Genomic DNA, 288,358 nt, shown 5'->3' on the forward strand with positions numbered 1-288,358 from the left:
TAGTAATCGAGCAGTACTTTTTTATGGTAGCTCTTCTTAGTCAAATGCTAAATATTATAGTTTCAAAGTCAAAAGACGGGGAAACTATGCATTTTTCGAGAATAACTTATTCAAACTAATTTAAAGTATTTAAAAATATCTATCTCCAAAAATAAAAAAAGTCTCTAGCTCAAAAATTAAGTGACTTATAATGAAAAGAGTGTCAGTCCCTATTTTTTTCAGCAAAAAAGTGACCGGAAGCAACCTCCTAATCACCACCCTAATTAAAATTAGTCAGTCATTGACCTTATTTGTTGTTCTTTATTTATGTATTATTAATTGGTTCTAGAAGTTTGACCGGCTTAGAATGATTAGTTTTAAAAAAAATGGGGTTAAAAGTGAATAACAAATTTTTGTAGTTTGGAAAAAAATGGCCTTTTGGACATACGGCAAAAATTGAGTGAGCTATTGGCAAATAAAGCTTGTAATAACATACAAAAAACACCTTTACTAACCCTTTAAAAGTCACCTCTTTTTGCGACTGAAAATATTAAAAAGATTTAATTATAATAGCCTTATATATCTTGCAAAAACCTACAAAATTCTTTTTAACAAACTTTCTAAGATAAAAAATAAAAAAGTTACAGTTAAAAAGTAAATATATTTTTTTGAAAAAAAAAAGGAGAAATCCAATTGGAAGCATAATAATGTAAGTTAGCGGTGTTTTTAGTCATTGGCCTTATTCATTCTTGTTTATTTATGTACTAATAACAGATTCAAGAAGTTTGACTGGCTTAGAATGATTACTTTTTAAAAAACTGGAGTTAAGCGAATAACGAATTTTTGTAGTTTGTTAACAATGGCCATTTTTCTTCAGAATAAAAAGATTAGCATCATAGATACAAAAAAATGTTTAAATATGAAATTGTAGGTTATTTAATTCCCAAGAACTTGGTAGGAAAAAAATTTTTCTACGGCAAAAATTTAGTGAATCATAAATAAGTATATCGAAAAACATTTTTTGCTTAGAATGAATATTTTTATCAACCTTTGCGGTCAAAACATAATAAAAAATTTCCATCCCCCGAGATGGGGTGGCAACCACCCCCATGGTAAAAGCGCCTATCAGCATCATATAGATTTTCATGCTTGGACTATCCACTACTTATTCTTAAATTTTCAAGCAAATCGATCCATTCTGTAAAAACTGCGAGGTGAAAAGCTTCGGTTCCTGGACTAAATAGGAAATAGCTATTGTCGGTAGACGTATTTCATATAGTTTTAATGTATATTTACACTTGGCTATAAAATATAATAGTACAACTACATGTACAGTACAACTACATGTATATGATATGGTATAACATATTTAACACAATATAGCTTAAAAAGTAAATGCAATATTAGTTATATATTCCCATTAACACAAACAAAATGGGATAATGTCACTGTCACTAAAATAAATGATAAACGTCAAAATTTTTAGTAAACAAGATATAAAAGTAAGAAATATACTGACATTGTTACAGTTAAAATTCTTTTAAGAATTTTTCAAAGTTAGTTATTGATATAAATCACAATAATTATTAAATAAACAAGTTTAAGTAATTTTATTTTCGGATTATATACGATTAATATAAGTGGCATGCGCAACTTGAATCTAACTTCAGCCCGTGAGTAATGACCGGTGAGTAACTTCAGCACGTGAGTAATGAAATATTACTCACGGGTACAGTAATGGGTGCTATTATCTATTAAAAAATAGCGAATAATGAGCATATTATTAAAAGGTCGTAGAAAAACTTATTTATTTAATTAAAATTACAGTAGGTTATAGATAATTTGTTTGTGTTAAATTGTTATTTATTTTTACACACATCTTTCAAAATGTGCTTTTAAACAGAGTAGATCATGTTCATTTTCCAATAAAATATTTTGATAAAAAACGTAGGCAAATAATATGAAAATATTGGAATACAAATTAGCCAGAAACGTAAAAGCAACTTTACACTATACTATAAATTCTGCTGTAGATTATTTTTTTTTTCGAGCTGTGCCATTTACAATTTAATACGATGTACAATTTTTAGACAAATTTTTTCCAAATCTTCTGTAAATCTGCTCCGGTTTCAGCTGTATAGAATTACTTCAAATCATATTGGAAGGCAAAGTATAGGGCAAAATATCAGTATGAAGACGTCCAAACTTGTGGCTGAAGAAGAGGGTTTGACCGCTCATCTTCAAAAACTTTCGTGCAGCAGTTTCCAAAGCTACAATTGCCATTGGGATTGCCAACAATAAAAAGGAGACGCCACAATAAGAAGACGACGAAAGGAGGCGGAATTGTATGATGCTAGTCTAAGAAACTGAAGATTTTAGCGTTATAGACTAAAACGTTTCAAAATTGTTTATAAAGCTGGCTTTTTCAGAATTATGAAAAATAGAGAGTCTAAGTAGTCTAAGTAGTCTAATTAGCGCTTGTTAGCTAAGTAGCTAATTTCTTAGCTAAATATCAGAATCTCTAAGAAACTTCATTACCTACTTCACCTTGCCTTAAAGCAAATATGAAGACACCGTTTTAAAATACAAATAATTTATTCTTTAAACGTCGACTTATTGTCGCCTTCAATGCAGCCTAGATGGCTCAAATGTTCTTTCTGAAAGGCCATTTCACCTAACTCTGTAGCTAGTTTCAACTGCTTTGGATTTTGAATAAGTAACCACATGTTTCAGTTTTCTTAACCTTTTTAAAAGTCAAAATTTCAACTTTTTTAGTATTATACAGTGGTGTACTTCAAGAGCAGAAGTGCATTCATGAAATTCAGAAACATCTTTACGAATTCTGACTTTGACCTAAACCTAAGACCAAGATTCACAAAATGCTATGTATGGTCGGTGCTCCTATATAGCATGGAAGGATGGACTTAAAAAAAACACAATGAGTAAGCAAGAGGCATTTGAGAGGTGGATCTATCGACGAATCCTTAAAGTTCCCTGGACCGCAAGAATAACAAATGAAGAAATCCTGAGAAGAATTCGTACAGAACGATAACTGATGTACACAATTAAACAGAGAAAAACGGCATACCTGGGACACATAATTAGAAACGAAAGATATCAGTTTCTGCAAACCTTAATTGAAGGAAAGATCGAAGGAAGAAGGGGAGTGGGCAGTAAGAAAATGTCAAACAATGGACAGGACTAAAAAACATAGGAGACCTAATACATACTGCAAGGGATAGAGAAAAATGGTCAAACGTGATCGCGAACATCCATTAGTTGATTGCATAAGAAGAAGAAGAAGAAGAAGTGGTGTACTTATTTCTAGGTCTAACCTATGATGGACGTATTAGTCCGAAAACGTTTTTGTGATGTACTTTGTGATGTACCTACTTTACGTACATCATTAAATTTAGATTCAATTATTATATCACCAGGACTTAAAAATTTCGTGGATGTTAAAAAACAACCATAAATAATTACATTTTTTTAATCTACTTTTGGACTGATCATTTCAATATGCAATATTTTTGTTGGTTTGATTCGTTTATTGTTATTAAAACCACAGGAATTTAAACATGAACTAGTTTAAACAAAAAGGTTATACTTACTATGATACAGGTAATTTTGTTTTGGAAGAAAAGGCTGTCTGGAATGCGCACCCTGATGGAACTTCCAACAACAGTTGTTGCCACTTCTTTATCGTACACTTGAGTTTTTCTAAAAATTAAATTATTCAAATAAAACACAAATTTATAAAAAGATGCATAAATTACCTTGTAAGCAAGAACCAAGACATGAGAAAAAGAACGGGTATCACTGATGTTAAGCAAGAAAGTAACGTTGTTAAAGAGGCCAAGACTCACAAAGGGTTGTGGCGCCATTAGAAGAAGCAAAGTAGGCAGTGAAGGGAGTTTACCGTTTATCAGACTATATTCAAGAGCAGTCTGGTAAAATTATATCAAGTAGTTGAACAAAGTCGTATTATTTGTTCATTGCCTTAATGGAGGTTTGGATGCTTAGTGACATTCAAAGCTTAGATGTTTCAGTATGACCGTCCATTGACGTAGTCAAGTAATACACACCAGTCTCTTAAGGTGCGATAGCTTAGTGGCAAAGATTGCTCGCTTGAGTCTCACCAGCGAAGGAAAACTGCCTCAACAGATACGTTGGAAGATCTACTAATATTTTATCACTGCACATAAATCAGCCGGGGGAGGTCTGCTCTAGCTGATAAACACAGACCCGGTTTTAGGAACCTCAGTAGACCGAATGGTTACGAGATTTTACTGTAACGAAAAATTGCAAATTAAGATATTAAAGAGGAAGGATATACCCCAAACAACCTAAAGTTAAAACAGTTGTGGCATGTTAGCCCAGTCGGGATGGCATTTGACCTTGCATTAGGAGCTGCCCCAAATTTTATCTTTCTAATCTTTAGGGAGGGTCAATATTAGTACAAATTTAAAATCTCGACTGAATTCCGCCGTTGCGTTAGCCGCCATCTTGATTTTAAACGAGAACGGTTTTTGCTCAATATCTCCGCCATTTTTAATTTTCTGACAAAAAGTGTAAAAACTGAAATTGTTGAAAATGCGATTTTCTATAGTTTCATTTATTATAATTTTTTTCGTGCGGTCGATATTTTCCGAGTTATAAGGGGAAAATAGTGACAGTTGTAGCATAATTATTGAATTATTGAATTATCTCGTTTATTATTAGTTTTACAACAAATATATAGGTACCTATACAAAAAGGAAGAGAATTAAATTTTGTACAATTTTGATGCCGTACATTTTTTTGATAAAATCAATATTTAAGGTAGTACGTATGTGGTAAAGGTGCGAGCGTAAGACCTGATTGATTTTGTAGCAATTGTTTTTGTTCAATATCTCCGCCATTTTCAACTTTTCGACAAAAAGTGTAAGAACTGAAATTGTTGCAATTACGATTTACTACAATTTTTCGAGAGAACCAGTGGCGGGTCTACAAGGGGGGAAATGGGAAAATTCCCCCCAACAGGGTCCAAAATTAAAAAAAATTGTTGAAACATCACTATATATTAGCTGACATAAAACTTAAAATATGGACAGACAAATTCAACCAATCAAACCCGCTAGTTAATAAAATTAAGTGAACTTAATGCATATAATGTCTTTTTATGTCTTTTATATACTTAGTTTGGGAGATGTTTCATTGGAAGTTTCAAGAATTGTATAAAATATAATTCTCTTTATTTTTGTTTATGTACAATTATGTCGTAAAGTTAATAATAAATGAGACAATTCAATAATTATGCTTCCCCTCCGCTTCCATTATTTTCCCCCTTAACTCGGAGAATATTGATCGTATAAAAAAATTGTGCCAAAGAAATTGAAGGAAATTGCATTTCCAACAATTTTCTTTCCCACCATTTAGGTTGAAAAGTTGAAAATGGCGGAGATATTAAGCAATAACAATTCTCATTTAAAATCAATATGGCGGCTAATTCAACCGCGGAATTCAGTCGAGATTTTAAGTTTACACTACTACTGATCTCTGCTAAAGGATAGAATTATAAAATTTGGGGCAGCTCGGAAACAAAATTCAATTCAATAATTATGCTTCCCCCACCACTTTTTACTATTTTCCCATGTAACTCGGAAAATATCAACCGCATGAAAAAAAATGTTAAAAAGAAATTGTAGGAAATTTTATTTTGAACAATTTTAGTTGAAAATGGCGTAGATATTGAACAAAAACAATTGCTATAAAATCAATCCGGTCTTAAGCTCGCGCCATTACCGCATACGTACTACCTTAAATATTAATTTTAGAAAAAAAAAAGACAGAAATCAAAATTGTGTAGAATTTAATTCTCTTCATTTTTGTATAGGTACATATTTGTTGTAAAACTATTAATAAACGAGATAATTACGAGATAATTCAATAATTCAATAATTATGTTCCAACTCTCACTTTTTCCCCTCATAACTCGGAAAATATCGACCGCACGAAAAAAATTATAATAAATGAAATTATAGAAAATCGCATTCTAAACAATTTAAGTTTCTACACTTTTTGTCAAGAAATTGAAAATGGCGGATATATTGAGCAAAAACGGTTCTCGTTTAAAATCAAGATGGCGGCTAACGCAACGGTGGAATTCAGTCGAGATTTTAAATTTATACTAATATTGACCCTCCCTAAAGATAAAAAAAAATAAAATTTGGTGCAGCTTCTAATGCAAGGTTAGGCCTGTTATTCGTCTAACCCGACTGGACTATGTTTTGAAGGTCAGAGTAGAAAACTTGCTTCTTTTAACCTTCGGATGACCAAGCGGGGGAAATTTGGACCCCAGAGTAGGTTTTTGTTTAATAAATTCAAAAGTATTTTCAATTTTTAACCCATTATTTTTTTATTTGACTTTAATATCATTCTAGATATCCTCATATTTTGAAATAAAAAAAAATCCCTATATTTTACGAATAAAAAATATATTCTGAAGTTGATGTTTAGTAAAATACCGTCTATTATGTGTAATTCCAAGTAGTTTTACGCTAATGACGTCGACTTTGCAAAGTAACAAAACACATACTCACTACACATGACACTAATACTCATGTTGTGACTGGCTGAATGACATAAAGTCCATGCCATAAAAAAAATAAAAAAATATAAAAAAAAATAAAAAAAAAATTTAATTTTTTTTGTTAATTGTCATTTTTGACATTTTTGACCTGGGGTCATTTTCCCCCCCTTAGTCATCCGTGTAACAAAAAAAGGTTGGTCATCGGAAGGTTAACGACAAACAGATAATTGAAAATAATAATTATATATTAAAAATAAATAATTCATTTACTTACGCCAGTGAAGTATCTGGACAGACTACCAAATCTCTAGCATTAGATACAGAAATCGACTGGCAGATAAGTACTACCAGAAGTGCAGAAACAACCGTCATTTTAAGAGACATGATTTCAAATAACTCTAATCTGAGGCAGATTCTACAGATCCTTAGTTGACTAGTTGGTTTATACTAAATTGAAGTTCTGATTTCCAACTATTTATTGCATTGGATTTATTACATTATTGGCAAGATAATAGTTTTAATCATGATAAAAATTTAGTTGTCATTGAAATCTAAACTATTTATCAATTGTTTTATCTAACTTCTCAGAAATATCTGGTCTACTTAACTCAGAGGTAATTAGCACTTAACCTTTAAATATTATTTTTTATGTAAAGCACATGAGCAAACACCTTTGTATGTGAAGCTAGCCCCACAGGGGCCCCCTATCAAAGTTTGTCGCGGGGCCCTTTTCCACGACTGATAAGGGATAGTGCTAAAAAAATGTTCAACAAAAGCAGCAAAAACGCGTGTATAGAATAGAATAGAAATAAATATACTTTATTGTCACTGAAAATTTTACAATTTTATGGACAAAGCGTAGGTACAAAGAGTAGAAAAAAAACAACAAAAAATACAGTTTACTGAAATTACACAAATCGTCAATATTATTACAAAATAAAAGATAATGAAATAAAACAAAACAATACAGAGTGTTTCATTAATAATTGGAAATATTTTAACTGTAGATTTCTGGGCTCAAAATATTACGGTTGAACTTAAATCACCTACTCCGAAAACGCTTCCTAAAGCTGGAACTCTTTGAAGATGGTGCCTTTTAATTAGTTTTTTTTTTGGAATACCTCTAGAACACATCTATTTAGAAAAACTAAAACTGGTACGGCTATTTATCTTCCAGAGATAAATGTATTTCATAAATTGCGAGTTTCTAGTACCGGTCATATGCATCCTCTTTGGGTAGGGCAACGGTTATTTTATCGCATAACTTTTTTGACTTAAAATTTTAAGCATTTTTGACACTGGATTATTAAATTGTATGGTATTCTAGTACTAAAAGTTACTCTTACTTTAAGTCTGTAGGATACACCGTTTTCTAAAAAAAGTCGATTTGAAATTTTTTCGTTTTTTGAATTTGATCAAAATTTAAAGAAACTTTCAAAAAAACGGTGTATTTTACCGACCTAAAGCAAGAGTAACTTTTAGTACTAGAATACTTCATAATTTAATAATCTAGTGTCAAAATTGTTTCAAAATTAAAGACATAAAAAATAATGCGATAAAATAACCGTTGACCTATACAAAACGCACGCATATGACCGGTACTAGAAATTCGCAATTGATGAGATCGATTCATCTCTGGAATAAATGTACCAGTTTTCATTTATTGTTTTCAGTTTTTTTGAAAATTTTTTTCAAATTAAAAAAACACAAAATTTCTAGAAAACGGTGTATCCTATCGACTTAAAGCAAGAGTACCTTTTATTACTAGAATGCCTCACAATTTAATAATCCAGTGTAAAAAAGGCTTAAAAGTTAAAGATAAAAAAGGAAGATAAATAGGCGTACCAGTTTTGGTTTCTCTGAATAGAAGCGTTCTGGAGGTATTTAAAAAAAACTAATTACAAGATGCCTTTTTCAAAGAGCTCTAGCTTCTGTAAGTAGCATTTTCAGACTAGGTGATTTGGGTTAAATCTTAATACACATTTTGAGCCCAGGAATCTACAATTAAATTATTTTCAATTAATAATGAAAATATTGCAAAATTTAAATAAAGTGAATACAACCTTAGGAACTAATAAGTTCAGCGTATAACACTCAAATATAGATAATAATAATAAATCTAATAAACTCTAATAATCCAAATTCAAAAAACAGATTTGAATTGAGACTCATTGTTTTAAAACAGATTCAGTTTTTTCAAGCCAAGGGTGAATAGACATTGAAAAGGAATTGAAGACGGATTGAATAACACTCAAATATAGATAATAATAAATCTAATAAATTCTAATAATCTAAATTCAAAAAACAGATTTGAATTGAGACTCATTGTTTTAAAACAGATTCAGTTTTTTCAAGCTAAGGGTGAATAGACATTGAAAAGGAGCGTAAACAAAGAAGCTCTGTTCTTTAACGGCGAGCGACCGGCAAATAGATATACCTAAATACAATTTATAGATAAAGAACAGATTACACGAAAATATACGCAAACAATACACAGTGTTTCTGTTTCAAATTATCAAAGGTAAAGCGATTACAAATATTGCAATTTCGCATTATACATTATACAATGTCTCACACACCCAACGGTAAATAGACAATAAGAAGTAGCTTGAAAACAAAAAACGTCTCTTGTTGTAGAACGGCTAGAGGCAGAAAATAGATAGCTATGGTTTTTTCAACAGTAAATGGTTTGAATTCAATTAGTGCAGTCGTAAATATTATTAAATTTATCTGACTTGGCCCATTGTTAGACCCACCCGGAGCGATAAGCCACCGAGGTAGACAGAGTTGGTCTTTTGCAATTAACACTGACTAGACGGTACTCCCATAATAAAGCCTAAAATAAATTTTACCTGAAACCGGGCCTTTATACTATTATCGGTTAATCCGGGCTGTTTATAGTGGTAACTAATTGAACTTAACCATTTACTGTTTAACATACCATACCTGTACAGTACATAAATATAAAAATATTGAATGGGTTGCATATGTGAGTCCATATTAAATATAGTAATGAAACACAGACTTACTCACAATCATTTAATTATACTTTGACGACCGGTTTCGATCTCTACAATATACAGATCATCTTCAGGTCGGCGTTACAAGTAGTTAAATGCTACAATAAGAGAAAACTTGTGTTAGACCAGTGTCTGATTGAAGAGATGTTAATAGAAAGCCAAATTTAAAAATTTTTTTATAAAATTTTTTTGAAATAAAGGTTTGCAACTGTTGACATTTCAGAATATTGGTATATACAAAGTCAAACCTATGAGTAAAAATGCTCATAGGCATGTATGTGCAAATGGGTGCATACAGTTTGAATTTGTTGAGATTAAAATTTTTTTAACCATTAAAAAACAAAATAAACATAAACTGACTTAAATATGCTTCCAAATTCAAAGTAGTCATAATAAAAGAGATAGTAGTATTGTTCTAATCTACTTACATGCCGTTACAAGGATTGCGTTGCAACTTAGTTGTTGTCATATTAGTACGTCCAAATTATGCTAATTGGTTTGTTGGGATAGTGATAGGGTAAACAGACATGTTACGTAGGTTAAAACACAGTAAGATTTCAAATTTGGAATTGATCCTGAAGGAAGATGCGTATGTGAAACGGGTGATGTTTTGTTCGAATGGAGAAAGACAATGCTCCAGGAGTTGCGTATTAATTGTAGCAAAGTATGAAATGTTATTCTAGGATCTTGTACAAATGTGATGGTCTAGGCTCGTAGATGTTATACGATGCGGGCAGAGGTCAAAGTATAGGACATGACAAATAGGAAATTGTTGTCATAAATTAATACAATTTAAGATATGTTGTTCTCAGTAAATTAACTGAGGGATGTCATAAGTATAATAATATCATAATATTATGAAGTAGTAAGTGCCATACACTATGAAACTATGGAGTGTATAGAAATAAAGGGAAACTAGTTAGTTAAATGAAAAAATTATTATCAAAACATCGGTTAAGAAACTGTAAATTGAAAAATTTCAAAAAGGTAAGAAATTGATAAAATTAAAGAATATTTTGTTTGAGCTATTGTATAATGGGATATGTACAAAGAAAAAGAAAGAAACGAAATCTTAATGGAAGGGTGTAGGCACTTACTTGAGAATAGTTTTTAACTAAATAAATAAATTAACACATAACACATAGGGTTTAAAAGCACAAAGACATAACAATTATTGGTAAAAGGTTTTTTAAGGGAGGTAGCACTACATTTCCCCAATTACTATTTAACTTAGTTTTTACTTCCTAAATTGAAGTCTAGTTTTTGTGTTTTCAAGAGGGAATATTGACAGTGTAGACAGATGTAGGTTATCTGAAATGTCAAAACACTTCTTCTCAAATGTTGTACAGTAATTGCCTATTTTAATTAAATCTCTTAGTAACATAAAGTATACAGCATTTTCAAATTTTACAAAAAAGATAGTTGTTAATTTATAGCATTAATAACAAAATCTAAACTATATGTGTAACCACTATTGTGAAAAAATGTTGTAACAATAATAAAAGTACATGATTAAAAGATAACAGATGTATTATTCTACATTAGTATTCAAGTAGAGAAGAATTAAAGTAGAGAAGAAGTGTTGAGTTTAAGTGTAAGTAGGCAGTGCATAATCTAACGTACAAGCATATCACCTGTTGCATAATTGTAGATGAGTAAGATAAATTGATTAGCCTAGTCTATTTAAATTTAGTAAATGAAAACAGATATAAAACGTGAAAGTTATAACAAAGAAAAAGAAAAAGAAAAATAAAAGAAAGTTGGTTGGTAGTATTGTTAATATTGCAGTCGTGGCAATGCCACGTCAACGAGGTCAAAGGAAGCGGAATGTTTAATGACAGGTGTGTAGAGGGAGGTAGGGGGGGGTTTTAATTTAAAAGAGAACCTAAAGTTTGTTTAAATCCTATTTGTATTTAAGTATTGGTGCCAACCAACTTCCTCATGCGCCATAAATGGTAAGTTATAAATTTAAAGTATTTAATAGATTAAAAGGTTTTGATAACTTGTACAAAATGATCATGCACTTCCATATCGGAACTTATTAAATTTATAAAGCTATAATATAAAATGTGTAGTCTTAGTGAATTACAAATAATTTAGGGTGACATTTTTATATTGAGAAACACGTGTTTAATGTTTAAGAATATTGCACTGATCAGACTCCGTATTAAATGTTCAAACGGTCAGGCAACTATGAGATATTAACAGAATGAGCTCAAATGCCACACCAGCAAATTTTCTGACATTTTAAAAAAGTTGTAGGTTACATTTTTATATCACCACGTGGAGAAGTGCAGATGGTAATTGATTGTCCAGTAATGAAGCTAAGATGGGAAAATTGGCTGTGTACTTAGCTACAAAATCATCAAATTCTACAGGAAACGAACAATGGAGAATGGATTTGAATAAAATTAAAATTAGCGGGATTTTGGAAATTAAGAGTGAGTAGTTGTTGTAACTTTTTAAAAAATTTTGTAAGAGTGTGTATAAGATTGTGAGTTGGAACTATGGAGTAGTTTGAATGAAAAGGCGGGTACGATAACTGCTGTTGGTGTATGTATATTGAAAGATAGATTTGAAATAAAATTTTTTAGATTTTGCAGGTTTGAACTTTTAATTAGATGTCGGGTTGTGTACTGTAGTAAGAGTGGGTTATTTTATAGTAAAACTGAATAAGCTGGTATAAATTCAAGCTCTAATTGGGCATTCAATGTATGTCTAGTAGGGTCCTTTAAAGATTTTAAAATCTCAAAATGTTCCAGGTTATTCAGGACGTGGCCCTTTTTGCAGATGTGAAGAATTTTGAAATCAATGTCAGGATTGAAATTATGGTTGGAGTTACGGATATGTTGGGAAAAATGAGATTGTCCAGATGTTGGGCGCTGTATGTATCTAAGATGTTCCTTCAATCTGGTGTCAAACGATCTAAAGGTTCTTCCGACGTAATATGACGAGCAGGTATGGCATTTAAGCTCATAAACTCCACAACACTCAGATCTATCACGACTGTCCTTGTTATTCAAGAAAACCAAACCTAAATTTGAATTAGTTCTAAAAGAAATATTACAGTAATCTTTAAAAATATGAGCTAATTTGTAAGAGAATTGACCTGTAAATGTTAATGATCTATATGGTTTTGGCTCCTGTTCGACTAGAATAGGCTGTGTATATACTCGATGTTCTAAAATTCTATTTGTTTTTTTGTGTAAAATTTTATTTACTAAGTCCACAGTATAACCATTATTAACTGCTATTTGTTGGATAATTTTTAATTCTTTGTTAAATGAAGTTGTAGTCAATGGGATAGAGACAAGCCTGTTGATGTAACTATAAAAAGCAGCCAGTTTATGTTGTATGGGGTGGTGTGAATCGGCAGGGATAACTGTACCTGTATGGGTTGGTTTTCTATAAATACCAAAGTCAATCGTTCCATTTCTGAGTGTCAATGTAAGATCTAAAAAGTTCAAACTCTTTGAGTCATTCTGAATCTCTAAAGTAAATTTAATAGTGTCATGTAAAGTATTGAGGAAATCTAAGAAATCGTGAAGAATGTCAATTGTGCCATTCCATATTATTAAAGTATCGTCAACATACCTAGCGTAAAATTTAATATAATCTGTAAATGGATTATTTTTCACTATTTTATTAGATTCCAAGTCATTTAGAAAAATATCAGCTAATATCGGTGAAAGAGGAGATCCCATAGCTAGTCCGTCCGGTTGCACATATGTGGTGTTGTTGAAATTAAAGAAATTCTGACTCAGACACAAATTCAAAAGCTCTGTATACTCAATAATTTGATTAGGATGGTAATTATTATTCCACAAGTCTAAAGCAACAATACTGATAACTTCTTGTGTTGGAATGTTAGTAAAGAGATTAGTTATGTCTAAGGAAATCAATAAATCTTCATTACTAAGATTAACTTCTGTAATTTTATTTGTCAAACTTAAGTTGTTAGAGACTACATAATCGAATTTATTGTTGTAAAAGGTTTTAAGGAATTTGTTTAAGTGAGAAGCTAATGCATGAGTGGGAGAATCAGTAAAGGATACCACTGGTCTGATTGGTATGTTTTCAAAGACATCAGTCTTGTGTATTTTCATGAGACCATAGAGTCTGGGAACGTTTGCTTTAGATGGTAAAAGTTTCTTTTTAGTAGTATTATCAAAAACTTCAGTGATTTTATTGATGGCTGTTCTAACTTTAGTAGTGAAAGTATTAATATTGACAGATTTTGTTAGAAATTGGTTATCTAGTATAAAATTAGTGACTTTTTGATGGTAGTCTTGGGTGTGTAAGACAACTACAGTGCTGCCTTTATCTGCTTTAGTGACTGTAAGGTTATTTTCACTAATTTTCTTATCAATTGATTTAATGGTGTCCTTATATTCATTGAGAGGGTTTCTGTGATAGCCCTTTCTGTTGTTACAAATAGCCTCCTTTTCTTTTTTCAGTAATACTTTCAAACTGCTCCTAATTTCTTCTGTGTTTTCCAGTGGTATTGATTGTAAGATACTTTCACTCTCAACTCCGAGTAGTTCTAGATTTCTAAGTTGTTGTTTTTTAGAAGATTGGGGGGGATTGAATTTGAAACCTTTTTGGAGTAGAGACAGTTCATTATTTGAAAATACTACGTTAGAGTAATTTATGAAAGGGGTATAGAATGTATGTTGCTCAGAGCCATCGAAAATGTTGTCTGGGTCAGAAGATATAGATGTATTAATACTATGAGTTTGATCAGGAAGATCACTAAGACTAGTATTGGTAGTAACGTTTAATAATCGTTCAGAAGTATACAAATCAGAATTTGTAAAATTAGAAGGTGTTACAATATAAGAGCCATTACTGTTACTATCCACCACAAGTTGGTCATTGTTAAGTTGTGAAAACACAGATTGATTTGACAAAATAATATTGTTATTTACTCTATGTGTTATAAATTTAAGTTTCTTGATCTTATCATGAAGTTTCCTATATTGTCTACTCCTATGAAAATTAATAGTCCCATGTAAATCACGCATACATTCATCAAACTCGAGCGCTGTCATTCTTCTATGTAAGCTATTGTAGATTGTCTTCAGTTGCAAGTCAATGGTGTAGATATGTTGGTATAGTTTCCGAATCTCATCCCTAATGATGGATCTACCCAGAATTTTTACTTGTTTAGCCTTCGTTGCATTGAAGTTAAGTTCTCTTAGTCTACCTCTAGCATAACTAGGCAGCAGGTTGAGACGTAAACATTCGTTGTTATAAAAGATCTTAGATTTTTGTAACATTTTCTTGATGTTCAGCTCCTTGTAACGGTGTAGCAAAGTTGCTAGTCTTGCATTATTCAAATATTGAATGGGTTGCATATGTGAGTCCATATTAAATATAGTAATGAAACACAGACTTACTCACAATCATTTAATTATACTTTGACGACCGGTTTCGATCTCTACAATATACAGATCATCTTCAGGTCGGCGTTACAAGTAGTTAAATGCTACAATAAGAGAAAACTTGTGTTAGACCAGTGTCTGATTGAAGAGATGTTAATAGAAAGCCAAATTTAAAAATTTTTTTATAAAATTTTTTTGAAATAAAGGTTTGCAACTGTTGACATTTCAGAATATTGGTATATACAAAGTCAAACCTATGAGTAAAAATGCTCATAGGCATGTATGTGCAAATGGGTGCATACAGTTTGAATTTGTTGAGATTAAAATTTTTTTAACCATTAAAAAACAAAATAAACATAAACTGACTTAAATATGCTTCCAAATTCAAAGTAGTCATAATAAAAGAGATAGTAGTATTGTTCTAATCTACTTACATGCCGTTACAAGGATTGCGTTGCAACTTAGTTGTTGTCATATTAGTACGTCCAAATTATGCTAATTGGTTTGTTGGGATAGTGATAGGGTAAACAGACATGTTACGTAGGTTAAAACACAGTAAGATTTCAAATTTGGAATTGATCCTGAAGGAAGATGCGTATGTGAAACGGGTGATGTTTTGTTCGAATGGAGAAAGACAATGCTCCAGGAGTTGCGTATTAATTGTAGCAAAGTATGAAATGTTATTCTAGGATCTTGTACAAATGTGATGGTCTAGGCTCGTAGATGTTATACGATGCGGGCAGAGGTCAAAGTATAGGACATGACAAATAGGAAATTGTTGTCATAAATTAATACAATTTAAGATATGTTGTTCTCAGTAAATTAACTGAGGGATGTCATAAGTATAATAATATCATAATATTATGAAGTAGTAAGTGCCATACACTATGAAACTATGGAGTGTATAGAAATAAAGGGAAACTAGTTAGTTAAATGAAAAAATTATTATCAAAACATCGGTTAAGAAACTGTAAATTGAAAAATTTCAAAAAGGTAAGAAATTGATAAAATTAAAGAATATTTTGTTTGAGCTATTGTATAATGGGATATGTACAAAGAAAAAGAAAGAAACGAAATCTTAATGGAAGGGTGTAGGCACTTACTTGAGAATAGTTTTTAACTAAATAAATAAATTAACACATAACACATAGGGTTTAAAAGCACAAAGACATAACAATTATTGGTAAAAGGTTTTTTAAGGGAGGTAGCACTACATTTCCCCAATTACTATTTAACTTAGTTTTTACTTCCTAAATTGAAGTCTAGTTTTTGTGTTTTCAAGAGGGAATATTGACAGTGTAGACAGATGTAGGTTATCTGAAATGTCAAAACACTTCTTCTCAAATGTTGTACAGTAATTGCCTATTTTAATTAAATCTCTTAGTAACATAAAGTATACAGCATTTTCAAATTTTACAAAAAAGATAGTTGTTAATTTATAGCATTAATAACAAAATCTAAACTATATGTGTAACCACTATTGTGAAAAAATGTTGTAACAATAATAAAAGTACATGATTAAAAGATAACAGATGTATTATTCTACATTAGTATTCAAGTAGAGAAGAATTAAAGTAGAGAAGAAGTGTTGAGTTTAAGTGTAAGTAGGCAGTGCATAATCTAACGTACAAGCATATCACCTGTTGCATAATTGTAGATGAGTAAGATAAATTGATTAGCCTAGTCTATTTAAATTTAGTAAATGAAAACAGATATAAAACGTGAAAGTTATAACAAAGAAAAAGAAAAAGAAAAATAAAAGAAAGTTGGTTGGTAGTATTGTTAATATTGCAGTCGTGGCAATGCCACGTCAACGAGGTCAAAGGAAGCGGAATGTTTAATGACAGGTGTGTAGAGGGAGGTAGGGGGGGGTTTTAATTTAAAAGAGAACCTAAAGTTTGTTTAAATCCTATTTGTATTTAAGTATTGGTGCCAACCAACTTCCTCATGCGCCATAAATGGTAAGTTATAAATTTAAAGTATTTAATAGATTAAAAGGTTTTGATAACTTGTACAAAATGATCATGCACTTCCATATCGGAACTTATTAAATTTATAAAGCTATAATATAAAATGTGTAGTCTTAGTGAATTACAAATAATTTAGGGTGACATTTTTATATTGAGAAACACGTGTTTAATGTTTAAGAATATTGCACTGATCAGACTCCGTATTAAATGTTCAAACGGTCAGGCAACTATGAGATATTAACAGAATGAGCTCAAATGCCACACCAGCAAATTTTCTGACATTTTAAAAAAGTTGTAGGTTACATTTTTATATCACCACGTGGAGAAGTGCAGATGGTAATTGATTGTCCAGTAATGAAGCTAAGATGGGAAAATTGGCTGTGTACTTAGCTACAAAATCATCAAATTCTACAGGAAACGAACAATGGAGAATGGATTTGAATAAAATTAAAATTAGCGGGATTTTGGAAATTAAGAGTGAGTAGTTGTTGTAACTTTTTAAAAAATTTTGTAAGAGTGTGTATAAGATTGTGAGTTGGAACTATGGAGTAGTTTGAATGAAAAGGCGGGTACGATAACTGCTGTTGGTGTATGTATATTGAAAGATAGATTTGAAATAAAATTTTTTAGATTTTGCAGGTTTGAACTTTTAATTAGATGTCGGGTTGTGTACTGTAGTAAGAGTGGGTTATTTTATAGTAAAACTGAATAAGCTGGTATAAATTCAAGCTCTAATTGGGCATTCAATGTATGTCTAGTAGGGTCCTTTAAAGATTTTAAAATCTCAAAATGTTCCAGGTTATTCAGGACGTGGCCCTTTTTGCAGATGTGAAGAATTTTGAAATCAATGTCAGGATTGAAATTATGGTTGGAGTTACGGATATGTTGGGAAAAATGAGATTGTCCAGATGTTGGGCGCTGTATGTATCTAAGATGTTCCTTCAATCTGGTGTCAAACGATCTAAAGGTTCTTCCGACGTAATATGACGAGCAGGTATGGCATTTAAGCTCATAAACTCCACAACACTCAGATCTATCACGACTGTCCTTGTTATTCAAGAAAACCAAACCTAAATTTGAATTAGTTCTAAAAGAAATATTACAGTAATCTTTAAAAATATGAGCTAATTTGTAAGAGAATTGACCTGTAAATGTTAATGATCTATATGGTTTTGGCTCCTGTTCGACTAGAATAGGCTGTGTATATACTCGATGTTCTAAAATTCTATTTGTTTTTTTGTGTAAAATTTTATTTACTAAGTCCACAGTATAACCATTATTAACTGCTATTTGTTGGATAATTTTTAATTCTTTGTTAAATGAAGTTGTAGTCAATGGGATAGAGACAAGCCTGTTGATGTAACTATAAAAAGCAGCCAGTTTATGTTGTATGGGGTGGCGTGAATCGGCAGGGATAACTGTACCTGTATGGGTTGGTTTTCTATAAATACCAAAGTCAATCGTTCCATTTCTGAGTGTCAATGTAAGATCTAAAAAGTTCAAACTCTTTGAGTCATTCTGAATCTCTAAAGTAAATTTAATAGTGTCATGTAAAGTATTGAGGAAATCTAAGAAATCGTGAAGAATGTCAATTGTGCCATTCCATATTATTAAAGTATCGTCAACATACCTAGCGTAAAATTTAATATAATCTGTAAATGGATTATTTTTCACTATTTTATTAGATTCCAAGTCATTTAGAAAAATATCAGCTAATATCGGTGAAAGAGGAGATCCCATAGCTAGTCCGTCCGGTTGCACATATGTGGTGTTGTTGAAATTAAAGAAATTCTGACTCAGACACAAATTCAAAAGCTCTGTATACTCAATAATTTGATTAGGATGGTAATTATTATTCCACAAGTCTAAAGCAACAATACTGATAACTTCTTGTGTTGGAATGTTAGTAAAGAGATTAGTTATGTCTAAGGAAATCAATAAATCTTCATTACTAAGATTAACTTCTGTAATTTTATTTGTCAAACTTAAGTTGTTAGAGACTACATAATCGAATTTATTGTTGTAAAAGGTTTTAAGGAATTTGTTTAAGTGAGAAGCTAATGCATGAGTGGGAGAATCAGTAAAGGATACCACTGGTCTGATTGGTATGTTTTCAAAGACATCAGTCTTGTGTATTTTCATGAGACCATAGAGTCTGGGAACGTTTGCTTTAGATGGTAAAAGTTTCTTTTTAGTAGTATTATCAAAAACTTCAGTGATTTTATTGATGGCTGTTCTAACTTTAGTAGTGAAAGTATTAATATTGACAGATTTTGTTAGAAATTGGTTATCTAGTATAAAATTAGTGACTTTTTGATGGTAGTCTTGGGTGTGTAAGACAACTACAGTGCTGCCTTTATCTGCTTTAGTGACTGTAAGGTTATTTTCACTAATTTTCTTATCAATTGATTTAATGGTGTCCTTATATTCATTGAGAGGGTTTCTGTGATAGCCCTTTCTGTTGTTACAAATAGCCTCCTTTTCTTTTTTCAGTAATACTTTCAAACTGCTCCTAATTTCTTCTGTGTTTTCCAGTGGTATTGATTGTAATGAACTGTCTCTACTCCAAAAAGGTTTCAAATTCAATCCCCCCCAATCTTCTAAAAAACAACAACTTAGAAATCTAGAACTACTCGGAGTTGAGAGTGAAAGTATCTTACAATCAATACCACTGGAAAACACAGAAGAAATTAGGAGCAGTTTGAAAGTATTACTGAAAAAAGAAAAGGAGGCTATTTGTAACAACAGAAAGGGCTATCACAGAAACCCTCTCAATGAATATAAGGACACCATTAAATCAATTGATAAGAAAATTAGTGAAAATAACCTTACAGTCACTAAAGCAGATAAAGGCAGCACTGTAGTTGTCTTACACACCCAAGACTACCATCAAAAAGTCACTAATTTTATACTAGATAACCAATTTCTAACAAAATCTGTCAATATTAATACTTTCACTACTAAAGTTAGAACAGCCATCAATAAAATCACTGAAGTTTTTGATAATACTACTAAAAAGAAACTTTTACCATCTAAAGCAAACGTTCCCAGACTCTATGGTCTCATGAAAATACACAAGACTGATGTCTTTGAAAACATACCAATCAGACCAGTGGTATCCTTTACTGATTCTCCCACTCATGCATTAGCTTCTCACTTAAACAAATTCCTTAAAACCTTTTACAACAATAAATTCGATTATGTAGTCTCTAACAACTTAAGTTTGACAAATAAAATTACAGAAGTTAATCTTAGTAATGAAGATTTATTGATTTCCTTAGACATAACTAATCTCTTTACTAACATTCCAACACAAGAAGTTATCAGTATTGTTGCTTTAGACTTGTGGAATAATAATTACCATCCTAATCAAATTATTGAGTATACAGAGCTTTTGAATTTGTGTCTGAGTCAGAATTTCTTTAATTTCAACAACACCACATATGTGCAACCGGACGGACTAGCTATGGGATCTCCTCTTTCACCGATATTAGCTGATATTTTTCTAAATGACTTGGAATCTAATAAAATAGTGAAAAATAATCCATTTACAGATTATATTAAATTTTACGCTAGGTATGTTGACGATACTTTAATAATATGGAATGGCACAATTGACATTCTTCACGATTTCTTAGATTTCCTCAATACTTTACATGACACTATTAAATTTACTTTAGAGATTCAGAATGACTCAAAGAGTTTGAACTTTTTAGATCTTACATTGACACTCAGAAATGGAACGATTGACTTTGGTATTTATAGAAAACCAACCCATACAGGTACAGTTATCCCTGCCGATTCACACCACCCCATACAACATAAACTGGCTGCTTTTTATAGTTACATCAACAGGCTTGTCTCTATCCCATTGACTACAACTTCATTTAACAAAGAATTAAAAATTATCCAACAAATAGCAGTTAATAATGGTTATACTGTGGACTTAGTAAATAAAATTTTACACAAAAAAACAAATAGAATTTTAGAACATCGAGTATATACACAGCCTATTCTAGTCGAACAGGAGCCAAAACCATATAGATCATTAACATTTACAGGTCAATTCTCTTACAAATTAGCTCATATTTTTAAAGATTACTGTAATATTTCTTTTAGAACTAATTCAAATTTAGGTTTGGTTTTCTTGAATAACAAGGACAGTCGTGATAGATCTGAGTGTTGTGGAGTTTATGAGCTTAAATGCCATACCTGCTCGTCATATTACGTCGGAAGAACCTTTAGATCGTTTGACACCAGATTGAAGGAACATCTTAGATACATACAGCGCCCAACATCTGGACAATCTCATTTTTCCCAACATATCCGTAACTCCAACCATAATTTCAATCCTGACATTGATTTCAAAATTCTTCACATCTGCAAAAAGGGCCACGTCCTGAATAACCTGGAACATTTTGAGATTTTAAAATCTTTAAAGGACCCTACTAGACATACATTGAATGCCCAATTAGAGCTTGAATTTATACCAGCTTATTCAGTTTTACTATAAAATAACCCACTCTTACTACAGTACACAACCCGACATCTAATTAAAAGTTCAAACCTGCAAAATCTAAAAAATTTTATTTCAAATCTATCTTTCAATATACATACACCAACAGCAGTTATCGTACCCGCCTTTTCATTCAAACTACTCCATAGTTCCAACTCACAATCTTATACACACTCTTACAAAATTTTTTAAAAAGTTACAACAACTACTCACTCTTAATTTCCAAAATCCCGCTAATTTTAATTTTATTCAAATCCATTCTCCATTGTTCGTTTCCTGTAGAATTTGATGATTTTGTAGCTAAGTACACAGCCAATTTTCCCATCTTAGCTTCATTACTGGACAATCAATTACCATCTGCACTTCTCCACGTGGTGATATAAAAATGTAACCTACAACTTTTTTAAAATGTCAGAAAATTTGCTGGTGTGGCATTTGAGCTCATTCTGTTAATATCTCATAGTTGCCTGACCGTTTGAACATTTAATACGGAGTCTGATCAGTGCAATATTCTTAAACATTAAACACGTGTTTCTCAATATAAAAATGTCACCCTAAATTATTTGTAATTCACTAAGACTACACATTTTATATTATAGCTTTATAAATTTAATAAGTTCCGATATGGAAGTGCATGATCATTTTGTACAAGTTATCAAAACCTTTTAATCTATTAAATACTTTAAATTTATAACTTACCATTTATGGCGCATGAGGAAGTTGGTTGGCACCAATACTTAAATACAAATAGGATTTAAACAAACTTTAGGTTCTCTTTTAAATTAAAACCCCCCCCTACCTCCCTCTACACACCTGTCATTAAACATTCCGCTTCCTTTGACCTCGTTGACGTGGCATTGCCACGACTGCAATATTAACAATACTACCAACCAACTTTCTTTTATTTTTCTTTTTCTTTTTCTTTGTTATAACTTTCACGTTTTATATCTGTTTTCATTTACTAAATTTAAATAGACTAGGCTAATCAATTTATCTTACTCATCTACAATTATGCAACAGGTGATATGCTTGTACGTTAGATTATGCACTGCCTACTTACACTTAAACTCAACACTTCTTCTCTACTTTAATTCTTCTCTACTTGAATACTAATGTAGAATAATACATCTGTTATCTTTTAATCATGTACTTTTATTATTGTTACAACATTTTTTCACAATAGTGGTTACACATATAGTTTAGATTTTGTTATTAATGCTATAAATTAACAACTATCTTTTTTGTAAAATTTGAAAATGCTGTATACTTTATGTTACTAAGAGATTTAATTAAAATAGGCAATTACTGTACAACATTTGAGAAGAAGTGTTTTGACATTTCAGATAACCTACATCTGTCTACACTGTCAATATTCCCTCTTGAAAACACAAAAACTAGACTTCAATTTAGGAAGTAAAAACTAAGTTAAATAGTAATTGGGGAAATGTAGTGCTACCTCCCTTAAAAAACCTTTTACCAATAATTGTTATGTCTTTGTGCTTTTAAACCCTATGTGTTATGTGTTAATTTATTTATTTAGTTAAAAACTATTCTCAAGTAAGTGCCTACACCCTTCCATTAAGATTTCGTTTCTTTCTTTTTCTTTGTACATATCCCATTATACAATAGCTCAAACAAAATATTCTTTAATTTTATCAATTTCTTACCTTTTTGAAATTTTTCAATTTACAGTTTCTTAACCGATGTTTTGATAATAATTTTTTCATTTAACTAACTAGTTTCCCTTTATTTCTATACACTCCATAGTTTCATAGTGTATGGCACTTACTACTTCATAATATTATGATATTATTATACTTATGACATCCCTCAGTTAATTTACTGAGAACAACATATCTTAAATTGTATTAATTTATGACAACAATTTCCTATTTGTCATGTCCTATACTTTGACCTCTGCCCGCATCGTATAACATCTACGAGCCTAGACCATCACATTTGTACAAGATCCTAGAATAACATTTCATACTTTGCTACAATTAATACGCAACTCCTGGAGCATTGTCTTTCTCCATTCGAACAAAACATCACCCGTTTCACATACGCATCTTCCTTCAGGATCAATTCCAAATTTGAAATCTTACTGTGTTTTAACCTACGTAACATGTCTGTTTACCCTATCACTATCCCAACAAACCAATTAGCATAATTTGGACGTACTAATATGACAACAACTAAGTTGCAACGCAATCCTTGTAACGGCATGTAAGTAGATTAGAACAATACTACTATCTCTTTTATTATGACTACTTTGAATTTGGAAGCATATTTAAGTCAGTTTATGTTTATTTTGTTTTTTAATGGTTAAAAAAATTTTAATCTCAACAAATTCAAACTGTATGCACCCATTTGCACATACATGCCTATGAGCATTTTTACTCATAGGTTTGACTTTGTATATACCAATATTCTGAAATGTCAACAGTTGCAAACCTTTATTTCAAAAAAATTTTATAAAAAAATTTTTAAATTTGGCTTTCTATTAACATCTCTTCAATCAGACACTGGTCTAACACAAGTTTTCTCTTATTGTAGCATTTAACTACTTGTAACGCCGACCTGAAGATGATCTGTATATTGTAGAGATCGAAACCGGTCGTCAAAGTATAATTAAATGATTGTGAGTAAGTCTGTGTTTCATTACTATATTTAATATGGACTCACATATGCAACCCATTCAATATTTGAATAATGCAAGACTAGCAACTTTGCTACACCGTTACAAGGAGCTGAACATCAAGAAAATGTTACAAAAATCTAAGATCTTTTATAACAACGAATGTTTACGTCTCAACCTGCTGCCTAGTTATGCTAGAGGTAGACTAAGAGAACTTAACTTCAATGCAACGAAGGCTAAACAAGTAAAAATTCTGGGTAGATCCATCATTAGGGATGAGATTCGGAAACTATACCAACATATCTACACCATTGACTTGCAACTGAAGACAATCTACAATAGCTTACATAGAAGAATGACAGCGCTCGAGTTTGATGAATGTATGCGTGATTTACATGGGACTATTAATTTTCATAGGAGTAGACAATATAGGAAACTTCATGATAAGATCAAGAAACTTAAATTTATAACACATAGAGTAAATAACAATATTATTTTGTCAAATCAATCTGTGTTTTCACAACTTAACAATGACCAACTTGTGGTGGATAGTAACAGTAATGGCTCTTATATTGTAACACCTTCTAATTTTACAAATTCTGATTTGTATACTTCTGAACGATTATTAAACGTTACTACCAATACTAGTCTTAGTGATCTTCCTGATCAAACTCATAGTATTAATACATCTATATCTTCTGACCCAGACAACATTTTCGATGGCTCTGAGCAACATACATTCTATACCCCTTTCATAAATTACTCTAACGTAGTATTTTCAAATAATGAACTGTCTCTACTCCAAAAAGGTTTCAAATTCAATCCCCCCCAATCTTCTAAAAAACAACAACTTAGAAATCTAGAACTACTCGGAGTTGAGAGTGAAAGTATCTTACAATCAATACCACTGGAAAACACAGAAGAAATTAGGAGCAGTTTGAAAGTATTACTGAAAAAAGAAAAGGAGGCTATTTGTAACAACAGAAAGGGCTATCACAGAAACCCTCTCAATGAATATAAGGACACCATTAAATCAATTGATAAGAAAATTAGTGAAAATAACCTTACAGTCACTAAAGCAGATAAAGGCAGCACTGTAGTTGTCTTACACACCCAAGACTACCATCAAAAAGTCACTAATTTTATACTAGATAACCAATTTCTAACAAAATCTGTCAATATTAATACTTTCACTACTAAAGTTAGAACAGCCATCAATAAAATCACTGAAGTTTTTGATAATACTACTAAAAAGAAACTTTTACCATCTAAAGCAAACGTTCCCAGACTCTATGGTCTCATGAAAATACACAAGACTGATGTCTTTGAAAACATACCAATCAGACCAGTGGTATCCTTTACTGATTCTCCCACTCATGCATTAGCTTCTCACTTAAACAAATTCCTTAAAACCTTTTACAACAATAAATTCGATTATGTAGTCTCTAACAACTTAAGTTTGACAAATAAAATTACAGAAGTTAATCTTAGTAATGAAGATTTATTGATTTCCTTAGACATAACTAATCTCTTTACTAACATTCCAACACAAGAAGTTATCAGTATTGTTGCTTTAGACTTGTGGAATAATAATTACCATCCTAATCAAATTATTGAGTATACAGAGCTTTTGAATTTGTGTCTGAGTCAGAATTTCTTTAATTTCAACAACACCACATATGTGCAACCGGACGGACTAGCTATGGGATCTCCTCTTTCACCGATATTAGCTGATATTTTTCTAAATGACTTGGAATCTAATAAAATAGTGAAAAATAATCCATTTACAGATTATATTAAATTTTACGCTAGGTATGTTGACGATACTTTAATAATATGGAATGGCACAATTGACATTCTTCACGATTTCTTAGATTTCCTCAATACTTTACATGACACTATTAAATTTACTTTAGAGATTCAGAATGACTCAAAGAGTTTGAACTTTTTAGATCTTACATTGACACTCAGAAATGGAACGATTGACTTTGGTATTTATAGAAAACCAACCCATACAGGTACAGTTATCCCTGCCGATTCACACCACCCCATACAACATAAACTGGCTGCTTTTTATAGTTACATCAACAGGCTTGTCTCTATCCCATTGACTACAACTTCATTTAACAAAGAATTAAAAATTATCCAACAAATAGCAGTTAATAATGGTTATACTGTGGACTTAGTAAATAAAATTTTACACAAAAAAACAAATAGAATTTTAGAACATCGAGTATATACACAGCCTATTCTAGTCGAACAGGAGCCAAAACCATATAGATCATTAACATTTACAGGTCAATTCTCTTACAAATTAGCTCATATTTTTAAAGATTACTGTAATATTTCTTTTAGAACTAATTCAAATTTAGGTTTGGTTTTCTTGAATAACAAGGACAGTCGTGATAGATCTGAGTGTTGTGGAGTTTATGAGCTTAAATGCCATACCTGCTCGTCATATTACGTCGGAAGAACCTTTAGATCGTTTGACACCAGATTGAAGGAACATCTTAGATACATACAGCGCCCAACATCTGGACAATCTCATTTTTCCCAACATATCCGTAACTCCAACCATAATTTCAATCCTGACATTGATTTCAAAATTCTTCACATCTGCAAAAAGGGCCACGTCCTGAATAACCTGGAACATTTTGAGATTTTAAAATCTTTAAAGGACCCTACTAGACATACATTGAATGCCCAATTAGAGCTTGAATTTATACCAGCTTATTCAGTTTTACTATAAAATAACCCACTCTTACTACAGTACACAACCCGACATCTAATTAAAAGTTCAAACCTGCAAAATCTAAAAAATTTTATTTCAAATCTATCTTTCAATATACATACACCAACAGCAGTTATCGTACCCGCCTTTTCATTCAAACTACTCCATAGTTCCAACTCACAATCTTATACACACTCTTACAAAATTTTTTAAAAAGTTACAACAACTACTCACTCTTAATTTCCAAAATCCCGCTAATTTTAATTTTATTCAAATCCATTCTCCATTGTTCGTTTCCTGTAGAATTTGATGATTTTGTAGCTAAGTACACAGCCAATTTTCCCATCTTAGCTTCATTACTGGACAATCAATTACCATCTGCACTTCTCCACGTGGTGATATAAAAATGTAACCTACAACTTTTTTAAAATGTCAGAAAATTTGCTGGTGTGGCATTTGAGCTCATTCTGTTAATATCTCATAGTTGCCTGACCGTTTGAACATTTAATACGGAGTCTGATCAGTGCAATATTCTTAAACATTAAACACGTGTTTCTCAATATAAAAATGTCACCCTAAATTATTTGTAATTCACTAAGACTACACATTTTATATTATAGCTTTATAAATTTAATAAGTTCCGATATGGAAGTGCATGATCATTTTGTACAAGTTATCAAAACCTTTTAATCTATTAAATACTTTAAATTTATAACTTACCATTTATGGCGCATGAGGAAGTTGGTTGGCACCAATACTTAAATACAAATAGGATTTAAACAAACTTTAGGTTCTCTTTTAAATTAAAACCCCCCCCTACCTCCCTCTACACACCTGTCATTAAACATTCCGCTTCCTTTGACCTCGTTGACGTGGCATTGCCACGACTGCAATATTAACAATACTACCAACCAACTTTCTTTTATTTTTCTTTTTCTTTTTCTTTGTTATAACTTTCACGTTTTATATCTGTTTTCATTTACTAAATTTAAATAGACTAGGCTAATCAATTTATCTTACTCATCTACAATTATGCAACAGGTGATATGCTTGTACGTTAGATTATGCACTGCCTACTTACACTTAAACTCAACACTTCTTCTCTACTTTAATTCTTCTCTACTTGAATACTAATGTAGAATAATACATCTGTTATCTTTTAATCATGTACTTTTATTATTGTTACAACATTTTTTCACAATAGTGGTTACACATATAGTTTAGATTTTGTTATTAATGCTATAAATTAACAACTATCTTTTTTGTAAAATTTGAAAATGCTGTATACTTTATGTTACTAAGAGATTTAATTAAAATAGGCAATTACTGTACAACATTTGAGAAGAAGTGTTTTGACATTTCAGATAACCTACATCTGTCTACACTGTCAATATTCCCTCTTGAAAACACAAAAACTAGACTTCAATTTAGGAAGTAAAAACTAAGTTAAATAGTAATTGGGGAAATGTAGTGCTACCTCCCTTAAAAAACCTTTTACCAATAATTGTTATGTCTTTGTGCTTTTAAACCCTATGTGTTATGTGTTAATTTATTTATTTAGTTAAAAACTATTCTCAAGTAAGTGCCTACACCCTTCCATTAAGATTTCGTTTCTTTCTTTTTCTTTGTACATATCCCATTATACAATAGCTCAAACAAAATATTCTTTAATTTTATCAATTTCTTACCTTTTTGAAATTTTTCAATTTACAGTTTCTTAACCGATGTTTTGATAATAATTTTTTCATTTAACTAACTAGTTTCCCTTTATTTCTATACACTCCATAGTTTCATAGTGTATGGCACTTACTACTTCATAATATTATGATATTATTATACTTATGACATCCCTCAGTTAATTTACTGAGAACAACATATCTTAAATTGTATTAATTTATGACAACAATTTCCTATTTGTCATGTCCTATACTTTGACCTCTGCCCGCATCGTATAACATCTACGAGCCTAGACCATCACATTTGTACAAGATCCTAGAATAACATTTCATACTTTGCTACAATTAATACGCAACTCCTGGAGCATTGTCTTTCTCCATTCGAACAAAACATCACCCGTTTCACATACGCATCTTCCTTCAGGATCAATTCCAAATTTGAAATCTTACTGTGTTTTAACCTACGTAACATGTCTGTTTACCCTATCACTATCCCAACAAACCAATTAGCATAATTTGGACGTACTAATATGACAACAACTAAGTTGCAACGCAATCCTTGTAACGGCATGTAAGTAGATTAGAACAATACTACTATCTCTTTTATTATGACTACTTTGAATTTGGAAGCATATTTAAGTCAGTTTATGTTTATTTTGTTTTTTAATGGTTAAAAAAATTTTAATCTCAACAAATTCAAACTGTATGCACCCATTTGCACATACATGCCTATGAGCATTTTTACTCATAGGTTTGACTTTGTATATACCAATATTCTGAAATGTCAACAGTTGCAAACCTTTATTTCAAAAAAATTTTATAAAAAAATTTTTAAATTTGGCTTTCTATTAACATCTCTTCAATCAGACACTGGTCTAACACAAGTTTTCTCTTATTGTAGCATTTAACTACTTGTAACGCCGACCTGAAGATGATCTGTATATTGTAGAGATCGAAACCGGTCGTCAAAGTATAATTAAATGATTGTGAGTAAGTCTGTGTTTCATTACTATATTTACATAAATATAGTTTATAATAAAGAATCCATTACACGAAAATGTCGATATCCCAACAATATGTGTACACTGTGTCAAAGCGTTTGAATAGTGAAATAATTGCAGAATATTTTGTTCAATTTTTTGAATGGAATTTTGTTTCGACATGCCGCGTTGGGGCCCCTGAATGTCGGGGGCCCCGTATAATTGATACGGCTGATACGGCGGTAGCTACGCCCCTGATGTGAAGGTGATTAATAGTGTAGCATGATAACAAAAACAAAAGCAATATTCAAAAACGCATTATAATTACTTTTTTGTTTTTACTCTAGTTTTTCGCTGGCTTTTCACAGGTTCTGAAAAAATTGTTATGCTTCTGCTTCCGTTTTTCTTCATCTTAGAGTGGCTCGTCCTTTAAGAACATTGACAATCATCACGAAATGTCTTACTTTCTCTCTGACTTTTCCACGTCTCCCCTTGCATAACCAATTGTATTAGCTCATTTTGATTATTCCGTAGTATGTGAGCAAAGTAGCTTTTTTATTTTCATCATAGTGTTGAGTATTTCCTTTTTTTTTTTGTTTTCCTAAAGATTTTCTGGTTTGTTACAGGTTGTGTCCATATTTTCACATTCTTCAATATCACCTCACCTCAAAGCTAGCAAGTCTTTTTTCAGTTGCATCCGTAATTGCTCGTCGACTTCAACTCCATCTAAAAGGACAGAGAATACGTAGCGTCTCAACATACCCCATTTCACGAATATACGATCCTCTTGGATTATCGCGACAACGAATATTTTACTGTGCAAAATATGAAGAACGAAAGCAAATTGCAAATTATATTGTTGTTTATTGGAGTAATTATTAGATCAAAATATTTTCGTACTTCTTATGTTGCACACTAAAATATTCGTTGTCGCGATGATCCAAAACAGTCGTATATTGGTGGAATACACCATACATACTTTACTCCTAATCCTAATGGAAGTATCTGGTCTACTTAATTCAGAAGTTATGAGCACTTAACCTTTAGATATTATTTTTTATGTAAATCACATGAGCAAACACTTTTGTATGTGGTTCTGCCTGCGTTTTTCTTTATCTTAGAGTGGCTCGTCCTTTAAGGAGGGGGTATGGTTTGAAATCAACATATCAAGCACATTTTTGTGAATTTTTTTCGAAACTATGGTAGAATTATTTTATTTTTAAATTAAATAAACACATTAAGTACAATTCAAAGAATATTTAAGAAAAAATTAAATCCAAAATATTGAAAAATAAGCCATTGGCGACAAATTTTGGCAGGCAGCTCAAAAAAAAATGGATTTTGCGGTGGACATCAGAACTCATCACTGGATTATACGAAAAAAAAATTCAAAAAGATTTTATTAGCTTATGAGTTTCACGAGGTAACAACGTCGAGTTTTTTTTTATTTTTAATGATTTTTGAATTTTTGGTATCACTCAAAAATTAAAAATACGAAATTTTTGATAAAAATTTTGTGAAAATCAACAGATTTAATATTGTTGAACAAAAAATAAGCACAAAACGAAAAATATCTTGACGTTGTTACCTCACGAAATATCTAAAGAAAATATGTGCAAAATATCAGATAGATCGGCTGAGTAGTTTTTCAGTTACAATGTCCACCGCATTTGAAAAAGCAGTTTTGAGAAAAATGCGTTTAAAGTTTTGACAACTGCATCTTCATCTTCTTATTTGTCTGCCAAATCGTAAAGTGATGAACATTGGAATATGTTTTTTAAATTGGGGAGTAATCTACAAAAGAGAAAGCGAACAGTTGTTTAACGTTTCTTACTACGCTCCGGCGTGCTGGCGCGAAGCCGCGGCAAAGCGAGTCGAAGGTAGGGATATTCAACACCCTGTATCTCTGGTAATTTTACTCGGATTATTTTGAAATTTTCAGAGAGTATTCTTGAAAGTATGCACTTTTATTTGAAATAATAAAAAAATTTAAATATTTCAAACCATACCCCCTCCTTAAGAATATTGACAATCATCACGAAATATCTTACTTTCTCTCTGACTTTTCCACGTCTCCCCTTGCATAATCAATTGTATTAGCTCATTTTGATTATTCCGTAGTATGTGAGCAAAGTAGCTTTTTTTATTTTCATCATAGTGTTGAGTATTTCCTTTTTTTTGTTTTCCTAAAGGTTTTCTGGTTTGTTACAGGTTGTGTCCATATTTTCACATTCTTCAATATCACCTCACCTCAAAGCTAGCAAGTCTTTTTTCAGTTGCATCCGTAATTGCACGTCGACTTCAACTTCATCTAAAAGGACAGAGAATACGTAGCGTCTCAACAGACCCCATTCCACGAATATACGACCCTCTTGGATTATTGCGACAACGAATATTTTACTGTGCAAAATATAAAGAACGAAAGCAAATTGCAAATTATATTGTTGTTTATTGGAGTAAATATTAGATCAAAATACTTTCGTACTTCTTATGTTGCACACTAAAATATTCGTTGTCGCGATGATCCAAAACAGTCGTATATTGGTGGAATACACCATACATACTTTATTCCTAATCCTAATGGAAGTATCTGGTCTACTTAATTCAGAGGTTATGAGCACTTAACCTTTAGATATTATTTTTTATGTAAAGCACATGGGCAAACACCTTTGTATGTGGTTCTGCCTGCGTTTTTCTTTATCTTAGAGTGGCTCGTCCTTTAAGAATATTGACAATCATCACGAAATATCTTACTTTCTCTCTGACTTTTCCACGTCTCCCCTTGCATAACCAATTGCATTAGCTCATTTTGATTATTCCTTAGTATGTGAGCAAAGTAGCTTTTTTTATTTTCATCATAGTGTTGACTATTTCTTCTTTTTCGTCCTCCTAAAAATTTTCTGGTTTGTTACAGTTTGTGTCCATATTTTCACATTCGTAAATATCAAAATACCTGAAAGCTAGCAAGTCTTTTTTCAGTTGCATCCGTAATTGTTCAGATTTCAACTCCATTTAAAAGGACAGATAATACGTAGCGTCTCAATACTATTAGGTCTGGATCCCGCATATGAAAAAAAAGTTGATTAATAGCAAGCTGAAAATTTGTTAATAGCTTAAGAATTTCTAGTCGAACAAATTTTGATATATGGGAACACTGTAACAGGGGCAGTTTTAATTGCGGAACAGGTTAAAAATTTGGAACGGTCACACAACGAAAACGGCACATTTATTTTGTCCGATAGATCAGACTTAAACTCTCCGAACAGAGATTAAACTCTCATGCAAAAATTAGACTGCTATTTATCACCTGTCATAATTCCTGTCATTTGACATATTCTACATGTTCCACTCATGAAAACACCCATTTGGTGATAAATAGCAGTCTGATTTTTGCATGAGAGTTTAATCTCTTCGGAGAGTTTAAGTCTGTTCTGTCGGACAAAATACATGCGCCATTTTCGTGGTCTGACCGTTCCAAATTTTTAACCTGTTCCACAATTAAAACTTCCCCTGTTCCAGTGTTCCCATATATCAAAGTTTGTCCGACTAGACACCCTTAAGCTATTAACAAATTTTCAGCTTGCTATTAATCAACTTTTTTTTCATACGCGGGATCCAGACCTATATATTACTAATTTATATTCCCATTTTTTTTCATTGCATATTATTGCTTTAATCTTATTGTAAGCGCTTCTGGACATCTCAATACGTCGTTATATTTTAAGATGCGGTCATATTATTCCATACCTCTCTCAGTACTCTGTAGTGCAGTGAGCCAAAATTTGCAGCCCTTGCAACCTTTGTGCTCTCTGCAAGGAATATCGTACCTGCTTCATACAGGGTGTCATGAGGAACTGTACATACTCCTGCCTCGTATAGAGGCCCCATATGGGGAATAACAAATGACCATTGAAAAGTGTCTGCTCCCATTGTTTAATAATATACAGGGCGAGTTTCGCATTTTGACAGAAATTTGTATTCGTCATAATTTTTGAACCCAAAAATTATTTTTTTTAAACAAATATTTAATTTATGTTACAACCCAATCAACTGATTTATTCAAACTAGAAAAAAATCAGGTCCGGCTTTAAAAAATTTGTTCGTTTGGGTCTTAGAAAAAATTTCACCCTGTATACGCTTTTTGAAAACTCTAATATGAATTTTACAAATTAGACAAATAGGCAATTAAAATGGCATATTTATTTTTTCCCCACGCGATTACTTAATTTTTTATTAAAAAATCAAATTTGTCAAAATCGCAATTTTACCTTAAAAAAAATTAAACAACGTTTTTCTTAAAATTAAAAGTTTCGCCATTTTTTTTCTATAACACGTCTAGATCTGAAACTCCCGTGAAACATGGACGTGATCAAATAAATAAATTTTAAATTTTTTCACTTAATTTTTGCGATTTAACTTTGCAATTCACGAATCTGCACCTTTAATTTTTAAAAATTCATAACTTTTACGAGAAGAAGACTGAAATTCTACAACAATTTTCATAGTCTTCACAATGGTAAGAGATATGTGCTGTAAAAATTTCAGAAAAAAAATATTAAAATGGAACAGAGTTGTAGCGAGTTAAACCGTGATTTCATTTTTTTTTTAATTTTTAATTTAAAATGCCGATTTTGACAAATTTGATTTTTTAATAAAAAAATTAAGTAATCGTGTAGGGAAAAAATAAATATGCCATTTTAATTGCCTATTTTTCAAAAGAGTTGCCAAAAAATTAGAGTTTTCAAAAAGCGTATACAGGGTGAAATTTTTTCTAAATTTTTTAAATCCGGGCCTGATTTTTTTCTAGTTTGAATAAATCAGTTGATTGGGTGGCAACATAATTTAAATATTTGTTCAAAAAAATTAATTCTTGCAATAAAAGTTAATTTTTTTAAATCTATGGTTCACTTTACCAAACTTTTAATTATTCATAGTAAAATTTGATTTTTTTACAAAAAATTAAGTAATCCTGTGGGGAGAAAAATAAATAAGCCATTTTAATTCCCTATTTGTCTAATTTGTACAATTCAGATTAGAGTTTTCAAAAAGCGTATACAGGGTGAAATTTTTCTAAGAACCAAACGAACTAATTTTTTAAAGCCGGACCTGATTTTTTTCTAGTTTGGTTGGGTGGTAACATAAATTAAATATTTGTTTAAAAAAATTAATTTTTGTAATAAAAGTTAATTTTTTTAATTCTATGGTTGACTTTACCAAACTTTTAATTCATAGTCAAATTTGATTTTGTTATAAAAAATTAAATAATCGTGTGGGGAAAAAATAAATACGCCATTTTGATTGCCTATATGTCTAATTTGTAAAATTATTAAAGTTTTCAAAAAGCGTATACATAGTGAAATTTTTTCTAAGACCCAAACGAACTAATTTTTTAAGGCCGGGCCTGATTTTTTTCTAGTTTGAATAAATCAGTTGATTAGGTGGTAATAATGTAACGATTGACAAAAATAAGAGACACATCGATCTGACCGTTCAAAAATTACGAATTCAAATTTCTGTCAAAATGCGAAACTCGCCCTGTATATTATTAAACAATGGAAGCAGACACTTTTTAATGGTCATTTGTTATTCCCCATAGGAGACTCTATACGAGGTAGGAGTATGTACAGTTTCTCATGACTCACCATGTATTTGAGATTATTCACTAGTATTCCGTTAATTGATACGGCTTAATTTATGTGTTTTAATGCCTTTTTATATATCTTTTTTGAGCAGGTATTAAAAATTAAAGGGAATAGCACATACCCTTGTCGTACTTCTCGGCTTATAGGTATCTCTTTAGGATTTTTTATCTCGCTTTCGAATATCAGTATAATTCTTGGTAGTGATTCTCACATTTTGATCATCTATTTCTTTGCTCTATGATCGGTACATTTGCTGTGTTGTACTTTGTAAAAGACTGTGCAAAATTGAACTAGAATGACACAGTTGACATCCCGCAGTCGTAGAAAATTCAATCTTCCTTTTTTTTAATTAATAAGTTTACCAATTTACAACGATTTTTGTAATTTATTAACTTAAGTATTATGATTAGGTATTTATTTTTCTTTACGTATATCTCTTGTTCCATTTCTACTCAGAATCTTTCCAAGTATGTTTGCATTAGTTTCTTTATCTCGCAGTTCACTCTGTTTCTAACTTCTTTATAAATTTGGTATGCCTCAGGGTGTTTGCTGTTCATGTATCTTATGTAGTCATCTCGTTTTTCATTAGCTGCTATCTTGACTTCATTTGTAAATCACTGTTTAGTGTTCTTTGACCTGTTTGTGTTGATTGTTCTTTGTCGTATTTCCTCTGAAGTATGTACGTTGATATCGTCCATTACGAATATGCGGTGTTGATTACTAATGTTGTTTAAAATTTATTATAGTTCATCAAGGACTGATTTTCTTTATTTCCTAGCTGTGCTTGGGTGCATATTATGTAGATACTTATAAAATGGATCTTATCATAGACGATATTTATTGCAACCTGCATTATTCATATATTTAACTTCTGCGATACTATTTTCAAATTTTTGTTAAGTAGTATTGCTTGAACTTGAGCATCCTTCTTAACTCCACTGTATAAAAGCATATTAAATATAACTTTGGTATCTTATGTTACATTTACTTTCTTTCTAATTTCTGGTATAGTTCAAGTATTTATTTTAAATAGTCCAGGAACCAAAGCTTTTCACCTCGCAATTTTTACAGAATGGATCAATTTGCTTGAAAATTTTAAAATAAGTAGTGAATAGTCCATGGATCAAAATCTATATGATGCCGACAGGCGCTTTTACCATGGGGATGGTTACCACCCCATCTCGTGGGTGGAAATTTTTTATTATATTTTGACTGCAAAAGTTAATAATAACATTCATTCTAAATAAAAAATTCTTCTATACATTTTTTTGATAAAATTATTAGTTTTTGATTTATTAGCTATCGAAAGTGTTGGTTTAATATCTAAAAAATCAATGGTTTTCGATGGTATACTCATTTACGATTCACTCAATTTTTGCCGTAGATCAAATTTTATTAAACCAAGTTCTTGGGAATTGAATTACCTACAATTTCATATTTAAACGGTTTTCCGTATCTCTGATGCTAATCTTTCTATTCTGAAGAAAATCGCATTTTTTACCAAACTACAAAAAATCGTTATTCGCTTTTAACTCCAGTTTTTTTAAAAACCAATCATTCTAAGCCAGTGAAACTTCTAAAATCTATTAATAATACATAAATAAAGAACAATAAACAAGGCCAATGACTAAAAACACCGCTACATAATTTATACTACTATGCTTCCAATTGGATTTTTCCTTTGTTTTTTCAAAAAAAAATATATTGATTTTTTAACCGTAACTTTTTTATTTTTTATCCTAGAAAGATCGTTAAAAATAATTTTGTAGGCTTTTAGAAGATCTATATGGCTATTAATATTAAATCCTTTTAAAATTCTCAGTCACAAAAAGAGGTGGCATTGAAAGGGTAGGTAAAGGTGGTTTTTGCATGATATTAGGTACAAGTTTTATTTGTCAATAGCTCACTGAATTTTTGCCGTAAAAGAATTTTTGCAAACAAAATTCTTGGGAATTAAATAAGCTACAATTTTATATTTAAATACTTTTTCGTATCTCTGATGCTAATCTTTCTATTCTGAAGGAAAGGGCATTTTTTACCAAACTACAAAAACTCGTTATTCGCTTTTAACTCCATTTTTTTTAAACTAATCATTCTAAGCCGATCAAACTTCTAGAACCTATTAACAATACATAAATCAAGAAAACCAAATCAGGTCAATGACAAATTTTAATTAGGGTGGTGATTACGGGGTTGTTTACGATCACTTTTTTGCTGAAAAAATATTCTATTCATTATAATAAGTCACTTAATTTTTTAAGCTAGAGATTTTTTTATATCTGGAGATACATATTTTTAAATACTCTAAATTAGTTTCAACAAGTTATCCTCGAAAAATGCATATTTTTCCCTTCCTTTGACTTTGAAACTACAATATTTAGCATTTGACGAAGAAGGGCCAACATAATAAAGTATAGCTCGATTACTATTGGTCATAAAGAAAATAAAAAAAAATGTTTTTTTTTACTTTTTCAAAAGGTTCATTTTTGTTAAGTAAAGTTGTTTTGATAAAACGAAAACTTTTTGAGTTATTAGCAGAAAACTGATTAAAAACATTGACTTTTTCGATATAAAACTAACACTTTGGATAGCGAATAAATCGAAAACTATTAATTTTATCAAAAAAATGTATAGAACGTTTTTTGCTTAAAATGAATGTTTATACCAACTCTTGTGGTTAAAATATAATAAAGATTTCTACCCCCGAGATAGGGTGGCATCCACCTCCATGGTAAAAGCGCCTTTTGGCATGATATACATTTTGATCCTTGGACAATCCACTACTTATTCTCAAAGGACATCGCACACATCTTATGGAAAATATAATGTCACTCAAATTCAATAAAATTTATACCAATAGATTCGTTTTAAATTAACGATCAAATCTTATCATTGCGCCAACTCTCTATTTTCAAAAATAAGAGCAGAAATTGATATAAATAAATCTGAAATCAAATGGGTAGGTACATAAGTTAGAGAGAGAAAAAATATTTTAAAATACCCAGATTTTCGGTACTCCATAAATCAGCGGATTAGTTTCACTAATCCGCTTAGGCCCAGCGGGGTTTAAGCTGTTATGAATAGCACTCAGAGCAATAATGATTTTAACTAACATTTGATGGACTCCAAAAATGTGATTTCGATAAACTTTAATTACAATTTGCGCCGTAATTAATCATAATTAAGAGTTGGCGCAATGATAAGAATTGATCGTTAATTTAAAACGAATCTAATCGTATAAATTTTATTGAATTTGAGTGACATTATATTTCCATAAGATGTGTGCGATGTCCTTTTCAAGCAAATCCTATTTGTTTGTCCTATATGTTTTGTCCTATTTTACGCTTCATTACTTGGACTAAAAGTGTTACAGTTCTTGAATAATTTCTTGGTCTTTGGAATCCCAAGATTTTCCTTTTGCATAGTCCATAACTGTCTGTGAGGGTGAGGATTAAAGGCAGGAGGAGGAATGGTTACTACAGGTGTTGGATTAAGTAATGATAGTGATTTAATTATAATTATAGGATTTGATAGAGCGAAAAATATAAATATATTGTTTTTTGCAAATGTGAAAAATTATACAATATGTGTACTACAGTCGGAAAAATGAAAGAATACCCATGAACAAACATATAAAACACGCTGTATTTTCCTGTCACCGTGTCACAAAGAAAATTGCCCAGCGGAAGTACTTGTAATAATAATTATTACATGTACTTGCGCTGGCCAATTTTTTGTATGACACGGTGACAGGAAAATACAGCGTGTTTTATATGTTCGTTCATGGGTATTCTTTCATTTTTCCTACTGTAGCTAACTTGGCCTTTATTGTTTTACTTATTACAACAAAAATAATTTATACAATATTGTAAGGAACAATTACATTTTTACATTGTGTATACTTGAATCCTATAACTGAGGATTTCGGTCCCACTAGGCTTGACAGAAATAAGGGCATAATTTTGGTTGAGTCCTCCTTCCTCAATGAAAGGTATATTTGGTGAATCGAGGTTATCCAATATCTACAAAAGAATGGCAATAACAGCTATTTACTTTAAAAATAGTTTCGCATACCGTTAAACATGGAGTAGTATAAAAACAAAAAGATACCAATAAATCTAAAGAAAAGGGTATTCAACAATTGTATTCTACCAGTTATGGCTTATGGAATGGCGACCGTGACACTTACAAAGTTGTCAGCCAATAGATTAAGAACAACACAGAGGGTCATCGAAAAAGCTGTGTTGGGAGTATCTCTGAGAGAACATATACGAAAAGAGGACGTGCGAGGTAATTGGAAGAATGGAACTGGGTAGGACATGTGACACGGCAAAATAACGAGAGGTAGACGAGAAACATTATACATTGGAGACCATGCGAACAAGTCGTAATAAATAAAGACCAAAAAACGATGGCTAGACGACATCAAAGCCAAAGTGGGAAGAAATTGGCACCAAATAGCACAAAACAGAGAAGAATGAAGAGCTCATGGTGAGGCCTGTGTCCAGGAGTGGAGCAAACAGGCTTAAGAAGAAGAAGAAGAAGAAGAAGAAGATTCTAAACAAGCGTTATACTTACTATGATACACGTAATTTTGTTTGGAAAGAAGAGACTGTCTGGAATGCGTACCCTGATGGAACTTCCAACAACACTTGTTGATATTTCTTTATCGTATACTTCGTTTCTTCTAAAAATTGAATTATTTAACATTAAATACATGTAAAAATTAGGATAATTATATAATAAGAGTAATTTTTTTATTTACTTACGCAAGTGAAGTATCTGGGCAGTCTACTAAATTTTTAGCATTAGATACAGAAATCGACTGGCAGATAAGTACTACCAGAAGTGCAGAAGCAATGGTCATTTTAACAGACATGATTCAAATAACTCAAAGCTAAGGCAGATACTATGGATTTTAAGTTAACTAGTGGATTAATAAAACCGAAATTTTGGACGCCAACTATTTATTGCTCTGGATTTACTACATTTCTGGCAAGATAATAGTTTTAATCTTGATAAAAATATAGTCCTCATTGTAATCTAAATTGCTTATTATTTGTTATCTAACTTCTCAGAAAGCATGCTGATGACTAATTAACTCAGAAGTTGTGAGCACTTCATCTTTGAATATTATTTTTATGTAAAACACAGGAATACACATGTTTTTGTCAATAAAATCATTTTGACCTGATCCACTTGCTACCATTGCTGCTTGAACCTCAACATTCTACGTGTTTTTGGTAGTTTTCTTGTTTTTCCTTTCAACATAATCTTACTCTTACACTCTTTTAAATAAAATAAACATTCAAAAAGATGAAAAATGGGAGAGCACCCCAAAAAATGGTATACTATTGGAGGATATTAAAGTTGGAGTAGAAGTTTTCCTCGAAAAATTTAAAGTATACTTAACTGTGTCCATTATTGTCGTCAACCAGCCAATCGCGTTCACTGCTGGACATAGGCATCCCTCAGTTGTGTTTTCTTCGCGAGTAGCTTGTAGCTTTTAGCCAGTTTCCCGTTACACTTAAGCTTCGTAACTCCTTCGATGAAATATATTTAACTCCTGACCTTTGCCTGATTTATTGGTTTCTTATAATGTTCTCGAGAGCTCACGTTCAAGATTGCACGTTCCATGGCTCGTTGTGTAACTCCGAGTTTTCTCGCTGATTTTTACGTTAGTATTAAAGGCTCTGCTCTATAAGTTTATACAGGCAAAACACTTCTTCTTCTTCTTCTTATACTTGTTGTAGATCTGTCGATCTATTAATCCCGACGTTGAAGTATTTCTTGAGAAGTAGACTACCAGCTATCTCTCCATCTTTTTGGTGGTCTCCCCGGTGGACGCTTGCCTGCTGGTTTTCCTTCTAGAGCAATTCTTGGTAGTCTGTGCTCCTCCATTCTTTTACATGACTGAACCATTCTCTTCGTCTTTGCCTGCCCCATCTGACTACATCTTGCACGCTACATTGTTTCCTGATGATGTTGTTTCGTATTATATCTCTTCTTGTCTTCCCTGCTATTGCTCTTAGGGGTGTATTCTGTAACATATCCGTTAAATTTAAGAGGCCTCTAAAATTTAACTTTTAACGGTCCTCTAAAACTTTAAGGTTAGATTGACATTCTATAAACACATATTATAGAGGACCGCTAAAATAATATTTTTTTAGAGGAATCCTTTAAAAGGTTTTGGAACAAATACGGCAACGTCACACGTTGATCGTTTTGAACTACTTCTAACCTAGAAATTGACCGAAAACTGACTGTCAGAGGCCAAAAATGTCAAGAAAGAAGAAGAAATTGACAGTTTGCTGGAAAATAATATTTATTTTATTTAATTATTTTTTAGTAAAGCTCATATTTTCCAATTAAACATTTTTATTTATAAAATTATGCATTAAAATATTGCTGAAAAATTGTATATCGTTTTTCTTCTCCCCTTATACACTAATTTTGGTCAAATGGTCTATTTTCAATCACACATCTTCCTTATTTGCATCTGGTTCTAAACCTTCTGAAACTTTACCTTTATAAACATTAGGTACGTTTTGTAATGTTCCACAATAACTTTAAATAATTTTACCTGCATTAATAGGGTTTAATTGCTTTGCACATTTTCAATCACATTTCTAGATAGGTAGGTACCTACTTCCTTTGAAATGGTAATTGTAGATACTTTCAGGTCAATTACTTCTTGTTTTTTTTTTTGTAATCTAAATTCAGCTCTACAAAAAGAAACAAAAATTTGAATTTTGTTATAAGGTGTAGGTAGGTATGATAGTGTGTCGATTGTAAAGTAAACTGAGACTTACCTTTCATTATTATTGATTACTTTTTCACCATACATTATAAAAAGCCATTTAATGCCATTTTTAAATATTTATCTCCATTATAATACAAGAATAACAAACTACTATTCATTATAAACATAACCCAACAAAGATAATCAAACCACATTTAACTGACTGCTAAAAATTTAGCGGGTACGTTTTGACATCCTCTAAAATATTTTTATTTAGCGGGAGTTTTAACGGTTTAGGTTATGATTTTAACGGATGCATGATTTACAGAATACCAAAATATTTTTAGCGGGCGCTAAAATTTTAGAGGCCTCTAAAATTTAACGGAAGTGTTACAGAATACACCCCTTAGTGTCTTTATTTCGGCTGTTCGTAGCATGTTTTTGGTTTTATTGATGTCCTCTCTTGATTCATTGCCATAGGTCATAACAGGTCTGATGCAAGTTTTATAAATTCTAACTTTGCTGTCCATTCTCATATATGGGTTATTCCAGACCACATCTCTCAAACTTCCAGACAAGACAGCGGCCTTGGTAATTTGTCCTCTTAGGTCTCTGGCTGAGTCATGATAACTTGATAACTCTACACCTAGATAATTGAACTGGTTTAGCTGTTCTATGGGTTTCCCCTCTACCACTAGCTAATTCTCTAATTGGGTCTTTCGCAATGGTAATGCATTTTGTTTTCTGCATGGATATGTTCATGTTGAGTCGTCGACATGCTTGATAGAATCGATAAAGTTGTCTTTGTAGATCATCCTCGTCCTCTGCAAGCAGGGCTGCATCATCCGCATAGCATTTTTATAATTACGTATTTTTTATGGGAAATAAGCCACAATTTTATTAAAAAATGAATTTATTAACGTTTCGAAGCCCAAATCGGGTTTCGTTGTCAAAATACAAAATACTATTGTTAATAAATTCATTTTTTAATAAAATTGTGGCTTATTTCCCATAAAAAATACGTAATCCGCATAGCACACTATACTGATTCTACTGTGGCCGAGTCTGTATCCTAGGTGTAGCGATTCCACAACTTCTATTAATGCACGCTAACGAACACTGCTGATGACGCCTGCAATGGTAGAAACAGCCTGTCCAGCGGGTGTGCATCCCTCTGAATCGAAAACAAGCAAACCATCATTTATTATTTTTCTATCTTTACTTGGATTTGAGTACTGAAAGTTCCTCTTCTGTCCTTTTTTCCTAGACGAATGAAAATGGAATGTGATCGTTTCCTTTTCGTTTTCTATATTCATCGTCTGCGGTCTTATTAATTGAAAAAGTCGCAGATTAAGGATGTACCAGAAAGAACTTTCAACACGAATAGTCTCAGATTTAAATAACTATTTACCATTTTTGGTGGATTCTGTATGTGAGATTCTTCAATTTGTTAAGAGATGTCGCTGTATCGCGTCCTAATGGGGATTTTGAATTATCTTTCAGATTCCCTTTAAATTGATGGTCCGGCTGTTTTTCGATTCAGAGGAGTGCACGCTAACGAACGCTGCTGATGACGCCTGCAATGGTAGAAACAGCCTGTCCAGCGGGTGTGCATCCCTCTGAATTGAAAAGAAGCAAAACCATAATTTATTATTTTTCTATTATTTCATCCATTAGCATATTGAATAGAAATGGGCTAAGGCTGTCTCCCTGCCTGATTCCTCCTGGTGTTGGTATGCGGGCCGTAGTGGTGTCGTTTGTTTTAATTTTTGTCGTGTTGTTATTGTTCATTTGTTTTATGACTTTTACATCTTCATTATCAAGTATTTGGTTTCTTCTCTCGACCTCTTATCCATAAATGGTAATTTTGAGTGGTATTTTATGACGTCATGAAACTTCATAGTCAAATTATCTAATCAGTTCATTTTGCGGTTGTGCCAGTATAGAACTCAGTGAGCGAAATGTTGTGTCTGTTCTACTCTTCGGATATGAAACCTGGAATGTGACAAAACCCCTTACAGACAACTTGCAGGTCTTTGTTAACAAATGTATACGAAGAATTGATCGTATTTTCTGGCCAAACATCATCAGAAACCAAGATCTACTACACCTTACCGAACAAAGGAGCGTAAAAAATTAAATAAAGTTCAGAAAGTGGGGTTGAGTTGGTCACACACTCCGAAAAAATAGTTCCAGTATTGCAAAGACTGCCCTAGAGTGGAATACTCAACGAAAGAGAAAAAAAGGAAAGTCTCTGAATGAGTTGAAGACCTTAGCGCAAAATAGAACCCGATGGCGCGTTTCTTCTGAAGCTCTTTGCTCGACTTAAGTATTCTTGATTACAGTGATGCCCGATCTACATCAACAGATAAAATCAGTTTATTTTTTAAACGTATAACAGTTTAAAAAAACATTATCTAGAAAACATCAATTTTGTGAAAGACTTATTTTCATTATTTTAAACAAATGTAAGTACGCTAAATAATTATAAAGTAATCTCTACAATCTATAGTTTTTTCTAGGATTACCTCAATACTACGTGTAAAGAAAACCAACTTCAACGAAAACAAAAAATACACTTGAGTTGAAAATGTTGACACAATAGTCCATATTATTATCTTAATGCCTAATCTCCGTTTGTGATCTTAATCCTTCATTGATTAAGTTTTGTTTTTAATGAACTATCAGAAGGTATGGTATTATATTAATCTATTATTTACTAATACTTCAACAAGATAACAAATACAAATAACAGGATGTTGCTACTGTATAAATTATAAACTATTGTATGAAAAATGGGTTTTGAGAAAAAATTACGAAATTTTCATTGATGCAATAGTGGTATCTAAATTATTTATTGCAATTTCGCAAGACTATTTTATCACCATTTATGGCGTTACAACTCTTCGTCTTTGTCGCATTTAATATTGCCTTCCATGTTTGCCGATCCTCTTCTACTAGTTCGCATTGTCTCATTTCTATTTTCGTCAGATTCTCTCTAACTGTAGATTTCTACCTTTTGCTACAACCTGAACATTGATAGTAACGATGTATCAAAATCGATGTTCTAGAAACATCGATGGATGGATATAAACAGGTTAGGAGCTTTCGAAATGTGGCTTTACTGCCATATTCTGAGGATACCATGGACGGCGAAAGTCACAAATGTAGATGTCCTTAAAAGAATCAGCCAAGAGCGCCAACTTTTCGAAACGATCAACAAAAAGAAAACGGCGTATCTGGGTCACATCGTGCGAAATGAGTTCCTCCAACTTATCGAGGGAATAGGGCCTGTGAATCTCATGGGGATTTCCCTAAAGGTTTAGAGGGAGGTAAAATATTTCAGAGTCATAATAGACTCAAAGTTTACCTGGAATCGACACCTAGAACGAACAACCAAAAGAGCGATGGCCACTTTAATGGTGACCAGACGCACACATGGCAGAACATGAGGATTTAAATCGGACATGATGTATTAGATATAAAACATGATGGTAAAGCCTACAATAACGTATGCAGTATTGGTCTGGTGGCCAAAGGTGCAGCAGAGAAATGCTATAGATAAGTTAGGCAAGATACAAAGGCTTGTCTGTCTCAGCATAACAGGTGCAATGAGAGACACACCAACTGCAGCAATGGAAACCTTACTAGACTTTCCTCCCTCACACATCATAGTGAAGAGCGAGGCAAGGATGAGGTTACATAGACTGCAGGGAAATCAAAGCAAAATTGCAGTGTGCAAATGACACTGCAGCATCAAAGATATATGCGGGGATCCGATATGGGAGATGATAACAGACCATTCTGTCCCCAAATATAAAATAGAAATACATTTCTAGGTGGAAATACACCCCAGAGAGGTATGGCAAGATCCTGGCAGATATCTGAAGTATAAGGGCCACACCTGGTATACAGACGGGTCCAAGACAGAAGATGGTTCGGGATCAGGAGTATATAGTGAGTATACGAACTATAATAATTCCATCCCACTAGGAGAACATACCTCTGTATATCAGGCGGAGGTATATGCAATCCTGCACTATGCATAGATAAACAGATTGAGGATTTACACTAATAAGAGAATCAATATCTGTTCAGAAAGCCAAGCGGCCTTGAGGGCTTTAAAGAATCCAACGATAACCTCAAGGCTTGTGTAGGAATGCCGCGAAGAACTTGAACCCAGGCGGAACATAATGAGGTAAAACTCATTTGGGTGCCTGGACATCAAGGGATCGCTGGTAATGAGAAAGCTGACGAACTTGCTAGACGAGGATCAGCAACAAGATACTTTGGTCCAGAACCGGCACTGGGAGTGCCCAAAAGCACAATCAGAGACCGATTAAGAGGCTGGATACGAAGACAGCACAAAGAATACTGGGAAGAAATTCCCACGCAAAAGCATGCGAAGAGATTTATATCTCAGACATGCGCAAAAAGATCTAAAGAACTGTTTAAAATGAAGAGGAATCAGCTCAAAATCACTACAGGTTTCTTAACTGGACACTTTCCAGTAAAAGGACACCTACACACGATAGGACTATATGACGGAGATCTCAGCTGCAGACTATGTAATAGAGAGACCGAGACAATCAGACATTTATTGTGCGATTGAGAGGCTCTGGACCGTAAGAGACAAGCAATATATGGAGACTGCAGACCAAGTCCGACAGTACATGGCACTAACCCAATGGACCTTTACATGCTAGTGAAGGGCACTACTATATTGGATTGGGTGTCATGAGAACAAATGGAAGAAAGCACAGTAAGCTGAAAAGCTGCAGTGCGACCGGGGTGCATGCACGAACGGCTTCCAAGAGGAAAAAAAACTTATCGAGGGTAAAATTGAAAACAAGAGAGGAATGAGATGCAAGAAAATGTCCTGGCTCCGAAACATAAGACAATGGGTAGGGATTAACGACATACTATCTCTGATACATATGGTCAGACACAGATTTGCATCTGAAGAAAAATAATGATTAGTGAAAATCCTTCATAGTTCAAGATTACTTTAACTTTAGGCTTGATATTTATTATTCCTTCATTTATTAGCGATAGCAGGTAGAAAGTAGAATAAGGAAAAATCGTGGTTGCTGAATCGAAAGGTGATAAGAAGATATTTCCTTTGAAATATGAACGTAGATTATTTTGATGATCTCGGTGGTGGATAACATTTCTAACATTTCCAAGTTTTAAGAAGAATGAATAAAGAAAAAAGACTAGTTGAAAGCACAATAGAAGAAAGAGAACTGTAATATCACAAAAATATAGTGCGTGGAGAAAAATAGGACATCTTGCGAATTATAGTCCAAGGTAAAATAGGGAGACAGATTGAACGTAGGAGGAAGAATAATATATAAGCTGAAAAGTTGGAATGAAAAAAGTCAGGGCAAGCATCTGCACTGATAAAGTTCATAACAGAAACAGCCGCTGTCTGAAGATTATGCCTTGCCTCTGAATCGAAATGAAACATAAACTGTCTTTTAATTCACTTCTATCTTTACTCAGATTGTAAGTACTAGGAACTTTTCTCGTACCTTTTCCTACACGACTGAAAAGGGAATGTGATTGCATATTGTAGAATCCTTTCCGTTTTCTATATTCGTCGTCTCTATGCCTTGTAAATTGCGGAAGCATGTTAATTTAGGATGTTAACAGAGAAAGGTTCTGATAATAGTCGAAGCAATAAAACATTAAACCTCCGAAAAAAAAGTACAAGACGGATCTTTTTGCATTCGATTCGTGAATGCGCCAAGAAACTTTGAGACCCTGAGCCATGATAAAATATTGAAAACTGCATACAAAAAATACATTCTTAAAGTGCATCTAAAAACAGAAAATAAAAAAAATTCAGAACTCGTCAATTATCGGCGGATATGAGTTCAATTTGGTTACTCGGGGGGTTTGTGGGGTTGCTGAAAACGAATATGATGCCAAAAGTGATCTCCGGAGTACCTGGTGCCAAGGGTACATACTGTTTACCTCGTAATTAAAATACATTAAAAAATTAGTCAAAAATCATTAATCGGGGGGTTTTTGGGGCCGTTAACGACGAATATGACATCGGAAGTGATTTTCTGAGTACCTGGTGCCCAGGGTACCTACTGTTTAGCTCTCTTGTGGAGTTCTTGGCCAAAAATTTATTAAAAATTTAGTCAAAAATAATTACTCGGGGGGTTTTGGGGTCACTTACGACGAAACTCCAGAACACGAGGTAAACAGTAGGTACCCTGGGTACCAGGTACTCCGTAGATCACTTCCGATGTCATATTCGTCGTCAGCGACCCAAAAACCCTTAAGTAATGATTTTTGGCTAATTGTTTAATGAATTTGCCGAAAACTCCATCAGAGAGCCAAACAGTAGGTACCCTGGGCACCAGGTACACCGAAAATCACTTCTGATGTCATATTTGTCGTTATCGGCCCCAAAAATTCCCGAGTAATGATTTTTGACTAATTTTTTAATGAATTTTAATGACGAGGTAAATAGTAGGTACCCTTGGCACCAGGTACTTCGGAGATCACTTTTGACGTCATATTCGTTTTCAGCGACCCCAAAAACTCCCGAGTAACAAAATTGAACTAATTTCCGCCGATAATTGACGAGTTCTGAATTTTTTTATTGTCTGTTTGAGATGCACTTTACGAATGCATTTTTTGTATGCAGTTTTTCAATATTATATCATGGCTCCGGTTCACGAAGTTTCCTGGTGCATTCACGAATCGAATGCAAAAAGAATTATTAGGATCCGTCTTGTATTTTTTTTCAGATTTCAGAAATAAAGTTTTCAGATTTAAATTAGTGTATATTATTATTTTTAATATAGTATTCTCTATTTGGGACTTTCCTATTTTCATTAATAGATTTCGCGGCAGCGTTCTTATGGTGGATTGATTTCAACCTATTTTTAAAATTCTCCTTATGATGTGGCCAAAGTAACACCTAATGCCTAATTATTTGCCATCTCTGTAATGCAAATACTACGTTAGTTAACGGCATTAGACGTTACTGTGGCCCCAGCATTAAAAAGACAATTTCGTTTCGTCTTGATTCAGAGGTGGGCAAGTATCTGTACTGATGAAATTCATAACAGAAACATTTATCATTATTGCCAAACTTTGTAACGGAGATGGCACTTAAAGAAGAAGAAAAAATCATTTTCAGTGTATTAAATAACAATTGTATTTGATTAAAATTACATTAAAATACTTAAAATAAATATGTACAAAATTAAATACGGCAGAGCCACTATATTTATTTGATTTCCTTCCTAGTTATGCCACTATTATTTATTAATAAACTGTTACATAGGTATCACAAATATTTAAAAAGGTATCGTTAACTTTAAAATCTGGTTTGTAATTTTTGAAATTGCATATACACATTACCCATTTTTTGGATTTATTTTTGCCTTTGTCCACTTTTTGTTCTCCATTTATCAAGAACATAAAGTAATATGTTACTTTAAATACCTGAGAATATTCTGTTAATTGTCCAAAATTTCTTGTATTCGTCATATTATCAATAAATCGTACAATATATCATTATCTCTTGACTTTTTTTTCTTTAAAATCAAGTAACTTTTACTATATTAGTGGTAAAAAAAACAAAAAACAGAGCATTGAGTACATTTAATAAAATATGAATGTAATCCGTTTGATATCAAAGCTCTTAGCTGACTTAGTCTAAATTAAAGTAATGCTTTATCAATTGAATATATCTAATTTCAAACACACTAATATTTAATACATTTCTTACATACTCATACTCTTTCACTTTAAGTTCAATTAAAGTTACGCAAAAAATTGAACAATTACCCATTGAAAAAATGATCAAGTCCTAACTAATTCAAGCTGAAGAAAACTTTAGGAGGATCACCTACTCTATGGGTATACCATCTTTATATACAGCTACTGCAAATTCAAAATTTGAAGAAATAGATCATATAGCAATTTCAAAATAGGTTAGTGAACACTTAAATATATTAAGACATCTAAATACTTTTAAGTGGCTCTTATTATAATTCTTAAATAAAGATCTAGCTATATTAAAATTAGCCCAATCCGCCACCAGCGAGAGAGGCAATGGCTGCCGAAGGAATGCCGAGCTGGCCAACTCTACCAACACCAGCAGATTGAGGTATGTGCTTTCCGGCAGGCTTGAACCCATCTTTGTCTGCTACATATTCAACATAGTAAAATTCTCCATTTGGACCAGGGTATGCGTAATAACCGTATACTCTTGAAGATTCATCCTCGGTCCCTTCGTTTTCTATTGTGCCGTATTGTTCGTTGTAGATGCCGTCACTCTGGGTGATGCTAAAATAATACAACATTAGTACATATATCAAAAATTCCTAAGCTACGTTCATTCTAAAGGTAAGCTCGAGAGACACGTTACCGGTGGGTGTGGTGTGTCATGTCGTAGCAGCTTGTCATTGGTTAGAAATTAATTGGTAACCAATGACAAATTGCGACGACATGATACACCCACGGATCAGTGTAACCTCAAAATTACCATGGAAACGAACGTAGTATAATAATACAATTTAATATTACAATTATTAATAAAAGTGTTCTTGGCTGTACGGATCCACTCTTAATATCAAAGAATTAAAAAGAATGTAGTATAGTACTACTATCGGTTTACAGCGTTCTCCGTCTCCGACGCCTTCCGACTCCTAACCGACATTCTTCTCTGTTTAACCATAGACCTGGAGGGATTTCTCTTTCCTCTAGTTCTTTTTCAATTTCCTCCCTCCAACTTCATCTCAGCCATCCTCTTTAGTTGCATTGGAATAACAAAGTTCTAACTGTCTACGGTGCCATTTTTAGTGATGACTGTTTAAAGCTTCTATGTTTTGTATTTATTTGGCTATAATCGCCAGTTTTATGTGTTAAAAATGTAAATTTTTTAAAAAATTAATATATTTTTATTAATAGTAAAAGGTTGCTTCAAAAGTTAATACAAAGAAGTTCTGAATTCTTCTTCTTTTTATATAGAGATAACTCTGTCTGTTTTTTCAATGTGCCTCTAGTAAGTTGTAGTTCCATCGTTTTCGTGGTCTTCCCACTGATCGTCTTCCTATTGGGGAGCAGTCTCTCGCTGTCCTGATTATCCTACTTGTTGTCATTCGGCTTATGTGGTCATTCCATTCTATTCTTCTGTTTCTTACTCAGTTATTAATGCTTTTGACCTTGCATCTCCGTCGTATATATGTACTTCTAGCTCTGTCCCATAGAGTCTTACCATCGATTTTTTAAAGGGTTTTCATCTCCGCTGTTTCGATCAATCTTTTTGTCCTCTCTGTGCCGGGTCGTATTTCTGCCGCGTATGTCATTATGGATCTAAAGACTGTTTTGTAAATTCTGCCTTTCATTTCTTTTCCGATATTTTTATTTCTCCATATTGTGTCATTCAGGCAACCTACTTCTCTGTTTGCTCTATTCACTTGATCTTCCACTTTTGTTTCGAGCCTTCCGTAGCTAGATAGTGTGATGCCTAAGTATTTAAACCCCATCACTTGTTCTATTATCTGACCTTCCAGCTCCAATTTACAACTTATTGGATCTGCTGTAGAGTTCTGTTGATCTTATTGAGTTCTGATTTGAGAAATGACTTAAACTTATTTAATTCAGTTCTATCTTCCACATATACCCTTGTTTAACAATTAGTACATAATAGAACAACTTCAAGTTATTTAATAAAGTTTTATTGCTAACTTATACACACTTCTAGTTCTTGCAGATAGGATTTTGTGTGCTTAGTTGGCTGTTTTTATGTCAGTTAGAACCTTGTTAACTTATCAACATTTAAAATTCTCTGAGGAAAAACCCTGTAACATACGTATTTCAGCCACCTGTTAATAGATGTTAAAGATATTTCTACGAATTTTGCACTCTAGGATGTACCAAAAAATAGAAGAACAGCTTGGTGATACACAGTTTGGATTCCGCAATAACCTTGGGACCAGAGAAGCACTGTTTAGTATTCAGGTTATGGTACAGAGATGCAGAGATGTCGGACATCCGGTTTATATGTGTTTCATTGACTTTGAGAAGGCCTTTGATCGGGTAAAACATACGGAAATGATTGCTATTCTTCAGAAAGTGGGTATTGATGATAAAGACCTACGCATTATCAAAAATCTCTACTGGCATCAACGTGCAAACATCAGGATTGGCTGGGACACGTCTGAAGAACTTCAAATACGAAGAGGAGTAAGGCAGGGCTGCATTTTGTCCCCACTAATATTTAACATCTATTCTGAATTTGTTTTCAATAAAGCAGTGGATAATGCTCAATGTGGTATCAAAATGAATGGCGTCAATATTAATAATTTGAGATATGCGGATGACACGGTGTTAATTGCGAGCAATTATGAAGAACTTCAACATCTGATTAATAGGATTACCACAACGTGTGATGAATATGGACTCAAGCTAAACACCGCAAAGACCAAGGTGATGGTTGTCAGTAAGACGCCAATACAACCGGAAGTAGTAACAGCTTATGGTGAACAATTAGAAAGAACTAACAGTATCACCTACCTTGGTTGTAATCTAAATGAGAACTGGGACATGAGCAAAGAAATTAGAATACGTATAGAGAAGGCCAGAGCTGCATTCTTTAAGATAAAGAAACTTTTATGTGGAAACAACATTACTTTGAATCTTAAAATTAAATTAGTGAGATGTTATGTGTTCTCTACTCTTTTGTACGGTGTCGAAGGTTGGACTTTAACAGATACTCTTCTCAAGAAATTGGAAGCCTTTGAAATTTGGGTATACCGAAGAATCCTACGAATAAGTTGGTTGGATAGAGTTCGTAACGAAGTTGTTTTGCACCGGATGGGAAAAGTCACAGAAGTCATCAGAACAGTTAAAAATCGAAAACTTGAATATTTTGGCCATGTTATGCGACACCCAGAGAAATATAATATACTCCATTTAATAATACAAGGCAAGGTAGACGGAAGAAGAGGGCCAGGTCGAAGAAGAACGTCATGGCTTAAAAACCTGAGAGAATGGTATAACAGATCCTCTGCATCCCTTTTCCGAGCTGCCGTTAACAAAATTACTATAGCCAATTTGATAGCCAACGTTCGATAATCGAGCACGGCACATGAAGAAGAAGAAGTTAATAGATGTCGGTGATAGTATCAGATTAAGGTGAAGAACATAAAATAGAACCAAGTTACGTAAAAATCCCAGTTTAGACAAAAATTGCAGATAACAGATTGCATTATTCTGATGCAACGCTTTTCCTTGTCCCTTGTGGTGTCCAGGTCAAAATCTGTTTAGGGATCCTGTTATCTGGCATTCTCTGTACATGGCAGTATCATATTAGTTGTTTCGCTCTTCTTATGAATAATTGTTTTAGTATGTGTAAAAAACTATTTTTAATGAGAAATAAGCCACAATTTTACTAAATGATTTTATTAACGTTTCGACGTCCAAATCAAAAGCCGTTGTCAAAATACAAAAAATATTAATGTTTTGTTATAAAAATATTCATTAATATTTTTTGTATTTTGACAACGGCAACCGATTTGGACGTCGATACTTTAATAAAATCATTGTTTAGTAAAATTATGGCTTATTTCCCATTAAAATATAGTTAATTACAAAAATGCCACAAGAAAATAGCTTCAGAATGACATATTTATGTAAAAAAGTAGAACATCAAATAATAAATAAACCAACCATTTTCTGAATTTGAAACCAAATGGGGAATGTATAGATGGTTAATATTTCTAAAACTATGACCTAAATGGTTTGCAAGTTAAATCTATTATGAATAAACAACCATATCTAGGGTGTATACCACTATATGTACAGGGTGTTTCATTAATAATTGTCCATATAGTAACTGGACCAACCTTAGCACAAAATACGAAGATTTAACCTAAAACACTTAAATAAAATGTGGTCCATTACTGAGTTACAGGGTGTTTTATCTAAAAATTTAAAAACTATTTTTGCTCAGCATTTTAAAACTATTCAACGTACCTTTTTCATACTTGGCAGAAAGTGCGACTACTATACAACCTACTAAATTATGATAAACAAACGTTTCTAGCTACTACCAGAGGCGTACAACAGGGGATAGTGAATGGTTGACCCTTCTCAAATTCTACGCCCCTGGAGGAATTACTATTTTCGTATTAATATACTCTTCTTTGATAACGAAAAAGTCATTAGTTTTCGAGATATTTGAAGTTAAATATGAAACGGCACAGTTATTTTGATTATTTTATATGATTCATAAGATTAAAATTTAAAAATTATTTGTACCCAGTACTTTAAAACTATTTGGCGTATCCTTATCATACTTGGCAGAAAGTGTAGGTACTGTACACCTTACTAAATTATGATAAATAAACGTTTCTAGCTACCACCAGAGGCGTACGACAGGGGATAGTGGCTGGTTGACCCTTCCCAAATTGTACGCCACTGACGAAATAGCTATTTTAGTGTAATTTTTTGATTTTCCAGTACTTTTTATGTAAATAATGTACTCTTCATTTGGAACGATAAAATGATAAGTTTTCGAGATATTTGAATTTAAAAATGGAGCGACACAATATATTAATCAAAATAACCGTGTCGTTTAATTTTTAACTTCAAAGATCTCGAAAACTAATGACTTTATCATTACGAATGAAGAGTATATTATCTTCATAGAAAGTATTGGAGAATTCAATAATTAAACTAAAATGGCAATTCCGCCAGTGGCGTAGAATTTGGAAAGGATCAACCATTCACTTTCCCCCGTCGTACGCCTCTGGTAATAGCCAGAAACGTTTGTTTAACATATTTTAGTAGTTTGTACAGTACCTATACTTCCTGCCAAGTATGAAAAGGATACGTCGAATAGTTTTAAAATGCTGAGCAAAAATAGTTTTTAAATTTTTTAATAAAACACCCTGTAACTCAGTAAGGAACCATATTTTATTTAAGTGTTTTAGGTTAAATCTTCGTATTTTGTGCTAAGGTTTGTCCAGTTACTATATGGACAATTATTATTGAAACACCCTGTATAACAAAATAGGTACTTTCCTAGAATTGGAAGAATTGGAATAAAAAATGGTGGTTTAAAATGAGCATAAATACAAACAATAAGGGATTATGTTAGGGAGGGATCCAGAAATATGAATAGATGGATAGCTTAGGCTTTACGCAAACTTGATTTAGAAAATATCCATTTTTTAGATTTACAAAATGTAAAGCATGTTATAAGGAATGGAGGCGTGGACAATGACCGCCACATTGATGAACAAAGTAGAGGCCTTCAAAATGTGGGCTTACCGATATATGTTACGTATATCCTGGACCGAGCACGTGACCAACCAGGAGGTACTACGCCGGATAATTAAATATAGAGGTAAGAATAACTATAAAGAAAAGAAAGTTGGAATACTTGGGTCACGTCATGAGGCACAATAAATATAGAGTACTACAACTGATCATCCAAGGGAAAATAGACACCAGAATGGGTCCACGGATGAGAAGACACTCGTGGATTCAAAACTTGCGGCAATGGTTCGGATTATCATCTGCCGAACTATTCAGATCTGCCGTAAATAAAGTCAGAATAGCTATGTTAATTGCAAATCTTCGGAACGCACAAGGCACATAAAGAAGAAAGGATGTTATCAATAAGGCCATCGGAAGCAATATATATATATATATATATATATATATATATATATATATATAACCGGTTCTATAGCGTTCTACGCCTTCCGGTACCCAATCGCCAAGCCTGTCGATCTAGCCAGTCATTTTCTTGAAGATTTCTTTCTGACATGGCTTTTGTAATTCCTTGTTTCCAGGAGGTCGGTGGCCTTCCTCTTTTCCGTTTTCCTGGCGGTATCCATCTCATTGTAATTTTTGGTAATCTTTCATCTCCCATTCGTTGGACGTGTCCATACCAAGTAAGTTGGTTTCGTTGTACCTCGTCCACTATTGTTTTCTGCTTACCTACTTTTTCTCTGATCTGTTCATTTCGAACATGGTCCCATCTCGATATTCTGGCAGATCTTCTAAAAAAATCCATTTCAGTAGTAAGCAGCTTATTTTCGGATTTTTTTGTCATTTGCCACACTTCGGAGCCATACGTTAAAATTGGTTTCAGAATAGCGTCGTACATCCTCATTTTTGTATTTAAATTTATGTTATGTTGCCATAAGACAGGGTTTAGGGCTCTAGTAACCTTTCTAGCCTTCGTCACTCTATCATCTATACTGGGTTCCGTTCTTCCACTATTTGTTAATTTAAACCCTAGATATATATACTCTGTATGGGTAGCGGGTAGGAACTCTTTTGGAGTCCTATGGATTCTATTGGATAGTCCTAACAGGGAAAGTGAATCAATCCCTGCCCCCCGCAGATTCCAGGAGCTTCTTGACCCGGGAAGCTAGCACCTGCTAAGGGTCCCTTGTCCAGGGTCACGGATGAAGTCCAGAACGGCATCCAAGGCGAAGAAGAATACTTTCGGTACGGCGAAGATGGCGGAGCTGGCAACCCTTGATTTTAGGGATTGTATAGGATCACAAATTGTAGCGTCTGATCCAGAGTGGGCGGCTACGAATAGCGTCTTATCCAGAATGGACGGCTGATTAAACACTCACCAACACGTCTGGCCAGCGCGGTGTTTTAAGGCTAATAACCTCCCCAAAACTATGGCGAATTCTAAAACGATAGGAGTAGGTCCCCAGGTGGGTAAGTCATACAGTGTTGGCAAGTCCCACTCCTTTATAAAAAAGGACAGCTTCACGGAATCTGGGGGAAGCAAGAAATCGCTAAAAACTACAAATTTGAATATAGCAACACTCAACGTAATGTCATTAAACAAAGATGAGAAAATCTATGAGCTAGAAGAAGAAATAAAGGACCTGAACTGGGACATAATTGGTCTCGCAGAGGTAAAAAGGAAAGGCGAAGAGCGCATAACATTGCAATCAGGTAACATCTTGTATTACAAAGGGCACGATGAGCAAAGTCTAAACGGCGTAGGATTTCTGGTTTCTAAGAAATATGCTAGTAGAATAGAACAATATGTGGGAATCTCGGAAAGAATTGCAATGATTATGATGAATATACACGAGAAAATCACCCTAAAAATTATTCAAGTGTACGCCCCAACTTCAACACATCCCGATGAAGAGATAGATGAGTTCTACGAGAAAATAATAGAAACCAACACGTGCTATCACAGCACCTATACACTAATAATAGGAGATTTCAACGCTAAGATCGGACAACGACTAGAAGAAACTGAAAGCTATATTGGTGAATTCGGCTATGGTGTTAGAAATGATAGAGGAGAAACCCTTGTGAACTTCCTACATAGCAACAAATATTTTGCAATGAACACATTTTATAAGAAAAAACCGCAAAGGAAGTGGACGTGGTTATCACAAAACGGAAAAACACGGAACGAAATTGATTACATCATGTGTAACAAGAAAGATATCGTAGAAGATGTAACAGTAATAAATTCGGTCTCTCTGGGAAGCGATCATAGAATGGTTAGAGCTAAACTAAGAATTGGGTATAGCAAACGTAGAACTAACTTTAAGAACACGACACAAATAGATACAGAAAAGCTAAAAGCCGATAAAGAAAAATATGCTAGTAAATTAAAAACCGCCCAAGCACTGAATCTAGAACAACTCAGCATAAATAAAATTAACTCAGTTATAACAAAAGAACTATTGAGTACCAGCTCTGAAATAGCGACCCGTCATAAAAATAAAAAATCCAAAATAAGTGCAGAATCGCAGAATATGCTGAAACAACGAAGAGAGCTCTTGTCACGAAACAAAAGAAATACCACAGAATACAAGGAACTTAACCGAGCCATACGAAAACAGATAAAAGACGATATTAGAAAACAGCAAGAAGACCATATAGAAGAAGTGATAGAGAAAAATCGAAGTCTGAAATATACTTCTGTACTGAATTATACCATTCAAAAAACGATCCCCCCGACTGTCCAAAGCAAAATCTGAAAAGACAAATAACAAACGTAAACTCTGAATTAATGCCCGAAATAAGCGAAGCAGAAATAGAAAATGCACTTAAAGAAATGAAAAGAAATAAAGCACCGGGTAACGATGGAATTCTGGCAGAAATGCTGAAAGACGGCGGGGAAGAAGTTATCAGATACCTAAAAATACTTTTTAATAAATGCCTATTTGAAGGAAACATACCAAAGGAATGGAATACTGCTAACACAATCTTAATACACAAAAAAGGTGACAATACAGATCTGAAAAATTATCGTCCAATATCACTACTATCACAACTTTATAAAACATTCACAAAAATAATTACAAATAGATTGACAACAAAGTTCGATGTATATCAACCAGCAGAACAAGCCGGTTTTAGAAAAGGCTTCAGTACATGCGACCATCTTCACACACTAAAGATCCTAATAGAAAAAGTTAACGAATACAATTTACCAATCTGCTTAGCATTTATAGATTACGAAAAAGCTTTTGACAGCATAGAATTATGGGCTATTGAGGAAGCACTGGTCAATAGCAGAATCGATTCTAGATATAGGATATTAATACATAATATATACAAACATGCTGAAATGGTAGTCACGATGGATAACGACATGAAAACTAGGCCAATCAAAATCAACCGAGGAGTAAGACAGGTAGACACCATATCTCCAAAACTATTTACTGCCGCACTTGAAGACATCTTTAAATCATTAAATTGGGAAACAAAGGGACTCTCGATAAATGGAAAGTATTTAAACCACCTAAGATATGCAGATGACGTGGTACTAATAGCAGACAGCTGGAAAGAACTGAAGGTGATGATCGATGAGCTTCATAGAGAATCCTTAAAAAAAGGACTAAAAATGAACTTAAGCAAAACTAAGCTAATGTCGAACAAAGATGATCAACCAACGATAACCATCCAAGGAACAAAAGTGGAACATGTAAAAGAATATATATATCTAGGTCAGAATATCAAGGTAAACAAAGAAAACCAAACTACCGAAATAAGCAGACGAGTAAGAATGGGATGGGCTGCATTCGGAAAACTCTCATATATACTAAAAGACAAAAAGATACCACAATACCTTCGAACCAAAGTGTTTGATTCTTGTATCCTTCCCGTTCTCACTTACGGAGCTCAAACCTGGACATTCACAAAAATGAACATGGACAAGATTAGAAAAACTCAAAGAGCCATGGAACGACAGATGCTTGGTATCTCACTCATAGATCGGCAAACAAACGAAGCAACCCGAAACAAAACAAAAGTAAGGGATGCCGTGGAACAAGCGGCTAAATTAAAATGGAAATGGGCTGGACACAACGAACGTCTCGAAAATGGTAGATGGAGCAAGGAAGTTGGAAACTGGCGACCGTACGAAGCGAAGAGACCAAGAGGAAGACCTCAAATGCGCTGGAGCGATGACATCAGAAGAGTCGCAGGACCAATGTGGAAACGCCTCACACAAAACAGAGATGAATGGCGAGAAATGGGAGAGGCCTTTATTCGACATTTCGAATAGAAAAAAAGGCTATAAAAAAATATATACTCTGTACAACCCCTGATGTAGTCACTTCCGTCAAGATCTAGGTCCTCCTGTTGTATTTGGTTACCGATGTGTAGATATTGTGTTTTCCTTATGTTTACCTCTAGACCCCATTTCCTGTATTCTTCCATCAATTTTCTGGTCATATATTCTCAGTCTTCCTTATCTTGGGCAACTACCACCTGGTCGTCTGCGTAATTCAAAGTGTATAATGTTATGTCTCCGATTGGTATACCCATACCACTGCATTTCTGCTTCCAAAGTCTGAGAGCACCGTCGGTATATATATTGAAAAGAATGGGAGATAAGCAGCACCCTTGTTTAAGGCCTTTTGTTACTTGGAAGCTAGATGACAGATGGTTACCTATCTTTACCCTTGACATAGAATCTTTATAGAGGCATTGTATGGCTTTGATGACAGTTGCAGATATGTGTGTATTGTCCAAAACCTCTTCCATAACCTGTGTTAGACAGAATATATTATCAATCGTAGATCGTCCGGCCCTGAAACCACACTGTTCTTCGGATTCATAGGGTTGATATTCTTCGCAAATAATGGTTTTCTGTATTCTGCCATATAAACGGCTCATTGTGCTTGTTACAGTTATTCCCCTATAATTGTTGACATCACTTTTACTTCCCTTTTTGTGTATTGAAGAGATCCAGCCCTCTTTCCAGCTTTTTGGAACTTGTTCTCCGTTAATAATTCTGTGAAGGAATTCTGTGATCATTCGGATTAATTTCTTTGAACCTGATTTTATTAGTTCTGCGGGAACATTGTCAGGGCCAGGTGCCCGACCATTTTTTAATTGTGAGATAGCTTTCTGTACCATTTCTGTTGTTATTGTTATTTCTTCACCTTCTACTATTACTGGGCTTGATTCTTCTTGTATGTATTGTGGGCGGTCTTCAGTCAGCAAGGATTTATAATGCTGTTCCCATGTATTTGTTGTTATGTTGTCAAGCCTTACATTTTCTGTTGTATCTGATCTCAATGTTTTGATAAACCTCCACGATTCTCTACTTCTCCTACCACCTATATATGTTTCCAACTCATTACATTTCTTTTCCCATGAATCATTTTTTATCTGCCATACGTCCTGTTTAAATTTTTTGAGGGCGTTTCTGTATTTTTCCTTGTCTTCTATCCGGCCAGTGTTTAACCATTTTTGGTATAGTTTTTGTTTATTTTCTTTTTGTGTTTATAGATGATCGTTCCACCAGCTATTACCTTTATGTATTCTATTTTCTTTTATACCTAGCGCCTCTTTGGCGGCTTGGTGTATACTTGAAATAATGTGTTCGTGTACGTTTTCTATGTTTTGTGTCTGTGTTCCTTCATCCAATATATTATCTAGTCGGCTTCTGTATAGCATTTTTGTACTGTGGTGCTCTAAACTTTCTAGATTATATCGAACCGCTTCAATTTTCTGTCCATTCCCTGAGTCTGAGACACCCTGTTTCTGTTGGGCCCATGAAGGCAGTATTATTTTGGAATTTTATCAAGTAATGGTCACTTCCAGTTTCTGCTCCTCTGTATGCTCTAACATCAAGGATTCTCAGTTTAGTTTTTTGGGCCACAATTAGATAATCAATAATCGATTTCAAATTGCGTGTTGTTTAAATCCACGTGAAAGTATGTATATCTTTGTGTTTGAAGAATCCGTTCATGACTTTTAGTTCATTTCGCGTACAAAGTTCTACGCTCGCCATTATTATTTAGGATTTCTTCTCCATACCTTCCAATGACATTACTTCCTATTTTTTTGCCCACTCGTGCATTCATATCTCCTAAAACTAAGAGCTCCCGACTTTTACCGATTTCTATTATGGTGTCTTCTAAGATTGCGATATATTGTTCTTTCTCTTCCACTTTAGCATCATCAGTCGGTCCGTATACCCCTACAATTGATAAACGACGCCCCTTTACGGTCAAATTCGCTGTTATTATTCTTTCGTTTATTGCTTGCCAACTTGTTATATGATTTTTATACTTCTTATGAATGAGTAGAATGAGCAAAAGATATATTTCCAGTAAATATGGTATGAAAAGAACGAAGAACTAACTAAGTGGAGAGTGAGCATGATGCAAGATTAAATACCCATGGTAAAAAACCTTACAGAAGACATTAGAAGAAGTTTAGCGAGAGCAAGGGACTGAAAAGAACCATGGGGCAAGCAGGATCGTCATGGAAAAGGTCAATGTATACCTTCCGTATGAAATCCCTATGGACAAGGAGCTCGAGGTAATACGAGAGCTTTTTCTATCCGGCAAAAACACGGAGTGTGGAGGGACGGAGAGATGAGCGGACCTCACCTTTTACCACGGATGAACTAGCCGAAGCATTGACTGCACTCAAAACGAAGAAGTTCCCGGACTGGATCAGACCTCACGGAGTATGGAGAGACGAAGAGGTGAGCAGACCGTACCTTTTACCATGGATGAATTAGTCAAAGCATTTGATTACACTCAATACGCACAGGTTCCCGGACTGGATCAAATCCCACATGATCCCACCTGAGGTCTGCGTATCTTCTGGAACACACGGATGCACTGCTGGAAGCACAGAGCTTTCCTGAGACTTGAAGGACATCGAGTACTGCTGCTCAAATCTGAGGAAATGTATTTCCCCATATGTCTCTTTATATGCATCGGTAAACTGTAAAAAGCGGTAAGGAAGCGGTAAGGAGGCTTCGAGGGCACATCGATGTTATGATGGAGACATCAGTAGGCTTATCCTCATGGCAATTTAGTGTTTGGAAAGCGAAAAGTACGGTTGATCTAATAATTATTATATAGTATGTGTACACGACATCATCCGTGCAGTGATCAAGTATAAAGAAGCCGAGAAAAGACAGCTAACTAACGGTAAAGGTAAGAAGGAAAGATGTAAGTTGAAACTTTATAAAACGTTTTGATAAGAGGCAAACAAGTGAGTCACAGTATGTGAGTCAGACTGTGAGGAAAAGGAGATAGTACCAGGCGGGGAATAATGTCGTTCTAGGTGCGATGAATTTACCGCGCACTGGAATCTGGAACAGAGTTCTTCTGAAAGAACACTTACGACGTGTTGCTCGGACGTACCGCCTTACTCTTTTGGAGCGCTGGATGACAGAAGGTCTGTTTTATCAGGTAGGTATTCGATACCTCAAGAAATATCGCCGGAACTACGAAGAATAAATCCTGCACTAAGGATTCACGCGAGAGAAATTTCACACCCTCCTCTATAAAGACGACAAAAAAGGTTGTTCTTAAATAGATAATAATAATAGTCATGTGCAATTGATTCATTATTCAAACAAAAAAGTTTTAATAAATATACATATTCATCCTTACTTATAGTTGTATGTACCAGCTCCATCATTGTCAGAATCATATCTCGTTATTACGGCACTTCTTGAGTCTTGGTATGCTTGATTATGTCCACCAGCACTGGGAGCGAATCCATTGTTGTTGTCATACTGGTTTCCATTGTCATATTGGTTTCCATTGTCATATTGGTTTCCGTTGTCATATTGTCCATCATTTGAATATTGGGCCTTAGGTCGGGCAGAGGCCACGGACCATAATGCACAAAAACAAATAAGCTAAAAATAAAAAAAAGGTAATTAGTACAAGAGATATTCAACGTTTTGAAGGACTAAGAGTGAAAATTCTAAAACAATACCTAATCTAATCATTTAAATAATTAAAAACTAAGTAGAAACTTAAAAAGTCATGACGGCAACTTTCTTCTTCTTCAAGTGCCATCTCCGCGACGGAGGACTGCAAACATCATAATTCGGATTTTAGAGACGACTGCTCTAAAAAGTTCATTTAATGTATGTACATCCGTGGTATTCTACACCAATGGTACACCAATGGTATTCTATGTGTTCTTTGCTTTTTTCCTTGAAACTATCACTTCATAATCAGTTGAAACAAGTATATTTATGTTCTCTGTCAACATGTAATATGTCCGAGATATTCCAATTTTCTCGTTTTGATTGTATTTTGATTTTCATTTCTTTGCTTTTTCTTTATGTGCCGTGCTCGATAATCGAGCGTTGGCTATCAAATTGGCTACATTAATTTTGTTGACGGCATCTCGGAAAAAGGATGCAGAGGATCTGTTAAACCAATCTCTTAGGTTTCTAAGTCAGTGGCGTAGCGTAGTGGGGGCGAGCGCCCCTGGCGCAACTTTTTAGGGGGCGGCAAAATTTAACAATAAATAATAAAAATATTATGTATATATTTGAAACATTTTATATTATCATCGCAACTACAAATTCGGACCGATTGAAAGGAGTACGGAATTATTCATTACTTATTTTGTGACGAATTTGGGGAATTCCTTTTCTTTGAACGATACTTTGTAGCGACTGGCAACAACGTCTATAATAATGACTTGTGATAATTCCTCTTTTATGCCTAACGATCAGCGAGAATGACTTCTATTACATACATCGGCAAATATTTTACTACCCTATGCGTTATTCAGTGTGTGGAATAAAGAAAACACTTAATTGTTTTAATACGAATTGCAAGAAAAAATTGTTCAACTCTGCAGTCAGGTACAGCCAGATCAGCTGAATGCAATGAGACTTGCATTGTATAATCGATTAGGTTTTTGTTCACTGCAAGAGGGTGGTTTGTTCGAACATTTAATTGGTTAGAGTTTTTTTAATGCCTTTAATTTTAATTTAATGATTAAGAATAAATGTTTCAGTTGGTTGTTTTCCTATGATTTTTTTTAAATGCTTTAATTTTAATTTAATTATTTAGAATGATTGATATGTTAGTTGGTTTCCTTATAAAAAGAATAAATATTTATTTTGTTATGTAAGTTAATTGTTTTTTTTTCGATGTAGTCATTTTACTTTCTTTGCTTTTTGGGCCTGTGGCAACCGGCGCTACATTAACTGAATAATGCACAAAAATATTTACAAACAAAGGGATTTGACATAAGATTGTGCGCTCAGAAAGTAAATGCTGTGCAGATGATATTGACAGAGAAAAGAGAGGACTGGGCAAATGGCGCTGTAGGTTATGCAAAAAATATTTGTGAACAACTTGGAATTACCATAAAACCTCGGAGCCGCATAACAATAAAGCATATTTTTGATGGCGAAACTAGAGACGCTAACTTGTCTTGTGAAAATGAGTTGAGACGAAAGCTGTTTTCTTCGTTAGATAGAGTTATTGTAGAAATTCGTGAGCATTTTCAACAGCTAGAGAATTTAATGAATAAGTTCGCTTATCTAACGCCGGCTATATTATTAGATCCAGACAACACTGAATGTAACCTAGACTACACATCTGACGAAATTGATGGGCAGGATTTGAAGCTGGAAAGAGTTCGACTGCGGACTTTCGTTGCTGCTACAGGCAACGAAAAAAAATTGGTTAATGCAGACTCACTTGAATTATTTAAATTTTTTGTTAAATCCAAGCTGGAGGATACTTTTCCCAATGTTTTAATAATCTTCCGAATATTTTTCACAGTTGATATAAGCAATGCCAGCTGTGAGAGAAGTTTTTCAAAATTGAAATTGATTAAAAATTATTTAAGATCGACAATGAGTACTCTAAGACTAACTAATTTGGCTATTTTGTCTATTGAGCAAGAGGTGTGTGGTGATTTTTGAACAGGGAACTCATTTAGATTACAACTAAAGTAGGTGATACTGTTCTCTCCAGTTGTTCACCATAAGCTGTTAACATTTCCGGTTGTATTGGCGTTTTACTGACAACCGTCACCTTCAGTGTTCCCAGATAACTTTTTTGAGGATCAGGAGGTGCCGCCACGAACGATCAGGAGATTTCAGGAGACTCGCTCGCCTCAAAAATTGGTAGAATTCTGTAGTTTCAGTCTTTACGTTTATAGATTGGCAACTAGATGTCGCCACGAAAAATCAGTAGAATCAGTTGGTGGAGTATTTTTACGTTTATAGGTAGGCATGCAACTCTATAAAATCTGTAAGGGACGGCTGTGGCAACGCTAGATGGCGGCTAAAGCATAAAAATAAAAAAAAATGAAATAGGATAAAATTCTGAAAAATTCAAACTCCATACAAAACCGTTCTTGAATCGTTACGCGCATGCGCAATGACGAATAATTCTGCGCAGTAACACATTTTTCGTTACTGCGCATCCTCGTAATCATTCAAGAACGGTTTTGTATCGAGTTGGAACAAAACCAGATGATTTCAGAATTTCATCACTTCATCAGGAGGTTTAAGGACGCCATCAGTAGATCAGTAGGCGAGGGTCGCCATCAGTAGGTCTCCTGAAATTTCAGGAGGTCTGAGAACACTGGTCACCTTTGTTTTGCGGTGTTTAGCTGGAGTCTGTATTCATCACAGGTTGTCACCACCATTTCTTTATTTACATTTCTCAAAACCTCTTTGTTTGTGATGTGTTCGGTCCAAGATATTTTCAAAAGTCAAAATAAATGTCTGTTTATGAGTTTATTGGTTAAATGTTAATGTTAATATAACCGTACAAATTTATAGCTGTAATTTGAAAGTCAAAGTAAAAGCCATAAAATTAATTATTCACAAATATGTAATCACATAATAAGTGCAATATTCTTGTAGGTACTTACATATACTTCCCTATAGCTTATATGCATATTATTAGTTAACACTGTTTTATTACAAGAAGTTAATCCGTTGGATTATTGTGTGACCTTCCTTATTTAAATGGGCAATACTCAGAATAACCTCTGACATGGATATTTTATTCATGTGAAGATTATTATATAACATTTTTTTACATATATCTGGGCGAGATCCTTGTCGGATAAATATTTTAGTGTCAAATTGTTTTAAATAGTTTTTGCGTAACTTGCGTAGGTAATTAAATTTATTTTATTGGCCTTTGATGATGGTGACTTTATTTACGATTTTTTATGTCGAATTTCCATTCTCTTAGGAACTTGGTTTCAACATAGGTTAAGGATTCTTTACACAAGAATTTTTGTAAAGCTGCGTATTTTAAAATTCTTCTTTAACCGCCATCTCCGCCACAGATGTCGGGCAATCATCATAGCTATTCGGACTTTAAAGACATCTGCTCTGAAAAGTTCATTTGAGGTAATACATCTGTACCATTCTCTCAGGTTGCGCAGCCACGATATTCTGCGTCTCCATATGCTTCTTTTTCCTTGAATCGTTCCCTGCATAATCAATTGGAGCAAGTTGTATCTCTTTCCACGTTTAGTATGTTCGAGGTATTCTAGTTTTCTTGTTTTCTTCTTCTTCTTCTTCCTACTATATAAATAGGCTCAATGCCTGTTTTAATTCGGTTTTTAGCCTCAATTGACATTGTCTGACCATCTTTTCATCCCAATGATCTTCTTCCATTTGGCGATTTGTCTCTTGCTATTCGTACTATTCTATTTTCTGTCATTCTTTCTGTGTGTTGATTCCATTCTATTTTTCATCTTTTGGTCCACATGTTTATTTCTTATATATCACATCTCGCTCGTAATTCCTCACTTCTTACTCTGTCTTTTAGAGTTTGGTTTGTTATTTTTCGTAAGTCTTTCATTTCTGCTGTTTCCAGCAGTCTTTTTCGCCGTATCTGCTCTTGTTTCCGCTGTGTACGTCATTATCAGTCTTATTGTTGATTTATTTTTTTTTTCTCTGATTCTGGCTTTGGTTTAGAATTAGAACCTTTAGCCACGTAATTGTATAACTTATCACTAAGTCAGGGGAGTAATGTGTAGTGTGTGTGTTGAGTAAGTGTCTTGTTACTTTACAAAGTCGACGTCATTGTCTTTGCAAAGAGACGCTAATTGTTTCCGAACGTCTGCGGTCCCTCCTTGTTGATTTATATACCCTGGTTTTCGTTTCCATTGTGAGGTATTTGTTTCTCCAGATTGTGTTGTTGAGACATCCCGCTGCTCTGTTTGCCATGTTCACTTGTTTTTGTACTTCTTCTTCCATTTTTCAGTAGCTTGACAGTTTTATTCCCAAGTATTCTGTTTCCATCACTTATTCTAATCTTTTGTTATTTACGACCAATTTACATCGTCTCGGTTCCGCTGATATTACTATCCATTTAGTTTCCTCCGTTGAGATCACCATGTTGTATATGAGAGCCGTGTTTTCGAATTCTATAATTAATCTGTGTAGGTCATCTTCATTTTCGGCTGTTATTATGGCGTCGTCGGCGTAGCAGATTGTCTTTATTTCCTTTTCTCGCATTCTATATCTTCTTTTTTTAACTTTCTTTATGATTTCATCCATTATATCAGATTAAATATTAATGGGCTCAGCGAATCTCCTTGTCTAATGCCAGTTTCATACTTGACAGGTTGCGGTAGTTTTCCCTTATATCTTACCATAGCTATGTTATCTTGTTTAACAGGGTGTTTCATTGGGAAAGTAACATACGTTAACTGTAGAAAGAGGACACTTAGGCGATTTCAAAAATACCATACTTAATGGATCTTACTCCATTAATAACAAAGATACTGGGTGTTTTTTCTATTTTGCCATTTTCTTATTTGGTTCATGATTTTTTAACCACACTGTATATTTATTTTATATTTGTCACGGAAATATTATTTAAGGTGTACAATCAATTAATTTATTTAAAATTGTAAAAAATCCAGGTCCGGATTAAAAAATATTGGAAAAATATTCCGACCCAAAAACAACACCCTGTACATTAAATTTTTTTAAAATAGATTTTGTATTTGAAAAGAGGATGAAAATAAGACTTAAAACTTGTTAAACACACTGTATATTTATTTTATATTTAACACAGAATATTATTTAACGTGCCCAATCAATTAATTTATTTACAATTATAAACAATCCAGGGCCGGATTAAAAAATATTGGAAAAAGGTTTCGACCCAAAAAACATCCTGTAAATTATTTTTTTTAAAGGATTTTGCACTTAAAAAGAGGACGGAAAACTAAATTTAGTGGTATACTTTGAATGTTCAGCAAAATGATTTTTCTGGTAAAATTTTGAATTTGAATTCTGAAATGATGTGAATTGAGGAGCTCGAAGTAAAAAAATTAAACTGTGACTTAATTTTAATTAATACCATTATTTATTCTAAATTGATTAAATGTTAAAATTTTAGTGTTTTTTTTAATGTGGCGACAAATAATTCCTAACAAATATTCACCTTTATTTAATGAATAAATAATAAAGAGTCCACAAAAATACATAACTTTAATCAACGAACTATCTTTTGCAAATTAAATAAAAAACAATTTTTTTTTTTTCAAAAAATAACTCATCAAAACTATAGTAATTGTTTAAAATGGCCACCACCTTGTCGAAGACAAAGTCTTGCTCTTTTTGTTACATATTTGTCTGACTGGCTTCGTAATATCGTCAGAGTTATTCTTCATTTATTGGAAGGCGTCTCGAATCCGCTCAAGAAGTTCTTCTCTACCATTTATTTCCTCGTTATAAACTTTGGATTTTTGATATCCAAAAGTTACGTTTCAGCAATCTTTTTCTGTTTTTTTTAATGTTTAAAATAGTTCGTTGATTAAAGTTATGTATTTTTTGTTTACTCTGTATAATTTATTTATTAATTAATGGTGAATATTTGTTATAAATTATTTGTCGCTGTAATAAAAAAAATACTAAAATGTTAACATTTTAACAATTTACATTAAATAATGGTATTAATTAAAATTAAGTCACATTTTATTTTTTTACTTCGAGCTCTCGAAAGTCACATAATTTCAGAATTCAAATTCAAAATTCTGACGGAAAAATGATATTGCCGAAAATTCAAAAGTATACCGCTTTTAGTTTTTCGTCCTATTTTTAAGTGCAAAATTCATTTAAAAAAAATTAATGTACAGGGTGTTTTTTGGGTCGGAACATTTTTCCAAAATTTTTTAATCCGGCCCTGAATTTTTTATAATTGTAAATAAGTTAATTGATTGGGCACCTTAAATAATATTCTGTGTTAAATATAAAATAAATATACAGTGTGTTTAACAAGTTTTAAGTCTTATTTCAATTTTTTTTCTACTTCGAGCTCTCGCAATTCGCATAATTATAGAATTCAAATTCAAAATTTTACCAGAAAAATCATTTTGCCAAAAATTCAAAGTATACCAATAAATTTAGTTTTTCACCCTCTTTTCAAATACAAAATCTATTTTAAAAAAATTTAATGTGCAGGGTGTTTTTTTTTGGGTCGGATTATTTTTCCAATATTTTTTAATCCGGACCTGGATTTTTTACAATTTTAAATAAATTAGTTGATTGTACACCTAAAATAATATTTCCGTGTCAAATTTAAAATAAATATACAGTGTGGTTAAAAAGTTATGAACCAAATAAGAAAATGGCAAAATAGATAAAACACCCAGTATCTTTGTTATTAATGAAGTAAGACCCATTAAGTATGGTATTTTTGAGACCGCCTAAGTGTCCTCTTTCTACAGTTAACGTATGTTACTTTCCCAATGAAACACCCTGTATATTCTCAATGGTTTTTATTAAATCCAGTGATATCCCCTTTTCATATAGTAACTGTATCGCGTCCTGAATTCTCACTTTGTCAAACGTTTTCTTCAAATCTATCAGGTACATATATGCTGGTTTGATGTATTCCAGGGACTTTTCTTTTATTTGTCTTATTACAAAAACTGCATCCGTGGATGATCTTCCTGTCCGAAATCCTTGTTTGGGTGGTATTTAAGATTTCCATTGCTTTATTCATCTTTTACAGAACCTCTTTGTTTATGACGTGTTCTGTCAAGTACACCCACAGCTCGAATGATTCTTGTTTTTTCATTGATGCCGTATTCAAGGTCCAAGCTTACATTCCATAAAACAAAGTCGAGAAAACGTAGCACCAAGCCAACCTAACTCTTAGCTCCAACTTTAAATTTCTTGTGCAGAGCACTTTTCTCGTTTTGTTAAAATTTGCTCTAGCTTAGGCTATTTTACAACAAGAACACAAAATTCTGTTAAAAGGACAGCCATCCTAAAGTAAAACTGGACACAATATCTTTCAGGAATGGCCAACAATCAGTGGACTAAGTACTAAGTGACACCACATATGGCAAGAAAAATTATAAAAGAAAAAAAGTGAAAGCAGCAATAATATTACTGGGGAATTAATCAACCATGTAGGAGAAGTGCTTATAATGAGGATACCTATGTAGCCTGCTGACAAAAATCTGGGAGTGAGAGGAAATGCCGAAAGTATGGAGAGAGGCAAGAGGCAATAGTATATCATTCATAAGAAAGGAGATAGAGCACTGTGCGAAAACTACAGGGGTATCTTTTAGATGTAAGATGTAACACATAAAGGTACTCACCAGAGTCATAAAAAATGGACTGGAACAACACAAACTAACAGCTTGGTGAATACCAGAGAGGATTTAAAAAGGACTGATCCACAATAGATCAAATATTCGTGTTTAAATTGATTCAGAGCAGTACGTGCGAACAATAGTTGAAGCTAAACCTCCTCTTTATGGATTTCAAAGAAGCTTACGATTTAGTAATAAAAAAGCGTCTGTGTCAGGCCCTTAGTGTACTCGTAACTCCAGAAAATATGATCAGACTAGTAGAAATGACCTTAGTGAATACCGACAATAGAGTAATGATAGGAGGAAGCCTAATAGGAAAATTTGAAGTTAAAATGGGGAGATCCGCTAACCAGAGTAGGTACTCTTTAACCTTCGGATGACCAAGCGGGGGAAATTTGGACCCCAGGGTATGTTTTTCTTTAAAAAATTCAAAATTATTTTCAATTTTTAACTCATTATTTTTTTATTTGACTTTAATATCATTCTAGATATCCTCATATTTTGAAATAAAAAAAATTCCCTATATTTTACGAATAAAAAATATATTCCGAAGTTGATGTTTAGTATAATACCGTCTATTATGTGTAATTCAAGTAGTTTTACGCTAACGACGTGGACTTTGCAAAGTTACAAGACACTTACTCAACATACACACTACAATGACACTAATACTCATGTTGTGACTGGCTGAATGACATAAAGTCCATGCCATTAAAAAAAAAACTTCATTTTTTTGTTAATTGTCATTTTTGACATTTTTGACCTGGGGTCATTTTTCCCCACCTTGGTTATCCGTGTAACAAAAAAAGGTTGGTTATCGGAAGGTTAATGTCTTGTTAGATGCAATATTGAGAAAGGGTGGAATACAAACGAAAGGGAGGTATATTGTACAAAAACAGAAACCAGATTCTGGTCTTTGCGAACGATGCAGTTTTAATAACAATAACTGAAAGGAGACCTCTGAGGATTTCCAAACCATTTCAATCGAAGGTTAAGCGATATGGACTGATTATTAATGAACAAAATAGAAAGCATGGAAATGGGACAGGTCACATGAAGACACACAACTGGAGACTACCACAAACATCGAGAGTAAAGAATATTGTTTTAAAAAAGTAGTGGCGTTTGAATCTTTTTCTTCAAATGCAAATCCACTAATGGATGTTAGCGATCACATTTTCCATTAACTCTCTGTTTCTTGCAATGCCTATCAGAGATTGTATGTCGTTAATCCCTGTCCATTGCTTTATGTTTCGGAGCCAGGACATTTTCTTGCGTCCTATTCCTCCCTTCCCTTCAATTTTACCCTGGATTATAAGTTGAGGAACTGGTATTTTTCGTTTCACATGATGTGACACAAATATGCCGTTTTTCTCTTCTTGATATTTACGAAAAGCTGGAGTTCTTGGTTGATTATTTTAAGGACATCTATATTTGTGACTTTCGCCGTTCATGGTATCTTTAGGATACGGCGATAAAGCCACATTTCGAAGCCCTCTATGCCATATAGCAGCACCGACCACACGTAGCAATTAATAAACTTTAGTCTCAGTGTAAGGTCGAATTCTGAGCAGGTCAGTATCTTCCTGAATTTTACGAAAGCTTGCTCAATGCGACATTTTACTTCCCTGTCCTATGCCCAGTCTTCAAAAAGCCACGTTCCCAGGTATTTAAATTTGCTCACTCTTTCAATGGACTTAGTATTCAGTGTTATAGTGGAGTTTTCAAATGCATCCAAGTTTCTGGAGATGATCATGAATTTGGTCTTTTGGTATTTTAATTTCTAATCCCATTCGCTTACTGTATTCTCCGATTATAGTGACAAGTTGTTGAACATCTGCTATGTTGTCACAAATTAAGCATCATCAGCATATCATATGTTGTGATCAATACTCCATTCACTTTGATTCTGCACATTTTTTGATTCACACTGCACATTTCTTGAGTTAAGTTAGCCAGCTTCCCGGCTTCAAATAAGCTGCGTTTATTCCAGGTGCCTATCTTTAATGTCTTTCTTAAGTTTGCTCGTACGTTTGTAACATTCAAGACCGCTTCCCCCGAAGATCCGATTGGGGAACCATTTATACCTCCGGATAATTTTGAGTTGAATGTATTTATGTGATTCTCGTGGGAAAAATAATGAAGGTGGTATCCCGTTGCCTTCCTTCATGCCACTTCCAGGCTTAGTTTTCAGCCGCCCACTATGAAACAGACGCCGTTTGCAACAGTCCATTCTGGGTACAGACGTTGCCTGTTTCACCATATCTGGCTACCCTCACTTAGTTCAGCCTGCAGACCAATGCAGTTGCCCAGGGTGTGGCACGTGGAGCCATAAGTGAGAGATGGGTGTCTTATGAGGACCAGTTATCAAGAACCATCTCCCGTCTATGACGCTCGATGTGGTAGTTCCGATGAAAGGTACTACCTCTATAGCACAACCCTACACGGCGTTTGAATATCTATGAGTAAATATCTACGAAAGAAAACTGTCGGAGCCCTACACAAACCACAAAGAACAAAAAATATCTCCAGAGAGGCAAAATCGAGACTATACCGAACAGTGATCTAGCCCACCGTCTTTTACGGAAGCGAAACATAGGTTAAGAACAAAAATCAAGAAAATGTGCTGAATATCTGGGAGTGTAGTATTCTAAGGAAGGTATTTGGGGGATTAATAGATGTTTGGAGGAGACGAACAAGTGCAGAGATCAGAGGGCTGTTCCGGAAACCTGAAATTAGCCAGATCTTCTGAACAGAGACTTAGATGGTAATGTAATCTTGCCAGAATTGCTGACGTAAGGTGGGCAAAGGACCTTTTTATCTTAAGCTATTTTTATATGATTATTTTTTAACGCTATCAATTTCTGATCTCTTAATTAATATATAAGTACCGAAACCTGAAACTGCCACAGGGTATTTGCTATCGGAAGAATCAGAAAAATACGGACCTGCTAAAAGCAACAAAAATTGCTTTACTTAATGCTGTATCATAAACAAAACTTCTTGATATACATGTTGCCACAAAGGATGTCGTAATTACAGTAATGGCAGTTTTTATCGAAGAAAGTGAAAGAAATAAAAAGAAAAGTGATGAGAAGATAATCTTGGTTATTATGTAGTGTACTTTTGTTAAGTACATTTTTATAAATGGAGTATACCAGTTTGTATTAAAATAAATTTTAAGAAGAAAGTTTAATGATCAAGGTTAATAAAATATTTGATTTTGCCAATTTTGTTTAGTGTTGTAAGACGCACAAAGAGTTATCGACGTCGTCTATTGTCTCTTTTTCGTGTCAATAATATCATTTTCTTGGAAAATCGTGAGACTTATTTAACCACACTATATTTTTAACAAAATATGTAAATACATTAGTAATTTGTGACCTAAGCTGGTATTAATTTAAAAGACTACAATGAAATTATTTCTATAAATAGTCCAGAAAGCCACTGCGCATCCGTTAGGAAAAATATTCTAATTCGGATTTTTTGCACAATCTTACTCAAAAAGGACCCCTTTTAACAAATTTGCATGTTGCCAATACCAAAAGTTGGTCAAAAATTTTTTAAACGTTTTTTTTTTTGTTTTTTTCCTAAAATTATTTTTTTTGCATGGAACAAAATTTTTTTAGGTTTTTGGATCATTCCAAACAGAAAAGGTCTTTAGTGACTTTTCTCTAAAGTTTATAGTTTTTGACATATAAGCGATTAAAAATTGAAAAATTGCGAAATCGGCCATTTTTAACCCTCAAAAATATGTGAAAAACTGAAAATTTGAATGTTGCCAAGGTAGGTAGATATTCTTTAAACATCGATTGATGAAATCCCGAAGAGTTTTTTGCAATACAATATTCAAAACTCCTTTGTTTCTTAATTGTTAATCAAGCGTGCGCGACACTATTTTCCACCGTTGCATGTGCGGAATGGGACGTTTCGATGCCGCCGGTTCATCGCCGGCCGTTTCGATGCCGCCGGTTCATCGCCAGTCCATTTAATCGCCGTCATATCTCGCATTTCCTAGAATTCCTAATTAATACTAAAAATAACTAATAATTGTAACTGTCGAAAATTCGGAAATATATCAGATAGCGATTAATTGACTGGCGATGAATCGGCCGGCATCGGCATCGAACTGGCGGCATCGAAACGGCGGCGATGAAACGTCCTAGACCCTTGCATGTGTATGCAGTGTGGTGCAAATGAAAGGAATAAATTCGTTATTTCGTAAACCGGCGACTTTAAGGGAAAATCCCGAAACAGGTCGATTTTTATTTTTAAGTTATGATACTGTGACATATATGGTATACTAGTGACGTCATCCATCTGGGCGTGATGACGTAATCGATGATTTTTTTAAATCAGAATAGGGGTCGTGTGCTGGCTCATTTGAAAGGTTCTTCAATTCTTTATTCAGTAATATAATCATTTACATAATTATTTTTACAGGGTGTCCAATAATTTAATTTTTTTGTCAATTTGCTAAATGATTTAATTTAATAAAAAAATTTTGGACACCCTGTAAAAATAATTATGTACATGTTTATATTACTGAATAGAGAATTGAAGAACCTTTCAAATGAGCCAGCACACGACCCGTATTCTCATTTAAAAAAATCATCGATTACGTTATCACGCCGAGATGGATGACGTCACTAGTATACTATATATGCCACAATATCATGACTTAAAAATAAAAACCGACCTGTTTTGGGATTTTTCCTTAAAGTCACCGGTTTACGAAATAACGAATTTATTCATTTATATTTAATACGGAAAATAGTGTCGCGCACGCTTGATTGGCAATTAAAAAACAAAGGGGTTTTTGATATTGTATTGCAAAAAACTCTTCGGGATATCATCAATCGATGTTTAAAGAATATTTACCTACCTTGGCAACACTCAAATTTTCAGTTTTTCATATAGTTTTTGAGGGTTAAACATGGCCGATTTCGCAATTTTTCAATTTTTAATCGCTTATATGTCAAAAACTATCAACTTTAGAGAAAAGACCTTTTCTGTTTGCAATGATCCAAGAAAACTAAAAAAAATTTGTTCCATGCAAAAAAATTAATTTTAGGAAAAAAACAAAAAAAAACGTTTAAAAAATTTTTGACCAACTTTTGGTCCTGGCAACATGCAAATTTATTAAAAGGGGTCCTTTTTGAGTAAGATTGTGCAAAAAATCCGAATTAGAATATTTTTGCTAGCGGATGCGCAGTGGCTTTCTGGACTAAAAAAAAAGTTGTGATATTGAAATTTATATTATTAGTCGTTACAAAAGGAAAAAAGTTTTTTCTATATCTAAGACCTAATGTTCCATATACATATAACTAAATGCTGATATATAAGTAAGTGTCACAAATATTATCATCCGCAAATAAATAACACACAATGGGGAGCACAACCACACATTCTCCGCATGTTTTTGGCCGCGGATTTTGGAGCACCATTGTGGGCAAACTCTGGTCACGCAATGAACGTCGACGTGGCTCTAAATGAAACGGTTCTTATAATATCGGGTTGCCCGAAACCGACACCTATCGAAGAGGTCTTTTTCTCCGATAGTTGGGATTGCTCCACCACCTATCAGGAGACAGGTCACGTCAGAGGTAGAATGAAAGAATCAGGAGACGGACCGAAGACACCCCTTGAAAAACAACCAGACTTAGCCAAGTAGACTAAGGTCTCGGAAAATCTCTCTGAAAACATCAAGATCCATCCCCAAAGCGCCAGATCCGCGACAAATACACCTATGGCAAGCGTCAGCTACCACAAAACATTTTTGCCCATCAGAGGAGATGGCTGCTGGGCTCAATCTACCGTATCCGACATGAAAAGAGCTAATCAGACTAAGAACCGGCGATTCACGTTGTGCTAGTAACCTGAAAAAATGAGGATACCAGGAGGACGATACCTGCGACTGTGGCGCGGTACAGAATAGTCAACATCTACTATCATGCAAAGAGATGATAGAGACCTACACAGAAGACGACTTAATTTTAAAAAATGACAGGGCCATGTATGTGGAAAATCACTGGAAGTACAAAATGTTGGTGTTCCGGATACGGAACATAATAAGTAATGCTGATATACAAGTTATTTAGGTATATCAAATATTTTCAGGCCACAATATCGAAAGGATCTTTAACATAACAAAAATTATGAAATATCATAACTTTACCTTCACTACCATTACCAAATTAGAGAAATTGGTATAGGTCTTGGAAGTTTTACTGGTAAGAGTATGGTGTTGGTGGATGCGCAAAAAGAAGGAGAGTTCAAATTTGTTTGCATCCTAGCGTCGTTAGCACAATGTTGAGACGACGACTGATTTCTTTGGGAAGCAGATCCCTAATTGGATCATGCAGTGGATCCACATACATTGCTCAGATTTATGTTTCACAAGTACTTGTACATAATATAAAGGTCTCTATTTCTTTAAAATCGTTCATATCAAAATAAGTTAATATATAGCGAAAAATTTGACAGTTGAAACTTAAGCTTAACAAAAACAGAAACAAACAAACTTTGACTGTCATCTTAGGTATCATATTTAAAATAGATAGAGCATAAGCCTATTATAAAATTGAACACGCAAAACAGTGGATGCAGGGGGCATAAGAGGTAAAATAAGTAAACAAGAAGAGAATATTGAAACTTAACTTACAATCTTAGCTAGTGCGTCTCTGTATTCACTAAAATTGCTTCAAAGAGTAAAAATAAAACTTGCCCTTCAGATTGATCGCATAATTGGGAGAAATTGTTAAAAGAACGGTCATTAAAATTATATTAACAATAACAATAAAATTGTAGATGTCAAGCATTGACTTTTACCTTAAACTTACGGAAATTGTTGAATAAAATTATTAAAAATAAGTAAATAAAACATCAATCAATCATTCTAATGGCTCATTAAAATTGGCGTTTTAATTTACTTCCTATCGTGTAAGAAAAAAATCTAATTACAGTATTAAAATATAACATCTTATTAAGAACTTTCTATTGATATTCGCAACCGATAGAGTGAGGTTTTTAAAAAATACTCGAACTATAGTAGATTTTTCATTAGGATTGCAAAAAGAAAACGGCGAATAAGTAAGTCTGTCCTGAAATAAACTGTCAAACTCTTGTTTAAGAAAAATTAATTAGAACGTGTAAGGCTCTCCTAGCATGAGTTGGATGAAATGTGTTCCAAGCTATTGGAATGGGGACGTATCTCTTGCATAGGGACACACAAGTCATAGCAACAACAAGAAGATTCAAGCAGCACACAACAACTACCTTAAAGGAAGCTGCAAAAGTTCTTAGATACGTCGCTGAACGGTTCCTGTTTAGAGGAAAAGCCAGAACAAAATTCACTGAATTAGAAGAATACCCAAACCGGATCCTGCGAAAGATATTAAGGTAAGATGTGTACCATAGATGAAAGCATAAAAACACAAACAGCAAATATTAGCAAACATAAAATAAAGTCTAGATAATCGTAGTTCTATCAAAAGAAGACAACATGCTCACCTTTGGCATCACAGTGTATTTATTAATGTTGATTTTATATGTTTCAGAGAGTCCTCAACAAGAATCTACAAAAAAAAAACGGCTTCGTCCACCAAAAAAATTAACAAAAGGCTAACAAAAAGGCGCAAGCTACAAGAAAATACTAGCAAAACACGAAAAACGGAAAAGAAGAGCCCACATCCTCGAGCGCAGAGACACCGAACACTTGGACGTAGCTCCTCGAGAGCAGAGACTCCAGGCCCAATCAATACAGATCGATGATAAATCAATAGAGATAGCGGGAATGGGGCGCCTAAAGCTGGCCTGCACGGTTCGGGGTAGAATTTCGTGTGGGAGTCCTTGTAACCAGGGCTTCCACATGATAAGTCCTCTGTGGATAGAGAGCCCCTATAGCGCATCAGAGTTATATCGCTGGGCAGTGGATACTCTGGAGTATTAGGGCGGGGAGAAGTGATGCCCGCTGGTGAGCGTTAATTTTCCTCGTCCCAATTAAATGAATTGTATCACTCGAATGTCATTTTCAAGGGGTGTCATTCAACTAATAATTGAATTACATTTAATCATAGTTTACTTAATCCATGAGTTAAATATTTATCCATTAACTGGCCCTAACGAAGAAAAACTTCCAAATATTAAGATACATATTTGAATTGTATAATAAACTAATCAATAAACAATAACAATAAATCACGGTGTCATTCATTTATCATAAGTTTAAGGTTAATAAATTGTCAACTTGAATGACATAACCTTTCATTTTAAATAATTATTTTATTCATAGGTAGTTAACCTTTAACATAAATAATGTTTACGACTCAAATGGCTACAAAATATAGAAAATTTTCGAAATGGAAGAGAATATTTGTTACATATTGTGAAGATGTTCATGGTCAACAACCGAGGTAAAAATAAAGTTTAAAAAAAAGTTTAAATAATTTAAAGCTTCTAAGGATAAACGAAAAACTAATCCGTATTAACCTTAGCTATGGAACATTTTTAATGCCGGATATATTTTATTTCACTCCACTTCCACAATTTCAAATTTGATATCGCCGAAATAGAGGACACAATGAGATATAATGTGGACGTTAACGAATAATGACGTACGCATCAGAAACAAGACCCATCATCATCATCATTCTCTTTGCCTTATCCCTATGCGGGGTCGGCTTCCCTAATTGCATTTCTCCACCCAATTCTGTCTTGGGTCATATCAATGTTAATCCCCTTTACCAACATGTCCTGCCTTATCGCCTCCCCCCAGGTCTTCTTTGGTCTTCCTCTCCTACTCCTTCCAGGAATCTGCACTTCAGCTATTCTTCGTATTGGGTGATTAACGTCTCGACGTTGAACATGACCAAACCATCTTAACCTATGCTCTCTCATTTTGGCATCAATTGGTGCCACACCTAGACTTCCTCTAATATACTCATTTCTAATTTTATCCTTCTTTGTCACTCCACTCATCCATCTAAGCATTCTCATTTCCGCCACATGCATTCGTTGTTCCTCTTTCTTTTTCACTGCCCAACATTCAGTTCCGTACATCATAGCCGGTCTTATGGCTGTTTTATAGAATTTTCCCTTCAGCTTCATTGGAATTTTTCTGTCACACAACACACCACTCGCTTCTTTCCACTTCATCCATCCAGCCCTAATTCTACTGCATGCATCTCCATCTATTTCTCCATTACTCTGTAATACCGATCCTAGGTACTTAAAACTATTGCTTTTCACAATCATTTCACCATCCAAAGATACCATTTTATTTGTAGTAGCTCCATCTTTAAATGAACATTCCAAATACTCTGTTTTTATCCTACTAAGTTTTAAACCTTTTTCCTCCAGAGCATGTCTCCACTGTTCCAGTTTTTGTTCTAAGTCTCTTTCACTATTTCCTACTAACACGACATCATCAGCATACATTAAGCACCATGGAATGTTACCCTGTAGTTTCGCTGTTATCTGGTCCAAAACTAATGAGAATAAATACGGACTAAGCACCGAGCCTTGGTGCAATCCTACTTTCACATGAAATTTATCAGTCTCTCCCACACCTGTCCTAACACTAGTCGTAACTCCCTCATACATATCCCTCACAATCTTTACATATTCACCAGGGACTCCTTTCGTATTGAGTGCCCACCATAGAATCTCTCGAGGAACTCTATCATATGCTTTCTCAAGATCAATGAATACCATATGAGCGCTTGTTTCTTTACTCCTGTATTTTTCCATCAACTGCCTTATAATGAAAATTGCATCTGTTGTTGATCTACCCTGCATAAAGCCAAATTGATTCTCGGATATTTCGGTCTCTTCACGTATCCGTCTGTCAATTACTCTTTCCCATATTTTCATGGTGTGGCTAAGCAGTTTTATAGCCCTGTAGTTTGTACATTGTTGTATATCTCCCTTGTTTTTGTAAACAGGTACCAGTATACTGCTTCTCCATTCGTCTGGCATTTGTCCGACTTCCATAATTCTATTAAATAGACCTGCTAGCCATCTTGTTCCTGTCTCTCCCAATGCTCTCCATACTTCCCCAGGAATATCATCTGGTCCTACCGCTTTTCCTTTCTTTATTTTTTGAAGCGCTTGAGCCACTTCCTCGTTGGTTATTTTGGTGACCATTGCTGCTACTGTCTCCGTTGACTCTACAGGCTGTCTGTCAAATTCTTCATTTAATAAGCTGTCAAAGTACTTTCTCCATCTCTTTTTGACTTCCCTTTCGTGAACTAGTATTTTATTATTTTCATCTCGGATACATCTAATCTGATTAAAATCTTTTGCTTTCTTTGCTCTCTGTTTGGCTATTTTATATATCTTCGTTTCGCCTTCCCTGGTATCAAGTTATCAAGTTGGTATCAAGTTGTCAAGTTGATCGTATAGGTGTCAGAAACAAGACCCAACACAGACAAATCACAGTGACTGCAGAAAACACCAGAAATGAGAATGCTTAGAAGAATTAAAGGAAAGACACTGCGAGATCGATTAAGGACTGACGAGAGTAGAACAAAATGTAAAAGGTTTGAATCACCCGTACCAAAAAAATGTTTATTAAGTTATTAGAATATCCCGGTTGTAGGAATACTTTTGCTTGGCTCGTAGGCTATTCCAATAAGCGGGTTCGAATTTCAAAAAATGTTCGTATTTTTTCAAACTTCTATGTGTTAAAACATTTTAAAAATCAAAAATAAACAGTTCCACAGTAACCACAGGGGTTGATTCGATAAAAAAATATTTCAAATTTTGTTCTGACAGTCACTTCCGGATTTAAAATCGTAACATTAGCAAATATTTAATTTTTAATGTAGTCCATTTCCAAGAAAACGTTATAAACCGTTTTACACAAGTAAAACATCAGAGAATCATAAAGCAATCAACCGGGGTTATATTACTTAATGATAAAAAACATCAATACACTACTTTACGCGTTATTAGCATCACAATTTACCAATCACTTTCACATCACCCTTGTACAGCAAGAACGTAAGCTTAATTACATAATGAATGGGTGGACCGCATCAAAAATAATTAATTTTTAATGCTTACCAAATCTCCATTATGATTAATCTGGCAGTCATTACATTGCTGGTGTCCTAGAAAATTAGAGACTCACCGCTTTCAATAGCATCTTCTGCACCAAAACCAAAATAATGATCGACACCTTATGGCCTATATTTGCTCTGACACCAGAAAAGCACCTGGTTAAAAAGAAATTAAAAACAGGCCTCTGAAGTACCTATATGCCAGCGAAAACTAGACTGTGTCTTAACAAAAAACCATAACAAACATAACAAATTGGAAGGATGCCCATGTCATCATGATCCCAAAACCAGGAAGAGACAACTTATTTCCGCAAAACTAGAGGCCGATTAGATTACTTCCAGACGTCATAGTCAGCTAGGTTGCAGAAAAAATCATACTAAGCAGACTCCAATCCGAAACAGACAGGCTAAGACTAATCCCAGAAGCTCAATTTAGTTTCAAGGCCAAAGACAATACCAGGAGCAGCCTTCCTGGATGTAAGCAAACTCTTTGATAGAGTGTGGCACAAAAGACTTACGTAACATAATGGGAAGACTTCGTATACAGTGGGGCCTAACGAAACTCATCTCCTCGTACTTGAGCAACCGGAGATTCCGGATTCAGATAGGAAAATAGGCTGAGAAAGCAGAAGAAACAGTCAACACGTTAACTGTTAACATGACAACCCCTACAATGCAAAACATGCCATTTCCAGACCAAAAAATATTATTAAAAACCTGCATTAACAAAATCTGGCAAGAAAATTGAGCCAACCAGACGCCAAACTAAAAATTTTAAAACTAGATGATATTTCTGCTTAACTATTGTTTCCAAATAATCCTCAACAGACTGCGGCTAGGTAATACAAAACTTAAACATGGATACATTATCTCCAAGGACCCTCATCCTATTGGCCACAACGGTCAAATATCAATAATAATTGCAGTACAACATATATAATGGTAGACTGTTCAGTATACTCAAGAGCCAAATCGACTGCAAAAATATAACACAATCTAAAAGAAGTTGTAGTAGAAGATATTAGTAAAATAATAAACGTGTTAAATTAAAAAATTGTGAACTATATAGGTATCAAACTGTAATATTTCAAAAAAATTTCGTATTTTTTAAAAATGCTGTGTACAAATAGTTATTTATGAAACAGTTCGTGAAGTATGCTTTTTGCGAACACACGCGATGTTTAGAGCACTAGCGACAGCGGAGCGAGTGCTATACATCGCGTAAGTTCGCAAAAAGTATTTCGTGCACTGTTTCATACAGTATTTATTTTATCTCCGATAAAAAAAAAACTGTAACTCTTCGTCACTGGAATTCATTTCTATTCTACAATTTTTAGAACTTTGATATTTAAAAATTATAACTTCTTTCAAACCACAAAACTGTCAAAAGTTTGTTGTAATTTATTGCTCACATGTCGTCACCATGACAATGCGATAGTTAAGGATATTTGAAAGTGTGCAAAAACAGTGCGAAAAAGTAAATCCCATTTTAAATACATTGTTACTTCACGCACACTTTAAATCCTTCAGGCACTGCTATCTATAATGACAGTTTTCACAAACTAAAAACTTATACACAATATGACATAGAGTAGATAAAACTTTTTATAAATTAAAAATAACCACCCCTCTAGTAACCCTAGGGTTTGATGCGATAAAAAAAACATTTAAAATTTTGTTTCGACAATTATTTCCGGATTTAAGATCGAAAAAGTAGCAAGTAATTAATTTTTAATGTAGTAAGTTTCCAAGAAAACCGTTTTAAAAATGTAAAAAATCAGAGAATCGAAAAGCAATAAAGCGAGGTTACATTACTCAATGATAAAAAGCATCAATACACTACTTAACGTTTTATTAGCATCACAATTCACCAATCACTTTCACATCACCCCTTGTACAACGAGAAGACGAGAACGTGAACTTAATTATATAATGAATGGGTACACCGCATCAAAAAATAATTAATTTTTAATGTTTACCAAATCTCGATTATGATTAATCTGGCAGTCATTACAGTGTTAGTGTCCTAGAAAATTAGAGACTCACCGCTTTCAATAGCATCTTCTGCACCAAAAACAAAATGATGATCGACACGCTATGAGTTGTTTATATACTTTCAAATGTATGATGGCTGTCCCCACATTTTGCTCAGAAGGTTTTACCCAGAAATTGCTGCCTTAGTTTTGGGTGTAATGGATGTTAATTAATATTCAGTCTAATTTTTCTTACTTATAATATTAAATAAGAGTCGCATATTAATATTTTGTAATCAATATTTGTTTATATAATGAAGGTTTAAATAATTTATACATGAATAATATAGTAACGCATGTAATTAATCATTCTACGCCTACAATTATGTAAGTTTTTTATATGTAGTAAATTTGATTTTTTTTTGTTTAATCAGTAAATATGGAAAATGCAGTCTCTATTTTATAAGCGAAAATCTTTCTTTTATATATTCTGTTAATCTAAAATTATTATATCCCAATGTATCATGTATTATAATGTAATAATTGATTCCAAAAACTATAATAAAAAATGACTGGATTTTGGATTTCTCAGTGCTATTAATAGTACATTCTTTCACGGTTTTTGCTCTAAATTTTAAAGAACCGCTTGGATTGACATGAAATTTGGCATACGTATAGCTTACATGTCAAAGAAAAAAAGTGATATTGTGCCGATGTGTTCTTTTGCCCTGGGGGTGACTTTCACCCCCGCTTGGGGGTGAAAAAATATATGTCCAAAATAAGTCGGGAAATGGGTAAACTGACTAATATTAAGTAACTTTTGTTTTATAGAGCTTTTTCGACAAGTCAACACTTTTCGAGTTATTTGCGAGTGAATATGTTCATTTTTCAACAAAATAACCACATTTTTAGACGGTTTTCCGCAAATAACTTAAAAAGTAAGTATTTTGTCGAAAAACACGCTCTTAGCAAAAATATAGCCTGTAAAACAGTTAAAAAATTGTGTAAGCATTAGGTCTCTGGATCTCGCAGAACCAGAGTTATAGCCAATGAAAAATAGATTCATATTCACCAAATTTCAAATAGAATATTTCAACGTGAAATATCCAAAAAGTCAAGCACTTTTTGGGGAAAACCCATTATAACTTTTTTAGATTGTTTAAAAAAAGCTATATTTTTGTTTTTATAAAAAGTTTCTAGCATTAAATTTAAGCAAGTTACGCTCAAAATAAAGTTGGTCCCTTTTGTTTTGGCAAAAAAAAAATCGGGAAGACCACCCCCTAACTAGCAACTTAAATGAAATTAATCGTTACTGCTCCACAAATTATTTTACTTATGTTGTGTTTATATGATCTGTAAGTTTCATCGATTCAAAGTGCTTATTTTTGAAAAAAATTTGTTTCCAAATAAAATTTTTAAAAATTTTAATTTTGAAAAATATGATTTTGTTCAAAATAACTTAAAAATTGTTAGAGATACCAAAAATCTCGAAAAACAAAAAAGTCAGCATTGCTTGTCTGAATATCATGTATTTCTTTGTTTTTTTGTTAGACAAAAATTGATTAAGATTTGGTGTTTCTAAATTTGCATACATTCGTGATCAATGACTCATTCAACCCCTTTTAATTACAGCCCTTTCAATAATAAGAACTTTGAACCGATGAAACTTACAGATTATATAAAAAAAAACATACACGTGTCAAGAAACTTGTGAAGTCGTAACGATTAAATTCATTTAAGATACTAATTAGGGGGTGAATTTTTCGATTTTTTTAACAAAACAAAAAGGGACTAACTTTATTTTGAGCGTAACTTGTTCAATTTTGATGCTAGAAATTTTTTTTATAAAACACAAATGAAGTTATTTTTAAACACTTTAAATAAGTTGTAATGAGTTTTTCCCGAAACGTGCTCCATTTTTGGTAATTTCACGTTAAAATATTCCATTTGGAATTTGACGAATATGAACCTATTTTTCAATAGCTATAACTCTGATTCTACTAGGTATAGAGAAATGATCTATACACCATTTTTTTTTTACAGGCTATATTTTTGGTGAGAATATTTTTTCGACAAAATACTTACTATTTGAGTTATTTGCGAAAAACCGTCTGAAAGCGTGGTTATTTTGTTGAAAAAATGAACATATTCACTGGCAAATAACTCGAAAAGTATTGACTTAGTGAAAAAACTCTGTAGAACAAAAGTTACTTAAAATTAGTCAGTTTATCCGTTTCCTGACTTACTTTGGACGAATATTTTTTCACCCCCAGAGGGGGTGAAAACCACCCCCAGGGCAAAAGGACATATCGGCACAATATCACTTTTTTCTTTGACTTGTTAGCTATGTGTATGCCAAATTTCATGTCAATCCAAGCGGTTCTTTAAAATTTAGAGGTTTTGCAATATTTTACCGTTAAAGAACGGACTATAAATTTCCCAAAAAATATTATCCCAGTATGCTAAAGTGAAATGACTATGTCATTTTATAATTCCCTGTTTCTTTATCCCTATGCGGTATCAGCTTCCCTAATTACATTTATCTATAAGTTTCTAATGCAAAGAAAACAAAATGGATTATGGTCGGGAAAATTAGTATCGAAGACTCAGTACTAAAATTAGAAAACAAAATCCTGGAAAAGGTGGAATACTTTAGATATCTGGGTAGCTGGATTGACTGCAGGGTTGAAAGTGATGAGGAAATTTCGACCAGAATAGAACTAGCACGAAAAAGCTTTATTAGCTAGCGTTCTGTATCGTCCAGTAGAAGTTTGTCATTGACCACACCTCTAAAAGTATTGAAGTGCTACGTCTGGTCCGTTTTGTTTTATGGATGTGAAACTTGGACAACAAAAGTGAAGAATCTCAACAAATTAGAAGCGCTCGAGTTGTGGTTTTACCGTCACATGCTCAGAATCCCATGGACAATTGATCAACGTCATAAAAATGAGAAAGGTTCATGACTTCGGTCATATAATGAGAGGACCTAAATATCGCTTTCTTCGGTTGGTCATTCAAGGCAAAATCGAAGGAAAACTCTGGGTTGAAGAAAACAACGGTCCTGGCTGCGAAACATAGATAATGGACAAGTCGAACGGTCGTGGAATTGTTTCATATAGCTCCCGACCGACAACATTTCGTCAGCTTGTTAATACGACGATCTTCTTCTTCAAGTGCCATCTCCGCGACGGAGGTCAGCAATCATCATAGCTATTAGGACCTTGGAGGCGGCTGCTCTGAAAAGTTCGTTTGATATACATCCGTACCATTCTCTCAGGTTGCGCAGCCACGTTATTCTGCGTCTCCCTATGCTCTTTTTTCCTTGAATCTTTCCCTGCATAATGAGTTGGAGCAAGTTGTATTTCCCTTCACGTGTAATATGTTTGAGATATTCCAATTTTCTGGTTTTAATTGCATTTAAGACTTCCATTTCTTTATTCATCTTTCTCAAAACCTTCTTGTTTGTGACGTGTTCTGCCCATGATATGTTTATAATTCTTCTATATACCCACATCTCGAATGATTCCAGTTTTTTCATTGATGCCGCATTCAAGGTCCAAGCTTCCATTCCGTAAAACAGAGTCGAGGAAACGTAGCACCTAGCCAACCTTATTCTTAGCTCTAACCTTAAATGTCTTGTGCAGAGCACTTTTCTCATTTTGTTAAAATTCGCTCTAGCCTTTTCTATTCTAATTTTTCTCCTGGAAGTAATCATTTGTGGAGTTGATCATTGTTCCAAGATATGCATATTGGTCTACTTGTTCGACGTTGGTTCCGTTTATGAGGAGATTCTTGTTATTTCCTTGAGTTTTAGATATTCTCATACATTTTGTCTTCTTGATGTTAGTTGTTAAACCATATTCTTGGCTATAATACGACGATAGCCAACGCTTGAAAACAAGCACGGTACAAAAAGAGGATAAGTTTCTATCTCAAGTCATACCAATGTCATATTGTACTTTTATACAGTCTCTCATTCTGGCATCAATTGGTGCCGCCCCTAAGCTTTCCCTAATACACTTATTCTGAATTGTATCCTTTTTGTCACTCCAACCATTCATCTAAGTATTCTGATTTCCGCCACATTCCTTTGTTGTTCTTGTTTCGTTTTAACTGCCCACATTCAGCTTCGTATATAGTAAATTTAATCGCTGATTTATAGAATATTCCCTTCAGTTTCATTGGAATTTTTCTATCAAACAACACAACACTCGGTTTCTTTTAGGTTATTTGTCCAACCAAAATTCTACCACATGCATCTCCATTCATTTCCCTATTGCTCTGTAACACTGATCCTAGCCACCTAGTATTGATTTTAACAATCATTCCACTATCCAGAATTATTATTTTATTTTTTCTAACTCCATCTTTAAATGAAGTTTTTTTCTAAAACCTTTTTCCTAAAGACTTGTATCCTGTTCCAGTTTTAATTCTAAAGCTCTGTCAGTATTTCCTCCTAACACCATATCATCAGCATGCATTGCGCACCTGGGAATGCCACCCCATAGTAAATAAAGACTAAGTACAGAGTCTTGGTGCAATCCTACTTTTCAATGAAATTTATCAATATCTCCCACACTTGTCCTAACACTACTACCTCATACATGTCTCCCAGAATATTTACATATTCAGCGGGGACACCTTTCTCATTTAGTGCCCACCACAGAAATTCTCGGAAAACTTTATCATATGCTTTCTCAAAATCAATGAATACCATGAGCGTTTGTTTCTTTATCCCTCTATTTATCTGCCTTATATTGAAAAGTGTATCTATTGTTGATTTGCCTTGCATAAAGCCAAACTGATTTTATCTTTACGTAAACCTTTTTCAACTATGAAAGATGAAGTTAGTTTTCAATCCTAATAGCAAAATTAATAATATTGAAAATATTAAAAATATTACTAAAAGATTTTTAAATTGAAAACTTATTGGTACATTTTCCTGGTGACACCTCCAAGGCTTCTACAATTTGCAAGCCAAATGGATGCTGCAGTGAAGACAAAGGGAAGGAATTCTACACTATGGAATTCACATCCCCCGTCTGCAGCTCGATAAAGTTCCAACGAAAAATGCACCTGGTTACTCGACGGAGTAATACGACTATAAAATAAAAATGTATACCATTTTTATTCAGTTGCAATGCGAAGGCAAAACAATTTTACTTTTCAATTAGAATACGGAGCGCAGTCCAGTCCTCTGAATCGCGATCAATCTTGATCAATTACTATCTGTTATATTTCCATAATATGACTGAGTAGTTTTAAAACTGTATTTTGTACATTGTTGTATAGCTCCTTGGTTTTTGTAGACAGGTACTTACTAATATACCTACTTCTCCATTCGTTTGCCATTTGTCCGAGTTTTATAATTCTATTAAATCTGTCAACTTCTTCATATCTTTTATAATTCTATCCACAATTCTTCAGCAATATCATCTGGTCCAACTGCTATACCTTTCGTAATTTTTACATTTGCTGGAACCATTTTTGTGTTTGTTATTGCGGTGACCATTGTTGCTACTTCTCTGTTGAATCAACTGGTTTTGTGTCAAAACCTTTATCAATTTCATCTCAGATGCATGATTAAAATCTCTTGTTTTCTGTACCTTATGTTGGGTTATTTGATATTTTTTTAGCCTTTCCTTGATCTTATAGATTTATGTATGCCCCTGCTGTAGTTTTTGCCACTGCTAACTTCAATCCCTTTTTGGCGACCATATAGTTTTGAAGATCTGTTTCCGACCTATTTTCTTTATACGGTATATATATTTTTTCTTATCTTTTATTTTGTCTTGAACTTGGTTTGATCACCAGTATAACTTTTTATTTTAAAACTTTTTTCTCTGGCGTATTTCTAAGTATTTAAATATGAGTATCTCTAATGATACTGGTCATTTTAGTCCTGTCGCCAGGGGGGGTACAACGGCCTCGTTAATTCAGATGGACTTACCCAAGTTTTTTTTATGTATTTTGACCCATAGAACACGAATTTTTTGGGTAACAGTCGATCCGGATGTCGATAAGATTGTTATAGACAAAGAAGTTGAGGAATCAAAAAACAGTGATTTTTCCCAAAACAAAACAATATTTTGTATTTTTTGGGTAATTTTAAGCAAAAAATGTGTTTACAAGTTTTTTCGTAGGATGCATAGTTTTTGAGATAAACGCCGTTGAACTTTCCAAAATTCGAAAATTTTGAATTTTTGAACCCGAATAACTTTTGAATAAAAAATAAAATAACAATTCTGCTTGCAGAATTGGAAAGCTCAAGTTAAATTACACCGGTTTTGATTATTTTCATTGCTGCAAATAAATTATTTTATTGTTAAACAAAGCTCTAAACACATAGTGTTTCAGCGTTTCGACGCGTGTCCGATATGAATTCTACGTAGAAACTGCCTGTTTGCAAGTGCTTGACTTGTTCTCTACGTGGTCGCGTTAAGTAGAACACGAATTTTTTGGGTAACAGTTGATTCGGATGTAGATAAGATTGTTATAGACAAAGAACTTGAGGAATTACATAACAGCGATATTTCGCAAAACCAAACAATTTTTTGTATTTTTTGAGTCATTCGAAGCAAAAAATGTTCTTACAAGTTTTTTCGTTGGATGCATAGTCTTCGAGATAAACGCGGTTGGACTTTCAAAAAATCGAAAAATTGCAATTTTTGAACCCGAATAATTTTTGACTAAAAAATAAAACAGAAATTCTCCTGGCAGAATTGAAAATTTCAAGTCAAATTATACTGGTTTTGATTATTTGCATTGCTAAGAAATAATTTTTTTATTGTTAAACGAAGCTATAAACAAATAGTGTTTTAGCGTTTTACGTGTGCCCACTATGCAAGCTACGAAGAAATTGCCTGTTTTCAGGCACTTTTAAATTGGAGATGCATTGAAAACATCAGTGAATTCAATTGTCGAGTAAGTAATTTTTATTTGTTAATAAAAAACAAAAAACAAAAATAATTACTGTTTATTTGTGCAAATATTTTTTTTCATGCAAGCACAAAAGGTGCAGCAAAGTATTTTCAACCTGCGGCAGTTACATCTTGGACCGCAAACTGAACAGTTACAACCAGCTGGTAACTTTTCAGCTGGAGGAATCTACAGTCTTGGTAATGTTAACTAAAAATTTTTCTGCATTCTTCGTGCATTTTTCTATACTAAATGGAGAACAGTCTGTAAAATAATTGATAAATTAAATATATGAAAGAATCATTTGTAACATAATTGGTAAAAAGTAAGTATATCTACATAGTACATATATATACCTCTTGCAAAATTTTGTAAATATTGGGTGGGATTTTCTTTTAAAGCTCTAGCTTCTGTGCCCACTTTACTAGTATAATCACCTCCTGTGAGGTGATGCCAACTACCAACAATGCAATGCCTGGTAATGCATGTACCTATAAACGAGTTTAAACAAGTGAAAATTGTTTACATATTAGGTTTGTTCTAGTATGTAATTTTGTATGGTTTTACACGAGATGCTTTCAGTACATCTCATATTTAAAATCAAACGTAGCGCGACCACGTAGAGAACAAGTCAAGAACTTGCAAAACTACAGGCAGTTTCTAGGTAGCATGCATAGCGGACACGCGTCGAAACGCTGAAACACTATGTGTTTAGAGCTTTGTTTAACAAAAAAATAATTTATTTGCAGCAATGAAAATAATCAAAACCGGTGTAATTTAACTTGAACTTTCCAATTCTGCAAGCAGAATTGTTATTTTATTTTTTATTCAAAAGTTATTCGGGTTCAAAAATTCAAAATTTTCGAATTTTGGAAAGTTCAACGGCGTTTATCTCAAAAACTATGCATCCTACGAAAAAACTTGTAAACACATTTTTTGCTTAAAATTACCCAAAAAATACAAAATATCGTTTTGTTTTGGGAAAAATCGCTGTTATTTGATTCCTCAACTTCTTTGTCTATAACAATCTTATCGACATCCGGATCGACTGTTACCCAAAAAATTCGTGTTCTACGGGTCAAAATACATAAAAAAAACTTGGGTAGGTCCATCTGAATTAACGAGGCCGTTGTACCCCCCCTGGCGACAGGACTATTTTCCTCCAAATTGTATTAGGACTTACTTTTATGTTCCAATAGATTTTATTTATTATTTTTGCCCTGAATAGGCCTTTTTTCATTTTTCAACGTCCACCACTTGATTTTTTGTTATTTTCTCCGATATTTATGTTTATTTTCGCTTCTTTACTTAGAGGTCCAGAACAAACAAATTATGTGGTATTTGGAATAATTTATTAAACATATCACCATATCTAATACTGTAGGTAGGTAACTCCAGCTTCATTTCTAATTCCAAAGCCTAGTCTTCCCTTTATAGTTTCATCTGCTGACTTGGATTGGCCAACATGTGTATTAAAATCGCCTCCTATTATGACTTTCTCCTCTGATGGAGTATCACTTAGTATGTCTTTTAATTGATCACACAAAGAATTTGTTCATTCTGAACCAACCCTGTTTGAAGAGCATACACCACCTAACAGTCAATACTTCTGTATTAAGTATAAACTTCACTTATATTGTTCTTGCTACTTTTACTACGTTATCTTTCATTTCAGCAATTATATCAACTCCATCTATAGTGTTACGTCTCCCTAGATAGAAAGATTCTATGAAGTTTCTTTGGCCTATTACAGTGTGACCTTTTACGACATATTGTGGTTCTCTAGCCCTAGATTACATTCTCTAGAATGACCCTATTTAAAAAATCTACTAACGTAGAGACTGAACCTTCCATGTTGCTCTTTGCTGGTGACTTTTCTTCGTCTAATGCAAAGAACCGCTCATTTGTCAGACTTTCACACTAACATAAAATGTCAGTAAAAATGTAAAATACTTCTTCTAGGTGTATTTTCCTATTGGCTGTCGATGAGCTTCACAAAAACTGGAATATAGGAACGTATATTACTTCCATGGGTTTTCCCCACACACTACACATTCCCGCAGAATTATAGGCCAATCAGCTTACTCCCACCGATCAGCAAGATAGTTGAAAGAATTATCCTCGGCAGACTGCAAGCAGAAACAAACAGATTAGAGATAATCCCAGAAGCTAAATTTGGATTTAGAGCAGAGCATTCCAGCGAACTACAAGTACTCAGACTAACTGAGTACATAGTAGCTGGATTCAACGACAAGCAGTACACTGGAGCAGCATTCCTGGACGTAAGCAAAGCTTTCGACAGAGTATGGCATAAGGGACTCATCTACAAAATGCGTGATTACGGGTACATCGGTGCAATGACGAGACTGATCTCTTCGTACTTGGGCGGCCGGAGTTTCTGAGTTCGGTTAGGACAAGTCCTGTCCGAGCTCGGGAACCCGAAGGCTGGAGTGCCAGAGGGAGCAGTCCTGTCACCACTGCTGTACACAATATACACCGCAGGCGTAACAAGTACACTAGGTACCCTGATGAGTCTTTATGTTGACGACATGGCAATAGCGGCCAAACACACAAACGTAGATGTAGCAGTGACCAACCTGCAAACAGCGTTAGAAGACATCGAGGAATGGAGTATCAAGTGGAAGATAGCCATCAACTCCGAAAAGACGCAAGACGCAAGCAGTGCTATATAAGAAAGCAAGACAACAGCCAGAAGAACAACTGACGGTGTAGATCAACCTCATCGACTGGAAAGATGAAGCCAAATATCTGGGAGTTATCATGGACAAAGGATTAATCTTACAAAAACATGTAGAAGCCACAGTCCAGTAGGCCAACATGGCAAGAGCAACATTAAGAGGACTCACAGGCAGGAAAATAAATTAAAATTAAAAACTAGGTTAAGGTTATTAAACAGCATCATATTACCGGTACTAATATACGAATCTCTCGCATGGAGACAAGTATGCAAGACACACAAATGAAGATACAAGCGGTTCACAACAACAGCCTAAGAGAAGCAGCCAAAGTCCCGAAGTACGTCGCAGAAAGATTCCTGTTCAGAGAGCTACAACAGGTGAGAGTCACAGAAATGATGACAGACAAGGCAAGGGTTAAATTCGCGGAAATAGAGCACCACCCAAGCCCCATACTGCGAGAGATGCTAGGGTATGATGACGCTTTCCACCGGTGGAAGCACAAATGTTCTAAACAGCAAATAGTGGAATAAAGTAAAGAATATAAAGTGGAATAAATAAAGTAAATAAAGAGAGACACAAAGAATAAAGTGAAAGAAAAGTGAGATAAAGAAAAATAAAGAAGTAAAAATAAAAATAGTAGATAGTTCGTAGCTCGAAACACCAAGTGCCGAAGAAAAACGTAACCCAAGCGTAGGTCCAATATCAAGATCATAACTAAAGTAAGCCTACAACAAAAATATATATAAAAAACGAGCAAGCCACCAAAAAAATAAATAAAAAAACAAAAAAACCAAAAAAAAATACTTGAGCACCAAGTCATTGGACCGAGCCTCGTAGGGCTTGGTATAATGACTTGGGGCCCAAGCAGAAATTTTTAGTTCGCGGATAAGTAAGGATAAAGGCATAGAGCGCTTCACGCTTGCCTAGTTTTGAATTCGATTAGGGCACCCCATTTGAATCTTATTACCCAGGATTCCATTGTGAAGAGAATTTGGCTACGATAGTTGTGCCCCTATCGCGCATCAGCGTGCTGTAGGGGGGAAAGGGATGGCCTGGAGCATTAGAGCGAGGTGTGGTGATCCCTGTTTTTACTCGGGTTAAAACACCTCGCCGCAATGAATTGTTACACCCGAATGTACTTTTTCGATAGGGTGGACATCTCTCACAGGTCGAGTTAAATCAAATTGCTTGTTTGCTTACGATTTTTCTCTTTAATTTAAACAGACGATAAATTTAACAATAAAATTTGGAATACCTAGGAAGTTTTACAGTAATTTGTTAAATTATATACATAGCATTTTTGATTATATCACCTCTTGAGATGAAAGTGCGTTTTTCCAAATGTATGTATCGTATTGGTAATTTTAAAAGAGCTTCCTTATGAATGCATAAAATCTTATTAGTAGATAACCTTATTGTTGTATTTGCATTTCATTTACACATTTAACTACACGACATGAAGTATAATCTTAATACAAGCGTTCATTTCATGTTTGATGGACATACAAATTTTAATTATTTAGTTTTTAGTGCATCAAGTAATATTCAGTTATTAAGAAATAAAAGGAATTATGTAATCGTTTTTTTATTTAGACCTATTATAATCAATAGGCAAAGCAATTACAGAAATTTTTCTGATACAATTTTCGTTGCAGTACTAATTACTTTAATATCATAATCATAATGATCTATAGAATCTTTGGTTTTAGACATCAGATGTCTCCACATCCACTGATGTCTAGTTTTAAAATTTGGAGAATATGATTTCTTTATTAAAATCCAACAAATGGATATACTGATTTGGGCATATTTATTCACTTTTGAATCTATTGGTAGGGGAGCCCAAGCGGGGATTTTTGCAGTTATTCGAGCGCGTCAGTAAATCACATGGAAAGATACCTGTAAATGTATCCCTACCATAATGGACTCTGAATACGGGTGAGTTCGTTAAGAATGTTCCGAAAAAAATATATATTGTTATGATCTGCTCTCTATTGCTTTGATATTAATTATTATTTATTTGATAAATTATTTAATTAACGCAAATCATACATAAAAATTATTAATTTTTGTCAAAAAAAATTAATTAAATTCTCTTAGGTTATACTTATCCTTTCTCGTGGCTTCAGTATCTCTTAGTTGATCCTTATCGGGATAAAATAGGAAAAGGAAATAAATAGAAAAATCATAAATAAACACATACAAATAACTTTATTATCAAAAGCAATGCTCTGTAAATTTATTAATTGAATCCTGTGGGCATAACTGTCCAAAAGAAACTTTTACCATATTATTAATCTAATTCAAAACAAATATTTATCGCTTTGTTCTTGATATTATTAATAAAACAAGCTAAACAAACAAATTTGGTATTCGCAAATTACTTATACTTCCTATTAAATTTTTGAAATGTTGGAATCTTAAATGCATATGCTTTTACGTAAAAAAATTTAACTTCTGATTATAAAAAAAATCTATCACATAGGTTATTGACTGACCTTGTTGATTCACACACAATGATGTCTCCTCTTGACCCAAACAGCTCCTTCTTGTTGAGTATGTTAGGCTACCAATCAAAGCCCTCTCCGTTCTCAGCAAACAATCCAGCAGGATACCAGCAACTATTTCTCCAAAACACAAGCCAGGCCTCTTTTTTGCCAGTACTCGTTCAATAAACTCCAAAATTCTCTCCTCTCTTTCTCTCAACAATAATTTCCTGAGACCCAAGTATCTTTTTTACTTGGTGTCACAAATAAGTTTTATAATGATAATTCTTGTAACTTTCTCTCTTGGACTGTACATAGTCAAAGAGGTATTTCTTCTTGATTGGATTTGTCTCTCGTACCACTTTTCGGCTACTCCCACTATCAAAACAAAACACTAGTACTTGCTGCTGAACTACTCACGAAAACTTTTGACTGCCCCTTTTGGATGCCGGTAACACAATGATTCCTCTTTCCAAAACTGTCTCAACATTCAAACAAAACTTTCCCCATTCCAAATTGCCAAACCAATCAGAAACATTTCTCTCTCCACCTCCTTCTGTTTCAATCTAAAAACCCAGTCATTCTTTCAAACAATGTTTCTACTCAAAACTAATGACTTTTCGGAAATTATCTAAATGTTCCTGTCATTAAACAAACATATTTAAAATTCCAATTCTCTTTACCTCTATCTTTCTAAAAACTAATAATTACATCTACCTGTGGATTTCCATTTTTCGTAAAAAACAATCGGTTTAAAATTATAATCCTAAATAACTTTCACTTCACTTTTTATTTACAAAAATGTTTTTAATTCTTCATGGAAACTTTCATTAAGGAGAAACCACCTTGCGTGACAGCTAACTTCTAATAAATATTTACAAATCAATATACAGGGTGTATTAAATTTATGTGCCCGCGTTATATAAAAAAATAAAACTTTTATTATATCTTTGATTGATAGATTGATACACAATAATATATATTAAAAAAAAAAGAAGTGAATATTTCGCGAAAGAAACGTCAGATCAAAAACTGAAAAATACATGTTCAATATTTTTCAAAAATCTATGATGATATTAAACACGACCCCCCACGGTGGGGATAACTTTTTGATTTTAAATAGGAACCTCGCCATATTTCGCGTAATGAACATCAGATCAAAGAACTTCAAAATACGTGTTCAATATGTTGAACACGTAAATCCCCATCCCCCAAATTTGGATTACTTGAGTAAAAATAAGTATCTTTTATTCGAGACATTTTTTCGAATGATGAATAGATGGCGCTATAATCGGAAAAAACCATTGTTGTAAATGGAAAATTAGATTAAAAAACGGAAAGTTCCCCACTTTATGAAAAACTTAACTTAACTTTTTTGGTTTTAGGACCTACTCTTCACAACCCAGTACATACAACCCAATAAATATAATTATATTATTTATGGCGACGTTCCTATTTATTATTTTTCTATCTTTACTCGGATTTGAGTACTGAAAGTTCCTCTTCTGTCCTTTTTTCCTCGACGAATGGAAGCGGAATGTGATGGTTTCCTCTTCGTTTTCTATATTCGTCGTCTGCGATCTTATTAATTGAAAAAGTCGCAGATTAAGGATGTACCAGAAAGAACTTTCAACACGAAAAGTCTCAGTTTTAAATTACTATTTACTATTTTAATTTTTATTAAATTGGTGGATTCTGCATTTGAGACTCTTCAATTTAAATATAATTATGTATTTCCACCCATTTTTCTGTTGTAGCCTTTTTCGTGACGTCACGCGTCATCCCGAACACAATGCAAAAAGTTGCAAATCAAAAGGTTTCGTTGTTTTTTGTTCCAAATGCCCTGGACCTCGATTTATGATCCTTCGCTTCGTTATCGATTACTCGCTATCGTACACTAAACAGATACGAAGCGAATACATTCGATAACGAAGCGAAGGGTCAAAAATCGAGGCCCTGGTCTAGTATGCATTTTTAATTGTAGTGATATCGATGAATGCTCAAAACCTCATCTATCAGTCTTTTGTAATGAAGAAAGTTCTACAAAGCATGGGAAATGAGGAAGTACTAATCCGCCTATAAATTTTTCACGCAAAATATGTTTCTTGGTTATAAAAGATATAACCTTCTACAATTTATTTACAACTAAAAAAAGGATAAAGGATAGAATCTTAGTGATTACAAAATTCATGGCTTAGACATATACCACAATGGTCTAGCAAACCATCAATATAGACCAGACGTAGACAAGACAAAATGAGATCATGTCATGTCTAGCGGTCTAATAGATAGGAAACATTAAGAACCAGATCGATGTTAAAATAATCGGAATGAAACGGAATTTATTTAATTGATGGATAATTGCTTTATTGACCTATCGATTGCTATATTTAATTATACCATAAAAAATAAGACACCTAAATATTTTATATTTCTAAATCTAAAAGGCAACATCCTTTTATAGAGTATTGACAAATTCCGAATATTTTGAATATCATAAGTTACCGACCTTGATCATCGTGACCGTGTCAAATAAATTAGAAATTTTTCCTTTAATAATAGTTTCGTCTTCTATAAAAAGTTTCTCAGTGGATCCGGTTAAACAAAAGAGGAACCTATTTCTCACCTATTATGAATTCAAATTATATTTCAGGTCTGGATATAGGATGTGTAGACGCGGTACACGAAGGACGTCCAAACAATATTGATATTATTTAATTTTAAATAATGATTTGCAGTATTGGTCTTGTTATTGTATTATTGTGAAATTGAAAATATTTCCTGTTTTTTGTCACGTCTTATATCGTAATAGTTCATTTATTAGAATTCTTCGTTATTTAATAAGATTTTGAAACTGTTTTGTTGTGGCATGTCTAATGAGGTAAATATTATGTTTATATGGTATTAGCCACAGTTGATCGTAATGACAATTACATTTTAGGTGTAAGGTGTTAAGGAGGTTATATGTTGTCAAAATTGAGGTTGACATACTTGGCCATGTTGTTGAAGGCCACAGCCATGCTTGGCTGAAAAGATCTGAGGGTGCATGTTTTATGCCCTATGCCCTATGGTACTTCAAATTCTGATCGTTCTACTTATGTGTTTCTGCATTATTCCTATGTGCTTTATGCGGTTATATGTTCGTATTGTGTTTGTGTACGGTATGTTGCATATGTATTGCGTACACAATATAATAATAAATATTTTTTTAATATTTTGTTAATAACTCTATGTGCAAGTGCTTTCCGGATTACACAAAGGCCTTCGATAAAATAAAATGGCAGTATCATCATCATCATCATCAATGGCGTTACAAGTCATTGTGAGTCTTTGCCGCGTTTACTATTGCGTTCCATGTTTGTCGGTCCTGTGCCACTAATTCTCATTGTCTCACTCCCATTTTCTCTTTTTCTAGGCCGTCCTACAGACCTTCTTCCATCTGGCATTTCCCAGAACACATTGTTTATGAGGCGGTTGTTGTTACTGCCTTCTTCTTCTTCAGGTGCGATCTCCGCTACGGAGGTTGGCAATCATCATAGCTATTTTAATTTTTGAGAAGGCAGTAGCTCGAAATAGTTGTTTTGAGCTGCATCCAAACCATTCTCGCAGGTTCTTTAACCATGAAATTCGTCTTCTTCCGATGCTTCTTCTGCCATCGATCTTTCCTTGCATTATGAGTCGCAAAATGCCATATTTCTCGCCCCGCATTACATGTCCGAGATACTGTAGTTTTCTTTCTTTAATTGTAAGTTCAACTTCCTTCTCTTTACCTATTCTTGTTAGTACTTCGTTGTTCGTAACTCTATTTATCCAGGAAACCCTCATTATTCTTCTATAGGTCCACATTTCAAAGGCGTTAAGTCGTCTCATTGTCTCTACATTTAACGTCCATGATTCCACTCCATAATATAGTACACTGTATACTATACGTAACATTTTGTTAGACGTACTTTAAGAGCTAATGTTAAATCTTTGCTACATAGGACCTTTTTCATTTTCATAATATTAGAACGTGCTTTTTCGATTCTGACTTTGATTTCTGCAGTGTAGTCATTATTTTCTGTTATAAGTGTTCCTAGGTAAGTGTACTTTTTTACTCTTTCGATCTGCTGGCCCTCTACTATCAAGATTTCGTTAGTATTATGGTTATTTTTACTAATTTTCATAAACTTCGTCTTTTTGATATTGAGAAAGAATCCGTACTCCCTACTACACCTTACTATTTTACTCATGAGTCTTTGCAGGTCTTGTAAACTATCGCCTATTATTACTGTATCATCTGCATATCTCATGTTGTTAACTAAGACTCCATTTATACTTATGCCGACTGTTTCATCTTCCAGAGTTTCTCGCACTGTTACTGCCGATCATATGGTTAATACTAGAAGATATTGGGGCACCTCACCACTTAATTCAGTAGATAAGATGTATATATAAAAGTAATAAGCGCGCAATAAAAACTAACACATATTCCGATAACTTGAGAATAAAAGCCGTCACCTGTCTTCATTCATTATGTCTTACATGTCCGCATCATCTCAAACTCTTGGATTCAATGGTGACAACTATTTTTATCTCAATAGCCATTATTTTCTTTAACTCGTCACTGCTTACTTTGCAGTGAAGGTATAAAAACGTCTTAAAAACCCCATTTTCATTGACAGTAGCTTATTTTTTAAACATTCTGTCATTTGCCAGACCTCGGCTTGGTCTGTTTGAGAAGCTCTCGACTATAGTCTTGTAGATCCTGATTTTTGTATCTTGTTTAATTTGTGTGTTCCACAGCAGGCAATTTAGTTATTTTGTCTTTTAGTTTCTCTCAATTTAGTTGTTTGGTCATATATCTTACATCATTCTCATTCTCGGCTAAAATGACCTGGTTGTCAGCAAAATGCAAAGTGAAAAGTGTATCGTCATCTATAGATATACCCCTACTATAACACATAATTCTCCATAGTGTCAAGAAGAAGTGGAAATCATATTCAAAAGTCTGGAGAAAGCAAAGGATATGGGCTGCAGCTAAGTAGGAGTAAAACAAAAATCACTCATCATAGACTTATGTACTATTGCAAGAGTAGGTATGTCGAAACTGGTAACAATTTGGAAAAACGCGATTAAGGGTGATAAGAGCCGTAAAGTTTTCTATAGCCACATATGCATTTGAAACGCGGACCACGAAAAAAGCAGATAAAAATAAAATAGAGGCTTTTGAAGTGTAGGTATCACCGCATGTCTAGAAGACTCTGGGTTCAACATTAATCAAATGCGTCAATACTAGAACACCTCAAAATAAAAGATATATTTCTGAAAAAAATATAACAGATATATTATTTGCAACAACTAGTCCAGGAGAGAGAAAAATGACGTGAAATTGTAAAAAAATAGATGGTGTCACCAGATTCTAATAGGGATTAGGACCAAGGATAAGGAGGATATGGAGGCGTATGGAATGGTGATCATTTTTTACGAGTACACAACACCAAGCATGCAGCAGTTTATATGAGCCAGAAGTAAATATTCATATTCTGTCACTTGGGACAGTCATAGCGAAAGAAGGGGCATCGAAACGGGACATCCGGCAGAAAACACAACAGGGCCGAAATGTGGTACAAACACTAAACTTGTTACTTTGGTCTTCTAAAATTAATTTACAAACCAAAATGACCATCTACAAGACGGTTACAGAACCCATTTTGACGTACAAATCTGAATGTTGGAAAACTGGAAGTAGTAGAAATGGACTGTCTAAGAAAAGCGTGTCGGATATCTAGACTTGATCGCATCGCAAATGAATAAATAAGAAGAATAATTGGAAGAATCTACGATACCGCAGATACAATAGAATTCAAACAGCTTTTATGGTACCGGCATGTAATGCGAATGAATGATGAACGATGGTCAAAACATGCCCTAGACTATGTTCCATTGAATAGAAGAAGGAGAGGAAGACTAGCACTGGAATGAAGAGAAGGAATAAGAGGAATAATGAGAAATAGAAATAAATGAGAAAGAATTGACCGATCGAAAAAGGTGGAGATCGAAATGCGGGATGCGGCAGAGGCTGTAGGATCCCCGTAGATATAATGATGTCAATTGGATGATTATCATCCTCAAAGAATTGCAATCTCTGACGATTGTGGCCAACTCAGAATATTTTGAAAACTCTTTTGCACTGTGTTATTCCTTTTTATCATTTATAAGTTGCTTTATGTTTTTACTGTTGTTGTGACTTTTTTCCTTTTCTTTTAACCATTGTATTAAAGAAGTCATTGATATTTACTGCTCTTCTTTAACATCATCCCGTTCTAGGTTTTCTACAGCGGAGACAATTTTATAACGTTGCAATAAAACTAACAAAATATATAAAAATAAATGTATTAAAATTCGAAATAACAATTTGCTAACATAACAATTGAGCTGTATAAAAAAGGTTTTAAAAATAAAATAAAAATGGATTATATTTTATAACAATCATTTTAGCTACTACCACCAAATCATTTTAATGGATATACCCAAAATATTAATAACCTACTAATAATATCACAAATAAGTTACATGGTCAGTTAAATAACAATTTTTTACTACAACTTTCATTGCACCTTATTATTAAAAAATTTTTCTCCACATAAAAGTAAAACTTCATCGAAATATTGATGCTAATTTCTCCCGCTTTGAGAGGTAGAGGTTTCTTAACCTCTTCCTCTAGGCTCCTCGGATCCAATCTTGGATCCGAGTACTGGCTCAGAGGTGTGGAGATGTCGACCATCCTGTGAATAGAGCTTTATAGAGTTAGAGAAAGCATTCCATAAAATTTGACATGGAAAACTGATGAAAATTCTTGGACTAGTAGGAAGTGACATCAAAGTCTATATTGTAGATTTATACAAAATCAATCTCTACTATAACCAGAAAAACTAATATTCTGAAATAAGACTCGCCAAATTTTACATCTTCTTGCGACACCCATAACAACATGGTTTCCTCCATCTTGTTATTCGAGGCAAAATATGTGGAAAGGGAGGTGCCGATCTAAGACAAACATCATAGCTTCGTAACATGTACTTGAGTGGTTTATCAGTCTTCGTCGTCAATTTTCAGAACTGCGGTGAATAAAATTTTAACAGCCAACATGATAATCAAAATTCACTAATCGATATTATAGGTATAGAAGAAGCTAATGATGGAAAAAAAGACTTAAAATTGACCTATATTACATCTTCAAAAATATACTCTAAAACAATTACAGTAAAGATTGCACTATAACCAAAATCTGAGCTAAGGAAATCATCTGAAGAAAAAACAACATAATGCTAACATAAAAGAACCATGCTCTCCTCCACATTATTTAAGCTGTATTGTAAAAAAAAGTTTCTCGTTCATTTTTAGTTGCCTCTATATTTTGCCATGCAGTCTCTCTGCTACTAAAATATTAGACACATTGTAAAGCTGTTTTATTTACGCAATAATGTGCAATGAAAATCATAGTTAAAACATGCCACTCGTATATTTTACAATAGCACCCTCTATTTATTATGCAGCGACTATCGGAGCCATAAACTTGCTACTTTTAGACACCATAGAGCTGGCCTTGCGCATTATTCTCGGTGGAGCTGGAGTAGCAAACCTCAACTGAGTCTGCGATTCAGCCGTCGAGTGAAAGTACAACTCGGGATTGGGTTTTGGAGTACTCAATATATTATCCTCGAGCGAATTGTCTATATTTGGTCGAGCAGTACTTGAAGGCAAGTAAATAATATTCGTTCCAGGAGCCGAACCTTCAGAGCCTAAATTGGGCTCAGTATATCTACAAGCCAATGTTTGTAAACACATCGAATTTACAGCACTAGCAGTTCGTAGTTGGTCTAGAATGTTATCGCCTTTAAGGTCCTGTGAACCTGGTGGAGGACTGGCGATTGGAGAGGCTTTCAAGATATCTAAAATGTTAGATTTTGACTGTACTTGTTCGTGAGCAGCATTGACAGATTTTAAACCTTCCAATAATAGCTCACCTGATATTAGTTGTTGGTTAGGAGAGTTATTTTGAATACTGGATAAGACCATATTTGGCATAATTATGACAGGGGTAATTGGAGCGTTTGGTGAAAGATCTTTTAGGATCTGCGGATTAGAAACCAACGCCATTAGAGGTGAGGATTTTAAACTGTCTAATAGAGTAGGTTGAGGTAACATAATGGGATTTGGTGTAGTACCTAAATTTTGCAAAAACATTTGAGTATTATCCACATTTGAACGCAGATTATTCACATCTGAAGGTAGAACGCTATTTAATCTGGAAGTAAACAAAGTGTCAATATTAGATGACTTGGCAAAACCATCTGGAACTGCTTTGGAATGAGCGAAATTACCAGATTTAATGCCAATTGAATTTACGTTGCTACTAGAATATTCAGGTTGTGGTGTAGAACTAGTAGGTGGCAAATAAGTAGTACTAGTTGGTGTCGAAGAAGGTAAATACTCGGTGCTTGGTCTTGCAGTCGTCTGTACAAAGTTTATAACTTGTTGGTCAGTACCACTATCAGGAATATTATTGTTGTCAGAACCATCTGAACCATCTTCGGAATGGTGGTGAATCCATGGAACAAAAGGCGGTACCTTAATGTGATCACCTTCTGGGTGGAATCCTTGATCATCTGCGGTGTATCTTACTTCGTACATAACACCGTCTGGACCGGGATAGGCGAACATTCCTGTAACTTTAAGGAATTCGTGTTTTGTTCCTGGGTAGTGCACTTCGCTACTTTCTTCCCTGGAGATTCCGTTGCTGGTTTCATATCTAAATAAAAAAATAAAACTTATATTACAAAGCAATTATTTAAGTATGTAGATTTATACTATTTTTTAAGATTTGAAATTTTTCGGATTTGGTTTTGAATAATGTAAAATTTTTAAACATTTTAAGAGTTAATCTTATACAATACAACTATTAGTCCTGTCGCCGGGGGGGGGGGTACAACGGCCTTCTTAATTCAGATGGACTTACCCAAGTTTTTTCTATGTATTTTGACCCGTAGAACACGAATTTTTTGGGTAACAGTTGATCCGGATGTCGATAAGATTGTTATAAACAAAGAAGTTGAGGAATTACATAACAGCGATTTCTCGCAAAACAAAACATTTTTTTGTATTTTTTGGGTCATTCTAACCAAAAAATGTTCCTACAAGTTTTTTCGTAGGATGCATAGTTTTCGAGATAAACGCGGTTGAACTTTCAAAAAATGGAAAAATTGCAATTTTTGAACCCGAATAACGTTTGAATAAAAAATAAAATAGCAATTCTGCTTACCGCCTTTAAAAGTTTAAGTCAAATTACATCTGTTTTGAATATTTGCATTGCTAAAAATTTATTTTTTGATTGTTAAAAAAAGCTATAAACACATACTGTTTCCCGTGCCTAATACATGCGTTTTAATGCATGCTACTTAGAAATAGCCCCGCTTGCACTTTTACCTCCCCTACGTACTCGTTCGATTTTAAATGAGAAATCATTGAAACATCACTCAAGCACTAGGTGTTTATAGCTTTGTTTTAACAATGAAATAATACATTTTTGGCAATACAAATAATTAAAACCGATATAATTTGACTTGAACTTTCAAATGCGGTAAGCAGAATTGCTATTTTATTTTTTAATCAAAAGTTTTTCGGGTTCAAAAATTCCAATTTTTCGATTTTTTGAAAGTTCAACCGCGTTTATCTCGAAAACTATGCATCCTACGAAAAAATTTGTAGGAACATTTTTTGGTTAAAATGGCCCAAAAAATACAAAAAAATGTTTTGTTTTGCGAGAAATTGCTGTTATGTGATTCCTCAACTTCTTGGTTTATAACAATCTTATCGACATCCGGATCAACTGTTACCCAAAAAATTCGTGTTCTACAGGTCAAAATGCATAAAAAAACTTGGGTAAGTCCATCTGAATACAGGAGGCCGTTGTACCCCCCCTCGCGACAGGACTATTGTGAGTCGTAGAAAAGTACGTTTAAAAATTCCTTAAAAATTTGATACTTGTGTAAAGATTAAAGTTCTGATTTGGTAGGTGAATATGGACTAGTAAAGAGCAATGAACGGGGCGATAAGTTTTACCAATTCTGTCAAGAAAAAGATAAAATAATTACAAACACCTGGTTTAAACTATACAAGAGGAGGCTTGATACATCGACGAAACCAGGAGATAAACTACTCGTCATAGAGAATCAGACATCAGATATAGTAGATTCTGATAAATAAGAGATTCAAAAAAAGTGCCAATATAATAACGATATACCTTAGAGCAGATATCAATTCACGCCACAATCCTCTAATACGAGCCCTAACAACTATACAGTGTGTCAATTTTAAAACTTACAATGGCTATATCTCACGAACAAAAGCTGATATCGAAAAATGCTTGAAACCGTTTCTAGGATAGTAAGGGGGAACTAAAATGACATGAAAGAGAACTCACCCCCATCAACCCCTAGGCCCCACCCATCACAACCAAAAAAGTTTAAATTGCAAACCCCTACTTGTGATACATCATTGAAAAGACTATAAAAAATGCTATTCAATGGTATAAATAATAATTATACAGGGTGAAGCAATAATTGTGAAACTTTGGCTTAAATGAAAAATTTAATAAGGTTTTGTTGAATTACAAATTTATTAAAAATGTCAATTAAGTAAATATTTAATGTGAATTCCGTTGTTTGGTAAACAATAATATAGCCTATTTTCAAATTCTGCACGAAATTTAGCAAATGTTGTAGTAATAGGGCGACATGCTTGAGTAATTCTTTCTCGCAATTCCCCAAGTGAAGCAAGTTGAGTTTTATAAACCACTGATTTAGGGTAACACCATAGAAAAAATTAATATACTATCCTACTATAAAAAGTACTATCCAATGGTATAAATAATAATTATACAGGGTGTTAATATCAGCTGGCTTACTATGACTTTTGTATTTGTAATGCTATCTCCCGGACTATTATTTTAAATGGTAAGTGTCCGCTCGTATTTTTTTTTGTTAATTAAAACTTAATTTGCCATTTTTGCCTTAAATCAGTTGTTTATAAAACTAAACTTGCGTCACTTGGGAAATTGCGAGAAATAATTACTCAAGCATGTCGCCCTATTACTAGAAAAACATTTGTCAAATTTCGTGCAGAATTTGAAAATAGACTGTATTATTGTTTACAAAACAACGGAACCCACTTTGAACATTTATTTAATTGACATTTTTATCAAATTTGTAGTTCAACAAAACCTCATTAAATTTTTCATTTAAGCCAAAGTTTCACAATTATTGCTTCACCCTGTATAATTATTATTTATTCCATTGGATATCATTTTTTATAGCCTTTTCAATGATGTATCACAAGTAGGGGTTTGCAATTTAAACTTTTTTGGTTGTGGTGGGTGGGGCCTAGGGGGTTGATGGGGGTGAGTTCTCTTTCATGTCATTTTAGTTCCCCCTTACTATCCTAGAAACGGTTTCAAGCATTTTTCGTTTTCAGCTTTTGTTCGTGAGATATAGCCATTGTAAGTTTTAAAATTGACACACTGTATGTTGGAACAAGCAGTTATTTGGCGAATAAAATGCCAATTTACCGAAATTTTTTTGTTTAAATTTTTTTAAAATTAAAATATGAACTTAGCAACATTTTTGTGATGTATGGAATTATTTCTACAGTTTAATTATATATTTTATGTTGATTACTGTTCAATTAATTGTTTAATAATCGAAAACTGCTGACAACTAAATATTGGAACATTTTTTAACTTTCCTCGCGTTTTAGCGTGCCTGGCGAGAACAGCGTGAAGTTTTATCAGCTTGACGGAAAGAAGGGTTGAAATCGAACATACGAGTAGCTATTTTGTTGTCAACAATCATTATAACGCGTCATTTGAGTATGAATAAATTAACAACTGTGAGTTTTATTATCAGTAAAATACAATGATGGCACGTGGAAGACCTACTGATCCAAAAGTGCGAGAAATTATTATTTATCAGTACAACAAAGGGAAAACAATGCGTGAAATTTCCAGTGAATTGACTGTAGCAACAACTACTGTGTTAAATATAATTAAGAAACATGGTGAAACTGCCAATATTGAGGTTCGCGACAGAAGCTCAGGCCGTCCAAAAGCTGTATCTCAAAGGAGTGTAAGTCATTTAATCAGAATATGTAAGTCGGAAAGAAGAAATACACTACAAGAAGTAACTGCTAGATGGAAAAGAGAAACTGAGATGAATGTTTCCAGAGAATGCTGTCGCAAATATATCCACAAAAGCGGTCTTAGTTTTAATAAGATATGTTTGATTGGTTCTTAATTGGGATATAAATTTTCTATTTTTTTATTTATTCGAATAGGCCAAAGAAAAACCATTGTTGACGGAAACTCAGAAAAGGAGCCGTTATATTTGGGCTAAATCAAAACTTTCGTGGACCAAACTTGACTGGAAAAAAGTTATCTATAGCTATGAAAGCAAATTTGATGTCTGTGTGGGAGATTACCGAAAACGTGTGATTAGGGAAAAGACAGAAGCATTCCATACAGATTGTCTCAAAAGGTCTGTAAAGTTTGCACAGGGCATTATGGTGTGGAGATGTATGTCAACCAAAGGGGTGGGAACTTTACATTTTGAAGGCATAGTAAACGCAGCCAAATATCAAGATATCATTGAACATTCGTTTTTTACCAAGTGCGGCAACGTTATATCCATCCGGAGATCTTATCTTTCAACAGGACGGAGCCTCATGCCATACGGCTAAATCTTCCAAAAAATGGATGGGAGAACATGACATTAAAGTTTTCTCACGTCCTTCTAGTAGCCCGGATCTTAATCCAATAGAGACACTTTAAGAACAACGCCTAAGAAATAACCCTCAGCGTACTTTGCCACAACTACGTACTTAATTGAAAGAAATATGGGATAGTTTCACCCGTGAATTATGTGAAGGCCTAGTTGACACAATGCCTAATTTGGCATTTTGGCAATGAGTTGAGGCTGTTATTCAAATTTTTATTTTAATTTTTTTAAAACCGCTTGTTCCAATATTTGGTTGTCAGCATTTTTCGATTATCTAACAATAATTAATTAAATAGTAATCAACATAAAATATATAATTAAATTGTAAAAATAATTCTACACACAAAAAAATGTTGTTAATTGCATATCTACAAATAAAAAAAATTAATAAAATAATTTCAATAAATTTACATTTTATTTGAAAAATAACTGCTTGTTCCAACATATAGTTGTTAGGGCTCGTAGCTGACATTAACGTCAAGCTTAAAAAAATTTAAAAGTGACAAAACACCAAAAATAAATATAACAGAGGTAATAAAAAACAAAAATACATGAAGATAATGGCGTAGAAATATGAAAAATAATAAAGATATTTCACAAATAATAGGCAAATATAATAAAAAGAATCAAAGACAAAAAATATTGTACCGTAGACGTATACCGTAGGCCCTAGATATAGGAGACTACCCTGCTATAATCCCAAAGCCGCGTTAACGGGAGACTACTATTATTATACAAATAATAGGAAAATATAATAAAAATAATCAAAGACAAAAAACAATGGATGACCAACGAGCTTGTTGATTTGATGGAGCAGAGAAGATAATGGTAGGGGAGCCCAAGCGGGGATTTTTGCAGTTACTCGAGCGCGTCAGATTATTACATGGGAAGAAACCTAGTACAATGAAAATGTACCTCTACTATATATTGGCTCTTAATGATGAGTTCGTTAAGGGGGGGGCTTTAAAAATCTGACGATTTGAGGAGATGGGTGAGTCCCAAAGTTTCACAAGAAAAAAGCGAATATTTCGCGAAATGAATGACAGATCGAAAAACTAAAAAATACGTACTTAATATTTTTCAAAAATCGATCGAATGATACCAAACACGACTTCCCACGGAGCGGGGTGGGGGTAAATTTAATATTTTAAATACAAGACCCGCGATATTTCGCGAAATGAACATCATATCGACAAACTGAAAAATACACTTATTCAATATTTTTGAAAAATCTATCGTATGGCACCAAACACGACCTCCCACGGAGGTAGGGTGAGGGGTTACTTTAAAATCTTAAATATTAGCCCCCATTTTTATAGCAGATTTGGATTCCTTACGTAAAAATAAGTAACTTTTATTCGAGATATTTTTTTCGAATTTTGGATAGATGGCGCTATAATTAAAAAACGCGATTGTCGGAAATGGAAAAATGAAATAAAAATGGCAAGTTCCAACTAAAATGGAAAACTATACTTAACTTTTTTTTATTTTAGGACCTACTCTTCACAATCCAATAGGTCCCCAAAGCGTTCGAGTGGCTGCAAAGTTAGCATACTTTGCTCCCCTACCATAATAGAGACACAACAATGAGGAACATACGAAAATACAGAAATTAATCAAAAATCATGTGGAAAAATAATAAAAAAAAACATGAGAAATTAATGACATTAATGAGAAATTAAAATTAATAACATTTAACATGAATAAAAAAATTAATAAAAAAAAACATGAGAAATAAAAGTGGATGGAGGATAAAGGCATTGAAATGGAATAGATAAATAAAGCACGACATATTCAATATGTTCAAAAAATTGACCATAAAAAGCGTTAATATAGCAATATCAAAAACGGCTACAAGAAAGTGGTTAACTCACAAATCGTTGGAATGGTGGAAGAATTCACCAGGACAAAGACAGGAGAAATAGTTCTGTACAATAAATATATTATACACGGCTCACTAAAATAATTAGTTACGCCCCTGTACTACTGATTACTTAAAATTCAAGTAGTATTTATGTAACCTTTCTGGAAACTCCAGGTTATTGTTGAGACTCGCATTTGAACCCCTCGCCGGGGCAGATCGTCAAAAGCTTCCTAACGAGAATCATCTCTAATCTATCGACGCTCCCGCTATTCGTAAAAAGGCCGCATTTTACCGGCTTTTTTTGCTATCGTTTTATACCGCTCAGATAATTCAATCTGCTCAGTATTATCGACGATGATTTATTTAGCGTATTAGTGAGTGCCTTACAAATGAACCAAATGGATTATGGAATTCAATCAGAGCTCTGATGTGACACGTCATCAAGGAATAAAACTGTAAGTACTCTACATGTATGTGAACATAACTTATTAGTCGTGATACTGTATGCATTTTGAACCATATACCTCTCGTAGCAAATATTCTTTGTGCCATTTATGCAGATAATACTTTAAATTACATATGAAAAATCGTTATCTACTCTTAACCAGCTTACCTATGGGAATATACTCTATAACCGTACAATAAGTATAGGTTACTATTGTTAAGGATACTTTACGTATTGCCTAAACATTTCTGTTCCATCGAGCCGTATCATATTAATTATTTATTAATTAAATCCTCAAGGTCCTTCGTATTTGCATATTTTGATAATCTCTATTCTGAGAATAACGGTTTTTCATTTATAGTGTCTTTCTGTTGCATTTGGAAATTTCCAAGCCACGCCGCCCCGGCACAAAAATAAAATATTCCTCTCTTTCTGCACTCAAATTCTCAGTATTTAACCCAGCACGTCTCTACAATAGCTGGTAGGTTGTTAAGCCCGGTCTACACGTGCAATTTCAGAAACTACTTGCTTTGTTCAAATAAAGGAGTCGTTTTGTTTGTATGAAAAAATATTTGCATATATTACATTATTTTATTTTCGTAAATATATTTTTCTGTTTATAGTATACAAAAAGTGTACTCATTTCTTGGCTGATAGTACGGGTGTTATAATTTTAACATTGTTTGTTCAACCTTTTGATTTAAATTAAATTTATAATTTTGAATCCGATTAAGCCTGGTTCACAGGTTACAAAAATTATTAAAAATAATTTTGTTTTCTTGCATAAATTGTAAGTTTTTGCTACATTTAGCTTCGCTTAAGCTCATTTTACACTTCTAGAAAACTATAGAAAATAAATAATTGTTTTTTCCTTCAATTTAATTAATTTAAATACTTGTTAAGGGTGTCTCACACTTGCTGAAAAATACCCATTTTGGAAAATTGCATATATTTTGAAATTTTATAGTTTTGCATTTCATATACTAATCTGCGCTCATACAGGGTGATACTATTAAGCCAATCTCACACTATTAAACGTGTAATATATAATATATTGTACATATTCTCTCATTTTCGCATCGATTTATAGGTTTAGACATTTGCAAATAATCTATCTAATCTCACATTCTCGCAACATGGCTGACCGATCAAAATATAACCGACAGAGGCTCACCGCAAAACTTGATATAACCAAGTTGGCTGATTCGGTTCCCACAACTCTTAATTCTCTAAACAAATATAAAATTCGTGAAATAATTTCACAACTCAAACATTCTTACGGACTTTTCCGCGATGCTCAAAATGTGCTGGAGACGATCCCCGAGGAACCTACCCCCTCTACTGATTCCTCTGTGGTTTTTGATAAATATTTGGATACAATTTCTCTATTGGAAGAAAGGTTAGAGGTCATTGAAAGTTCTAATGTGACTGCTACCCCCTCCCTCCAATTTGACCCTAATTCTTCTCTAACCTCACAGTCTATGGCTAGGCAACGAACAGTAAACCTCCCTCGTATTCAGTTAAAACCATTTAGTGGCTTAGTTACTGAATACAATTCATTCATTGAGACCTTTGATACAATAATAGGATCTGATACTACATTAAGTGATCTGGAAAAACTCATTTACCTCAAAAGTTTTCTAACTTCCGAGCCTTTGACGCTTCTCGAGCATATCCCACTCACAGGTGACAATTACAAAATAGCCCGGGATAACCTGACACAAAGGTACGCCAACTCTAAATCGCTTATCAAAACTCTCATCTCTCAAATTCTTGATGCGCCTCCTATTTCTGGAAACGCAAATCACTCACAATTAAGAAATTTTCATACGGTCATGTCAAATAATTTCAAGGCCCTATTGAACTTGAATAGGCCCCCTTCAGATCTCTTGCATTTACTTCTCATACATATCGCTACTCAGAAACTCGACGCACCTACCATTAGGGCTCTTGAGTTCCAATCCGGTGGTAGCCAAGCTACCCCTGATTTTGTCCATTTTCTAGGGGAAATCGAGACACGCGTTGTTCATCTTGAGAATATTCAATCTCAATCAAAACCAAAATCGACTACTACTTCCAGACACTCTTTACACCTAGCCTCAGACACTTCTACCAGTAACCTTTCGCCTCGCTTAGGTCCTAAGAAATGTTCCTATTGCAACGACTCTCACTCGATCTACTCTTGTCCTCAGTTCAAGCAGTTGAATTCTAAAGAACGTTTTAGTTTTGTCAAACAAAATAAATTTTGTATTAATTGTCTTGGGTCTCACATGCTCGATCAGTGTAAATCCAAATTCTCTTGCATAGTTTGTAAATCTCGTCATCACACGTTGCTCCATTTCGACAAAACGGGTCATAGTAACCCTTCCGCGGCTGTTGGCCAACACAACTCAAATAATCATAATAAAACCGCTATCTCAAATAACTCCCATACACAGGGTAATTCACAACAGGGGCCCTCACATGTTAGAGCTCCTGAAACGGAAGTTAATCTTCAAAATTCGACTCCACATTCAATGGCTCTATCTGCAGCCTCGCTTGATAATCATTTGGTGTTATTAAGCACACTCCAGGTCTATCTTGTCGCTCCTAGCGGCAAGAGGGTCTTCGCAAAGGCACTTTTAGACTCGGCCTCACAGGTTTCATTTATTAGTGCTGACCTCGTAAAGGAACTGTCACTCACCACTAGAGATGGAAAATTACGGATCAATGGAATTAACTCCACCTCATCCTCGTCTCAATCTATTGTAGATACAACAATTTTCGCTGTCGCTAACGACGTTCCTTTTGACATCTCGTGCTCTGTACTCCCAAAGATAACAAATCCGCTTCCTCAAATTTCTATTTCGGCGAGCAAACTAAACATACCCTCAGAGATACCATTAGGTGATCCGATGTTCCATGTAACATCCCCAATTGGTATCCTGCTCGGTGCAGACCTGTATAACGATATCATTCAACCTGAAATAATTCGTTTGGGAAAAGGTCTTCCCGTTCTTCAACGCACTCTACTCGGGTACACGATATCAGGGTCAGTTCCAGACTTTGCTCTTAAGTCGAAAAATACTAAAAAGGCTTTGGAATTTTATTCAAACTCTCTCGTTACTTGTTGTTCTCATAACACTCCTTCCGCCGTAAATGAGCCGGTAGTGTCCAACGAGGAACTATCCGATCATTTACAAAAATTCTGGGAGCTGGAAGAAGCCGCTCCTCAGAACACCGATCTCATTAATGATCACCCCGCTGAAATTAATTTTGTAAAACATGTTAATGTTCTCCCCAATGGACGATATGAGTCCACACTCAATCTCAAACTCCCTATCGAAGATATAGACATGGGAAATTCGTTTCTCTCGGCAAAAAGACGTTTTCTCAGTCTCGAGAAACGTTTTCAACTCAACCCTGATTTATTGGAAAAATATCAGGACATTATATCGGAATATCTCAATAACGGACAAATAATTCAAGTGCCGTTAAAAATGCTAAATGACTCAGGTAAACCTAATTACTTTCTCCCTCACTTTCCCGTTTTCAAATCCAACTCTACTACTTCCACTCGTATAGTTTTCGATCCAAACAATAAATCGTCTACGGGAATCTCCCTCAGTGACGTCATAGACAAAGGTTATGTCGTCCAACATGAACTTTTTGACATTCTCGCTAAGTTTCGTCAGTTTAAATTCGCACTAGTAGGCGACATCAAGGCTATGTTCCTACAAATCGCCATTTGTCCCACTGAAACATTTCTGTTAAATTTTCTCTTTAGGGACAATATTCAGCAGCCTTTACGGTGCTATCAATTTCAAAGATTACCCTTCGGGCTCCCAAGTAGCCCATTTATCGCTCAAAGAGTTATCAAGCACATCGCTGACAACAACAAACATACCCACGAACTTGCTACTAGTGTTCTGCAAGAATCTATCTATATGGATGACCTGATCAGCGGTGCTGACAGTCTTCATGAATTAAGTTGTCTTTTCGAACAATTAACTTCTTTGCTAGAAACCCATGGTTTCCTCCTCCACAAGTGGAACTGCAGTTCTTCAGAATTTCTGTCTCAACACAATTTAAATCCCGTCTCTGAAGTCAGTCTTAACTTCACGGGATCTGATAAAGTCTTAGGCATATTCTGGGATTCAGAACGCGACCACTTTTCGTTTAAAACTCCTATCTTCAAATTGGCTAATGTTGTTACTAAACGTACTATTCTCTCCTACATTGCTACTTTGTATGACCCGCTAGGATGGTTATCCCCTGTCCTTGTGAACGCTAAGCTCTTGATACAGGAAATATGGTCCCAGAAACTGGACTGGGATCAACCCATTGACTCACCCATCATTATGAAAAATTGGCAAAACCTCTTATCGACATTCAAAACTATAGAAGAGGTCAAGGTACCTCGATGCTTACTTTTACAAAAGAAAGTTGTTGATGTTCAATTAATTATTTTCACCGACGCATCGGAAAAAATATACAGCACTTGTGTGTATCTCAAAGCGACATACTCAGACTTTTCTGTATCGTCGCGGCTTATCGCTTCTAAAAACAAAATTTCTCCGCTAAAAAATAAACTCACCATCCCCAAATTGGAACTTTGTGGAATAGTGTTGGGAGTCACTCTGGCTCATAGACTTTTTCACATCTTCAAGAAAAATTTGAGTATATCTTCATCTCATCTCTTTGCTGACTCTACAATTGCCTTGTCTTGGATACTTTCTAAAAAACACATTTGGAACATTTTTGTACAAAACAGAATTCAAAAGGTCAATTCCTTGTTGGAAACTTTTCCTTGTGATTTCCATTTCGTCAGAAGTCACGAAAACATCGCTGACCCCGCTTCCAGAGGGATAAATGTCTTTGATAATCCCCAGACCACCGAAGACTGGTTATGCGGACCTAGCTTTATTAGAGACAATCCCATCGATTTTTCTCTTCATCAAATTCCTCATTTTCAGGATGATCTTCCTGAATTAAGGAAGTTAGTTGTCTCAAACATAGCAACAAATCACGAACTCAACGACACCTTTGAAAATCTATTCGCTAAATCTTCTTCTTTTCGTAAAATTCAAAGAATTGTCGCTTATCTTTTTAGATTCATCAGTAATATTAAAAAGAAAATAAATAACTCTCCACGAGATACGGATATATTGACGCCACCCGAAATGGAGATCGCTGATCACGCGATCATCAGGTATATCCAAAGTATCTACTTTAAAAAAGAGATTCTTGAATTGAAAAATGCTAAACTCGTGACCAATAAAGCCATTCGTAAACTCAACCCCTTCCTACAACATAATGATGGGCTGATTCGTGTGGGAGGACGTCTCCGACACGCCCCCATATCGTATAATCAAAAACACCCCATTCTACTTCCTTCTAAATGTCGAGTTGTAGAACTAATCTTGACTCAAGCTCATCATAAGTTATTACATTCAGGCGCGCAAACAGTACTTTCGTATGTCAAAATGAAGTACTGGCCAATTGACGGATTAAGACAGATTAAACGCTTAATTCGTAAGTGTGTAAACTGTTTCCGATTCATGACACCCAATTCTGTTCAACAGATGGCAGATATGCATCCCGATCGTGTACTCCCCACTAGACCCTTCCAAGTCGTCTCAGTGGACTATGGGGGGTTCTTCTTAATTAAGTCCTCACATTTGAGGAAGGCACCGCTTTACAAAGCATACGTAGCCTATTTCATTTGCATGAGCACTAAATGTGTTCATATCGAACTCGTCACAGGATTAAGCGCAGAAGCCTATATTCTTACTCTGAAAAGGTTTATTGCCAGAAGATCCACGCCCAGTATTATTTGGAGCGACAATGCCACAAATTTCCATGGGGCAAAAAATGAAATGCGCGAATTCTATGATTTTTTCTTAAATCAAAATAATTCGGAACAGATTAAGGAATTCTGTACTCAAAACTCCATAACTTTCAAGATGGGTGTTCCCCGCAACCCCCATCAATTCGGCCTCCATGAGGTAGGAATAAAGAGTGTGAAGTATCACCTCTATCGAATTATAGGAAATTCCCACTTCACCTTTGAAGTGTTTAACACAGTATTATGCCAAATCGAGGCTATTCTAAATTCGAGACCCATCACTAGGATGTCGTCTGACGCCAATGACTTCGCTTTCCTATCTCCAGCTCACTTCTTAGTTCAAAGAAGTTTAACCGCGCCCCCTGAACCAAGTGTTTCAGAGATACCTGAAAATAGGTTGAATCTTTTTCAGCGTATTAGTAAAATTCAACAGCAATTTTGGAAATTGTGGAAAAAAGACTATCTTTGCCTCCTGCAGCAAAGAAATAAATGGACCGACCCTACTGACCCTGTCAAGATCGGGGATTTGGTTCTGTTGAAGGAGGATGGTACTCCTCCACTCTTATGGCCAACTGCCAGGGTAATAGATGTATTGCCTGGTAAGGATGGTCTAGTTCGTACTGTCAAGATTCACACTACTCACGGTGATTTTCTTCGTGGTATTACGAAAATCGCTGTGATTCCCCTGGAAGATTAAAATCTATCCCTAGGGGGAAAACTTATCGTTTTCCTCCATTTTATCGTTGTTACCCCTTGTGTATATAAACTCTAATTTCTTCAAACATTTCTTATCGTTGTGCACATCTTTGCCAATCCCCTCTCTTCGAGGTGATATAGGCCATCTCTCTCGCCTGTCGCCCCCGGCAATATGTACAATAAATATATTATACACGGCTCACTAAAATAATTAGTTACGCCCCTGTACTACTGATTACTTAAAATTCAAGTAGTATTTATGTAACCTTTCTGGAAACTCCAGGTTATTGTTGAGACTCGCATTTGAACCCCTCGCCGGGGCAGATCGTCAAAAGCTTCCTAACGAGAATCATCTCTAATCTATCGACGCTCCCGCTATTCGTAAAAAGGCCGCATTTTACCGGCTTTTTTTGCTATCGTTTTATACCGCTCAGATAATTCAATCTGCTCAGTATTATCGACGATGATTTATTTAGCGTATTAGTGAGTGCCTTACAAATGAACCAAATGGATTATGGAATTCAATCAGAGCTCTGATGTGACACGTCATCAAGGAATAAAACTGTAAGTACTCTACATGTATGTGAACATAACTTATTAGTCGTGATACTGTATGCATTTTGAACCATATACCTCTCGTAGCAAATATTCTTTGTGCCATTTATGCAGATAATACTTTAAATTACATATGAAAAATCGTTATCTACTCTTAACCAGCTTACCTATGGGAATATACTCTATAACCGTACAATAAGTATAGGTTACTATTGTTAAGGATACTTTACGTATTGCCTAAACAAGTTCATTACTGAACATTCTCCAAAATATTCGGCAGACCCAATAAGCAAAGATAGAAAACAGCCAACTCTGGCTCGAGAAAATATTTAATCCGGCCAGCCGAGGGTCCACAGACCGGCATAGTATACATAGCTTTAACACAAAATACATTTTTTCTATAATTCTGGCCTTTCTATAGAATTTCTTGAACTTTGTGGCCCCCCAATAAATAAGTTTGCCCACCACTGCTCTAAGACAAACTTAGACCCTAGCAGGAATATATCCATAATCAATGCAGAAATTGACTATGTCATACTTTATAAATATTTAGGCTCCGAGAACGAATAGATCTAGATAAACAAATCTGCGAAAATAGAAGGCCAAGAGAATTGTCATATGGATAGCTTTCATCAAGGTTTGAAGTACAATTTGACACAAACAGATGAATGGACCATCTAGAATGGAAGAATGTTAAATAATATATGCTTCCAGTATTGACTTATCGGAGATGCAAAGTGGAAAACATTAATAACTAGGCAAACAACAGAACAGTCGAATAGAACGACCACATAAGCGAATCACACCAAATAGAGTAGTCAAAACGGCGAAAGACGGTTCCCCAATAGGAAGACGATCAGTGATAAGACCGCGAAAACGATCCTGACAACTTATTGGAGCATTTAGGAGCTATTACATAGGTATTTGGAAAAAACAGGCAGTGTCATGTTCTGAAGCTCTTTTCTTGTGGCATTTTTGCAATTAACTAGTTTTGATGGGAAATAAGCCATAATGAATAAAAAATCATTTTTGAAGTTATACTCCTTTAGGCACGATTGAGAGTGAATTTTGATTATCCCACGCGCATGCGCACACAGACAGTATGAAGTTGTTGCTAAATCTTTCAATTTATGTACAGCTGGTTCCTAAAAAAACTGATACGACTCAGTAAGATTTGATCATTTTGAGCAGTGTATGATTGGTCTGACATTATATTATATTTATTATGACAGACAAATAATAAAATAAACAAACATACAGCCATTTTTTGAGGTTGAAGTTATCTGACCAATTTTAAGATTTGGCAGTAACAGTGACAGTATGTAAATAATAAGTATTTATCCTTCAAAATATAATAAATTAAATATAATTAAACTCATATTCATTATATCACACCTCATCAAAAACTTTTTACAAGAACATAGTCAGCGATTTTGATGTGGCTTAGAGCCAGACTACATCAAGATCACCTATAAATCGTGCTGGCAATTGCCTTGCAGCGAGACCAAAAACAAAAAGAAGAAGAAGAAGAAAGTACACTGCTCAATTTTCTACAAAATACGCTTTAAGAGTCGTATCAGATTTTTTTTGGAACCAGCTGTACATATGTATCAGCGCAAATAAGATGTGAAAAGAATAATATATTAGTGTTTTTAGTAAATATATTTATTATAATTCTTGTGTTTTTGGATTTGTTTTCCTCTGGAGTAAGATAGTTAAAACATTTTTATATTTATTATACTTCAATTAATCTATTTGTCACCGTGACAATTGACCACACCATGGTTCGTTGGTAGAGCATTCAACTACAGATCGAGAAGTCCCAGATTCAAAGCTGGCAATTTTTATTCATTTTTTTTTTATTTTTGGTAGGTATTGTTTTAATAAAAAAATTTTGAAAGTGGTGAGTATTAAAATTAGTTTAATATTTAAATAAAGTACAAATAAATTGTTTGGAGTATATTTATTTCGTTGAAATCATATAATAGAAGTGTAACTTCTTACGTGCGTATAAAGTACACAAAAGTACACTCACACATTATTTTAGTAAAATTGTGGCTTATTTCCCATCAAAACTAGTCACTTAGACAATGTCATGTCTACACAAAAAGAAGAACTATTGAGTTATGGTGAAGGAACTTAAACTTATTCTTTACTCTTTGTGGAAAACGTCAGAGTGCTATTATGTGATTATCAGCAAATACTATAGACTGTAATACATTCAACGCTTGACATTTCCCATTACATTTGAGGAAGCAAAAAAATAGCGAAATCTAGCGGTCTTGCGGTGATAACCAGAGCAATCTAACCTTACATTTATAAAATTGTTTATTATTATTTTTGTATAAGTGTTTGAACTACTTTTATTTTAATTTAATTTAGCAAAATTAGCTCGTTATTCAAAAAGTAATAAACTTAATTTGAATGTTTACGTCAAATTTTACGTGGTCAAAACGTAGTTTTACCGCAAACCGACAGTGGCGCTAGTGGCAACGTGCTTCGCGTGCTTCTAGATTTCTGTGGGAGTTGGATGTATTACAGTCAATAGTATTTGTTCTGATACATGCTGTACAGATCCATAGCAGCTTAGACAAGGCGAAAACGGCGGGTTCGAAGGGAAAAATATTCCCATGAGATTTTTTTGCATAATCACATTCGTGAGACATCCCAGAATAAGGTTCAAGAAGTCGCCCAAGTGAAAAGTGGGCCAATTTTTTTTTTAACAATTTTTTTTTAATCAAATTGCAAGAATCAATATTTTTGGCCCGACCAATTTTTTCTTTAATTTTTTGGACCATTCTGGATAAAAAAGATCTCTTATAATTTTTCTCTAAAGTTGATCGTTTTCGACTTATAAGCAATTTAAAATTGAAAAAAACGAAAAATGGCGATTTTCAAGGCTTAATAACTCGGTTAAAAGTTATTATTATGAAAGTCAATATATGACTAAATCAAAGTTTGAAGTCCACCCTACAAGATCCTGAAGAAATTTTTGTTATTATTTTATTACTAAGCTGTTATTTTTAAGTAATAATAATAAGCGCCATGCACGTGTGCGGGGCTGTAAATGCTGAGTGCGAGAGAGAAGCTATTCCAGAAGTCCAATTGTGCATCTTACTCGCACTCACATTTACAGCAGCGTCAATACGATACAACCACTCATTGTTATTAATTAAAAATAACAGCTTAGTAGTAAATTAATCACACAGATTTCTTCAGGATCATGTAACGGCGACTTTAAACTTTGATTTAGTCACTTTCTGACTTTCAAAATAATAATTTGTGACCGAGTTATTAAGCCTTAAAAATGGCCATTTTCGCGTTTTTCAAATTTTAACTTGCTTATAACTCCAAAAAGATCAACTTTAGAGAAAAATTATAAGAGACCTTTTTTGTCCAGAATGGTCCAAAAGACCTAAAAAAAATTAGTCCGGGCCAAAATATTGATTTTTTGCAATTTGATTAAAAAAAAATTGTTAAAAAAAAATTGGCCCACTTTTCTCGTGGGCGACTTCTTGAACCTTATTCTGGGATGTCTCACGAATGTGATTATGCCAAAATATCTCATGGGAATATTTTTCCCAATGAACCCGCCGTTTCCGCCTTGTCTAGCTGGGATAGACACATGGCAAGAACGAATGACGATAAAAATATATCCTGAATGCATATGGAGTATCTCTGTATCTTTCAGACATACAGAGATAGAGATAAGCCTCCAATACAGTAGTCGTATAATGGATGAGGATGATATAAGAAAGTTACAACAAAGTCGGTACAATATTTGGATCCTTTAGGACAACTGAGGGAGGCCTATATTAAGTAGTAAACTCTTGGTATGTTTGACATTTACGTTAATTTTTCTTATGGCAGTGAGTATGATATTAAATTAATTTATTTCTATTCTAGAGTTCTATAATAATATCTTTGTTGGCATGCATTTTTTAATTTCTTTATATAATATGTACTATTTTCACTGTTGCACGTAGGTATATTTATAAACATTTATGTATATGTGGGTTGGCTTTTTCACACTTATTTCATATTATAAGAGAACATCAATCTGTAATTGATAATTAACCAGTTAAAAAATGATTCTGTGTCAAGTACATCTAAACGGTATATTATTATTATACATAGAAGAGAAATTCATCTTTCAATATAAACGAACATATTATGATACTAGTGATTAATCAATCATATTCCTATGATAAATTGAATCTCAATTAAAAAGAAGTCTCTGAAAATATTTTCTTGTGGCATGTCTGAGTTAAATATTATAGTTTTATCGAATTTAGCTACAATAGGGAACTTGCATAAAATTTTAAATTCGAAAAAAATGTTATAAGTCACAAGAGAACATAATTTAAAACATGTATCAAAGATAAAAAAATTGTTTTTGTGTTCCGTTTGGCCCCTAAAGACGATTCTAAATTCAAATTATTGAAGCTAGCCCAAAGCGCGTCTTGACGTCATATGGTTAATGTTTACGTTCTGCACCAACAAAGTAAACAAAGTTGTATATAATTTTAAATTAGACATTATAACGTCAGTAGAAAATACAGTTAGGTGACGTCACAAGTGTTTTTGATCGTTTGAACTATTCATAAAAAACTTTTACTTTTACAAAATGGTTTTATTTTCCATAGTAAACCTTCTTTCCTTTCCTTCAAAAACTGTATCAAACTCCAATCTCAATAAACTGGTATATATTATTACAATGACATACGATAAATGTCATTAGAATATAAATATTTTTCCCTTATTCCGCGACGATGAGCTGGCCAAATACCCAAGTATTTGGAGGCCAATAAACTAAAGAAGGAGCAGAAAAATATACCTAAATATAACCAAAAATAGAACCATATAGTAAAAATATGTGACGTCACGGGTCGTTTGAACTATTTTAATATCGCAGAAGATGTTAAATTTGTATTTCTAAGTTATTATGAGTTTTTGAAGCATGAAATTTTGGAAATTTTATTTTTAAACAAAACTGAACATTACTATGCAATAAAAAAATGTGCAAGTTCCCTATTGATTGTAATGAATATTACATTTTTAACTAATGTCTGGCGTTTAGATTTTCACTCCGGATATCGTCTTATAGTATAGGTATGTCAAGATAATCTTAGATTGTGTATTATAATATTATCACTCTTTTATGAGTAAAATATGTAAAATAGCTACATGTGCATAATCTAAAGCATTTGTTGCCCATACACGAACATTTGTAAATAATAATCCACAAGGAAAAAGTTTTCTTGTAGTTGGCTGTATATTATGTAATACAAAAAATAGTAAATCCTTTATAAAAGGTATATATTTAAAATCCCTAAAACGGGGTACATCACAATCACATAACTAGTTTTCGACTGGTTTACCAGTCATCATCAGTACTTACGTGAAGTTTACATGCTAACCACCAAGATATAGTTTAACAAAAATATGTGGGTCAAAGCCCTATATAAGTGGTCCGTTAAGGAAACGTCAGTTAAAAATGCCAATTAGAGCATGGATGTTTAAACTATTTTAAAATAATGCTCCAGGTAACATCTGAGCTGTGGTGTGACTAGATTACATGGTGAAAGTCTGGTAGCAAATAGTAGTCATTTTTAACTGGTGTTTCCTTAGCGGACCACTTATATAGGGCTGTGACCCACATATTTTTGTTAAACTATATCTTGGTGGTTAGCATGTAAAATTACGTAAGCACTGATGATGACTGGTAAACCAGTCGAAAACTAGTTGTGTGATTGTGATGTGACTTTTTAGGGATTTTAAATATAAACCTTTTATAAAGGATTTACTATTATTTGTATATAATATTATACTAAATTTACAATCAAGATGGAGTATAAATAAACAAACCAAGACACGTTAAATGCTACTAGGAGCACTCCCGAATCATAATTTACAATGTATTGTTGTGATCTGCTTCTTATTTATTTTATATTGATTATTATTTATTTAATTAATCATTTAATTGTCGCAAATCATATATCAAAATTGAATAAAAAATCTCAGAGTGCCTTTTAATATATAAAAAAAAACCAAATTATCTTACGTTATATTTTTCTTCTCTCGTGGGTTCAGTATCTCTGAATTGATCCTAATCGGGATAAAATAGGGAAAAGAAATAAAGCAAACTATTAAAATAAAAAGACACAATTGTCTTTTATTTATCAAATTAATACTCTGAAAACTATCGAATCTAAAAAACCTGTGGACACAGATGTCCGAATGAAATTTATACCACTTAAAATTATTATCTTTACAAAAAAACAATTTATCGGTTTGTTCCCGGTGACTTTGGTAAAACAAATTAATCCAAACAAATTTATGTCTTCGCAAGGTTACCTATATTTACTATTTATATTTTGAAATATTGGAACTTTAATTCATATGCTTTTTACTCAAAAATTTATTTCCCGAACATAAAAATCTCTTTCACATAAATTGACTGACCTTTTGCTTCCCTCACTCGGATGTCTTCTCGTGACCCCAAACAGCTCTCCCTCGTTGATTATGTTAAAGGCTACTCATCAAAGCCTCTCTCCGTTGTCCAGCTTCAAAACTGTCAGCATACCAGCACTAATTCTCCAACAAACCGTGTTTCTTTGACACGTTCTCGATTCAACAAAACTCCAAAAATTCTCTGCTCTCCTTCTCACAATACTACAGAATCAAAGAGGTATTTCGTCTCGATTTGATCTGTCTCTCGTTCCACTTTTCAACACTATTCTCCACTATCAACCAGCCACTGATATATGCTAACTATCTACTCCACTTAACACGTCGAAACCGCTCTTTCTCGCTGCCAACAACATAATGAATCCTTTTCCAACCTCTCTCAATCATTCAATCCGTCTTTTCCCCTTCCACATTCCAAGAATCAAAACATTGATTTTTCCATTTGACAAACAACAGTCACCCTCAAATTTGTTCCGACAATCCTAATTGCTTTCGGAGAAACTCTCCCACATATACTCGTATTGAAATGAAGATATTAAAATTCCAACTTTCTTTTCAATTATCAATTTCGAGAAATATTGATAATTACCTATACAGTAAACAATTTTTTTCCATTTTAAATCTAAATACATAGTTCTTTTCACTTTAATTATTCACAAAAGTCTTTAATGGTTCCGCGGAAAGCTCGTTAAAAGAGAAATCTGTTTACATCCTAACTAAATTCTAATAAATTTTAAAACAGCTCAATATACAGGGTGTATCAAATTTATGTGCCCGCGTTATTAAAAAAAATTTAATTTAATTTTTATTTTGCTTTTGATTGATAAAATGCAAACACAATAGTATACAGTGCTAGTGAAAAATTCGTCCCCGCTCGTATCTTTTAAACGGTTATACTTATAATAGTGAAATTTGGAGGGAAGAAATAAACGGACGTAGGCTTCTTAACTAGCCATGACAGGTGACGCAATAGTTACAGATAACTTTACAGCTCCACTGTGACTAGTGATGTGAGTTGTAAAATTACATAACTTACGTTACATAAATTACACGTAACTTACGGTAATATTACATGATACCCGTAACTTAATGTAATTTATGTAATTTTTGGAATTTACGTAATTTATGAAATTTAACGTAACTTATGATAAATTTACATAAATTACCGTAATTTATGTAATTACTGGTAAAATTACATATATTATGGCAACTTATGCGCGCGCAATTGTCGTAAGTGCGGTGCGCCGGTGCCGGCGCGCGCGAACCAGTGGGTGCTATTACGCTCGTCGCTCGTTAGTCGTTCCTTAGTCTGAGTCAGGCAGGTTATGTTTACATTTCTGTTATTGTATGTGTAATGTGTATGTATAAGTTAGTTTTCGACTGTTCTTTCTCTATTCATTCACGCAGCGTTGGTTACTTTACATTTATTTATAAGGAAGCACAGAAACTATAAGGTAAGAAATATATTATTTCTACAAACAGCAAAACACGTGCCGGTGATGTCCATAGCAACCTTAGATTGGGAAACACAGGGGCGGGCCTATCGCATATCGACTGTACGTTAAATCTAACGCGCGTCATTTTATATGTGGCTACAGTACTTAATTCTGAATTCGGTTTACCAAGTTTTATTCGATTTTTTAGATTAGTTTACTGTACAATAACTATAAGAATGATAGGAGCAACGGGGTACTTGTGCATGTAGCATGTGTAATTGAATTACACTGACATAACTTACTAAATAAAAAATTTTGATAACGTTGAGGGCAAAATAATGTAGTTGTCCGATCCAGTATTCTGCTTATTCGAATTTCATTAAATTGTTACACAGATTCAATTTTAATCTTTCTTCTATTTAAGGATGCCTAACAATTTTTTATGCCCTCGTGCCCATCAAATACTTTGAAAAATAATGTTTTTTCCCTTCTTAATGTTTAAGTCTACCTGAATATTTTTTTTAGGTCATAAAACATGGTGAAACGTAAGACAGATATCTGGCTTTATTTTGAAGTGTTACCTGCGGGTTCTTCTAATCAAAAGACCATAAATGTGAGGTGTAAATTTTGCAAGAGTGTACATGCAAAAAATGCTACAAGAATGAAATCTCATCTTCAACAATGCACTTATGTGCCGCATATGATAAAACTTAAATTCAATATTTTAACTCCAAAGTCAAAGGGGAATCACTCTAAATTTCCATTTGAAACATCCATGAAAAAGATCACATCGGCAAAATTGGATAACGATAACACTGATGCTGCTTGTACATCATCAACGGTTTCCACAGCATCAACATCTGCTTCTGATAACATTCATGTGGAAACACCTGTTTGCACAAAAATCAACAGAATACAATCATTTTGTGATCGAATGACACACGAACAAAATAACGAATTGAATATTTTGCTTGCTAGAGCTATTTACACCAGTTCAGCACCACATTCAATTACCGAGAATGAAGATTGGAAATTGTTTTTTAAAAAAATTAGACCTTCATACACCTTACCATCGAGATATATGTTATCAAATCGTCTCCTGACCGAAGAGTACGAGCGAGTTGAAGTTCAAGTTAATGATAAAATTAAGCAAGCTGACAATTTATCATTGCAATGCGATGGTTGGTCCAACTTGCGAAATGAAAGTGTAATTAATTTCATTGTTACAACACCCGAACCGTTATTTGTCAAATCAGTACTAACAAAAGCAGAGAAGCATACCGCAGAATATATAACAAAATTAATGGTTGAAGTTCTGGAGGAGTATGGACCTAAAAAATTTTTCGCTATTGTGACTGATAACGCAAAGAATATGAGGAAGGCTGTGAGACAATGTGAAGAGATGTATCCCCATCTTGTATCATACGGCTGTTTAGCGCACACATTACATTTATTGTGCAGCGATATTTTGAAATTATCTTCAATAGAGACACATTTGTCACATATTATACATATCGTTAAAACTATTAACCAGTGTCAAGTACTGAGAGCTCAATTCACAGAAATAAGAAATGAGATGAAGTGTGGAGTGTCTCTTAGCCTACCTGTAAAAACAAGATGGGGTTCACATGTAAAATGTCTTCAAGATCTGACTAAATGCAAGTCCGTCCTACAACGTCTAGCAATATCTCCAGATAAAACAATTCAAGATAGAATACGCAGCGCAAAAGCAAATTTACTTGATGAAGGATTCTGGATAAATTCTAGCGCTCTTGTTGAATTGCTTAAGCCAATTACTGAAGCAATAACACGTCTTGAAGGAGATTCTTCGTCAATTCATTTGGTTTGTGAAACTTTCGCGAAAATCGGTAGTAACATATCTACTCATTTAGAATGCGTGAAACTAACGGATTGCGAAAAAACAGAAGCGATGGATAAATTTATATCAAGGAAGGAATACGCCCTTCAACCGATCCATTTTGCCGCAGACTTACTAAACCCTCGGTCTGTTGGTGCAAATTTATCATCAGCCGAAAGGATTGAAGCGATGAAATACATTACTACTATGTCAACCACGACCACGATAGAGATTGGTGATGAAGGAGTGTCAAAGATTACTGAGGATTTAGGAAACTATTTAGCTAAAACAGACTTTTTTGGCGAAACATTTTTATGGAACATACTCGATAATGTCTCTTTGGTTACATGGTGGAAAGGATTTTGTGGACATTCATGCCTCTCCAAAGTTGCAGTCAGGATATTGACAATGCCGTGCACTTCTGCGGCAACAGAGAGAAGCTTTAGCTCCCAGAGCAGCATTCATACGAAGAGAAGAAATCGCCTAACAACTCAAAGGGCAGCAAATTTAAATTATATACAATATAATTCAAAATTGCTGAAACGTTCACGACAACATCACATACAAAGTCAATATCCTATAGAAGAGACTGTACAGAACAACGTTTCGATAGAAGGTAGAAACTTACAGAAGGAGATAGAAGTAATTGAAAACCATATTTCCGAAGAGGAAGAATTAGACGAGGTAATTTTAAATTTAGGCATTTTTTAGATATGTGATATGTGCATGTGATATATGCAGTTTGCTTCTTTTCCGATTTTCCAATGCATTCCACCGTTTTCGAATAAAAAATTATAAATCTTATGTTTTCAGACAATATCATCATGGCATTCAAATACAACAGGAAATGGAAATTCCGACGATGATTTTAATTTTGCTGACTTTGCAATGACCGATGATGAAATTGATCAAAGAATGGAAACTAGGGAACAGAGACCAGCACGCATTTTGAGACAAAGCAAAGTGAACATTTTAGAAAACGTCTTAATGAAATCGGTAAATTAGTGTAAACACATACATATTTATTGTTTATATTCCAAAATTATCAATTTCAGGGTAAAGGCACAGAACAACCCCAAAAAAAAACGGAAGTCGAGAAGGATACTTCAGATGCCGAAAACAAGGTAGTTAGATCTGTATATATTATATTATAAACCCATTATTTTTACTCTCTATGTTTACACTTTCCTATTTAATTTCAGGATGCAGTTCTGGATTTGCCGGAGATAAAAAAAATTACACAAGGCTCATTGGAAGAGCAAACAATTGAAACTTCGACGTTTTATAACAAGAAGGTCTCCAGTTGTCTGCGAAAAAGGAAGTTGTGATTTATAAAAGCCGCTTAAAACAAAACTAAAGAACCTATGTTTTCATTTCTTTATTATTTGTATGTATTTCTTATCCACTTTTCTTTATTTCATAAGTATGTAGTTACTTTGTGTTTATTATATTCAATATGAATGCAAACAATTGATTTTTTAATACAATGAACATAAATTACATAAGTTACATAAATTACATCTGGTTTGTAATTTTTGGGTAATTTTACACGTGTAACTTACAATTTCTGAAATTACACGTAATTTCACATCGCTAACTGTGACAGATAATTTTAAATGGGACCTTATGACAAGTAATACCTCCTTTGAAAGGTATTGAAAATACCCATTCAGTCATACTAATTTTGTTTGCGTTTAAGCTTATTTTGATGAATAAATAAAATAAATATAAAATTATATTATTAATTATTCCGAAATACGTATAAGCACATAGTAGAGGCTCTGTACTGTAATCAAATCTGAACCATCTTTTCTTCTCTTTTAGTTTATAATTGTAGTATTGTAGTTTCGCATTTAATTAATGAAAACTCAAACTTCCACCTATGGTTATCTACTTATCAAAAATATTGACGTTGACGTAAAAACTACAAGAGAATTGAAAAACGTCAAATTTTTTGACAAACAAACCATAGGCGTACCTTTGAATTTTTATTAATTAAATGTGAAACTACAATATTAGGTATATTTATTTAATTTATTCATCAAAATCAAAATTAACTTAAACCCAAAAAAATTAGTATGATTGAATAGGTATTTTGAATACTTTTCAAACGAGGTATCACTTGCCATAAGGTCCCATTTAAAATTATTGGTCACAGTGGCTCTGTAACATCATCTGTTACTATTACGTCACCTGTTATGACTAGTTGAGAAGCCTATGTCCGTTTATTTCCTCCCTCTAAATGTCACTATTATAGGTGCAACGGTTCAAAAGATACGAGGGGGACGGACTTTTGACTAGCACTGTATACGTATACATTTTAAATCCCAAATCATCATTTCCAAAGTTTATACATTGTAAATTATGATTCGAGTGTGCTCCTAGTAGCATTTAACGTGTCCTGATTTGTTTATTTCTACTGCATCTTGAATGTAAATTTAGTGCAGATACATAATATATGAACAACAAAATCTAAAAATTAAATTACAAGATGAAGAACTTGCTGCAAGTGTCGCAGTATCGCCAAAAGAGAAGTATCAAAAGCCACAAAGATGAATGTATACAAAGTTATATTCAGACCAATTCTAACTAATGGGTCTGAATCATGGGTCCTTAGGCTACAGCTCCACGGGCTGGAAATTGACGCTAGCAGTAGCCGCAAAACGAACTTAAGGTTCCGCAGAACGGAATAGGAATAGCCGAACTGTACCGACTACAGGACTTGTGCGTAGTCGGTTCAGTTCGGCTATTCCTATTCCGTTCCGTGGAACCTTAAGTTCGTTTTACGGCTACTGCTAGCGTGAATTTCTCGCCCGTGGAGCCTTAGCCTTAATGACAGAGAAAAAAGCAGAATACAAGCGATTGATATGAAATATTTACGTATACCCCAGGCTGTGGGTGAAAAATAGGTCGAGTTCAGGATATAATTCAGGAATTTTTGAAACCTATCAGGTATTGTAAAGGACGATGCCAGGAATAACTTCTACTAAAATGTAACCAAAAATATTGTGCGCTTTTTTTTAAATTGCGATTTTCATTTGTTAAATTTGCAATTTTTATTGATTTTTAATTTTGTAGCTTAGGATATTGATTTTAGAGAAAAACTTTTTAATAGAAAGTTGTAGTAAATTAAAAAACCTACAATTTGAGCTATGGTAAGTTTAATTTCGTTAATTGGTTATTGCAAAACAGCCTGCGAAAGGTCCAAAATGGCCGTTTTTTACAATTGCATTATTTATTGTACAAATATTTTTTTTTTATTTTTAAAGCTTTAAAAGGAAGATCTTTCAGTTCCAAACGTAAAAAAAATTGTAAAGCCAGATTAACGAATTTGTTGCTTAGATATTATAAATTGTTTATTACAAGAGGTCAAATGTCGAAGGCCATAACTTTTTGAAAAAAAATCGTAGAAAGTTAGTGAAACATCCAATCTCCTTCGAAAGATTTATATTTTCATATTCTGATGTAAATAAATGCGTAAAACATTTTTAAACCTCTAATTTTTGGGTTTGCAAATAAGGGGGCAAATTTCGTTATAAACATTTAGAGCTGAAGCGGCCCTGTACATCCTATGAGTTTTTAACTTACAGATTATTGTTGCTGAAGACAAAACGAAGATTTATAAAAAAATAAAAATTTTCTACAACCAACTGAAGCCGAGATAATTGTTTTTTTTTTTCTTAAGTCGTAGTGCCTTTATTTATAACAATTAAGAAATTATTTTACAGTCATTGACTAAAGAAAGACTTATGTTATCTTAAAATAAAAATTATTATAAAATATAATTACATTTAATTATTAAAAATTATTTTTAAAATCGGTGCTTTTGCGAGCGGCCGAAATTTGCAAATCGCCCGGCTCGCTTCAAATCCGCGCGGTCGGAAAATTTTCACGTAACTTGTATTAAATTTTGACAGAAAACAATTTAATAATATTACCGTTATAATATGCAATCTATTTACCACTGTATTTGTTTTTCTTGATAAACTTTTATATGTGAAATTTCATTTCTGAAGAAATAATATTACAAAAATGATACATATATATGAAATATATAACTTTATTTTTAATTTTTTCATTGTTATATAAATATAATAATAATAATGTTACTTCTTACTATAATATACATAAAACTTTTTCTTCTTGTAGTGACTATTCTTTTTGGATTTCACATATAAAAGTTTATAAAGAAAAACAAATACAGTGGTAAATAGCCTGTATATTATAATGGTAATATTATTAAATTGTTTTCTCTCATTTAATACGTAAAAATTTTCCGAGCGCGCGGATTTGATATGAAGCGAGCCGGGCGATTTGCAAAATTCGGCCGCTTGCAAAAGCACCGAATTAAAAAATAATTTTTAATAATTAAATATAATTGTATTTTATAATAATATTTATTTTTAGATAACATAAGTCTTTCTTTAGTCAATGACTGTAAAATAATTTCTTAATTGTTATAAATAAAGGCACTATGATTTAAGAAAAAAAAAAACAATTATCTCGGCTTCAGTTGGTTGTAGAAAATTTTAATATTTTTATAAATCTTCGTTTCGCCTTTAGCAACAATAATCTGTAAGTTAGAAACTCATAGGATATACAGGGCCACTTCAGCTCTAAATGTTTATAACGAAATTGGCCCCCTTATTTGCAAACCCAAAAATTATCTCGGCTTCAGTTGGTCGTAGAATTTTTTTATTTTTTTATAAATCTTCGTTTCATCTTCAGCAACAATAATATGTAAGTTAAAAACTCATGGGATGTACAGGGCCGCTTCAACTCTAAATGTTTATAACGAAATTTGCCCCCTTATTTTCAAATCCAAAAATTAGAGGTTTAAAAATATTTTACGCATTTATTTACATCAGAATATGAAAATATAACTCTTTCGAAGGAGATTGAAGGTTTCACCAACTTTCTACGATTTTTTTTTTTTCAAAAAGTTATAGCCTTCGACATTTTACCTCTTGGGATAAACAATTTATAATATCTAAGCAACAAATTCGGTAATCTGGCTTTACAATTTTTTTTTATGTTTGGAATTAAAAGATCTTCATTTAAAAGCTTTAAAAAATAAAAAAATATATTTGTACAATAAATAATGCAATTGTAAAAAACGGCCATTTTTTCGCAGGTTGTTTTGCAATAACCAATTAACGAAATTAAACTTACCATAGCTCAAATTGTAGGTTTTTTAAATTACTACAACTTTCTATTAAAAAGTTTTTCTCTAAAATCAATATCCTAAGCTGCAAAATTAAAAATCTTTAAAAATTGCAAATTTAACAAATGAAAATCGCAATTAAAAAAAAGCGCACAATATTTTTGGTTACATTTTAGTAGAAGTTATTCCTGGCATCGTCCTTTACAACACCTGATAGGTTTCAAAAATTCCTGAATTATATCACGTTTTTTCACCCACAGCCTGGGGTAGTAAGGTCAAGGGGATAACTAGAAGAGATACAATACGAAATGTAGATGTCAGAGCAGAATTAGAAATTCCGTCTGTGTTGGAGTTTGTAGAAAATAAACAGTTAAGTTGGTGGGGACATTTGCAGGGAATGAATGACAGCCGACCAGTCAAACAAGTGTGGGAAGCAAGAATTCAACACAAACGTGTAAGAGGCAGACCAAGGAAAACATGGCATGACGTGATTGGAGACGCACTTAGGAAGAGAGGAAAAACGTGGACGGAGGCAAAAATATTAGCTAGAGACAAAAAAAAAGTGGGGAAAATTTGTACATGAAAGTTAAGTGTAAACTCTTAGGGGTAACCCTGGGAGTAATTCTCGTACACATTAGGGTAAAACGAGTAACTGATTATATATACATAATATACATATTGAATCAATATTTCCAATTTAGTTTTAATTCTTACCCAAATCGGTATGGTCCTTTGCCTGAGTCGTCGTAATCAAACTTCAGTATACGCGCGTTTTTGGAATCGTCTAACTGTCCTCCAGAGCAGAACATAAACAACCCAAACAGCAGCTAAAATCGTAAAAATAGGAAACAAATTAAAAAATTATATAAAACATTCATTCAGTCATTAATTTTGCTAATATGAACTATATATGATTTCCTTTTTATTAGAGGAGAAGTGAAGAGAACAATATAATGACTACTATCTAAATACCTTTTTTTGTTTTAATTGTCGTCTGAGATTGTTTAATACATATTTTTCCGCAGTTTTAATTTTTTTGTCATGTTTTCCTGGCTTTTCTTTTTCGTTGCACAAATTCTCGATTTTTTTTGGGGTGATTTGGATCTTTGGGTTTTCTTTTAATTTGTTTGGTATTATTCCATGCTGCTTGTTGTATAATAATAATTAGTTTCTATGCTTGTTTATAAAGTTGTTCAATAATTTTGATTGGTACATTTAGGTCAATTCTGTCACTTATCTCCTGTTTAAAGCTAGTCCAGTCCGTCCTGTTATTTGTTGAGATAGGATTATTTTCTCTTAGTACATATTTATAATATCCTCACTGATAGTGGTATTGGGGAGTGATTAGAACTGGGTCCATCAGCTTCTCCTGGTTTCATCAAATTTGTTGCAACTTTTCTTGAAATGAAAAAGTCAATAAAGTCGGATGTTTTATTTTTATCAGCGGCCAATATAATAGTCGAGGAAATGAAGCTGAAGAAATGGCAAAACCTCGCAATTTTTTCGTCCAGCATCGATTTGTACAAAAATTTGGGATTAGGGTCATTACACCCTCTAGTTCATTTTCTATATTAAGCCGTTGTACGATTTTGGTTTTTTAAGGGTGAAAACTACCCCTAATGGTAAAAAATTAGAAAATAACATTTTAAACTTTAATATTGTCAACATTTGGTTCTTATTAGTTACATAATTTTTGTTTTATGCTTTAAGATATACTATCATAATATTTTAACCCTTAAAACCACCCTTGTTGGAGCTATATATAAAAAATTTATTTATCCTAAAAGAATAATTTCGGCTTGTATCAATTTACATACAAATTTGGGATTAGGATCATCTCACCCTGTACTTCATATTCTATATCATGCTTAAGGGCGTTGATTATTTTTAGGCGTGTAAACTACCCCTTATTGTGAAAAATTATATAAAAACATTGTAAACTTTAATATGGGTAAAATTTGGTTTTGATTGGTTAAATAATGATTGTTTTATACTTTAGGATATAATATAATAATATTTCAAACCTTTAAAACCACCCCCAATAACATTACAGCTTTTATAAGTAGATATTTTAATAGATCTATACAGAAAAAAAAAGTAGAATTAAAGAATTACAAAAACATTTATTTACACAAAAATACGAATTTGCAAATATTTACGAATACAAATACAAATAGTTTTTTAGTCATCTTCCAGTATACGAACCGGTTCTGTGGTATTATACATACATTGAAAATTATCCATAAGCGGACTATCCGAATTTTCCGAATTTTTCAAATTGGTTTTATAAACATAGCTCCATCATTTTTGTCGGTAAAAAGTTTTTCCAAAAATGACTTAGTAGGATTTTTGAAGAGTTATAAGAATGTGTAAACTAAATTCCGTAAGATCCCTTAGTTTTTAATTAGGGTGGGTTTAAAAGGCTCGAATAAAGGGGTGTTAGCTTGTAAATGGAGGTTTTAAACAACTATATCTCGCTAACTGTTCACTGTAATGAAAATCTATGCATAATGGAATTTTAGTTATTAAGAAAATCTACAATTTAGTAGGTTATCATTTTTTTCGTATCTCCAGTATTTTCGGAGATATTTTGAAGTAAAAGGTGAAATATTGGAAATTCCAAAAAATAAATTTTTTTTTAAACTTCAATTTTTCTAAAATTAGGCCTTTTAAATAGGTAAAACTTTTTGGGTGTGTTGACAATACAAATATAAAAGGAATTACAGAAAGGTGAAAATCAATTTTTAATTTGGAGGGTAGTTAGGGGGTTGTTTTCACTAATTTTTTCAAAGAGAAAAGCAAGTACCGACCATTGTTTTGATCATAAGTCGCTAAATTTTCAGGCTAGAAATTTTTTATTATTTTTTTTTTGAAAGGCCTAACTGTATACTTGAAAAAATATTATTTAAGTTTTCCTCGAAAAATGCAAAGTTTTCCGTTATTTTACTTTGAATATTTCAAATTATGCATTTGACGAAAAAAGCCAACTTTTAACATGCCGTATCTAGGTTTGTATTGGTCCGAAAGATATTACAGAAACAGAATTTGGTTTGTGTTACTAAAACATACAGTTTTGATAATCACAGTTTTTTTTTATTAAATGCATATTTTTCGAGGTATTCTCAAAAAACCCTCTAAAAAAGTCGATTTTTTCATCGAAAAACTGTTACTTTCAAACGCGAATAACTCGAAAAATATAAGTTTTACGAAGAAAATGTAAAAAATATTTTTTTCTTAGAATTACCTTTTACATCGATTTCCATGGTTAAAATGTAATAAAAAATTCCCGCCCCCGAGATAAGGTGGCAACCACCCCCAAGGTTTTAGCGTACAGCGGCATGATATAGAAAATGATCCTTGGACTATTCCCTACCTTCTGTGAAAATTTCAAATAAATTCATGCTGGACGAAAAAATTGCGAGCCAAAATGCTTCATTTCCTCGACTATGTGTTTTCAAGTGGAGTGCCGTTTTCCATTTATGTTGTCTATTGCCGCATGTAATTATTTACCCTTTATATTGATTAACCTTGAGCTCCATATAGTGTTTTTAGCATTATAGTCTGCACCGATGATACATTTTTCTCCAAGCGTGTTTTTTTATTTTGGCACTTATACTAGTGCCAAAGAACAGCCAGTTAAATATATGTAATGTTTTAAATAAATTAGCAATTAATATTATAAAAGATTTTCTTGGTACCTTTATTATTTGGTAAAGACATTTCTTGAAGAGATTGGAAGGATATTAAACTTTGTCTGAAGTCCTTGTAATCCTAAATTTATTCGTTGCTTTTGCCATTTTTTATTCCGACGTTTGTCCTTTTACGCATCTTTTTATAACTATTCAAAATATAATAAATAAATTATCAACTGTGCAATAAATCTTTACACACATTTATATAACCCTATTCATAATATTGAAAATTTGACAGTGCATCAAAATATGTTAATGATATTAAGAATTGCAAATTCAAGTACCATCTTACATTTATATTTCTGTTTTTTGACGGCTGGCTGTTATATAATTGAACGCTTATTATGATTAACAATGTTTCGACATAATTCGTTTTGGTAACATTGTTGGAGTGGATTTGCATTTTAGACATAAAAGCGGTGATTTTTACTACTATTAAATTTTTTCTATTAGGTAATAAAGACAGTTAAGAGTCGCTAAGATGTTAATGAGAAGAAGATGGTCAAGACTAGGAGACACAATTAATAGTTCGTTTAGAAAAAACAATTATTTAAATATAATGTATTGTGTTTTCTTACGAGATGATCTTAGAAACAAATATTTAAATAATTGACTGTCCAAAGAGGTATACTATATTCATTTCAATATTCATTCCCAAAGAGGAAATAGAAGAAGAATGGCAGACCATACAGATAGCCATATCGGAAGCAGCGGAAAAGTGTATAAGAAGAGTGCATATAAAGAGACGTCAAGACTCGTTCGATGAAGTAGGTATGAATGCTTTGGAAAGAAGAAACATGGCAAATCTACAAAGAGACAGAGAAAATATCCAAAATAAGATCGAAATCTATGTAGCTAAAAACAGAGAAGTTAAAAGAATTTGTAAAAGGAAGAAAAGAGAACAGCTGCAAAAGTAATTGAAAAATATAAAAGAAGCCTATAAAAACAAAGAGGAAAAACATGTATACCAAAGAAATCCAGAGAAACTAAAACGAATAGTAAAAAGTATTGCAGGAACAAAGAATGTTTACATCTAGGAGAGACAACAGCAAACTTAAACAGATGAGCTGAACATCTCGAAGGTCTACTAAATACCGACAAACAAAAAAAGCTGGAGGCAAATGATAATTGGCAAGAAGATGAAGAAAGGACATGTGGGGAACCAACATTGACTGAAGTCAAAGAAATAATAAGAGATCTAATAAATGAAAAAATGCAGGAGAAAATGGTAACCCAGCTGAGATTTTTAAGGAAGTCAGCGAAAAATTGAGAGAAAGATTATTTCTCTTGACGCTAGCAAATTAGCCAAAAAACGAAATGCCGAAACAATGGAATAATGCTCTTATTTGTCCTATCTATAGAAAAGACGAGAAAATAGAGTGCGAAAACTATAGAGGTATAGCACTATTAGAAGTGGTCTATAAAATAATTATTGCTCTGACAAAAAGTTGCTAAAATTGCTCTGACAATTCTTTGGAGGAATCCAGAGCACTGAGAATTTTTGAACAAAACCAACAAATAAAGAAATAAAAATAATGAATCGAAAACCAATAATTGCAGCAAAAATAATAACCTAAGAAATAAGAGCTAGATGGCTTGGTCACATTATACGAATGCCAGAGACCCGAAAGGTTAACAGAACACTAATGGAGGAAGTAATGGGAAAAAAAGGAAAGGATATCCAAAGAAGAAATGGTTGGATGTAACCGAGAATTTGAGGTCAGTCTCCTACAAGGGGAGACTGTTACTAGGGGTCAAGATGTAGTGATTGGATTTCTAAAAATATTCTTATCCATTCTCTTCATTGTTTATCCTTTCGTGCCAGAAGCAGTGGCAAATCTAGAAACTTGCCTTGGGAGGGGAAATTTGCCTTAGGGGGAACTTCCAATGAAAACCAACCAAATGACATAAAAAAAAGATAAGCTCAGCTTATATCAGCGTTTCCCAAACTTATTTTTCCGTGGCCCGGTTATTTTTGAGCTTATCCTTCGTGACCGACTAATTTTTTTGTATACCCTGGTATGTGTGTGCAAGAAAACATTTATTTTAGTTTTATAAAATATACACTCACCGGGACAAAATTCCGCCACCCAAAATTTTTGATTAAGTTTGGCAATTTATAATTTTATTATTTGTGCTCCGATTTTTAAGATTCTTGCAAGAGTTTGTAGGTACATATATTGATATCGTTTGGTATTTTTCCGTTAAAAACAAAAATTTGCTTGCATGGCATTATACAGGGGTGAATGGAAGCGTTGTATTTTCTCCTTACATTAAAAAATTCTTTGGAAAAATGGAAGAGCTGATTTTGTTTCATAGTCCGATCATATTATTCCGGAGGCATCACTAAAATTTTGTTTTTGAATTATCCGAATATGTATCTTTTTTCTTGTAAGAGCTGTACCATTTTTTGTAAATAAACACACTGATTGACTCATGAAATAGAAGTTGGATTGATAATATAAGAATGGCCTGCACGCAGCCCAGATCTCAATCCTATTGACCTATTGAGCATTTATGGGATGAATTAAAAAAAGGTATTCGCCGTCATCCTAGGCCTCCAGAAAATTTGGTATAGTTATGGCGCTGGTAGAGGAATATCGGGCTATTCCCCAGGCAAGGATAACACATCTTTATTCGATGCCAAACAGATTGCGAGCAGTCGTTGCTGCAAGAGGTGGACTTACCCACTTTTTGTTGTTAATTTTATTGCGTTTGATATTTTTACTTAAATAAACCTTCAAAGCAGTGTTTTGATTTACAGCTCTTACAAGAAAAGAGATATTCGGATAATTCAAAAAACAAAACCCTAGTAATACCTCCAGAATAATACAAAAGGAGTATGAAAAAAAATCAGCCCTCCAATTTTTCCACAGAATTTTTTAAAGTTAGGAGAAAATATAAGGCTTTCATTTTGATAGGTACTGGAATAATTACAAATGACATCAATACATGTACCTATAAACTGACGCAAGAATCTTGAAAATCGGAGTACAAATACATAATAAAGTTACATATTGTCAAAATTAATCAAAAATTTTGGATGGTGGAATTTTGTGCCGATGGGTGTATTTTAATAAAGAATCATTGGCTCAAACAAAAATGTAATAAAACAAAATAAAAATCAAATACTTTATTAATGAGAAGTATCCAGTTGTTTCTGTTTAACTAAAAATTTCACGTTTGGAGGAAAAGATGTTAATATTAATTTTATCCTCAGATACTTCCAAACGGTTTCTATATTTATTTTTGAGGAAAACCGGTGTTGAAAACCCCACCTCACACTTATAGGTTTTAACAGAAGGAATTAGAAACTTTATGGCCTTTTCTGCTAGAACTCGGTACTCCTGGTGGCAGGACATTTTGTCTACATCTATCAGTGGTATTTTGTCAAATATTTCAATATTTCAATATGTCAAATATGTCAATTTTGTCCTTGAATGTTCTATCACACGATTGTTTAATTACTGACTTAATATCTATATAAGGATGTTCTGTGTCGGATTCTGCTTTAAATGGATTCCTTATCCAGGCTTTATTGCTGTGGATGGGGAGATAATGTTCCTTCAGATTTGCCTCCAGTCCTAGCAGGGGTTCCTTGAAAGCCGCTGAAATCTCATCCGACAATGAATTCACGTTATACTCTTTTTGTTTTGTAGTTCTGTTAGCTTTGTAATTTCCTGCTTCTGCGCGACGTGTCCACAAATTAAGTTTTTTTGTTGCAGCTTTTTCCTTCTCCTGTACTTTAAATACAATTACATTGCTACCTTTTAATGTCATATTTAAATTATTGTTGGAGAAGTCAAAACTATCACAAAGATAGTAGTGGCATTAGACAGAGCGCGGCCTTAAAAAGCAAGATGTGAAACGGCGAAGCTAGACGACCCGGCATGTTGCTTTCGTGGCCCGGTACCGGGTCGCGACCCACCATTTGGGAAACGCTGGCTTATATAAAAGACATAAATTATAACTTAAAGTTATTAAGTGCCCTTAATTTTCCCAACTAGCGTATTTATTGGGTTGAATTTGTTTCTGTGGTTTCGGTTTCATGTCAGCTAATATATTTTTATGTTTGAACAATTTTTTCTTTATTTTGAACCTTGTTATGAGGATAAACTTTCTCATTTTCCCTCCCCGCAGATCCGCCACTGGCCGGAGAGCATCTTTAACATCGGTTTTATCGGGAACGTGTGTCGTCGTGAATATTGTTTGTAAGGCAATGTGCACTAGATATATAAATAATCATAAACAGTTCAATATTCAGTTCAGTATTGTATATTTTGCCGCAGACTGTATAATATTGTGTTTTATACCAGACACATTTTACTATAATTCATTGTCCATAGAGGTAGGTATACTAGGGGTCAAAATGTAATGATTGGATTTCTAAAAATATTCTTATTAATTCTCTTCATTGTTTATCCCGCAATAGTCTCAGCCCGTTTGATGAATACCGGAAATATATTAGAGAATTGGTTTCTGAAGGAGAACCTCTCTGTGAACCATTTTAACATTAAACTAGTAGCTTTTACTAATAAGAGGAAGCTTACTGGAGTTAGTAAGCTGAAATTCATGGTGGGGAACTAGACAGAAACAATAAGGTCAAGTATCTCGGGATAACCCTGGATCTCAAACTCAATCGAAACACTTATATCAACAGTATAACCAATAGGGCTATTACTGTTCTAGAAATGCAGAAGAAACCTAAGGTAATCTGGTGATTATACCTTTGATTAAATATTCGCACATTCGGATTATATTATATGCAATTCTCATACAAATACTACTGGGACTTACTTATTGGGAATAAAATAAATGAGAATTAATATGGGAACAAAAATAAATAATGAAATAAAGATAGCAATGAATCTACCATAACTTGTTCTCTTGATGAGATAAAATACCAGCTTCTACAGAAGATCGCGCAAGAAAATATTTTAGAAAACGTTGCGTTGGAGGACAACGAGTATCATAGCTACGCAATTCAATCTCAGAGAGTGGTTTAATTGTTCAACTAACTATCTTTCTAGAGCAGCTGTAAAAACAATACTAATGGTCATCATGATCGCCAACCTTCGAAATAAGACGGCACCTTTCTTTTATTTTCGGCTCTTTTCTTTAGAAGAAGAATCTAAAAGCTCTATTACAAAAAGTAACGAAAGACTTCATTAAAAGAATGAATGTACTAAAGCGTGAAATGAAAGGACTAACCAAAAAACTACAATAACTGAACAAACGTAAAAATAAGCTCATTATCCTCAGAGATACACTGAAGTTCTCGAGGAGAGAGAAGAAAAAATTCGACATTTATTTACAGTTGTTATACATATTTTATATAATCCACGTTATAGTTTAATACTTTATTTCACTTAAAACCCACCATACCACAAAATTAAATTAAAAACTAAACTTACAGAGACCGAATACTGAAGATGCATCTTAATTTTTTACAGACTTTCTTTGTGACGACTACCAAGTGGAACTGTTTTATATCAATTTATAAATATCGCCAAAAATATCGCCCCACTGTCACTTCCTATAAATTAGTGATGTTACATATTAATAAAAATCTAAAAATCTCTCTAATTATCATAATCCACCTATTTCCTATTTCTGTTGTAATGGTTGATTCATTGTATATATCACCAGTGTAAGAATTTACCATGAATACCGTTTTTTTCGAAATTTTTACGTAATTTGTCTGCAATTTATTTTTGTGAGAAGAATTAAAAAAGGTGTGTATTCAAAATCAGCTTAGCTCAAAATATCACTGTATTCCATACTGAAGTTCTTTGAAAGTTTTCAACCTAATAGAAAGATTAAAAATATTCCTAAAAGACATTTAACTGAAACCTTATTGGAAACTTATTGGGCCATTTTCCTGGTAACACCACCATGGCTTCTAAAAATTGCAAGCCAGGTGGATGCTGAAGCGAAGAAGACAAGAGGGAATTCAAAAACTTGCAATTCACTACCCCGTCTGTTCAGCTGGTAAATTCTAACGGAAAATGGACATATCGACGTGTTTTTGACAAAACATCGTAAGCATCAATTTTCCGAAAATGGGATTTTTATCTTAAATGGTTCCTTACGATAGTTTACAGCTAATTCAAAATTTATTTTTCTCATAATAACAATAAGTGTCTAAAATTGAATTTAATTTTTATCGTAACCACCGCATTTCAAGCTCAGTTTGTGCCTTTGGTATCGTAAACGGCAAGGTAGTACCGACAGATTATAGTAAGCGCCATAAATTTTGTCGGTTACGTTTGCATGTTTTGCCGCTTACGATAAGATTCAGTGACCAAAATAACCATTAGGAGGATCACTCAGTGTTATCTTAAATGTGTTAGAACTCAGTCAGTGCAAATTTTTTATTCCGCTAGAACAATTTAAAACGAAAATAGTGGTAGTTTTGATAAATCCTCTTATTTAATAGATGCGGTCAGTTTTTAATACTTGTTTTTATGGTTTATTGTCTTTTTAATAGAATTTTAAGTCTTGATTTACTAATTTAGTAATGACATAACCTATGTTTTTTAGTTGTTCTTGTGCAAATATCATAAATGTTATATTTGCAACAAAAAAATATATCAACTTGTAGTAAGTTCACTGAAACCAGAGGCAAATGTAGGGGAGTCAATATAGAACGAATATAGAAACATAGTTTTTAATTCCAAACAACTTTTTTTATTAATAATTTTCGATATTGATAAAGCTACTTTACTCTTGAACAAGATTCATATTTTGACATACCTCATATGAAATTAAAAAAATTTAATATCTGATAGTTTTTTTTCAACTGATAATAAAAAGTTATTAATAGGTTCCAAGTTACGCACACATACTGTATAAGAGCTCAAAAAAAGCTTGTTATTAAATGTATTCTAGGTAAGTTGTACAGAAAATGGTTTTGATGACTTTGTACAAACAGGTTCATAACCGATATTTTTGGGTTATTGTATTACTTTTTTTTTATCTTTCTTAATTTTCTTAAAAAGAAGTTGTTTATTTCATGTCTAAAGCAAAATAATTTAGGGCATTTTAAAGATTACATCTTAAGCTTTAAAAACACCTATAAAATTGTAATATCTGTTCAAACTTGAGTAAGTAATACCCTCTTAAGTTGGTAGTGATTCTGCAAAACTACGAAGTTCTCAAAAATTATATTTATTTGGGACGTCGTATGATTTGAATTAAATTTTTGAGATTTTTTTTAATAGTACATCATTTAGTACAGTGTCACAGATTAATATACGTATTAAATTTTATTTTTCTTTGTCGATTTTTATTATTAATAATATTTTTTCTGTTAAGATACTTACGTCAGTTATGAATATTCATTTATATATTGATACCTTGAAACTATCGTATGTTTATCATAAGCGACAAGCTTCAACTAAAATTTACACAGACAAGGTCTGACAAAGTATCGTAGGTTACATAATTTAATAAAATAATGTTATATTACAGTTTTTTTTCTTGAATTAATATTTTTTTTATGTACTAATTTATCACAGTTTCAAAATTTTGATTATATTAACCAAAAAGTCGGTAGAAGAAAAAGTCCTCTCCTGTAAAATGTGGGTTTTGTCGGTTACGATGTTTTGTCAAAAACCCATCGATATGTTACTCAAAGGAGTAAAATTAATATAAAATAAAATAAAAATTTATACCATTTTTATTCAGTTGCAATGCGAAGGCAACACTGTCTTATCTTTCACTTAGTACAGAGAGCGCAAACCAGCACTCTAAATCGACGATTTTCGACTCTAATTGGAGTCATCATCAGAGAAGCGTAGGTTTTCTGCTCTCTGCCTTAAGTGAAGAAACTCCGAAAATTATTACTCCAGGGAAATAAGGTTTTTGTCGGGACACTTGAGCAGCCATGTTGCAAATGGGTTTTTTGGGTACTATATACCTAATACATTATACATACAAAAATGGCCGTCACAGTTCGGACGAGAATTTTAGTTATTAACAAATAAGGGTCAAAAATGGCAGTTTTTTGGTTTAAATCGCTACAGGTAAAAATAGGATAATTAAATATCTCATTTATAGTATTCTTCTTTTAGTAGATGAGCCAATGTTTAAAACGGCAGTTTTTAAATTTTGGTCCGATCATTTGTTGCTTCGAAAATTGCAAAATAAAACTAAAATTTCGAAAATAAAAAATTTGCTATAACTTTCGTGAAAGTGACTTTACGACTTTTATATTTCACAAAAAGTTGAGTCAAAGAGTCCATATAATGCACAAAAAAATTTTAAGACGATTCGTCAATTAGTTTAAATTTTATTCAATTTGTTTATCCCAATGAGCTTTTTTCTGTAATGTTATTGTGCAGAAAATAATAATTATATAGAAATTCTGTGAAAACCACATGAAAGAACAATAGTCTTGTTTTCAAATTATTGAATAAAATCATTAAAAAGTAATTTTTGTCACTACGAAAACATTTTACTAAAGTAGAGTCATTTTTGGCTTGAAAACAATTTGAATAGATTTGTTAATATTGACTGTAGAATAAAGGACATCACACACATCCTATGGAAAATATAATGTCACTAAAATTCAATAAAATTTATACGATTAGATTCGTTTTAAATTAAAGATCAATTCTTATCATTGCACCAACTCTTAATTATGATTAATTACGGCGCAAATTGCAATTAAAGTTTATCGAAATCACATTTTTGGAGTCCATAAAATCTTAGTTACAATCATTATTGCTCTGAGTGCTATTCATAACAGCTTAAATCCCGCTGGGCCTAAGCGGATTAGTGAAACTAATCCGCTGATTTATGGAGTACCGAAAATCTGGGCATTTTAAAATATTTTTTCTCTCTCTAACTTATGTACCTACCCATTTGATTTCAGATTTATTTATATCAATTTCTGCTCTTATTTTTGAAAATAGAGAGTTGGCGCAATGATAAGATTTGATCGTTAATTTAAAACGAATCTATTGGTATAAATTTTATTGAATTTGAGTGACATTATATTTTCCATAAGATGTGTGCGATGTCCTTTACCTTGAAATTTCAAAAGCTGGTATTTTTACACAAATTTTCAAAAAAAACTTTTCGCCTATGTTCATTACGGTCAAAGTTAGCCACTTTTATTATTTAATTCACAGTTACTTCAATATACATTAAATTCTCCTGTAACAGTGTTAGTTACCATACTACTCCGAAACGGCTTGGTCGATTTTTATGAAATATTACAAGTATATCCTATGTGACTGAGAATAGGTTTTAATCTATTTTTCATACCCATAAGTTATAAGTGGGGTTGCCCCCCTGACATTTTTTTAAATTTTTTGGACAAAATTGTCTATCTTAATTTTATATGATGTAGGCTTAAAAAATACATACAACCCTTAATTTACACTTTTCCATCACCAACCCCTATTTGTTAATACCCATCTATATATTTACATCTATAAAATTCTCTTATCACAGTGGTTGTTGTCATACTCCTCCGAGACCGCTTGACTGATTTTTATGAAATTATATATGTATATTCGGTAGGTCTAACAATCGGTCGTAATCTATTTTTCATATCCCTGAGTGATAAGGGGAACTCCCCCTAACATTTTGAAATGTTAGGTGGGGATTTACGTACATAACGTACTCTACAAGACTACGAGTACATACAATTTAAAAAATTATGATCAAAATCCATCAACAAGCTCTGGAGATATTAATCGCAGCATATATTTGAAGAATCAGTTTCATTTTTTGAGTGCACGGATTTTAATATTCATTTCCACTGACCACAAATCAATTTCGATAGAACGCTAATTTTAAAGCTTTATTAACAACTCTGTTGAAGTTTAAAGTTTACTCAAACTTTTACACCTAAACTATATACCTTCAACTTCGAAATGGCGCTAGTTGGGTTGCTTAATTGTTATAAACAAAGTAGCTGTCAATTAAATAAAAAAAGAGGCTAACTTTGACTGTAATTAACCTAAGCAAAAGTGTTTTATTGAGAATTCGTATGAAAATACCAGCTTTTCAAATCCCAAAGTAGTTTTAATCTACAGTCAATATTAACAAAGTTATTCAAATTGTTTATGAACTAAAAATAACCCTACTTTAGTAAAATGTTTTCGGAATGATAAAAATGACTTTTTAATGATTTTTTTAAAATACTTTGACAACATGACTTTTATTATTTCATATGGTTTTCACAGAATTGCTATTACATTACTATTTTCTGAACAACAATATTGCGAAGAAAAAGCTCATTGGGATAAACAAATTGAATAAAATTTAAACTAATTGACGAATCGTCTTAAAATTTTTTTTGCATTATACGGACTATTTGTCTCAACTTATTGTGCAACATGAAAGTCTTAAGGTCATTTTCACAAAAGTTATAGCAATTTTTTTATTTTTGAAATTTTAGTTTTATTCTTCAATTTCTGAAGCAACAAATCATCGAACCGAAATTCAATAACTGCTATTTTAAACCTTGGCTCATCTAATAAAAGAATAACAGTATAAATAAGATATTTAATTACCCTATTTTTACCCGTAGCGATTTAAACGAAAAAACTGCCATTTTTGATACTTATTTGTTAATAACTAAATTTCTCGTCCGAACTGTGACGGGCATTTTTGTATGTATAATGTATTAGGTATATAGTACCCAAAAAACCCATTTGCAACCTGGCTGCTCAAGTGTCCTGAACATGGTATATTTTTGCCTTATTTCCCTGGAGTATATCCCCGCATTACAACTGACGTTTATGGAGTAGGTGTAAAGCGATATCTGGCAACTGAAAGTCACAGTTCTCAGCCTTATAGAGATATTAAAAATATTCCTAAAAGATATTTAATTGAAAACTTATTGGACCATTTTCCTAGTAACACCTCCATGGCCTCTAAAAATTGCAAGCCAGATGTATGCAGAAGCGAAGAGGACAAGAGGGAATTCTAAAAGTTGCAATTCACGACTCCGTGCTGGTTTGTGCTCTCTGTACTAAGTGAAAGATAAGACAGTTTTGCCTTCGCATTGCAACTGAATAAAAATGGTATACAGTTTTATTTTATTTGAAGTTTTTTGCTTTGGTGGCCTGAATGGGGACCCATAAGCAAAGAGAATCAACGTTTATACCAACGATACTCAACCTGCGGCCCGCGGGCCGCATGCGGCCCTCTTACGTTTTTTATGTGGCCCGAAAGCTAACTAAAAGGCCCTGTAACTGATCAAATTGTTTTGAACTCAAGGATCGTTGGTGGTGGCTTTAAGCATTTATTTGCGACATAACAGAAAAGCTTGGCGAACTTAACCGTCGTTTACACATTAAAAGGTAAACATAAAATTATTTTCGTAGTTGACAAATAAAGTATTTGCTTTCGTGGACAAGCTAAAGATGTACATCGAGGAAATTAATATAAAAATCTGCATAACCTTCCGACATTGGTGAAAGCTCAACAAGATTATGTAATTGATGTATTTCCAGAAAACCATGATACTTATTTCTAATTTTCTAGTTTTCTTGAGCAATGAATTTAAGGAAAGATTTAATGATTTGTGTAACATTAGGAAATGTCTTCTATTAATGGAAAATCGCTGGCACTTACAAGTAGCCGCTACTATACAGCTTGCGGCCGTTGGGATTTAATAGCGCAAAGTTATCACATGAACTAATTAATTTTTAAAATGATACAAATCTGGAGGCAATTTTTAAAGGAAAAAGAGACGCAAATCAATATGAAGAATTCTGGAAATTAGTACCGGACAACTATAAAACTCTCAAAAGTTGCGCTTACTTGTTCCTCACGTTGTTTGCTTCATCATACCTGTGCTAATCCTCATATTCAGAAATAAAATATGCAAAAAAATATTTTCCACCTACCTCTACCGAAAGTATACTTTTCCGGACCTGATTGTAGGGAGCAAAGTTGTACTTTTCCTCCCTAGGGAGGAAAAGTAAAAGTGACGTCATGGTATTTCATTCATGAAATATAACTTATTGACGCCCTGTACAATATCTATTTTCTATTACGTAAGTATCTATACATTTTAACGTTTATTTAAAAACACTTTGTATTTTGCAGAATGGTAAAAAACAGTAAATTTTTATTCTGATTTAACAATGTTTTCATTAATAATTTGACTTATATTTGACAGTTGACAGTTATATTGTACCTACCTGTTAGTTTTAGTTCTAATAAATTTTGTTGGTTAGATACATAAGTAAATTAAGTAAAAATAAAAAAATGACTTGTTATTTGAGGAAGGTGGAAAAACCATATGTATAACATGGGAGTAAAGTGCCTTTTCCTCCCTTGAATGATTACTGCCCTCCGCTACGCGTCGGGCAGTAAACTTCATTCTCGGGAGGAAAAGTATCACTTTCCTCCCTTGTTATACAAATAGCTATTACCTATCTTGACACTGATTCACACCTGGACGACGTTGTTATTTCGTAAGCGGGCGACTTTATGGAAAAATCCTGAATCAGGTCGATTTTTATTTTTAAATTATGATTTTTTACATATATATCATACTATCGTCATCCATCTGGGCGTGACGACGTAATCGATCTTTTTTTAATGAGAATAGGGATCGTGTGCTGGCTCATTTAAAATTTTCTATATACTAATATAAACATTGACATAATTAAGTATACAGTATGCACAAAAAATTTTTGTTTTTAATTAAATTAATTGACAAAAAAAGAAAAATGTATATAATTTATTTAATTTAAAACACATTTTATTGCTGTCAGAAAACAGAAGAAAATGTTTATTTGATAAATAAACACTGCTTTTCCCTCAAATCCTATGTTCAAACTGCCAAGAGGCAGGTGAGTGGAAGCTTGAACAATAAATTTAAGCGAAAAACAATTTGTGAAATAAACATTTTTTTCTGTTTTCTGACAACAATAAGCTACATTTTGAGTTAAATAAATGATATACTTTCTTCTTTTTGTGTCGATTAATTTAATTCAAATCAAAAATTTTTTGGGCATCCTGTGAATAACATTTCAAATGAGCTAGCAGACGACACCTATTCTAATTAAAAAAAAAATCATCGATTACGTCATCACGCCCAGATGGATAACGTCACTAGTATGATACATATGCCAGAAAATATTAATTTAAAACTCAAAAAAGGTGTTTCGGAATTTTTCCTTAAGAGGAAACAGTAGCGATCAACAGGTAGCGAAAACGCGTTCCAAGATTACGGCTGTAATTTTGAATATTTTTTTGAGATATTTGGCACACGTATTCGTAGTATAATAAAGAATGGCGGTACAGAGCCCAATTTGAAAAATATATTAATATGTGGAAATTACTCTGTAATTAAATACAATATTAAAAAAACGAGCCTGTACCGCCATTAAGAAGAACAAAAAATACACTTTCTTCAAATAAACTTAAATTTAGTAGTTCCAAAATGACACAAAATCTAGGCATCGGAAATACATCGGCATCGGATCATAAAAGTTTATTTGAAGAAAGTGTATTTTTTTGTTCTTCTTAATGGCGGTACAGGCTCGTTTTTTTAATATTGTATTTAATTACAAAGTAATTTCGACATATTAATATATTTTTTAAATTGGGCTCTGTACTGCCATTCTTTATTATGTTACAAATACGTGTGCCAAATATCTCGAAAAAATATTCAAAATTACAGCCGCAATCTTGGAACGCGTTTTTGCTACCTGTTGATCGCTACTGTATCACCTTAAGTCGCCGGCTTACGAAATAACGAATTTATTCCTTTCATTTGCACCATACTGTATATTATTTCACATAGACTGCGGCCCGCAAGCTGTGGCAATAGCTGCTATGTGGCCCAGGGAAAAAAAGAGTATCGCTGGTTTATACAGCTAGCGAAGAATATATTCTGCCCGTAAAGAACCCACTTATCAAATCAAAACTGATGAGGACTGCACGAATCCCATCAACAACCTAGCAAAAGAAAATAAAGGTTTTATTATAGATACTGGGCATGAATCGGGTCGTGAAAGACTGCAAGCGCAATGGAATGATCGAGCAAATTTATTGGTAAAACAAGACTCAAGAGACGCCTTTGTTGTAAGTCCAGAACCATTGTATGACATCAATAGAAATGCTTTAAGAAACGAGGCTTAGAAGTCGTTGATGAGGTATCATCAAACGAACTGGAGAGCAACTTAAGGGCAAATCCAGATTGAGAAAATAGTGTTGATGAAAAACTTTCGGACAGTTTTATAGAAATAGATGGAAAAATGCAGTCAAGGAGAATCTGAAGAAAATGTTCTCAACGGAAATGAAGTACAGCATAAGTAACACTCAGTTCGGATTTCGCAATGTAGTGACAAATAAGGAGGCTTTAGTCGGTTTAAATGTATTAATGTAACGATGTATGGAAGTCGATAAAGATGTTTATGTCTAGTTCGTAGATTATTAAAAGACGTTTGACAGAATAATGCACGACCAACTCATGACAGTCTTAAAACAAAAACAAGTAGACAAGCTAGACATAAGAATAATAAAAAAAGTTATAAAAAATATTATAACCAGATATCGCACATAAAAATAGATAAGTCACAGAAAATCGGGGAACATCAAAATTAAAAGAAAGATAAAGCAAAGTTGAATAACAGCAAAGCACTAATATAGTCACGGATGAATAAGTCTCGCGAAGACTTTCAAAAGAACCATAACTGGATAAAAAAATAAAGATACGAAAAGTACCATAACTTATTCCCTTGATGAGGAAAAATATCAGCTTCTACAGAAGATGATGCAGGCAAATAGCGTAAGCGTAGCGTTGAAAGCCAAAAAGAAATCCACGTTTTCTTATTATATGTACAGTTATACATACTTTATATAATCCACATTATAGTTTAACACTTTACTTCACTAAAAAACCACCATTACACTAAATTAAATTAAAAACTAAAACTTACAGAGACCGAATACTGAAGATGCATCTTAATTTTTTACAGACTTTCTTTGTGACGACTACCGATCAACATTGTTTTCTATCAATTTATAAATGTGACCAAAAATATCGCCCCACTGTCACTTCCTATAAATTAGAGATGTTACATATTAATAAAAATCTAAAAATCTCTCTAATTATCATAATCCACCTATTTCCTATTTCTGTTGTAATGGCGGATTCATATATCACCAGTCTAAGAATTTACCATGGATACCGTTGCCTTTTCGAAATTTTTACGTAATATGTCTGCAATTTATTTTGGTGAGAAGAATTAAAAAAGGCGTGTTTTCAGAAAATAATTGTTACTAAGTGTTTTTGGAAATTGTTAAATAATATTTAAGAAGATTATTAATTTAATGGCAGGCTTATTATCTACAAATGTTAACTAATCAATTAATAAAGTATTGCGATAAGCCTCAACGTGGTTATTTTAATTGAAGCTTTTAATTTACGATGTTTCTTAATATAGGATTGTCAGGCTTAGACATTTCTTTACCAGAAAATATAGTGGTATCTATTACTAGTACTACATATCGGTTTATAACTAGTCCATGGCGCATCTGTTTTGAGATGGACGTTGAGAGGTGACTCAAATTTTTTTGCAGAAATTGCTTGAAAATAACTCAAATAATAATATTTAAGTTATCCTCCCACTCAAAATGGTCCGGAACATTGTTTAAATAATCAAAATATTAAAATATGAAGGAAAAATTCGATTTTGTTATTGTTTTTTTGATTATAACTTTAAAACTGTTCATTTCTGAGAAAAGTTGTACTAACATAAAAGTTGCGTAATTAAATTTTCTACAATATAAAATTGGTTAAAAATTCAAAAAATAGTCATCCTTGTTGCAAAATAGCAATAATTGCGAAAAAAAAACATACAAAAACAAGCATTTTACGTTTTTCAACCATTTATGCTACACTTAGGACCTTCATATTCTATCCAGAAAAACTTAATGATATAATAAACCAACACTGTAAATTTGATTAAGATCGGTTTAATAGATTTTGCAAAATAAATTTTGCAATCCAGCTTTCCCAAAAAAAAATTAATTTTTTTAAAATATTGCAGGACTGAAAATAAAGCATAGAGCAAGTTGAATTTTATTTTGTCTATAGAACTGTACTGTACCTTTCATTTGCAATTTGCAAAATTAAAATCGATTAATTACAACGGCGTCAGGAAATTTTTTAAATAAACATTAATTTTTGGTGCTACGCGCAGGACAGCGGTGTTCGATTCACACAAGTTGATTTCCACCAAATTTTTTTCTAATTTTTATCTAATATATTATTTTCTTACTCTATATTTTGTTGTATTTTAATATTTTAATTCCACAAAAATCAAATTAATTTTATTATTGTTTGTGAACTATTGTTTAAACAATTGCATATGTTTAAAAATAATAAACTTTTATTCTCTAAGTTAAAATATATGAACAAAGAAATTTTTTGCTAAAAAAAGTGGTATTTCAAAGGATAGAGTATGTGTTTTTATTTTGCAATAAACAAGTTTATTTATTTATATCGAAATGTTATAAAAATTAAAATGTATCCGTCATTATCCAAGGTCATTGGAATGCAGAATCAGAGCAAACTATCCGCTGTCCTGCGCGTAGCACCAGTAATTAATGTTTATTTAAAAAATTTCCTGGCGGGATGGTGGTTAATCGATTTTAGTTTTGTAAATTGCAAATGAAAGGTACAGTACACTTCTATATGCAAAAAAAAAATTCAACTTGCTATCTGCTTTATTTTCAGTCCTGTAACATTTTGAATAAATGCATTTTTTTTGCGAAAGCTGAATTGCAAAATTTATTTTGCAAAATCTGTTGAACGGATCTTAAGGTGATACAGTAGCGATCAACAGGTAGCCAAAACGCGTTCCAAGATTGCGGCTGTAATTTTGAATATTTTTTCGAGATATTTGGCACACATATTCGTAATATAATAAAGAATGGGGGTACAGAGCCCAATTTGAAAAATATATTAATATGTGGAAATTACTCTGTAATTAAATACAATATTAAAAAACGAGCCTGTACCGCCATTAAGAAAAACAAAAAAATACACTTTCTTCAAATAAACTTTTTTATCGGATGCCTAGATTTTGTGACATTTTGGAACTACTAATGAAATAAAAAATTCTAGTAGTTCCAAAATGACACAAAATCTAGGCATCGGATAAAAAAGTTTATTTGAAGAAAGTGTATTTTTTTGTTCTTCTTAATGGCGGTACAGGCTCGTTTTTTAATAGTTTATTTAATTACAGAGTAATTTCCACATATTAATATATTTTTCAAATTGGGCTCTGTACTGCCATTCTTTATTATATTACGAACACGTGTGCCAAATATCTCGAAAAAATATTCAAAATTACAGCCGCAATCTTGGAACGCGTTATCGCTACCTGTTGATCGCTACTGTTTCCTCTTAATGAAATTTACATTATTGTTTTACTGAGTTTCTCTGAGTGGAATATGAAGGTCCTAAATGTAGCATAAATGGTTGAAAAACGTAAAATACGAATACTTGTTTTTGTATGGTTTTTTCGCAATTATTGCTATTTTGAAACAAGGGTGACTATTTTTTAAATCTGTAACTAATTCTATATTGTAGGAAATTTAATTACGCAACTTTTATCTCAGTACAACCTTTCTCAGAAATGAATACTTTTAAAGTTAGAATCAAAAAACCAAGAAAAAAATCTAATTTTTCCTTAATTTTTTGACATTTTGATTATTTAAACAATGTTCCGGACCTTTTTGAGAGGGAGGATAACTCAAATATTATTATTTGAGTTATTTTCAAGCAACTTCTGCAAAAAATTTTTAGTCACCTCTCAACGTCCAAATGTACTAATATTTTTACAGATGCGCCCTGGTCTAAACGTTCTCCGCCGTTTTCCGAATTCCATATTCGTCCGATTGTTCCATATAAGTCCTCTGGTACGTTTCTTTCTCTCATCTTGTCTATTCGTTCGCTCCAAATTTTCTCGATCTACATCGTTTTCTCTTTCCCTCTGGTTGCCAGTATTTCCTTTGGTTTTCGTTGTTCATTCATTTTTTGTATACGTCCGAACCAGATAAACTGTTTTGTTGATAAGTTATCTATGACTGTTCGTTGGATTCCCTTTATTTCTCTACTGCGTTCGTTGGTAAGCCTTTTTCTTTTAGATCGTCCTGCTACTCTTCACAAATTAATTTCCGTTGCACTCAGCGTTTCCCGTGTTCTTTTTTTCAGTGGCCATACCTCACAGCTGTACCAAGTGATACTTTTCACTATAGTCTCATATGTCCTCTGTTTATTTTCTTTGCTGATACACTAGTCTCATAAAATGCTGTTTATCATTGTAATGACGTTTATACCTGCCGTGTTTTTTTTCTATTATGATTTTGTCTTATGTTCGATCGGGCGAAATATTGATAACTATATATATTTCATCATCATCGTTTGACTCTACAACTCTATGTGAGTCTTGGCCGCGTTTACTATTTCCCTCCATTGTTGTCGGTCCTGAGCAGCTATTTCCCATTGCTGTACTCCCATTTTGCGTAGATCACTGGCTACTGCGTCCTTCCATCTCTTTCTTGGGCGACCAACTGACCTTTTTCCATCGGGCCTTTCCCAGAATGTGGCGTTCAGAAGTCTTTCGTCACTTGATCTTAGCACGTGACCCTCCCATCGTATTCTGTTTGCTTTAATGTAGCGTACTATGTTTTCATCTCCATATGTTGTCTGGAGTTCATCATTGTCTTATTCTCCATTCTCCTGTTGTCTCTTCTCTGCAAGGCCCATATATAGTCCGCAGTGCCTTTCTTTCAAGTACCAGTACTTTTGTCGTTTCCCGCTGATTCAGAGTTCATGTTTCGCTTCCATACGTTATTGTGGGACGAATTATTGTCTTACATACTCTTATTTTTGCTGGTCTTGAGAGTATTTTTGATTTAAGTAGGGTCCTTAATGAGTAATATGCCCTGTTTCCTGCAATGATCCTGGCCGCCACGTCCTTGTCATATTTATTTTCAGATGTTATGATCGCTCCCAGGTACTTAAATTCTTTGACGACTTCAAAATTGTATTCATTAATTGTTACGTTTTGTCTAACCCTTGGTCTTGGGTTCTTCGTCATCACCATGTACTTGGTCTTGTCCTCATTGACCTTAAGACCAACTTCATTGGCTCCGTTCTCGAATAGGGTGAAAACTTCTTTTTCATCTCTGGTGGATTGTGCAATTGTGTCCACGTCATCCGCAAAGGCTAATAGTATTTTTGATCCTTGGGCGACAAATCCGTTTGTCAGTTGTGGCTGAGCTTTCCTTACTGCAGGGTATACTGCAAGTTAAACAGCAGGGGGGCGAGAGGATCTCCTTGTCTAAGCCCGGTTTCAATGAGGAATTCCTCCGACGTGGTGCTGCCAATTCTGATTCGTGCGGAAGCGTTCTCCGTGCTCACCTTTGCTAATCGTACCAGCTTTCCAGGTACTCCCATTTCTACTCTGGTCTCCCACAATGCTTCTCTGCTAACAGAATCGTAAGCTTGTTTGAAGTCCACGAAGATTTGGTGTACATCGCGGTTGAATTCCCAGTTTTTTTTTCAACACCTGGCGTAGGACGAAGATCTGGTCTATGGTCGACCTTCCCGGTCTGAATCCGCTTTGGTAGTCGCCTATTATTTCTTCTACGTATGGAGTTAGTCTTCTAAACAGTATTATGGATATAATCTTGTATGCTGTATTAATTAACGATATTCCTCTATAGTTCCGACATATTTGTTGGTCTCACTTCTTGTGAATAGGTATTATATGGCTTTCATGCCAGTGTTTCGGTATTTCTTCTCTTTTCCAGACTACTTTTATAAGATGATATATCTCAAGATGTAGTTGTTCTCCCCTTTTTTTAGTAGTTTCGCCTGTATGCCATCTGGGCCTGGGTATGGTTTTTTAGGCACGAAATTGCAGGCTTTACTTCAGCTAGTGTGGGCCCTGGTATTTCAGGTTCGGCTAACTGGTACTGTCTTTGTTGCCCTGTCTTTGTGGGGTTTTATGTATTTAAGAGTTGCTTAAAATACTTTCTCCGTTGGCGGCTTATCTCTTCGTCGTCTGTGAGCAATTGTCCTGCATCGTCTTTTATAAATCTTGGGCTGTTGATCGTGTTGCCCGTCATTGTTTTTAGGTTCCTATAAATCTGTCTAGCCTGACCGGTTCTATGTTTCTCCTCGAGTTGCTGTATTCGTGCTTCTAGGTACTGTTCCTTTTTTCTTCTCAAAAGTTTTCTCGTGTGAGTCCTTACTCTGTTGTAGTTTTCACTGTTCTCTTCTGTAGGTCGTGTTAGTATAGTGTTTTCTTGCTCTTGTCTTTCTTATTTTGCCTATTATTTTAGCTTTAACTCCTTTCTTTACTAATGTATTTTTATCCCCTTTTACTATATATCATGTCCAAACCATTCGCAGTTGTTTTACTTATATTCTGAATATTCTATTTTCTGTTTTAATTATCTTACTAATGTTATTATCATCGTTGTTTAATTAATTAAAGTACATATTGCATTCTTCTGGGATTTGTTTCTGTCCTATATTAGAGGACATATATGTCAGCAGTGCTGCAGTTTTCATCATCTTCTTCTTCTTTCTTCTTTCTTCTTTCTTCTTTCTTCTTTCTTCTTTCTTCTTTCTTCTTTCTTCTTTCTTCTTTCTTCTTTCTTCTTTCTTCTTTCTTCTTTCTTCTTTCTTCTTTCTTCTTTCTTCTTTCTTCTTTCTTCTTTCTTCTTTCTTATTTATTCTTGGCGAAAGGCTTGATTAAGCTTCATCTACATGCATCAACGTTCAGATGGTTACTCCACCGTCGGCGATATATTTTAAGCTATTCTCACCATTATTTTCTTCGATTCTGCTTATAGGTTCATTCACTATTCACTCCTTTTTCCTGTTTAGCATCCAACCAATAATATAGACTACCCCACCTGTATTTCTTATGTTTTCACTTATTTCTCTTTCTAGAAAAGTCTTTCCAGCTATGTCACGAAGTACTTTCATTTCTGTTGTTTCCAGTAATGTTTTGGTTTGTGTTTGGTCTAGTTAGGTTTATGTCAATATGGGAATTATAGCATCTTTGTTTATTCTCAATTTAACTTCAATGCAAGTATTTTTATTACGCCGTATTGTATTCTTGAGGCAGCCAGCCAGCTATTCTTGTTGCTCAACAACGAGTTTGTTCTCTTACTTCTGCTTCAACGTCGTCATAGCCTTATAGTTATTTTAATGCCTAAGTATTTAAACTTCATCTCCCGTTTGATAATTGATCTGCTTACCTTTACCATTACAAATTAATGTAGGAGTCGTTGTAGGTCATCCTGGTTTTCTAACGCGGCCTCATCAGCATAATCATAATATTGTAATCTCCTTATCTCTATATCTCCCATCCTGTATTCTCTCATTCTGCGCATTATTTTTATTATATTATCATCCATACTAATGTTAAAGAGCAACGGGATCAGTGAGTCATCCTACCAAAGCTATTCCCAACTGGTACTGGATTGTAAGTTCCCCTTTTTTTTCAATTTGAATTTAAGGCTCATTTTTTATATTTTCTACAGCTTTGATCGGATTATGTGTAATTTGTTTATTACCATAGTTGTGTGTATATTAATTTTAGACTTTTTTGGGCGTATCATAGTATGCCCTATTTGTAAGGTTTATTCGTCTCTTTAAACTTTCTCGCTTGTTTTGTTAGTAGTAGCTACCAGCAAGCGAACGTAAGTTAAGCTGTCAACACGTTCAATGGTTGTTTACCATTAGTTTTCCTTAGTAAGCATCATGTATTTAATTTTTTGCTTCATTACATGTAATATTTCACTTAGTCTCTTTATGAGTAATAAACTTGTCATCTCTAGGTCTCCTCTTTTTGACCAGATCTCCTTACAGATATACTGGACCACACTACATCGCTCTATGTTTTTTCGGGAGCACTATATTCAGGTTTTCACACCGTACCAGTCTTCTCAATTTTACAAACCGAGCTATGCCCTCTATTTCTGTTGATCACGATCCACAGATCCTTTAAAGTATAATAACTAAGAAGAAGACGCTCACGATTTGATCTTATCGTTATTCAAAATATCACTGTTCAACACATTTCAAACATAGAATTCGTCAACAGAATAGGTGAAGAAGAAAAGAAATTGGGCAAAATGGTCAAAAAGGGAAAACTTCAATAGTTAGAGCAACTAACGCAAGGCAGCAGATATTAATGATACTACACAATAATAGAGAGAAAAAGAAAAAATATGTACCAATGCGAGGAATGGACAATGTACTAAAGTAGTGAAATGTTCCTTCAATTTTTCTATTGGTAACTGAGTTGCAAGCAAGAGGTAACAAATGATATTTTTAAATGTTAATATATTATTAACTTTCTACAATTTTTTACTATAATATAAAGAACATATGGACTCTTTTAATATCTTGATTAATTATGTATATTCATATAAGAACAAATAACATCTGCTCATTAATAAGATGAACATAATTTTTAGTCCATTGAAATGTTACATTTAGTGTGCATTTCTTAAAGGAGTCATTTTTATTTTTTTAATGTGTAGGGGGGTTCAGTAGAAGCTTAAGTTCAAGTTTTTGGGGTTGAGGCCCTTGTCCCCCGGCCGCCATCTTGGAAAAAGAGGTGCAAACGACTTTCGCGCTGTATCTCGTAAACTAGCTACCCTACAGAAAATTTAATTTCACATAAAATGAAGCAAATTAAATTTCTTTTGGAAGTTATAACTTTTTTTACGTTCATTTCACAATAAAATAACATAGCGATTTTGTAGAGGATTTTTCAATAAACAATTTTCACTATAAAGTTGTTTAATTTTACTTATTATCTAGGTTTTACAGCGCTCCAAACTTAACCAGATTCTCGAATTCTCGTAGAAAAATAATGCTTTTCTATCTACGAGCGGCATTCCGTTATGCCAACCACGAAAATCAAATTTAAGGTGAATGATCAATTTTGGTCTATTTTTATGTTTTAGAGGTCGCTGAATCCGAATAAGTTGTTTATTGTATTTATCCGAACATGTTAAAAAAATAAATTTTATACAAAAATGCCAAAAATCAATTTTGATGATTTTTCAAATTCACCTCGCTGTATCTTTGGTCGCTGTAAATATTTCCTTTTAAAATTTTTACTGTGCCTTCTTTGAAGTACGTAGATAACAATGAAATTTGTTCAAAATGTTTAAAAAGATTAAAAAAGGAGTTGTTAATTTATTAACATTTTGTCGTCATATTTCGTTAGTTTCATGTTTACTTAAAAAAGTTGAGTGACAAACATTTTAGTTTATAATTTTAACCAACAAAACAATAAAATATAGTTCATGAAGAAGTTTCTTGGAAAATTTTAAGTCAAAATATATAATAGGAAAAAAGGTATGTTACTTCATATACAAGCGGCACACCCCAAAAAACGCTTAAATTTCGAGATCCTTACCACGGTGTGGTGAATGGCTAATTTTTATCATACTTTATGATTTTGATATCAAAAATCGTTTTTTTGCTCTGCTTAAGAATTTTGCATTTTGCGGTTGCGTCATTCTTCTTCTGAAGCGGCGAATTTTTCCTCAAACAACTTCTTGGGCCTTTTCTATATATGCTTAAAGTTATAAGTTTTATAGTGGGAATAAAGGTCAAAAACAGATTAATAATAGCATAGGAATGTTAAAATCATAATAAATTGTATGAATAAAAAATATATATAGATAGAAAAGTAAGCCTAACTTTTGTTTTTATTGTATCCCTATGAGCATTCGAGAATCTGGTCAAGTTTGGAGCGCTGTAAAACCTATATAAATAAATAGAATTAAACAACTTTATAGTGGAAATGGTTCGCTGAAAAACCCTCTACAAAATTGTTAAAATGTTATTTTATTTTAAAATGAACTGAAAAAAAGTTATAAGATCCAAAAGGAAACTTGTTAAAAAAAATTTACATATTTTTGGTTATATCTTTTTTGTTGGTCACTTGACGATAAAAAGTAATAGAAACAAAATTGTGGAAAATTTAATTTGCTACATTTTATGTTTAATTAGATTTTCCGTAGGGTTGGTAGTTCACGATATATAGCGCGAAACCTCTTTGCACCCCATTTCCAAGATGGCGACCGGGGGACAAGGATGGCGACCCCAAAAACTTGAACTTAAGCTTCTACTGATCCCCCTATACATTAAAGAAATAAAATTGACTCCTCTAAGAAATGCAAGGTACGGCCTAAAAAATGTAACATTTTAATGGACTATTTTGTTTAAATATTTTTAATTTATATTATTCTTCAGATTTTTTTAATTACTAAATTAATAATTTAAGAAAGGAGTCCCTGGTGAATATGTAAAGACTATGAGGAATATGTATGAGGGAGTAACGACTAGTGTTAGGACAGATGTGGGAGAGACTGATAAATTTCATGTGAAAGTAGGATTGCACCAAGGCTCTGTGCTTAGTCCGTATTTATTCTCATTAATTTTGGACCAGATAACAGCGAAACTACAGGGTACCATTCCATGGTGCTTTGTATGCTGATGATGTTGTGTTAGTAGGAAATAATGAAAGAGACTTGGAACAAAAACTGGAACAGTGGAGACAAGCTCTGGAGAAAAAAGGTTTAAAACTTAGTAGGACAAAAACAGAGTATTCATTTAAAGATGGAGCTACTACAAATAAAATGGTATCTTTGGATGGTGAAATGATTGTGAAAAGCAATAGTTTTAAGTACCTAGGATCGGTATTACAGAGTAATCGAGAAATAGATGAAGATGCATGCAGTAGAATTAGGGCTGGATGGATGAAGTGGAAGAAGCGAGTGGTGTGTTGTAAGACAGAAAAATTCCAATGAAGCTGAAGGGAAAATTCTATAAAACAGCCATAAGGCCGGTTATGATGTACGGAACTGAATGTTGGGCAGTGAAAAAGAAAGAGGAACAACGAATGCATGTGGCGGAAATGAGAATGCTTAGATGGATGTGTGGAGTGACAAAGAAGGATAAAATTAGAAATAAGTATATTAGGGGAGTCTAGGTGTGGCACCAATTGATGCCAAAATGAGAGAGGTTAAGATGGTTTGGCCATGTTCAACGTCGAGAGGTTAATCACACAATACGAAGAATAACTGAAGTGCAGATTCCTGGAAGGAGTAGGAGAGGAAGATTAAAGACCTGGGGGGAGACGATAAGGCAGGACATGTTGGTAAAGGGGATTAATATTGATATGACCCAAGATAGAATTGTGTGGAGAAATTCAATTAGGGAAGCCGACTCCGCATAGGGATAAGGCAAAGAAAGAATGATGATGAATGACTAAATTAATAATTTAATTGTTTGATTAATTTTAAGCATATTATTATCTAGGTACTGGCATAAGATACAACTCATTTGTACACATAATTTCGGTTGTACCTACTTCCGGTCATATTGAGTGAAAACCTAGGAGATACGAAGTCCAATTCCTTCTTTTGCAATGCTACACTAGTTTCCTTGCTTATGAGAAGAAAAGATGCATATAGTTTTTAATACTGATTGTTACAGCCGCAGATGAGGTGTCAAAATGAAATAAAAGAAATAATTTTTTACGTGAATATTTTTCTTTTTTATTTTTTTTTGTCTTCTTACTTTTTTTTTGTCTTCTTACCATTGTCGTTTTCTTCATTTGACAATATGAATCTCTTGACCTTCTTACGCAATATTATGATTGGTCATTTGACTTGTATCTAAAGTTTTTGACTTTTTCCTAATATTTTTGATCGCCTGTATTTTATTAAAACCTTTCTTGTTTTCCGGCTAACTCATTTCTTATTTTATTAAAGAGATTGAATTAGAATTATGTGTTCTTATTGGTATTTTGTTGTATTTTTCCTTTTATTTTTACGTTGTCAGAAAGTGTACAATCATCATTTCTTATCCATGTCCATACACACTTAAGTTTATTTTAAAACTTTCTTAACTCTGAAGTATAGGCAACTATTATTACAGCATTGAATTGTGCTTGAATAAACTGTTGAAAGCTAACTACCTATACTAATAATTATTGCAGAATATTAATAGAATTTTAGCAAAAGAATATATGTATAAATAAGAATTGAACTATTTATTGTTTGTTTAATATGATGAATTTAATACAAATGCAAAAAATTATTGAATAATAAATAATATGTAAATCGATTATCATACTACTTTTTTCAGTTCAGACATAACATGGCAGGGTCTCTATAATTTATGGACATAAACATATAAAGAAACTTTGGTACAAAAAGAACCGAATGAAACCTTAATATTGCCCAATCCTTTTGCGGCGGCTCGTACCCCAGGCAAGAACTTTATTAAAAAAATGATAATCAGAAAGTAAAAACATTATTATTTACTATTTAGTTAGATTTATCTTTTCACGTCCATCCATAAAAAAAATTTTTCATATCTTAATTTTTTGGTTAAATTCTTTGTTCGTTTTCTTCGGCCTTTTCTGCTAAATCGAATCCATTTTGTTCCGAATCAGAATTTTAAGCTTACTATAAAAGCAAAGTAATACCTCATTTACATCCTTATCGCTTACAGACTGAATTGTTCTAATTGTTCCAACTACCATTCTTCAAATTTCGTGCAAATTGCAAACTAGATGGCAATGTATTCTGTGGCACCTTGTTTTGATTGTGCTTTTGTTATAAATGCATATGCTTTCTGATATATTTTTGCAGATTTAATAGAACCTTGTTTGAAGAAATATACCTTGTTAATCGATATGTAACCTATTTAGTTTCTTATGGTCCCCTCTTCAGCATCGGCAGGTGATTTCTATCTATATAACTCTGTAGCCTGATTTCAAAGATGGCCAACTCCATTTAGCAAAATTTTCAGTATAAGTAAAGAACTGTTTAAACTACTTCCACACAATTGGTACTCTGAATTTTTTTTTTTGGTGACTAATAATTATTTTCAGAGCATCTTGGAATAATAATATTTATGCTTTTTACTGTACTTAAGGGGATATTTAACGTTGAAATATGGAGTTGGTTATGTTTGTAATCAACATGTGGATATAGTCGTTTTTGTCACCAAAAATATTGCTGAAGGTGTCGCGGATATCTTAAGTCAGTACAGTCAAACCCGCTTATTAGAATACCTCTTAAAGAAATATCCCGGTTTAAGGAATAGAAATTTGAGGTCCCGAAACGTTTCTACTAGCGACCAATGATCGGTTATTAGAATATCCGGTTATAGAAATACTTTGGATTGGCACGAAGGCTATTCCAATAAGCGGGTTCGACTGTAGTAAAATATCAGTAACAGTGCATTAGGGCTTGCCATATACTGAAGATTTTTTTGGTGAAAATAAAAAAGTTGAAATATGTGTTAAAAATATTCATATGTAATTCATATATTCATGTAATTTATTGAGCTAATACAATAATTTGTCAATAAAATTTAAAATCCCGATCAATAAACTAACAACAAAAGTTCTTTAGAACCTGCTTGATCGGTAGAAAATATATGAATCTTAAAATAATTCTGAATTAAAAATCCACTACAACTTGGTTGACTTCCATGACTTCATCACTGTTTCACCTGAGACTTCATCACTGTTTCACGTGACAGAATGAAGCCATCTGATTGGTGCTTTGTGGAGATGGCTGTTTTTGTCACCAACATATTTCAGAGCCGGCCGATTTTGTAACCAAGGGTACTATTCAAATGCAGATTTAAAATTGTTCTGGCCATTTTTGACACCAAAACTCTTTAGATTTGGATTCCCCTTGGCCATCTTTGAAATGGAGTTGGCCATCTTTGAAACTAAGCTACAGAACTAAAAACTGGTAATTGGAAAAGAAGTTTTTGTAACTACACAGTCCGAATTTACCAATACGTATTGCCTTATGGTATGGTGCTGTTGATATACATATCTAGCACTTTTTAAGTCACAAATGGTTTCTATTTGGTCTAATCTTTTGGTAATTTCATCGGGCCATCTGGTTCACTGATTCAGAAATGATAATAGAAGTCAAACAGTCTATATTTCAGATGAAAATATAATAACGGGATATGATATATCAAAGAAAAGTCTAATTGAATAAATTTTATTTATTTTATTTATTTTAATTCTAAACTTCCAATTTATTAATATATTTTTCTTTAATAGCATCAGCGATTTTTTCAGCCATGGCCCAAATAACCGCCAATGGATGACCTCGAACTAGCTTGGGCATCGATCCTGCATCAACTACTCTCAAGTTTGAAATACCATGAACTTTCATATTTACATCCACAACTGAGTTAGATTCACTAGTGCCCATTTTAGTTGTAGTTGAAGGATGGTACAGAGTTGAAGTGAGAGAGCGGATAGCACAGTACCAATATTCTTTTTCTGATTCTTCTCTTAAATACTCGCAATCGGGAGCTTGAGCAACTACAGTTGCGTTTATAGCTTGAAGAGGTTCACTTTTGGTGAGGTTTAGGACGAACTGGATACTCTCGTAGAGAACTTGAATGTCTTCATCGTTAGGGTCTGATAGATAAGCTGGATTTATAAGTGGGAAATCAGCAGGATTATTTGATTTTAGTTTTAACCAACCCCTGGATTTTGGTTGCAAGTTTATGCAGTACACTAAGAAATCAGTCAGCGTATTAAATGTTGAGAATACAGTGGCGTAGTCGTCATTCAGGTTGTAGAAAGTAGCTAAAAATAAAAAAAAGAGGTTATTGTATAAATTTTGAGATTATTTCTGAGTAATGTATGCAGATTTGAAATATATATTGTTATATTTCTATTTGATATAAAAATTAAAATTTGATAATTATAAACAAAATTCACTTTAATATAAAATATTTTTAATTTTCTCAACCACGGGCATATAAATTTAGAACAACCTGTATACAACAAATTGTTATATTTAATTTTAAGAAGTGATTAAACGATACTCGGAACAATGCGCTTAAAATAAAACTAAAGTGAAATCGAAAATAGGTCATTATCGTTGTTCGCGGAAGGTTCAATCATTAGCCGATGCTAAAGAAGACTTAGTGAAAGTAGATAATAGATCATTAAATTTTGTAATTAGTAGAAAGTAATTTTAGAATGGGAATTAACTATTTTCTTTGAAATCCATTAAGCATATTTAGAAAGTTTAAAAATTGGTTTTGAGGAATACTGCGAATGAGAGTTGGTGGTGGAATTTTGATTTGTGAATCTGGAAGGGATATTTAGAAAGTAGGGGAATGAATGACAAATAGAGATCAGAATGTTTTGAACTGTCGAGGAGTGAAGTCGAGTCGTAGACGGTAGTGTACGGAGAGTGAGAAAGCTGGTGTAGTTCCGTGAGTGTGGAGTATCTATCGTAGAACGAGAGGTAGGCCAAGTTGAGAGTAAAAGAACCTCCTTGAGCCAAGAGTTCCCGGTAGCTGATTGCAGTTTCGAAAAAGGTAGAACACAGCATCACGACAGAAGCAGGAAACGAGAGCTATACGAGCTAGTTTCGGAGGAGAACATTACTGGAAGCCAGGACGAGGTTTTGATTGCAGCCAAGGATAGCAGGAAACGGGTCTTGTGTGAAGACATTCTCAGTGCACCAGAAAAAGGTCAGTCTCATTTGTTTGGACATGAATGTATGGGTTTTTCGTAGTAAATACCACATTTAAAATTGAAAAAACATAATCAATAATATCAGAAAAGTCATCAAACTTAAATAGAATTGTTGCTGATAAATCATAATAGTTAAATGTTAATAAAAACTTTCAATTTGGAAATCAAAAGGAAACAAGATTCCCAGGTAAATGTTATGTTTAAGAATAATAAGATATAGCAAATATTAAGCAGTGATTGCCATTTAAATAAAATAAACAATATTTTGATTACAATTGTAACCCATATGTGTTATTATTTTACTCTTTTCTTTCCTATCCCGATTAGGAACCATTAAGAAATACTTAGAAGCCACGTATGTAAGTACTTAATTTTATAAAAAGCCCTGAGATTGAAAACACATTGATATGTGATCTGGTAAATTAATTAGATTATTATTCATGCATTGATTAAATTAAATGACATATAAAAATATTATCTCATATCAATAATCAAGATCACAACAACTGTCGTCCAACGTGGAGGGCATTTGAAAAGTATTTCTAGTGGCAAATTTGAAGGATAGAAAGAGTAAAGCCGGTATTTGAAAATTTATATGCCTGTGGTAAAAAGTGAGATACTTACATTTGATAACATAAAATTTTAGATCTTTTTAGGTACAAATTTTACATAACTGATTTAATATTTTATTTTTACGATATTTACATTTGATATATTTATTGACAATTTATAATATTTGGGTGAGAAAAAGTCGTCTTGGTAACATACTAGTAAAATTTCATATTTGGCGGGGATAATACTTCTTGAAAACAAATGTCTGTGACAAGAAGCCAAAGCAAAGACAACAAAAAACAAAAAGAACATTCAAATCAAGAGAATAATTCAGACCAAGAAGACATTTTAGACACGACAATCATGGCATCAGAACAGCAAGAATTATCAGGAATAGATAAAATATTACAAATGATGCAACTCCAGTCACAAAGAATGGAACAAAAACTGGATGAAAATCAACGTGAAACGAAACAAGCCATGGAAGAAACATCAAAGAAAATGGATGAAACACAACAAAAAATGGATAAAAATCAGGAAGAAACATCAAAGAAAATGGATAAAGTGGATAAAAAAATAGATGAAACACAACAAAAAATGGATCAAAAAATGGATGAAACACAACAAAAAATGAAACAAGCAATAGAAGAGAACAACAAGAAAATGGAGGAACGCATAGGAAAGTATGAAAAGGAAGTAAAAGGATGTTTGACAATAATCAAGAACGATATGAGACAACAAGAGACAGAGATTAAAGAAATCAAAAGCAAAATAAAGGAAATAACGAATTGCCAGAAAAAAGAAATGGAAAGTTTGGAAAACAAGTTGCAAAACGCTATTCAAGCAATCAGAGAAGAAATGGAAAGAAAGATTACGGAAATCAATATTCAACAAAATGTAGGAGAAAGAAGAGAAAATGTTATACATAGCACAGATGACGTGAAGATAAGGTTTGGCGGGGATGTAAGAAGATTACACCCAGTGCCGTTCATAAATAGCCTGAAAAAGAAAATACAGCACATCGGAAATTTCGAAACAGCAAAAGAAACTATCAGAAACCATCTAAAATATGAAGCAAGCCTATGGTTCGATTGCAAAGAAGAAGAATTTGACAGTTGGCAACAATTTGAACAAAAATTTTTGAATTATTTCTGGGGAAAAGTCCAACAATTGGAAATTAACAAGGAATTGCAAAATGGGAAATACAATGATAGGATGGGTATGTCAGAAAGGACATATGCATTACAAATTTACTATAACGCAAAACATCTACAATATAATTACTCATCGGAACAATTAGTCGAACTGATTGCAAGACATTTCGAAGAAACGCTGGAAGACCATATCACATTGCAAAACTACAAAGACATAGATAGTTTATGACAATTCCTACAAATAAGAGAATCACGTTTAAGAGAAAGAAAATCAAGAAGGTCGCGAGAAGATTACAGGCTCCGAGAAACACAGGATTACAGAGATAGAAATCAAAATAGGAGGGACTATACAAGACGAGAATTTAATCCCAGAAGGGAAAACGAAAATAGAGACAACGGAAGAGGAAATTATGAACAAAGAAATAGGCAATGGAATGAGGACAGAAATCGAGAATACCAGAATAGAAACACCACACTCGCAAATCAAGAAAACAGAAATAATGGTAGACAAAATGAACAGGGATATCGAGAAAACCGAAACAGATCCGACAGACCAAGAGAAAATAGAAGAGAAGTGAATAATACCCAGACAGATGAATATGACGGAGAGAGACATTATGACGAAAATATAAACTACGATGAGCAACCGGCGTTTTTTCACGACGGCGCTCACTAAAAACCAAAAATCAAACAGGAATCTTTTGTAACCCCAAGGAGTTTATTAAATTGGCAAGAAACAACGAAAAGAAAAATGGAGTTAATTTAAAATTTGTGGATGGATTTATCAACGAGAAACCAATTAAAATTATGATAGACACTGGATCTGAAATAACATTGGTCAACAGAAAACTAATAGAAGAAGTTAACTTAACAAATTTAATTTATAAAATACCTAGGGTAAATTTAGTGGGCGCAAACAAACGGACATTGGCAACTATAAATGAAGGCATACGAGTAATGGTACGACTGGGCAAGAATATGTATGCACTACAATGTGTAATAATGCCAAACATGTCACATGACATGATAGTAGGAGTTGACGAATTGGCAGAAAAACATGTAGTGATAGATTTTAAAAATAATACGATGAATCTAACAGAAGAAAAAGAAGAAGAACAGAACAAGGAACAGGAGAAACAAAATACGGACGAATCAGGTAAAGAACAAACAGTGGAAATGAATCTGGCAACGAAGCAAGGACAAAGAAGAAAAGGGAGAAAAAGTCAGAAAAAGACAAAAGAAAATGAAACCTGTGGCTCCTCAAAAGAAGAGTTGAGCCCAGAAGAAGAAAAATTGAGAGTATCAAAAGCAAAAGAAAACTGGGATTCCTCAAAAGAAGAGATGAGCTCAGGAGAAGAAGAAATAAAGCTAACAAATGAAAGCGAAAAAGATATGATCGAAACAGTGACATTTGAAGAGGAGGCATATGAAAACGAGGATGCAGAATACACGGTAAAAGTATGTGAAAAATCTGAGGAAAAAGACAGAAGATTGATATGGGAAAAAGGGAAAGACAACATAATAGCCGACACTCTAACACAGGATGAGGACACTGAAAATAAAGAAACAATTACTCTACAGGTGGGACTAATTAGAGTAATACAAGAAGAAGGGGTATAAGACGTAGATTAAAGTAAGGAAATATACAGGGAGTTGGTTTTGCCCTCGAGAAAATTTATTTAAAAATGCAGATAAATTTTATCGAATACAAGGCGGGGATTTGTTATATTTCTATTTGATATAAAAATTAAAATTTGATAATTATAAACAAAATTCACTTTAATATAAAATATTTTTAATTTTCTCAACCACGGGCATATAAATTTAGAACAACCTGTATACAACAAATTGTTATATTTAATTTTAAGAAGTGATTAAACGATACTCGGAACAATGCGCTTAAAATAAAACTAAAGTGAAATCGAAAATAGGTCATTATCGTTGTTCGCGGAAGGTTCAATCATTAGCCGATGCTAAAGAAGACTTAGTGAAAGTAGATAATAGATCATTAAATTTTGTAATTAGTAGAAAGTAATTTTAGAATGGGAATTAACTATTTTCTTTGAAATCCATTAAGCATATTTAGAAAGTTTAAAAATTGGTTTTGAGGAATACTGCGAATGAGAGTTGGTGGTGGAATTTTGATTTGTGAATCTGGAAGGGATATTTAGAAAGTAGGGGAATGAATGACAAATAGAGATCAGAATGTTTTGAACTGTCGAGGAGTGAAGTCGAGTCGTAGACGGTAGTGTACGGAGAGTGAGAAAGCTGGTGTAGTTCCGTGAGTGTGGAGTATCTATCGTAGAACGAGAGGTAGGCCAAGTTGAGAGTAAAAGAACCTCCTTGAGCCAAGAGTTCCCGGTAGCTGATTGCAGTTTCGAAAAAGGTAGAACACAGCATCACGACAGAAGCAGGAAACGAGAGCTATACGAGCTAGTTTCGGAGGAGAACATTACTGGAAGCCAGGACGAGGTTTTGATTGCAGCCAAGGATAGCAGGAAACGGGTCTTGTGTGAAGACATTCTCAGTGCACCAGAAAAAGGTCAGTCTCATTTGTTTGGACATGAATGTATGGGTTTTTCGTAGTAAATACCACATTTAAAATTGAAAAAACATAATCAATAATATCAGAAAAGTCATCAAACTTAAATAGAATTGTTGCTGATAAATCATAATAGTTAAATGTTAATAAAAACTTTCAATTTGGAAATCAAAAGGAAACAAGATTCCCAGGTAAATGTTATGTTTAAGAATAATAAGATATAGCAAATATTAAGCAGTGATTGCCATTTAAATAAAATAAACAATATTTTGATTACAATTGTAACCCATATGTGTTATTATTTTACTCTTTTCTTTCCTATCCCGATTAGGAACCATTAAGAAATACTTAGAAGCCACGTATGTAAGTACTTAATTTTATAAAAAGCCCTGAGATTGAAAACACATTGATATGTGATCTGGTAAATTAATTAGATTATTATTCATGCATTGATTAAATTAAATGACATATAAAAATATTATCTCATATCAATAATCAAGATCACAACAATATATATATATATATATATATATATATATATATATATATATATATATACGCGAGCAACGCACCATGCGAGTCCCGATATATCCAGCAGACCACCCGAGACCCACCATAACCAAAGTGTATAATTAGATTTTTATTATAGAAAAATAAACAATATAATATGAACTTTTATGAGCCCCAGAGAGGGGTAAGAAAAATCTTTTAGTTTAATAAATCTATACGGAGCATACCGTGCGAGTCCCACTTACAAGTCAAGAGGACATGGGAGTCCCGCCAGTTATACATGGCACACTCAGCAAACAATATGAGACCCAGCGATGTTGCCACAACGCTGGGTCTCGTATTGTTTGCCGAATCTTTTAGGTACTCCCCGGTTTTTATATTTCAACTCGAATTTAACAGTTTTGTTTCAGCGGTTGCTATTTTAATTCTTGTGAATAGTAAGGGCGGACGTAAAATAGTGATTTTAGGCGCAAGGATAAATATTAGGTACCTATGGAAAATAGATCGAAAAAATTTTTGGAACGCGTTGGACGAAAATAATAAAAGTAAGTACCTCAAGTGTTTTTTAATTTATGCAAAAATCAGTTATGTGGCAAAGTAGTTAATATTACTTACACACGTCTAATTATTTAAAATTTTTACAAAATATTTATTATAAATGAATTAATAAATTAAAAATGCCATTTTATTATAAACTTCGGAGCGCTTTTATAAATTATGTTTTTTATTGGCAATCGTTGGTGGAATAAATTATTTTTTGTTCTATTCTTATTTATTTCTTAAATTTTTAGAAAAAGATTATTCAAATGCAAATAAGATGGGAAAATCTTATTTTGGGCCGCCTAGCAAAACGAAACAAAATGCGAAAAAAAAACTGAGCTTTTAGAGCCCAATGTAAAGATCTTATCGAACGTTAACCTTAAAGAAAAAATTGGTAACTACTTGCAAACTATAACAACTCACTTTTTTTTTAATGTCAAGAAAATAAAATAGATGAATCAACATTATCTGAAAGTAAAAATAACGTAGAGGTAAGTCTTGATCTCATTTAGTGTAAATTAAAGTATACACCAAGAAAATTATTTTAATTTTTAGACTCCATTTAATAAATATGATAAAGAAAAAAAACAGGACCATTTAAATCCCAAAGCAAATATTTTACTGGAACCAGATGTTAAACTTAATGATAATATTGATAACGACTCACAACCTTTAAACAAAACCTTGGATTTATATAAATTTCAAGAAAATGATTTAGAGGAAAAAGCATCAAAATCGCCTGAATACGATAAGGTAAAAATTGTTTTAAACAAAATATTTAACAAAAACTTGTTTATTTTCATACTACTTATTTGCTCTATTTTATAAAACATAATATCTTAAAAAAGTCTTATTTTGGTGTTAATTATTTATCTATTATTTAAATATTGCTTTAGCTGGAAGAAAAAACTTACACTCCATTAAAAGCTGTAAATTTTGATTGCTATCCAATTTTGACCAAAATTGACACGAATCCAAATACTAACCATAGAGACTATGAAGACAATGAATACTTTAGCGAGTCACGTGACACATCCTCATATGTACCCGAAACGGAAATAGAGTCTGAGGGAGGGGAAGAGGAAACTATTTACCCAATTTTTAAGGTAATTTTTTAATACGACATATTTTATCACTTCAAAAAAGTATTGGATAAATCCTTATTTTAAGTAAAATACAAAATGACAAGTAGATACTTATTTTAAAAGATAATGCTCAATGTAATTCTTTATTTATTTATAGACATTATAGTCGAGGAAATGAAGCTGAAAAAATGGCAAAACCTCGCAATTTTTTCGTCCAGCATCGATTTGTACAAAAATTTGGGATTAGGCTCATTACACCCTCTAGTTCATTTTCTATATTGAGCCGTTGTACGCTTTTGGTTTTTTAAGGGTGAAAACTACCCCTAATTGTAAAAAAAATAAAATAACATATTAAACTTTATATTGTCAACATTTGGTTCTTATTACTTACATAATGATTGTTTTATTCTTTAAGATATAATATAATATTTCAACCCTTAAAACCACCCTTGTTGGAGCTACATATAAAAAATTTACTTATCCTAAAAGAATAATTTCGGCTTGCATCGATTTACATAAAAATTTGCGATTAGGATCATTTCAACCTGTAGTTAATTTTCTATATCATGCTTAAGGGCGTTGATTATTTTTAGGGGTGTAAACTACCCCTTATTGTCAAAAATTATATAAAAACATTGTAAACTTTAATGTGGGTAAAATGTGGTTTTGATTGGTTAAATAATGATTGTTTTATACTTCAGGATATAATATCATAATATTTCAACCCTTAAAAACCACCCTTAATAACATTACAGTTTTTATAAGTATATATTTTAATAGATCTATACAAAAAAAAGTAGAATTAAAGAATTACAACAACATTTATTTAATACACAAAAATACGAATTTAAAAATATGTACAAATACAAATACAAATAGTTTTTTAGTTATCTTCCAGTATACGAACCGATTGTGTGGTATTATACATACATTGAAAATTATCCATAAGCGGACTATCCGAATTTTTCGAAAAATAAATTCGTTTTATAAACACAGCTCCTCCAGTTTTGGCGATAAAAAGTTTTTTCAAAAACGACTTTGTAGAATTTTTGAAGGGTTATGAGACTGTGTAAACTAAATTCCATAAGATCCCTTAGTTTTTAATTAGGGTGGCTTTAAAGGGCTCGAATAAGGGGGTGCTTGCTCGTAAATAGAGGTTTTAAACAGCTATATCTCGCTAACTGTACTGTAATGAAAATCTGTGCACAAGGTAATTTTAGTTATTAAAAAAGCTACAATTTAGTAGTTTATCATTTTTTTCGTATCTCCAGTATTTTCGGAGATATTTTAAAGTAAAAGGTAAAAAATGGGAAATTCCAAAAAATTAATTTTTCTTTAAACTCCAATTTTTCTAAAATTAGGCGTTTTAAATAGGTCAAACTTCTTGGGTGTATTGATAATCCAAATATAAAAGGAATTACGGAAAGATGAAGACCATTTTTTAATTAGGAGGGTAGGTAGGGGCTTGTTTTCACTGATTTTTTTCATAGAGAAAAGCAGGTACCGACCTTTTTTTGATCATAAGTCGCTTAATTTTTAGGTTAGAAACTTTTTATTGTTTTTTTTTTGAAAGGCCTAACTGTATGCTTGAAAAAATATTATTTAAGTTTTCCTCGAAAAATGCAAAATTTTTCCGTTACTTTAATTTGAATATTTCAACTTATGCATTTGATGAAAAAAGCTAACTTTCAACATGCCGTATCTCGGTTTGTATTGGTCTTAAAGATTTTACAGAAAAAGAATTTGGTTTGTGTTACTAAAAGATACAATTTTGATATCTACATTTTTTTTGATTAAATGCGTATTTTTCGAGGTATTCTCAAAAAACCCTCTAAAAAAGTCGATTTTTTCATCGAAAAACTGTTACCTTCAAGCGCGAATAACTCGAAAAATATTAGTTTTATAAAAAAAATGTAAAAAACATGTTTTTCTTAGAATTACTTTTTACATCGGTTTGCATGGTTAAAATGTAATAAAAAATTCCCGCCCCCGAGATGGGGTGGCAACCACCCCCAAGGTTTTAGCGTACAGCGGCATGGTATAGAAAATGATCCTTGGACTATTCTTTACCTTCTGTAAAAATTTCAAGTAAATCCATGCTGGACGAAAAAATTGCGAGCCAAAATGCTTCATTTCCTCGACTATTACTGATTTTTTGTTATTAATTTTAGACCATAAACGTAACTTGCCCTGAATCAACTTTAACAAAGGACGAACCCTCGGAAAAGCCCCATATTTCTAACGTAAGTTAAAGAATTATTAGGTTAATAATTAGCAGTCATTGGGAATCCCTTTTGTAATCTTTTAATTAATTTAAATTGTTTAAATTTAGTTTTAAAATGTACTTTTTTACAGTCTTACTTTTAATTTTTTAGATCGAAACTAATAATTCCATTGTTGCCCTTTCACATAGAAAAAAGAGTTTGGGATAAAAAGAATTTCTGTCCAATTTGTTTCGTAGAAGTGAGTCATTTTGCAAGACATTTGGAAAGAAAACATGATGACGAAAGTCGAGTAAAAAAGATTTTATCTTTTCCAAAAGGATCTAATGAAAGGAAAACCTTATGGGATTATTTACGCAAGGAAGGAAATTTTCATTTGTTTAGAGAAGAAAAAAAAGTGGTGGCTGTTCGAAGGCCCACGGAAGCCCAAGCATTAGACTTTGACGATTTTGTTGTTTGCGAAAACTGTTCTGGGGTGTACAAAAAATTTTTTTCTATAAGCATGCTAAAAATGCCAAGAAAAACACTGGTACAAAGTGTGGGCGACTAAATGCCTTAACTCAATCCCAAACATTTTCAGCGGATTCTCGCTGCCAAAACAGTTTTTTATCACAGTCAAGATTAAAGAAAGAGGTATTTTGCATTATGAAAGCAGATAAAATAAGCGCCACCTCAAAAAATGATATTTTTAATATGTTTATTCGGGGAAACCCATCTTAAAAAACATAAAAGAAAGCAAATTGTAACAGTAGCAACAAAATGAGAGAATTAGCAAGACTTTTGATTGCTCTTAGAGAGTTCACACCTGTTCAGAACCTAATTGATGCTATGAAACCAGAATTATTTGACGATTTAGTTACGGCCACAAAAGTAATTTCGGGATTTAGCAATGCCGATAAAAGCTTTAAATCTTCTTCATTAGCACTTCATATGGGTACCACTTTAAAACAAGTATGCGATATAACTAATCGAATGATTTTAAAAAAATTTCTATTCTTTACCTTTAAAAACCCTAATGAGGAAAAAAAGCATTCCAGATTTTAAAACATTAGAGACCAGTTGGGCCAATGAAATTTCTTCATTAGGCCTTAAAACAATAAAAGAACGGCAATGGGAAAACCCCAAATACTGCCGGTGACAAGTGAAGTAATTAAGTTTAATAGTTTTGTCAAAAATCAGGTTGAAGACAGTGCCAAAAAATTAAACAAACTTTTAGAAAAGAAGGGGAAACAAAATGACAAAAATAATTTACTTCCTTTATATAAAACCTTAGCAAAAGGAGTAATGGCCCTTCTTTTAATACTAAATAGAAAACGCATCGGTGAGATTCAATACCTTGAAATTTCTACTTACAAAAGATCATTTGCGGACCCCAGTGTTCAACAAGAAATTGCTGAAAGTTTAACTGTTTCAGAAAAACTATTGTGTAGAAACTTTTAGAAGAATTATTTTATTTTAATTTCTCCTTTTTTAAACGAGAAAATTGAGCTGATGATTAAAATAAGAGAAAAAATAAAATTAATTCCAAAAGATAATAAATACATTTTTGCAAATCCCAATTCGTCGAAAGGTTGGTTTCATGGAACAAGTGTAATTAAACAATTTGCAAAAAGCTGTGGGGCAAAGGATCCCAACTCTCTAACTTCTACCGAATTTCGAAAACAGACTGCAACAATTTTACAGATTATGGATATTCATAATACTGACATGGAACAATTAGCCACTTTTATGGGTCATACAAAAAAAACCATGAAGAATGGTATAGGTAAGCCAATCTTGTTAAAACGGTTTATTATTATATTAGCATAATTAATAGTTGTAATATTTTTTTAGACTTCCTCAAGATCTATACCAGACTGCAAAAATAGCCAAACCAATGATCGCTTTAAATAAAGGTGATGTTAATATTTACAAAGGAAAGAGCTTAGACGATATCAATATAGAAGAAAATGACTACTTGGAAATTGAAAACATAGAAACAGAAGTAAATGAAATAAATGAAAACGTAGGATTAGTGTACTCGCATTGGTAATTGCCTAAAAGTTTAATAATCCATTTTTTAAAATTAACAGAGCCTACTCATTCTTGGAGTCCTAAAAGTAATTGTAGCGATGTAACTGACGAAAAAATTGAACAAGCTAATAAAAATGGTAGGTAAAAGATTATTATAAACGAAGTCTTAAAAAATCATTACAATAAATATTATAAATGAAAAAAAAAGATGAGTAGCTCCTAACTCTTAAAGCAGTTTTCTACTTAAAAGTAACAAATAAATAATTATTATTAATCTGCAGAAAAAGTTTCGTCGAAGGGTAAAAGAAAGTTATCTACCGATGAAATGACGCATCCAATGCAAAATAATAAAGGTAAAGAAGTTTTAATAAGAGTATATCGAAAAAATGCATGAAAGATTTTATTTTTTTAGTTACAAAAAGAAAGCCAACTACTGAAAAAACCGAAAGCAGTTCAAATGGTAATTTCTTTAGATAACTATTACTCTGCTACTCGTAATACAATTGTTTTAATTTAATAATATATTTGTTACCTAATACGATTTAAAAAATATTTATTCGTAAAAAACTCTAATATAATAATTTTATTCGTAAAAGGACAATTACTTGCTTTTGTTAAAATTAAAAATGCTTTCCAAATTATATAACTAATTAAGGGCACATTTTTTGTATTAATTTTTATGTATTATTTTTTTATGTATTAACTCTTTTTAGCGATTGCAGGCACCGATGGACCGAAAAGGACAAACAAACGATGCTTAAATACTTTACAAGATTCATAAAAGAAAAAGAGTTCCGAAAAAAGCAGACGTACAGGAATTTAAAAAAAAAATAAAGCTGGAGAAAACTTTAAATCAATTGATGGGGTAAAAATTAAAACGTTTGTTTACAATTCTTACAGAATGTAGTTTTTGTGAAGTTTTTATTAAATAACGTGTTTCTAAACATTTGTGTTTTAATTCGATTTCGTTTGATATATATTTTTCGGTAAAAATTCATTTAATTTAGCAAATCAGATTTTTAACAAAACTATGATTAATAAAATAGTATCTTATATTATATAAAATTCTTGTGTCATAAAGTACGTTCCCAAACTCCTCTGAAACGGTTCGACCGATTTTTATCCCCCTAGATGATAAGGGTTGTCCACCCCTAAAACATTTTTTTGGTCTTGTATTTTATTATCTTTTTATAATGTGGATTAAAAAATACATACAACTTTAAATTTTTTCATCGCACAAACGTTATTTTTCCAACTTAGCGGTAAATACAAAATCCCACCGAATACAACCAATACTTAATCAATAATCTGGTGAAAAGTAGCCTGCTGACAAAATATAATCAGTCCCGCGATTCTGTTTCTCGGCTACACGATTTACGCCGTCTTTAAATATGGCGGAGGACAGTCGTTCTTTTGGAATCGCGTCCCTGGCTAAAATAACGTTCAAATGAAATTTCTTTCGTAAATTATAACAAAGCAATGTTGCCGGGTTTTGGGTCTCGCATATAATGTTTGATCAATCTGGGTCTCGGATGGACATACAGCTTACATACAGTCTACCTGTGCGCCGCCTGTGGGGCATTTCTATGAACTAAATTTCATATATTTTGCGATAGCAAACAGACTTCCGAGTCCAAAAAAAAATTTTTGTTGATCAGTTTTTTTTGATAAGTTGGACCTTCTGCAACCGATATACACGATAAAACCATGCGAGTCCCGCTGAAGGGTCTCGCATGGTCAAAACGGGTCTCAGACGGTGCGCAGCATATGGCAAAATGGGACTCACATGGCCGGTGTGTACGTCTATATATATATATATATATATATATACATCCCGCTATTAAATTGGCATCTTTTCACGTTGCAGTCATTTGGCATCACCTAGAAATGCTATCATTTTCTAGGTATAATCCGTGAATGTTCGCTTAGTACACTTCTTTAAGCTTGGCACCGTTGTCGGATTTTCAGTAATCCGATTTATTTATATATTTTATTCCTTACACTATAACGACAATTTGACCCCCGTAGGTCAAAAACATTGCTTAAACATCACTTTGGCAACAACAGGATGTTGCCAAGATATACATTTTTACGGAAAAGACAGTACCTAGTTAGATACATAATATCGATCGCTTCACGTTACAAGTCTTCCACTCGCACTCAGGTAAAAACCAGTTGTAGGCTCTTTTGTCTGAACGGGTCCCTGAATGAGTTTAATAATTCACTTTTATTGTGTATTTTGTTTCGTTTAGTTGAAATATCAGATTTTGTTTGTAACGAATTTCATAATAGATATTTAAATTATTTTTTTGTTAACAAAAACAAATTTTAAAGTTTGACATTTGAAAAATTAATTTTATATTGCCATTTTCATGACATGGTCAATGGTTAATTGCATTTATAATAATTTAATGGGTCATTGCGAAACAATATACAGTGCGTCCATAAAGTAACGCATAAATTCATTATTTCACAAACCGGACACTTTCAGGAAAAATACCGAAACAGGTCGATTTTTATTTTTAAATTACAATTTATTGGCATACATATCATACTAGTGACGTCATCCATCTGGGCGTGATGACGTAATCGTTGATTTTTTTAAATAAGAATAAAGGGCATGTAATAGCTCATTTGAAAGGGTATGTAATTCTCTATTCAATAATATAATTGTTAATATAATTATTTATACAGGGTGTCCAAAAAATGTTATTTAAATGAAATTAATTGGTATAAAAAGATGAATGTATGTAATTTGTTTAATTCTAAATATATTTTATTGGTGCCAGCAAACATAAAAATGTTTTATTTAAAACCTAAATATTGATTTTCGCTTAAGCGTAATCTTAAACTTCCAAGAGGCAGGTGGATGGCAGCTCTAACATTTAATTTTCTGACAAAAGTAAAACGAATTTTGAATTAAATAAGTTACATACATTTTTCTTTTTGTCTCAATTAATTTAATTAAAGAATTCTTTTTGGACACCCTGTATATATAATTATGTTATTGTTTGTATTAGTAAATAGAGAATTAAATACCCTTTCAAATGAGCTATCACATGACCCCTATTCTCATTTAAAAAATTCATCGATTACGTTATCAAGCCCAGATGGATGACATCACTAGTATGATATGTAATATGCCAAAAAATTGTAATTTAAAAATAAAAATCGACCTGTTTCGAAAATTTTCCTTAAAGTCGCCGGTTTACGAAATAATGAAATTATGCGTTACTTTATGGAAGCACTGTATGTTACAATGTGTAAATTTTTCAGGAAACGTAAAAATCTTTCCATTAGTAGTTAGAGATTCTGATAGTAATACTATATTTTATATAAGTATTATGGGTTATAAATGCATCTATTAGGTCTGGATCCCGCGTATGAAAAAAAAGTTGATTAATAGCAAGCTGAAAATTTGTTAATAGCTTAAGGGTGTTTAGTCGGATAAACTTTTATATATGGGAACACTGGAACAGGGGCAGTTTTAATTGTGAAACAGGTTGAAAATTTGGAACGGTCACACCACGAAAACGGCACATTTATTTTGTCCGACATAACAGACTTAAACTCTCCGAATAGAGATTAAACTCTCATGCAAAAATTAGACTGCTATTTATCACCTGTCATAATTCCTGTCATTTGACATATTCTACATGCTCTACTCATTAAAAGGCCCATTTGGTGATAAATAGCAGTCTAATTTTTGCATGAGAGTTTAATCTCTGTTCGAAGAGTTTAAGTCTGTTCTGTCGGACAAAATACATGTGCCGTTTTCGTGGTGTGACCGTTTCAAATTTTTAACCTGTTCCAAAATTAAAACTGCCCCTGTTCCAGTGTTCCCATATATCAAAGTTTATCCGACTAGACACCCTTAAGCTATTAACAAATTTTCAGCTTGCTATTAATCAACTTTTTTTTCATACGCGGGATCCAGACCTATATCTGAAAGACCAAAAAAGTTTAAATGTTGCTTATTTTTTTGATATTATGTTTTAAAGTTTGTGGACTTATGTTGTTTTCGAAATGAAACCATAATTGGTAAAGTTTTTTCTTTATTCTCAACAAGAAACAGTCATAATACGGACAACGCACACATCTTATGGAAAATATAATGTCACTCAAATTCAATAAAATTTATACGAATAGATCCGTTTTAATTTACCGATCAAATCTTATCATTGCGCCAACTCTTAATTATGATTAATTACGGCGCAAATTGCAATTAAAGTTTATCGAAATCACATTTTTGGAGTCCATAAAGTGTTAAAAGTGTTAAAGTTACAATCATTATTGCTCCGAGTGCTATTCATAAGAGCTTAAATCCCGCTGGGCCTAAGCGGATTAGTGAAACTAATCCGCTGATTTATGGAGTACCGAAAATCTGGGTAGTTTAAAATATTTTTTCTCTCTCTAACTTATGTACCTACCCATTTGATTTCAGATTTATTTGTATCAATTTCTGCTCTTATTTTTGAAAATAGAGAGTTGGCGCAATGATAAGATTTGATCGGTAAATTAAAACGGATCTATTCGTATAAATTTTATTGAATTTGAGTGACATTATATTTTCCATAAGATGTGTGCGTTGTTTTCGAAATGAAACCATAATTGGTGAAGTTTTTTCTTTATTCTCAACAAGAAACAGTCATAATACGTAGAAATTTATACTAAATTTAAAATCCAGATTCAGTAGAAATAAACAAACCAAGACACGTTAAATGCTACTAGGAGCACTCCCGAATCATAATTATTTACAATGTATTGTTATATTTCTATTTGATATGAAAATTAAATTTTGATGGTTGTAAACAGGATTCAATTTAATATAAAATATTTTCAATTTTCTCAACCACGGGCATATAAATTTAGAACACCCTGTATACAACAAATTGTTATATTTAATTTTAAGAAGTGATTAGACGGAACTCGGGACAGTGCGCTTAAAATAAACAAAGTGAATGACGCGTACCATTATCGTTCTTCTCGGAAGGTCGATCATTAGCCTATGCTAAATAAAACTCAGTGAAATAGATGATAGTTCATTATCGTTTTTCGCGGAAGGTTTCGATCATTAGCCTATGCTAAATAAGACTCATTTGAAAGAGAGAATAGGTCATTAAAATTTGTAAATAGTAGAAAGTGATTTTAGAATGGGAATTAAATATTTTCTTTTGAAATCCATTAAGCATATTTAGAAAGATTAAAAATTGGTTTTTGAGGAATACTGAGAATGAGAGTTGGTGGTGGAAGGTTGATTTGTGAATCTGGAAGGGATATTGAGAAAGTAGGTGAATGAATGACAAAGTGGGATCAGAATGTTTTGAGCTGTCGAGAAGTGAAGTCGAGTAGTAGACGGTAGTGTTCGAGGAGTGAGAAAGCCGGTAGTTCCGTGAGTGTGGAGTATCTATCGTGGAACGAGAAGTAGGCCAGGTCGAGAGTAAAAGAACCTCCTTGAGCCCAGAGTGTCCCGGTAGCTGATAGCAGTTTCGAAAAAGGTAGAACACAGCATCACGACAAAAGCAGGAACGAGAGCTATTCGAGCTAGTTTTTCAAAGGAGAACATCACTGGAAGCCAGGACGAGGTTTGATCGCAGCCAAGGATAGCAGGAAAGGGTTTTGTGTGAGGACATTTTCAGTTCACCAGGAAAAGGTCAGTCTCATTTGTTTGGACATGAATGTATGGGTTTTTCGTATTAAATTCCACATAAAAAATTGAATAACATAATCAATAATATCAGAAAAGCTTCATCAAACTTAAATAGAGTTGTCCCTAATAACTCCTAATAGTTAAATGTTAATAAAAACTTTCAATAGAAAACCAAAAGGAAATAAAATTCCCAGTTGTAAATGTTATGTTTAAGAATAATAAGAAATAGCAAATATTAAGCATTGATTGCCTTTTGAATAAAATAAAAAATATTTTGATTATAATTGTAACCCATATTTGTATTTTTTTTACTCTTTTCTTTTCTATCCCGATTAGGAACCATTAAGAAATATTCAGAAGCCACGAAAGTAAGTAATTAATTTATAATTCGCCCTGAGATTGAAAACATATTGATATGTGATCTGGTTAATTAATTAGATTAGTATTAATACATTGATTAAATTAAGTGACATATAAGAATATTATCTCATATCAATAATCAAGATCACATCAGTATATACATTGTAAATTCCAAGTCATGATTTCCAAAGTTTACACATTGTAAATTATGATTCGGGAGTGCTCCTAGTATCATTTAACGTGTCTTGGTTTGTTTATTTCTACTGCATCTTTACTGTTTCTGTTAACTAATCTAAACGTAGAGATATTTTTTGAGATTCTTTAACTCTTTCAATGCTGGGGTTTGTCACATCCCACCTGTCTGTTAGTGGCAAAAAAGTTCACCTGTCGGATGCCGGGTTAAAACATGACAAATTAGATGTGGAATGAAAGCTTATAACCCAAAGATGGTACTAAAGGTGAGAAATTTGGCCTCCGACTTCAGGATAAAGAGTTGCAACCCGAAGTATTGTTCTAAATTCGCAGAAATAGTACAAACTATGTATTACTCGACGCGCCTTAGAAAGACGAGAACAAATATTTATGCCTGTCCGGTTTTATGCCTGTCTGTCCGTCCGTCTGTCAGATATAATCACAGAGGTTGAATGAAAGATTATAACCCATAGATGGTACTAGCGATTAGAAATTTGACGCGCATTAGAAAAATGAGAACAAAGAAATACTTTTTTTAGTTTTACACCACTTCCGGTTAAAATGGTGTACCCGGAAGTGACACACATAGTCACAGAAAAATATACTTGATCAATTTACGTGTATTAAGAGGTCGAAACCGAATTTTTTTAATTCTGGTTTTGATGTCATATGCGGTTAAAAAATTGTCTGGAAGTGGAAGAAACCAGTTTAATAGTTGTCCCCTTCGAGTAGCGAAAAATAAACAATACTTTGTAAAAACATTCAACATTGGTTGATATTCCGCTGTTTTCATATTATTTATTGACCTAAGTTTTTGTAAAATGCACTAGTCTTTTTTAAAGATATCATTGGACAATTTACTCACTGTTTTTGGATTTTACAAAATCGCTTGGATTGGCATGAAATTTGACATAAGCATAGCTAACATGTCAAAGAAAAAAGTGATATTGTGCCAGTGTGTGCTTTTTTCTGGGGATGAGTACCACCCCCTTCTCGAGTGTGAAAAAATATAGGTAAAAATATGTCCGTAAGTGGATAAACTAATTAAATTCCTTGTATTTTTTGTTTTTAGATGGTTTTTCGTAAATAAATCAAAAAGTAAGTATTTGATCGAAAAAACTATTCTTAGCAAATATAAAGCTTATAAAACAGTAAAAAAAATTATGTATGTATGAAGTCTGGACACACAATAAAAACAGAGTTGGAGCTGAACAACAGTTGGTTCTTATTCGTCGAATTCCAAATCGACTAGTTCAACGTAAAATATCCAAAAAATAACGCACTTTTCGGGGAAAACTCGCCACAAATTTTTTAAAGTGTTTAAAAAAGTTTTATTTTTGTTATTTAAAAAGTATCTATTCTATCACCATCAGCATCAAAAGTAAGTTACGCTTTAAATAAAATATGTCCCTTTTTTGCTAAAAGAAATCGTGAAAATCACCACCTAATTAGCATTCCATATGAAATTAATAGTTACCGCCCTAGTTAATTTACTTATATTATACTGTTTATATGATCTATAAGATTTATTGGCAAGAAATGCTTATTAAAAAAAATTGGTTTTAAAATAAAAAAATTTTAATTTTGAAAAAAAATGCCTTGGTTTAAAATAACTTAAACATTAGTGATACTAAATATCTCAAAGAGTAAAAAATGTACATATCACATAAACAATACATAAGTAAATTAGGCGGTGATTTTTACATTTTTTTAACAAAAAAGAGACTTCATTTTGATGCTAACTAACTTTTGATGCTAGAAACGTTTATAAAAATACAAATAAAACTTTTTAGACATTTTATAACAGTTGTAAGTCATGAGTTTTTCCCGAAAAGTGCTTCGTTTTATGGTTATTTCATGTTAAAATATTCGATTTGTATTTTGACGAAGTAGAACCTGCTTTTCATTAAGGTGATACAGTAGCGATCAACAGGTAGCCAAAACGCGTTCCAAGATTGCGGCTGTAATTTTGAATATTTTTTCGAGATATTTGGCACACGTATTCGTAATATAATAAAGAATGGCGGTACAGAGCCGAATTTGAAAAATATATTAATATGTGGAAATTACTCTGTAATTAAATATAATATTAAAAAAACGAGCCTGTACCGCCATTAAGAAGAACAAAAAAATACACTTTCTTCAAATAAACTTTTTATCCGATGCCTAGATTTTGTGTCATTTTGGAACTACTAATGAAATACAAAATTTTAGTAGTTCCAAAATGACACAAAATCTAGGCATCGGATAAAAAAGTTCATTTGAAGAAAGTGTATTTTTTTGTTCTTCTTAATGGCGGTACAGGCTCGTTTTTTAAATATTGTATTTAATTACAGAGTAATTTCCACATATTCATATATTTTTCAAATTGGGCTCTGTACCGCCATTCTTTATTATATTACGAATACGTGTGCCAAATATCTCGAAAAAATATTCAAAATTACAGCCGCAATCTTGGAACGCGTTTTCGCTACCTGTTGATCGCTACTGTTTCCTCTTAACTACAACTCTACTTTTACAGGGTCTACAGACTTCATACATACACCATTGTTTTCACTTTTTTATACGCTATATTTTTGCTAAAAATATTTTTCGTTAAAATACTTTTTGAGTTTTTTTCTAAAACCGTCTAAAAACGTGACTTTTTTGTTGAAAAACGAACATAATATATTCACTTGCAAATAACTCAAACAGTATGTTAAGAAAAAATCTATAGAACAAAAACTAGCTTAGAATTACTCAGTTTATCCACTTTAGGACTTATTTTGAATGTATGTCTTTTCACATTATAAAAGTGGTTGTACTAACTCCCAAGGCAAAAGCACACGTCGGCACAATATCACTTTTTCTTTGACCTGTCAGCTATGTGCATACCCAATTTCATGTCAATCCAAGCGGTTGTTTAAAATTCGGAGGTTTTGCAATATTTACCGTGAGTGGATGGACTACAGATATATGTATATTAGATAAAAATTATAGTCTCAGCGAATCTTTGAAATATCTCCATTCCTTTGAAATGTTACATTTTTTAAGCCTTGAGGGAGTAGGCGCAAAATTATGACCAATGCTATTTAAATGCATTCAGTTTATTCGAATCCTGAGAAAACTAATAAGAATTTTGGAAAAATTTAAACGCAGAATGAAAGATTACATTATAACCGAGGGCGAAACTCTCTAAAAACTTTTATGTTTATATTGATAAGTGAAAGGGTGAAAAAAAAAGAAAATTTAGTGTGATTTTTTATTTCAAATATTTAATTCAAAAGAAATTTTTGTTTATTCTATTCTTTTTGACATGAGGCTGTATTTGATTTCTCTATGTCATTGTATGCTATTGGTTAGTTCCTATCATTTCAGCCGACGTACGTCACGATTGGATCAATAGGGCCGAACATACATAACTAAGGCCCTTTTGGCATGATGCTGTATTATTTTGAAGTCGATACAGCCTGAATATTTTTTTTTATTTTTTTACGTTCTATGTGATTAAAAAAATTAAGAATCACCGCAATTTTAGCCCACCACCCCCTTCCCCTTTCCCCACATCAAAAAATGTCAATTTTTCGATTTTATTTTTTTTTAAGTTGGTTTGCAATTAAATTATAAATTACAAAAAATTCACACGCACAGCTGAGGCTTTTACAAAACATATATTTTTATGGACCCGAAGGTCGAGTGTACATAACCTCAATGTTTTTTGTTTTTTTAATAGGTACGTATAACTTTTTTTGGCGATGGCTGCATGTCTAATTTTTTTGCGTTTTGTGAATTTTATCAAAATCTGTATTTCTGACTTTTTTCAGATTTATTCGTAAGGTGCGCCATCTTCAAAAATCCGGAAAACTGGTTTTTTCGGTAGTTTTTTGGGATTTTCTCCATTTTATATACTTCAAAATAGACTAACTCAAGGTTTTTTATAGGTTACGTATATATAATTTGAAATAACTGAGTTTTTAGGGATATTCAAAAATTGTGTAAAACACCTAAACCCCCCAAAAACTATGTTTTTTCAAATTCTTAAAAGTTTCTTAATTCTTTCGTACCCCATGAAGTTAAATTACAAAGCCATTAAAATATAACTAGAGGTGATTCATACCTACTTACCATCTCAATTGAATGCAATCATCGGCAAAGCCATCTTTTAGTGTCATTGTGTCATCCCCAAAAATCTACCTGGGTCTTAAAATGCAGGTATGCATACTTGTTCCGTTATAACTCTTATCTTTTAAAATTTTGTAGTAAAAGCATTTCTATAGCTATAGTGAGTTTATTGCCCTACCTCTTTATGTGGCTTAATGATTTGGATTGTAAACACAGATAAGAAAGGGTGTGATAGACCAGAGAAATTAGCAAATAAATGGCCTCTTTCGTGACATCCGTTGATACAGGTATCTAAGAACTGCTTATGGCATTAGGGTAAATTTAGTTACAACAGTATCCAATATAAAAATTATGCAAAAAATCAAACGTACTTTTTAACTTATAAACAATATATAAACAATTAAAGATCGCTATTTGATTGTAAATATTAAAGGTGGAGACCGGTATGCTGTATGGAAAGGTGATACAATTTTACTGAAGAGCATAGAAAATTCTTTAAAATGAGTGTTTGGAAAGTTCTTTTTGTTAATTTGTTGCTTAGTTATTGGGAAAATAGCTTCAAAAGTCGATTTTTTGAAAATAATTAATAACTTTTCTAAAAATACACTAAAAGCTTTATTTTCGCGTAAGTAAAGGAACAATATTAGAAGTATTCAGCCGTTAAAATTTCAAGAAGTTTTACCTAATAGTTATTGCAAAATTGAAATTGTTTATCCCAAAAAGCTTCTATCTACAGCGTTATTATGCATAAACTATTAGGTCAACATAAATTCTAAAGACATCAAACCAAAGAGAAAGGTTCAATTTATCAAATTAGATCAAGTCTTGAATAAAAAGTTTATAATAAATATTATAAATAATTATAAAATAATTTTGAAAAAGTAGTGTTATTTTAAGCTTATTCGCGAACTCAAGCGAGGGTGCTGCCGCTTATTTTGAACTAGAGGAATTGGGATGAAGATTTAAACAAAACATCCGTTAACCTATATATCAATGTCGATTGAATGCTTGTCTGGTGTGTTCATTTAATGAATGATTTATTTATATTAATTAATTACATCAATAAAAATATTAATTATATCAAAATGCATTATCCCAATTACATCGGCCATTTTCATGCAACTGCACTGCCACCTATAGTCGATTGAGTTCGCGAATAAACAATTAAAATAACAACCGCATTAACATGTGGGAATTAACTAATTTTGATGGGAAATAAGCCACAATTTTACTAAAAAAAATGGTTTTATTTTGACAACGACACCCGATTTGAGCGTCGAAACGTTAATAAAATCAGTTTTTTTAGTAAAATTGTGGCTTATTTCCCATCAAAACTAGTTAATTCCAAAAATGCCACAAGAAAATAGCTTCAGAACAAAAACACGTAGGAAGTTAATTTTTTTTATTCGACATGTTGGTATTCTTATAGAAACTGAAACAAAAATTTAATGCCCTACAACCCTTAAAACCCGAGTTAGCCACTTTTTTCAAAAATTCACCGGGGCTTTGTTTATAAATATTAGAAAATTTGAAAAGCAACATTTAAACGAATGAAAGAGCATGTTTATACAAAAAAAAATTAAAACGATTCTTTTAAAAACGAGCCGTCCATGATGCGCCAAAAGTGAAGAGTTTAAAAGTAAAGCGATTCTTACCCTCTTGATTTTATTATCAAAAACTTAATTCACAACTACACATTTATAAAAGGCGCAATACCTCCGGTAAGATTTAGGTACAAAATTAACAAAACCCAAAAAAATATATATAATACAATATTCCAGTTACCCGTCGTTTGTCACCATTAATCCCTTTATCCTAAAGATAAATAACAGTTTGTCGACGAAAATTCCATTCGATCAAATGTTCGTCGATGAATTGTCCATTCGATGAATTGTGCATTCGACCAACTGTTTGTCGACCAACTGTTGTCGACCAATTTTCCGTCGACGAAGTGTTCTCGACCAGCTTTCCGACACCGGATTTGGGTGTCATTGTATTCTGTTGGTTAATTCCTACCATTTTAGCCACCGTACGTCATGATTGGAAAAATAGCAGCGAATATACGTAACTAAGGCCCTTTCAATATTTTACTGTAATTGATTTTTCTGTGTCATTGTATTCTGTTGACTGATTCCTATCATTTGAGCCGCCGTACGACACGTTTGGACCAATGGGAGTGAAGATACGTAACTAATACCTAACAAGAGGTTTACTCAAACTTCTTTTTTGTACTTAGACCACTCGGTAAAAGTACAAAAAAAAGTTTGGGTAAACTTTTGCACAACTGTGTAAATACTAACGAAAAATCTAAAATATTAAAAAAAATTAGTGGAATCCGTTAATCTGTTCTCGAAAAAATTAGCTATGAAAATGAGCATAATTTTCTATATCCCTAACTTTTGACGAGCAGTTTAGCTTAAATGGGGAAAAGCGGTAAGCTTAGACCAAACACCAGTAGGAGGCATTCAATTAATTGAGGAAAAAAATTAAATGGATAACAATATTTATTTCAGTTACACAAAAGGCATTGTCCCGCTAGAATGTTTGAAATCACAATTAATAGTCCTACAAAAAAGACAGGCGTTTAAAAGTGATAAGACCATTGAACAATAAGCCTGTGAGCTACCTTTTAAACACATTCTTAAAAATAATCCATAACACAATTAAAAAAAGGTTTGTTAAGAAATTCTTTTATAGACTTCAGAGATTCAACAACTTCTCCTGATTATGTTTAAAAAACGTACGGAATGCACTAAATGAAAAAAAAAAAAAAAAGAAAAAGATTTATCATACCGTTATACTATAATATATCCTTACGTTGAATATTTGATGCTTCCCTGTGGAGTATAAAACGGACAGTTGTGTTTTTCCCGTGATCTGCCTTGTTTAGTCTTCTTTGTCGTTTTATTCGTTAAATCCTATCCTCTTAAGTCACAGCGTCAGAAAGCAGTGGGTATATGCAGTAAACGGGAGGCCTATGTCGAACAGTGAACGTTGGGGCCCTTTCGCGTTTATCATATGTAGAGAAGTCGCTTGTCAAAAACTGGACGTATGTAATCGTATTCTATTTGTTAAATACTCTCACATAATATGTCATACCATGTGCGTTAATCCATTTTATTTCTACAATTTTAAAGTGTTATTACATGCCGTCATTTTCATTTGTCTACACCATCGTATTCTGCCAGTTAAATCCCATCGTTTCAGGCGCTGTACGTCACGATTGAACCAATAGGACCGAAGATACATAACTAAGGCCCTTTTGACCTGCTGCTTGTTTGATTTTTCTGTGTCATTGTCTTTTATGATGCCTAAGGCATATTTATGACATGTCTTATTTTTAAAGAAAACAAGTAATTGGACTTCGTAAGTCCTAGGTTTTCACCCAAAGTAATCGAAAGTAGAATTGGAAGTCGATATTTGAATTCTTCGTGTAACTTTGCGTGGATTGATATACAAATTTACTAATTTTGAGTCATTTTTACTAAACTGTTTACACAGAAATAACTCTAAAGATTCAAACCTTTCAATACGCTTCGATTTATGTGTTCGTATACTATTTCTGAGTCTATTGGGACCGTGCAAGTTCGGCAAAACGACACCTGGTTTCTACGCTCTGCAACTTTATTCGCACTTTTAATTATATTGGCCAATTATATTAGTCCTGGTTACTGGATAATTGTCAAGGCCATAATCCAAAAAAATAATAAAAAGAAAAAATAAGATTCAGGTTATGTTATTAAAACGTAAACAATTGTATGTAGTAAATAAAATTAGTTATTAAAATGCAGTACTGCAAGCAAAATACAATTAATTTAATTTGCCTTCATATAATAATTGCATATAATATCAATATTGCAGAGCAACATATAATTTTTCTTCTTCAATGACAGTAGGTATGAAATGTACGTCAATTTGACAATTTCAATGGACAATATGAATTATTTAAGAAAGTTGCAATATTTCTCCGCTATTCGCGCACGATCGTTTCTCGTATCCGTTCCAAGTACTTGCACACCGCGAATAATGGCATTTCCGGTTATAACTTTTTAAGCGGAAATTACGTAAAAACCAAAATTTTACATTTGTTCTCATCTTGCTAAGCCACGTTGAATAATATATCACTTATTCTCTTTCGGCAACTTTAAAATAGTAAATACTTACGGTTGCAACTCTAAAACCGGAACTCCGACGTCAAATTTCTCATCTTTAATAATACCATCCTTAAGTTAAAAGCTTTCATTCGACACCCGATTTGTCATTCTATCTGTATTAATAACGGAGGAGTTGTATTCGCGGATGGACAGACATACGGACAGACAGCCTAGGTAAAATTTTTCATCTTTAATACCATGCTTGAACTATAAGCTATCATTTGGCACCTCATTTGCCATTATACCTGGTATAATGACGGAGGATTTATACTCGCGGTCGGAGGGATCGACGGACAGACAGCCTAGGTCAAATTTTTCACCTTTAGTATCATCCTTGGATTATAAGCTTTCATTTGACACCTCATTTGTCATTCTACCTGGTATATTGACGGAGGAGCTATATTCGCGGTCGGACGGACCGACGGTCAGACAGCGTAAGTCAAATTTCTCACCTTTAGTACCATCCTTGGATTATAAGCTTTCATTTGACACCTCTTTTGTCATTCTACCTGGTATAGTAGAGGAGTTATATTCGCGGTCGGACGGACCGACGGACAGACAGCCCAAGTCAAATTTCTCACCTTTAATACCATCCTTGGATTATAAGCTTTCATTTGACATCTCATTTGTCATTCTACCTGGTATAATGACGGAGGAGCTATATTCGCGGTCGGACGGACAAACGGACAGACAGCCTAAGTCAAATTTCTCACTTTTAGTACCATCCTTGGATTATAAGCTTTCTTTTGACACCTCATTTTTCATTCTACCTGGTATAATGACGGAGGAGTTATATTCGCGGTCGGACGGACCGACGTCTCACCTTTAGTACCATACTTCGATTATAAGCTTTCATTTGACATCTCATTTGTCATTCTACCTGGTATAATGACGGAGGAGCTATATTCGGGGTCGGACTGACCGACGCGACGGACAGACAGCCTAAGGGCCGGTTGTTCGAATGCTAATCAACAATGATCATTATCAAATAATTAATTACTGTCAATGTCAATTGTTAAAACATAATTAATTACAATTCTGAGACTATAATCAATTAATATAACAATAATTATTAACATAATTAATAATAAATCTCATAATTGTAATTAATTATGTTTTCAGCGACCCAAACAAAGTTGACATTGACAGTTTTGGTGACAGTAATTAAATATTTAATAATGATCATTGTTGATTAGCGTTCGAACAACCGGCCCTAAGTCAAATTTCTCACCTTTAGTACCATCTTTGGATTATAAGCTTTCATTTGACACCTCATTTGTCATTCTACCTGGTATATTGACGGAGGAGCTATATTCGCGGTCGGACGGACCGACGGTCAGACAGCGTAAGTCAAATTTCTCACCTTTAGTACCATCCTTGGATTATAAGCTTTCATTTGACACCTCTTTTGTCATTCTACCTGGTATAGTAGAGGAGTTATATTCGCGGTCGGACGGACCGACGGACAGACAGCCCAAGTTAAATTTCTCACCTTTAATACCATCCTTGGATTATAAGCTTTCATTTGACATCTCATTTGTCATTCTACCTGGTATAATGACGGAGGAGCTATATTCGCGGTCGGACGGACAGACGGACAGACAGCCTAAGTCAAATTTCTCACTTTTAGTACCATCCTTGGATTATAAGCTTTCTTTTGACACCTCATTTTTCATTCTACCTGGTATAATGACGGAGGAGTTATATTCGCGGTCGGACGGACCGACGTCTCACCTTTAGTACCATACTTCGATTATAAGCTTTCATTTGACATCTCATTTGTCATTCTACCTGGTATAATGACGGAGGAGCTATATTCGGGGTCGGACTGACCGACGCGACGGACAGACAGCCTAAGTCAAATTTCTCACCTTTAGTACCATCTTTGGTTATAAGCTTTCATTTGACACCTCATTTGTCATTCTACCTGGTATAATGACGGAGGAGTTATATTCGCGGTCGGACGGACCGACAGCCTAAGTCAAATGTCTCACCTTTAGTACCATCCTTGGATTATAAGCTTCTATTTGACACCTCATTTGTCATTCTACCTGGTATAATGACGGAGGAGCTATATTCGCGGTCGGTCGGACCGACGGACAGACAGCCTAAGTCAAATTTCTCACCTTTAGTACCATCCTTGGATTATAAGCTTTCATTTGACACCTCATTTGTCATTCTACCTGGTATAATGACGGAGGAGTTATATTTGCGGTCGGACAGACCGAAGGACAGAAAGTTTAAGTCAAATATCTCACCTTTAGTACCATCCTTGGATTATACGCTTTCATTTGACACCTCATTTGTCATTCTACCTGGTATAATGACGTAAGAGTTATATTCGCGGTCGGACAGACCGACGGACAGATAGTTTAGGTCAAATTTCTCACCTTTAGTACCATCCTTGGATTATAAGCTTTCACATTTTTTCAAAATTGGGTGAAAACAACTTGATGCCAGAATGATTTGTTGATGAAAATAATATATACATTCTCAAATTGCCTATTTTTCGTTGTGGATAATATTGTATTCAACAGTGATGCCAAATTTCTGATGCCAAAATGATTGATAATGAAAGTGGGATATACGTTTTCATGTATATAGCGGCAGCGACAAAACGGTAAAACACTGAACTAAATGTATATAATATTTTCACTGTGCCATCATTTTGAACTCAAACATTTTATGGAATAAACTTATATAAGTCAGTAAGGAATAAACAAAGAAAGCTGATATATTAAAGTAACATCAAGGAATCAAATCTCTAACTACAGAGTTGATTAGACTTCTGCTAACAAGTACAGGAAAAAAGTTATTAAGGTAGTGTAAAGTGGCATCGATATACAGATGCCACTTTGCAAGACGATGCCAAATTGATGGTAAATGCATAATGTATCGATGCCAAATTGATAGTAGGATTTATATATATATATATATATATATATATATATATATATATATATATATATATATTGCATTTGCGTCCCTCGTGGCTTCTGTATAGTTTTGACTCTTCGTGACTTCCGATCAATATACAGCGTGTATATTAACAATAATTATTTCATACAGTTAGCGCTCGCTTTGGCATCCGTTATACTGGCAACAATGTACTTATGGTATCAAGTAAAATATTTAACCTTGGTCGTGTTTATGTGAGAATTTAGTTGAAGAACCCAGACAAATTCTATTTATAACTTTTGCCAACTAGGTGGTTTTGCTCGGATATACGATAAGGATTTGCTGTAAATTGTTTGTTTTCGTTTTTATACTCTTAAATCAGGTTAGAAAAACTTATTTCTTGGGTGTAGTTATGGATAATGTATTTTCTAAACTTTTAAATGTTCTATTTTATTTCGATGGAAGAAGATTATGGATCTCGGAAGATTCGATGGAATAAGTTATAATGTAATATACTTAAAAATGCCACTATATACCCTTGACAAATGTTTATTTTTTTAAAGTTAATAATTGTTTGATGAGCCTTTCGATAGGTTAGGTTTATTATTAAATTGATAAATAATCGGTATTGTTTCTCTCTCTCTCTCGCGCGCGCGCTCTCTCTCTCTCTCTCTCTCTCTCGCTCTCTCTCTCTCTCTCTCTCTCTCTCTCTCTCTCTCTCTCGCTCGCTCTCTCTCTCTCTCTCTCTCTCTCTGTCTCTCTCTCTCTCTCTGTCTCTCTGTCTCTCTCTCTCTCTCTCTCTCTCTCTCTCTCTCTCTCTCTCTCTCTCTCTCTCTCTCTCTCTCTCTCTCTCCTTAGCGCATCCTTTTCTGTTTTATTCTTTCGAAATTTGCTATACAAGTATTTTCCATTGCTCTCTGTTTCTCGCTCTCTGTTTGACTTCTCTCCATCTCAACGCCAATAATTCTTTCATAATCTCTTGTTACAGTTTTTCTCCAGCTATTATCAGGTCTTCCTCTTCTTCTTCTTTCGTCTGGTTGGTATTCGAGTGCTTGTTTGGTTATATTATTTCGATCCTTCCTCAGAGTATGTATAATCCATTTTCATTTCCTTCTTTTAATCGTGACTGTTATCTTCTCTTGTTTTGTTTTTCTCCGTAGATCTATGTATTTTATTTTATCTGGCCAGTATATTTCTAGGATTTTCCTCAACTATTTATTTATAAAGGTTTGTAATTTTTTGCTAGTTGTCTCTTCCTGTCTCTAAGATTCTGCGCCATACAACAATATAGTCTTAAAACAGCTGTTAAAGATTTTAATTTTGGTTAATTCTGATATATCGCGTGTGTTCCAGATTTTCCTTAATGCATTATATGATTATACAAGGTGTCCCAAAAGTAGTGGAGCGGTCGAATATTTCGCGAACTAAACATCGGATCGAAAAACTGAAAAATACGTTTTCAATCATTTTCAAAAATCTATCCAATGACACCAAACACCAACCCCCACTGCACCCCCTGGAGGTGGGGTGGGGGGTAACTTTAAAATCTCAAATGGAAACCCCCAGTTTTTCTTGCAGATTTTGATTCGTTACGTAAAAGTAAGCAACTTTTATTCAAGACATTTTTTTCTAACTGTGGATAGATGGCGCTATAATTGGGAAAAACGATTTATCCTGATACCATAGGTAAAGTTATAGAAACGGTCTAATATCTCGAGAAATACACTTCCAAATGAGCAACCAAAAAAAGGTTTTTTAATACTTTTCGAAAACCAGTCGATAAACACCAAACGAGAACCCTCCAACCCACCCCCTGAGTTGTGGGTGGGGGGTAACTTTAAAATCTTAAATAGCAACCCCCTACTTTTATTCCGAGATTCGGAATTCGTCATGAAAAATTATGCAACATTTATTCGAAAACATTTTTTAGAATTGCTGATAGCATGGCGCTAATAAATCGTATTTTTATTAGCGCAATGTATCAGCAATTTTAAAAAATGTTTTGAATAAATGTTGCATAATTTTTCATGACGAATTCGAATTTGGAATAAAAGTGGGGGTTGCTATTTAAGATTTTAAAGTTACCCCCCACCCCACCTCCAGGGGTGGGTTGGAGGGTTATGTTTGGTGTTTATCGATAGGTTTTCGAAAAATATTAAAAACCTAATTTTTGGTTGCTCATTTGGAAGTGTATTTCTCGAGATATTAGACCGTTTCTATAATTTACCTATGGTATCAGGATAAATCGTTTTTCCCAATTATAGCGCCATCTATCCACAGTTCGAAAAAATGTCTTGAATAAAAGTTGCATACTTTTACGTAACGAATCCAAATCTGCAAGAAAAACTGGAGGTTTCCATTTGAGATTTTAAAGTTACCCCCCACCCCACTTCCAGGGGGTGTAGTGGGGGTTGGTGTTTATTGTCATTGGATAGATTTTTGAAAATGATTGAACACGTATTTTTCAGTTTTTCGATCCGATGTGTAGTTCGCGAAATATTCGACCGTTCCACTACTTTTGGGACACCCTATATAATGAGTGCATATTGTGCCTTTACTATCCTTTTTTCTACATCTGATCTACTAGCGCCTTTTTTTCCATGATTGATCCCAGATATGTAAAGTTATCTACCTCCCGTATTTGTCTTCCTTGTATTTTAATTTGAGTTTATTGGTTACTGTTTTTTTAAGTTTTTTTTTTCTTTATCTTCAGGCCCATTACCTTGGAGTAGTTTGCAAGCGTGTCGATCTATTTTTGCTTATGGCTGCTATGTTCGGTTAGGGGACAAATGTCATCTGCGAACTACAAATCCTCCAACTAGTTATGCATTTTCCATCTAATACCTGTTTTATTATCGCTTACTTTCTGCATGATCCAGTCCGTTATTATTAGAAATAATGTCGGGGATAGCACACATCCTTGTTTAACTCCGCTTTGTATAGCTATATCTACACGTGACCCGTCAAAATGAAAATAGCCCGGTCAAAACAGCCCCGTCAAAAAAGCCCCGTCAAAATAGCCTCAACACAAAATAGCCTCGACAAAATAGCCCGCACACAAAATAGCCCCGACAAAATAGCCCGCACACAAAATAGCCCCGGTCAAAACAGCCCCGGCTAAAATAGCCCCGGCTAAAACAGCCTCTTATAAACAATTACATAATTATTTATACAAGGTGTCCAAAAACTTTTTTTTAATTTAAATTATTTGACAAAAAGGAAGAATGTATTTAATTTATTTAATTTAAAATGCATTTTACTGTTGCCCGAAAACAGAAAAAAATGTTTATATCATAAATTAACATTGATTTTTGCTTAACTTTATTGTTCAAACTTCCAAGAGGCAGGAAAGACAGGACTCGAGTTCTCTGAAAAGACAATTTTTATTTAATGTGGTTAAGATAAACATCTGAATAGAGGATAATTACCATTTCCGAAAAAATGTATTTTTAAGGAATTATTTCATGATGAATTCTGAAGGGAGCTTTTTTTTCGGGGCTATTTTGTCGGGGCTATTTTGTCGGGGCTATTTTGTCGGCGGGCTATTATTCCGCGGCGATTTTGTCTGCAGGCTATTTTGTCGGAGCTATTTTGTGTGCGGGATATTATGTCGGGGCTATTTTGTCGGAGCTTTTTTGACGGGGCTATTTTGACGGGGTACCATATCTACATACTACCATTTTTCCCGCATGTTCTAGTCTGGCTCTATATTTCTTGTAAAATAGTCTGATTAAGTTGATGTATTTTATCGGTAGTCCATATAGTTTTAGAATCTTTCACATTTGTTCTCTGTTTATACTATCCAAGGCCTTTTCAAAGTCAAAGTAAACATGTTTATATTTTTTTTGCCATGCACTAGCTTGTTCCAAGATAATTATAGAGTACAAGAGATACAGCGGTACAGGTAAAAGATACAGAGGTACAGATACGGTACAAATGTGGTCGATAGTGGAGCGTTTTGCGCGAAAACCTTCTTGGTTGTTTCTTAGTCTTAGTTTCTTGTCTAGTTCTGGCTTCAGTCTATTCAATGATATTTGACATTATTTTGAATGTGGCACTTAGCAGTGTTATTGCTCGCCAATTCTAGCATTTATTTAAATCGCCCTTTTTTGGTATCTTAATGGTTACACCCTCGTTCCATTTCTGTGGGAGCTCCTAGTCGGCCCATATCTTGTTAAAGAGTTTGTGTAATATTTCTACTGATTCGTTTGCGTCCGCCTTTATTAAATCTATCGGTAGGTTGTAGCTTTCATCGGCTTTTCCATTTTTTAGTTGATTCAGTGTGTTTTGTATTTCTTCTTTCGTAATTTCAACTGTTCTAATGTTAATTTCCTGTATTACATTATCTTCGTTTATATCTTATGTTTGGAGTATATTTCCTCGCAGTGTTCTTTTCATCTTTGTATTATTTTATGTTCTGATGTAATTATATTTCCTTGTTTATCTTTGATTTGTTTATTAATGTTTAGTGTTTTCCCTGTCAAATTTCGGATGATGTACTGTATTTTCAGGTCGTTTCCTTGCGCAGCTTTTTCTGACATTTTTACCATATGATCTACATAGTATCTTGTCTTTTCTGGGTTCCTTTTTAACCGCTATATTTTTTCTTTGTATTTCCTTTCTACTGCTTTTCCTTCTTCGGTTGCTTCTTTTTGTAACATTTCTTCTTTAAGTTTCTTTCTTTCTTCTCGTAGTAAGTTATACCTATTACATTATAAATACAACAATGCCCGTCACAGTTCGGACGAGAATTTTAGTTATTAACAAATATGGGTCAAATATGACAGTTTTTTCGTTTAAATCGCTACAGGTAAAAATAAGGTAATTAAATATCTTATTTAGATTATTCATCTTTTAGTAGAAAAGCAAAGGTTTAAAATGGAAGTTTTTGAATTTTGATCCGATTATTTGTTACTTGGGAAATTGCAAAATAAAACTAAATTTCGAAAAAAAAATTTCTATACCTTTTGCAAAAATGAACTTAAGACTTTGATATTGCATGAAATGTTGAGTCAAATAGTCCATAATGCACAAAAAATTTCCAGACGATTTGTCAATTAGTTTAAATTTCATTCGATTTGTTTATCACAAAGAGATGTCCCAATGTTATTGTTCAGAAAATAATAATGATACAGCAATTCTGTGAAAACTACAGGAAAGAAGAATACTTATGTTTTCAACTTATTTAAAAAATCAATAAGAAGTCATTTTTACCATTCTGAAAACATTTTACGAAAGTAGAATCATTTTTGGCTTATAAACAATTTAAATAACCATATTAACATATTGACTAAACCTGCGTTGGGATTTGAAAAGCTCATATTTTTACACGAATTTTCAAAAAAAAAAACCTTTCGCCTAGGTTAATTACGAGCAAAGTTAGCCACGTTATTTTTAACCCGGCACCTGCCACGTGGGGTGCTACCAGCAACCCATAACACATTTTCATCAAATATTTGGCATTTCAAATTTGTTAACCGTCCTGTGCGTCATAGTAGCTTTCAATAATATTATATAGCATAGATCTGTTTGTGTTTGAAGTGGCTATTTAGTGTCATTCTGAAATTGTAGCTCTAAATTCGAATTGGGGTGTCATCATCTGGCAGTAAAATTTTTTTATGTTTTTGATAAACAGGTCAGATTTACATTTTTTTATTGTAATAACTGATCTAAATTATTAATATATTCTCTATACTCAATAAATTTTAATTTTCTTAGATATTTTACATCACTTCATTTATTATGGGTTGGTACTTGCTAATTTGCTTATAACACCTTTTTAATTTTATTTTTTAACTTTTATAATATATTAGTAGCTAATAAGTTAATAAAACATGTTTTTTTTATATTCTTGTGTAACCCAACACATTATTTTGTTTATAAACAAGTAGATCACAGAAAATTTTTAAGGGGTGCTGTGAGCACCCCACGTGGCAGTTGATGCCTTGCAAAGCCACTTGGCAGGTGCCGGGTTAAAGATATATTAACCACTATGTTCAAGTTTACTCAAACTTTTACACATAAACTATATACATACCTTGAACTTCAAAATAGCGACAGTTAGGTTTCTTAATTGTTATGAACAAACTAGCTGTGAATTAAATAAAAAAAAGTGGCTAACTTTGACCGTAATTAAACAAGGTAAATTTTTTTTTAACATTTATGTAAAAGTACACATCGAAAACAATGTGATAACTACAGGGGTATTTCCGTTACACCAACAATCAGCAAAATATACGGAAGGATCTTAAAAAACCGAATAGAAGACGAATACAAGGAAATGGAAGCAAAAGAACAAGCAGGATTTAAAGCCGGAAGATTTACAATTGATCATCACCTTTTTGCAATCGCACAAATCATGGAAAAGAAAACAGCGATTAACCAAGAGATTTATTTCGTATATTTTATTGATCTGAAAAAGGCATGCGACAGTGTGCCTCTGGTAAAGTTATGGAGGCAATGGAGAATACAAATATTAACATAGAAATGTGAAAAGGAAAACTACCCCTAATTGTAAAAAATTATAAAACAATATTTTAAACTTTAATATTGTCAACATTTGGTTTTTATTAGGAACATAATGATTGTTTTATGCTTTAAGATATACTATCATAATATTTCAACCTTTAAAACCACCCTTCTGGGAGCTATATATAAAAAATTTACTTATCCTAAACGAATAATTTCGGCTTGCATCGATTTACATAAAAATTTGGGATTAGGATCATCTTACCCTGTACTTCATATTCTATATCATGCTTAAGGGCGTTGATTGTTTTAGGGGTGTAACCTACCCCTTATTAACAAAAATTATATAAAAACATTGTAAATTTTAATATGGGTAAAATTTGGTTTTGATTGGTTAAATAATGATTGTTTTATACTTTAGGATAAAATATCATAAAATTTCAACCCTTAAAAACCACCCTTAATAACATCACAATTTTTATAAGTAGATAATTTAATAGATCTATACAGAAAAAAAAAGTAGAATTAAAGAATTACAAAAACATTTATTTACACAAAAATACGAATTTACAAATATGTACAAATACAAATAAAAATAGTTTTTTAGTCATCTTCTAGTATACGAACCGGTTCTGTGGTATTATACATACATTGAAAATGATCCATAAGTGGACTATTCCAATTTTTCAAAAAAATATTGGTTTTCTAAACATAGCTCCTTCATTTTTGGCGATAAAAAGTTTTTTCAAAAATAATTTTGTAGGATTTTTAAAGAGTTATAAGACTGTGAAAACTAAATTCTGTAAGAGCCCTTAGTTTTTAATTGGGGTGGGTTTAAAAGAATAAGGGGGTGTTTGCTCGAAAATAGAGATTTTAGATAGCTATAATATCTCGCTATCTGTTCACTGTAATGAAAATCTATGCAGAAGGGAATTTTACTTATTAAGTAATAAGCTACAATTTAGTAGTCCATAATTTTTTTCGTATCTCCAGTATTCGTAACTCCAATTTTTCTAAAATTAGGCCTTTAAATAGGTCAAACTTCTTGGGTGTATTGATAATACGAATATAAAGGGAATGACAGAAAGGTGAAGACCAATTTTTAATTAGTAGGGTAGTTAGGGGGTTGTTTTCACTGATTTTTTCATAGAGAATAGCAGGTACCGACTGTTTTGATCATAAGTCGCTTAATTTTCATGCTAGAGGAGCTTCATATTATTATTTTTTGAAAGGTCTAACAGTAGGTATACTTAAAAAAAGATTATTTAAGTTTAATTTAATTTGTGTTACTAAAAGATACATTTTTGATATCTACAGTTTTTTTTTTTGATTAAATGCATATTTTTCGAGGTATTCTCAAAAAACCCTCTAAAAAAGGCGATTTTTTCGTCGAAAAACTGTTACTTTCAAAAAAACATTTTTTAAAAAAAATTTTAAATACATTTTTTTTTGGAATTACTTTTTACATCGATTTACATGGTTAAAATGCAATAAAATATTCCCGTCCCCGAGATAGGGTGGTAACCACCCCAAGCTTTTAGCGTACAGCGGCATGATATAGAAAATGATTCTTGGACTATTCCCTACCTTCTGTGAAAATTTCATCCATGTTGGATGAAAAAATTGTGAGCCAAAATGCTTCACTACCTCGACTATAGTAAGGAGGAGAAACAATCAGTAAATGTCACGAATATAAATGCCTGGGTATAAAAATCACGAATGATGGAACACTGGACGGAGCCATTAAAGAACGAAATACTCAGGGCAGGAAAGCAATTAGGCTCCTAAACTCAGTACTCTGGGACAAGCAGATAAACAACCAAAACAAGAAATAGATCCATAACGCCGTAGTGAAAAGCATTATAACATAGAGCTGAGAAGTATGGCATATGAAGGAAAAATCAAAACGAATGTTAGATGTCACCGAAATGGACTTCTGGAGAAGAGCTGCAGGAAGATCAAGAAGAGAACATGTCACCAATGAACGGATACGAGAAATAATGAAGGTCACACATACAACAAATTACGAAATCAACGAAATACAACTACGATGGTTTGGTCACGTACAAAGAATGCATGAAGACAGAATCACAAAACAAGTGCAAAACTAGAAACCGCAAGGTAGAAGAAGAAGAGGTAGACCGAGGTAAAGTTGACAGGCAGGAATAAACAAAGCCATGGATGAAAGAGGTCTGAAAGTAGATCAATGTACGGACGGAGAGGAGTGGCGAACGGGTATCGGAAGACGGAGAACGTTATAAACCGATAATACAATAATAATGTAAAAGTACCAGCCTTTTAAATCCTAAAGTCTAGGGATGGCGGTTGTTGAACAAAAAACCGGTTTTCGGTTATACCGTTTTTTTACTTACGGTTTAACCTGGCGGTTATAACCGGTCAAAAACCCGGTTGTTCCAAAAACCGGTTTTCGTTTTTTTAATCAAAAGCAAATACTCAATAGGTTATAATGTTACATTTATATTGCACTTTAGTTTGCTCAATTTTCCTCCCGAAAAATTCCCCAACCAATTCAACCTATAAAAATTTTCCCAGGCGCTTTCAAATTACCCTAAAAATGGGCGAAAGTACCCCAATCTCTGATTCGTCGCTCGTTGTAGACGGCGTCGGCGTATATTGCGTTGTCAATAATTGGGATATTCCCAAAAGTGATGATCCTACCGATCTACCGAAATGTCCCTTGGATCTATCAAGTTTAAAAAAACATCCAAATGACTTATATTTTACTTAAAAATAAATTCGATAAACAAATTCATTATTTACTTCTCTATTGCCATCAAAAAATTTCAGTAGGTAATATTTTTTAATACGTTCGTATAATACCTACCTTTTATATACTAAGAATTATTTATTGGTTAAAAATTACATAATGGAGGTTCCTAATCGGTTTTCGGTATTCAAATTTCTTACAAACAAGAGTCTCAAGTACTCAAGTATAAACAATTTTTTAGATGATGGTTGGAATATCAATTTCAAGCAGATCACTTACTTTTTTATGTAAATATATTATCATCTAAAAATCTAAATCTAAAAATAACTATTCCCAAAATTGTTTCATAAAAGCTGATGTGACACTTTCGTCCAGTTCTCTATTAATAAATAAAAGTTGAATTATGGTTGTTTGGGTTAATTACTTCGCATATTATTTATAATACATATGATTGGGATCGAAAATAGATAGAAATTTCTTCATTTTTCTCTAAATAAATTTTTTCCACAGGTAATTTATTCGGTTTTTCACCGGTAATTACTTTAAAAAGAAAAAACCGGTTATAACCGGGACAAAAAATCAACCGGTAAAACCGGTTGTTTCGAATTAAAAAAACCGGTTTTAGGTTATAACCGGTAGGTCTTTAGCATCCCTAAGTCGATTAATTTAGTTTGCAGTCAATACTAACAAAGTTATTCAAATTGTTTATAAGCCAAAAATGACTCTATTTTACTAAAATATTTTCGGAATGATAAAAATGACTTTTTATTATTTTTTTAAAAACTTTGAAAACATAAGTATTCTGTTTTCGTGTGGTTTCCACAAAATTGCTGTATCATTATTATTTTATGAAGAAAAGCATGCTTCATCATTGCAAAGAAAAGGCTTTTTTTTATAAACAAATTGAATAAAATGTAAACTAATTGACGAATCGCCTTGAAATTTTTTGTGTATTATCTGGACTGGACATGGACTGTTTGACCCAATATTTCATGTAATATCAGTCTTAAGTTTATTTTTGAAAAAGTTATAGCAAATTTGTTATTTTCGAAATTTAAGTTTTATTTTGCAATTTCCGAAGCAACAAATAATCGTACGAAAATTCAAAAACTGCCATTTTAAACCTTTGTTCATCTACTAAAAATTAATACTCTATCTGATATAAGATATTTAATTACTTATTTTTACCTGTAACGATTTAAACGAAAAAACTGCCATTTTTGACCCTTATTTGTTAATAACTAAAATTATCGTCCGAACTGTAACGGACATTTTTGTATTTATAATGTAATAGGTATATAGTGTACAAAAAATCCATTTGAAACCTGGCCGGTCAAGTGTTCCGAACGTATATTTTTGATATATTTCCCTGGAGTACAATGTGTCTCCGGTTATCCATTTTTTTTCTCTTTTTTTCATCCCTATAATTTCGTTTGCAGTTTTTGCATAATGTCCTTGAAGTTCTTCCATATTTCTTTCACTGTTTCCTCATGTTGGGACCTGTTCGGTTTAGTTTCAGTCCTTTTGTGAATTCGATTCTTGTGTTTTCTTGTTTAAGAGCTTCGACATTGTATCTTCTTCTTGTGTTTACTTTCCGGTTTTTGTCTTTGACTAATTTGATCTTTATTTTGTCCCTTACTCGCATGTAATATTTAGTATTCGCCATAAGTGTCTCCACTTGACCTTGTAGAACGCTTTACGATAATCTATAAAGCATATGTACAGTGGAATATTGAATTCCCTAGATTTTTCTATTATCTGTCTTATATTCAACAGGTGTTCTCGAGTACCTCTACCTTTGGTAAATCCAGTTTGCTCTTGTGGAATTTCTCTTTGAAAGAATGTTTTTATTTTCTCATTGATTATTATGTAGCATTATTTTAATTTTAATGGCATGTGATATAAGAGAAATAGTTCTATAATTGTCGCATTTATGGAAGCTGCCTTTTTATGAATTGTTGTTATTGTAGATTTTGTCCAGTCTTTAGGCCATTATTTAGAATGCCATATTTGGTTACAGAGTCGATGAAGTAATTTTACGCCAGTTTCTTCTGTGGCTTTGAGTATTTCTGCTGTTATCATATCTGGACCTGGTGTTTTATTATATTTGAGCTAAATGATCGCTAGTCTTACTTCATTTTCAAGTATATCAAGTTCTTCTTCTACCTCGTCAAAGATTTGGTTAACAGGTTCTTGGCGTTGATCATCTTTATATAGGTCCCTGCAATACGATCTCCATGTCTCTGCTATATCTTCTCTGATTGTTCTCAGAGTTCCAGTGTTGTCTTCAATGGCCCAAGTTCTGGCTTTGAAGTATCTTGTTAAGTAGCGTATTTTTCTAAATAGATCTCTCGGCTGATTATTCTGATCATGTCTCTCAATTTCTTTGCATATACTTTGATAGTACAGTTTTTTATCTGCCTTGCATCTTCGCTTTACTTCTTTATTGAGGTTTCTTAAACTAGCGTTTTCCCTTTCACTATGCATACCACTTTGACAAAGATTTCTTCTATTCTCAATGATTTGAAAGGTTTCATCTGTTATCCAGTGTTTCCGTTGCACAGGATTATTTATCTTTGGATGATCAATTGGTGTTGTTACACAATGTTTAAAAGTCTCCCATATTTCTTGTGATGTTCCGTTACGAATAGAGGGCATTATTTTATGTACTTCCTGGAGAGGGTCGTCCTCCTTTCTTAGTTATATCTAATAATCTCTCTGATTATATCTATGATAAAGGTGGTGACATCATAATTGATATATTATAGTATGAAAATAGAAAAATTATATAATTAAAAATATTGTAATAAAGAATTATATCTACATATCTATAAGCGAGGTTCCTATAGCCTCTGCTGCTTCTTGCATTTCGACCGCCATCTTTTTCTGTCCATCCATTCGTCTTCTTTGATGGCTCTATCTCTCATGATGTGCTGTACATGTTCTTCCCAGGTAACTCAAGGCCTTCCCCTTCTTCTTCTTCTTTGTTGTGGTATATAATTTAAAGCTTTCTTTGGCCATCTATGTTCATTCATTCGTTTGACGTGACCATACCAGACTAGTTGTGTCGTTTCAATTCTATCTACTTTGGAATATACAGTTTTTGTCCTCCTTCTAATATCTTCATTCCTGATGCGATCTTTTTTGGATATACCACACGCTCTCCTTAGATAATCCATTTCTACTACCTACTTCTATTCTCTGTCTATCTTTTTTCGTGATCTGCCAAACTTCTGCCCCATAAGTCATAATAGGCTCTACCAAGGTACGATAAATTGTCGTTTTTTATCTTATCTTTTTAGACCATAGCTGAGAGCTTAGAATGTTTACGGCTATCTTGCCCTGCTGTGTTCTGTTTTCGATGTCTCTTTTGCCTTCTTTAGATATTATAGATCCGAGATATTTATATTCTTTAAATGTGTTTGTGGTTCTAATTTCTAAATCTGGATCTTCTAATCAAGAATTAAGAATTAAATTCTAACACTTCTATAATATGTTACAATTGAGCAATTAGACCACCAGTTTCGGCAAACTGGTTATGATAAATTCATCAATTTTACTGAACATACTTTTTAATTTTTTTTATTTTTGTAATAAAAAAATACATTGTTAATTATACAAAGAGAACATCATTAATCTGTCACAACAATAATTGTTTTAACATACTACAATAATCATTTATAAAAATATCCGAAGTCTAAATACCAACATTTGAGGTGGCAACAGTGTAGTAGAAGCCATGAGGACATAAACTGAAATATACGGATTCCGCGACAACCTTAAACTGAATAAATATATATTTGGAAGTCACCAAAACCGTTAAAGTGATTTTAGATATACAGCAAGCGAACGTGGCGCGCCTGACGGCAACTGCTCCAAGTAATGTGTATATTATTATACAGATAACGTGTCTGAGGACATCCGGCCAATATTTTGTTCAGGCATTGTAGGAAGTGGTACCTTTCACCTGCGATAAATTTTAGAGAAAATCCTCGTGGCAACCGTATATCGGAGTCCACGAAGACCTGGACGCCACGAGAGACTACAGTTTAACATGGGGGGACGTCATGAGAGGCTAAAAATAAATATATATATATATATATATATATATATATATATATATATATATATATATATATATATATAGTTTTATTGATGTTCTTGAACCATACTAAGTATATATAACAAAATTGTTTTTCTTGGGCTTAGGTTCAAAGATTAGGTTTTAAATTTGGAACTAGATTTTATTTTCCATTTATACACAATCAACGTTTCGGTGGATATCTCTCACCTTTGTCAAGATTGATTCTAAAATTACAAATGAAAGACAATACATTATTTTAGAAAAATATTAAAAACTTACCAAACACGTAAAACGACACACTAACGACGATGAACAGACACAAATTAAAAATTGAGTGTTGATATCTCATTGCTTACTGTCCAAACATATTTTATAGTTAATTACAGGAGCGTATCTTTTATGTTGTGAAGGGATACAAAGTGGAAATATGTTATTTTAAGAATTTTTTATTGATGGTGTGATTTATTATTAATTAAATTAGATTAAAATAAATTCTATTTAGGTTATCCGTGTCTTTCCTATCGTTGATTGAATTTTTGTTTCTTTTTATTTCTATTGATTCGTAAATCTCCCTCTTCTTTTTGTTCTTCTCAGTTTTTAAAATTTTTGTGTTTTCGAAGTCAAATGTATGCTTCTTCCCATTCTCGTGTTTTGTCAGTGCAGTGGTGTTGTTTTTGTCGTATTTGTGGGAACGAATTCTGGATTGAAGCAGTTGACTTGTTTGCCCAATGTAGACACCATCACAGTTTGTACAAGGTATCTCATAAACAACATGTGATTTTTTGAGTTTGGGAGTTTTGGTTTTAAGTTTGGTGAAATATTTATTTAAAAGGTTGTTTCCTTTATGAGCCACTGTTATGTTATGTTGGGCTAGAAGATGCATCAGTTGTTCGGATAAACCTTTTATATATGGAAGAGTTGTATATGTAATCTTGGTTCTACTACTTTTGTTGTTGTTGGTGTTGTTATAAAATTTGTTTATTCTTGATTTAAATACCGATTCGATTAGATGTTCGGGATATGCATTACTGAGGAGGGCATTTTTTGCTTTTTTTATTGCAGTTGGTCTATATTCTGGATCTGTTAGCTTTATGGATCGATCAGCAAGACCTATAATTACCGACTTCTTCTGGGAGAATGGATGGTGAGATTTATAGTTGAGATATCGTGAAGACCATGTTTCTTTTGTGAACCACATAGTTTTAATTGTGTTATTAATACGATGTAAAGTGACATCCAGAAAATTTATTTTATTGTGCTGTTCAATCTCTATAGTAAATTTTAGCTTTGGGTGGTAGTTGTTAAAATTTTCTAAAATTTCGTTCACTTTATTTGTTGGGACAGCACATACACAGTCATCAATGTAGCGGTAGAAGAATGGTACATTAAAATCTAAGTGACTTATGACAGATTCCTCTAAATCTTCCAGAACCAGCTGGGCAATGACACTGGAAATACTCGCACCCATTGCACAATACTTTTTAACATACTTTTTATACAAAAACGAAATATACCAACAAATAGATGGATGTGCAATGGGTGCGAGTATTTCCAGTGTCATTGCCCAGCTGGTTCTGGAAGATTTAGAGGAATCTGTCATAAGTCACTTAGATTTTAATGTACCATTCTTCTACCGCTACATTGATGACTGTGTATGTGCTGTCCCAACAAATAAAGTGAACGAAATTTTAGAAAATTTTAACAACTACCACCCAAAGCTAAAATTTACTATAGAGATTGAACAGCACAATAAAATAAATTTTCTGGATGTCACTTTACATCGTATTAATAACACAATTAAAACTATGTGGTTCACAAAAGAAACATGGTCTTCACGATATCTCAACTATAAATCTCACCATCCATTCTCCCAGAAGAAGTCGGTAATTATAGGTCTTGCTGATCGATCCATAAAGCTAACAGATCCAGAATATAGACCAACTGCAATAAAAAAAGCAAAAAATGCCCTCCTCAGTAATGCATATCCCGAACATCTAATCGAATCGGTATTTAAATCAAGAATAAACAAATTTTATAACAACACCAACAACAACAAAAGTAGTAGAACCAAGATTACATATACAACTCTTCCATATATAAAAGGTTTATCCGAACAACTGATGCATCTTCTAGCCCAACATAACATAACAGTGGCTCATAAAGGAAACAACCTTTTAAATAAATATTTCACCAAACTTAAAACCAAAACTCCCAAACTCAAAAAATCACATGTTGTTTATGAGATACCTTGTACAAACTGTGATGGTGTCTACATTGGGCAAACAAGTCAACTGCTTCAATCCAGAATTCGTTCCCACAAATACGACAAAAACAACACCACTGCACTGACAAAACACGAGAATGGGAAGAAGCATACATTTGACTTCGAAAACACAAAAATTTTAAAAACTGAGAAGAACAAAAAGAAGAGGGAGATTTACGAATCAATAGAAATAAAAAGAAACAAAAATTCAATCAACGATAGGAAAGACACGGATAACCTAAATAGAATTTATTTTAATCTAATTTAATTAATAATAAATCACACCATCAATAAAAAATTCTTAAAATAACATATTTCCACTTTGTATCCCTTCACAACATAAAAGATACGCTCCTGTAATTAACTATAAAATATGTTTGGACAGTAAGCAATGAGATATCAACACTCAATTTTTAATTTGTGTCTGTTCATCGTCGTTAGTGTGTCGTTTTACGTGTTTGGTAAGTTTTTAATATTTTTCTAAAATAATGTATTGTCTTTCATTTGTAATTTTAGAATCAATCTTGACAAAGGTGAGAGATATCCACCGAAACGTTGATTGTGTATAAATGGAAAATAAAATCTAGTTCCAAATTTAAAACCTAATCTTTGAACCTAAGCCCAAGAAAAACAATTTTGTTATATATATATATATATATATATATATATATATATATATATATATATATATATATAATAACGTGAAGAAACCGAAATATCTGATAATCAATTTGGCTTTATGCAGGGCAGATCAACAACAGATGCAATTTTTATTTTAAGGCAACTGGTAAAAAAATACAGGAATAAAGAGACCAACGCTAATATGGTATTCATTGATCTTTAGAAAGCATATGATAGAGTTCCTCGAGAGATTCTGTGGTGGGCACTCAATAAGAAAGGAGTCCCTGGCGAATATGTAAAGATTGTGAGAGATATGTATGAGGGAGTAACGACTAGTGTTAAGACAGGTGTGGCAGAGACTGATAAATTTCAGGTGAAAGTAGGATTGCACCAAGGCTCGTTGCTTATTTCTTATTTATTCTCATTAGTTTTGGACCAGATAACAGCGAAACTACAGCGAAATAGTGAAAGAGACTTATAACAAAACTGGAACAATGAAGACAAGCTCTGGAGGAAAAAGGTTTATAACTTAGTAGGACAAAAACAGACTATTTGGAATGTTCATTTAAAGTTGGAGTTACTACAAATAAAATGGTATCTTTGGATGGTGAAATGATTGTAAAAAGCAATAATATTAAGTACCTAGGTTCGGTATTACAGAGTAATGGAGAAATAGATGGAGATGCGTGCAGTAGAATTAGGGCTGGATGGATGAAGTGGAAAGAAGCGAGTGGTGTGTTATGTGGCAGAACAGTTCCAATGAAGCTGAAGGGAAAATCCTATAAAACAGCCATAAGAGCGGCTATGATGTACCTAACTGAATGTTGGGCAGTAAAAAAGAAAGAGGAACAACGAATGCATATGGCGGAAATGGGAATGATTAGATGGATGAGTGGAGTGAAAAAGAAGGATAAAATTAGAAATGAGTATATTAGGGGAAGTCTAGGTGTGGCACCAATTGATGCCAAAATGAGAGCGCGTAGGTGAAGATGGTTTGGTCATATTCAACGTCGAGACGTTAATCACCCAATACGAAGAATAGCTGAAGTGCAGATTCCTGGAGGGAGTTGGAGAGGAAAACCAAGGGGAGACGATAAGGCAGGACATGTTGGTAAAGGGGATTAACATTGATATGATCCAAGATAGAATTGTGTGGAGAAATGGAATTAGGGAAGCCGACCCCGCATAGGGATAAGGCAAAGAGAATGATTATGAATGTATGCAGATTTGCATATATGATTTTCCAGATCATTTTATTATAAAAATATTCGTGACTTTAGTTTTTCAAGTTTACATATCGTACTCTGATTCTTTAAGGTGATATTATGGTGCACACAGATACATCATTAAAAGGAAATACATATTGAGTAATTAGGAAATGAGGACAAGACACAATTTCAAGATATATTATCGATTGTTTAGTAATCCATATAGGTACTAGATATAGGTACTACCTTATGAAGCAGCTGGTAGCGATGCTCTATGTCAGACATAACCGCCTTGTCGAATTACTTGAGAAGAAAAACCTATGACATGAGAGACATGAGGAGCATTAGCACCATCTATTATAATTAGATCGTTGTGGTAAAAAAGAGACAGGGCAGCAGTCAACAAAGTCAGAATAGCCATGTTAGTGTCCAACATCCGTAACGGATAGGTACCCTAAGAAGAAGAAGATAAAAGAGAACAACGTCGTTTCAAATGAAATAGATTGAGAGGGGTGTCAGGAAGGGCTGTGTCCTGTCTCCTACTTTGTTCAATTTGTATTCAGAGAAAATAATCCAAGAAGCACTAGACGAACTAACTAAGGGGAATAAAAGTAAATGGTCGACGAATCAATAATATACGATTTTCCGACTACTATTTTATTAGCGGAATCTCTTGAAGATTTTTAACAAATGCATGGCTAACAGAGCGGTAGAAGTCAGCAAAGAGAACAAACTGCCCCTAAACACAAAAAGGACACAATTTATGGTAACAGCAAAAGCCCAACAACGCCAAGAAACCATAAAAATACATGAAGAACAAATTCATCATCATCATCAGGGCTTTTCATTCCGGGTGGAATGTTTGCCGCCCTTACTTCCCTTCCGCCCTTTCCACTTGTATGTTGTCAAAGTTTGTTGTATCACTTGGTTTTCATTGCAATTTTCTTCCATTCATTTCGATATGTGCATAGTTCTCTCCAGTTTCTCACTTCCAGAATTTTGATATCTCTCATGACCTGGTCCTCCCATCTCTCTCTGGGTCTTCCCCTTGGTTTTTCAGTTTCTGTTTTCCATCTGGTGATCTTCTTAATCAGTAGGTCGTTTTTCCTTCTCTCTATGTGTCTCAGTCATCTCAGCCTATGTGCTCTAATAAATCTTACTATATCTTATCCCTTCATTATTTCTCTTAGTTCATGGTTCATTCTTCTTCTTAATTCTCCGTTGTCCATTCTTATCGAGCCCATAATCCATCTGAGGATTTTCCTTTCGAATATTCTCAATTTTTCTTTATCTTTTTCCGTGAGGTACATTGTCTCAGCTGCGTACGTAACTACTGGTCTGATTGCAACTCTGTATAATTTCAGTTTTGTATTTCTTGATAAGTTTTTGTTCTTCAGAAGCCTTTGATATCTCCAGTATGTTTTGTTGCCTGCTAGTATTCGTTCCGTTTCTTCTTCACTTCTCTTGTTTTGGCCATTCACTATTAGTCCCAAATATTTAAATTGTTGGACTCTTTCAAAAGTGTAGTGTTCTATTTTGATTACTCTCGTGCCGTTATCTTCTCTTCTAAAGCAGAGTAGATATTTTGTTTTTCCTTCGTTAATTTCTAGATCTCTTTTACGGGCTTCTTTTGCCAGGATTGTTATTGCTTCTTTTAATCTTTCCTTGTCTCTTCCCATAAGAACTAAATCATCTGCATATGCAACTATTTGTGTTGAGGAGTGGGCTATAGTTCTTTTAATTTTGCTGACCTTGACTGTTCCTTTTACTGCTTGCTACGTTGAATAATGTGGTTGACAGGGAATCGCCTTGTCGCACTCCTGTTTCTATTTCAGTTGAAATTGTGCTACCTTCTTCTGCTGTTACTTTAGCTCGAGATCCATCCATGGTCATTTTTGTTAATCTGATTGAAGAACAAATTAAAAAGTTAAAAAATCTGGGTACGTACCTACAATAATTAATGAAAATACTGAATATACAGAAGAGATTAGGACAGGCAAGAAATTATTTCAAGAATCTGAAAAAAGTGTTCTGTAGCAGGGATATTACATTTTTTTAAGATAAGACTTCTGAGATGCTAGGCTTTCTCCGTATTATTTTATTGGTTGTAGGCTTGGACATTAAAGAAAGATATTTCGGACAGATTAGAAGCCTTCGAGTTATGGGCCTATGCCTACAGAAGGATATTAAGAAGAAGTTAGGTCGATAGAGTCACGAATGTCGAGGTGTTGAGAAGAATGGGAAAAAGAAAGAGGCGTCTTAACATCTGGGAGATGTCATGTCATGAGTGGCGAGCATTATAACTTGTTGCAATTGATAATACGGAGTAGAAGGAGTTGTGGAAAAAGACACATCTCCAGGTTAAACAATTTTAGAACTTGGTCTAATTACATTTCTGCTGATCTCTTTAGAGCAGCGGTATCGAAAGTGGGAATTGCCATGATAGTTGCCGATTTTCTTAGAGGAGATGGCACATGAAGAAGAAGCGATGCTCTGACTCACACAGATCATAATTTATCATAATAAAAAATAGCTCATTAGAAGTATAAAAATGTGTCAAAACTCAGAAAACAAACAATTCTTAGGGAACAAAAAGTCGGACCAAAATATATCGTAGTAAATTGCTCCCATGTATATTATTACCTATGTTTTGTAGTTTAAATCCACGGAAATAATAACCGATGAGTATTTAATATTCTTATCTCTGATTTTAATTTTTTTGTGTTGACTGGTTTTAGAATAAAGTCAACTTTCCTGAAAATAATACATTAATATTGTGCTTTCTAAAATTTTGTACCAACATCATTGGAAATAAAGCAAGTCTCAGCAACATTTTTTGTTAAAAACCGAACATTAAAATGGCTGTTTATATTAGAAATAACGAACTTGTAAAGAGAGTTGCCTAATGTTAGGCTTTCAAACGCCTTTACCGCCATCTACGTAGGAGTATTACAATTTACAATCGTCGCAGTATTGCTTGTTCATTCAACGGTACTAGTATGGACCTACTTTGCAGATTCCTATTTCAAGTACATAAAAGTACAAGAACGGTAAATTAATTACAAGACTGATGAAAACAATGCCTACCTATGTGGTACCGTTAATTAATAAATATACAGAGGTATACCTATTTATCAATCAACGGTGGTACCGGTACCGTTGTGGTACGTTTTAGCTGTTTATCATTTTAATAAAGTTGAGAGAATGACTTAGGAATCTTCGGTTGACAAAAAATTATTTGATCTCTGATTGGCAGATAAATACAGGTCACCATTTAATGGGATCTTAAGAGTTAAGAGAGTAGGTACAGGTACAGTGTAATACCTACACCTACCACATACGACAACATAACAAATAATATTTATAAATGAAATATTAGAAGAAAATAAAAATTATTGTCGTTATCTTGTATAACACAAAATTTATTAATATAAATTAGACCTCAATATCTGACGATATCTTTAGCAAAAGTAATACAGTAATTTTAGTAAAAATACAGGGGTGCGTATATTGAGGAACTAAGCTAAATTGTACTTTTGACAAAAATAAAAGAAAAGGTATTCCAAAGAGAAGAATTTTGTGCTTCTATGTGTATAATAACACTATTACCCTATACGGAGCAGAAATATGGCCAAGTAAAAACAATACGAAATAAAACAAGAAGAATTAAATTTTATGAGAAGATGTCTTAAAATCACCAAAAAAAAGGTGGAATAAGAACAAAGGAATTATGAAACAGAATGAAAGTAGAATGCTCAATTACAAAAACAAAGAGAGCAAGAGCACAGGGGACCTAAAAGAATATTTGACCCATCTGGAAGAAGACGGAGAGAAAGATCTGCTTAGAGATGGAAAACGTACATAGGAAAATGCTATGACTATGATAGAGATCTCAAAGAAGCTAATTAGGAGAACATAGTGCTGTAGGGGATGAAATCAGCGAACTGATAATGGGAAAAAGCCGAAGAAGAATAAAGTTGTTTTAAACGAACCCTATGATAAATATGATAGTATCATAGCCCACGTTCATTGTCTTGTAGATGTATTCCTGAATGAAACGGGTACATATAATAATATTAATATAGAAAATTGTTTCATAATAGGTATGCTTACCTGGCGGTACACTAGTTGGATTGTTAATAGTTAGGATTTCAGCATTGGGTGGTTCAACTCCTGGGTTTTTGGTATTAATGAAAGCAATATTATCAGCTGAAAAAACAGTGGTGTAATATCCTAAACCTTTTGTCCATCCCTCCAAATTAGACTTGACAGTACCAGGATCAGCAGTGAGATTTGTCCTGATATACAATCCAACGTAGACTGGATGATCTACTAATTCAACACCAACAGGCAAGTCCTTAACCACTTTTATTCCCAATTCTTCCAATTCATTTTTAGGTCCTACTCCACTAAGCATAAGAAGTTGGGGACTGTTGATTGGTCCAGCTGAGAGGATTACTTCCTTACTAGCGGTAGCCCTGTATTTTTTTCCATCTTTAACAAATTGTACTCCTGTAGCTTTTAAGTCAGAAAAATTGATATTGGTAACAAATGCATTCAGCACATCTTCTAAGTTGGTCTATGTATCTAGAATTGGTGTGAGGAAGGCATTTCCTGCTGTAACTTTTGTGTTAAAAGCAACAGTCCATTGGAATTTGGAGATACCTATTTGATTTTTTCCGTTATAATCCAGGCTCTTTAGACCTGACAATTGACTTGCCTCCAAGTATGCATCATAGTCTAAGGGATTGGGATATGTGTAGTTGACTCGAAGTAATCCGTCAGTTCCATGATAATCTTTTTCGTAGTCTTTTATTTCGATTTTTTCAGTCTTCTTATAATATGGAAGAAGGTCCTCGTAACCCCATCCATCTAAACCTAATGATTCCCATTCATCAAGATCGGCTCTGTTTCCCCTTGCATATACACTGTCTCCTATGATTGAAGTTCCTCCTAAGCCTTTTCCTGTAGGATAAACGCATTGTTTGTTTACCATTCCTAAAAAATACTAACTTTTATTACTTCAATTCAGTTAATAAGATAAGAGAAATTGATAAAATTTGGATCTAGGTAATTTTTATTTAATAAATTAATAAAATTACAGTATATTTGGTACAAGAAAAGAATGTAAAAGATCTTCATCAAAGACACTGAAAAATATCATAAATGATAATGTACCGAAACCATTTACATATAAACAATGAATTTGAGAATTTGAGAAAATATCGCTAGTAACTAGTAGGTATGGAGGTAAAAAATACAAATTTTTAATGAAAAAATCCTTTATGCAAAGTATATTTGTTATGGCGAGCACGCCACTGTGTGTTTTTTTATTTCAATATCTAGACTACATCGGAGATGATAAACACCCACGCTGATAATTTCGAGGTGTCAGTGATAGGTTCCAGGACTATTAAAGGCTTTAAGACATAGTTTGTATTTATTAATTTAGTATCGTTTTGTACCCTAAGCTGTTAACATCTCAATAAACATGTGTATTTCCTTCAGAGTTTCGTTACTTAATTCTCCAACAAACACACATCATTTTATACAGATTAAAAGTTATTTATATAAAAAACCCTTAAAGGGCTACTTCTATCACAGGGCGTTTTCGCTCTAAGTAGAGCATCATCAGTGTTGTTATAGGTATCACTTGCTGAGCCAGCGAAAATACAAAGGTGAAACCCCTTTGATTATTAACAAAATATGTTGCAATGACATAATTGTTAAAAACTCCAATTTATGGAAAATATCCATAAGGATATGACCTTTGGCATTATATGATCCCCAGAAGCCACGTGTTGCTTAATTCACGATGTCTTCACATAACGAACGGTGAGGGGCAGCTGAAGTGACTGTGAAGCGTTGCTAATTGATGAAATTAATAGAGGAATTACAAACATTATCTACAACTACACATAAACACATATAACTTTTTATAACTTTAATACACTCACCTAAACAACTGTTACTTTGTGGTACTGTTTTGTAGCCCCAATTAAATTCAGAATTTCTTGTAAACAGATTCATAAAAGGAATATCAGTAAAATCGTTGCCGTTCGAACCAGCTTCTAGTACCAGTACCTTCCAGTCTGAAACTTCGCTTAATCTTCTGGCCAGGAGTGATCCTGCAGTGCCTCCACCGACGATAACGAAGTCATAGGATCCATGCTCTATAAATCAAGAAAAAATTAATTATCTTACTTAAGACAATATTTTAAAGGTAAAGGCAGTTTTTGTTTTTATTTGATTCAGAGTTGGACCACCATCTCCATATAGACTATTTCAGCATCCCATGCATCTTCAGTGAAGCTATGTAGTCACAACTCTGAAAGAAACAATAATTTAGTTTAAATATCTAGGCAGATACTATCTAGTAACGAAAATCTCGAAAAGAAGTATAGGATCAAGTGAATAGAGCAAAGAGAATCACAAGGTTCCTGAATTAAACAATAGGGAAAAATAAAAATATGTGAAAAAAATTAAAGGTAGAATTTACAATAGAGCAATCGCACCAATAATGCTATATGCGGCAGAAACACGACACGGTAAAGAGAGAACAAAGATAATGCTAGAAACAGAAGAGATGAAAACCCTTTGAAAAATCGATGGTAAGAGACTATGGCACAAAACTAAAATTACTATTCTTCTTCATGTACCATGTCCTTTCAGAACGTTGGTTACCATCATAGTTATCTTAATTTTATTCACTGCCACCCTAAATAGCATGCTTGTATCAACACCATACCAATCTCGCAAGTTCTGCAACCATGAGGTTCTTCTTCGTCGTGGACTGCGTTTGCCTGCTATTTTTCCTTGCATGATATTCTGTAGCAACCTATATTTGGGACCTCTCATTACATGTCCGAAATACTCCAGCTTTCTCTGCTTGATGCTTTTTATGATCTCAGTAGTCTTGCTGAGACGTTCTAATATTGTGGAGTTTTGAATCTTCTCCACCCAGGAAACGTTTAAAATTCTTCTATAACACCACATTTCGAAAGCCTCAAGGCGATTTAGATCGATTTTATTCACAGTCCAGGACTCGAAACCATAAAGTAAGACCGAGAACACGTAGCAGCAAATAAAACTTCGAACAATTAAAACACAATTAAAACTTCCCCTGCAGTACCGGCGCTAGGGTATAAGGCGCCCGCCTGCAAAACCAGCATAGGCGCCCTTTAGTCTCTTTTAAACTAATATTTTGTATCGCACCAGCAGAAAAAAGCTCATTTTGGCGCCCCCCAATCAGGAGCGCCCGCCTGCAGTGCATCCCTTGCAGGCCCGTTATCGCCGGCCCTGTTCCCCTGTTCCAGTGGTCCTGTACATTAATGTTTTTCCCACTAGAAACCGTTAAGCGATATAACAAATTTTCAGCATGCTATTAATAAACTTTTTTTTGTTACGCGGGACCAAAGCCTATAACTAATCTCGAATTTTTGTGGCAGATGATTAAAATGAAATTATTCCGATTATTTCATTCATAGGAGATTCTGACCAATAGAAAGCTACAGAAATCTAAATTAGACTGATAATTTTTGATAATTTCCCGTCGTCAAGTATATTACGCCAGATGCCCTTCGTTGCTATGAAAAAATACATTCAGTGACATTAATGACAATTAATGTTTTAAAAATTATAAAAGGGATGACTTTCAACCGTAAAATATTTATAACAACTGTGTGTTTAAGGTACTAGTACACTTTAGAAGACCAAAAATAAGCGTTTTTTCAAGATTTTTTTCTCAGAACCTTTGTTAAAAATGAACATAAAACTTTTTACATATTAATATTTAACTCTTAGAGGATACAAAAAATATATCTTTTTGAAGATATTCTTCTTTAGCGGCGAATCGATTGAGGGTAAAATTTGATTGATCCGCGAGCATGCGCACACCGACAGTATGGTATTAATCGTTATACGGGCTCTGATTGGGTGTTGAGATTTTGAAATGATCTGTCAATAATTGTTCAATATGGAGGTTATCGGTAAACAAAAATATTGTATAATATTAGTTTTTATTGATGTGTGGACAGAAATAAAATCAAATTTATAATTATAGTGACTTTTTAAATAGTTTTGAAAAGCCGCAGGTACGTAATTCTAAATGTTTCAGTTGGAAATACCTAATAGTTTCAATACCTATCTATTTGGAAAATGTAAACAAAATAATGTAGTTACCTATTAGTAGGCAATGCTTTAATTTACATAATCTGATTACAAACAAACTTTCTACAAATCTTCATCTCATATATCGTTTTCTTACTCTATATTTTGTTGTATTTTATTTCGACAAAAATCAAACTAACAATTTTGTTAAATTCATATAAATTTATGGTGTAAACGTTTAGTTTGTGTATATTCCCACATAACGTATACGCGAATGTGGTGCAGTTTGAAATACCGTCAACTTTCGTACGGCGCGGTAGACGTGAAGTGAGTTCAAGCCCCAAGCAAGTTATTATTTTTTATTTTTTTTTTATAGATTTTATGATTGTAAGTATATTATTATATAATTTTTGAAGATATTCTTCTTTTTTGAAAGTGGTAGATAAGAAAGTTAGTTTGATTTTTAAATAAAATAAGTACAAATAACCTTTTAAATATATTTACTTCGTTTAAATTACCTATTATATAATAGAAGAATATCTTCTTACGTGCGTACAAAGTACACACACATTCTTTTTTTATTTATGGACGTACACTATTATTGTAGAGGGTGCCAAAGTTGAGGCCTCTAAAAAAAAGTAGTTCCGATAGCGGACAGTTAATCTCAGGATTGGCATCTCTGAAACAAAAAAATCGTACGGCATTTGAAAAGGGAAGGTTTCTTACGTGATAATTTACCACCGTTAGTGAAAAATTCCGCAAAAAAAAGATTTTACGGAAATTTGAAAAAAAAATTGTGAAAAATCGCCCATTTTTCTTCAGTTTTTCATTGTTAAAAAATATGTATTTTTTATTGTTTGGTCAAATTGTTTTAAATTGTCACGTAAGAAATCTTCCTTTTTCAAATGCAGTACGATTTTTTTGTTTCATATATCCCAATCCTGAGATTAACTGTTCGCCATCATTTTTCGAGGCCTCGACTTTTGCGCCCTCTACAATATTAGTGTACGTGCATAAATGAAAAATGGTGTATTTTTTGTACTCTCTAATATAAGATTTAGATATCAATATGTAAAAGGTTTTATGTCAATTTTTAATAAAGGTTCTGAGAAAAAAATTCTTGAAAAAAATGATTATTTTTTGTCTTCTAAAGTGTACTAGTATCTTAATTGTACTAATTTGAACTTACATAAATAAATAACAATAAAATTTTGGTTTTGAACAGTTTTATTCATGAAATAATCGCAACAAATTGCACTCGATCTCTAAAATTAATATAGAATTTTTGCCCTCGTGACACTTTGACATAATTTCACTCGCCTTTAAATTAAAACTGTCAAAGTGTCACTCGGGAAAAATTCAGTAATTTTAGAGCTCTTGTGCAATTACTACTGATTATTTCATTCATAGAGGTTCTGACGAATAGGTTCTAAAAATTACATCGATATTTTTTGATAATTTCCCGTCGTCAAGTATTTTACGTCAGATGCCCTTCGTTGCTACGAAAAATACATTCAGTGACATTAATGACAATTAATGTTTTACAACTTGTCACAGAGAACAACAAGAAACAGGTTTAATAAATAATCAGGCAAAGATATCAATATAAAATTAGTTAAAATGATATAAAAAGATAGTTTTATTCATAAAATAATCTAACCGAATTACTCTCGAGCACTTAAATTATCAATTTGGTTTGCCCTCATGACACTTTGACTTAATTTTACTCCCCTTCGGGTCGTTAAGTTAAAACTGTCAAAGTGTCACTCAAATATTAGTTAAAATTAGTGATGGGAAAAACCTACCGGTTTAAACCTAAAACCGGTTTTTAACTTCACAATAACCGGTTTTACCGGTTGTTTTTTGTCCCGGTTATAACTGGTTTTTTCTTTTTAAAGTAAAAACCGGTTATTAGGTTTTTACGGTGATTAGGATTAGGTTAGATATTATTTCGGATCCCAATCATAATTATTATTCTCAAGTAATTATTCCAAACAAAACCATAATTCAAACGAGTTAAAATGTACCTATTCTACAAATATACAAACGTGTTAAAAGTAATACATGTTCTTTCGATAGTACTAATTTTGATCATATTGATAACGAGTCGAATGGAGTATCGCAAACTAAAGTGTATTGTAAATGTAACTTTGTAACCTATTGGATTAAAAAAACCGAAAACCGGTTTTTCCAAAAACCGGTTTTTTTGGCCGGTTATAACCGCCAGGTTAAACCGTAAGCAAAAAAAACCGGTATAACCGAAAACCGGTGTTTTGTCAAAAACCGCCATCCCTAGTTAAAATGATTTTAAAAGATAATTTTATTCATGAAATAATCTTACTGAATTACACTCGAGCTTGAATTATCGATTTGTTTACTCGTGACACTTTGACATAATTTAAGAATAAATTTAAACTGTCAAAGTGTCACTCGGGATACAAATCGATAATTTTAGAACTCTCGTGTAATTACCACTGATGACATACTCTTACTTACATTATTTTTATTTTTTTAAATAATTTAAAAATGCTTACCATAAATAGTCTCATCGGTAACACTTACAGAATCAGAATTGTCGGTGGGCAGTGTATAGTAATTTGTATAATTAATGTAATCATTCACATAATCAACCAATGTATCAATATCATCTCGATATAATAATGCCCCATTCGAGGCATTAACGAGCAGGACAAAAGATAGAAATTTTAGAAACATTTTATTTTATCAAAACCACATTTTATTTTATCTGGCCACACACTTAATATTTTTTGGGCTTATATAGTCAAATAAAATCGATTAAAAAATTTTATCAATCACCCTCTCAATCAGTCAATACGTTGATCGACCCCACTTGAAGTCAATAAGTTAAATCAAAAACTCATATTTCTTTTTGTGTTTTATGTTTATTAGGCAATCTGTTATAACATTATAATAATAGGCACATTTTATCTGTGAAAAAATTACATGAAGAGATTGTGACCAGCGCCACACATCTCTATAGAGATAATCAGCCGTGTGATGGATTACCGAAGTTATATTTAACGTAAAGTTATCCTGTAGTTAAGTTATAATCCTCGAATTGGTGTGATGTATCATATTTAACTTAACTACTTGCGTTATTTCTTGACAGTTATGAGATAACTTTGTAGTTATGTAAGGATATGTAAGGTTAGGTTCATCTTTTGACTTGTTTTTAGACAGAAATCAAGTGAATTTAGAAGCTTATAATTTAATAATTAAGAATAGAAGGGTAATACAATTTTAAAAATTATACAAAAATTAAATCGAGAGATATAATTAAATTTTTTTTTAAGTACCTACTGAGCTTTCTATCCAGAGTTGCCAGGTGATATTTTATAAATTCCCCACTTAGAAACTGAAATTCCCTCAAATTTAAGCTCAAATAGGCAAATTTAAATTTTTGCCGCATTTTAGTAAATTAGTAGTCAAATGAAGAGAACAGTAGACCAAAATTATACTAATTATCAACGAGGGCCCTGGAAATAATTAATAGTTCCTATCGTCTTCAATTATATGGGAATATAATATATAGGAAGTAATATTATCAACTTCACCGAAAAAATTAATGCTCGTAAACTAAAATTGGACCACCTCGATAAAATATTACAAACAAAAATTAAGGATATTTAGCATATTTCACCTTCACTTATAACAAACAAACCGGCAGACGCTCTGTCAAGTGTTTCAATAAACCATATCTATCGAAAAAAAAAGGAATTTGCCGAACTTCAAAATGTTAAAGCTAACTTGGTTTTAAATATTTTTTTATATTTTAACGAGCAAGTCTTTAATTACATTAATACATTAATAATTATAACAAGACATTAATAATAAAAATATTTTATATCTTTAGAATGAGAATAAAACAAATTATTTTGAAACTATAAACGATAGTTCTCCTAAGTAGTCCTATTGGTGACACAGATTTTAAAAAATAGTTCAAGTTAAACAACATCAGTGCTTCGATTATATGGGCGTGTAATATATAGTTCTATGTACATTCGCAAATTTAGTTTACCATGACCCCTTAAAATCCCCCATAATTTTCCGCCCCAAAAAAATCCCACTACAATTTCTGCTTAGAAAAATTTCCTTAGACGCTTTCAAATTACCCCAAAATTGTGGGAAAATACGCCAATCTGGCAACCCTGTTTATATCTACCGTTTGAAACACCACCGAACCCGAACAGCTATTTGCTGTTCGATCATCGACGGTGGCCGACGATGGGTATTTACTTTTACGGTCATATATCCATCCTGTAGCATGTTCCAAAAAATCTCTCGCGCTCAATCCAACTTGTACTATTTCCAGTGGTGTCGCCATATGGGGGGTGAGGGGGGTTTCTCCCCCCCCCCAATAAAGATTCAGTTGGAAAATTTATTAAGAAAATTATAAATCCCGACTCCGACTGGAAAAGAAATAAAATTTAAAAAAATAAAGTTAAAAAATAAAGTTTGGGTTGAATTTCTTTCATTTCTTTGAATTCGTTTTCTATGTGGCAATGCCGCGCCGCCGCGCCGCCGCAACCGGCAACGCGTCAATTAAATAACTTGCTACGCCTACGCGTGCCGCGTGCCCTGGTTGACTGATTCACAATTTGTTACACGTTAGGGGAATCGCCGAAAATATATTTTGTACTCTGTTTGGTGTAAGCTGTAAGCCGGGTTCAGGTTTTTTTTGGTGTTAAGTGAATAAGTGCGAGTGACCGAATGGGTTATAAAAACACATTTTAATTATTAGTGTTAATTTACTGCTACACTGGTAAATTATATTAAATATTATTAATTACAATTTGTTTGAAGCAGTTGCGTGGAGCTGCAATTCATTATTCGAGTATTAATTAATTTGACTGAGTGTAAATGCAGTTTGGAAATTTTGGACTTTTATCTTTGGTAAGTAAAAAATTAAATTGGCTTTGCTTTGTTGTTGAGTTTAAAATTATGTAAGAATTATCTAAAATATTAATTTTAAATTTTTAAAAATGTGTTAAGAACAACAATGTCTGATGAACGGCTTGATAATTTAATGCTATTAAAGTGTGAATCTGACATGGCGTTAAAATTAGATTTAGGTTACACAATTGATAGGTGGGCAACTCTAAAGAAAAGGCGAATAATTTTAAAATAACATTTTAGGGCTTAAATAAAATGGAAGAATACGTAATATCGTCCTTTTTTGTAAATAGTCTTTCAGGTAACAGGATTAGGACAAAAAATCTCCAGAGTTTTTCTTTTTTATTTTTTTTTTAAACTGCCGACGTTTCGACTTTATTTAAAATTTGTAGTCTTTTTCTTTGTCCTAATCCTGTTAATCTAAACAACTACTTATGTAAATATATTACGTATGAAATAAGGTAATGTTATAAAAACGCTGTGTATTTATTTTATGTTTTGATTATAGTAAAGTTATTACTTACATAAAATATGTTTATTATTATAATAACTAATTATTCTGAATTTTGGAAAAAGGTGTACCTATGTAAATAAAATAAAGTATGAGAGTTGGGAATATTTTTCATTCTCCCCCCCCCCCCCCAAAAAAAAGCTCTCGCGACACCACTGATTATTTCTACATAAGGTTCTCTTTGTTACGTCAAACTTTGTTTCTCAAATGTTATTTGAAAAAATAACTATTTCATAACTGTGAAGAATGCATCACGCCGAATTTTACCTAAATAGTTATATACCTAAGAGTCATCTTAACTAACTCAAACGTTACAGATAACTTCGGTCATCCATCCATCACACGGCTAAATATTACATTACTGTATGTACTGTTATGCTCTGTATTTCTTTCTTGTTATGAGATTGGTCAGCAAATTCTTCTTTTGATTAATTACATAATTATTTTATTAATTATTTATGTAAAACAAAACCAAAATTAAATTAAATTTTCAGTAGTAATTGCAAAAGAGCTCTAAAATTCTATATTAATTTTAGAGATCGAGTGCAATTTGTTGCGATTATTTCATGAATAAAACTGTTCAACACCAACATTTTATTGTAATTTATTTATGTAAGTACAAATTAGTACAATTAAACACTCAGTTGTTATAAATATTAATTTGACGGTTGAAAGTCATCACTTTTATAATTTTTAAAACATTAATAATTGTCATTAATGTCACTGAATGTATTTTTTCGTAGCAACGAAGGGCATCTGACGTAATATACTTGACGACGGGAAATTATCAAAAATTATCGGTTTAATTTAGATTTATGTAGCTTTCTATGGTCAGAATCTCCTATGAATGAAATAATCAGTAGTCATTGCACAAGAGCTCTAAAATTATTGAATTTCTCCCGAGTGACACTTTGACAGTTTTAATTTCATAAATTATGTCAAAGTGTCACGAGGGCAAAAATTCTATATTAATTTTAGAGATCGAGTGCAATTTGTTGCGATTATTTCATGAATAAAACTGTTCAATATCAAAATTATATTGTAATTTATTTATGTAAGTACAAATTAGTACAATTAAACACACAGTTGTTATAAATATTAATTTGACGGTTGAAAGTCATCACTTTTATAATTTTTAAAACATTAATTGTCATTAATGTCACTGAATGTATTTTTTCGTAGCAACGAAGGGCATCTGACGTAATATACTTGACGACGGGAAATTATCAAAAATTATCGATTTAATTTAGATTTATGTAGCTTACTATTGGTCAGAATCTCCTATGAATGAAATAATCTAACAAATTTTATTCTCAGGGTAATTTTAATTTTAATGCATTACCTTCGGTTTGTGGCTTTTAGTATCTCTAGGTGCTTACTTCATCCAAGGAAAAAACAGGGAAATTAAACACATTCGATGTCATATAAATGTTATAAATATTTTTTTTATCAAATATACCATAAAAATTAGATTTAAAAATTATACTAAAATTCAATTCTGTTGCAACTATTTCTCTTCGAAGAAAGTAAACTTTAATTCTGATATCTCCTTGGTTTAACAAAAATTTTATATAAATAATTCGTTAGACTATTCTTGCAAAAAATACTAAAATTTACTTTTCTCCTTTTGAATTGATTACTTATTTCTTCTTTAAATTTTGGACTGACTGAATTATGCTATAGAACTGTTCAATACAAAAATATAAACAAATATGGTGTGGATTTATATTTAAAAATATAAACAAACTCTCTCCGTTTCACAAAAATTCTGACTAACCTTCTTGTTTCTTTTTACTTCTTCTCCTGGTTGGCGTAATCCTCGATTCTTCCACACGTGCTCCTAGGATATAGCGAAAGGTTCTTCTCGTCCAAACTGCTTCACAAACAAACAAACAAACAAACGGGACTCGCTCGAAATCTATATTCAGTTTTCTCTCTGCTCGATATCTTGTGCAAATTGATACCCACCGGCTACTCGTTCTAGACAGAAAACAGGAATCTCCTCAAACACAAGGAAAATTAACTTCTCCACTCGGTCAACGATTTCGTTTCACTACGATTCCGCTCGCAAATGCCAATTTCACCACTTTACACCGACTTCTCACTTTTTAAAAACTGGACTGTACTCTCCAGATATTCATTTCACAGTGACCATTTTTTCTCTCCTCGAACTCAGATTCAACACTCTCATCCTCACCATCTATCCTACTCCGCCAATCACAAACATCCTCTATACTCACTACATCCATATTTTCATTTCTTAAAAACCAATTTATTTTGAAACAAAAATCCTTATATTCTAACCTCAATAAATTTGTTTACTGTCTCTTCTTCCACGAATCATTTAAAAATGTTCTATTGTCGATTCCAAATCGAAATAAAATGTACTTTCTAATCTTCCCGCACCATTGTCTAAGTTCGTTCAGAGAACCATTAACAAACCACCTTAACGATTTCACTTTCCGCGAAAACACTGTTTACTAACTAAATTATAATATTTACAATTTTTGGTCATATACAGGGCGATGGAAATCTATGATCTCGTGGTCTCTAATATAAATTAATTTTCTAAATTTTTCCCATAAAAAAATTATACAAAAGTACATATATTAACTTAGCTACTGTAACAATATTAATGTCTGTACGGTAAATCTAACTGTGTCTGTCTCTTTAACCGTTTTGTTTCCTGACTGTTGTCTAACAAATTAATTGCAAGCACATTCGCGTGGCTCTCAAGACGTACGATTTATTTTGCACTTAAAAGATGAAGTGTGCGATCCTAATAGCATTATTAATAATATTTAAAAAATATTAAAATATTACTAAAAGATTTTTAAATCGAAAACTGTTTTTCCATTTCCTTGGTAACACCTCCAAGGCTTCTAAAATTTGCAAGCCAAATTGATGCTGAAGCGAAGAAGACAAGAGGGAATTCAAAAAACTTACAATTCACGACCCCGTCTGTTCAGCTGGAAAATTCCAACAGAAAATGGACCTAGTTACTCGAAGGAGTAAAGACCAATATAAAAATAAAATAAAAATTTTATTTTTAATTCAGTTGCAATGCGAAGGCAAAACAATCTTACTTTTCAATTAGAATACGGAGCGCAGTCCAGTCCTCTGAATCGCGATTTTCGGCTCTTATTGGAGCCTCATGGGAGAGACCGTAGGCTTGTTCTCCATACTCCAACTGATCCGTACTTAGAGCTTTTCCCATTGCAACTGAAGTGAAAACATTAGGTGACTAGCGTCATCTGGCAATTAAAAGATGAAGTTTTCGATCCTAATAGCATTATTAATGATTAAAATATTACTAAAAGATTTTTGAATCGAAAACTTTTGGTTTATTTCCTTGGTAACACCTCCAAGGCTTCTAAAATTTGCAAGCCAAATGGATGCTGAAGCGAAGAAAAAAAGAGGGAATTCAAAAAACTTACAATTCACGACCCCTTCTGTTCAGCTGGTAAATTCCAACAGAAAATGGACCTAGTTACTCGAAGGAGTAAAGACCAATATAAAAATCTTTTATTTGCCAGATAACGCTAGTTACCTAATGCTTTCAATTCAGTTGCAATGGGTGGGAAAAGCTCTCAGTACGGATCAGTTGGAGTATGGAGAACAAGCCTACGTTATCTCCGATGAGGCTCCAATAAGAGCCGAAAATCGCGATTTAGAGGACTGGACTGCGCTCCGTATTCTAATTAAAAAGTAAGATTGTTTTGCCTTCGCATTGCAACTGAATTAAAAATAAAATTTTTATTTTATTTTTATATTGGTCTTTATTCCTTCGGGTAAGTAGGTCCATTTTCTGTTGGAATTTACCAGCTGAACAGACGGGGTCGTGAATTGTAAGTTTTTTGAATTCCCTCTTGTCTTCTTCGCTTCAGCATCCATTTGGCTTGCAAATTTTAGAAGCCTTAGAGGTGTTACCAAGGAAATGGACCAAAAGTTTTCGATTTAAAAAGCTTTTAATAATATTTCAATATTTTTTAAATATTATTAATAATGCTATTAGGATCGAAAATTCATCTTTTAATTGCCAGGTGACGCTAGTCACCTAATATTTTCACTTCAGTTGCAATGGGTGGGAAAAGCCCTCGGTGCTGATCGGTTGGAGTATGGAGAACAGTGTCTACGTTCTCTCCGATGAGGCTCCAATAAGAGCCGAAAATCGCGATTCAGAGGACTGGACTGCGCTCCGTATTCTAATTGAAAAGTAAGACTGTTTTGCCTTCGCATTGCAACTGAATTAAAAATAAAATTTTTATTTTATTTTTATATTTTGCACTTAACTCCACTAGGTATCAGTAGGTTCCCTGTATTAAGGCCCGTATTCATAGTCGAGACTCAAGTCAGAGTCGATGCTCAACGTCGACCTTGAAAAAATTTGTATACAAATTTGTATAAGAATTTGTTCAAGGTCGGATGTGAGCATCGACGCTGACTTGAGTCTCGACTATGAATTCGGGCCTAAGTAACAATAAATCAGAACAATCAATTAGGTTTTTCGATAAGTTACTGTATTTATCAGTTTTGTGACTTACCCATGCAGGGTGATGGCAGTTCATATTCCCTAAAATTAATTGAGGATGTTGAACTTGGTCAATAATATTATTTAACCATATATATAATACATACATACATACAAACATATCCACAAACATTTCTCCTTTTTAAATAAAAATTGAGTCAAATTTCTGAGCTCGGTAACTTTTGAACGGTATAACCGATTTTCAAAATTAGACATCCGCTGGAAAGGTAATGATCAGTACTATCAGAAGCCGTAAAGGTCGGACATAAATTTTTGAAATTTTTGGGAGTTTTGGGGACGAGAACGAAAAACAGACCCTAAATGGGAAGGGCCGTAAAATCCACACCCTTGGACCAAAATGGAGAGTTGACATATGGATGGGTGAGTCTTTTCCTAAACTTTAAGATGGGATTTGGTCCAACTTTCAATTCAGTCAGTTAGAAACTCAAAAATTTCGTGTATACAGTGTATATAGTGTCGCTTGTAGGGGTATTGTTGTTGAGGTTGTGCGCCACTGACGAGAACTGCCGTTCTCTGGTAATTATGTCTAGATATATGGTTTAAATTTATTGTGTTGGTGTAGTGTAAAAGAGACTTTAGATTTATTTTTGAAATGGGATTTCCAAATTATGTGAAGCAGTAGATTTTAAGAAAAGTTCAAGTAAATAATATGTTGCATTGAAAGATGACTTATCTACCTACCTTTTTCAAGGATTGATTTATATTATCACAAAACAGGTCATTAAGGGGTATTAGTAAAAAATATAATTTGTCTCAGACGACTTGTACACAAGTTTGGGAAAGTAGAAAGTAGTTGAATTTGGGGAATTTGGAAAGTTTAGGATTTTGTTTGAATGTGAAAGAAAGAATGATTTAATTGTTAAATCAAAAGTTATGGAAGGGATGAGGAGAAGGAAATGATTTTGAAGGAAAGAAAGAGGGGTAATTGCTGTCTGACTTCAAGTAAAAAAGATCAAATCGAAGGAGGGTACCGACAAGTTGTTTTTAATAAAAGCGGGCAAAAGAAAATTGTATTGTGGTGATAAGTAGTGCAAATAAAAGTGTTGAAAATAATTGTGAGTTGCAGTGTGAAAAATTTGCAGTATTTGTAAGTAGAAATCATTTACTATTCTTGGAGCGAAGCATAGATAGCTAAAGAGAATTTTGGCCCAACAGGAGCAATAAATATTGATTAGGAGTTTGTGTAGAGTTTGATTTTTATAAGCAGAACCAGAGAAGGAGTTTGTTTGATAGGAAACTGTCTACAGTTTTTGTTTTTATAAGCAGAACCAGTGGAGGAGTTTGTTTGATAGGGAAATAATTAAAGCACATTCGTTTCAAAAGGTACAGAGAAAAGTTGTGGAAAATAGACATTGAAGAACAAAATTTATTTTAAATTTTTTTTGTTAATTGTATATTCCACAGATTGCTTTAGGGAAACATTTATTTATAAGGTATTTATTTCATGTATGAAAATCTACATGGTATTTGGTGATTATATTTTGATTTTATTGTGCCAATTGATTTTTTTTATTTATTTCCTTTAATTACTCTTTTTTTAAACACTATTAAAAGGAAAGGTATTTTTTAAACTCAATTAAGAACCCTGAGATAAGAAACACATATATTTATTAATCTGGCGTCTGAAATAAAATTTATTAAATAATCTTTTTGTTTGAATTCGCGAACTGGGTCATAATTAATTTGTTTATTGTTTTATCTAATTTAAAAATTACAATATCATATTAATATGTATCTATATATTATACAAGCAAGTATCTATATATTATACAAAACAAAGATGATAGTGATTAAATATATAACTTGAAAGCATCATTTTTGAGGTTCTTGTTTCATACAGGACTAAATTTTTAGAAAAATAAAAATCAATGTCCAAAATAGTATTTAAACTAAAACAAGATACACGTAGTTTTAAAAGTTATGCATCACCTAAATTTATGCTCATTTTCGTAGTTGATTTTTTCGTGATTAACGGATTCCGCTTATTTTATTTTATTATTTTAGATTTTTTATTGGCATTTGCATTTTGCATAGTTGGCAAAAGTTTATTCAAACTTGTTTTTTGAACTTATACCGGGTGGAAGAAAAGAAACGTTTTTCTTATAATAAGTTTGAGACATCCTGTAGGGAGGACGAGGTATAAGGGCGGATATACATTAAAATTTTATTACAGTCTTATTATAAAATATGTTTTGTTGAACATTTTGTTTTGTGAATGTCTCTGATTGCGTTAGAAATAAAGAAAATAGATAATGTTATTCTTTAACATGACGTGTTTTAATTAAAACAAAACTAAATTAACAATAAAAATAACAGTTAACTAAAGGTTAACAACAGAAAGGTATATATTAACGTTAACAGTTCTGTCAATTCTGGTGATACCTTAAGAGTTATTTTGCAAAACGCAACATAAGAGACATATAGATAGGATATATGGAATGGAAGCTTGGACACTGAAAAAGATCGATACAAGGAAAATAGAAGCATTCGAGATGTGGATGTACCGCAGGACACTGAGAATATCGTGGACAGAGAGAGTGACAAACATGGAAGTGTTGCGAAGGATGCAGAAAGAAAAAGAACTTGCGCTTACTATTAAAAAGCGCAAACTGCAATACTTGGGACATATAATGAGGGGACAAAAGTACCAGCTACTACAATTAATTATTCAGGGAAAAATAATAGGTAAAAGATCCATTGGCAGAAGAAAACATTCATGGTTGAAGAATTTAAGAGATTGGTACAAGTGCAGCAGCTGCCAATTATTTAGATCTACGGTATCGTATCAAAAATACGCATAGCCTTGATGATAGCCAAACTTCGGAACGAGGACGGCACCTGAAGAAGAAAAAGAAGAAGATAGAGTGTCTTAAACTTTCGTTTCAGTTAAAACATATTAAAAAATCGTCTGTTTTCTTTGTTTCTAAAAATATCAAAGACATTATAAAAACAAAATGTTTACAAAACATAAGACTACAATACGATTTCGATGTATACTCATGTCCGCCTTACAGGGTGTGTTAAACTTAACATAAGAAAAACATTTATTTTCTTCCACCCGGTATAAGTACAAAAAAGAAGTTTGAGTAAACCTTTGTCAAACTATGTAACTACACAAGAAAAATCTAAACTAATAAAAAAACAGCAGAATTCAATATACATTAAAGAATAATTGTTGATGGTTGGATATATACGCCAGGGAAATAAGGCAAAAATAAACCATGTTCGGGACACTTGAGCAGCCAGGTTGCAAATTAGGGATGGCGGTTTTTTACAAAACACCGGTTTTTTTACTTACGGTTTAACCTGGTGGTTATAACCGATCAAAAAAACCGGTTATTCCAAAAACCGGTGTTCGGTTTTTTTAATCAATAATCAATAACCATTAGGTTACAGTGTTACGTTTACATTGCATTTTAGTTTAAGATACTTCAATTGAATCGGTATCAATATTATCTATATCAATACTATTAAAAGAATATATCATATATAAAACGTTCAGTATGACTTTTAGCAGGGCATATCTGGATTCATTTCTCATAATGTGTCTGAACTATTGTAGCTTTCGAGATTTGATTGTGGTCTCGGTTATTCTTCATTTTTCTTAGGACCTCCTCATTTACGACTCGTCAGTTCACGAGATCTTAAGTATTTTGCGATCAAGCAACATCTCAAATGTTCAATGTTTTGCACATGTCTTCGTTCAAGATCAACGATTCAACACCGTAAAAAGGACAGAAAAGACGTAACATCGTCTCATTCTTTTATATCGAGAGCGAGGTTGTGGCTCTTGAAGAAGACCCTCATCCGTTTGAAGGTGGATCTACCTTTTCCTTATTTCTTATATCCTGGTTGTTTGTCCATTCTTCATTCGTTATGGTACCGTCATAGTAAGTTATAGTTTATCACGCTTACTACTGAGGTTTGATTGATGTAGATTTGACCTTCTGTTTTCTTTTTCTTTCTGATTATCATGAGCTTTGTGCTCTATATTTACAATATTCCACAATTTTGGCACACTGATAAAAAGACAGTCGATCTACACTATCGATCTAATCCGCGTTTATCTTCCAGCCAATACTAGGTTTGAAGAATAATATATGTACTAGCTGTCTAGCTTATAGATGCTTTTATATCAGCTTATAGAGGTTTGTGTGTAAATATATGAGGGTGGATTAATACATGGACCCCATAATATATAAAAAAACTTCCTCATTTTTTCTCTAAACGGATTATTTTTTCCAGAGGTGACTTATTCGGTTTTTTACCGGTTATTACGTTAAAAATAAAAACCGGTTATAACCGGGACAAGAAAACAACAGAAAAAACCGAATATTCCGGAGTAAAAAAACGGTTTTAGGTTATAGCCGGTAGGGTTTTCCCATCCCTATTGCAAATGGGTTTTTTGGGTACCACATACCTAATAAATTATAAATACAAAAATTTCCTTCATAGTTCGGACGAGAATTTTAGTTATTAACAAATAAGTGTCAAAAATGGCACTTTTTTCGTTTAAATTGTCACAGGTAAAAATAGGGTAATTAAATATCTTATTTATAGTATCCACCTTTCAGTAGATGAGCAAAGGTTTAAAATGGCAGTTTTTGAATTTTAGTCCGATTATTTGTTGCTTAGGAAATTTCAAAATAAAACTAAAATTTCGAAAATAAAAAAATTGCTATAACTTGTGCGAAAATTACTTTAAGACTTTAATATTGCATGAAATGTTGAGTCAAACAGTCTATTTAATGCACAAAACAATTTAAGAAGATTCGTCAATTAGTTTAAATATTATTCAACTTGTTTAACTTAAAGAGCTTTTTTTACAATGTTATTGTTCAGAAAATAATAATGATATAGAAATTTTGTGGAAACTACGTGAAAGAAGAATAGTTATATTTTCAAAGTATTTAAAAAAAAATTATTAAAACGTAATTTTTATCATTCCGAAAACATTTTTCTAAAATATGGTCATTTTTGGCTTATATACAATTTGAATAACTTGGTTAATATTGACTCTAGAATAAAACTACTTTGGAATTTGAAAAACTGGTATTTTTACAATAAAAAAAAACCTTTTCGCCTAGGTTAATCACGGTCAAAGCTAGCCACTTTTGTATTTAATTCTCAGCTACTTTGTTTATAACAATTAAGCAACCTAACTAGCGCCGTTTTAAAGTTCAAGGTATATAGTTCATGTGTAAAAGTTTGAGTAAACTGTGAACTTCGAAATGTCCTAACGAAATCGATTCGTGGTCGGTGGAGAGGAATTATTAAAATCCATGCACTCAAAAAATGAAATTGATTCTTCAAACATATATGCTGCATTTAATATCTCCGGAGCTTGTTGATGGATTTTAATTATAATTTTTTAAATTTTTATGGACACGTAGTCTTGTAGAGTACATTATGTACACGTATACCCACCTAATATTACAAAATGTTAGCGGGAACTCTCCTTTTCACTCAGGGATATGAAAAATAGATTACGACCGATTCTAAGACCTGCCGAATATACATACAGTGGAACCTCGATTATCCGTTTCTCCATTAACCGTCACCTCTGTTAACCGTCAGGGTGCATACAGAAGTTGTATTAACTACATTAGCAATAATTTTAATGCAAAAAATAAAAAATAAGGTAATTTGATTTGTGATGAGGACTCAAACGGCTATCCATTGCGGACAGATGAAGAAATCGTTGAAATGGCAACAAAGGTGGACCAAACAACTTCAGAAGCTGACACAGACTTGGAATTTGACTGTAGCTATATTGATGAACCTATTGTAACAGTAACTGACAAAGATTTGCGTAAATAATCTAGAGAAGCTGCATCGCATATGCAATAATTCATCGAATGGTATTCTCAACAAGAAGAAGCCAATAAAGTAGATTGTATGATCTTATGCCCATTAACAAATTCAGCCGTCGCAAAATGTAAAGCAACAGTAAAACAAACAGAGATTTCAGAATATTTTAAATTGATTCGATTGTACGAACACAAATCCCTCTTATATTGTCAAACAAACCATACAAATGAAATTTGACAGTTGTACTATGAATTTTTAATTTTTTTTAATGTTCTGTTAACCGTCTTTTCGATTATCCGTCATACCCTTGGTCCGGTGCCCTGACGGATAATCGAGGTTCTACTGTATATAATTTCATAAAAATCGGTCAAGCGGTCTCGGAGGAGTATGGCAACTATCATTGTGACAGGAGAATTTTATAGATGCAAATATATAGATGGCGATTAAAAAATAGGGGTTGGTTATAGAAGAGTGCAAATTAAGGGTTGTATGTATTTTTAATTCTACAGCATATAAAATTAAGGTAGACAATGTTGTCCAAAAAAATAAAAAAAAAGTCAAGGGTGCAACCTCCCTTATAATGTATGGATATGAAAAATAGATTAGAATCTATTCTCAGCAATCTAGGATATACATGTAAAATTTCATAAAAATCGGTCAAGCCATTTCGGAGGAGTATGATGGTAACTAACACTGTTACAGGAGAATTTTATGTATATAGAAGTAACTGTGAATTAAAAAATAGAAGTGGCTAACTTTGACCGCAATTAACCTAGGCAAAAAGTTTTTTTTAAATGCGCGTAAAGATACCAGCTTTTGAAATCCCAAAGTAGATTTACTCTACAGTCAATATTAACAAAGCTATTAAATTTGTTTTAAGGCAAAAATAACTCTGTTATTATCTTTAGTAAAATGTTTTCGGAATGATAAAAATTACTTTTTATATATTTTTTAAATGCTTTGAAAATATAAGTGTTCTGCTTTCATATGGTTTCCACAGAATTGCTGTATCATTATTATTTTCTGAACAATAATATTGCAAAAAAGATCTTTTGGATAAACAAATTGAATAAAATTTCAACTAATTGACGAATCGTCTTGAAATTTTTTGTGCATGATATGTACTAGTTGTCTCAACTTTTCATGCAATATCATGAGTTCATTTTCACATAAGTTATAGCAAATTTTTTATTTTCGAAATTTTAGTCATGCTTTGCAATTAGCAAAGCAACAAATGATTGGACCAAAATTCAAAAACTGCCATTTTGAACCTTTGCTCATCTACTAACAGTTGAATACTCTAAATAAGATATTTAGTTACCCTATTTTTACCTGTAGCAATTTAAAGGAAAAAACTGCCATTTTTGACGCTTATTTGTTAATAACTAAAATTGCCGTCCGGACTGTGACGGGAATTTTTGTATTTATAATGCATTAGGTATAAAGTACCCAAAAAACCCATTTGTAACGTGGCTGCTCAAGTGTCCCGACAAAAACCTTATTTCTCTGGACTATTACAGGATGTGCAATCTAAAATAATAAAAGAAACTTAGCAGAATCCGTTAGTCTGTTCACGAAAATATTAATTATGAAAATGAGCATAATTTTAGGTGATGCATAACTTTTGGAACTACCTATGTGTATATTTTATGCTTCATTAAATTTTGTGTATGTTTATTAGTAAAATTCAATATAATACATTAAACAATTGTTGATGGTTGCATACATGTACACTGTACACTCAGTCGTTAAGAGGCGATCAACAGGTAGCCAAAACGCGTTCCAAGATTACGGCTGTAATTTTAAATATTTTTTCGAGATATTTGGCACACGTATTCATAATATAATAAAGAATGGCGGTACAGAGCCCAATTTGAAAAATATATTAATATGTGGAAATTACTCTGTAATTAAATACAATATTAAAAAAACGAGCCTGTACCGCCATTAAGAAGAACAAAAAATACACTTTCTTCAAATAAACTTTTTTATCCGATGCCTAGATTTTGTGTCATTTTGGAACTAGTACAATTTTTTATTTCATTAGTAGTTCTAAAATGACACAAAATCTAGGCATCGGATAAAAAAGTTTATTTAAAGAAAGTGTATTTTTTTGTTCTGCTTAATGGCGGTACAGGCTCGTTTTTTTAATATTGTATTTAATTACAGAGTAATTTCCACATATTAATATATTTTTCAAATTGGGCTCTGTACCGCCCTTCTTTATTATATTACGAATATGTGTGCCAAATATCTCGAAAAAATATTCAAAATTACAGCCGCAATCTTGGAACGCGTTTTGGCTACCTGTTGATCGCTACTGTATCACCTTAAGTCTGAATTTTCTGGTAATTTTCATTGATACCCTATTTTCTGTTCACTTACAGAGACTTCAATAAATTCATTATATACATCAACACATCACAGTTAGATTGTCTTCTAAATTATGAAACCATTTAAATTCCCATCAAGTCTTCCACATGTCATAGGCTACCGTCACAATATTTTTCCGATGAAACGTCGTATTCTATGAAATCATTTCATCTAAAATTGGTAGAGGAAATCATTTCAACTAAAATTGGTGGAGGAGGTAGTCAAAACCAATGGGCGCTGTAAATTATCGCGCCGCAAAAAATCGCCCGTGTGGCCAAAGCGTTAGGTGCATCTCAGCGCTGAATTTAATGAAATGAAAGTGAAATGTCAACGAGGTTATCTTCATTTCATATTTAATATTACCCTCTACATTTCATGTATGTATCATTTTTGTCTTTTGCAATCCTTTTCTTATTGATAGCTTCCTTCCTTGCATTCGACATTAAGCCATTCTCATTTACGTCTTTTTGTTTTCCTTAGAATTACATTCTTTCTGTCATTTTAATAATTCTCGTCTACATTTTTCTTCTTTTAGCTGTTGTATATTTAAAGTGGCTTTTTTTAAAATAATTACTATCTGCATCTGATCCTCTGTAAGATCTTGAATCTATTATACCATAATTTTATATTTTTTTTTGAATAAGCACGCGGTCTGTTCGACTAGTTTATTTACCATTTGGAGTTAGCCAGGATCCCTTATGGATCTCTTGATGTGCAAACTTTGTGCTTATATTAAGATATAAGATTCTAATATTGAGAAAAAATAACTTAAAAGTTATAATAAGCATTTTAAATTTTGTAAAACAAGCTTCATTTAGAGCTGGAGCCGGATTTTTCTCCTGATCGGGAATATGGACAAACTATAGGGAGATATGTTGGATTGGGGCATGACTTTCCCGCACGTGCGGACAGCCGAGTGAGTGACGAAGGTAGTTAGTTATAAGGGGTGAAAGTCGCGGTTTTTTTGTTGTGACACTCATGATTGAGATAGTGCACCAAAATTTGGGAATAAGTAGGTCATGACCTAACTAAGCAAAATCTCCAGAGGAGTACAGCTCTGTAGGGACAAAGGGGTGACAGACAGAGGTGAATATGCTAAAATTTTGGGTAGTGCTCGATATCGAGAATATGTCCGTAACTTGCACAGTTGGTTCATTTAGACATGTAGAATCAAAATCCAAAGGGGCGGACAAGTGTGGTAATTTTTCTTAAAAATTGGGTAAATTAAAATTTCGGGGGTGGCTCTCGTCATAGAGAATGTGTCCACAACTTACACGGTCTATTCAGTTCAATGTGTAGATTAATCGTAATCCAAAAGGGCGGACAGCTATGTAGATGAATTAATGTTTCTTAAAAATGGGGTAAATTAAAATTCGGGGGTGACGCTCCGCAACTTAAGCCGTTTGCTAGTCTTAGAGTGCAGAATCAAAATTCGTCAGAAATTATCTCAAAACTAATAATTTTTAAAGAGAGAATATTACATCAAAAATTGAAAGATGGTGATGGTACTTTTCGATAGTTATATTAAAATAAAGGGTGTTCTATTTAAAATTACTGAAAAAAATACTATACTTGCGTTTTCAATCATCCTGTATTCCATATAAATAAAGATAGCAGTACCTATCAACCATTTTTGAAAATTTTGACCATCCAGAAAAACATGTGGCAGCAATAGATCATTGTTATTGTGCTCCTTTTTAATTATTATGCAGTGAGTTGAAGTTGTTAAGAGTTTCATAGAAAGTTGATTATAACTTTGTCATTACCATATGTAAAATAATAAAACTTTATATTATTGTGGTGGAAAAGTGAAGAAGATTTCGAATATGCAATAAAATTTAGAGTGTTCCATTAAAATCAACATAATAGACCAGGGTAATAAGACAAAAAATATACCCTGTTCGTGACACTTCAGCAGCCAGGGTACTGAAGCGTTTTTTCCACTGGTAATACCTACAGAAACAAATTGTAACTATTTCCTGCGTAGGATCTGGCGGCCATTTTTATTTATCAACAATTAACTGTAAAAAATGGCATTTTCCCCTTTTTTCAAATCAACGAAAAACAGTGAAACTTATGATTTTTTAGTACAAATATCTTCGAGATTATGGAAACAGCTTTAAAATGACGCATTATAAAGTTTGATATGTTCCTTTTCATGAACATTTTTCAGTGCGTCACAAATTATAGAAAAAAAAGGTAAGTCCGTGATAATACACATTTATGACATTTATTCTAACGTGACATTTTAGTTAAATCTGACAGTTGTCAAATTTTATTTTCAATTTGGAATAAAACCAAATGAATTGTGTCTATTGCATTTATAAAATGGTATTTTCTTTCATTTGTATATTCTTATAAATTGTACAGATTATATTGATAATATTATTATTTTATTTAATAAATAATTCTTTTTTGATTATGGCGCCATCTATCGACAACTAGAATAATCACCGAACTAGAATAATTACCAAAGTATTCAAAGACGTGCCTTTTTTTCTGTCACATATAATTTAATGCGTTAGAGAGAAATCGAAAAACTGTGACGCACTGAAAGATGATCATGAGAAAAAGAATATACTCATTTGTTGTTAATATAATTGCGAAAAAAGGTCGGAATTGCAAAAAAAAATTTCGCAGTAACTGTTGTAAAAATTAGTGTACAGCTTTGAAATTTTTGTCAAATGAGGGTTCATTGGTGCTTAATATGTGATAAAAATTTTAAAGCGATTCATTCAATTGTTTAAATTTTATTCAAATTGTTTATTCCAGAGAGCATTTTTTGCAATAACATAAGTCAGAAAAAAATGACGTTAGAACCATTCCACAGGTGTCAAATGAAAGAGCATGGGCTACATTCTTAACATGGTTTAAAAAAGTGAATAAAAATGAATTTACTAGTAATAAATAATTATGCAAAAGTATCGTCAATTTTTCTTTATAAAATGTTTGAATAACTTTTTTCAAAAAAATTAACTTTTTTACCCTGTTTTACACAGTGTACAACCACCAAGTAATGTTATTTATATCATAATTGATAAAAAATTGCAATAAATATATACAATTTCTTATATAACAAAATAAAAAGTTTATAAGGAAAGATTTACGATACTTTTGCATAATTATTTATTACTAATAAATGCATTTTTATTCACTTCTTTTTTTTAAACCAGGTTGAAAATATAGCTCATGCTCTTTCATTTGACACCTGTGGAATGGTTCTAACGTCATTTTTTTCTGACTTATGTTATTGCAAAAAAATGCTTTCGGGGATAAACAATTTGAAGAAAATTTAAACAGTTGAATGAATCGCTTTGAAATTTGTATCACATATTAAGCACCAAAGAACCCTTAATTGACAAAAATTTCAAAGGTGTACACTAATTTTTACAACAGTTATTGCGAAAATAATATTTTTTGCAATTCACACTTTTTTCGCAATTATATTAACAATAAATGAGTACATCAAACTTTGTAATACGTCATTTTAAAGCTTTTCCATATAGTCCTGTCGCCAGGGGGGGTACAACGGCCTCCTTAACTCATATGGACTTACCCAAGTTTTTTTATATATTTTGACCCGTAGAATACGAATTTTTTGGGTAACAGGTTGATCCGGATGTCGATAAGATTGTTATAGACAAAGAACTTGAGGAATTACATAACAGCGATTTCTCGCAAAACAAAACATCTTTTTGTATTTTTTGGGTCATTTTAAGCAAAAAATATTCCTACAAGTTTTTCCGTAGAATGCATAGTTTTCGAGATAACCGCGGTTGAACTTTCAAAAAATCGAAAAATTGCAATTTTTGAACCCGAATAACTTTTGATTAAAAAATAAAGTAGCAATTCTACCTACCGCATTTGAAAGTTTAAGTCAAATTATATCGGTTTTGATTATTTGCATTGCTAAAAATTAATTTTTTTATTGTTAAACTAATCTATAAACACATAGTGTTTCCCGTGCCTAATACATGCGTTTTAACGCATGCTACGTAGAAATTGCCTCGCTGCACTTGTAGCTACTCTACCTACTCGTTCGATTTTAAATGAGAAATCATTGAAAACATCACTCACATACTAGGTGTTTATAGCTTTGTTTAACAATACAATAATAAATTTTTAGCAATGCAAATAATCAAAACCGATATAATTTGACCTAAACTTTCAAATGCGGTAAGCAGAATTGCTACTTTATTTTTTAATCAAAAGTTATTCGGGTTCAAAAATTACAATTTTTCGATTTTTTGAAAGTTCAACCGCGGTTATCTCGAAAACTATGCATTCTACGAAAAAACTTGTAGGAATATTTTTTGCTTAAAATGACCCAAAAAATACAAAAAGATGTTTTGTTTTGCGAGAAATCGCTGTTATGTAATTCCTCAAGTTCTTTGTCTATAACAATCTTATCGACATCCGGATCAACTGTTACCCAAAAAATTTGTATTCTGCGGGTCAAAATATATAAAAAAAACTTGGGTAAGTCCATCTGAATTAAGGAGGCCGTTGTACCCCCCCTGGCGACAGGACTAATAATCTCGAAGGTATTTGTACTAAAAAAATCATAAGTTTCCTGTTTTTCATTGATTTGAAAAAAAAAAGTGAAAAATGTCATTTTTTGACACTAAATTGTTTATAAATAAAAATGACCGCCAGATCCTACGCAGGAAATAGTTACAATTTGTTCTTATAGGTATTACCTGTCGAAAAAACGTTTCAGTACCCTGGCTGTTCAAGTGTCATGAAAAAAAACTTATTACCCTGGACTATAAGTTTGGTCAGCAACTACGTTTTGAACAACCTGTAACATTCTAACTATGTAATTTTGTCACATGAACCTCAAATTTATCTACAATTTTTGCTTATTAACTTTTGCTTTCTGTTATTATAACGGATCACACTAATCACCCTTTATGTACACCAAGTCCTTGTTTGAATTTCCTGCTTTCAGAACCTACTTCTGTGTATTTAGAGACTCTTCAATAAATTCGCTAAAGTGTCGTATCATTTCCATCAACACACCCACAGTTAGATTGTCTTCTAAATTATGAAGCCATTTAAATTCCCATCACATGTCATTAGCTACCGTCACAATATTTTTTCGATGGACGTCCCTTGCGGCTGCATTTGCGAACGTCGTATGAACTTTTAGGTGCATCTCAGCGCCGAATTGAATGAAATGAAGATGTGCATCTGAAAGGGGGAGTGAAATGTCAAGCGAGGTAATCTCAGTTACGGATTTAGACAAAAGGTATATATAAAAGAAGTACTTATACACCACTGGTTAGTTTTGCCGTTTTGTATTTTCAGTGATTCTGGATATTTTCGAAAAAAACGTAAAAATGAAATTGGTGAGTGGAATGCGAATTTATATTTTGCAATATTTTCTGGAAAAATGAAATAAAAACAACGAAATTTTGGTGCACAATCCTCAGAAGATATTTTTATTTTTAAACAATTTAATTTTTAAACTGTTATCAAAAAACTTAAATATTTATTTTTACAACGTTTTTCGACTTGAAATAAGAATAAAAATGCCACTAAATACTTAAGAGGATGGGTACGTATTTTCGGCTGCAATGCTATTCAAATGGGGATTAATTTTTTTCGAATCCTGAGAAAACTAATAAATAATTTTGAAAAATTTAAACGCATAATGAAAGATTACGTTATTAGTGAGGGCCGAAAGTCCCTGAGAACTTCTATAATGTTTATTTTAATAAGTTACAGAAGTGAAAAACTAAGAGAAAATTTAGTATGATTTTTAATTTCAAATATCTCATTCAAAATAAACTTTTTATTTATTTTAAGGGACGTTTGGCCCTCGGTAATAATTTAGTCTTTCAAACTGCGTTCAAATTTTTTAAAAGTATTTATTAGTTTTTTCAGGAATCGAAAAAAATGGACACCATGTCCGTAGTAATATTTTCCAAATCTATCTTTGTCTTACAACGCACTCAGTCGAATAGAATATTGTCAGCATATTGTCGGTCAGACCGTGACAATCAGTGATAATTTTAAATATTTGACGTGGCATCGGGAATATTTTGAGTTGTTGAATAAATAATATTGATATATTATGGTGTATTTGATAAATAATTGATTTAAGACGTGAACTTAATAAAAAGTTATTTATTGTGATTATTTGTGGAAGATCCAAGCAAAGAATACATCGGGATAATATTATATTCTGTGCTCCAAGTATTTTGTTGTTACAGATGTTCAAAATTGTAAGCGTTTCATAGTAACAATATATTATTAAAAATCACTTTAACACTTTTCCTCTTTTCTCGATTGAGTATTAGTTTTTGTTGTACATATAGATTATTACCATCACTGAATAGATAGTTAGTGACAACATTATCATATTTATTAACTGAATTAATAATTTGCAATTATACAATAAATAACAGTTATCCAAGAACATTCAAAAGCCATCTCTTTAAGTTAATGATGACATTTTCAAGTAGAATGACATTCTACATATCCATACCAGTGTGAATTTTACTACACGTAATTTGCCGTGTAAAGACAGAAAAAGTAGGGATAGCCGTAAAATATTTGCGAATTATGTACCCATGGCCGTAAAATAGGAAATTTCTGATACAGTGGTAGGTATGTGTCCTACTTTTTAATCGGGTAATTATTGTACTAGCTACCTAATTTTAGTACAACCTTGATACTATTTTGAAAGTTGGATTTTACAGTCTTAAAAATGCGATTAAAATTTCAGAGTGATTTGTCAATTTGTGTTTCTCAAACATTTTTTTGTCATAATAGAGACTGGAAAAAAATAAACTTACAATGATTCTACGGGTAGCACAAGCATTAAAGAAGGAAAGAGATTTATTATATCACAAGAATTTTAAAAAAATTAACAAAAAAGCACGTTTCTCATTTCAAAACTAAATTGCAATTTTTGCTATAAATAATTTCAATAACTTGTTTGCTATTGTCTGGAAAATAATTATTTTTTCATATACGAATATTTTCACAAATTAAGTTGTCCTACGGCAATAATTATTGGATCGAAGTTGGTCAATTTGTTTTAATTCAGAGATTACTTGTCTATAATAATCAAAAAATATAATTAGCGGCATTTGAAATATAAACTAACTTTTTAATGTAAAACGTTTAAAAATATTGCCTTTGAACAAAGTTATATACAAAGATTCAAAAGGTGGAGCTCCAATAGAGCTTTTCATCGATTGTCATTTATTTCGAGCTTCTGTCATATGTTGTATAATCTGTGTATAATATTAATATACGCGGATTATACGACATATGACAGAAGCTCGAAACAAATGACTGTGAATGAAAAGCACTATTCGTTCAGCTTGGATTACTGGAGGACGTATATTAAAATATGTGCTATAAACGACGCCTCCGGTTCTTGATAATGGATTTTGAGGCATTTTTTATAATTAATTTATAATGTTTTCGAAAATTTCGGATGTGCCTTTTGTCAATAAATATACCGTTATATTAACCATGTTAGTTGTTTACGACGACTAACAATTAACGATATTATTAAAAAAAAATTTATTTGAAGATATGTGAATATTACTTACACTTAAATTTACAATAAAATGTAAATAAAAAGTAGAATTAAAATTGTTTATATTCAAATTTCAATACGATATTTTTAACTACAAATTTTTATCAAAATACATGTTACCATAATATAAGAGAAAAAAAAGGAATTTTCTCAATTTCACACTTTCTGTAAATATGTAAACAAGTTATTATATAGAGCGTTCAGCTCTGTAACTGAGCCCCTTTGAGGTTCAGTAGTAAGAGAGCCTATGTTTGGATTCAGGGGTCGTGAGTTCAAATCACAGCTGGGTATCAAATTTTTCATTTATTAAAAATTAATAAACGAAAATAGTTTCTTTCCTTGTGAGATCGGTAGTCATAGTACTTGGGACACAGTACTGTGGGACCGATACTTTTTTGGTCTGCATAGAATGCCGTAAGTTAGTCTATCTACCTATTTTAATTCGAGGGTTTCATTAACTTTAACCTTTAGTTAAAGGATATCTTTCACGTTATATGGCGAATCTGACGAAAAACTTGTTATTTCGTCCAAATAGTTGGAGTTTGTTTTTAATTGATATACACTCACCGGCACAAAATTCCGCCACCCAAAATTTTTGATTAAGTTTGATAATTTATAACTGATTTGTACTCCGATTGTCAAGATTCTTGCAGCAGTTTGTAGGTACTTGTATTGATATCGTTTGTAGACCAGGGCGCATCGCTAAAAATATTAATACATTTGGACGTTGAGAGGTGACTCAAATTTTTTTGCAGAAATTGCTTGAAAATAAGCCAAATAATAATATTTGAGTTATCCTCCCTCTCAAAAAGATCCGGAACATTGTTTAAATAATCAAAATGTCAAAAAATTAAGGAAAAATTCGATTTTTTTCTTTGTTTTTTCATTATAACTTTAAAAGTATTCATTTCCGAGAAAAGTTGTACTGACATAAAAGTTGCGTATATAAATTTCCTACAATATAGAATTCGTTAAAATTTAAAAAAATAGCCACCCTTGTTACAAAATAGCAATGATTGCTAAAAAACCATACAAAAACAAGTATTCGCATTTTACGTTTTTAAACCATTTATGCTACACTTAGGACCTTCATATTTCACCCAGAAAAACATTATGATACAGTAAAATAATACGGTAAATTTCATTAAGATCGATTCAATAGATTTTGCAAAATAAATTTCGCAATCCAGGTTTCGCAAAAAAAATTCATTTTTTCAAAATGTTACAGGACTAAAAATAAAGCAGATAGCAAGTTGAATTTTTTTTTGCTTATAGAAATCTACTGTACCTTTCATTTGCAATTTTGCAGAATTAAAATAAATTAACACCACGGCGTCAGAAATTTTTTTAAATAAACATTAATTATTGGTGCTACGCGCAGGACAGCGGATAGTTTGCTCTGATTGGTCATTCCAATGACCTTTGATAATGATTGATACAGTTTAATTTTTATTGCATTTCGATGTAAATAAATAAATTTGTTTATTACAAAATAAGAACACATACTCTATCCTTTGAAATAACACTTTTATTAGCAAAAACTTTCTTTGTTCATATATTTTAACTTAGAGAATAAAAGTTTATTATTTTTAAATATATGCAATTGTTTAAACAATATTTCACAAACAATAAAAAAATTAATTTGATCTTTGTGGAATTAAAATATTAAAATACAGCAAAATAGGGAGTAAGAAAATAATATATTAGATAAAGATTAAAAAAATTTTGGTGGAAATCAACTTGTGTGAATCGAACACCGCTGTCCAGCGCCTAGCACCAAAAATTAATGTTTATTTAAAAAATTCCCTGACGCCGTGGTAATTAATCGATTTAAATTTTGCAAATTGCAAATGAAAGGTATAGTACACTTTTATAAGCAAAAAAAATTTCAACTTGCTATCTGCTTTATTTTCGGTCCTGTAACATTTTGAAAAAATGAATATTTTTTGCGAAAGCTGGATTGCGAAATTTATTTTGCAAAATCTATTAAACCGATCTTAATGAAATTTACAGTATTGTTTTGCTGTATCATAAAGTTTTTCTGGGTGAAATATGAAGGTCCTAAGTGTAGCATAAATGGTTGAAACACGTAAAATGCCAATACTTGATTTTGTATATTTTTTTCGCAATTATTGCTATTTTGCAACTAGGGTGACTATTTTTTTTAATTCTTAACCAATTCTATATTGTAGAAAATTTAATTACGCAACTTGTATGTTAGTACAACTTTTCTCGGAAATGAATACTTTTAAAGTTATAATCAAAAAACGAAGAATAAAATCGAATTTTTCCTTAATTTTTTGCCATTTTGATTATTTAAACAATGTTCCGGACCTTTTTGAGAGGGAGGATAACTCAAATACATATTATTATTTGATTTATTTTCAAGCAATTTCTGCAAAAAAAATTGAGTCACCTCTCAACGTCCATCTCAAAACAGATGCGCCCTGGACTATTGGTATTATTCCGGTAATACAAAAAGTTTGCTTGCATTGCATTATACGGGGGTGAATGGAAGTGTTGTATTTCCTCCTAACTTTAAAACATTCTGTGGAAAAATCGAAGGGCTGGTTTTGTTTCATAGTCCTGTCATATTATCCCGGAGGCATCACTAAAGTTTTTTTTTTTGAATTATCCAAATATCTCTTTTCTTGTAAGAGCTGTACAATTTCTTGTAAATAAAAACACTGATTGACTCATAACATAATTGGATTGATAAGATTAGAATGGCCCGCATGGAGCCAGATATCAATTCTAGTTATGTGTATTATGAGTATTTATGCACATTTTTAAAGAGGCTCTAAAAGATATTGATGAAGGCATCTCAATAAATGGAGTCAAGCTCAGTAACCTGCGATATGCAGATGATACAATAGTTTTTTCCAATACCATAGAAGGGCTGCAAAACTTAATGAATAAAATAACTGAAACCAGTAGAATATATGGATTATATATAAACACCAGCAAAACCAAGCTAATGATAATCAGCAAGCAAAACATAACTGGAGTAAATCTGTAAGTGAACCAAATGAGAATTGAACGTGTCTCACAATACAACTATTTGGGCACTATAATCAATGAGTCGTGGAACAATACTCAAGAGATTAAATGTCGCATCGGCAAGGCAAAGAGTGCATTCTCGACTATGAGCTCTGTGTTCAAGAGCCATAACATCACTCTAAAAACAAAAATAAGGCTCCTTAAATGTTACGTGTACTCAGTGCTTTTATACGGAGTAGAAACGTGGACCTTGAAGGCGGAAACTTTATCGAAACTTCAAGCTTGTGAGCTATGGTTGTACAGAAGGATCCTGAGGATACCATGGAGAGACAAAGTCACCAATGAAGAAGTACTACGGAGGATGAACACAACCGCAGATTTAGTCAACATCGTGAAGGGCCGTAAGCTGCAGTACTTAGGGCATATAATGAGAAATCAAGGCAGATACGAGGTACTCCAGTGCATTTTACAAGGTAAAATTGAAGGAAAAAGGGCCCCAGGACGAAGAAGAATATCCTGGCTTGCTAACCGGAGAACATGGTATAGAGAGACCTCAACACAACTATTCCGTATAGCAACTAACAAAGTCAGCATAGCCAGAATGATCGCCAACGTTCGGAACGGACAGGCACCCTAAGAAGAAGAAGATGGGATGAATTAAAAAAAACTATTCGCCGTCATCCTAAGCCTCCAGGAAATTTGGTACAGTTATGGCCCTGGTAGAGGAATATCGGGCTATTCCTCAAGCAAGGATAACACATCTTTAATCGATGCTAAACAGATTGCGAGCAGTCGTTGCTGGAAGAGGTGGACATACCCGCTATTTAATTTTTTGGATTTGCTGTTAATTTTGTTTTGTTTTGTTAATTTTAGTGAGATTTAATATTTTTAATTAAAAAAACCTTCAAAACAGTGTTTTTATTCACAGCTCTTACAAAAAAGGAGATATTTGGATAATTAAAAAAACAAAATCTTAGTGATACTTCCAGGATAATACACAAGGAGTATGCACCAAAATCAGCCCTCAAAATTTTTCCACAGAATTTTTTAAATTTAAGAGAAAATACAACCCTTCCATTAACGCCCGTATAATGCCATCTAAGCAAAAATTTTTTGTTACCGGAATAATAAAAAACGACATCAATACATGTACCTACAAACTGATGCAAAATATTGAAAATCGGAGTACAAATAATAAAGTTATAGATTGTCAAATTTAATCAAAAATTTTGGGTGGCGGAATTTTGTGCCGGTGGGTGTATGTATGATTTGAATGATTGCAAATGTTGCTGCTTTATCTTTGTTTGCTGCCAGCGAAACTCCATTTGAGTTTGGCAATTGTTGTTGTGATATCCTTGACTTTGTTTTTGATATGATCAAGTGCATCACGTGATACCTCATTTAAAAGCTTTTGAAATACTGATTACAAAAAAGTTTCTTTTGAGTGATAAATTTGAAATTAAAAATCAGATTAAATTTTCTCTTGTTTTGGCTTCTGTGACTTATTCAAATAAACATTATAGTAATTCTCACGGACTTTCTAACCTTGAAAATACTGTAATAATTCATTCAGCGTTTATGCTTTTAAAAGAATTCGACCAAAGGATTAAAGTACTATACGTTTTTGTAATCAGTATTTCAGAAGCTTTTAAATTAGGTGTCATATGATGTACTTTCCCATTTAAAACAATAAAAGTTATGCCTATCACTTGAAGAGGGATAGCGCAAAGTTCGAAACGTTGATGCTACGATATACTATGATTATTTTAAAAATCGACCTGTTCGAGCGTTTTGCTTATGTACTAAAAACAAATAATTTAATAAGGGAGGCCACTTATTCCAGCGCACTGTATATAAATATTATTGCTATATCTTCAATCTATACTATAATTATTAATCGCTTGTTCTATGGCCCATATCTCCATACTGTCAAATGGCTTTCTGTAGTTTACGAAGGCAAGAAATATGGGTAGTTCGTATTGATTTGCCTTTTCTATCAATGTTCTCATTATTAATAGATAGTCTCTTGACTATATCCTTTGTAGAGATCTACAAGTTCTACTGGTTAGTAATTTTTTTTGTAACTAAACCGTTGGTTGTTAATAATTCTCATTTTGTGCAACGATATAAGTCTACATTTGATTAGATTTGATCTAAAGTATTATAAAAAAAATTTGAAAAAAATATTTTTAAGAAACGCTTTTCTTTATTTACTAAAATGTGGCACTGTGTCACTGTGTGTCACTGTGAGTGACTAAAATTAAACATATTATAAAAAAAATCAATCTAGCACATTCGTCAAAGAAAAGCGTGGCGCTTCTTCATCGAATAAACGGTTTTCGCACCATGCTTTTCTTCAACGAATGTGTTAGATTTCTAAAAATGTTTTAATTTTTTGCATTTTAGTTGATTTTTTTATAACATGTTTAATTTTAGGCACTCGTAAATAAAGAAAAGCGTTTTTTAAAAATATTTTTCATATTTTTTTATTTTTTACCTTTTAGTCTTACACTTTTCAAACAATAAAATATATCGTCATGTTTATTAAAATATATTATATAAAACATATGATCTACAAATATGAAAAGTAGTCGGAATCGGCAAAAAATTTGAAACTTTATTATTTATTTATGAAGCATAACATAAACAATTATCGTAAAAAGTGAAATTATGTATAGTTCATATAATTAGCTACAATCTGTAAAAGTTTCAAGTTTCTTCATTGTAAAAAACAAGAGAATTTAAACATTTTCCGTTAAAATCGTTTTTTTACTTAAACAATTAATAAACAAAAAAATTTTTATTGGCTATTCCTGTACTGTTCCCGCGAATGCATATGTCTGCAAATTTTTAGTCATTTGCATTGAAGAAAAGGCAGTTAAATTAACGTCCTATAATTTGACCCAAACGAATGAACTAAAGAAAAGCGTTTAATTAATTAATAAGTACGAGAAAACGGATCCTAATGTTAATTTTAGCACAAAACGTCTCTACCGGTGGTTTTTCTAAGACTACGATAAAAACACGAATTTTTTTAATTCGAGTTTTGGTTAAAATTTTGTTTCGTATCGTATTGAAATTTGACACGAATAAACGCCGATTTATATACATATAAACAAATATATGAGGGTTCAAAATTTGAAACTTTATTGGTTATTTATGGAGCATAACGTAAATAATTAAACGTAAAAAGTGAAATTATGTATAGTTCATATCATTAGCTACAATCCATATAGTTCATATCATTAGCTACAATTCGGTATAAGTTTCTACATTGTAAAAAACAAGAGAATTTAAGCATTTTCCATTAAAATCGTTTTTTTTTTATTTAAACAATTAATAAACATAAAAATGATCTACAAATATGAAAAGCAGTCGGAATCGGCAAAAAATTTGAAACTTTATTATTTATTTATGAAGCATAACATAAACAATTATCGTAAAAAGTGAAATTATGTATAGTTCATATAATTAGCTACAATCTGTAAAAGTTTAAAGTTTCTTCATTGTAAAAAACAAGAGAATTTAAACATTTTCCGTTAAAATCGTTTTTTTACTTAAACAATTAATAAACAAAAAAAAATTTATTGGCTCTTCCTGTATTGTTCCCGCGAATGCATATGTCTGCAAATTTTTAGTCATTTGCATTGAAGAAAAGGCAGTTAAATTAACGTCCTATAATTTGACCCAAACGAATGAACTAAAGAAAAGCGTTTAATTAATTAATAAGTACGAGAAAACGGATCCTAATGTTAATTTTAGCACAAAACGTCTCTACCGGTGGTTTTTCTAAGACTACGATAAAAACACGAATTTTTTTAATTCGAGTTTTGGTTAAAATTTTGTTTCGTATCGTATTGAAATTTGACAAGAATAAACGCCGATTTATATACATATAAACAAATATATGAGGGTTCAAAATTTGAAACTTTATTGGTTATTTATGGAGCATAACGTAAATAATCAAACGTAAAAAGTGGAATTATGTATAGTTCATATCATTAGCTACAATCCATATAGTTCATGTCATTAGCTACAATTCGGTATAAGTTTCTACATTGTAAAAAACAAGAGAATTTAAGCATTTTCCATTAAAATCGTTTTTTTTTATTTAAACAATTAATAAACATAAAAAAATGTTTTATTGACTATTCGTGTATTGTTCCCGCGAATGCATATGTCTTCAAATTTTCATTCATTTGCATTGAAGAAAAGTCAGTCAAATTAACGGCTAAAGATTTGATGCAAACTATTGAAGTAAAGAAAAGCGTTTAAAAATAAAGAATTAGAAACGGAAGTAATAACTTCCAGTTTTGTGATAATTCATAAGAAGGTTTAACTTGCAAAAGACGATAGATAGGCTTTTTTCCAAGGATTTGTGATTATTGTGGAAAAATATCTCCATAAACATGTCTTAGTGAACTTCCAGAAATAAAAATTCACTTCAGGTTAAAATTTGTGTTGACTTCCGTTTATATTTAGTCTTTTCCTTAAAAACTCAAGACTCGTCTTTTTCTTTAAGGTCAAATTCCTAACTTGCAATAAACTATCAAATTTAGAATAAATCCTTTGTAAAAGGTATAAAATTTATTAAAATCCCTAAAGGGCTACGTCAGAACAAAACGTTTTCGATTTTATTACAAAATCGTCATCAGTGTAAGACAGTCTGGATGCTAGCTGAGCCACCAAAGAAATATAGGGGTAATAACCCTTCAAATATAAAATGTATGCTTTACAGATGCATATTTACTTAAAATGCCTTGTGATGGGCAAAAGGCAACAGGAATAATGCCCTAAGGTAAGGTATTTAAATTCCCAACATGTGGGATGCAAAAAAATTTGAGTTTACATTTCGATGACTTTATGGCAACTGAACGAAAGTTGAGTGATATTTCTCTGTTGAGTGATGATGATTTTGTAATAAAATCGAAAACGTTTTGTTCTGATGTAGCCCTTTAGGGATTTTAATAAATTTTATACCTTTTACAAAGGATTTATTCCAATTTTTGTGATTGATGGTATACAGCCAACTACAGGAAAACTTTTCTTTCCTTGTGGATTTTTTAATCAAATTTAATTTCGATCTTCAACTGTTATTTACTTGCAAAATAAAAATTCCCACAGAAAAGGATTTTCGCAATGATAAAAATTTTTGCTTCTTCTTACCACACCTTTAGTTGGCATATATTTCTTCTCAAACCGTATCTTTTACATGCCAGTCATGCAGATAATTGAAATGCGTAGGTAATGTCTTTACTATCGATTAAAATTTTACATAACAAAGAGTATTTATCGAACATCATACTTTTGATTACTTTTATCGATGTCATTATGTTGTAGTATCATACAATCTTTATAACAAATAAACCTCTTAGCCGAGTCGGGATAGCATTTGACCTTGCATTGGGAGCTGCCCAAAATTTTATTTTTCTAATCTTTAGGATGGGTCAATAGTAGTGTAAATTTAAAATATCGACTGAATTCTACCGTTGCGTTGGCCGCCATCTTGATTTTAAACGAGAACAGTTTTTGCTCAATATCTCCGCCATTTTCACCTTCTTGACAAAAAGTGTTAAGGACTGAAATTGTTGCAATTACGACATACTACAATTTTTCGAGATAACCAGTGGCGGGTCTACGAGGGGGGAATGGGGAAACTCCCTCCAACAGTGTAAAAAATGTTGAAATATAAAAATATATTAGCTGACATGAAACTTAAAATATTGACAGACAAATTCAACCAATAAAACCCGCTAGTTAATAAAATTAAGTGAACTTAATGCATATAAGTTGTTATTTTTGTTTTTTATATACTTAGTTTGGTTGGTGTTTCATTGGAATTTTCAAAAATTGTATAAAATACAGGTCACACAAAGGTGTACAGGGTTACAGGGTGTAACAAAAATACAGGTCATAAATTAAATCACATATTGTGGGAACAAAAATAGTTCGAATGAACCTAACTTACCTTAGTACTAATATGCACATTAAAAAAGTTACAGCCCTTTGAAGTTACAAAATAAAAATCGATTTTTTCAAATATATCGAAAACTATTAGAGATTTTTTAACAAAAATAGACATGTGGCAATCTTATGTCAGGAACATCTTAAAGAAAAATTATAGTGAAATTTGTGCACCCCACAAAAATTTTATGGCGGTTTTGTTCCCTTAAACCCCCCCCCCCCCCCCAAAATTTTGTGTACGTTCCAATTAAATTATTATTGTGGTACCATTAGTTAAATTCAATATTTTTAAAACTTTTTTGGCTCCTAGTATTTTTTCGATCAGGCAGTTTTTATCGAGTTGCGGCTTCTTTTTTAATATGTTTACATAAAAATTTTTTGGGGGTTTTGTTCCTTTAAACCCCCAAATGTTTGTGTACGTTCCAATTAAACTATTACTGCGATACCATTACCTAAACACAGTGTTTTTAAAATTTTTTGCCTCTTTGTATTTTTACGATAAGGCACCTTTTATCAAAATGTGGCTTCTTTTTTAATATGGTTCAAAATATACCTAAAAATGTAAATCATAAATAAATTTTCATATTATTACTAAGTCTCCATAATTGTACTTAACCATATACAAATATGTGGTGGATTTGACAAATATTCAAAATATCTCGATAAAAACTCGACTTTTCGAAAAAGTACTAAGAGGCAAAAAAGTTTTTAAAACATTGTGTTTAACTAATGGTACTACAATAATAATTATTTTGGAACGTACACAAAAGTTTGGGGGGGTAAAAAGAACAAAACCCCCATAAAACTTTTATGGGGTATCTAAAATTCACTATAAATTTTTCTTAAGATACTACTGCCATAAGAATGCCACATATCCATTTTCAATAAAATATCATAAATAGTTTTCGATATATTGGAAAAAATCTATTTTTATTTTGTAACTTCAAAGGGCTGTAACTTTTTTTATGTGCACATTTGTACTAAGGTAAGTTAGGTTCAATCGAACTATTGTTGGTCCAGAAATATGTGATTAAATTTATGACCTGTATTTTTGTTACACCCTGTATAATTCTCTTTATTTTCGTTTATATATAATTATGTCGTAAAGTTAATAATAAATGAGACAATTCAATAATTTTGGTTCCCCTCCGCTTCCACTGTTTTCCCCCTGAACTCGGAAAATATTGATCGCATAAAAAAATTGTGCAAAAAAAATTGTAGAAAATTGCATTTCCAACAATTTTAGTTTCTACCATTTTTCTACAAAAATTAAAAATGCGGAGATATTAAGCAACAACCGTTCTCCTTTAAAATCAATATGGCGGCTATGCAACCGCGGAATTCAGTCGAGATTTTAAATTTACACTACTATTGATCTCCCCTGAAAGATATAATTATAAAATTGAACTATTTTCCCATTTAACTCAAAAAATATCAACCGCATGAAACAAATTGTAGGAAATCATATTTGGAACAATTTAAGTTGAAAATGTGGTAGATATTGAACAAAAACAATTGCTATAAAATTAATCAGGTCTTAAGATAGCGCCATTACCGCATATGTACAACCTTAATTAATAATTTTAGCAAAAAACGAAACAGATCAAAATTGTGTAGAATTTATTTCTCTCTATTTTTGTATAGATACATTTTTGTCGTAAAACTAATAATAAACGAAATAATTCAATAATTATGCTCCAATTGTCACTATTTTCCGCCATAACTCGAAAAATATCGACCGCACGAAAAAATTGTAATAGAAATTATATAAAATTACATTTTCAACAATTTTGGTTAGTATACTTTTTGTTGGAAAGTCGAAAATGGCGAAGATATTGAGCAAAAACGGTCCTCGTTCAGGCGCGGATACAGGGGGGTCAGCGGGTCCATGCACCCCCCTATTGTATTTAGTCTATAAGTTTTTTTTTATTATTTATTATTTTTTTCTGTTAACTCTAAACTTTAAGCCATCAGTACAACACTAAATTACACGACAACCGCTTCCAAAGTATTGAAAGAAGCCATAAAATCTAATAAAACACACTTCTCTGAAAAATAATCTGCAGGCGCATTTTTTTTGGGTACCGGTGGAACCATAAATAATGGAAATATTTTTCTCAATTCAAAGTATAACAAAAATGATATTTTAAAATGCAAATACATTACACTGGGTATAAACCTTATCTCATGAAAAGTCTCTTTTCAAATTTGCGATACAATAAAGATATAAAAATTTGTATTTTACTAGATAATCCATGCGTACCTACCCATTGATGGTAGAAAGATTAATCTTTATGGTAAAGAAGGACCAGTGAGATTAATAGTCGTGAATTGTCTATCAATCCTTTTGATACACGTAGGTATCTGCGATTATATAGTGTATTTTATCCTTAGAGTAAGAGTGAGTCGTCTGGCTAAATCTGGAAAATATAATATTTGAGTTTGAGGTAAGTCTGGCCCCCCTATTATGAATTTCTAGATCCGCGCCTCTCCTCGTTTAAACTCAAGATGGCGGTTAACGCAAAAACGGAATTCAGTCAGGATTTTAAATTTACACTACTATTCACTCCCTCTAAAAATCTGAAAAATAAAATTTGAGGCAGCTCCTAATTAAAGGTTAGGTCTGTTATTCTTCTAACCCGACTGGACTATCTATTTTATAGGTAATAGCATATTTAACTTTGTGATTAAGCTGTGATAAAGAAAATAAATATCTCAGATTAAGGGTGGGAGCTTCTTCTATTACCTTCTCCATAATAAAGATGTGTACCATAGAGAGATGGATTAAAATTTGATTCTTGCTTAATCTTACCCGCTGATTTAGTTTATCTCATTCTATGATCTGTATATGCTTTTGTTGTTCATATTGCCATAAATTAAAAAAATATTTTAACGATGTCTTATCAAAGTGATAACTTAAAAATCTGCTGACTTAATAATTTGACGTCATAAATATGTTTACCTATCTGAGTTTTCTCATAATAAGCCATAATGACACATCTGAAGAAATAAAACGAAGGATACTGTTATCGAACAAATTTATTTTGGACTAAACAGGCAGTTAAAAACAGAAATTTAAAACAAAAAACAAAACTAACAATATATAAATCGCTCATCCTACCAATGCTAACATATGGGTCAGAAACATTGATCCAAAACAGATCAGATCATCTGCTCGTCTTTAAAAGGAAGATACCAAGAAGAGTATTTAATTGGCGCAATCTGTGAGAATGGTATTTGAAAAAGGCGATGTAACTTCGAATTATACTTCTTCGTCTTGCAGTACCGTCTTCTATCGGAGGTTGGCTACTATCACAGCAATCTTAACTTTGTTGGCTGCAGCTCTGAACAACTATTTTGAACTGCACCCATACCACTCCCTTAAATTTCGCAACCAGGAAATCCTCCTACGTCTCACATTTCTCTTTCCCGAGATTTTCCTTGGATTATGAGTCTTAGCGGAGAGTACTTTTCTCCTCTCATTATGTAGCCTAGATATTCCAGTTTTTTTGTTTGTATGGTTTTTATGACTTGGCATTCCTTCCCCATCTTCAGCAAAACATTTTGATTTGTTACTCTTTCTGTCTATGGTATTTTCCACATTCTTCTCTAGCACCACATCTCGAATGCCGCAATGTTTTTGATGTTTATCTTTTTCAGTATCCAAGCTTCCATTCCGTACAGCAGAACGGAGAAAACATAGCACCTTAACATTCTCGTTCTTAAGTTTATATTTATGTCCCGGTTGCATAGGAACTTTTTCATTTTGACAAACGATTGTCTCGCTATCTCTATTCGCCTCTTGATTTCTCTTGTCTGGTTATTACTATCAGTGAACCAAAACTCTAAAATTTGTAGGACGTAACTCTTTCAACTGGCTGATTATTTATGGTTAAGTCCACATTGGTGTATAGCTTCTTTGTGACAATCATGAATTTAGTCTTTTTGATGTTCAGTTTTAGACCATACTTATTGGTATGAGTGTTTATGTTTTCCATTAAATACTGTAAATTTGCTAGGTTATCTGTTACTATTACCGTATCATCAGCGTATCGTATATTGTTAATTAACTCTCCGTTAATGTTCACACCAATGTTTTGCTCTAGGAGCGCTTCCTGACGTATTGTTTCGCTAAATAAATAGAATAGTAGGGGAGAAAGCACACAACCCTGACGCACACCTCGACGAATCTCAATTTCTTCGGTTAACTCATTATCAACCTTGATTTTTACTGTTTGTCCCCAGTACAACCTGAATATGATGTTAATGTCGCGACTGTCGATGTTTTTGCTTCTTAAGATTTCATACAGCTTTTGGTGTCTGACTTTATCGAAGGCCTTCTCAAAATCTATCAAACCTACGTAGAAGTCTTGGTTTACATACAAAAATCTTTGCATTAACACACTCAGACCAAACATTATATCAGACATACGACAACGAATTATACGACAAATAGTGAATGGTAAAGATGTAATATCTTTCATGAGAATTAGGCTTAAATGGGCTGGAAATGTGTCAAGAGCAAATGAAAATTATTCACCCAGACGAACCCTCTCAGCAGTACTAGTAGGAAATATAAGTAGGGGTAGACCAAGACTGAGATGGAGGGATGGTGTGGACGAGGACACGAGGAAGATCGGCGCAGCAAGTTAGCAACGGCTGAAGATGAACAGAAACGACTGGTGAAATTGTATGTGGAGTACCACAAGGTTCAGTATTGGGCCCTCTTGTGTTCCTTACCTTTGTAGATGACATCACTAATTTAAAAATCGATGGGAAAATTTTTCTTTTTGCTGATGATACCAGTATCATTTAGAGCAACTCAACTATTGCATCTCTTCATGAAACTATAACTTTGGATCTACTGACGATAAAGACCTGGTCTGACTCTAATTTACTCTCTTTTAACAAAGATAAAACAGTAGCATGATCCTGTAAAGAAGCTCTTCAACCTTTGCCTCTTAATAACAGCCAGATCAGTATCGTTGATTCTGTAAAATTTCTTGGTATTTTTTTAGACAGCAACCTCAAATGGTCCCTTCATATCGATTCGTTAAGTAAGAAACTCGCCTCAGCTTGCTATGCAATAAGAGCTGTCTCAAGGGAACTCAATTTAGCATCTTCTAAAATAACATATTTTTCGTTGTTCGAGTCTCATCTTCGATATGGTCTTCCTTTTTGGGGTTCTAGTACAGCTGCCCAATTTGATGTCATTTTTGAATTGCAAAAAAAGAGCAATAAGATATCTGTTTGGCCTCAGAAGATCTACACATTGCAGAAGTTACTTCAGAGATCACGGAATTTTAACACTTCCATCTTTATATATTCTAGAAACGGTTTGTTTAATTCGTAAACACCTTCATGTCTTTCCAGCAAGGCCCAATCATTTTTACTCCACCAGAAATTCAATTTTTGATATTTATTTACTGATCCGATCCACTGAGTTAGTAAAGAAATATATACTATATTCCGCAAAAAAAACTTTACAACCATCTCCCTTTACAACTTAAATCTGTAACATCTTTCCCAAAGTTCCGTAAAATGACAAAAGCCTATCTATTTAAAAGACCATACTATTCAATAGAAGAACTTCTTAATGAATAACTAAGAAAATTGGGTTTCACATGCAGTAGCTTAAACTTGTCAATTCCTAATATTCTATTTCCTCTTTTATATCTTATATACTGTATATTGACGATTTATCTAATTTTAGGAAATTGTAGTTGTTATTATTTATTATTGATATTATTTTTCTTTTGACTGTATGTATGTTTTGTCCATAAAATTGTAAAAAATTTTAGTGACAATAAAGCATATTTCTATTTCTATTCTATTCTGAAGATCGGCGCAGCAAATTGGCAACGGTTGGAGATGGACAGAAACGACTGGTGAAATAGACTGGGGAAGCTTTAGTATGAACTAGGGCTATGGCTATAGCACTACTGATGATGATACTGACTTAATAATTTATTGATAATTAGATAAGTACTATTAATTTTTAATAAAAATATATTTAAATTTTCAGGTTTTGGTTTTGACTGTCCTAATTGTTGGTGCTATTGCCGCTCCCCAAGGTGCTGACAAAGATGCTACTGTCGTAAAATATAACTCAGACAATACTGGAATCGATGGGTACAATTTTGAGTAAGTAAAAATTTATAACATGATCATTGGAGTACTGGCAAATGACGAAATAATAAGTTGTTATATAAGAATTGCTCTTCGATTAGAAAAACACAATTTTATGGTTTCATCATCATCGTGCAACTTCTTCTGTCCATTGCTGGACATAGGTCCCTCCCATTTTTCGCCACTCTTAACGGTTCTGTGCTTCTTGTTGCCATTTCTTGGATATTCGGTTAATGTCGTTCATCCAGCGTGTTGGTGGTCGTCCTCTGCTGCGTTTGTCTTCTCTTGGGCGCCAGTCAATTAGTTTTCTGGTCCATCTTGAGTCTTTCAGTCGCGCTATGTGACCTGCCCAATTCCATTTCAGCTTGGCTATACGTTCAACGACATCAGTGATACCTGTTCTTTCCTTAAGTCTTGGTTCTTTATTTTGTCTTTTTTGGTCACGCCGAGAATCGATCTCTCCATTTTTCATGCGCCTTTGTGCCACTCGCATTTTTAGTGCTGTTGTTTTTGTGAGCGTGAGAGTTTATGCTCCGTACGTCATAATAGGAAGAACGCATTGGTCAAATGTCTTCCGTTTCAAAGCTGTCGGGATATTGCTCTTAAAGATAACTCTTAGTGAACCATACGTCGCCCAAGCGAGTGTTATTCGTCGTTGAAATTCGCAAGTCTGATTGTCCTTGCCTATTCTGATTTCATGACCGAGATATATATGTACTTTTCTGTCAATTCTACCACTTGATTTTGGATGGTAAGGTGTTCGCTGGGAATTAAATTTGTCATAAACTTGGTCTTGCTGATGTTCATTTTTAGACCTATTGTTGAAGATACGTTTTCTAATTCTAGTAGCATTTATTGTGCTTCACCCAGATCTTAGGTAATAAGTACTATATCGTCGGCAAAACGCAGATGATTGAGCATTTCTCCATCTATTTTTATTCCTCTATTTTCCCACTTTATCATTTTAAAGGCGTGTTCGAGGACCGCTATAAATAATTTAGGTGAGAGAGTGTCGCCCTGTCTCACACCCCGCTTGATATGAATTTCTCTGGTAGTATCATGTAGTTTTACACGCATTGTGTTGTATTGGTATAATGTTTGCACGAACTTTGTAAGCTGGTAATATATTCGACTATTGTTCAGAGCAGTTATAATGCTGTCTAATTCCACAGTGTCCACAGTGTCGAAGGCTTTGTGAAAGTCTACGAAGATAAGTATCAGTGGTCTGTTATATTCTATCGACTTTTCTATTAAGGTTTTTACTGTTTGTAGGTGATCGTTTCTTCCGAATATTGAGCGGAGTCCATGAGGAGAATGGTTTGAAGTACACTGTATTATTCAAAATACTCTTCTTGAACATCAATACACTTGTTACAATGAGATTCCAATTTATAAATTTCATCCCTGTAATGGCTGCAAAAGACGCTTCCATAACTGTTGATGTGGAAAACACATTATCTGATGAATACGGTGTATGCTTCAATAATTCGAATTTGAATTTATGGATTTTAGCCATTGTCAAAATGTTCATCTTATGACACAATGCATTGTCCTTATTGTTTTACATCCATTTAATTGCAATCTATTTAATACAAAATAATAAACAATACATATATGAGTGTTAAGAAAGTGACAGAGTCAGTATTCACCCAGTGGTGAAATTGTGCTTATGAAAAAGATTTTTTTTCTTCTACAAACCCGGTCGAATATTTTTCTTCAGTTGATCTAAAGGTACGATTTCGACATCAACGGCAGACGGCAACTGCAGACGGCAGTTACAGTTGTTACCATGACATAGGTATTTACTTTGCACTATTAATTTGTCTAATTATTAGCAACTGACATTCTGCCGGAAAGCAATTGCGATGTCGGAATCAGTCTCATACAAATTAATAGTGCAAAGTAGTGACGTCTGTCACGGCGACGAATTGCCGTCTGCAGTTGCCGTCTGCCGCCTACAGTCGATGTTGAAATCGTACCTTAACAGATTACGATAATATTCATAAAAGTAATCCACAAACAAAAAAACCTCAAAAATCGAATGATAACACTTTCTTGACCTAGTGCGGCCGATATGTGAAACAATTGCACATTTAATGATACAAGCATATAATTTGCACCACGTATACTACACATATAAAGGTTCAAATTTAGATATGAGGCCATCTCAGATTTTGTCTTTTACAAAAATGGCGGGCGTTCAAAATGGCGGCTATACTTATGTGTTTAATAGTACCATAACTTTTGAACGAAAAGTCCGATTTCAACCAAATTTGGTATATAGGTTTTCTTTTTGATTTACAAGAGGGATATGGTGAACCGGAAGAATCGGTTTACCAGAAGTTGTGTTTTTACTGGTTGTTTATATAAAAATATGTTTCCTATTCAATTTTTTCCCTCCGTATATATTAATTTTTCAAAAAGTTAATACCGCAATTGAAAAGAGCGTAAAAATATTTTGTAGAAAATATTTTGAACTTTTTAGTTATGTTAATTATCATTTAATAAATGCATAACGTATCATCACAAGTACCTATGTGTGGCAAATTCGTGCAAACATTATAAGAATTATTGTGCATTTAATGGTAGAAGCATATAATTTGGACCACATATACTACACACATCAAGCTTTAAATTTAGATATAAGGCCATCTCAGATTTTACCTTTTACAAAAATGGCGGGCATGCAAAATGGCGACTATACATATGTGACTTATAGCACGATAACTTTTGAACGAAAAGTCCGATTTCAACCAAATTTGTTATATAGATTCTTATTTTGATGTGTTAGACCAAGGTCTTGAACCGGAAGAATCGATTAACCAGAAGTTGTGTTTTCCCTGATTTTCATGTAAAAACATGTTGTCTTTTTACCAATTCTTTCACCCTGTATATATCAATTTTTCAAAAAGTTAATAACGACGTTGAAAAGAGCGTCAAAATATTTTCTAGGAAATATTTTGAACTCTTTAGTTACATTAATTACCAATTAATAAATGCATAACGTATCTTAACATGTACCTATGAAGCTATGTGCGGAGCATTCGTGCAAATAATATAAGAATTATTGTACATTTAATGGTAAAAGCATATAATTTGGACCACACACACTACACATACAAAGATTCAAATTTACATATGAGGCCATCTCAGATTTCGTCTTTTACAAAAATGGCAGGCATTCAAAATGAATCTACCGCACATAGGTACATGTGAAGATACGTTATGCATTTATTAAATGGTAATTAACATAACTAAAAAGTTCAAAATCTTTCCTAAAAAATATTTTTACACTATTTTCAATGGCGGTATTACCTTTTTGAAAAATTAATATATACAGGGTGAAAGAATTGAAAAAAACAACAACATATTTTTACATAAAGAACAGTAAAAACACAACTTCTGGTAAACCGATTCTTCCGGTTCAAGACCTCAATCTTATTCATCAAAAAAAGAAACTTGATACCAAATTTGGCTAAAATCGGACTTGTCGTTCAAAGGTTATCGTGCTATTAGTCACATATGTATAGCCGCCATTTTGAATGCTCGCCATTTTTGTAAAAGGCAAAATCTGAGATGGCCTCATATCTAAATTTGAACTTTTGTATGTGTAGTATATGTTGTCCAAATTATATGACTCTACCATTAAATGTACAATAATTCTTATAATATTTGCACGAATCTGCCACATATAGGTACATGTGAAGATACGTTATGCATTTATTAAATTGTAATTATAATTAACATAACTACAAAGTTCAAAATATTTCCTAAAACATATTCTTACGCTCTTTTCAATAGTGGTATTACCATTTTGAAAAATTAATATATACAGGGTGAAAAAATTGAAAATAAATTATTTACATAATATAAAATAGTTTTACATAAAAAACCAGGAAAAACAAAACTTCTGGTAAAACGATTCTTCCAGTTTATGGCATCGATCTTGTAAATCACAAAACGAACCTACGTACCAAATTTGGTTGAAATCGGACTTTTCATTTAAAAGATATCGTGCTATTAGTCATATATGTATAGTCGCCCATTTTGAATGACCGTCATTTTTGTAAAAGGCAAAATCTGAGATGGCCTCATATCTAAATTTGAACCTTTATTTGTGCAGTATATGTGGACCAAATTATACGCTTGTATCATTAAATGTGCAATTCTTTTAATATATTGCACGAATCTGCCGCACTAACCGATTTCCGGACACGAACTGGTTTCGAAAGCGAAAAACCAGATGTACACCATTCTTAAGCCTCTTGTTTTGATTCAGAATTATAGTGATATATCCTCAAATATATCATTGATAGTGATGAATCGATGCACAAAATCCAATTTTCTCTTTCGAAGACGCTCTAAACCCCAGGCAACCAAATAACGTTTATAAAACGTTGAAAAGACGTCATAATTATCAACAAAACACGTCAGTTTATCACGTTTTTTCAACGTCGAAAGTCACGTGAATTTGTCCCACCATATTTGACGTCATTTTTATCACATTTTAAATACGTGATATTAAAAACGTAGTTTTTATGTCGTTTTTTAAATTTATTTTTCATTTCATAGCTTTAAAAATATACAATAATTATTCTTATGGGTATTGTTGGTATTGCAAATTTTTTCATTTAATTGTTTTAAATTTAGCCCATAGGCTAAAAGTATAACCAAATGGAAGACTGTATAAAATACATAGAATTAAAATACCTCAATGCAACATAGGTACGTATATAGAATTTTCACTTTTTATATATACTTACTGTATCAAAGCTGAAACAACATATAAACTACTAAATAATTGAATAACAAATTATCCAACATAATATCTTAATTTAACGCTGTACATTAAATCAAAAAGAATCAGAACTCATTGTTGGGAATACATGTATAGGTACTAGTACCTACATGAGCATCATTTTTCTTCGCCATCTCATAGCTACATCTTGTAGACTTCTAAAGCAATCTTAGAAGGCTAAAAATTAATTTAATTAGACTCGGTAACACATAATTAGTTCATTAACAGAAAATAAACAGCAAAACATAACCTCAAAAGTTTTCAAGAAAAATTACTGCATTAAACTAACTCACCTGAGCAAAACGAATAAAACTCTTAATTAACACGTCTCTTCAACTAAATATCTAAATGAAAAGTCTTATTTTACCAAACAAAGCACGTTAGTAATAAATGAAAAATTTCTTATGACCATTTAACTTTATAAACCAAATCGTTTGGAGTCAAAGCAAGTCAAAGTCAATAAGCTCCTCACAATTTTGTGACGTCAGACTTAGGTCTGACTGTCGGAAGAAAACGTTTTTAAATGTATTTTAACGTTATTAATCTTACGTATTTAAAATCACTTACAAAAGACGTATAAATGACGTAATGTTCAATCACGTGTGTATATTTAAACAAAAACTGACGTTTCCTCGACGTTATTGACGTCACTTGGTTGCTTGGGATGTTGCTGAGAAATTGGCATTTGAATGGGTTAGTAAATACGGCACCCACTGTGAACACAGTTTTTAGAAACCCAATAATTTACTCAAAATATTAATTCTCATTAATTTTTTGTTGCTGTTGTATTATTAATTCACTCATTATCTTTTTTAGTTTTGAAACGAGTAACGGCATCTCACAACAGGAACAAGGTCAACTCACAAATCAGGGAACAGAAAATGAACTAATGAAAGTTACTGGCTCTTATTCTTTCACGTGGCAAGGAGTAACGTATACCGTCACCTACACTGCAGATGAAAATGGATTCGTACCTGTGGGAGACCATATCCCAAAATAAAAAACTAGCTCAATCGCGTACCATTATTATTTAATATTTTTATGTAAATATATTTTATGAAGTATCAATAAATGATATGAAATTATGTGTATGTTTAAGTTTATTATTTCTTTCAGGTCTGTCAGTATTGTTAGAAAAACATGCAATTTTTCATTTGAGAAAAATGGAATTATCATTAATAGCCGTTTTGAGGCCATTGCTGAACATATGCCTCCCGTAAATCATTCCATTGCATTCGATCTTGGGCACCCTGAATCCAGTTGTGCTGGATGCGTTTGATGTTGTCCTACCACCTTGTTGTAGGAAGTCCTTGATTTGGATAAGCATCGTGTCTAGATCTCCGTTCTAAAAATTTCTTGGTCCACTTTCCAGCTTTGATCTGGCAACATGTATCGCCTAGTTCCATTTTAGCGGTGTAATTTCACTGCTTCCGTAATAGACCAGGGCGCATCTGTAAAAATATTAGTACATTTGGACGTTGAGAGGTGACTCAATTTTTTTGCAGAAATTGCTTGGAAATAATTCATATAATAATAATTGAGTTATCCTTCCACTCAAAAAGGTCCGGAACATTGTTTAAATAATCAAAATGTCAAAAAATGAAGGAAAAATTCGATTTTTTCCTTCGTTTTTTGATTATAACTTTAAAAGTATTCATTTCCGGGAAAAGTTGTACTGACATAAAAGTTGCGTAATTAAATTTTCTACAATATAGAATTGGTTAAAAATTTAAAAAATAGTCACCCTTGTTGCAAAATAGCAATAATGGCGAAAAAAAAACATACAAAAACAAGTATTCGCATTTTACGTTTTTCAACCATTTGTGCTACACTTAGGACCTTTATATTTTACCCAGAAAAACATTAGGATACAGTAAAACAATTCTGTGAATTTCATTACGATCGGTTCAATAGATTTTGCAAAATAAATTTTGCAATCCAGCTTGCGCAAAAAAATTCAGTTTTCAAAATGTTACAGGACTGAAAATAAAGCAGATAGCACGTTGAAATTTTTTTTTACCTTTCATTTGCAATTTGCAAAACTAAAATCGATTAACTAACACGGCGTCAGGATTTTTTTTAAGTAAACATTAATTGTTGGTGCTACGCGCAGGACAGCGGATAGTTTGCTCGAACCCGGGAATCGAACCCGAATCTTCTGGGTGAAAACCAGGTATTCTACCCACTATTAGTACTAGTGCAATTGTCATTGCATTATTTATATTTAAAATGGATTAAAATAAAAAATAAATCTTAGCGCATCTATACAAAAGCTGTTAAATATTACATTAGAATCGAGTTCTGAGTTATTCTGAAAATTTCAGGTGTCTAAGGTACGTAATCTGGAAGTAAGTTTAAAATGGATTACAAAATTCCCCCGACATAGTGACAAAGTTTTAGTAGTGACCAAGCCGAGTATATAAAAACATTTTAATAAAAACCTGAGTATTCGACTAATTTTGCACTCTAGTATATGAACCATTTCTAGCAAACATAAATCAAACAAGTAATATACGGGGCTCAATTCGGCAAGGAAAACGAAGGATAGAAATAAAGAAAAGTCATGAAGTATTCGTACACAGTCCATCTAATTTACTTACCGTTGCACGTCATTATCTACGCCAAAGGTCTAAGTTGACATAGTTGCCAAATTATAAAAAAATCCTGAATCCATTTTAAATCAAATAGATTAAACAATGTGGATTATACAACAAAACAAATTAATATTCAATGTAAATAAATAAAAACTTTAGAAATAGAGAACAAGAATAAAGTTATAATCTTACGTTAAAGTAAATAATAAAAACAGTAAATATAATAAAACAAATACTTATAGTAAAGAATATAAACAAATATGAAGTGGCATCACCGCAACTGTCAAATAAATGTCAAATAAATCAATTTATTCTAAAATGTCACCTTCGTTCGATTACAGTTACAGTGTGTTCCGAGCAAATGTGCTTCATAAAAACGCTTTATAATCCATTTATACAAATTAAATGAAACATATGATTGTGTATTTCTTTAGGTTAACATTGATAGAAATCGTCAAATATTATTTCTACGCGTATATAATAAAATATGTCTAGTGGCTGTAATTCCAGTATACTAGGCAAAATGATTTTAAAAAAGAACACACCTACCGCCTAAATATTTCGTGTTGGTATAACGTGACATCACAGTCTATGACGCGGATGACCTGCAACGGTAAATAAATTAGACGAAGCATAAGTAATTCTGGATGATCATCGTCTAAGACGGGGCTATAAAATTTAATAAAAAAATATATTTTTCCGACTACCTCTACCGAAATTATACTTTTTCACCTACCTCTACCGACCTGATTGTAGGGAGCAAAGTTGTACTTTTCCTCCCTAGGGAGGAGAAGTAAAAGTGACGTCATGGTATTCCATTCATGAAATATAACTTATTGACGCCCTGTACAATATCTATTTTCTATTACGTAAGTATCTATACATTTTAACGTTTATTTATGACACCCTGTATTTTGCAGAATGGTAAAAAACAGTAAATTGTTATTTTTATTTAACAATGTTTATATTAATCATTTGACTTATATTTGACAGTTGACAGTTATACTGTACCTATACTTGTTAGTTTTAGTTCTCTAATAAATTCTGTTAATTAGTTACATAAATAAATTATTTATAAATGAAAAAATGACGTAATTTGAGGAAAGTGGAAATATCATATGTATAACATGGGAGTAAAGTGCCATTTCCTCCCTTGAAAACTTCATTCTCGTGAGGAAAAGTAGCACTTCCCTTCCTTGCAGTGGTGGTTGCTCCATAAGTGCACATGTGCACGTGAACCCCCTAAATTATTTTCATACATTCATACAGTAGGAAAAATGAAAGAATACCAATGAACGAACATATAATATACGCTGTATTTTCCTGTCACCGTGTCATACAAAAAATTGGCCAACGCAAGTACATGTAATAATTATTATTACATGTACTTGCGCTGGGCAATTTTCTTTGTGACACGTTGACAGGAAAATACAGCGTGTTTTATATGTTCGTTCATGGGTATTCTTTCATTTTTCCGACCGTATGTAAAATTTATCATTACATAAATACCATTTTAATCTAACTATACAGTAAATTAAATCACAAACCACAAATCCAAGGAGTTTATAAGTAATAGGTAATATTATTAATTATTTTTATTCTATTTCGACGAGGAAACTTCACGGATGCGAGGCCTTAGGTAGAACCTCTCGTTCACCGCTCTCAGGGTGGCTCATATCCCAATGACTTATCATAGGCCAAAATTCAACTCACCACACACCCCGCTTCCCGCTATAGCCCACAAGTTTAGATGTCCACAAGAGCAAAAATTGACTGATCTTATGGTATTTTTAACGCTTACGGCGGATACCTATGTACATTTAAATTTTGCTGTTGTGAAGTTCGAATTTCGGAACCATATTAAGAATGGAGGAATTTGTGGATGTGATTGTTAGCGTGGAATATTTAACATCATATAAATTTTTGTTCTTTATATTTAGAAGAAAAATTAAAAATATCTAAACCAAATTTCTGAAGTACGAATGTACCAAAGTGCAAAGGTCGGGATTATAAATGATCATTTAACATGGAGATTTGTGAAAAAACTTTGTGTAGGTGCTACTATCAATACTTTTTACCTCTTTCCGTGTTTCCTACATATTTGGAGAGAAGAATCATAAAGAACAAAATAGAAGATCCGATTTTAACTATCCGGGGCAGTCCACTTAAGTAAATTTTTGATTGAAAATAATTTAAAAGATGATTTTTCTAAAACAATTTGAATTCTTCAATTATTTGTTACGAGGCCAGTGACAACTGCAGAAACAGACTGTTTCTCTGCATTGAAACGTATCAAAACCAAATCTTTCCTTAAAATGGCCATGGGCTATTGATTAACAGCAGTCGCAATGTTTTCAATAAAAAAAATGATTCAAGAAATTTCAAATTTTACTGAATTGGCTATTGAAAAATTTATCTAAAAAAATAACAGGCGACTCGACTTTCGTTACAAAACTTGCTTGTAACATTTACACATTAAATTCTAATTTTAAGTCAATACAATACATGATGTATTTATCATAATTTTTTAAAAAGGTCCTTTGATTTTTACAATTTGACGACATTTAAAAAAAATATCTAGGGAAATAGGGCCTCAAGGGTTTTTTATATCTTAATATTATGTATGCACCCCCAACACTATACACCAGGCGCCGCCACTGCTCCCTTGTTATACAAATAGCTATTTTATGTTTTCTACCTTTTGTATTTTATCCGCTTCGCTTTCCTTCCTTATTAAAATTACTACTAATTATCTACATATTTACAAATTTTGTTGTTAAAAATTACCATCCTTAGTTCGACCTTTGTAACTATTCTTATCTATTAACAAATTTTGAAAACTTTTTAGAATATTACACACATTGCATAAATGCTGCCATAAAATGCCCTTAAAAAATTTGCCAAGAGATGAGTTCGCATTTCATTTTAATGCCAATATCGTGATGTTGACAATTCCAAGCCACCCACGTCAAATTGGTCTCTTAATATGTTTAAATTATAGGTATCGATATAGGATGTAAAACTGTATTTGAGCAATGATACGATACTCGATGTCTATTACTGATTAAAATGTTTATATATCGACCTTAACTTATGATGTTACTCGTATGCGAGCATTAAGAATTGTTTTTATTAGTCATAAGAAAACACCAAAGTTCAAATCCCCAATTTAATATTATGAATACGTCGAACCCGATTATTAGAATACCGGTTATAGAAATATCCCGGTTTAAGAGGATATTTCTATAACCGATAATAATCAAGGGAAAAAGGTACGCTAATATATTATTATTTGCCTTATATATACAGTCAATATAATGTAAGAGTAATGTATATTCACAAGAGACATACGATAATTATAAGACTATAAGAAACGAAGCACATTCAGTAGTAAGAAGAATAAAAAATGATCATTGGGAAGGTTTTTTAAAAGAAATGGAACATGATTTTTATGGCCTCCAAAAGGAAATATGGCGCTTTATAAGAGGTCAAAGAACGGAGGTAAAGGAACTAATAGAACCAAAACACATAGAAAGGGATACATGGATTGACTATCTAAAAAAGCTCTATGCAGAGGAAGAACAAATAATGCTAGAACCGGAAACACCAGAAATTAACACAAATGTTGATGTTAATATAAGTGCACAGGAAGTACGAAAAACACTCGAAAAGCTGAAGAACAGAAAAGCTGCAGGTAAGGACGGAATACCAAATGAATTACTGAAATATTGTGGAGCAGCAGTGACAGAACAATTAACAACATTAATTACCAAAATCATAAAACACAATAAAATAACGGAATAATGGAGAACGAGCGAACTAATTCTACTATTCAAAAAAAAGGAGATAAAAAGCAGCCAGAAAATTACAGAGGTATCAATTTATTAAATACTACCCTAAAATTTGCAACTAAAATCTTACAAGACGTAATGAATCAGAGGATAAGTTTAGGAGACGAGCAACAGGGTTTTCGTACTGGAAGATGCAATATTGCAGATGCAGAAGATTGCACAGATGCAATATTCGTCATAAAGCAAATTACTGAGAAATCACTAGAGTATAATATACCAGCGTTTCTGTCTGATTGACTTAAAGAGAGCATTTGACAGAGTAAAACTCAAAGATGTAATCCATCTTCTGTATTATAGAGAAGTCCCACTAGATATCATAAAAACTATTGAGAACATCTACCAAAACAACAAAATGATAGTCATAATAGATGGACAACTTACAGAACCTATAGATATAGGCAGCGGAATAAGACAGGGAGACTCATTGAGTCCTATGCTTTTCAATTTAATCATGGATGAAATCATCACATAGGAAACAAAGAAGTAAAAATATTCTGCTAGGCAGACGACGCAATATTGATAGCCCAAGATGAAGATGGTCTGCAAAGATTAGTCCACAGATTAAACATAAGAGCAAAAGAATTCAATATGACAATTTCACCTCAGAAAACCAAAACAATAGTAATCAGTAAAGAATCCATCAGATGCAAAATAGAAATTGATGGTATCAGTATTGAACAAGTAATGGAAGTAAAATACCTTGGAATTACATTGTCAGAGGAGACATAGGAGACGTAGATAAAGAAGTGAGAAATCAAGTACAAAAAGCAAATATATCGGCAGGATGCCTTAATAACACTAGATTGCGAAACCGACATATTAACACTGAGATGAAGTCAATAATTTATAAAGCCAGTGTAAGACCAATAAGACATATGCATCAGAAACAAGATCCGATACAGCCACAACACAAAGACTACTGGAAACGGCAGAGATGAGAGTACTGAGAAGAATTACAGGAAATACACTGAGAGATCGAAAGAGGAGCGAAGATATTAGAAGACAATATGACGTAAAGTGTGTAAACGAATGGACACTAAATAGAAAAAAGAATGGAACAACCACATAAACAGAATGGGGGAGACACGTGTGGTCAAAATAGCACGACATAAATCACCAATCGGTAGAAGAAGTATCGGCCGAGCGACCGCGCAAAAGATGGAGTGACAACCTTCCATAGAGGTATCAATCCGCCAATGAACAAGCAGAATTGCTTATAAAGAGGAAGAAGAAGAAAAAGAAGAAGAAGAAGGAGAAGAAGAAGAAGAAGAAGAAGAAGAAGAAGAAAAAGAAGAATATAATGTGAAAAATGAGATCAAAGGGAATGCTAGAATTCTGGGTCAATTATAATTTTAAATGTAGTATATAAAATTCTTAATTTGTTTAGCTATATATACCTAACAAATATATTATCAGCCTCATAAAAATGACATTGCAGGGTTCAAAAGCCGCAGTTAGACTAGGAGAATTGACTCCCCTCTTTGTGGCATCAATGTGGGGATGAGATATGGAGAAGCAGTATCAATCATGCTGTTCGACCTAGTTTTTGAGGCAGTTACCGGAAAAATTGATGTAATCGATGTTTGATATAAATATCAAAACAGTACAAATTACTGCATACGCAGACGATGTAGCTATCAGTATATAGTAACAGCAACCAACGAATCATAGAAGCGTTCAAGTAAATTGATCCTGAAGCACCAAAAAGAGGGCTTAAAATAAGCGAAAAAAAAGGAAGTATATGACCGTCAGAAGAACACCTGACAATGAAATCCCTTCACATATCTGGACACAGAAATTCCATCAAAAGAATTCCGTAAGTAGCGAAATTAATGCACGTATCTCAAGGGTAATCGTATATACTATGCTAATAAATAAAAGATTGATGACATCGAAATTAACAGATCAAAACCAAAATAACTAACTAGAGCACATAAATTGAGGGGGTTAGAATTAAACGGGTTTAAGTGCCCTTTTTTAAAATTTCACTCTAAGTACAGATTCGCATACTTAAATAGTATTAGAGCTTGGTGGTAAAACGATTTAAGCATATTTCGCCCTACGGTCGCCATCTATCGAAATTACATTTAGTTAACTGAAAACAACTGCAGTTTGCTTTGGTAGTAAACAGGTTTAACCATGCGCTTGAACCGTTTTACCACAATACTATTTTTAGTATTCTGTAAACAAAAGTAGTAATAAACGGGTTTAAGTGCGCTTGAACCATTTTACCACAAAACCATTTTTAATGTTCTGTAATATGTAAACAAATCTTAATACAGGATTAATTTCAAGTAAATAAATATTAGATTTGTGACAAATTTTAAAGACTAATTAAGTATTACGCAACGTGCTCGTGCTAGTTGTAGTTACACCGTGGATAACAGCTGGAACAAAAATGATTAGTAATATGTAGTTAATATCTGCACTTGAACCGTTTTACCAGTAACATTTACCGACACCATGTACCGATTCAAGTACATTTTTTTTAATAATTGAAAAAAAGGAAGGATATAGTAAGACCCTTATATTTTTATCATTTTATAGTACAATGTACACTAGACATATTTTAGTTTAATGACTCATAGAATTTATAAAACTCAAACATCTTTGAAGCTGATTATCTCAGAACAATCAAAACTGCACTTAAACCCTTTTACGTCTGGCCCCCTCAATTAGACCCATTGTAACTATGGTTGTAAAACCTGATTAATGGCAAAAATAAAGATGGAGTTCAACTCAATACATTCTAGGGAAAGATACTGGAAAAAGTATACGGCCCGGTACAAGGGGCGCACGGTGCATGGACAATCAGGAAAAACGACGAAATTAATTATTTAAATGAAGGGTACGATATTGTATGATTTGTGAAAAATCAAAAACTGTTATGGCTAGTATGTGCAGAGACAAGAAGATACAAAAAGAACAAAGAAAATATTACAATGGAAGTTGACATGAAAGGAAGACGAAAAAGAAAGACCCAAAACGAGATGATTGGATGACGTGGAAAACGGCCTGAAAACTATGAAAGTAAGACAATGGATGAAAAAGACGCAAGAGAAGTCAGAATGGAAGGACATACACAGACAGACAACGCCACGACCCCGACGATATTTCACTTAAATATAGCATAGAAATATTACTACAAGAAAATAGCGTCAGAGACGTTTTATAAATTTCTATGTATATTCTAATACTGCTAATCACTATGGATACTTTTTTTGAGTTTAAAATATATAAAACTAGAAACAAAAAGCTAAAAACTAGAGGTTTTTAGAATAGAAGGCTTATTTCCATTATTTCTTAAAATTATGATATTATTCCAGGGTAATAAGGTTTTTTCCATGACACTTGAACAGCCAATGTACTGAAGCGTTTTTTCGATAGGTAATACCTATAAGAGCAGATTGTAACTATTTCCTGCGTAGGATCTGGCGGCCATTTTTATTTATAAACAATTAAGTGTCAATAATGTCATTAAGTGAAAACAGGGAAACTTTTGTTTTTGTTAGTGCAAATATCTTCGAGATTATGGAAAAAGCTTTCAAATGACGTATAAGAAAGTTTGATATACTCATTTATTGTTAATATAATTGCGAAAAAAGGTCGTAATTTCAAAAAAAATATTTTCGCAATAACTGTTGTAAAAATTAGTGTACAGCTTTGAAATTTTTGTCAAATAAGAGTTCTTTGGTGCTTAATATGTGATAAAATTTCAAAGCGATTCATTCAATTGTTCAAATTTTATTCAAATTGTTTATCGCAGAGAGCATTTTTTTGCAATAACATAAGTCAGAAGAAAATGACGTTAGAACCATTCCACAGTTGTTAAATGAAAGGGCATGAGCTTTATTTTCAACTTGGTTTAAAAAAAGTGAATAAAAAATGCATTATTAGTAATAAATAATTATGGAAAAGTATCGTAAATCTTTCCTTATAAACTTTTTATTTTGTTATATAAGAAATTATACATATTTATTACAATTTTTTATCAATTATGATATAGATAACATTACTTGGTAGTTGTGCACTTAAAACAGGGTAAAAAAGTAAATTTTTTTCGAAAAGGTATTCAAAAAGTTTATAAAGAAAAGTTGACGATACTTTTACATAATTATTTATTACTAGTAAATGCATTTTTTATTCACTTTTTTAAACCATGTTGAAAATGTAGCTCATGCTCTTTCATTTGACACCTGTGGAATGGTTCTAAGGTCATTTTTCTGACTTATGTTATTGCAAAAAAATGCTCTCTGAAATAAACAATTTAAATAAAATTTAAACAATTGAATGAATCGCTTTGAAATTTTTATCACATATTAAGCACCAAAGAACCAGTGGCGTGCGGTGACTTTTTCTAAAGGGGAAGCGATTCAATAAGGATATAAAAATATTTTCTTAAGGGTCGAGGTCGAGCCACTTCCCACCTGATAACACTCTGATGCGCTATAGGGGCTCTCTATCAGCAAAGTGCTTATGTGAGACGTCCTGGGTACAAGGAGTCACACACTAAATCCTACCCCGATCAATGCGTGAGGCACTCGCACTCTATTGCCGCTATTTCTAGTGACTATATTGACCTATCATTGATCGGTATTGCTTGCTCGGACCTTAAGTCCTCGCTCCGGGCTTCGTTTCCTAAAGAAGAGATCTATTTAAATGTTTGTTTTAATTCCGAGGCATTTTCCACAACACACAACTTTCAACAATATGACACTTATTTATACTTGAGCTCTATTCTCCTATCAACTTCTGATAATTGTTGAATTCGGTCTTTTTCAATGGACTTGTAAATTCTGTCTTCGCTTGTTGAATTTCTTGTAAAACTTTTAATGCATTTTAATACTGAAAAACTTTCAACTGATGTACTTGTGACTGGGATAGTTTGTAGTAATTCACACAACTTGGACACTTCACACAGGGACTTTTAAATCAGTAGTTATAAGAAATACCCAGATTTCTGAGTATATCTTTATCACTAATGTGAGTTGTTTCATAAACAACACTTAACTTATAATGCAAAGCTGGCATATCAAAATATTTTCATTATTTAATCGTAGTGAAATAAATTCCTGTCTGAAATTTTGATGAATTAAAATAAGAAATATTAAATAAGAATATATTATATAATTCTACAAATTTAAATTCGTTAAAATTTTGAAAGCGGAAATTCATTTTTTGAAGAATGTTATCAAAAGGTCTCTCTGTTGTCGACATTATCAATCTTTATTCTTTTTCTTTCATGTTCAAACCCCATATTTTCAGTTTTATCCCAAATATTTTTAAACTGCTCTCGTTTTTTAATTATCGTATTAATAAAGTCATCAATTTGTCTTATACAAAATGCAATGTCAATTGACTTCATCTGTAAAATGTCAAATAAAAGATCAGTAAAAGGAAAAATCTCTGCAAAAAATTTAAATCGAAATATTCTTTAAGCGAATATATGTACCTAAGCAGACTAAGCACCCCTTAGAAGCAGTAACAGTCAGAGCATCCCACTCTTGGAAGGCGATCGAACGATCGCTTCTGCAGGGTACCAAAATTCGCGCGAATAGTGGGTGCGGTCATTGAACCCTGACCAATTTTTATACGGGACAACTGCATGACAAGCGGCGATTTTGAGATGCGCTTTTGTCAGGGGTGGACCGAATATGTAGTTGAATTTTGTGCATAGTGCATATTGAGTTCCTTCCTATGTGATTAATTTTTAATATTTTTCAATGCCTATTGGGTAGGTAATAATATGTAGATTACTGGGATTGGGGAAAGTTTTTGATAATTAAATATTAGTTAATAATATATTTTGTTATATCGAAGTATATAATAGGGAAGCGGTGCTTCCCCCGCTTCCATGGACCGCACGCCTCTGCAAAGAACCCTCATTTGTTAAAAGTGTCAAAGCTGTACACTAATTTTTACAACAGTTATTGAGAAAATATATTTTTTTGCAATTCCGACTTTTTTCGCAATTATATTAACAATAAATGAGTACATCAAACCTTTGTAATACGTCATTTTAAAGCTTTTTCCATAATCTCGAAGATATTTGTACTAAAAAAAAAAAATCACAAGTTTCACTATTTTCCGTTGATTTGAAAAAAAGAGGAAAATGCATGTTTTGACAGTTAATTGTTTATAAATAAAAATGGCCGCCAGATCCTACGCAGGAAATAGTTATAATTTGTTCCTATAGGTATTACCTGTCGAAAAAACGCTTCAGTACCCTGGCTGCTGAAGTGTCACGAACAGGGTATATTTTTGTCTTATTACCCTGGCCTATATTTACAGTTCAATTCTAGGAGGTCTCTAAAAATAAATAATGATTCGTAATCATTTTAATATTATAAAATATTATGATATGTACAGGTAGTAATTTGCTTTTATTCAATAATTGGGTAATAATAATTATTAAAAATACTGTCAAAGCGCACTTACTTACGCAACATAATAATTAAATGCCATAAACACACAAGTATATAATTATTTAGCTAATCATGATAAAAGAACAAACGCGTAAAAATATATAAATTAAAGACGTCTTAATTAAAGCTAAAAGTTCATCTTATTTGTTTCGTGAATCAAGAGATAGTGGCAGAAATTAACATACGCCCACATCAAACAACTTGTCGAGTGCAGTCAAGCATAAAATTTCAAATTTATTATAAACTAAATGTGTGTATGTCGTACATTTAACAACACAACTGAAAATTGTGCTTTTTACAGATTTAAAATTTCAAGAACTTTCTTAAAAATCCAATTACTAAAGTAACATTTTGGGAATTCGTAATATTAGATTATAGAAGATGAATGAGAGAGAAATGGTCGAAAAGAAGGTTGTCCTTGGTAAATAGCCCATCAAACCATAGCCATTAAACAACTACAAAAATAGAACATGGATATAACAGCAACACATGAATTGAGGTGAACGGGAAACATGGAAAAATAGAAAATTCTGTAGTCCTTTAGTTGATAAGTGAGAATAAACATACAGTCCCTGGCCATATTATTGACGCACTATAAAATTTTATAAAAAAAACTAATTATGAGGTGAAACTAAATACGTTTTCTGTATGTACCAGACACAATGTATATCTATTATTTTGTTGTCCATTTAATTGTCTAGTTTTTATCACAAACTAATCATCATTATTAATTAACAAATATGTATTTATTGACTCTTGAAAAAAACAAAAATAACGACAATTAAATGTTAAATATTTTGTTGAGCCACCTTTAGCCACTATTAGAGCTTTAATTATGCGCGGAATACTATCACTGCAAACCTGTACTACGATACGTGTAGAATTAAAGCTCTAATAGTGGCTAAAGGAGGCTCAACAAAATAGCATTTAATTGTCGTTATTTTTGTTTTCCTTCAAGAGTCAATAAATACATAGTTGTTCAATAATAATGTTTTATTTGTGATAAAATATAGACAATTAAATGGATATCCAAACAACATATATTGTGTCTGGTACATACAAAAATCCTACGTATAGTATTGACTCATAATTAACATTTTTTATAAAATCTTATAGTGCATCTAATAATTTGGCCAGGGACTGTAACTAATATGTATGTATGTGGCATTATCATTGTAATCACACTGAACCAAAAAAGTACGTATATATAATGAAAAAAACATTGATTCAAAAACGGGAGCATTAATTTTCGTCCGAAGATCAGTATCATTGGTTCAATGTAAGTAGATACATTAACTAATGCTCAAAAACATTAGCCAATAAAAAGTTCGTTAATATTACGAAATTGGTACATTAACACAAAGAATGATTGTTCGTTAGATTAACGAATTTGTTCATCAATTACATGAATTTTATTATTAATTTCTATGAATTCGTACGTCTATTCAATGAACTTTTTACTTAAGAATCAATGTATCGGTACATTGATACGATGAAATGTATATTATTTTAATGAATGTAATTATTGAATTAAAAACTATTTTACATTGTTTCGTCGTATGAGTACGTGGATATAATAAAATATTTACATTCAAATAATGGACGTTTACATTGATTCAATGTGTTACGACATTGAAATGATCACATGTGGTTATTGTATTATGGAAATATTCACAGAATCAATAATAATAATTCTTAGAATATTTGAGCCCATTACTATACAAGGTGTTCTAAAACTGATTTCACCTGGCACACTTGAGAAAGAGTGCTTCAAATACCTATATACAGTATGGTGCAAATTAAAGGAACAAATTCGTAAATTCGTAAGCCAGCCACTTTAAAGAAAAAACCTGAAATAGGTCAATTTGTATTTTTGAATTATTATTTTTTGGCCTATATATAATATATCATACTAGTGATGTCATCCATGTGGGTGTAATGACGTAATCGATGATTATTTTAGGAGTCGTGCGCTAATTCATCTGAAGGGCTATTAAATTTTCTATTCAGTAGTATAAGCATAAGCATTAACATAATTAGTTATACAGGGTATTGAAAAAAAAATTAATTAAAGTAATAGACACAAAAAATAGAATGTAGATTATTGTAGATATGTATCTATTGTATGTAATTCAAAATACATATTATTGTTTATTTATTATGGTGTAATAAACATTTTATAAAAAATGTTTATTTGATATTTAAACATTGCTTCTCACTTAAAATTACATGTTCAAACTCCAAGAGGCAGGTGTGTGGCAGCTTGAACATTCAGTTTGCAAAATGCTTTATTGGTCAAATAAGCAATTTTTATGTTTTTTTATTCGGTAGTAAAATGTATTTTGAATCAAATAAATTATATACCTACATTATTCTTTTTGTGTCAATTATTTTAATTAAATAAAATATTTTTGGACACTCTGTATAAATAATGTTATTAACGTTTATATTATTGTATAGAGAATTGAATAACCTTTCAAATGAACTGGAACATGACACCTATTCTCATTAAAAAAAAACATCGATGATATGTTTATATGCCAGAAAGTCATAATTTAAAAATAAAATGGACCTGTTTTGGGTTTTTTTTATTAAAGTCACTGGTTTATGAAATAACGAATTGATTATTTTCCTTTGCACCATACTGTAAATTTTGTAACTGCTACATGCAAGGGGAAGCTGGAAATACTCCTGATGGAAATAATATTCAAAATAAGTTTTATAAACTTTAATATAATTAAAAAAACAGGTACACAGAGTCACATACAAATATTCAATAAAAAAAACAAATGACTACTTAATATCTACATAAGAGCATCGGCGCAAAATGTTCAATGCGTTTTAAATGTATTAATTTTTTATAAATACAGTGGAACCTCGATTATCCGTCAGGGCACCGGACCAAGGGTATGACGGATGATCGAAAAGACGGTTAACAGAACATTACAAAAAATTAAAAATTCACAGTAAAATTCTCTACAAATTATACATGTATGTTTTGTTTGACAATATAAGAGGGATTTTTGTTCGAACAATCGAATCAATTTTGTTTAAAATGTTCTGACGTCTTTGTTTTGCTGTTGCTTCATATTTTGCAACGGCTGAATTTCTTATCGGCGTAAGCTTATGCAATCTACTTTATTGGCTTCGTCTTGTCGAGAATACCACTCGATGAACTATTGCATGTGCGATGCAGCTTCTCTAGCTTCTTTACGCAAATCTTTGTCACTTGCAATAGCATCATCGACATCGCCACCGTCAAATTCCAAGTCTGTGTCAGCTTCTGAATCTGTTTCGTCCGTCTCTGTTGCCATTTCAACGATTTCATCATCTGTCAGCAAGCGATAGCCGTTTGCGTCCTCATCACAAATTAACCAGTCCTTCATCTCGTCTTTAGGCAACGAAAACAAAATAGTTGATTCAGCCATAACTTCATTTGTTACCGCACCACGCTCTTCTGTCATGGAAGCATTTTGATCTTCAGTTCATTCAGGCCATAATTTATTTCACGCTCTTTTCAGCATTACTTCCGAAACATCAGCCAAAGCATCCGCAGCATTGTCGACTATGTGTTTTAACTTGTATACTTTCCAGTATTCTTGCAAAGAATATCCCTCTTCCGTAACGAGGTTTTGAATAAATATTTTTCTAAATCATCTTTTAAAGTTTCAATGAACGATTGATCCATTGGTTGTATCAATGATGTTGTATCCACAGGCAGAAAATAGCACGTGATATTTCCATCGTCACTTCGTAGACTACCGGCAGGATGGGCAGATGCATTGTCCAAAATGAGAATCGCTTTTTTGCTTATATAGGCAATACAGCTTATGTACAGACCCTGACGGTTAACAGAGGTGACGGTTAATGGAGAGACGGATAATCGAGGTTCCACTGTACTCAGAAAACTAATAAACATTTTTTAAAAATTTAAACTCAGAATGAAAGATTGCATTATTACTGAGGGCGAAAAGTCCCTGAAATTTTCTAAAATGTGTATTTTAATAAGTTACTGGTGTGAAATAAAAGAGATTTAGTGTGATTTTTAATTGAAAATATTTTATTCAAAAAAAAATTTTTGATTTATTCTAAGAGACTTTCAGCCCTCAGTAATACCGTAATCTTTCATTCTGCGTTTAAATTTTTCAAAAAATACTTATTAGTTTTCTCAGGATTCGAAAAAAATGAATACATTTAAAACACGTTGAAAATTTTGTTTTATTTGTTGAATTTCAAATTTTGTTTGAATAGCATTTCAAAAAATTTACAGACAACACAAAATTAATCAATACAAAAAAATATGTAGAATTCAATTAAAAAATACTTACTTTCTGAAATGTCTCCATGGGTAATCTTTTCAAGCAAAGCCTTATTTGTCTTATCCTTAATATGACTTTCACACTCAGAAACAATTCTTTCGAAATATTTTTTCCATCCTTCGATAAGTCCATTACTGTTTCCGAATGCCACTCCAAAATCCATATCAATCTGCAAAGGTAGAAATATAAATACATTTTTTTAAAAGGGAAAGTAAATATTCCTCACCAATCGATATCCAGAAGGTTGGGAATAAAAATTCCATGTTTTAAGGATTTCAGTAGAATTTTGAGCCAATTTAATGTCATTTAGACGGTATTGTGTGCAAGCTTTCCAGTAGTTATCGAATTGTTCCGAAGTTATAAGTTGTCAAATTTCATAGCTGTTAAACATGTTTTAGCATCTGTTTCGAGATCTATAAGCCACAATTTTATCAAAAAAATGAATTTATTAACGTTTCGACGCCCAAGTCGGGTGTCGTTTTCAAAATACAAAATAATACTAAATAAACAAAAATGTCGTTGCTTAGTAAAAAATTCTTCTAATAATTTATTTAATCTGACTCATTTATATAGGCAATTCAGGCATGTATTATACATTTTAAAGTAGAAGACTTTAAAATGATATTGCCAATATTGATGAGTTGCGTTCCTGGGACGACTTTACTAAAAGATAGTTCATTCGATTACATAAAATCAACACCAACTCAAGAATATCCGCCACAAAAAAGCATAGCATGTGATCTGCCTTTAAAAAGACAACAAATGCAACGATGGTAGTAAAATTCTCGCGCTAGAGATTCCATAGTAAATCACGAGGGAAAACCGACATCGGAAGTATTTGGGCTTACATTTAGTTCACTCTCAAAATAATAAATACGTTAATAAATTAATTTTTTTGATAAAATTGTCGCTTATTTCCCATTTAAAATAGTTCATTGTAATCATGTCATTTTGAAATTATATTAAAAATTACATAAAAAAATGAGTACAGGAAAGAAGTTTGAGGATAAAGAGACTTGGTGGTGGTCAAATGAAGTACAAGGAAAAATAAAAGAGAAGGGAAAATTATATAAAAAGTGGCAAGAAACCAGATCGGATATAGATCTTCAAAACTATATGGTCGCCAAAAAGGAAGCGAAAGTAGCAGTAGCAAAAGCTAAAGCAGAAGCGTATTCAAACCTATACGATCAACTTGATACCAGGGAAGGCGAAGCAAAGATATATAAAATAGCCAAACAGAGAGCAAAGAAAGCAAGAGATTTTAATCAGATTAGATGTATCCGAGATGAAAATAATAAAATACTAATTCACGAAAAGGATGTCAAAAAGAGATGGGGAAAGTATTTTGACAGTTTATTAAATGAAGAATTTGACAGACAGCCTGTCGAGTTAACGGAGACAGTAACAGCAATGGTTACCAGAATAACAAACGAGAAAGTGGCTCAAGCGCTTCAAAAAATAAAGAAAGGAAAAGCAGTAGGACCAGATGATATTCCTGGGGAAGTATGGAGAGCATTGGGAGAGACAGGAATAAGTTGGCTAGCAGGTCTATTTAATAGAATTATGGAAGTTGGACAAATGTCAGACGAATGGAGAAGCAGTATATTAGTACCTGTCTACAAAAACAAGGGAGACATACAACAATGCACAAACTACAGGGCTATAAAACTACTTAGCCACACCATGAAAATATGGGAGAGAGTAATTGATAGACGGATGCGTGAAGAAACCGAAATATCCGATAATCAATTTGGCTTTATGCAGGGCAGATCAACAACAGATGCAATTTTCATTGTAAGGCAGCTGATTGAAAAATACAGGAATAAAGAGACCAACGCTCATATGGTATTCATTGATCTTGAGAAAGCATATGATAGAGTTCCTCGAGAGATTCTGTGGTGGGCTCTCAATAAGAAAGGAGTCCCTGGCGAATATGTAAAGATTGTGAGAGATATGTATGAGGGAGTAACGACTAGTGTTAGGACAGGTGTGGGAGAGACTGATAAATTTCAGGTGAAAGTAGGATTGCACCAAGGCTCGGTGCTTAGTCCTTATTTATTCTCATTAGTTTTGGACCAGATAACATCGAAACTACAGGGTAGTATTCCATGGTGCCTAATGTATGCTGATGATGTAGTGTTAGTAGGAAATAGTGAAAGAGACTTAGAACAAAAACTGGAACAGTGGAGACGAGCTCTGGAGGAAAAAGGTTTAAAACTTAGTAGGACAAAAACAGAGTATTTGGAATGTTCATTTAAAGATGGAGTTACTACAAATAAAATGGTATCTTTGGATGGTGAAATAATTGTGACAAGCAATAGTTTTAAGTACCTAGGATCGGTATTACAGAGTAATGGAGAAATAGATGGAGATGCATGCAGTAGAATTAGGGCTGGATGGATAAAGTGAAAAGAAGCGAGTGGTGTGTTTTGTGACAGAAAAATTCCAATGAAGTTGAAGGGAAAATTCTATAAAACAGCCATAAGACCGGCTATGATGCACGGAACTGAATGTTGGGCAGTGAAAAAGAAAGAGGAACAACGAATGCATGTGGCGGAAATGAGAATGCTTAGATGGATGAGTGGAGTGACAAAGAAGGATAAAATTAGAAATGAGTATATTAGGGGAAGTCTAGGTGTGGCACCAATTGATGCCAAAGTGAGAGAGCATAGGTTAAGATGGTTTGGTCATGTTCAACGTCGAGATGTTAATCACCCAATACGAAGAATAGCTGAAGTGCAGATTCCTGGAAGGAGTAGGAGAGGAAGACCAAAGAAGACCTGGGGGAGACGATAAGGCAGGACATGTTGGTAAAGGTGATTAACATTGATATGACCCAAGATATAATTGTGTGGAGAAATGCAATTAGGGAAGACGACCCCGCATAGGGATAAGGCAAAGAGAATGATGATGATTAAAAATTACGTAAGAAAATAATTGTAAGGGAGGTGGCAAAAACAAACTTACAACAAATATCAACTTAACCTCGAGATATCTATTAAACTAGAATGTACAGAGATGCAACGTTCGTCATAAATGAAATTACCGAAGAGTCACTAGAGTATAATAAACCAGTATTTCTATGACTTATTGACTTGAAGAAAGCAATTGACAGAGTAAGACTCAAAGATGCAATTCGTCTTGTTTATAATAGAGAACAGAATATATGGACAACTTACAGAACTTATAAACATAGGCAGCGGATTAAGACAGGGAGACTCACCCTATGCTCTTCAATTTAAACATAAATGATATCACCAAAAGCGTAAAAAATGGAAAAGGATACTGAATGGGAAACAAAGAAGTAAAAATACTCTGTTAAGCAGACAACGCAATATTGATAGCCCCAGATGAAAATATTCTACAAACATTAGTCCACAGATTTAACATTAAAACAAAAGTATTCAATATGACGATTTCATCTCAGTCAACTAAAACAAAGAACCAATCAGATGCAAAATAGAAATTGACGGCATCAGTATTGAACAAGTACTGGAAATAAAATACCTTGGAATTACATTGTCCAGCTATGAAGACCTGGACAAAGAAGTGAGAGATCAAGTACACAAAGCAAATAGACAGGCAAGAGGTCTTAATAACACTATATGACAAAACCAACATAATACAGCCACAACACAAAGACCCCTGGAGACGGCAGTGATGGAGAGCACTGGGAAGAATTACCGGAAATACGCTGTGAGATCGAAAGAGGAGTGAAGACATTAGATGAAAATGTAACGTCTTCTTCTTCTTATACTTGTTGTAGATCTGTCGATCTGTTAATTCCGACGTTGAAGTATTTCTTGAGAAGTAGACTACCAGCTATCTCTCCATCTTTTTGGTGGTCTCCCCGGTGGACGCTTGTCAGCTGGTTTTCCTTCTAGCGCAATTCTTAGTAGTATGTGCTCCTCCATTCTTTTTACATGACTGCACTATTCTCTTCGTCTTTGCCTACCCCATCTTACTACATCTTGCACGCCACATTGTTCCCTGTGTAAACGATTGGACCGTAACATACAGTGTATAAACGAATGGACCCTAGGTAGAAAAAAAAAAGAATGAAATAACCACATAAGCCGAATAGGGGGAGACACTTGTGGTCAAAATAACAAGAGATAAATCACCAATCGTTAGGAGAAGTATCGGCCGACCTCGCAAAAGAAGTGAAGACCTTCCATAGAGGTATCAATCCGCCAATGAGCAAGGAGAATTGCTTATGAAGAGGAAGAAGAAAAATATGTTCTATGCCATATTGTTCCCCTTTCTTATCACTTCAACTTTAGTAGAACAAACTTACTTTACTTTGGGCGTAATACGCCTTTGGGTTCCCGTTCGCCAAGCCTGTCTATTCTTCCAGTCTTTTTCAGATAGATTTCTTGCTTATATTGCTTTTGATATTCCTTGGATCCATGTTCTTGGTGGTCATCCTCGTTTTCTTTTCTCTGGTGGTACCCATTCTAATATCTTTTTGGGTAGTCTTTCTTCCTCCATACGTCTAACATGTCCGTACCATATTAGCCGTTATTTTTCGATGTATTCTATAATTGATCTTTGTACCTTTATTTGTCTCCTTATGTCCTCATTTTTCATATGTTCTAACCTAGACTTTCCCGCTGCTCTCCTCCAAAAATCCGTTTCAACTGCCAATAGGTTACCTTTAAGTTTTTGTGATAACTGCCACACTTCTGAGCCATAGACGATTACTGTTTTTAATATGGTATCATATATTCTTTTTTTCGTTGCCGGTCTTATATTTTTTTGCCATAATACTGAATTCAACGCACCTATAACTTGTTTTCCTTTGGTTATTCTGTCTTTTATGGCTTCATCACTTCTCCCTGTCTTTGTCAGTTTTACCCCCAAATATGTACATTGGTCACATTTCTTAATGGTTTCATCTTCTAAGTCGAGTTCATCTAAAGTATTTTCTTCTCCTACACAACGATATTGTGTTTTTTGGACATTTACTTCGAGGCCCCATTTTTTGTACTCTTCCATTAGTTTTCTAGCCATATACTCCAGGTGTCCTTTGTCTTGGGCAATAACTACCTGGTCATCTGCATAGTGCAAGTATATAACGTTATTTTGTTGGTGTTTACAATTTCCGCTCAGAGGTAGTATTATTTTGGCTTTTACTAAGTAGTGGTCACTTCCACATTCGGCTCCTCGAAACACTCTTACGTCATGCACTTTTATTTTAGATTTTTGTTTCATTACCTAATAATGAAACAAAATAATTTATTCCATAAAAAAATACTTTGAAACCTGGTTGCCGGCCTAGATCATAACTCGAATAAAATGGTTATTAGATAATCTTCTTCTGCATGTCTTTTTTCCTTATTCCAAATACGGCGTCGGATTATGGTCGATTGTTTCTTTCACCCATTTTTTTTCACTCTATTCTGTTTTTGGCTAGGCGTTTCATTTCTTCTTTCGTTTTCCCTCGTGCATTTTTTTATTGTTCTCTATTTGATCCCTCCAATTCTTTCGGGGGCGCCCTCTTCTCCTTTTTGTCGTGTTTCCCATTTCCATAATTTTCCTGGGCATCCTTTCTGGTTTCAATCGTATCACATGCCCATACCATTCTAGTCGTTAATTTTTGAGGTGATATTGGCTCTATTTCCGTTCTTCTTCTTATTTCTTCATTTCTTATTCTATCCCATTTTGATTTTCCTGCGATCTTTCTTAAGTGTTTCATAACCCAGCAAAGAGGTTTGAACCCAGTTACGTGATGATTACGTTAAATTTACGGCAAATTTCAACGAATACGTAACTCGGTGATTTATGACGGGAAAAAAACGTATTTCAGTGCCAAATCATTCACCTATATATTAGGGCTTCCTTTATACCTGTTTGACATC

General features: G+C 32.9%; 7 protein-coding genes and 2 long non-coding RNA genes across 12 annotated transcripts in view; 3 read left to right on the forward strand and 6 right to left on the reverse strand.

The window, feature by feature from the left end:
- Window positions 1-7,069, reverse strand: part of LOC126888243 (uncharacterized) — an 8,236-nt gene extending 1,167 nt beyond the window's left edge. The window contains exons 1-2 of the mRNA XM_050656337.1: window positions 6,825-7,069; window positions 3,591-3,699 (exon numbers count right to left, since the gene is read on the reverse strand). Coding sequence (XP_050512294.1) covers window positions 3,591-3,699; window positions 6,825-6,934 — 219 coding nt within the window. The 5' untranslated portion in view covers window positions 6,935-7,069. The remainder of the gene's footprint in view (window positions 1-3,590; window positions 3,700-6,824) is intronic.
- A 31,591-nt stretch (window positions 7,070-38,660) lies between these two features.
- LOC126888247 (uncharacterized) lies at window positions 38,661-40,101 on the reverse strand. The gene is made up of 3 exons (XM_050656341.1): window positions 39,877-40,101; window positions 39,686-39,794; window positions 38,661-39,129 (listed from the first exon to the last, which is right to left on the reverse strand). The coding sequence occupies exons 1-3, from the start codon at window positions 39,984-39,986 to the stop codon at window positions 38,995-38,997; spliced, it is 354 nt and encodes a 117-aa protein (XP_050512298.1). The 5' UTR covers window positions 39,987-40,101; the 3' UTR covers window positions 38,661-38,994.
- An 8,903-nt stretch (window positions 40,102-49,004) lies between these two features.
- Window positions 49,005-83,977, reverse strand: LOC126888254 (endocuticle structural glycoprotein SgAbd-2-like). 2 transcript variants are annotated; one of them, XM_050656350.1, is made up of 3 exons: window positions 83,822-83,977; window positions 62,759-63,009; window positions 49,005-50,165 (listed from the first exon to the last, which is right to left on the reverse strand). In XM_050656350.1, exons 1-3 carry the CDS (start codon window positions 83,834-83,836, stop codon window positions 49,901-49,903), a joined length of 531 nt encoding a protein of 176 aa, XP_050512307.1. In that variant the 5' UTR covers window positions 83,837-83,977; the 3' UTR covers window positions 49,005-49,900. The 2 variants fall into 2 exon arrangements, with proteins under 2 accessions (XP_050512307.1, XP_050512308.1); XM_050656351.1 differs by lacking the exon at window positions 83,822-83,977 and adding an exon at window positions 81,847-81,960.
- An 18,233-nt stretch (window positions 83,978-102,210) lies between these two features.
- LOC126888250 (uncharacterized) lies at window positions 102,211-151,699 on the reverse strand. 2 transcript variants are annotated; one of them, XM_050656345.1, is made up of 3 exons: window positions 151,590-151,699; window positions 133,694-133,806; window positions 102,211-104,645 (listed from the first exon to the last, which is right to left on the reverse strand). In XM_050656345.1, the coding sequence occupies exons 1-3, from the start codon at window positions 151,611-151,613 to the stop codon at window positions 103,382-103,384; spliced, it is 1,401 nt and encodes a 466-aa protein (XP_050512302.1). In that variant the 5' UTR covers window positions 151,614-151,699; the 3' UTR covers window positions 102,211-103,381. The 2 variants fall into 2 exon arrangements, with proteins under 2 accessions (XP_050512302.1, XP_050512303.1); XM_050656346.1 differs by lacking the exon at window positions 151,590-151,699 and adding an exon at window positions 142,086-142,185.
- Window positions 151,700-164,736: 13,037 nt separating this feature from the next.
- Window positions 164,737-216,006, reverse strand: LOC126888252 (ecdysone oxidase-like). The gene is made up of 2 exons (XM_050656348.1): window positions 215,703-216,006; window positions 164,737-165,341 (listed from the first exon to the last, which is right to left on the reverse strand). The coding sequence occupies exons 1-2, from the start codon at window positions 216,004-216,006 to the stop codon at window positions 164,767-164,769; spliced, it is 879 nt and encodes a 292-aa protein (XP_050512305.1). The 3' UTR covers window positions 164,737-164,766.
- LOC126888259 (uncharacterized) lies at window positions 171,210-172,231 on the forward strand. Its single transcript, XR_007699476.1, has 3 exons — window positions 171,210-171,547; window positions 171,794-172,033; window positions 172,098-172,231. It is a non-coding gene; the product is annotated as an uncharacterized LOC126888259 (long non-coding RNA).
- On the forward strand, window positions 175,070-177,806 carry LOC126888258 (uncharacterized). 2 transcript variants are annotated; one of them, XR_007699475.1, is made up of 5 exons: window positions 175,070-176,614; window positions 176,683-176,999; window positions 177,144-177,215; window positions 177,275-177,322; window positions 177,576-177,806. It is a non-coding gene; the product is annotated as an uncharacterized LOC126888258 (long non-coding RNA). The 2 variants fall into 2 exon arrangements; XR_007699474.1 differs by having other exon boundaries at window positions 176,666-177,215.
- Window positions 216,007-216,108: 102 nt separating the features above from the next.
- On the reverse strand, window positions 216,109-222,458 carry LOC126888253 (glucose dehydrogenase [FAD, quinone]-like). The gene is made up of 3 exons (XM_050656349.1): window positions 222,233-222,458; window positions 217,547-217,762; window positions 216,109-216,587 (listed from the first exon to the last, which is right to left on the reverse strand). Exons 1-3 carry the CDS (start codon window positions 222,411-222,413, stop codon window positions 216,169-216,171), a joined length of 816 nt encoding a protein of 271 aa, XP_050512306.1. The 5' UTR covers window positions 222,414-222,458; the 3' UTR covers window positions 216,109-216,168.
- A 20,588-nt stretch (window positions 222,459-243,046) lies between these two features.
- On the forward strand, window positions 243,047-266,393 carry LOC126888257 (flexible cuticle protein 12-like). The gene is made up of 3 exons (XM_050656353.1): window positions 243,047-243,210; window positions 260,407-260,525; window positions 266,125-266,393. Exons 1-3 carry the CDS (start codon window positions 243,202-243,204, stop codon window positions 266,306-266,308), a joined length of 312 nt encoding a protein of 103 aa, XP_050512310.1. The 5' UTR covers window positions 243,047-243,201; the 3' UTR covers window positions 266,309-266,393.
- Window positions 266,394-288,358: the final 21,965 nt, after the last annotated feature.

The sequence above is a fragment of the Diabrotica virgifera genome, chromosome 7 (assembly GCF_917563875.1).
Source record: "Diabrotica virgifera virgifera chromosome 7, PGI_DIABVI_V3a".
In the NCBI taxonomy this organism is placed as follows: domain Eukaryota; kingdom Metazoa; phylum Arthropoda; class Insecta; order Coleoptera; family Chrysomelidae; genus Diabrotica; species Diabrotica virgifera.

Coding starts and splice junctions, on each gene's coding strand:
- LOC126888257 (XM_050656353.1), top strand. Junction 260,526..266,124: donor ATCGATGGGTACAATTTTGA/GTAAGTAAAAAT, acceptor TATCTTTTTTAG/TTTTGAAACGAGTAACGGCA.
- LOC126888250 (XM_050656345.1), bottom strand. CDS start 151,613: ATGCATCTTCAGTATTCGGTCTCT. Junction 133,807..151,589: donor ATCTTCAGTATTCGGTCTCT/GTAAGTTTTAGT, acceptor TTACGATTTTAG/CTGCTGTTTGGGTTGTTTAT. Junction 104,646..133,693: donor AAAGGACCATACCGATTTGG/GTAAGAATTAAA, acceptor TTTTTTATTTAG/ATATGAAACCAGCAACGGAA.
- LOC126888254 (XM_050656350.1), bottom strand. Junction 50,166..62,758: donor GCTGGTACATACAACTATAA/GTAAGGATGAAT, acceptor GTATTATTTTAG/CATCACCCAGAGTGACGGCA.
- LOC126888247 (XM_050656341.1), bottom strand. CDS start 39,986: ATGTCTGTTAAAATGACCATTGCTTCTGCACTTCTGGTAGTACTTATC. Junction 39,795..39,876: donor TGCCCAGATACTTCACTTGC/GTAAGTAAATAA, acceptor TTCAATTTTTAG/AAGAAACGAAGTATACGATA. Junction 39,130..39,685: donor ACAAAATTACGTGTATCATA/GTAAGTATAACG, acceptor ATTCTTTTGTAG/ATATTGGATAACCTCGATTC.
- LOC126888252 (XM_050656348.1), bottom strand. CDS start 216,006: ATGCTTAGTGGAGTAGGACCTAAAAATGAATTGGAAGAATTGGGAATA. Junction 165,342..215,702: donor TCCAACTAGTGTACCGCCAG/GTAAGCATACCT, acceptor TTTTATTTTTAG/CTACTTTCTACAACCTGAAT.
- LOC126888253 (XM_050656349.1), bottom strand. CDS start 222,413: ATGTTTCTAAAATTTCTATCTTTTGTCCTGCTCGTTAATGCCTCGAAT. Junction 217,763..222,232: donor TACCGATGAGACTATTTATG/GTAAGCATTTTT, acceptor CTTGATTTATAG/AGCATGGATCCTATGACTTC. Junction 216,588..217,546: donor ACAAAGTAACAGTTGTTTAG/GTGAGTGTATTA, acceptor AGTATTTTTTAG/GAATGGTAAACAAACAATGC.